The sequence below is a fragment of the Platalea leucorodia genome (genome assembly GCF_965183815.1).
Source record: "Platalea leucorodia genome assembly, chromosome: 6".
Taxonomy (NCBI): Eukaryota; Metazoa; Chordata; class Aves; order Pelecaniformes; family Threskiornithidae; genus Platalea; species Platalea leucorodia.
Genome location: NC_138828.1, coordinates 69,002,579 through 69,290,936, shown reverse-complemented (window position 1 = coordinate 69,290,936; position 288,358 = coordinate 69,002,579). Strand labels below are relative to the sequence as shown.

The 288,358-nt window shown below is 39.1% G+C and overlaps 7 protein-coding genes across 20 annotated transcripts; 4 read left to right on the top strand and 3 right to left on the bottom strand.

Moving 5' to 3' along the window:
- Positions 1 to 57,285: 57,285 nt before the first annotated feature.
- Positions 57,286 to 70,520, bottom strand: QDPR (quinoid dihydropteridine reductase). 2 transcript variants are annotated; one of them, XR_014228514.1, is made up of 8 exons: positions 70,422 to 70,520; positions 70,170 to 70,262; positions 68,657 to 68,753; positions 66,650 to 66,790; positions 63,836 to 63,944; positions 62,333 to 62,416; positions 60,125 to 60,358; positions 57,286 to 57,401 (listed from the first exon to the last, which is right to left on the bottom strand). XR_014228514.1 is itself a non-coding variant. In XM_082315244.1 (7 exons), the coding sequence occupies exons 1-7, from the start codon at positions 70,506 to 70,508 to the stop codon at positions 60,253 to 60,255; spliced, it is 717 nt and encodes a 238-aa protein (XP_082171370.1). In that variant the 5' UTR covers positions 70,509 to 70,520; the 3' UTR covers positions 59,622 to 60,252. The 2 variants fall into 2 exon arrangements, 1 of the variants encoding a protein (XP_082171370.1); XM_082315244.1 differs by lacking the exon at positions 57,286 to 57,401 and having other exon boundaries at positions 59,622 to 60,358.
- Positions 70,521 to 71,789: 1,269 nt separating this feature from the next.
- CLRN2 (clarin 2) lies at positions 71,790 to 76,366 on the top strand (the record flags this gene model as incomplete). Its single annotated transcript, XM_082315333.1, has 3 exons — positions 71,790 to 72,042; positions 75,481 to 75,660; positions 76,101 to 76,366. 3 exons carry the CDS (start codon positions 71,790 to 71,792, stop codon positions 76,364 to 76,366), a joined length of 699 nt encoding a protein of 232 aa, XP_082171459.1.
- A 4,767-nt stretch (positions 76,367 to 81,133) lies between these two features.
- LAP3 (leucine aminopeptidase 3) lies at positions 81,134 to 96,915 on the top strand (the record flags this gene model as incomplete). The annotated part of the gene is made up of 13 exons (XM_082315004.1): positions 81,134 to 81,268; positions 81,950 to 82,065; positions 82,405 to 82,459; positions 84,526 to 84,631; positions 85,782 to 85,941; positions 88,543 to 88,704; positions 89,734 to 89,892; positions 90,653 to 90,777; positions 92,152 to 92,240; positions 93,650 to 93,752; positions 95,498 to 95,577; positions 96,244 to 96,356; positions 96,466 to 96,915. 13 exons carry the CDS (start codon positions 81,134 to 81,136, stop codon positions 96,659 to 96,661), a joined length of 1,599 nt encoding a protein of 532 aa, XP_082171130.1. The 3' UTR covers positions 96,662 to 96,915.
- An 888-nt stretch (positions 96,916 to 97,803) lies between these two features.
- MED28 (mediator complex subunit 28) lies at positions 97,804 to 100,164 on the top strand. 2 transcript variants are annotated; one of them, XM_082316397.1, is made up of 4 exons: positions 97,804 to 97,976; positions 98,082 to 98,148; positions 99,264 to 99,376; positions 99,813 to 100,164. In XM_082316397.1, exons 1-4 carry the CDS (start codon positions 97,812 to 97,814, stop codon positions 100,008 to 100,010), a joined length of 543 nt encoding a protein of 180 aa, XP_082172523.1. In that variant the 5' UTR covers positions 97,804 to 97,811; the 3' UTR covers positions 100,011 to 100,164. The 2 variants fall into 2 exon arrangements, with proteins under 2 accessions (XP_082172523.1, XP_082172524.1); XM_082316398.1 differs by lacking the exon at positions 99,813 to 100,164 and having other exon boundaries at positions 98,082 to 98,249; positions 99,264 to 99,377.
- Positions 100,165 to 102,350: 2,186 nt separating this feature from the next.
- Positions 102,351 to 150,283, bottom strand: FAM184B (family with sequence similarity 184 member B; the record flags this gene model as incomplete). The annotated part of the gene is made up of 11 exons (XM_082315257.1): positions 102,351 to 102,441; positions 103,940 to 104,142; positions 104,839 to 104,943; positions 105,128 to 105,245; positions 109,742 to 109,926; positions 110,354 to 110,466; positions 111,632 to 111,785; positions 113,030 to 113,242; positions 122,358 to 122,468; positions 129,651 to 130,418; positions 150,149 to 150,283. The coding sequence occupies 11 exons, from the start codon at positions 150,281 to 150,283 to the stop codon at positions 102,351 to 102,353; spliced, it is 2,196 nt and encodes a 731-aa protein (XP_082171383.1).
- An 8,520-nt stretch (positions 150,284 to 158,803) lies between these two features.
- On the top strand, positions 158,804 to 187,096 carry NCAPG (non-SMC condensin I complex subunit G; the record flags this gene model as incomplete). Its single annotated transcript, XM_082315314.1, has 21 exons — positions 158,804 to 158,914; positions 159,538 to 159,747; positions 160,586 to 160,814; positions 162,268 to 162,413; positions 163,372 to 163,456; positions 166,435 to 166,627; positions 169,006 to 169,155; positions 171,504 to 171,644; positions 172,624 to 172,747; positions 173,947 to 174,036; positions 174,199 to 174,378; positions 174,837 to 174,947; positions 177,038 to 177,157; positions 178,730 to 178,945; positions 179,167 to 179,348; positions 182,027 to 182,201; positions 182,627 to 182,788; positions 183,658 to 183,829; positions 185,505 to 185,597; positions 186,054 to 186,132; positions 186,970 to 187,096. 21 exons carry the CDS (start codon positions 158,804 to 158,806, stop codon positions 187,094 to 187,096), a joined length of 3,096 nt encoding a protein of 1,031 aa, XP_082171440.1.
- Positions 187,097 to 192,450: 5,354 nt separating this feature from the next.
- LCORL (ligand dependent nuclear receptor corepressor like) lies at positions 192,451 to 279,928 on the bottom strand. Of its 12 annotated transcripts, none has more exons than XM_082316135.1 (10): positions 279,699 to 279,928; positions 249,193 to 249,258; positions 248,848 to 248,907; positions 244,592 to 244,639; positions 242,402 to 242,481; positions 242,021 to 242,150; positions 232,614 to 232,868; positions 222,457 to 222,547; positions 208,485 to 213,370; positions 192,696 to 192,828 (listed from the first exon to the last, which is right to left on the bottom strand). In XM_082316135.1, exons 1-10 carry the CDS (start codon positions 279,844 to 279,846, stop codon positions 192,815 to 192,817), a joined length of 5,778 nt encoding a protein of 1,925 aa, XP_082172261.1. In that variant the 5' UTR covers positions 279,847 to 279,928; the 3' UTR covers positions 192,696 to 192,814. The 12 variants fall into 12 exon arrangements, with proteins under 12 accessions (XP_082172263.1, XP_082172261.1, XP_082172271.1 ...); XM_082316145.1 differs by having other exon boundaries at positions 279,703 to 279,769; XM_082316139.1 differs by lacking the exon at positions 244,592 to 244,639.
- Positions 279,929 to 288,358: the final 8,430 nt, after the last annotated feature.

The following is a 288,358-nucleotide window of genomic DNA, read 5'->3' as shown; positions in this document are numbered from 1 at the left end:
TGCGGAGTCTCCATTCTTGGAAATATTCAAAAGTCACCTGGACATAGTCCTGGGTAGCCTGCTCTAGTTGACCCTGCTTTAGCAGAGAGGTTGGACAAGATGATGTCCAGAGGTCCCTTCCAACCTCAAACATTTTTTGATTCTGCACATCTGCAAGTCATGCTCGCCCACCTTTAAAACTGTCCGTCCTTTGGTTTGCAGTGGCCTCTTGGAACAGCCTTTGGCACACGGGATGTTGCAGCAGTTTTGTACTGCTATAATGTTTCCTCCCAGCAGACTTCCTAGTGCCAGGCATTTGTGCCAGGATTTATGCCAAAGGAAGCTGGCAGGGCCCTAAGCAGAACCTCACCCAATGTTTTAAGGAGTCTCAGAGCCAGCTGAGGGAGTTTGTTCTTCACATGCCATCACTTGTTATGGCAGCACAGCATTTCCAACCTTAGCCAGGCCCAAAAGTTAACTTCTTGGAGGTAAGGTATATAATTCAAAGTTCCTCCCCATCTGGAAAGGGCTTATATTGGCACAGTTGATGAAAGTGAAATATACTCATTCTCTCCTTCATCCTGGTCTCTTCTTTGAATCACGGCCCTTGTTATACATCATTTCTAAACCTAACACCACACCTGCCCATCTCACTCCATGGATGCTCCTGCTCCCACTCTGGGAAATAGAGTTTTGGCATCTGGAGGATGTTGTTCCTTCTGAGGACTGAAAAAAGCAAAGCCCAAGTGACACTGAAAATCCTTGTGATTTTGCAACAATTATGATATTGAGGTGTTATCTGCTTATTTGTTTTTCTGTTCCAGTTCCTTAAGAGCTGTTATTTTGAGAAAATTTGAACTTTCATTAAAAATAAAAAGGGAGAGCACTGTCTTTTTGGCAGAGAAAAGCTTGAAACACCTACTGAGTATATTCTACAGGCTCAAAACCAAAAAGACCGAAATCTTACTACAAAGATCTCACCATTGTTAATTTAATCTAGCTTAATAGGTTTGAGGGGGAAAAGGCCAGTACTTTTCTAGCCAGGAAAGAGAGGAATACCACCTCTTCAGGCTTCTCACCACATGATCACTGTTCTCAGTTGAGCCCTAGACAATCTGTGGCTTCCTTCTCCAAGCAGAAATGCTGAGCTTGAAGATAGTCATACGGAAGTTTATTTCCTGCAGATCAAGCTCTACCTACAGAGATTTCATTCTACTCTAGGAAACAGAAGAGCATCCAGTAGGAATAAGGAAATCTTCAGTTATCTTACCTCCATGCCACTTTGATGTGGTAGATTTAAATTGTATTTATTACATGACAAAGAATTTTGATGTATCTCTGAGCATGAAATACGATCTCTTGGTGAACCACCACTGAAAAAGGAGTTTGGGCTCAAGCCTTCTTTGGTCAGATTTTACCTGAATCAAAGAATCTGGAGTTTCCTCAAGCTGAAGCCCATAATCAGAGGGTAAAACCTTCCTAACCTCTCAGGTAGAAAAGGACAGCAGGCTAGCAATGGTGCTTACTATGGAATGAATTGCTTTCCTATTCTGTGGAGACAGACTTGATAAGAAGTCTTTTAGAGGTTGAAAGATGAACAGCTGCCTAGAGAGATACAGTGGCCAGAGTTTTGGAGTAGTTTGGCAGAAGAAGCCAGTACAGAACAACACGAACTGGAGTCTTTGTTCCTGCAAAGCTGCAGTCAGAGCTAAGGGCCTGAAGAAACATTTAACAGTCCAAAGAGCAAAGGTGAATATTACCTGGTGCTGTCAATCTGGAAAAAAATGTAACAATCAGGCTTTGAAAAATCTGGAATTTTTTATATACGCGTGTGGGCATATATATATATATATATATATATATATGTTTTATTAGAAATCTAGGACACCTACGTCACTGAATCCAGGTCTTCACAGTGACAGGCAATTACATAACAGATACTTAGTTCAGAAGAATCCATGAACACATCCATCTTTTCACTAACTGAGCTCAGCATGCCCCCCCATCTTCCTGTCTGAAACTTAACAAAAATAACAAAAGCCACATACAGCAATGTTAAAAAGGAAAAGAGTAGGAGATTCAATCTAACAGGCCCTTACAATAGCAGGGAATTTCCTCAGTGAAAATGTGTAGTATCCTAGTATCCTCTCCTCTCCATAGAGAAGGAAGGCAAAGTACCCAGCACAGTCCCAGCTAGTCTGACATGGGGGTAAATTACTTGCTAACCCCAAACACGAGACTGATTTAGCAGTCTACTACAAAACCTCTTACTAATTGACCCAAGTGAATCGAGTACTGAAGACACGAGAGGTGCTCTCACTCATGAAGAGTTTACAATCTACAGTACACTGGACAGTCAGATTGACATTGCCAGAACTTTCAATTTAACAGGAACAAATATTAAGCCCTACTAAACTAGGCAGAATTGAAAAGAAACAGATTTCTATCTACTGTCTAAATAGCCCAGGAACTCATTGCAAGAGGATGCTGTGGATGCCAGAATTATGGATGCATTCAAATAGTGATCAGACAAATTAACAAAAGAAAAATGTATTAAGGATATTAAACAATTGGATATAACCTAAGGTTCAAGTTCCTAAGCTGCAGTACAATAGGAATGGAGAAGGTATTGAGAAATATTATAGTATACTGCCCTGGTTTTGTGTTCTTTTCTTAGTCATCTATTACTGTCTATTATGAGGGATGTCAGATGAGCAAATGGATCTGTGGTCTCACTCAGTAATTTTTTTTCCTATATTCTTATATTGGTTATTAAACTGGGGGACAGAGATGTGAAAGGCTCTGCAGCTCATTAGTAGTGTCTTGTGATATAAGCACTAACTTTAAGCTGAAAAAGACCTTACTTTCTGGAAAGATAAGGCATTTAAATATTAAGTATTAAGTATTTTTGACCTTTACAGAACTCGAAGAGGCAAGAGTGTCCATTCTGTGCTTGCACTGACAAAACTTTATCTTCTCTACTGCTCTGCTTGTTGAACCTACTAAGCCTGCAGCACCCAGACTGTGTACTTTTGAAATTATAAACATTAAACACAATACAAATAGTTTTGAAAAACACATTGCAAAACAAATATTACTGCAAGGGCTAAATTATTTTTTGAGTACAACATCCAACAACAGAAAGCCATTCCAAAAACTATTCCAGTGATCCTTTCAATGACTCTTCTGTAGCATGCTGGTGGTGTTTTTCATACTTTATCCCCTGTGGCCGTAACAAAAGCAAGGAATTTAGCTCAAAAACTTCATAATCACAACTACAACCTCTTTCATTCTAGAAAAAAGAGGTAGCATAAAGAGAAAGGAGTTATCACATCTCTGTAGACTAGCCCATATAGAGGAGATCTGTCCCTACATGTACAAGTCCTCTCTGCTGGTGGATTACACAGCAGTGCAGCAGTATTAGCAGATTGCAGCTACTCAATTTCTCTTCCTGGTTTTAGGAACAAATTGAGGTATGGTGTTTACAGATCTTAAAAGGAAATAAAAAAGCGTTTGTGCTTGGATCACAAAAGACAGAACACCAGGCAGAAAAAGACCCCAAACAGAAAAAGCATTACCATTCCCCACTTGGTTAAAGCAGGATGTGTAAGCCCGTACACGTACGACCAAGAACGGCCAAGCTCTCGCCACCTTCCCAGCAGCAGAATCAGAAACCTCACTGCAGGTTTAGATGCTGTCAAGTGACAGGAGCACAAAATGGCAAAGCAGACAACCATAAATCAGCTTCTTGGAAAGCTGGGCTCTTCCTTTGGCTTGGCCAACCTTTCTAAGATTCCTGGTTGAAACCACTAAGCAGTGCCACAGGCATCCAGGTATGAAGCCTAGAAGCATACAGGGATGATAAAGTTCAGACATTTTAACACAACTTCATGGGAGATCTAGGACTAGGCACCCTAGTCCCTAATTTAACATATGTTCCACTTTATAAGGCACCAGAAGGTAAAGATGCAGGGTAGAGTCGATTCCTCTCATGTCACATGAAGGCTGGTGGTTTTCACATCATGCAAGACTGCCAGCAAAAGGGAAATAACAAAGTTTGTGAGAGAACGTTCTTCAAGATACGACCTAGTGGATACATCAGCTTTGTAGCACAAGAGTATCTGAGGGCACCTAAGAGGAAACTGAGGTGCAGTCACACACATCCACAGTTTGTCTTGACTGTATTACACTTCTCTCCATACAAATAGCAACTACTTAGCCTACAGGAATAAATGGAAATGGTCTTGGTGCCTAACTGAATAGTAGGAGTGCAGTGTGGAGTGAAACATCTAAGCAAAGGAAACAACATACAGCCATTTAAACAACAGTCCCTTCAAAGGAGTCTTGCATTGCTTTCACAGCACTGCCTTTCCCCTCTCAAAAAACATGTTTAATTATTTCCCCAATAGTTGGATTTTTTTAGGAAAATATTTGAAATAATTAATTTTAAAATGCTGCAGTGAGCATTTCAATTACTATTATCCACTTCCTCCTCTTTCACGCTCAGGGACTGATGACAATCAGAGAGCCCAGATGCCAGTCTGTATATTATAGTCTCAGCCAGGGTATTTGGCTCCTTGGCGAGATCCACAGGCAGTTATTCTGGCAGCTCTCAAGTTGTCCCTGCCTAGCAAACGATTAAGGCTGTTGACTGACTGCTCAGACTACCCTGTTCTGGACATCTGGGCTTTTTCCCCTCCCCTTACTTGTAGCAGAACAGCTGTTCTGTGCATGTACTCCATTTGTGCAAGCGTGCATCCATTCATTTATTAACAAGGAATCAAAAAAAGAATGTTTATATAGGTCCCTTTTAAGTCACAAAACACATGGCTATCCTCTATACTAGTATGATTTTGCATAAATTAGAAAGAAAGTTTCCAAACAAGTAGACACAGAAATATGCATGAAAGGTCGTATCTCGGAAAAGGTCTCTACACACATGTAGGTCTGCGGCAGGCGATGCATACTGCCTATTGCTTTCTCCTGGAATCCGAAGAACACTTGTTTTAACATGTGCCTAAGAAAGTTGCCAGAGACTCTGTAAACCCCGACTCTGACCTTAGCCACCTCTTTGACTTTCTGCACAGAATTTCCTCTGCATCAAATGGGCCAGAAACTCTCCATATGTGGCTAATCTCTCAACAGTATTGGCCTTAAATTACTTATTATTTCTTGAGTGCCATCAAGGTATCTGAGGCTGTGTGATACAGAGGGAGAGACGTGGTCCCTGTTTCATGAGACTTAATCTAAATGAGACAGAGTGCTTAGTGCAGATATTCAAAGTAATACCACACAGCATGAACAGATGAAGGGCCAGGCTCAAAATTTCATCACTCAACTCTGTTATTATCTAACATTATTGCAGAACATGTGTGCTTTCAGTAAGTCCAGGTGTGCATGTAAAGATTTTCTTAGATTATCCACATCAAGACGGAAAGTGATAAAAATCAGACCTGCTTGACATTATCATGCTGTCCAAAACCTTACCATAGATGAAACAAAGTCACAAGCAAAAAAGTCTCTTTGTGATTTAACTAATTTTGTTTGATGAACAGGTATAGGCCATTGTAGCCAAGGAACTGTTTTATTGGTATAACCTGTCTCTATTAGAAGGTTTTGCTGCCACAGCAACACTGTAGAATGCTCGTAATGTACAAAGGCCTAAAACTGCCCTGAACGCCAGGTCCAGTACTGGAGGTGGTGGCTAAATGTTTTGAAGAAAGCTTGGACTGGATATACATGGAAGCTACTGTAAGGCTACGTATAATTAGATATCTACCACTCAGTAACTACTTATATGCCTAGTTATACTCACTAATGCACACACTTAAAAGGGTAAGAATTTGGAGGAAAATTACTTATATTTACAGCCAGGAAGAGAATGCAGATGGGTAGCTATGGGGGTGCAGCTGACAGTGTAGGTTTCCAACCTAACCTACCTCGTGGCAATTTGTGTATATACCCACATGCTTTCAGACGTAACTTTACCCCAGCAAATGGGCAAGAAGATGATGTGGAAAGCAGTGAGCAGAATTCCAGGCACAGCTGGAATCACTCACAGTTATGACTGCAAGGAAGCTGGAACTGAGCGCAATAGATATGGCAAAGTCGTTAAAAGGATTCAAAAGCAAAAATAACATGGTCTAAAGAGTCACAGGGAAAATGGATTGGATTGGTAGGACAGAATGAATTGAGAAATCTGAACATTGAGATGGGTGAAGTATTCGAGCCAAAAACTCTTTCTGTCCGATGTCCTCTCCTAGACTAGCTTACTGAGAGGATGTCCGCTTTGCAACAGGGCAAATGCTCAAGATACCTAGTTCAGATGTAAACCTGAGGATAGCCTACCCGGGCATTTTGCTTTTTATGCTTCATGGTATTTCAAATCCTGGTCTAAATTCCCATAAATGAAGAACAAACATGACTACTGACTGCCTACACATGCCCATCTGTTCAGATGGCACAGCTCCCACTAACAATTTAGTTGGGCAGTTTCACTAAAGTCTAGGTGCCAAACCAGCATACGTTTCACAAAGATAGTCTGTATGACACTACAAGCACCATTTTCTTTGCAAGATTCCCTTGTCTGGGACAGGTTTGAAGATTAGCCACCTAATGCTTCCCTGTTAGCCCGGTTTCATAGGAAACAAGATTGTGCAATCACAGTGTGACTCCATATCTGTCAGCCTGCCCTCTTCTTTTTTACAGAAGTTTGGCAAACCTCAACCAGATTTGACAGAAGGGCAATGGCTTCAAAAAGTTATTATTTTCCTATGTATTTCATTAAAATGAATGGCTGGTTAGAGGAGACCTTATCAGTGAATTTACTGGGGGAAGTTCAACTGTGTGAACTAAACCCTTACTAGACAATAGAAAATCTACACAGGTGAATGCTGTCTTACTGATGGGAAAAGCTACTGTCAGAACTTCACTGACACTAGACAGAAGGGAATCCAATCATTAGACACAAATCCATAGTAAAGAGGACAGCTGTTCACAGAACAACTTGGTTTTGATCACACTTCTCATCAAAGTATGTGACCAAACCAAATACCTGAAGGCAAATGCTGAAGAATCCTGAAGAGTTTACAAACATTTCTGGCCACAGCTCAAACACTCCGTGTGCATAGCAGAATAAATTGGTGGCACACTCTCAGCTTGCACAGGACAAGCACAGTGCCATCCAGCTACATGTAGCCAGAGTGCATTGGAATATCTGTTGGGTTTTTCAGATTTTGCAAGTTCCTCACTAATTTCCTAATGAACGTTACAGAACTTGGAAAACTCACGTAAGCTCTCTCACACTTTCCTGAATGTTCAGTGTTGTCCATCAAACACTTGGCTGCAGGAGAAAACCAATTCAATGAGCAAGTCATCCATGGACCTGTACAGTACAAAAGAAAAGCCTATGTGACAGCTTCCTCTAGCTGTCCAGTCCAGTCCAAGTACCTCAAGCCATTTCACTGATAAGGCTACTTAAAAAGTTTCACCATTAAAAACTCTCAGTCAAAGATACATTGTACTCTAAAGACCAATCGCAGCAAACTGAGCTGTTTCTCTGCCTCAACAAAAAGCAGTGCAGAATGGGATGAGGCATTATGGGCTAGTTTCCAAACAGTGACAACAAAAAGTGACCAATGCATACTGGTCATGAGAGAGGGCAATTGTTCGTCTTTTTAGCTTCAAAAGAAAACAAAATCCACAAAACTATCAGCATACACACGTGAGCTCTACAAAAGCAGCTAGCTGTAGTGGGGGATGTGGAGAACTACCACATTTGTGCTTGTAGTGTTGATGCAACCACACAAAAATCAGTCCCGGCTGTCCTGGCTAAAAACACAGAGGCTAAGGACATGAAGAGAACTGGATGAAGAGTACTGAGGGAGATGGCCAGCACCCGCAGCATGTAATTAATGTCATCCTGGCAGGAAGAAAGAACATCATCCCGCTTCCTTTCAAATGCACTGTGGCCCCAGAGGATCCACCTCTACCAGGAAGTCTGTAGCGAAGAGCAGAATTTAATCCGGATGCGTAAACCGTATCAATATCAATAGTATCAGTGTTCCCACTATGAGATCTGCCCTAAACTGGAACCCTCCCAAACTAGAATGTTACTACCAGAAAAGGCAGACCATCCTCACAATTAACAGAAATAATTTTTACTGAAGCCCTTAATTGAAATTGATATTTTGTACAATAGCATTTTAGTTTCATTGTTTCTTTTTTTTTTTTTTTTTTTTTTTTTTTTTTTAAGTAATAACAAGTATTTTCTTTGTCAAACCTAACTTTACGATTAGCATTACTGTCATTCACATTCTATCCTGGGAAGAGCATTCCCATCAGAAACGGTGAATTTTGCAGGTATATTAATTGGCCCTCTTGACCTTGTTGGATCAAATAGAGCACAGTTTCTATTTACAGGTGGTTGATATCCTACAGAATAGCTTTGCTGGAGTTCTGCATGCGGAACAGTGTCACTGACAATGAGAAAGAGGCAAATATAAAACAGACCGACAAATTATCATTTTGATTTTTCTAACTGCAATTTAGGACTAAACAGAAAAAACATTCTTTGTGTTTTCTGAGAATCTTTAATGCTGTTAGATAAAATTGGTGAAGACTTTTGAAGTATCCAATTTTACTGGCAGTTACTCCTCAAACTAAATCAATAACTCTAACAATTTTTAATAGCAAAGCTCTTTCCATCTGAGTGGCTGCAGTGCACATGCATAAGCTGCAGTGATGTTTATTGTATATCAAGACAGCAAAGCTAGACTTTAAATTGTGTAACTTTCCATAACACAGTTTTCCTGAGGGCTGTTCAACTCAACAAGCAGCCAAGGAAAAGGGAGGGTGAATGCAGCAGATCTATTCCTTTCCAGCTTGAGATGCAGATGAGGCCCCACCCAGCAAACCAAACCTTTGGCATTCATCCATATGATCCTCCAGGCTAAGGAAAGAGGAGCCATGGAATAACATAGCAACACAAGCCCTCCTCACCCTTCTCATTCTGGTGCTTTCTGTCTCAAAGAAATAAACTGCCCTAAATGGTAAACAAGGCTGTCACGTTCATGGTCCTCCATAATTGTAAAGCAGCCATATAAATCTTGCTTTTAATATGCTAGTGTTTGCCCAGTTTCAATATGGTAGAAGCTACAGGTTTTTCTTCGCCATTTCTCACTGTGTCCATTGTACTGGACACAAACAGGGCGGACTCTTCAGCATGGGCAGAAACATGTTCTCTTTCCAAACCTAATTATCAGTGAAGCAACAGGAAGACTCACTCATCTCAAATTTAAGAAGTAATCAGAATTCCCTCAAACTACAAGATTTTTACTGCAAGATCGACGTGCAAATAATTTGGTAGAACATCACCATCTGGTGGATACACCCACTGACAATTTGGTTTTCATTTTTTCTTTATTTCCCAGACAGTTCTTCAGCTCACTGAAGAATATTAGATCATAAGGTCACACAAAAAATACACTCAGTCCATTCAATAACAATCTATAGCTTCTCCTTGGGACAAGATACAAACGTGCAAAAAAGGAGGGGGTGGGGAATTCCTATTTTCATATACCATCATAGGTGGCAGATTTGTTAAACAAATAGTCCAGCCTCACCTGGCTGGACTCTAATCAACAACTCTTCCAGGTTGCCGTGGAAAGATCCCATCCTTTGTGGAAAACAACAGACACCTGCCCCAAACAGAGTCAGAGAGCAAATAGTACTCTGCTACTGGTTGGTTAAACAGCGCATTCCACACCAAAGCTGACATTTCTTCTTCCTTTTAGTCTCAGGAGTAAGAAATTAGTCTCACTGTTGATGGAAATCATCTGCATCGTCCCTACTCCCCAGCATGTCAGCGAAGTGCAAGATGCCACACTCTTCACAAGCTCTAACTGGATAGTGGAGGAAAAGGGGAGGAAGGGAAACAGAAAACATCCATACTGTCCTATGAAGGCAGTCTGATGTCAGTTGAAAATCAGGTTGTCTAAAAACACTGTCTGCCCTTAGACTTTGCATCTCACATCCTTGAAACAAGATGTTGAATATGGTATTTTCTGTCTGCTTTCTTTAGTTTTTTTAAAACAAAAGCCCTGTGAAAGAAACCATATATGTGGCAGGCTTAATAATTTTCTCCTAGCCTTATAAAAAAAACAGCTTTTTTCAGTCTGTTTCCTATTTGTAGGAACCCTCATCCTACAGTTTCGTGTAAGTCCCCCAACAACAGGCCTTACCTGATCATTCTCTGTGTTTATGTCTTTGTCTGAATGTTCACCTGCTTCTTTCAAACAAAATCTGAGAAAAGGTAGTGGTCTCTAGATCCACTATGTTGCTGCAAGTTCCATGTAACTAGGCTGATACGTAAAGAACAGGATGGAACTTACACCACTGGGGAGGCTTCTGCAGCACAGGGACCACGTAGTGTGTGGAGCTCAGATGCCCAGAGACAAAAGTGCCCCAGTCACTGAAGAAAAACTTAGACAAGATACTGTGAGACAATTCAGGCTTCAGTGCTCCCAAACTACATACTAAAACCCATAGCCTACCATTACAGTCTACCCCACCTCCTTTATATTGTTTGTAACTTACTCCCTTATTCCACAAATCCCTTAGCCTGGCACACTCAAACACTACATCATGCTGATAGTGGTAGATGCTTGGCAAAGAAGCAGCACAAAAATCAAACTGATTTCAATAGAAATGTGTGCTGTGAGATTTATACCATAATGTTACACCAATACTGAAGCACAGGTAAAAGTTGAGAAAGGAAAAGAAAGTCTTTTTGGTGATATTTTACATAATAAAATAAAAACACACACAATGGAGCTGCTTCCTACTGTGCTTGTCAGGAGTTTGTACCATGAAGTTCCCATGAAAGCCTGTGACAAGCAGTGACACGGTGAAGTAAGGCTCTACAGCCACTCAAATTTATCCTATCCAATACAACTTGAAACAATGACAAATAATGCGTTTAAAAATAATAATTTTTAGATGCTACCAGAAATACATATTTAACACAGATTTTAAAAAACGTAAAACAGTACTAAGAAACAGATACAAACTATCACTAGCATGGAAATTCAAGAGTTAACAGCAAAACACTCTCTCTTATTTGCGGGTGTGGGAGAGGTCCCAGGGCAGTATAAGACCTGAGAGAGAACCCTGTGTTTCAAAAGATTGTGAAGTCTTGAGGAGAATCAAAACACCTGAGCAGGGGTTGAACTACCTAAAGCTTTTGTAATATATTTAAAACAAAAGATCTTTTAAAGACAGCCAAAATACATACTGAGAAGATGACAGGAAAACAGGATCAATAGCAGATCAGAGATAAACACATCCTTAAGACACTGTCAATAAAAAGTACAATTTGCATTCATTGTTGTGGCAAAAGCCACTTTGAAAAAAAAAAAAAATGTTTAAAAGCAGTTAAGCAATTTTACAGAAATAGTCTGGGATTTTGTGCAAAGGGAGAGAGACTCCAGGCTTGCCTCATCTCCTAGAAGCATCCCATATTCTTAGATGTGACGTTGCCATGACAACCACAACTTGGTGACCTCGTTATTTCAACCTAATCCTGCTTTGAAATTATAGTTGCTCCACCCTTTTGCCTGGCTAGCCTGATAACATAATCATTGTAAATGAGGATGGAAAAACACAGCAGGATACCATTCCCCTAGTGACATGGGACTAGTCTCACCTTATCAGGGAAATAGACCAACAATTAAACTGCACAAATCTAAAAGCCCGAAAGTAGATTTTTTTTTGTTTGTTTGCTATTCTGTTTTGCAAAAAATCTAATAGCTTGTCAGTGCAAAGATTCGGCTTAGAATGGGGGCTTTTGGGGAAATTCCTTTTAATTTAATTTAATTTAATGTCCTTATCGGGAAATTAAACAGTAATAAGGGGTAGTTCTCCTTAATTATGCATTTGTTTTGACTAACAGCTGGAGGAAGATTTAGGATATACACAAAGAGTCAGGACAGAACTTGTTTAGCAAATCAGATTGGGGTTTTTAGGTTCAGGCTTGCCTTGCTTTATTTAAACTGGTTAAAGCAGCGAGCATTACAAAATCCCAGCTGTAGCCATTGTGGAAATACTTACTATATTTGCTCACATGTTACAGGAACATGACTGTAATTCTGCTCTTATTAAACACATGGACAACAGTACTGTTGCTGTCGCGGATTTAAAGGAAATATTTTTTTGGCTTCTGGAGGAGGGAATTCAGAGTTTTCTATGTACACAGGACATATGAAAGCTAGAGGAGGAAAAAGGGGAGCAAATACCTTTAAAAGAACATAAATTTGGAGCTATTGACGTGTGATCCAACTGAAGCTCCATAGACTGTAGTTCGCAAAATCATTTTGTGACTGCTCTCACATACTTCTGTCTCCCTCCCTTTTCTGGCAGAGCAGTCTGATTTCTCTCTTTCTCAGTATTTGCATGTTTTAGTACATGGGGGCAAATTTTACCCTGGAGGTTGTGGTATTGCCTGAGACTTCTTGTGGGAACAACATGCACACTGAGGAAACTAAATTTGTAAATAATGGTCATTATTAGGAGAAGAAGACAAAAAGGAAGGAAGGGGAGCTACGTACAGAGAATTATTAACTTGCTCAGTATGGACACAGGACTTCTGTTATTATGGTTATTTTCAGAAGACTAACACAGAGATTTCCTCAATTCTAAACTTATGTGCCTCAGCCAGCAAAGGGGCTGAGTCAGCCTCTAGGGACACGAACCCGTGATTCTAGAAAGGAACTCTTCATTTTAAGATTTGGAAAGGTGTAGCGCTAAATCGCTCTTTCAAGCTTCCATGTCACATAGGGAGGTTGGGTGATGCCCTCTAAAATAAAGCAGCAAGGACTCCATGCACAAGCAAAGGTACCTATCAGGCACCCACAGATTTATTCAGTGACAAGCCAGGAAAACCTTTACCCAGAAACTGTTTTATTCACAGCATACTTACAAGCCTGTTAGCAGTCATCAGCTCTGAGATAGCTGATGGGGCAAATAAAGTGATCCACTCAGAAGAGCAAGGCTTTACACAAAAAATTCTTTTGAATACTGCTTCAGCAGTGCTTGGGAATAATTTTCCTTAATAGCTAAAAAGAAAAAATCCCAAAGCGCTATAGCCATACATTGCAGGTACAACAAGATGAGCTGAAAACTGAGCTCTTTCCTCTGTGCCATGAAAATATCTTTGTATTCAAAAGCATCTGCAACAGGCAGGGCTAAACCACCACTTGCTCTGTTTAAAAACTTGCCACTCCCAGGTAGAGAAAATGAAACCGCTGACAGCTTACACAGCCACCTTCACCTATGATCAGCACAAGGTGTCTCAGGCACATAGAATTTAGCTTTTTCTCAACAAAAAAAGAAAACGGAGACTGACAAAACACATAGTTTCCTCCATGAAGGGATCACTTAACATCCCCCCCCCCCGGCCTTCCCCTTCAAGTGGGGTATTTTCCTGTCAATTGCCAATCATTAAATGATTAGAAGAGAAGAAATGTGAATGTAATCATTAGACATTTATTTCTTGAGGTGTTCAGCAGGGGTTAGAAATCAGTCTCCATTAAAATATTTTTCTTAAGCTCTGTTGAATCCCAGGAGCAGAGAATAGACATGAGTAGGAGATGTTTATACAGCACTGCAGCAAAGGAAGCAGGTTTTCCTTCACTAAAAGGCCAAAGTTCATTTTCTTAGAATAGCAGCATACATTCCAAAATGGTGCCTCACATTTACCAAGAGCTATCAGTGAACAAGTGAACAAGATTTATGTCCAGATTCAAATTTAGTTCTCCTACATACAATAGTAAAAGGCCAGACCATTCGATACCTAATCAGGTTTTGAGTCTGATTTTTCCAGCCTTCCTCGAGATCACCATATATCGTGTGTAGGCTGATTAATCCCTCTAACTACTGATCCTAACACACGAACAGGAATCCAGAAGCCCCAAATGAAATTCTAAGCAGTAAGTGTACTTTGACAACTGATTTTTGCATATATAGTCTGACTTCTTAATCTGTTACAACCTAGTTTTCTGTACTCCTTTCAAAAAAAGTAAAATACTGTACCTTTTACAGTTATAGTCCTGGATTTGAACAGCAGCTAAAATCGTTCTGTGTTGAAAACAGCTAACATACTGGGGAAAAAAAAATTACTAACTCTTCCTTGCGTAGTTAAAAGTGGATTGCATAGCAGAATTTTTGCTGAAGTTGGGGAACACGGTGACTCCTTACTGACCATGCTGTGGAGTCTGCAGGCAGGAGTTTTTATAGACAATACAAAAGTTCTTACATACAAATGATTTTCTGCTTTCTACAAATTTAAAACAAAAATGGAAACAAAGCTTTGCTTTTCTCCTAGATCAGTAGTGACACCTAGTGACCAAGTACTAAAGGAGCAGCACTTGAAGGGGACCGATTTTCACAAAACTGCTGGATTATGTTACAAAAAATAATGTTGGCTGTGGACAAAACCACCACCACAAAAACTCTAGGGTGTGGCAGGAGGACGTAAAGCAAATAAATACTGACATTAGCTACGGGGTGATTTAAATTTGCATAGAAATGCTACATCTGCTTTAAAGAACAATACGCTGCGATTCAAAAAGAAAGGGAAGCTTTTCACAAACAGGGAAGAAACGATTCAGACAAGTAGAATGCACTTACCCAGTGAAACCTGGAAAGGCTCTGGCGCAGAGCATTCCTACACATGAACGATGTTCATGGGACAGGGAACACTCCCTAGTTGTAAGAACCCCAGTTTTCCATCTCATCCAAAGAGGATAACTACCAGAGAATAACTGTTACGCTTATTCTGGTCCAAGTTCTTGCTGATATAGGTAAGACTCACTGACATATCATAAAATCATAGAATCATAGAATGGTTCGGGTTGGGAGGGACCTTAAAGATCATCTGGTTCCAACCCTTCTGCCATGGGCAGGGACGCCTTCCACTAGACCAGCTTGCTCAAAGCCCCATCCAACCTGGCCTTGAACACTTCCAGGGAGGGGGCATCCACAGCTTCTCTGGGCAACCTGCTCCAGTGCCTCACCACCCTCATAGTGAAGAATTTCTTCCTTACATCTAATCTCAATCCACCCTCTTTCAGTTTAAAGCCATTACCCCTTGTTCTATCACTACATGCCCTTGCAAAAAGTCCCTCTCCAGCTTTCTTGCAGGCCCCCTTCAGATACTGGAAGGCTGCTTTAAGGTCTCCCCGGAGCCTTCTCTTCTCCAGGCTGAACAACCCCAACTCTCTCAGCCTGTCCTCATAGGAGAGGCACTCCAGCCCTCTGATCATCTTTGTGGCCCTCCTCTGGACTTGCTCCAACAGGTCCACGTCCTTCTTATGCTGGGGGCCCCAGAGCTGAATGCAGGACTCCAGGTGTGGTCTCACGAGAGCGGAGTAGAGGGGGAGAATCACCTCCCTCGACCTGCTGGTCACGCTTCTTTTGATGCAGCCCAGGATATGGTTGGCTTTCTGGGCTGCAAGCACACATTGCCGGGTCATGTTGAGTTTCTCATCAACCAACACCCCCAAGTCCTTCTCCTCAGGGCTGCTCTCAATCCATTCTCCGCCCAGCCTGTATTTGTGCTTGGGATTGCCCCAGCCCATGTGCAGGACCTTGCACTTGGCCTTGTTGAACTTCATGAGGTTCGCACGGGCCCACCTCTCCAGACTGTCAGGGTCCCTCTGGGTGGCATCCCTTCCCTCCAGCAGGTCAACCGCGTGACACACAGCTATATTACAGTAAGTTATTCCACTTAACCTACACCAGAGCAGATCTCTCTCTATCTGGACATACTACTCTAGAATAAAAATTATTTGGTTACTGATGATTACCTGGATCAATGACTTATGGATGCAAGGGAATGCTGAAAAGACTACAGTCTTCTCATAGGTCTTGTCCAGTATTGGTCACACATTCTGTATTGTAAGACAAGGGAAGAGCTATGCAGGTGCATATTCCCTATTCCCCAAATAGGTGGCTAGCCCCAATTTGTAAGTCACCTTTACTTTGTAACATACTGTCCACATAGTAATCTCTTCCCAAGTGGCAGTAAAACAGAAGCTCGGCAAGCTGCAGTAATGCCGATCAATGTTATGGAAACAGTCTTTGCTTCATGGTGAAAGGATGCCACTTTCTTCCTGATTATCACTTCTCCTTTCCAGCTTTTCACTGGGCTTTAAGATTCATAAAATGCTCTGTGCTGCACTTGAAATATAAAAAGTTAAAAAGATGCCCAGGAGTAAATTTAAGAGAGTTCCCAGAGGAAGAGATTAGTCAAAATAGAAAAAAAAGTTTAAGGAAGAAAAATCTGGGCAAACTCCATAGTAGAAGAGATTAGCAGAAGATGTACACTCTAGATCAAAAGACAAATGTACAGTTCAAAAGCAGAGCCACCAATTCCTTCTGCAATATATCTCAGATTATATTTATGGTGGAAGAAAACTACTTTCACAGTATCATAGGAACAAGTGGACAGTGAAGTCTGCATCAGTCCCCCTTATTTTTACTTTGTATTCACTTCTCAGAGAAAGTGACTCCAAGTCTCAACACAGTAGAGAATCAGGCTTGTAATGTCCAAACTGGAGAAACCATGCTGATTTGTGCAAGGGTGCTTGCACAAAACAGTTAAAATTGCAGGTGGCTGAAGTAGCTGAAAGAAAACTTGAGTGAAAGGAGAGACATCCATGACCAGCAGCAAAAAGATCATTAACCACAGAGCCAGAAAATCTATACATGTTCCTGGGTGATTTCAAAACAGGTGCACTAGAAAAAGTGTTCAGAAATACAAAAGATTATTACTTGCTCTTTGAATTTCTGCGATAAGGAATACTGGGGACTGATGACAGAGAAGGTTTAAGAATTTTGTCTTACCAAAAGATGACAGCTGAAGCTTTGCTTGATGAAAAAATATCCAGCACAGTGACTGGCAGTGCCAGAAATGCGTGGCTCGTAACACCCAAAAATAAATCCAGCTGTGTTACTTCTCCTTGCTACAACCAATTTGCCCCATAACTATCCCATCAGACTTCACTTGTGCTTCTATTTGTCCACAACCTAGTATGATGTCCCCTCAAAGAAAGAGGAAAAAACTCCAACAGAGACCAATTGACTACCCCAATCAAATAGCCCTTGAAAAGTCCTCAGAACACACCACACTGCACCAAGATCAGAGAAAGGAAAAGGTCCAATGTTTCACCCGTTCAGTCTTTTCCTCACTGCCAGCAAGATAACTGAGGAGACTAGCCAGTTACCTTGACCTGGTTTGTATAGAACGTAAATAAATTTGGAGAGGAATGAAAGTTTTTGTTGATTCAATCTACCGGCAAGACAGTGGTTACTTTTAAATGGAGAAACAGCATAGATTCCTGAACTCACAAAAACCGCTGTCTGTGTGACTGGTCTTTGATAAGCAGTTTTCACCCTGGCCCTGAGTCCGTGTAGTATTGCTAAGGGATCCAGGGGAAGTGAAATACAGACATTATTTGACCTTTGTGAAATTTCTAAGAGTCAGAATCACTGCTGGAAAACCTTTAGAGGTCTACAAAAAGGAAAAACAATGAAAACCACTGCCTTAAATTGGCAGGTCTTCAGTTTTGTTCCCATCTCCAACGTGGGCTGGCTGTGACCTTGCAAAAAGTTCAGTAGGACATGGTTGATGTTAAAATAATCAGCTGTATATTGTAACATCTCTTATTTATGCCTTAAATTGAAGTGAACTTAATTTTAACTTGTATTAAGATTTGCAGCCTTCTTCATGTGGTATCTTTCTTTATAATTAGTGAAAGAAAGGTCAATATCTATTCACAGCATAATTTATGTGTTTGCTAATTACTGTAGATTACATCTGAAGTGAGGTGATCACATACTTGTTAGCTCTAATTACAACACAAAAATCATTAATCATAGCTTTATAATACAGCATAGGTATTGTAGGTATTAAATAGATATTTAGCTTATTGCTGTACAACTCCTATGGTATCAGTGCAAATACCCTAAATATCCAGAGGTTATAAAAAAATCTGGAATGCTGCTGCTGTTTTGAAGAATTGTGCTCTGAAATGCTGAACTGCCAAAGAAACCAGGTGCACGTGCACTAGGGTGGTGAGTAAGAGAGACTCTCTTGATGTTTCATAAAATGAAATGCACATAGTTTAATAAGAAAGCTCTCACCTCCATGTAAAAATTCAACTTTTTCCCAAAATGAAATGGAACGTTAAGATTCAAGAACATAACCTTGTAAATAGATCTATTATTTTTTGCATCAACCCTTGGACACTTTCCTAAGTGGTTTTGCCTAATTATCTCACCGCTAAGTTCAACAAAATTTAGTATAATGTACTGAAAATATACTCAACTGATATTGAACTTGTTGATGAGGAGTGTAGGCCTGTTAAAATTGGCAAAACTGCCAAGTCGCCTATTGCCTCTTATTTTATTGCTCTTTTGGTTCAACATGTGGCTTTGCAAGCATAAAGCCTTTATTGCTTGCTGGTTGAAAAGAAAGGTCATGCTCAGGAATACATTTCATTAGTCATGATTCAGGCTCTTTTATCAGTTTTCCTCTTTGGCTTTTCCTCAATTCCTCCAAATTCCAATTTGTTAATGGTATCTAGGTACAAAGGTAAAAATAAAAATATTTCATAGAGTTCTAGAGAATATCACTGGCTAGTTAAGGTCAGAACTCTGTTTTTATATCAGGGAGTTTTTCTTAAAAACATTTTCTTGGAGATACAGGAGCAGCAGAGACCTCAGCAAAAACACTCATGCTTCGGTTTTAGTGGTGTAATCATTGCCAGATCTAGTGCTAAAGGCAGGGATTGCTACCCAGATTTTTTTTTTTTTTGCTGATAAGCCACTAGAAGATCTGGTTCACAACATGACCCAAACCAGCTGCACTGGCAGCTTCAGTGACGTGGCAGAACGTTGGCATGCAGAACTGTGAACAAAAAGCCAAGAAAAAGTATGATACGTTGCCTACATCCAGAATTTCAAAACCACATTTCTAAGCAGCGAAATTCTAGTAAGCAAGTCTGCCCTAACTTTAATTCCCATGACCACCTCAACATTTTATGGGACTAGACTGAGAACCACATCAATTCAAAAAGGTATTTGGTGATCTGTTTCAACAAATAGGCCTGTAAATAGTCATATAAGCACAACTGAAGGAATTAAATTTGGGCAGAAATGAGTGAATAGATCAAGGGAAGGAAATGCTTAAATCAATTTAACAATTAATAAAACTGACAAAATTATTTTGCCTTCCCTGATGCTATCTGTGTTTCCAGGGCCATATCAAGTCATATTCAACACAGTCTGTGCTGAACCCAACTCTCAGAAACAATTCAAAAGCACTTCATACATTAAAAAAATGTTAAATATTAATAATCCAATAAAATGTTTGAATGCAATATACTGCACACAAAAATACAATAAAACTAATGCATAAATACCTATGCATTAATTTAGGCTCTAAGTGTAAAATATCCAAGGCTCTGCCATTTATTAGATATTACACCAGTCAAAAGAGTATTTTACCGATTGCAAAAGCCGGAACCTCAAAATTAGAAAAGCCCCTGTGTACATTCCGATCATAATAAAGACATTAAATCCCTGTTCATGTGCCCTTTTTTTACACTGATCCTCATCAGCCCATTTCCAGTCTAATCTAACCAGAATCAGCACTATATATCTATCAGCACTTTCTCTCCCAAACCTAATCCTTACACTTGCCCTAATAACAGTCAAAGATTGGTTCTTCACTCAAACTCATCAGCAATAGTGCACATGAAAAGCTTCAAGGGACAAGTCCTTCAGTAGCCCAAACCTTTCTTTAGCAGCCCCTTTCCAACCCCACTCCAACCAGACCTCTAGGCTTGATGGGTTGATTCTGCCCAGCTTCAAACAGGGACTTTCGAGATGGACACTCGTGCCTCTTATCTGGCAAAATCTAAATGTTCAACATTTCCTTATAGAAAAGCAGGGTACCAAGATCTCTCAGATAATTATGGCTTTGCTCAGAGACCTTCCCACCTTCTCTTAGCATTGACACAGTCTTTAATTTTGTATGGGGAAAAGAGGGATTGTCTGAAATTTTCAGACCTTCAGAATACCTTACCATCTGCCTCTGACACTACCACTTTTGGTTAAACTATGCCTGCAAATCTAGAAAGGTTTTAGAATTGCTACCAGCTCACCAGTAGATGTGCTTTCTACAGATTTAAAATAAAGCACCTGTGCCTAGTTATACAGTCACAACCAAACCTTGAACGAGGGCTAAGTTTCTGCTTCCCAGCTAATATCATTCGTAATATTTTTGCCTGCAGGAAACATTATGAAGAAACCACAAAGTTGCCTCCAATTTCAAATTCGGAGATACTTCTGCATTTAGTTTAAACAAGATTCACATGACTGAGGTGTAGTCAGACATATGGCTGTCTACAGATATCCGAAGATGAGTGACCTTTCTTCCTCCGATGCCTGCTTTGCAAGGTCAAGACCTCTCCTTTCAGCTGTAGTTCAGACTGCAGTAATCCATTCCTTCCTCACTGCTGAAACAGATTACAACACACTACTCTTGTCCACTTGAAACTGCAGCTTCTGCAGCTGCTCTCCTTACATTACTCTCACATGCAACAAAAGGTACTTGTGCTTCTCACATCTGCCACGGCCTTGGATTTGTTTGGATTAAGAAAAATTCTGATCCTGTGGTTAACGGCTAGTTATATCACTGGGATCCATTAGAGTAGCTGAGGAAAGAGGGAGTCCTCTGGCCTGCAACCCTCAGATCTAAATACTTTTAGACTGAGAATATATTTGGCTCCTGATCCTATTCTTTGTTCTGTTTTCTGAGAGGGAGAAAACCTGATGAACTTTAAAATGTAGGCTTTCGCATATCTGTTTCTAGTACTGTTTTGTTCCCAGGTGATTTCCAGATTATTTTACATAAATTCTAGCTCCTGTAATTTTTATAATTGATATCCACCCTAAATGCAATCAAGTACATTGAGAAAAGTATGTGATAAAAGAATGAATACAGAAGACTGAAATAGAAAGTATTATTAAAAAGCAAAGCCAGCTGAAAAACTGAAATTAACATCGTATTTTTCAAAATAACACAATATTTTCCACTTATATTATTGGTTTGGGTTCTTTTCTATTTTTCATTTCCCATTTCAAGTAGAAGTATGATGAATGACTTGTCCCAGAGAAGTACACCTACAAGAACATTACATTTCATTTTATCCCTCTTGCTTTGCTAGAACTTTTTGTATTCTTTACTCTTTTCTTATTTTTGACAGCTGGGGATGGGGGGAGACACTTACAACCTCAAATGAAACAGGAAGTCCTCCTTGTGCTATTTGTATAGTATGGCACATAAACGCCTCCTAACATTGCAGCTGTGCGGCTGACAAGCAATGCAATTGTTTAATGCAATTTAGTCAAGAACAGCTAAAGAAGGAAAAATCTGACTTAGGAAAAATTTGAGACACATTCCAGCTTTGCTCGTTAAGGTTTAAAGAAAAGTACTTTATGTGCCTGAATACTGCTTTAGCATGGTGTACTGCTTTCCAAGTCCTGAACTTCATGCCTCTTATTCTTTCTAAAGCTGACTTCAATTTTGTACAGCATCCATTTAGAATGACTTGTATGTTTTTAGTTTCTCCTTTTTATACAGAATTAAAACAAACAGGTTTGGCTGGGTGGCTTTAATCAGAAACAGAAAAAAAAAGTTTTGAAAATGAAAACTAGGTATGCCTAGTGCACCAAAATCAACTTTCATTCATTTACTCCTTTTTTTCTGTTATCTACAACAGGATAATTTTACACCCAGCTTTCTCAAAGACCTGAAGGAAAAAGAAATAATAAAAGCACCAAGGATACTGAAGTTATGTATCAATTTTGTCCAGAAATCTTAAATTAGAAGAGAGCGTCAAATGGAGTTTGTTGTCTGTTGCAAAAGAACTAGATAAAGCTGAAAGTGAGTCCCAGGTAAATGGGAGATAAGTAAAGTATCAAAGATTTCAAGAACAGAAGTTTGTCTGCACTGGTATTATGAACACATCTAAGGTTTTTTCATGCCCTAATTTGTTCTTTATTTTCACTACTGCAAAGCAACACTGATTTATTACAACAGTGTTAACATCACTTTAGAATTTCAATTTATTGCAATAGAACAAAGGTAAGTTGTTTAAAAAAACAGAACTCTATGTGCAGATAAAACCCTTGAGATCTTTAGATTTGATATTGGGGTCTCCTAGTTTCTAAAATCTTGGGATCTTGGTCTTACCATTGAAATAAAACTTCTCAACCAGACTCAACTGCCATTAAAAGTAGGACTAGGTCTGCAATGAAAATAACTTCTGAATTCAGTCCACCCTAGTAAAAAACTTCGTCTTGTAAAGAAATAAGCACATTATGCTTCTGTTTTAGTTCAACTCAGGATACGTGCATTAAGCAAGCATACAAAATGTTCCATTGTTAGGGTCCTCATTTAAATAGATCTGTGCCTAAAATTGGTTGTTAAGTGCGTTAGAAATTGAAGCTCCATTGAATTCCTAGCTGCATCAATGTCAACTGGCACTCTGCTGTTGACTTTTGCAGAATCAGGATTTCATCCAAGACACTACAATTTAAAACAAGTTCTAAGAAGTTTCATCTGCCCTATTTGTCACAACAGGGTTTTATCCTGAAAATATAAAAAGTGAGGTTATAAAAGCTACATTATTTTCACTGCTAATAATTTTGATTATTGTGTTTATCTATCTGACTATTGTGTTTATCTACAAACTGTTGAATTACAACCATTACAGAAGTAAAGACTCCAGGCTTGCAGATTGTCATTTCTGTTGGATAAGAGACTAGGAGTTCACATTTCCTTCTCTCTCTTTTTCTAGCGAAGGTAAAGAAAAGGAAAAAACCCCTCTGTTCCTGGTAGTGTGCTTAGAACAAGGAAATAACGTCCTCCCCATCATCCAAGTAGCAACCACTGAATAAGAGCAAATAGCCTCCAACAATTTTCCAGGAGTCAAAAGCATCAATTATTCCACACCCAGATGTCAAGTCCTTCTTCTCAACTTGTAACAACTTCTGCAATACAGTTATGTGTTAGTCAAACAAAACAGATATACAGCAATACAAAACCTCAGGCATAGCACAGAGAAAAGGAGAGGAGAATGGGGAAAAACTACTGAATACATTATAGTAGAGCCTCTGCATCCAAATACTTGCCTATATCTCACCCACACCCCTGCCATGGCATCAGTAGGTCTAATAGAAGATATTATCTCCCCTTCCAAACCTTGCCTATGTTATTCAGTATTGAACAGAAATTATCCCTTTTTAAAATGTAGTGACAGTAGGAGGGCTACAGAAAACTGACTAATTGAAATATCTGCATGCTACATGAACTGTTCCCTAAACCAGAGAGGACAGAATCAAAGTAAAGCTGGAGAGTCCAACTTCAGTAAAGAAGTCATAGCTCAAATATTGAATGCAACAGAAATTCTGGGGCATGACCACACAAGTATCAGCTAATGCAATTATTTGCATATCTCAGTTGTACTGTAACTTTTATGCATCAAAGAAAGTAGAGGCAAGGACAGCAGATGATCAGCAGGTAACAGACAGTGTCCTTGACTTCCTCTTTGCCTCAGCTTACAGGAATGCTTACAGTAAAATGATTATAAAAGAAATCCTGTGAGAACAGAGAAGCTTATGGCTGTTTTGTATAGAATGGGGCCAAGCACATTACTGATGCCAGTGATTTCTTCTTTTTTTTTTTTTTTGTTAGTTCTCAGCAAATTTCTACTTGATGATTTATGTGTTAAATCAAAATTTTCCTAATCTTCCCCCAGAACTAGCTTGTGGATAAGTACTGATGTCCAGGTCTCCCTTTACATTGGCAGAGGCTAACACATGAACACTTTACAGTTCACATACAGATGTTTATTTTGCTCAGCCATCTGTTCCATCTGAAACACAAAAGAGATCACAGAAAATGAACTCTCACTCTAACTCTCTTTCTGAATACACAGACAAACAACTGGGTTCCCAACAAAACAAGCCTGTTGGTTTTCAAAGTGTGTTGGAAAAGATCGCACATTACAGACAACTCAGAAAGTCAGGTCCTGATCTGAAGAGTGTGGAATCTTAGTAAGATAATGATGATGAAATGATGACTGATGATGGGATAAGGGAGCATACAGACCACTCTAGAAGGATTTTTATCCACCGTTTTGCAGGATGGTGTTCTCAGTCTTTAGGTTTTTTTTCCTTTATAGTTATAGGTGTTCTTTTGTTTTCAGACACACAAAACTAAGAACTGGATTGCACCAGAGCAGATGCAGTGATGGGTGGTAAACTGAGAGAAATGGATTTAATGAGAGACTTGAAGAGGTAGTGAGGTGGCCAGTGCCAAAATAAAAGTCTATTTTCAAGTGCAGGGAAGAGTCAGCCCATAAAAATCGAGTCACAAAAGAGCTGTCAGGTAAGAGGCACGTGCAGAGGGGGCATGAAATGGGAATGATAAAGGCTGGAAGAGATATACACATAGTATGCAAAACAAGAACAAGAAAGAAACCTAATTTGGGAAGGCCATTAATAAGTATTCAGCTTCGAGTAAATGACAGAAAAGGGAGAGAACTGTAAGACAGTAAAGTTTGTAGTGGAATCTGTTAACTGACAAGAAAGTTCAGCTACTTGGTGCAACTGGAAGACAGTAGAGAAAGGGAAAAGAAGGGTACAGCTGCTATAGTATTATCAGAGAACTGGTTCTCATGAGTATGAAAAGATTTTGGCTTCCTGGAAGTAGTGCTTACCCGTCCCTGTCTTCTGATCATATACCTGCATGAAAAACTGTCCCTTTATTTGTTTCCTGGTGCCTGCAGCTATCCAAGGCTGTTCCAAACTTTGGTCCTAATTACTTAGTGTTTTAGAACGCCTACAACCTAAAAACTGAGCAGGTATAAATAGTTTAGCCAAGGGTTGATCTGATCCCCAAATAAATGAACGTAAGTAGATTCACATCTCATTGGAGAAGGCAACAGTAACATCTTGAGCCCAGAGGGTTCACTATAACTACTCACATTAACTATTTCTATTGACATATAACCAGTCAAATTTCCACACACCAGGCCAATTCTCACTACAGGTTTCACTTGGCCATCATTACAGTTGATCATATACTCCTGCATTGCAACAGATATAGGTATACCATAATACTTGACTTCAGGATGAAAACATTCCATTTGATACTCTCCGAAATTAAACAACCAGACAAAGAATGAAGTTTCACGTGATTGAGCCAATCAAATTCATGTCCTGATTCCTGCAGTCAGGCTTTAAACCAGGATCATACTTGGGGACTAAAAGCCAGGCCTAGAAGAGACCAAGTAATACAACTTTGCTTCTTACTTTACATATTAAAAAAATCAACCAAAAACCAACAACAACAATTTTTAAACCCAGAGTTTCTGTGGAGGTATTCCTACCTTCAGGTTCCAAACACGGATTTCTACCGCGTACAACGGCCTACCTCATCTCCCTATATTAAGTGGCCAGTAGCCACTAAAAGAGGAAATTTTGTTGGTGTTTTTTTAAAGGGAAACTGTCTGATATTACAGCAATAATATTTTTTAAATGGGAAATTATGATTCTGAAAAAGAAATGCATGAAATATTTGCACTATAAAACCAAGAGTACAAACTAACATTTTGGCTGTAATTTTATGACATACTAAAGTATTTGTTCACCTACAGAAATAACCCTTCAATATTACATTTGAAAAATGTTTTGGCATATTTGATGCACACATGAGTTTGGAAAATAAGAGTAAAAGTTGACACGAGTAAGGTGATCATTTATAAACCTGTTAAAACTTCCCACATATACAACCATCTAGAATCACAAAAAATTGAACTACATTCAGAGATATCTAAACTGGCACTAGCCAAACTTGATCAGACACTGGAAGCAGTTCAGTGATGTTGTTATGGTATAAATCTGCTAAAGCTGATTTATCTTGTACTGAGCACAGCAACTGTATCATAGGAAGAAAGCTAAGTTAGCCCAAGAGGTGCTTTACCACCTACACTGCAGTAACAGTTACATTTGCAACAGCTCGTTTAGATCTAGCTCATGAGTCCATGCACTGTTCCACGCTGTGCAGTACAGAAAAACAGAAATAGCCACGACAAAGGAATGAGCTCCAATACCTTGAGATTTATATTCAGTCCGATTGCTTGTGGGTGAGTTTTCTAACTGACCTCCTGCACTATAAAAAATGTTCACCTGGTACGTGTGAAACTTTCAGCTTTTCTGTTAGATTGGCTATGTTTTATCACAGTGAACAGGGTTTTATGGAGCATGCCTAGTGAGGTAGGACACCCAAGCCAAAGCACGTCAGATTCATTCAAGTTCATATTAAAGGGAAATGGCAACACCTCTCCTATATAGTCCTTTCATTAGGCCACGTTACTGACAATGTGTTTTTTTTTTCTAATGATGTCTTACGCATGAAATAATAATGCTGTGCCACATATCCAAAGTAAAAAGCATAGACACCCCTTAATAGGAGAAAAGATACATCCACAGCTGTTCTTACTGGGCACTGGTCTTGATATAGTCTGTAACAGCTGATCTCATGGCATAAAAAGATTCTTCAAATGCCCATCCTTGCTGATTCTCTCACTCCTAGATCTACACCTCAACATACATACACATATACATGAATCAGTGGGAGTTTACACATAGACTAGTCAAAAACACCCTTCTTTTAGAAACACTGGTTCAGCCACTGCCATTTTGCTTTCAGTTAACCTCATTCAAAATAATGTCTCTCTCCCTGCTAGCTTTGATTTGATATATAATCCTTTCAGACTCATTTCTGTTGTTCTTGATGCATTCTGTTCCATTCCCTACCTGGATATAACCACATGGATTAATGCTGATGCTGTACTCAGTACAGTGACAGCATTATTAGAGCACTATTTTGTTGTCCAAAATAAGCTCCCTCTTGTGCCTCTGGTGTTCTGTAATTAGGCCTCTTCAGACACACAGTTTGGTTATTATGGTTCATCAACTTATAATGCATTATTCTAAATGGCTGCATTTTCATTCTTTTCTTCCTTTTCTTTTTTTTTTTGCTGTTAAATAAAAAAATCGGATAATGGAGGTAAAAAGAATTACTCACCCTTCATCTCGATCCAACATAGTGTCTATGGGCAGCAGGGATAGCAGGAAGACGTTCTTGCGAAGAGAGGAACTTGAGCAGCTTTACAGGACAACAACCTAGGAAGAAATGACAAGCCAATACCCACGTTTACTGTTTGTAAATCTGAGCATTGATTCTGCTTTCACAAGTGGCTTTCATCAAATGCAAATCAGAAGCCTGGCATCTGCCTGAGTAACCAGGCAGCCCTGTCCCCCTTTCAGGGGAACAAAAGCCATACAATCAAAGGGTTTTAAAAGGATGGCAAACTTATTGTAAGCTAGAAAAGGTTAAAAGTCTGCCAGGGCTTAAATATACCTCTCAGAACTCCCAAGTATGAAAGCACTTGTGACCTTTATGAATTTTTTTTTCTGTGAAATGTCTCTGTGTATTTGAAACACGATAAAAAGTGACCAAATAGGAGAGAAACAAACTCATTATGTGTCTTACTTCCCAAGTGATTTTGAAAGCTCCAGAAAGCAAACCTAGATTGTTTTATTTATTCTCAGATTTCAAAAATCTTGCTACAACCAACAGCACCCTGGCTATCATAACAGGGCCTACCTGCTTTCCCCTGCATCAGTCACAAATCTTCTTCTGCAAAGATGGGTAACAACTGGAATTCACCCCAAACATTCTATTTCCTCCTCTCAGAAATCTTCACTGAGACTGGCACACCCTGGAAAATGCCTGAATCACACCTGGGTAGAGAAAAACATTTTTTTAAATATGCTGAAAATGCGCTACTTCTACTTAAAGTTAAAGCACACATTCCCAGAACCAAGGAAAACCAGATTACTATTTCTACTGAAAATCTTATGAAAAAATATCTAATACTACTTCCACATGTATATTTATTGTGAAAATAAAGCCTTTTGCTGTCTGGTAACAGCACAAAATAGTAATTTAAAAATATGTTAAAAACACTTTACAAGTTCATCAGAGCGTGTCTTTCCAATAGCCTTATTTCTTGTTCATTTGGGAATAATCACAAAGCTTATCCCAATGACCATGAAGCTAGAAACCAACGTTCAAAGACCTGAAATGTGTCCGAAGTGTCAGCTTGATCAAATTTTCAGCTTTTTGTTTAATGATTGACTCCAGATTCCAAAATGCAGAAAGGAATACCATTCACACACAAGTTTTAGCTTCATAAGAATATGATTTGTCAATGCTATAAATAACTAGCTGGAAAATAATTCAGCCAGAGTAATGTCTGAAGGGCCCTGTTGCTGTAAGGAAACCACTCTTTATCATTATAAATGATTTAATTTAAAACAGGTCTTGGTTCTAAAGGTTTTGAATACAGTCATTGTCTGATAGAACCACCTATGATTTCTTCTGAAGGAATCATAACTCTCCCTGGTGTTTAGAGACAACTATAAAGCAAAAGCTGGCAATTCTTTAAGGCAAAATCAGAACAAAAGATTCAAAGCAACAGGAAGGATTTTTTTTTTTTTTTTTTTTATGTAGTATGAACTACATAAATCAAATTATGAAACTCAGTGTCACAAAAATATAAATAGATCTTAAATAAAATTACATGAAATAAGGGAGAAATCTATTGAAAGCTATTAAACCTGATGGTACAAGTGCAACCTTCAGGTCAGAAGGACAGACTGAAAAATATCAGGCTTACCCTATACTTTCTGTCTTTTTAATTCTATGTTTTCAGCATCTCATGTTGGCAGATATCTTTGTTGGATTACCCCAGGAATAAGCTAGCTTGAAACAAACAGCCTTTTCTCTAAAGCACAGAATCTGGAGTTCAAATAATGCAGATGCAACTGACAAAAAACCAAAACAAAACAAACCAGGAATGATGATTTAAAAATGAAGGATCCAAGAAAAAGATACCAAGTAGGAAACAGATTCTGTTATCATTGTAAAAGAGAAGGTAAAAGCCTACTTCAAGGAGGAAACATCACATAGATGCAAAATATGAACATTGATTGCAGGACTAAGCATCCTGCATTCTGACCATCACATCTCAAAGCCCACCCACTCTGCTTACTGCCAGTGATGATTTTGCCCAAACTCAAACTCCTTACAGGGAGCAAGAGGGCTACAGAAACCAAAATGGAGAAATCAAACGATCCCAAACTAGAACAAATGAAATAAAGGAAGATGTCAAAGCATCAGAAGTGGAAAATCCAGGGAACTGGAGAGGGATGTTAAAAAACAGATGAGCAAGACCCTTCTCTTTCTAAAAACAATGTCTGGATTTAGTGTATCTATTCAAATATCCGTTTCAGACCCAGGAAAAAATAAGAAATTCTGTGCTAAGTCATGCCCAGAATTATTCTTACCTTCTCCACGATCCTTTTCAGCTGCAGATATTAGACAGTTTCCTGAGAAAGAAGACAAATAAACTACTTTCTTACTAGTCCTGCAAATAAGTCAGTTTTACAATATCAGCCTTGCATAACTTGTTTTCATCTAATATAGTTATCTGCATAATAATTGGTCTTCCCAGACCCTTCCACAGAACCACAAAATGTAAGAACAAGTGTTAGCTACTGGAGCAGCAGCCTTACTTGCCACCCACAGTTTAGGTTGTGTGAAAACTACTAGCAAATACTTAGTTACTTCAGTTATTTAGCTAGTAAAATTCTACATTACACTTTTCTATATGGCAATTAGAAACAAGGTTTAGCTGAAGATACTCAGAAAAAATTTCTGTACTTCAGGGTATGAACTACGTATCTGATTAAACTCCCAGCTTGATGTACCTTATCTTGGCAGCACTGAAGACTGGTATTGTTAGAGATTAGAGTGGCATGCTATGTTTGCTTAAGATAACTATTCTAGAGTATCTGCAATGATGCACATTGCACAATAAGGATGATAAATTTTACTAGTGCTACCCAAAATGCTGACAGCCTAATGTTAAGTACAGTATCCTTGTTTATTATGTTTACACAAGATAGCCCCATGTAATATGAGCATGACACATTGTGATAAAATTTAATATTAATACAGACATTAAACTAGTATATTATTGTTTTCCATATAATCCTCTGGTTTTAGCTAGATCTCATGTGAAGCTCTGAAATATTATCAGATAATACATGCTGATTATCCCTTGAAGTATGAGCCAGACTATATTTAAGTGTTAGTTCCTAAGTCCCATTAAAACAATGGGATATTTGTGTCTAAACAATGTTAGCTCCCTCTCCTAGTCAGTACCTAGGATAACAGATTAAAGGTTAAAATCCTCCTACTCTCTTTAGTACTTTTAATCTTATTTGAAATTTACTTTACTATCAGAGCAGCGGCCGTCCCAACCATAAGAAAGACTTTTCCAAACAAAAACATCAAATATTTAAATGGTATTAACTTCTCACCTTCTCTTCCATCCACGCTTTCACTTCTTTCTCCTCCCATACACACAAACATATGCAAACACATTCATACACACAAAAAAAGCACTGAAGATTACAAAGAGTCAACATTTTTTAATGTGAAAGTATAGAAATATACTCTCATAAATGTGAAGCCACCATGGTTTAAAGTCTAAACATTCAACACATAATTTGTAACTTTAATCAACACATCTCATTTTGCTAATGCATACTGACTGGATGCCTGAGTGCTAATGAGCGTCCCTGAATGCTAATGGCTCTGTGAAACTAGATGGCCTCTGAGCATCACATGGATTATCTAAAACTTATTTGCATCTCAGATTCCCAGCACCATTCAGCTTCACCTCTCTTTGACCCTGACATTTTATAAACCATGGAGAACAGTTGTGTTATGAAAGAAAAGCCAAAACTAAACCAAAAAACGCAGGCAAGGACATATCCATCTAGAATATATTTGAAACAATTTACTGAGTTGAATATTCCCACACTAGAATGTGATCACTATAAGATATCATACATTTTACCTCCTCATTCTTTGAACTCTAATGCTTACAGGACATACGCTTAGGAATAGAGTTGCTGTAACCAAGAAATTTTAAGGATCTAAGTAAAAGACAAGGATTGTGAGAAGAGATAATACCCTTTAGAACTGACTGATTTGCAAGCAATTAAATGTGTTAAATATATTATACATTACTGCATATATTACTATGAGGTAATATAATAATACGTATATCATAAATTCAGTGCAGTTGGAAAATGAGACAAGGTTTCAGGCACACAAGACCTTAAAATCCTCTCCCATGTATCAAAAGACTATAACCCCTTTTCCCCATCATATAACATTTATTTGGTAATTGTCAGATGTGATCTGTAACTCTGCAAAAGCCCCACCATCCTGCCTGAAACTGTTCCAGTGAGTAGACATTGCATCAATGCCCCGCTTTAAGGGGAAACCTATACTTCAGGTATGATTTCAGTGCCCTGCACGTCACAGCTCCCTGTGGAAAGTCAGAAATACTTTCTCGGAAAGCCTTTTTTCTTTTGAAATTGTATTCCATGTTCTATTTTTTCTATGAAGAAATGCATATATATAAATATATATACCTACATGCACATATATATTTACATATTTTCAGGAAAAAAAACCTTCTTGACTGACAAGAAACATTAGAAAAATTATAATTGAAGAACATGATGCAAAAGTTATTTTAAAATAAACTGTCTTTCCACCCTTTATTACCCTCAGAATAAACAGATGCATAATGTTCACATAATGTTCAGATCTGTTGCCCAGCTTGAAATACAGTGGAAACGCCTGAGGTATTGCTAAAGTCAAAACCCAGAAGAGGCCATTAGATCATCTGGTTTGATCTCTGCAATGTACAGTGCATTTTACCTACCAACTTTAATATGGAACCCCTAACTTGTGGTTGACTCAAGCATACCTCCCAAGAAGGTGTATAATTTTGATCTGAGGTCTTCAAGTCATGGAATATCCATATCTTCTCTTCATATTTGTTTTGCAATATCTTAATCACTTCTCCTATTAAAAATTATTTCTAATATTAATTTTCCAATTTCTACTTCCAGATGATACAATCTTTTGATACACCGAGAAAAATAAAATTAAAGAAAGACTTGTACGCTTCTGTATCTGCTTTTCCATCCACCTAAACACACTACCATTGGCTGCCTCATCCAATTTGTCCTTTTTCTTTTTAATATTTACATTTTGTCTCTTCTGCTCTTCTGAATTTTATCTAGTACTTTAAGATTTATTAAAAATTACCAGCATGCCAGACATCTTTCTAGTTCTTTAAAGACTGTTTGGTACAAATTATCTGCAACTCTAAAAGTGTTTATCCTTTAGTGACTATCTATGCCTTGAAAAGTACTTTCTTATCCTCATGGAATGCAAAGACATGGCTTTCCAAGTACAAAACAGAAATTCTTACTGAATGTTTCTATATCTTCTATATCATTATTAACAATTTAATTCTTTGCAGTTAGTAATGGATCTAGGATTTCTCTGACTGCTCATTATCATTAGCTTCGGGCTTCTCCCCTATTGTTCTTGGCTTCCTTATGAGTTTTCTAGATTTCCTGTCTTCCAAACGACATACACTGCTATTTAATTACCTGTGCTGGTTTTGGCAGGGATAGAGTTAATTTTCTTCATAGTAGCTAGTATGGGGCTATGGTTTGGATTTGTGCTGGAAACACTGTTGATGATAACACAGGGATGTTCTCATTACTGCTGAGCAGTGCTTACACAGAGTCAAGGCCTTTTCTGCTTCTCACCCCACCCCACCAGCGAGGAGGCTGGGGCGGCACAAGAAGCTGGGGGGGGACACAGCTGGGACAGCTGACCCCAACTGACCAAAGGGCTGTTCCATACCATATGGCGTCATGCTCAGCATATAGAGCTGGGGAGGAAGAAGGAAGCGGGGGACATTGGGAGTGATGGCGTTTGTCTTCCCAAGTCACTGTTACGCGTGATGGAGCCCTGCTTTCCTGGAGGTGGCTGAACACCTGCCTGCCCATGGGAAGCTGTGAATGAATTCCTTGTTTTGCTTTGCTTGAGTGCGCAGCTTTTTCTTTACTTATTAAACTGTCTTTATCCCAACCCACGAGTTTTCTCACTTTTACCCTTCCGATTCTCTCCCCCATCCCACCAGGGGGGAGTGAGCGAGCGGCTGTGTGGGGCTTAGTTGCTGGCTGGGGTTAAACCATGACATTACCAAAAATACTTTTCCGTAAATACGTAAAATTACATGTCCTACAGGAAGAGAGCTGACTTCATGGAACTGTCTCCAGACACACTTACATAAAACTCAGGTTTGGATAAGACTGAAGACAAGTTTTGCAAAGGTGGAGCTCAGGGGATCATGGATTTTTCTGGGAGAACTCAAACTGATGTCTGAAACAAATTACGCCACTGTACAATCAGGAAGCCTAAGACCCCTGCATTAAAAAGGTTATGATTTAACATTTATAAAACACAAGTTAGTAATAAAAATTTGGTGAAACAATTAGATTTGACATTGTAAGGAACACCTTTAGCACATCCTAAACAAAGACCACAGAGTGTAATGTTTGTTACAGATGGACTTTACTATACATGGTAGGTGCTAGCAGCTGCTACAATCGTGGCAAGAATACATGAAGAAAAAAACATAATGTAACAAAAAAATCTAACATTTTAGCATAGTTAAAGCTATGTGGGTAACTCTAATAGAGAAGCTAATTGTTCCAGGTGCATTCCTAACACTTTGCATAACTGATTTTCAAATACAGAACAGTACACCACATGGCTGGACAACAAATTAATAAAAAGAAGAGCATAGTAATCTACAAATCCTTCATATCAGTAATAATCAAAACAAACACAACAGCATCTTGGACTGATACACATGAGATCTATGCAGAAGATTCCCATTAATACTACTGAAATCTACTACAGTAAAGCTTTTAAGCAGTAATGGTAGAATAATATTCTATAATAAACTACATCAGGCAATGTAATTTAATTTTGGAGTCTAAAATAGTTGCATTTCTATTCATTGCCTTCTTATGTTAACAAAAAAAGTTTAAGGAACTGAAAAAATTTAGTCTAAAAATGTAAACTTTGATGAATTTCACAACTTTGAAATAATTTTTTACTGTCTTAATATGGCATACAGAAATAGTATTATCATACATTTAAAGAACTTTGTGAAGTTTTAATTAGCTTGACAATTTGCAGCAGCTTCTCAGCTAATACCACAGTATATACCTCACTATTTCCCACTTCCCTGTAAGTTGCCTAGGTTTCACTCACATCAGACAAGAGCCCAAACTGTAGGCTGGCTTTTGCAACCAACTATGAATTGCCGTGGCGGGTTCTGTAATCTGAACAAAGGACTTTGTCAGCTACTTACTTCTCCACTGTTTCTGATAACACACGCAAGGCAGGCAAAAGTCAATTCCTCAGTGCCGCGTTACCTGTGCTGTTACTCCAGTGCACATCTGAAGGAATCCCAGTAGGCTGGTGAAGCTATTCCAGGCAGAGCTCACAGGGACATGGGGCAACTCACACTCCTCAGACCTACTATTCCAGGCTTTCTCCTGACATATCTATTTTACTTCAGCTCAGTTTACGTTGAAGTTTGGAAGTTTCTTCTCCACAGTTACAGCAGCTAACAATTTTAAATGTTAAGAGGAAAGGAAGAATTAGGAAAGTCAGTGGTATATGATAAGATTATTCAGCTGCTGTGGACATGTGGGAGAAGAGTGGAGGTGACTGCTTGTTTGTAAACAAAGACCAGTTTGTTCTGCACCTTGATCAACCTTTACATTTGCCACTAACATTTCTGTCATCTCCTGGTTCAAGCAGCCAACTGCAAACACCACCTATTGGAGGTATTTGAAGCAATGTAGCACAAGGCTATTCCAGTCTGAATCTGAACCGCAAAGAAATTTTCAATTTCAGTGAGAGAGCCTGTATTGATTATCATGTTCCTTGTTTCCCGAGAAGCAGCTGAATCATACCTCCACCATTGCTACAAAAGAAGCATATAGAGCTGGAGCCAGCACATAAAATTACTCCGTGGAGCTGAATAAGCATTCACTGAGTAGCCCTCCTCTAGTATATCATGGAAAGCAGTTCCTGTTATAACTGTTGTGTTATTCACAAAACAGAGCAGAAAAAATTATTTCAAATACTCTCATCGTGCACTCTGGCATATGGACTGTCTCAACTTGACCAGCAACACCTTCTGTGGGCCACGTTTGGAACTAGATCAGGAAACCGATGCAGCCCAAAGGAAAGGGAAGAAACAAACAAATGAGATGTTAAAGCTAGATCAGGCCCACAAGTTCTCCTTCTGCCATGCCGTATCTATAGCAAAGGTACACATTGCATAGAACCAAGCCATAAGGAAGGGAAGTATCTTCTGTTGGAACCGGTGCCAACATGAAATCATGGCCTCTATGATGTGTACATATGCTGAACATGAAATCATGGCCTCTACAATGTGTATAAACCAGATAATTTCAGACCTTGTTAAAGTATCACAATGCAGAATACAGCCTAAACATAAGCTTGCACTTGTTCAAATTTGATAGGGCTTAATTCAGTAGTTTAAGCATCTGCTTGAATGTATATTTTATTTGAAAGCCTGCCAAAGCAGCTGTAAATAACTACAGTATGTGAAAATGCCCGTAAGAAAAGTTTCGCAATACCAGAGCTAACTTTCAAAACTCTTCAAAAAAGCATCCTTTTCTCAGTTTTCCCATGTTTCTTTAAATATATATATGTATTTTATAGGTAAGAAAGGTATTTTGAAAGTTTGTTATTCTTTAAATATTTTTCCTTTTTTTCTAAAAACATTCTTCCAATACAGACAACCCACAAAAATAAGTAAATTCACACAGCTTCTGAGCTAACTTCTGCCCACGTTAGATTCCACTTGAGCTTTGCTGCTGTATACTCACTGCTCATTACAGTAGCCACCTAAATGTTGTTTTATAGTCCGTTGAAACATTTGTCTAGTTCTTGTGAAAACACATAAGACTAAGCTTCATCTTGTGTGGCTGACAAAATGAAGCTTATCCTTTTATTATTAATCTTATTATCTCTAATAATGGCTTTAGAAACTACTGCGCAAATATCTTAAAATAAAACTCCATATAGCACATTTTAATCCTGGTTTAATACATCCTTTTACCAAGGAAAAGAAATCCTATTAATGATCCTGATAACTTTGTGATATACAGAAATAGGTGTTGTCTTCAGTCAAATCCTTCTCCTTTTCCATTTAAGACTTAAACCAGAATTAAGAACCTGGGCAAATCTCTGATGCAATAATCCACTGACACACCAAGAAGTTCTGTGAAACACATTACCCCACAACATTAATTTCACATTTGCTGTGTTAAGCTATCACAGCCTTTTTGAGCATTGACGCCATGTTTGCACCCCAAGTGCCAGTGCATTACAGGTATACCAGAGTTGTTAAAACAATTTCTTTGGCTATTTAGTCTGTAAAGTATAAAAGCTTTATGGCTACCAACTGCATAATCCCGTGCACATTTATTCTACAGAATGATAACCTTAAAGTTTAAATAAATCTTCGGGATATTTTGCCTGATTTTGACGTAACTTTTCAATTTGCAGTCAGGTCTTATTAAAACAACAGGAAAAATATTGGCAAATCTCTATATTTTAGTACTTTATTTTAATTAAGTTCTATCACTTATAGAAATTACTATAGTTTCCCATAAATTCACAAATATAAAAAATATTAATGACACGTTGTATCTTCTTCACAGAATTTGAAGGGAAGTTTTAAGATTACATTTCTATTTCTCAAAATGTTTTCATTGCACTCCTAGTTTGTAACATAAATTACCCAGAAATTAAAACATAGTTACTTCTTACCAGGAATAAAAGAGGTCAAGCCAATCTCTATTACATGCAAACAAACAAAAAAATCCAAATAAAAATAAAACTCTCTCAGCTACGGTTCTTATAGACAAGAAGTAATTTTGTTATTGTTTTTCACAAGGTACCTTTCCTCTGCTTCCCTCCCATGAAACAGGGAGATCATTACTTCTACAGCCAGCAGCTGAAACCAGTTAGTCTCAGCTCAGATGTTACTGATCACATCCCTGCCTGCTCAGTAAACCCCAAACTACAAAAGATTTATCGCTTTTCCTTTCTTACTAGAAATTAACAAAGCAGTCAGGCCAGAACATTATTCCTAATACAAACATGCATTATTACTTACAAATACACCCCTGTGAGTATTTTGATCCAAAGTTCACGGCCCTATAAGGAAGAGAAGACAGAACAGAGAAGCAGTAATGAAAGCTACGTACTACTTTAACCTATATGACTTTGTACATTCAAATTACAGTACCATAGATTTAATCAACCATTTCTCACAGCATCACAGAATTACAAAACAAGACCAATCCTCATGGTAATTTAATTTAAAAGAAGCATGAAAAAGACATTTAGGAAATGTCTGTTCTCCTGATCAAGATGAAGACTTCAAATCACAAAAAGCAGTCCTGCTTCTCTGAAATGGTTAAACACTAAACAATTCCTAATCTATAGACTTTACAGCACACTAATTCCACCAGCTCTCAGAGTGAGATGTAAGTCTGATGTAAGCACAGTCATTCAAACTGTAGAATCTGGGATCACTCTGGGCTGACTGTCTAAAGAGAGGACAATAAGCAAGAAAGAGAAGAAAGCAAGAACGTCTCTAATAATCTCCTGAAGGGATTGACTATGCAGTGCATTGCCATCATGAATCAAACCCATCTATCATATGGTCACTCTGCAGCTTTCTATGAAGCTGAGGGATTGCATCTTTTGACTTCCCGTTTATTTAAGGCAGCGTGCTTCTGTGGATCCAAGCTTGACACTGATTTCTCAGCAGCCTATGAGATATGGAAAGCCATTTCAGCTACAATATTGTAAAATTATTTTTTATCATATGGTATTTTACAAAATTCTCACGGAAGAATGTGTGAGAGCTTTTTAAAATGCAAGATTCACCAAGGAGGAAACAGCAGTTAGCTCTGCAAAGGAAAAAATGTCACATGGCTGAACACATTCTCTCATTCCCAGAAGCTAAAGAAGTAGCAAGAAGCAGAAAACTGACAATAATTATATTGCCTAGAAACTGACAGCATACATAAATCTACTGTATTAAGCCTTTATTCATTGATTTACTTTCCAAAGCTCATTTCAGCATTAGCCCAGAAGTAACACTGTGTAAGGCACTGCGCTTCAGTTTAAGGGAAATTTGGGTAAATTTTTCTTCCTGTCGCAGTTTAACCCCAGCTGGCAACTAAGCCCCACACAGCCGCTCGCTCACTCCCCCCTGGTGGGATGGGGGAAGAATTGGAAGGGTAAAAGTGAGAAAACTCGTGGGTTGGGATAAAGACAGTTTAATAAGTAAAGAAAAAGCTGCGCACTCAAGCAAAGCAAAACAAGGAATTCATTCACAGCTTCCCATGGGCAGGCAGGTGTTCAGCCACCTCCAGGAAAGCAGGGCTCCATCACGCATAACGGTTACTTGGGAAGACAAACGCCATCACGCCCAACGTCCCCCGCTTCCTTCTTCCTCCCCAGCTCTATATGCTGAGCATGACGCCATATGGTGGGGAACAGCTCTTTGGTCAGTTGGGGTCAGCTGTCCCAGCTGTGTCCCCCCCCAGCTTCTTGTGCCCCCCCAGCCTCCTCGCTGGTGGGGTGGGGTGAGAAGCAGAAAAGGCCTTGACTCTGTGTAAGCGCTGCTCAGCAGTAATGAGAACATCCCTGTGTTATCATCAACAGTGTTTCCAGCACAAATCCAAACCATAGCCCCATACTAGCTACTATGAAGAAAATTAACTCTATCCGTGCCAAAACCAGCACACTTTTCTACATACTGTTATAATTAAAGTTTTGTATGATTGCTCTCTCTATCCTGTGGAAACCTGAATTGCCACGATTTTTGACTGCAATTTTCTTCTTTAGTAGATTGTCAGTAATACATGAAACAGAAAGCAGGCGTGCTTAAAGGAAGAGTAATTCAGCCTTTGTTGAAATTGTTATATGTACAGCATAAGACTGCAGAGACGGCAGCTATTCAGTCCTGAACATCTGTTTATGTCAAATCACAAGAGCATAGTGCAAGCAATCTAGACTCAGCAGGAATCTTTTACTGAACTAATTTTGGCATAACACTGAAAAATCATGAATCAAAGGTATATCTAAGAGGGAAAAATAAAGATTGGTGATGCTATAGAAAAAGTGCTAGCACAGTACTGGCAGACTGGCACATATGTGTTCCTGTAATTATCTCAAAGGCCAGCAAATTTTAAAATTAACTTCCCTCTACTTAGGTACCAGATCCTGCTTGCACTATCAATCACTGCTCCTTCAGAGACTTACTGTAGCACATTGCCATTGGGTCCCCAGACTGAGGTGAGGAGCAGACTAGCCCAAGCGGCAGCCAAAGGAAAAAACAAGTTCAAAACTTCCCGCGTTTATTAAATCAGCGTTGCTATTCTGCTGCCATTTATTGCTTAGAAGTGCCTGGTAGTCTTAGTCGCTTGAGTAAACATTATAACCTTGGTATAAACAGATGACAAATGCAATTAAAAATCTGTAAAAATGTTCTATCAAATTAACTTATTACCTATGATGATCCTTTATTTCTCAGATTTTTGTGCATGTTGGCATGCATTTACTTTATTTTGGATATCTAATTATTAATATGGTACTGTATCATTTAATGACATTTCAAAGCCAGAAAGAATATTAAGAATTGTAACACTTCTATAGCTACAGCTACTGGATATTGTATATTAACAAGTAAAATGTGTCATTTTTGGAGTGACAAGATGAATGTCTATTAATCATTTTTTCTCCTATAAACTTCATGTATATAGTCTCCTTGAATTCATGTTAACAGGCTTGCATATTGCCCATTGCACAGGATTTTAGTGTTATTTGGCCTCATAGTCAAGCTGAAGAAAAAAAAAAGAATAGTTTTAGTACCAGATATTTTCATAATTTCTACAATGTAACACAGAATAACATATACTGGAGGTTTTTTATGGAGAATGTAAAAATCAGACCTTGGGAATCACAGAAAAGAATTGTGTCCAGAATCTTTCAGAATCTGTATTCTCCATGGTTCTTGAACTTCAGGTCCCAGACCTCACGTATCTACTCATCCTGCTCAGGGAGACAACTGGCTTTCCTTTGCTTTCAGGGAAGTTACCTAAGTATGTACATGGTAAACGTACCAGCCCTATAAAGCAGGCTTTTTGCTTCTTTAAGCGACAGAACAGATATAAATCACACATTCATTCAGCAAATCTACAGCCCCGAAGCAGAGGTGAAAGGAAAGAGATGTGAGGGACTCATAAAGACAGCAGCCAAGCAGGGGGATATTACTGATGCCATCTCCAGGTCAATCCATCCCTCCTGCAGCCTGCTCCCAAGCTGTCCCCTAGTAAGAGGGCCAGAAGGCACAGCACGTGCTAGGTATACACCGTCCTAATGGCTTGTACGGGAGAGAAAGCAGTTTGAAAGCAATGCCTCTTATAACCTAGTGCCTAGCCAGCCCAAGTACTGCAGCACAGGCACTGTTACCCCTTCCTGGCTTTGGTGGAATAAAACATGCAGAGTTCTTCTGCCAGGATAGCTACACCTACGCAAAGAGCTTTGGTCTCTCTGTATTAAGGGTGTAATTGTTCTGCTGCTCAAACCTTTCTGGATGACTTTGGGTAACTCCAGTTAAAGGGACAAAGGATTATTTGTGCAGGAGACAAAAGAGTCTATAGCAAGGACATGGTCATCAAGTCCCTTACAAGTTCCTCTTTCAAGTACTGCATATCCCTGATTTAAGAAATTTACCAAAATTTGAGACTTTGAATAAATAAAGAGCAAGCAAAACTTTGCATTCAGAATGGTCTTCACCTAAAATTAGCATCTGCGTTGCCCACACAGCAGCGTAGCTACAGAAGAGAGATGTGTAACAGTTCCTTGAGAAATATACCGTATCTGCAACTTATATTTTTATATTTTTAGGGAAAGCTCTGAGAAAGAGAATTTCAGCATCAAAGACCTCTGACTCCATGACAGGACTACTGCACTCATTTTTCTCCTCCCTATACCTACAGCCTACACTATGCAAGAACAAATAAGATATTTTTAGAGAGACATGTTTTTTTCCTTTTTCCAGGAAAGAAGGAAGGAAAAGAACCAAACAGACAACAAACAAACAAATAAACAACCTGAGAAATAATAAAGCAAACCAGCTTTGGTATTCCCTACTCTCTCTATTTGAATTTTTTACTATTATTATTTTAAATTCTCAGAGGAACTAGTATGACCAACATACCTAAATATCCAAATATGGTAAATCTCAAATTATGATTGAAGAACCTACTGGGAAGGAAAAGGGATGACATATTTTAATAACAAGGAAGAGGGAGTCACAATAGCATAACCTCTCTATTAAACTCCAATCTACCCTATTAAACAGTTAAAAAAATCCTTGCTCTGGCACCGATTAAACTAACTTTTATAGAGCATTCATTGTTAAGCTCTACTGTTTCAATGTTTTCTAATATGCTAGCAATTAAATATTTGGTTGCATATTACTTGCACAATGCCCGCAGGTTGTGAGGAATAAGAAAATACCTTAAATATTTTGTTTTGCTTTTATTAAAATATGTTATCCTGATTAAATGCTTTCAGGAAATTATTGTCTCCTTATCATACATGGAAGACTTTTTAAATTAAGCTTTTAGGGGACAAGATTATTTTGGGTTGTGTATGTCCAGCCTACCAGCAAAGCCGGTTAAAACTCCTGCTTTCTAATCCCATAAAATATAGCATCTCCACACAGCCCTCAGCAACTCACACCTCTTGCTATGTAAGTACAGAAACATTGTTTATGTTTAAATGAAAAGTAATGAAGAATCACAACTAGGTGAAGAAGCAGGACCCCCTGGTGCCCCTCACTTATTCTGCGACCATGTGATAAACAGGCACAGCCTTGTTCAGATTCTAAACAGCCTCAGTCTGTTGTTGGCTGAATGGTGCCTATTAAGCCTGCCTTCCTATTCCGATGTTTTTCGAAATTTAGTATAAAACAATGCTGTGCATACATAAGCTTCCATGTATCTACCACAAGAAAGGCAAAAAACATTCTTTTCTTAAGCAAATTGAAGGAACATTCATAAGCCTAGGGGGAAAAAATTCTTGTGGTGTAATGTGGATAAATCCTTTTTGTCTGGGGAGATTCTACAAGAGGTTTTACTCCATTAATCCCTCTTACTAGAAAAAGCAGCCCCCCAACATCCACTCTTATCCATTCTTTCCTCCCTTCTCCTTTCGCAGAGTTCCTTAGTCCTAACTCTTTGCAAAGTCAAAAAGAAAACACGAGTCAATAAGAAGACAAGTGATTTTGGAATCGGTGAAATAAAAGTCCAATCTCATGAAGCTCTACAGCAATGATCTCCAGTCTTTGCCAGATTATGGCTAACAACACTGAACAGCAAAGAGAAGCATGTAAATTCAGTGAATATAAGGAACCTGCTACTAACCTTACTGATCTTGCTCCTACTTGAACAACGTCAGTAATGTTGGTAATAGTGGAAAATGTTCATATAAACACTGTCAGGAGTATAAAGTAATAAAAAGGAATGCATAGAGTTGGAACACAAGATGATAGATCTTCCAAGACGGAGAGAGAGATTGTACAGCATTTTGCTGCCGGGTGAATATAAGAAAACTAATAATTTTATCTACTGTGACTAAATGACTTTCTTAAGTTGTCTGTAATTTGGCACAATATTTTTCTTATGAAAACAAAAATGTTTATTCAGCATTTTTGTTCTCATGTTTTATACTTAGCAGATTGTAAATGCACATTATCTTAATATTTCATGCAATCTTTGGATTGTCAACATTCAGATAAAGCGTATTTTTTAAAGAAACTGTAGACTGAAAAAGCATTTGGATCCTATGTCAAAATATTAATCACTATCACTGTCTTCCTCCTATGCCATGAAGGGGGGAAACCACATCCTAAAGATGATTAATCGTTTGAAATAAAGAAGAAAAGCATTGTATATTTTTTTTCTCAACTGTTTCAGAATCAGTAATTAGCTCAAAAGACAAGTTTCAGCACTTCTTGGTAAAACAGATGGGAATTTTTCCATCTATGTTTCTTATAGAAAAACAAATTCTTTTTTTTTTTTTTTTAGTCACAATTAAATTCCTCGTTAACTATTTGAGGTTTTTACTACATTTTCCCTATTTCCTCTTTTTTTTAAAAAGGAAGAAAAATGCATGCAGCAACTTTCCTCAGACTTACTTTTTTTCTTTTTTTTATATACACTTGCACATCAAAAGCATCAGGTAGAAGTAAAGGAAGAGGACAGGTTTTTCCCTATCTGAAATAACAGCTTTTGAAAGCTGTTTGATACAGTTTAATGTAATATACATTAAAATAATTCCTATTTTCTCTAATTTCACAAAATGCACTTGTAATCTATTTACTTCTGTAAGTTAGCTTGAATCACCCCATCACAAACTTAGCTACAAGTAAAACAAATGGAAATTTCATTACATTAGTGCAAAAATAATCTAGACTGGCTATTAATTTTGCCTTAAATCAAGCCTTTCAGACATTACAAAGTTTTAAATTACTTTTTTTTTTTTTATGAGCTTTTAAAAACCATCTGATTCTACTCATGGCTTTTCTTTCTCTCGTTCTAAAACAGGCAGTGCTGTAATTCCTCCAAAAAGACATGTTTTGGTAGATCAAGTTAACTACTGAACATAATTGAATGAAGGAGATGTCCAAACCAGAACATCCACTGATGCTCCATCGTGCATTTGGGATAAACAGTCAAATCTCCAAAATAAAACTTGAAACTTTTTGTGTCAATTTGCGTGCATGGATTCATCCCCCTTTTGAAATCTTTCAGTACTCTTGGGACTCTGCCATTATGTGTAAATTATTTAGAGAATGGCTGTTTATATTAATATTGGTGATTTTATTTTTGTAACGATAGCAGAACCACCGTGGCTAAGGATCTGATAAAGTCCTTGTCAAAGACTTCCGTCTCAGGCTTGGACTTCTAAGACACCTTTGAAGAAAGTATCTTGCTTGGGTTCTGTCTAACTTCTAGATAATCAGTGAACCTTCAGTCATGAATTACTGCTTTGAAATACAGTATATTCCTCCTAGGTTATATAAATCAAGTTCCCACTTAACACTTAACTCAGCATCTCTGATCCTGCTTTGTTTGCCTCCCCACATACTTTTACTGCCACATGATATATAAATTCATGTCTTGGGGTTTTTTAACTGATAAATACATGCCTACAGGGTGATGTTTAGGTGGATCTGATCATTAGCAGATTCGATCTGTAGTTTCCTTATGCTGCATGGTAGCATACTAGAACACACACAGAATGAAAGCTCATTTGAGTCATTGGTAACTGAACAAGTAACAAGGCAATGAAAAATCAAAGTTTCCCACAAAGTGATAGTATCCACGTAGGATTTAACTTCTCTGACTCATTTCAAGAAGGTCTAGAATCAAAACTGTGCCCATGCAAATATTACTAAGTACACCTAGAAGAAAAAATATGTGGTGGATGGAATAGTGGAGCCCTGTAGGTCTCTAAGAAACAAAGTCCAAGATGAACATCTATCCATCACCAGTCCCATCCTTTCTCATCAAGCAGTTTTAGAAACGATTAGTCTGGAGCAAGGTAGGGAGTTACTGTTGTACACTATGAAAAGAAATCGGGGCTAGCTGATCATTAAACTGAAGAGCTATTGGTGGTGCCTCCTGCACTCCTCTAATTCATTGCATCCTCAGATTCACTCATCCTGTCTTCACACTAGCACTCATTCTATTCACCTGCAGAGACGATGAGCAAGATTTTCAGATCATTAAGTAAATATAAAGGCCATTTGGAACTGTGGTTCTGTCACTTCAGCAATTTCATTTCCATTCATATGCTCTAGGGATCTCAGTTTGAGGGGGAATAAAGGCTTAGAGGGCTGTGCTAGAGGGCAATTTTAGCCTCATAGAACAGGCTATAATTTACATTTATCTGTGTCTGACAAGGCTGTGTATGACAGGGGCAAGGAAATGTTGCTGCCTGTCTCCCAGGCTATTGATAATAGGAGTGATGGTTAAAGAATTACTAACGAAGTAACAGAGCAGCTCCCAGCCTTAAGGACTAGATGAAGAGAACTTAGACACACTTCACCTGTGATCTAATAATCTGAAGTGAAATGGTTCTCTTCATGACTGTAAGCCATCATTTGTAACACCAGCAACAGCAGATCCATTTCATGGAGAAATGCAAGAAGATCCCCTAAATAATGGATTTGCTAACTACTGCAGCTTTTCTTTTCTTCTTTTTTCTGAATCCTATCCCCTGCCCTCAGAAAAACATCCAGTTCAACCAGTAATACAGAGGACAAGACACTCTACCCAAATACAATACAGCTGTTTACTCCATGGGCACGGCAGACTTGCTACAATCAGATACTGCATGACCAGCAATAACAGACTGCAGCAACAGAAATAACATAGAAAAGTCTCACCCAGTCAAAGCGATCAGTTTGACTGATTAGTCTACAAGTCTCAATGGTCTACAAGCTCTCCCCCAGAGATCTTCAACATAATAGCTGTCTGTGCTCCCAACTCCGAGGTGCCTGCCCACATACCAATGACGTAAGGCTAGTCCCCACCATTCTTGGACATACAGCAGGTTTTCTTTGAAAAAACAGTACTGATTTCACATCAGATGTGATGTTGCATCACATCGGTGTTTCAGTTTCCCTCTCCTCAGCAGACACAGCCAGAAACACATTTTCGTGCTGCTGATTCCCCCTCCCTGCACAGCTCTGCCTGGCACTCCACAAGGCGAGAGCAGAACCATGAGAAGAAAGCAACTGAAGGGGACAGCACTGAAGAGGCACACCTGAAAGCCGCCGTTCAGAGGGTTCATGCCGATGTGTCCAAAGAGAGTCAGCAAGAAGGACCTCAAATAGTTTAAAGACTGAAATGACTCAGATTTTTAAGAACTCCTGTTTTTCAAGGGTCAGAGTTGGTTCATAGGTTGTGACTCCCGCCTTAGCTCAGAGTCAGTCTCTGCCTGTTTGAGCTGACAGTCTACAGGCAATGGAGATACCGTGCTCCCCGTTATGTGGCATGTATTTTGAACCTGTGTTAGAAAAAAAGAGAGACATTCCTAACAAACAGTTCACGATTAGAGAAATGCATGGTGGAGTGGGAATTCCCCATTTCCAAGTTACAATCCGAACAAAAACTTCAGTGGTGCCAATTTATTTTGCTTTTTTTCTCTGTATACGTGTGTCTAACTGTTGTTGTTTAGCCCCAGTCGGCAACCAAGCACCACACAGACACTTGCTCACCTGCCTCCCTGGTGGGATGGACGGCAGAATCTGAAGAGCAAAAACAAGAAAACTGGTGGGTTGAGATAAAAACAGTTTAATGATTGAAATCAAATATAATAATAATAACAACAACAACAACAAAAAATTGTAAGGAAAAGGAAAACAAGACGACAGAGAGAAACAAAACCCAGGAAAAACAAGCGATGCAACCACTCACCACCCACTGACCAATGCCCAGCCCGTCCCCAAGCAGCGATTGCTGCCCCCCAGCCAACTCCCTGCAGTTTATATACTGAGCATGACGCCATATGGTATGGAACAGCCCTTTGGCCAGTCTGGGTCAGCTGTCCTGGCTGTGCTCCCTCCCAGCTTCTTGTGCACCGAGCAGAGCATGGGAAGCTGAAAAGTCCTTGACCAGTGTAAGCACTACTTAGCAAGAACTAAAACATCAGCATGTTATCAACATTATTCTCATCCTAAATCCAAAACACAGCACTATGCCAGCTACTAGGAAGAAAATTCACTCTACCCCAGCTGAAACCAGGACACTAATGTCCTACATATTAATGGAAATACTGGCTTTTTAGTCCTTACTCCAGCCAGCTACAAATCATGTGGCTGACAGTTAAATGGCCAGTCTGAAGATCCTGTCTGACGTTGCTGTGGCTTTGGTATGCCCCGGGATGTAGGTCACTGTTAGTGCACAGCCCTTCTCATATCCTTTGCTCCCATGATGCATTTAGATGATGGTGCATTAATGTGACACTCTTTCAAAATAGAAGTCAAGAGATGTAAAATCTGTTTCCCACATAAATGATTTTTAATCTGTAATTTCCATGACTCTTGACATCTGCCATCAAATGAATACATCTTCTTGTTTCTTCCTCGAGAGAAAGGCAGATCGTCGCTATCTCCACTGCCAGCACCCATCTCATCATCTTTAAACAGCCTTATTCCTGGTTTCCAGAGGTGCAAAAGAGACTCCTGAAGAGCAGACCATTGTGGGGGTTTTGCATAAGAAACACTGGAATGAAGAAAGCTCCTCGGATTAGCAAGCCTTGCCTGTCGTGTCACACATGGTCACATCATGCAATACTTATAAATTTAACGAACTCCATCTTGAAGATAGGGCAGTATTTTGCCCTTCTCTAAACCCACTGAGAAGGCTGTTCCAAAACCTCGTAGATGTAATGACCAGAGCCTTATTCTAATTTCTAGGTTGAACCTATGTCAGTTTAGTAGCAAGATGTAAAAACACAAAAAATGTAAGAACTAGTGTATTACACCAAAACCAAAGTCTGTCTTGGCATCCTGTTTCCAACAGCAGGCAGTAGCAGACATTTTGGGAAAAAAATTTAAGAATCAAGTACTAGAAGAGCAAGGAAGAGCTATACCAACTGTGTCAGGAACAGGCACACTAACTGGAAACACTCATTGGCAACTGTAATTGAAATGAAAATCAACTGAATAAGCATATTTTCTTTGGTCCTATTCCTTTCTGACCAGTCTAAGCCTATGAGAGGCATTTTAGGGAAGAAGATTACACGTGCATTTTTATTACTTTTTTAAAATGTTTCTAAGTAGACTGAATAGCTCAGGCTGAACCTTGGCCTATGATGCCTGTACTCTTGCCATATCTGGGTTCATCTAAAACTAGTCTGTACTCCAGTCTGAAATACCTGGCTGGACTGGGTGACAGTGGAGGTCACTAAACCATATTCAGGGTTAGGGCCTATAGGGACTTCAGGACTTTGTATAGGTAGAAGTATACCTTTTTTAAGATGTTTCAGTTTGGCAAGCCTAAAGTTAGTGCCACTGGCTAAAAAGAATCACAGATGTGACACTAACACTGCTAGTATCTGCTTTGAAACTTGTAAGATCAACTTTCTCTATCTTACGCTAGTTCATTTGACGAGAAACATCTGATTAGCCAAAAATTTGTAAGTTAAATGTTTGGTTTTCCAACACTAATTTTTCAATGAATGGAAGACAACTTGGCTTTCGAATACATTTCCAAACAGCTACACAGACAGGGCTCTCAATATGATAAGATCAGTTGTGGTCAGTAGCAACAAATTGGACATTTTGTAGTTTCATTTTCACTGCACTTGCCATGAAACATTTCACAACTTCAGGTTATTAAGCTAGTAGCAGTAGAGAACATTTTTGTCAGGGCACAAACAACTCAGAATGCCAGTTTCATCACCAATGCAAGCACTGAAGCATTGACAGCTACAGAGTCTTTCCCCACGTGATATTTCATACCGGTTATGACAAGTTATCTGAGTGTCTTCTGAAAAGTGGGAAGAACTGAAAAGAGACTGAACTTCATCTCTTACACTCCTTAAAATAAAAGAGGGATGCAGAGAAGCAGAGGTAACTGGGCAACAGTGAGAGACATAATGGGGAGGCTGCTATTGTTAAAATAAGCCTGGATATAACCGAGAACATAGAGGGTGGTAGAAGGCTGTGGTGGAAAATTGTAGACGTGGATTTGTCTTCCAGATCCAGAATTATCCTAGACTTTTTCTTCCATTTTCCACATCCCTCCCCACCAGCCAGTTAACTTTATAGGTCACGGCATCCCAATCTCGGTCATTATCTTCTCTTTCTCACCCACTCCTTCCACTAAGTCGTCCTTATACCTCTAGTTTCCCCACAGAAATTGTAACTGCTTGGGATAGCAGAAGATGCCAACAGTGAAAAGAGCCACATTTTTAATTTCTGCAGTGATGTTGCAGGTGTTCCACCTCCTGGTACGAGCAGAAGGATGCAGAATTCAAACCCATTTGTTTCCCTTGAGTTCAATGAGACCACATTATATATTTTAATCCAAATCGCAACTTATGCCGCCAGTAAGCACCTGATAGTCTTTTAACGTTCATTTTGTATGGCTGGAGAAACTTCCCCATCAAAATGGTGGACTGTTCTGCTCACATATGAAACACAGATAGTGTAATTCATTACACACATTTGGGAGGTCTGCATTACTACAAAGAGGTTTGGTTTCTGAAGTTAGCAACACAAGATGGCCTTGTTTGTTCAGGAAATACAAATGAGGGGTTAAAGTGTTATCTTTTCTGATTGGAACAGGTACATTGTTTCTATCACCTGGCTGATAATTTCCACTGTATTGGAGATGATTGACCCAGTTAGTTGATTTTTTTCATGACTGCATAAAGAACACGTGGACTCTTGGTTCCCTTAACCCGGAAAGAATCAAGCAAGAAAGGAAAACACCTTATTAATATTCATGCCTGCTTTGGCTAATTCTTAACTCAAAATTCACCTCTCTCAAGCTTTTCTTCCCCTCTTGGTCATAAATCCACTATTTGCATCTTTACCTAGAACATTGATTCTTCTGTATAATGATGATACCCTCACATCCAAACCTAGCAATTAGTGCTAGTACAACCCTAGGTTTGCTCTGTTACTCAAGAAGAAAATGGGAGTGTAGCACAGCTCCGCTTCTTGCCATATACTGGCGTTCTGGGCTCATATTTTTACCTTCAATTTGAAGAGTAACCTCCCTCTTCCTCATGTCCATGTTTGCTCTTCTCATTTCACTCATTTGTTTTATCCCAGTCTTCAGTATCACCATCATCCTCCAGTACTGCTCCCACTTGTTCTTCATTAGAATAAACTGTGCTCTGGAAGCTCTAGCATGAGTTCACCCGCACCAGAGACCCTCTCTTGTTAACAGTTCCACTTTGCTCAGCAATCCAAAGCAACCTATAATCACAGTGGCTGGAATCATGCCTCACATAAAGTGTTTTTCATTGAGATCTCAAAAAAAGTAATAGGACAAAGAATAATAAGTTTAACAATGAGTAAGTGGAACAAAACTACTTAAGATCAATCCCCCTTTTTTCCTGCTGAACTTCAAAAATTACCCTGTAAATGCCACCCTCAGTGAAAAATCATTACAGGAAAAAAAACCCCTAAACATTAAGAATTTTCCTAATCATGACATGTTTAGCTGCATTCAGTCTCTGCATGAAATCCACAGAATGCAGCCGTGCACAAAGCAATTGCTCTGTTTTCATCTGTTCCCTGTTGACTACAGTTCAGGTGAAATTAATGCATTAAATGATGGAATCTAACTCAAATTTGCTACAGCTTTTAGAAAGCCTTAACCCTGAAGGTGCTTACCCAAGTAATTTTGTTGTAGCAGATGCACCTAACAGCAGACGCACCTAGTATCTCTGTCAGAATAGAAAGTATGGACTTAAACCAGTTAACAACTGTGAAACCATAAGTTAGAAAAACAGGAGGTGTAGCCCCTTATCTGAAGTCCGGTGTTTTTGGCAAATTACTAACTAAAAGCACAAGGGTTAAGGAGAAGATGTTAATTTGAAAATTCAGCCCCCACTGGAAATGAATAGTGGGCACTTCAAGAGTGACAATTCCTGTTTTGTTCTAATTTTAAGCAGTATTTCAAAAGGTATCAGACCCTCATGAAAGAATTAACTATTACTTTGTCTGAAAATTCAACTTCTACTTTCTTAAAGATACTTTTATCCGCCTCTGTGGCGTTGAATGTACACGTTTATTTGACGCGGGTGGCCCACTGCTGCAGCAGCCGCGTGCCTGGGCGCGCCGCCGTGCCGCCCGGGAGCCTGCGCGCACCGTACTGCGCCGCACCGCGCCGCCCGCGGCCCTGTGCCGCCGGCACGCCGCACCCGGCCGGCGGCCGGAGACAGTAAGCTGTCCCCGTCCCTTCAAACAGCGTTTTATACCACCTGATGACTGCAAGGGCAAACACTGCTTTGCCCTTCCTAATAGACACCAAGGAAAAAATGTTATAAGTGAATACGCGACTGCATGTCAGCTAAACATCATTAATAACACGTCCTTCCCCCGCCCCCCATATATCTTCCACATGATCTTCATGCTTTTTTCTACAGCACTCAAGATGTTCGTCTGCTGAGCATGACTTATGCTCTTTTTCTCTACCAGCCCAATGAAGACAAAACCCCTCCACAGCAGGAACATGGTGCGTGCCTGCAGTCACGTCAGACAAGTCTTTCGACCCGCCCCACAGAAAAGTGGCAAAAGCTCAACGCAAACTTACATTTTTTATTCCTGTTTCCTCCCAAGCTGGTTCTTTTCTGACCCTTGCCCACGATATTTTCCCCTGCTCGCCCTCCTAACGGGCGGCAGGGAGCCGCGAGGCGCAGGGCCTGCCCGCCGCCCTGTGAGGGAGGGAGCCAGGAACTGCCCCGGGCCGGTCAGAACCGGTTCTGCCCAGCTCAGACACCTGTGGGGCTGAACCTGTTGTGCACCAAAACCACGGCAGGCCAGGGAACCACGGGGCGCCCTGGCTGAAACTTATTTAAGAAAGGCGCCGGTAGCAGCTTGGGGACACCCTCGGGAAGTTTGTTGCGTGCCAAAAGGGGGTACGTGCATTTATGGAGGGGGCTGCTGCCTGAGGGGTGCCCCTGAGGGACTGCGGCCGCAGGGGCACCCCTGAGGGGACCGCGGACGCCCCTCGCCGCGGCAGCAGCCGCAGCCCCTCAAGGACGTCCCACGCCGGGGCAGGGGCACCAAGGAACCGAGCAATAGGAAGACCAGTAGGCAAAGTGGAGCTGAAAACCATTAGGCACACAGCACCTCAGCCTCCCACGCTGCCTGACACCTCTCTGAGGAAATTTGGGCTGAGAGACTGTAATCCACAGGGAAAATAAGGGAAGCTGAGACTGGGGAGGGGGGAGGATACAGGTTTTTACGCGTCTGTGTAGCCTCATATTGCTAATAGTGTGCCTTCTCTACATGCTAGCTATACAGATGGTGTAAAGGTTTGCAGGGTAACACTTTGGTTGAAGAAAGGCCTAAATTTGCAAACAGGAAGTTGGGGGGGGTGTAAGGAGGAGGAGAACTTGTTATTCACAAAAATTAGTCGAGTTAAAGCTATTTTTCAGGTAATGTGGATAAAGTAGGTAATTAACACCTGCTGGATTTTGGACTGCTTCGTTTGATTAGTTCAATACTGTATGCATAACGCACTTATTTTAGAAATGCATAGCTCTGTCCTGCTGTCCCGGATAGCATGCATTGATTTTGATAACTAGCAGCTGGCATTTTAAGAGTCTGGTCATTCTTCACATGGAGGATGGAGAAAATTCTGTGAGTCTGAGCATATGAGAAAGATCTTAATAATTTGGAAAAAATACCTTCTTGGGGGTCAAAGAGACTCTTTTCTTCCAGGTGATGTTTGTGTATGGGCTTAAGTAAGAAAGCTAACCATCACGCTAACTCATGTGGATCCAGAATCTAATATGGGGCCCATTTGTGTTATTTCCTCAGCCCTGTCTCACTAAGATGTAAGGATACATTGGTAGAAAGAGTAATTGCTTTATTCAAGATTAAAAACAACATTGCATTTTTAAATTCCAGCTGTGATAATCACAAAAAATTAATGCCTGTTGTGCAGGAAAACTACCACTACCTACTACCAGATACACAGGTAAGTGACATCCAAATCACCCGGCTGAGGTAATCTTTGACATAGTACTTCTTTTGCAAATCACCGAATATGACTGGTAGCAAAGTGGTCTGACTTTGGTTTATGGTCACAATTTTACATTAATTTCAATGAAATCGATGACAAAAGAGGTATTTTTGAGCTTCTATTATTGCACTCACAGAAAGACAATTATATTTCACTCGTATGTTCTCATTTTCATCAGTAGATCTCAAAGCACTTTAAAATGGTCTCATATATTTGGGATATGAGGCATGGATGCAGAGATGTATTCAAAGTCTTCCAGCAGACCAGTAGACGAAGTAGGAACAGAAACCAGGTGCTCCAATCTTAAGGTTTTCCTCTACTTTTCATTTGTAAGAATGCCCTAATACATACTTAATAACAGTATTTAAGGGGAAGTTCATACAAGAAAAATACTGTGATTAGTAGTGCAGTTCATATCTACAGGAGGCACTGGATAATGAATATTAAAATATAGAAATGACAGTCATGTGGCTTGCTACTTCTTGTTCCCTCCTAAATAACACTTTTTTTTAATATTATCTATTCCTTCATTTCACAGGCAAAGGAGTTAAAACATTCACGTTCAAAACCCCATAGTAGTTAATTTTTACATCTCCAAATTCCATCTCTTTGTTAATACCAGTCCGGTCTGAAGAGATGCTGGTTATTTTGGTTGGGTTAGGACATCATTGTTATAATCCTTATGTGCAGTATAGAAGTTAAATAATCCGTTTCCCTTCGTATTGTGTCCAAGCCCTTGAAGCTGTGTGACAGAATATTGCTTGACAATCCACTTGCTGATAACATGTCAACAGTAATGCTACACCCTGCTGTGGGATTCCCTTCACAGCCTTGGCTTCTTTTTTTGTTCTTCTGTGTGTGTGTGTGTGTGTGTGTGTAGTTGTTGTTTGTTGGGTTTTGTTGTTGCTTTTTGTTTTGTTTTGTTTGAAACAGATGGAACGGTTTCTGGAAGTGGTATATGTAATAGGCTGCATGTGCTTTGTGTAGGAAAGGCCAGAAAGCTTGGATTGTGGGCAGTAAAGCAAGAAAGGAGAATCAGCCTCTTGGTAGAGGCCGTGGCACAAATAAAATCCTCGCTGCCAAAAAGAACATAGTTACCTACTCCTAGCAGTAGAGAAATCTCCCCAATGTATTGGAAGCCTCTGCCCTCTACTGGCATTCCTGAAGATCAGCCTCAACTCAGCCGTGGGAGTCCGTGATCATATCCCCAAAGAGACCTCGCCGACAGTGTTGAGACTGGCCGTGCTTATAAAGCAAAGCCTTTAGAACATGGTGTTTCAGGAAGTGCAAGAATGACAGTGTCTGACAGGGATCTAAATCTCAAGTGACATTTGCTGTTGACTTCTGCAATGCTTTTCAGATGTCTGCCTACTTCTCACCTTGTTCAACACTACAAGGGTTGGTCTGAAGCATCTCCGCATGCTATTACAGTCCCCATCTGTTTTCGTCCAGTGAGCCAATACACGGAAGAAGAAATGAGATAATAAATGTTACTTTTTGTTGTGGTGGTAGTTTTCATTCAACTAGAAAAAAAAAATCATGCTCGTTTAGCATAATGAATTATTTCAACAAAAGGTTTCAAAGTGCAATTTTGGGTTAATGTAGAACTGCAACTGCTGAATGACTCAGCTACCATTGTATTTGGAAATCATTCTATTGTATTTACAGTGCATCTGTTTTCCTTGGGTGCAGAGCATCATTTTAAACCTTTATTTTGTGGCAATTGTTATTAGCTAATTGGTAGAAAACCAATTTTCCCATAAAAATATAACTTTGAAAAACTAATTGCTAAAATATGTGAATTTCACTTCACAGTGAAATCTGAAAACATTTCAGACTCAGTCCTGCAATGACCCAGAGGTTCTGCAAAGCAACAGGACCATGCACGGACCAGGCTTTGCAGGATGGTGGCCTCAGGCTGAACAGCAGCTCAGATTCTCACCCGCTTACGCCTGTGTATTGGGTTTGCGTGGCAAGGATTTGGTAGCGGGGGGGCTGCAGGGGTGGCTTCTGTGAGAAGCTGCCAGAAGCTTCCCCTGTGTCCGACAGAGCCAATGCCAGCCGGCTCCAAGATGGACCCACCACTGGCCATGGCCAAGCCCATCAGCGACGGTGGTAGTGCCTCTGGGATAACGTATTTAAGATGGGTGGGGGGGAAACCCTGCACAACAGCAATTGCAGCCGGAGAGAGGAGTGTGTGAGAGGCACAACCCTGCAGACAGCAAGGTCAGTGAAGAAGAAGGCAGAGGAGGTGCTCCAGGCGCCGGAGCAGAGATTCCCCTGCAGCCCCTGGTGAAGCCCATGGTGAGGCAGGCTGTCCCCCTGCAGCCCATGGAGGTTAACGCTGGAGCAGAGATCCACCTGCAGCCCATGGAGGACCCCAGGCCAGAGCAGGTGGATGCCCAAAGGAGGCTGTGACCCTGCGGGAAGCCCGCGCTGGAGCAGGCTCCCAGCAGGACCTGTGGCCCCGTGCAGAGAGGAGCCCAGGCTGGAGCAGGTTTGCTGGCAGGACTGGTGACCCCGTGGGGGACCCGCGCTGGAGCAGTCTGTTCCTGAAGGACTGCACCCTATAGAAGGGACCCACGCTGGAGCAGTTCAGCAAGAACTGCAGCCCATGGGAAGGACTCACGTTGGAGAAGTTCATGGAGAACTGTCTCCTGTGGGAGAGACCCCACGCTGGAGCAGGGGCAGAGTGTGAGGAGTCCTCCCCCTGAGGAGGAAGGAGCACCAGAGACAGCGTGTGAGGAACTGACCGCAACCCCCATTCCCCGTCCCCCTGCACTGCTGGGGGGAAGAAGGTAGAGAAATCAGGAGTGAAGTTAAGCCCAGGAAGAAGGGAGGGGTGGGGGGAAGGTGTTTTCTCATTACCTTACTCAGATTTGATTGGTAATAAATTAAACTGATTTCCCCAAGTCGAGTCTGTTTTGCCTGTGGCAGTAATTGGTGAATGATCTCTCCCTGTCCTTATCTCCACCCACGAGCCTTTCGTTACATTTTCTCTCCCCTGTCCAGCTGAGGAGGGGAGTGATAGAGTGGCTTTGGTGGGCACCTGGTGTCCAGCCAGGGTCAACCCACCACAGCCTGAAATGTCAGAAACAGCTTCTTGCCCAGTATTCGGAGGTCTTTGGATTTGTAATGATACTACTGATATTGTTCTGTACAAGTCTCTTATAGTTGCTTGTGCTTTATTAAAATTTACTTTTTCTAAATCCGTAGGAGAAAAAAATATTCATACAAAATGGCCCCGTCCCTGCCGCCATGGCATTCTGGCAAAGACAGGTTTTGGCTCTGCACATTTGTAGCTGATGCTATGTGTAACAGCCGCCCCGGTTTGGGGCAATCGCACCTATGCCTGTATGGACATACCATGTAATTGCATCATCTTCTCAAAGACACATTGGCTCAGGTCTGGAAACATCCCTTTTCCAAGGACAAGGGGTAGGCTGCTGCTCCTGTAAAAAACAGAATGCTAAGCACAAATGGGTTAGAGCGAAAGAGCAGGACTCATCTACGTGGCACGATTTGAGTTTTATTTCTCCCCAGACCTCACCGATCTCTTTCTGTAGTAAACAGTAGTAAGCATCTTCAAAAGGCTGTATAGAAAAATGCCTTACTAAATTGGATCTATGCATGTGGATTTTTTAACGACACCAGTTGTACAGTCCTAAATAAAAAAAATGGTAAATTCAGCTGCTTAATGAATAAGAAATGAAAAAATATTGCATTTCTAAAATTAAAGGAGGATAAACTTCTTACTTCTGCAGTATTACATTGTTTTTGATGGTGCCATATAAACAGTAAAATATGCTGAACGGTTCAGGGGCCCTCAACAGCACTGGAGTGGAAGCTCATCAGGCGCTGTTGCGTTTCTGTAAGAAGCACCGAGTTGTCCCTGCCCGTGGCAGGGGGGTGGGACTGGATGATCCTCAAAGGTCCCTTCCAACCCAAACCATTCTGTGATTCCGTGCAAAGCCTCGCAACAGCCCTCCAGCCTCCCGTTGTGCGCGCGGCTGTGTCTGTGTGGGTGTGTTTACACGGATTAACTCCCCGCGGGTCCCACAGACCGCATCCCTCCTTCGCATTCAGCACCAGCAGACGTCTCAGCCTGCTGAAGGAGCCAGGCAGCCCAGATGTTTGCAGCGTCAGGGTGGCCTTTTTTTCCTAGACAATTACTTACCTGGAATAAAGTTTGTAGAGGCACAGGATGAAGCTGGTCACACAAAGTCTCTTTTCCATCGAACTCCCAGGTTGAATCTCTCACCTCCAGCAGCAAGCTTGACATACGCTTGCCAACACCTTCGTTCTCACTCTCCAGCTTCAATAATGCCATTTGCATCTCTTTCCACTCATACCTGCAACTGGTAAAAGTTAATAATCCAGTCAGCGGCCCTCCATTCAAAATTATGTTTTAACGCTATTCACTGTTTCACAGTCCGCGTGTTTCACCACTCTTACATTGCTACAGTCAACATATTATTTTTTCCAATAGCTATATTACCGCTTCTTATCCAGGAGGCACCAGTACAAGTTGAATAAGGACGCTGGGGTAGACACCTTTTATGGAACAGAGAAATTGCTCCTGTTTTCTACCATTCTTCCCCCTTCAAGCACAAGCAGAGGTAGGAAAGCTCAGTTCCTGTTACTACGTTCTCACTCCATTCAATGTGGATTTCTTCCATCTCATGTGTTCATACAGCTACTCTGTCTCACAACCCCCGTGGCCTTCTGTTTGATTAGCCGGGGGAGCGCAGCAGTCGGGACGTGCGCAGCAGGCCCCCGTGAGGCGTTGCACGGGCGCTGGAGCTAGAGCTGCACACGCGCAGCAGCAGAGCGCGACTGGTCGCACCGCTTCATGTCCAGCACTGTCCTCACCCAGCTCTTCTGCTTCTAGACCTGCGCTGGCGCGCTCATGCGGTGTGACGTGGAGGGGACAACTAGCCAGGTTAGGTCTCCGCAAGCTCAGCCACCCTCTCCTTCGCACAGCGAAGGCACCTCCTGTTTCCGAGGCCCAGCCTCCAGTTGATGCTGGCAGAGCGTACCTGAGGCATCTCGGTCAGAACCATGGATTTGCCTCAGGTTTTCCTACCAGGGCCATCAGGTCTTTCTAGTGAAGCAGAAGGAATGAATCTAGCTTCTGAAATGCGTGGATCGCGCCTCACTGTCTTTACCTCACCTTTTGTTCTCTACCAAAACTTAAACCTGGTTTCCCTCTTTCCTCCTGTATCATCTCAGGGTTGGTTAGTCACAACCTTCAACTTAATTCCATGTGACCAAGGACCCGCGCTTTGCCTTTTTCACCAGGTTATTAATAACAACATTAAGATCCATGTATGTGCACATAGTCCATAAAAGATGCCTGAAAAGCCCCTGTAGCCCTTAGCAAATAGAAGATTCTCTGCTCATCTTAGTCCCGTTTGCTGTGTTATCATCTTCTGCCAGAGCAAGTTCTGTAGAAGTATCCATGAGCCGTACAGCCTGCTAGGTCCTTGGCCCTGGGCTCTTACACAGCTGTAGAAGTGCACATCCGGAATCCCAGCTGTGCTCCCTTCACCATTCAAGAGTTTGATCTGCGCTTCAGGGAGCCCCCAATAGATGTTTGGAAAAAGACACAACACAACTTGGAAATTCAGCTAGCTTGGCAAAGGGAAGCCTGCAAATCATGTAAGCTTGGAGTACCATAGCTCTTCCCTTTTCCAGAATAATCGAGTGACACCTTAGTGTTTCATTCCCTGTCAGCGCCTTGCAGTTTTTGCCTGTACTCTTAGCCTGTAGAAACTGCTGCTCCAACAGTATGGCTGAGAGTCTTCCCTTTAAAATCAAAAGCAGCTTCATGAATTGACAGTTCTTGACTGGTTTGACAGGACGTAAAAACTCCCCTCTGCACCTTTGCCTGCAGCAGAACAGACGGAGTAGAGGGACAGCCATGCCAAAAAAGGCGATCATGCAGCCATATGACCATGCGAAAAGTGACACGCGCACAGGTGAGCTTTTCCTAGTGGGAAGAGGGGAAAGGTTTCCTGACTCATGGCAGTAAATCCTTCCCCAACACAACTCTGAATTAAAAAAAAAGCGCATAGAGAGAAGGTACACACAACTTTGCATGTGCGGTTGTTTTCCAGATGTTCCAAAAAACCTGACAGTACTGATTCCATGGAAGCCCATGCTCAGAACAGGCAACACTTTCACTCTGCAACCAAACTGTATTTCCACATAATGTAGCTGGATTAAAGAAAACATTTGCTCCAGCTGAGGGCCTGCCTCTAGGCACAGCAAGTAGCTCTTCTGCACCTCTACCACAGAGGTGTATTTTACACAGCACGATCAAAAGGAAATAAGTAAAAAAAAAAAAATGAAGTCCTTTGCCATAACTGAACTGCAAGTTCAGTTAAAGTGATGAAAATGGTATCCAAATATTTCAATTACAGTGATAGAGACAGCCCAGTACATAAACCAATATACATTTATTTAGCACAAAGAGTTCCATATTCAAATCAAAGTCTGTGTGTGCTTTTTCTAGTACCTCTTTACAGTACTTTGCTTTTTCAAAAAGTAAAGAACCATCACGACTAACCTGAAGACATACTAATCATTTGGCAGAACGACTGTTTTATCCTACAACTGTAGGCCTGATAGCAGCTTATCAACGGTAAGGCAAATTAGGAACTCCTCCTCCAGTGAGTAATCCCTACACAGTTCCCTTAACTCGAGCGGAACACTCACAGGAAGAAGGCTGCAAGACTGGGGCATCGTGTATGGCTGTAGCGTTTCCTAGAATTACAGCCAGCATAATATGGAGGGCAGGGTTACATTCTCAGACAGACAAAAACAGACAGACTACTGAAAGATTAATAAGTTGCCAGAAACACTGACTGAGAAAAATCTCCAACCATTATATATGCGATTACATGACATAATGAAGCACAATTCCCATTTCAGAGAAGACAGGTAAGTTGACATACAATGCTCAGAATTAGGACATCTACAGGCTTTAAAGCCTGCAACTTTCATTTAGAGACAAATACTTGATACTTGTTGGTAAACAAATGCTGATAGCTCACAACTGACAGCACAGAAACATTACTTGAAATCTGGTTCCATTAATGACATCACTACAATCACTGGATACAAAAGACCATCCAGACGGTACTGGCAGACAGATGGGCCATAGCTTCTCCTTTGCTGAAGTTCCACCGTCTTAAGCGACTGACATCAAAGATGTGCTGCAACCAGTTCAGTCTTCCCTCCTGTAGTTACCACCTGGATTAGACTCCCTGAGTTTGGTCGATTCTTTCCTGTTATCCAGTCAAAAAAGGTTCTGTTTTAAAATAAATGAATAAAACAGGGTGAGGAGAAGGAAAAAATACTACTATCAGGTATATTGACAGGAAGCATAAAATAAAGCCTATTACTTTCCCTTCTTTTCCTATTGCCCTCTCTAGTGATTTCTATGTATGTTGTAAACCAGCAAGGCAATGACCGGATTCAGACCTTCAGAGCTGGACACAGGCCCAGAGAAATCCATAGGGCTTTACAGCGCGCACACAGGATTTTCAGAACATCTCGAAGGAAGAGGCCAGGAGCTTAAAATGTCAAACTGGCAAGCCCAGGTGGCAAGTTTTTTCCCCAAGTTAAAAAAAAAAAAAAAGTGAAAATGGGAAGGAAAGGCTACTTACATTGCCTTTGTAGTATATATCAGAAACACGGATTTATGGCTAAAATAGAGTTGCTAAACCCATTGCTCTGCCAACAGGGCATTATAACACGTATTTAACTGTGAAAGCAGTCTCGGCAGAAGCACAGAAAGCCTTAAGACATCCAAAATAATGCCAAGTAAGACGCACTTATTCTAGGTAGCACACCAGAACGCTCCTTATCAAAATGTAATACAAACTCCTTCCTCAAAATATAATACAGAAAGCGCAGTCTATTTTTCAGGTCCATCATCCCTTCCAATATTGCAGACATAGCAACTGCTACGTTGGAACATCCTGCAATCTGACACAACAGCTTCCAGGACACAAAATTCAAGTGCCATGTAGGAAAAGATTTCCTACATCCTTCCCAAGATGCAGATGTTACCAACACTTAACACTACTGGATGTTTTTCTTCCATGGCCAGTGAGATTTTCAGTTTTCAAAGCTGGATTTAAAGTTTAGGGAATTAAAAGCCAAGAAACAAAACAAATCAATCAACCCAATGCTCCCATAAGGAAAAAATATTTAAAAGTTAAAATAAAAAAATTAATTTGTAAAACCACAGCATCTGGCCAAGCAGTCTCTGGAGCACAATACATTAAACATCTTTTTTTGAACATTTTTAGGACAACTAAATTCAATGGATGGGGCCCCTTCAAACAGCCACATCAAACAGCTGCATAGGCTTCTCGCAACAAAAAACATTTCCCACTCCGACGTCAAACTTTAAAAAAAAAAACTAATCACAACAAAAAAGGAAATCTAATGTCAGAACTAAACTACTCTCTGAACAATTAGCAATAAGTAAATGCAATTTCAGTGTCAGTTCTAGAAGACTTTAAAAACATGTAAGCCCTTTACAATGTATGAATGTAGATTCATCTTTGTTCTTCCTCAAAGAGGCAAGAGTTATTTTATTTTATTGCGTCCTTATTTTCTTCCTTTTGAGAGCTCAACCCCGCAGAATCTTTGCTACTCCCCATCACATCGCAGAAGCATCCAACCGAGAGGCATGAGAAGCCGCAAGCCTGATTGTCGCAGCCTGCTGTGCCATAAGCTAGAATTGAAGTTTTGGCATTTTGCAACATCATTCAGGACAAGCCTTTGAGGGTGATGGGAAACAAAAAAAACCTTGATGAAATTTTCCTAAAGAAGAGCTGGAATTTTGCCAGCTGAGAGAAGTGAACTAACACACCGCAGACTGGGCAGTAAAGTGTGTGTAAAAGAAAAAAAAAATCCCACCGAAGTTTACATGCCCATCTGCACTTTACCTTTAAGCCAGACTACTGTCTCCTCACATCTGCTGTCTGCAATTTAATTTGTCTACAGGCTTTATGAGATTCTCCGGCTTCCAACTGCTTAAGGCTATCTCCCTTGTCAGAATAACTGGTGTAGAGGTGCTGAAGTTGACGGAGTTGGGCTAATTTTCCCCAGTTAAGAAGCCTGCGCAATAAACCCAACGTGATTTAGAAACGTACACAATGAGGGGATGATGCAGGAAATAAACCACCCAACTATTTAGAAAGAACATGCAATAAGAGGCAGCAGCAGGAGGGACAGTGAGGAATTGCTTAGTTGTCACACGGATACTCACTCAGCAATGAATTCTAAGGGTGTCCAGGAGCTGAAATCTGCATCAGGCATTGATTTCCTGTTTGCTGGTGTATCTAACGTAACCCTGTGATTAAAAAGATAAGCATTTTATTTATACATCATGCTTCTGATGAACACCACCTGCTTCTATTAATTGCTGCAACATATGCTTCACTTTTATACCCCGTGGTATGGATTTCCCTTGCATCCTCTGCATGTGCTAACAGCATATAGCCATCAGGTTCAATGTATATCAAAGGCGCCAACCTTCCTGGCTCGCTGATGACACCCAGCCCGTTAGGGCAGTCCCTTAGCCCACAGGTCGCTCCCAGTCTCTCTCACGCAACGGGGAATGGCAGTAGCATGCTTGTTCGCGTGTACTGCACAGCATAGCACATCGGCACTACCTCCGTGCTTTCAAAGAGCCTCACGCCAGCTGCACGTGCAGAGATGACGTGCACAAGCATAGGCAGTTTTGACTTTGATGATACATATTTACACCACATACGACAACATTAAGGGGTGAACTTTTCACACCTCCCTCACTGAGGTGCTGTTGACAATCCAAGGTATAATCACTCTCAAAAATTCACTCAAAACCAGAGTTTCGCATGAGAACTACGCGAGTGCAGGATGCCCACAAGTCTAGTGACCTTGGTGTCTGCCTGTCTGTAAAGCTCTGTAGAAGGTGGTGTCAATTAGCCAAACGCTTTTAATGCTGTTGCTCTCTGACCTGAAGAGATGCACGTAAGAGTACGTACATGAGGAAAACAAAGCAGGGAGAATTCAGGCAATGAAATCCCTATACAAAACTCTTTAGTCTTCTGTTTTGGGTCCTGAACTAGATACAGACCTGGCAAGAAAAGTACTTTTAGTTTTTGCAGCAGAATTGATAAATTTAGACATAGTGAAGACCTACTAGGCCATCCACTTTTTACTAGATTTCTTTATCAAAAAGAAAGCCGTGACAGGCAAATACAAGCTACGCTTTTTCTTTTCACAGATCCTCAAAGTGACCTAATTTTACTGATCCAACACAGAATTGCAGGACTTTATGAAACAGCATCTTTAACCAAGTCAAAACTTGTCAAGTAATCCTTTGCTTTATTATTATCACACGGCTAAGTCTAAAACTGTGCTGAACAGCTGATCTCATCTTCAAAGTGCTGTCTATACTGAAAAAACAACAAACAAACAAAAAAATCACTTGTTAATGCATGGCTACAGTTAAACTGGTTAAAAGTGAATGAAATTTTAATCCTAACATCCACTACCATTTTGCAAAGCAACGGAAAAGATAAGAATTGAATCATTTTTGGGGTGACTGGCATATCGTTTTGTTCATACATTCAAGATGCCTCCTTTCTCTGTGAAACTAAGTCTGAGGTCTGAGAAGCTGTTTTTGTGCTGTGAACAGGGCATCGCAAGCGTATCCATGTGACTCTAGGTTACAGCAGTAATTAAATAAAACAACACAGGCAGAGGCAACTATGCAACCACTTACGGTAAAATGGCAACAGCAGCAGAACCAGATGGCAAGCCACTACTGGCACCAGCTAAACTCTGACAAAGCTGATGCACTGCTCCTTTGGCCATGCCATAGCCAATCATTCCTAACAATTAAAAACAGGCAAGTTAGAGCACAATCAAAACAGCTCTCAATATCATCAGTAGTATGACAGAAACTCAGATTGCTTGATGAATATTAAGACCACTTACCACAGCCAGAACAGAATCAGACTTTTAAGACGTATCAAAACACGCATATTAAAAGAAAAAAGGAAAAAAGAAAAACCAGAAAGCTCTTACTAGACAGCCAGGAACTATCACAGAACGCAGCTTACTCAGCACTACAGAAACAAGCAGCTTACAGAGTTAAGTATGTTTAGTTAATGTACCCAAACGTACCCTGAAGGATGGGCTAACCTTACAAATCTAACAGGGTAAGTGTGAAGATGCTCACAGACATTAATAAGGCAATCATCCATTAATTTTAATCATATGACTAAGGTATTTGCAGGTTTGGACCTAAAAAGACACAGCTCACTTCTCTCCAGAACTGCAGTTCACTTGATCAGCATCCCAAGTCTGACAGGCCCTTTGGAGAAAACTACAAAAAAAACCTCTCATGGTAGAAAATTACTAGATAACCTGCAAGTATAGTAAACCTCTTTCTAAACACTACCGCTTTCTAGGCAGGCAGTATTTAGCAGTATAAGAGCAACAGGAACGAGCACACAAGGCACACTGGTCAGGTACCAGATCTGGACAATCAGCGTGCTATAGGTCTGAGATGTCTCCTGGTATGTATCTGCCAAGCAATCGAGACACAGATTAAGCACATAAGAAAAAATAAATGTATTTTGTCTACTACAACTGGATGCCTTTCTACACATCTATATAAATACACAACCCTTCTCCAATATTCCTGAGGAAGTATTTTGTATCAAAGTTTAAGGTAATTTTGCATTTTGTAGCAAGGTGGGGGTCGGTCCCTTCTCCCTAGTAACAAGTGATAGGACGATAGGGAACGGCCTCAAGCTGCGCCAGGGGAAGTTTAGGTTGTATATTAGAAAAAACTTCTTCACCGAAAGGGTGGTCAAGCATTGGAACAGGCTGCCCAGGGAAGTGGTTGAGTCTCCATCCCTGGAGGCATTTAAAGAACAGATAGATGTGGTGCTTGAGGACATGGTATAGATGGACTTGGCAGTGTTAGGTTAACGGTTGGACTCGATGATCTTAAGGGTCTCTTCCAACCTTAACGATTCTATGATTCTATGATTGTAGAAGTGTTTCCATTACATTCAATTAGACATAATGTATAACATCCATTTTTATTAGAAGGAATCATGGGCAGCAGTAGCAAACCTATTTTATTGTTACAATAAAAATATTTGCATCTCTAGCCTATTACCCTCTTGTCTCACCTAAACCAAACGTTCCAAGTCTTCTTAAACCTTTTCACGCTTCTACATTTCTTAGCCATCGCTGCCAGACTGCTTCTGTAACTGTTTATATAATTCTCAGTATTTTTCAGTTTGCATTATGTGAATCAACATTTTCGCACAGGAAAAGAAAAATCCCGCTAACAGCGAACAAGAGAGAGATGGTTCCTTCCATAACGGCTGGTAGTAACAAGCCTAACAAGTCATATTTGCAAAAGTTGAGTAACAACTCTTTCCCAATTCTTCTTGATGTTAATAAGTTGCATGTGTTTGCCCAAAGCATTGCTGTGTTTTTCAGAAAAACCCAGACTCGTTGAAACCAGCTAGTTCAAAACACAAAAGCAAATCACTTTGATTCCTGTGTTGCAGTCCCTACCTCCCAAAACCACTCAAACAAAAAACAACATGAAAGTTTGCCAGAGTGCATGTTTTTTCATTTGTGTATGGTCAGTCAGCTGTACACAGTAAATTATTCATCTGCTTATTCTCATAAAATAAGCCTTTTTTCTTCAGACTATGCCAGATGCAGCTGTAAACATAGAAAATAAATCAATAACTAGAAAATACAGCATATTTTTCCTGAACTGTTTTAGACACAGCTTTCAGGAATATTCATAAATTTTATATGCTTTAAAATTTTAGTATCTATGTCTCATCAAAATACTGTTGAAGTCACACTAATAAAAGATTGGGAAATAAAAGTATTTGTCTCAAAAACTTTCCTCTCCCTGCCTGCGGGCTTGTGTGGTGGTGCCTTTTTTTTTTGTTTAATTTTAAATTGCTCCCAGATTTCTTCCTCCATGCAGACCAACATGGCGAGGAGCGAGATGAAAAAAAATCAATGAAGTTCATATTAAATAGCTAGTGGAGGGCAAAGCCAGAGGTCAACAAACTTATCTACGTCCAAAGCAAAGGTAGACTGGAATCAGAACAGGGACAGGACAAGCACATTTAACAGAATCAGCTGAGTCATCACCATAGAAAAATTGGGCAATTAAGGACTCTGCCTTTGAGAAGACAAATAGGAGATTTAACTTTATTTAAGCACTGTACTTACAACTTGCTGTGTGCTTCTATTCTTCATTATTTTCTGAACTTTTTTTTTACTGTATCATGTATTAGTCAAGTACATTTCACCAATGCATGTCAAATATTATTTAAATACTGATTCTATCTGTTTGCACTCCAGCTTCAAGAGATTCAGTATTGCTACCTGTAAAATTACATTTTCCTTAAGTATTTTAGCAACAATTTTCCATTTGTACTAGATGTCAAGAAACTGGGGAGTGAAACTGTTGTTTCACAAACAGGAACAGACTAACAGACAGCTATAACTGCTGGTGACCCCGCAGTCACCATGCATTGCATTTTACCTGGAGTTCCAGATAAAGCCGCTTGAGCTCCTGTCAAAGTCAAGAGGCCGCCTTCTTTCAGATGTTTTGTGGCTAGGTGGCTGGAAATAGTGGATGTCCAAACACTCTGCTTCCACATCAGATCACAGTTTTTGTATAAAGCTGATTAGGAAGAGAATTAGTGACATTAACTAAAACATAGAAGACTTCTAATTTCCTTACTGTCACACAAGAGTGCTACAGCGCTATGCAACAGGACTATGAAAACATGCTTTCTGCCATTTTCTACTTTCACATTGGGTAAAATACCAATTTGTCTTTTGTATCTCCCTTCTCTTTGCGATCTGAGTCCCAGGTCTACAGCATATATTCTAGGCAATTATCTGCCTTCTCATGACCAGAAATAAAAAAAAATAAAAAAAACCAAAACACAACAACAACAACAAAAAAAACACCAACCAAACAAAAACAAACCAACCCCCCACAAGATAGTTCCATTAGCTCTCCATTAATGGTTCAAAGATTTCCAAGCTCTTGAAACTCCTGTAGGGGTTGCTTCAATCTACGTCAAGGATCTCAAAACTCTCGCATCAGCCTCATCTCACCTTGTAGTAGCACCACCTGTCTCTTCCCATAACCTCCTCACTGGCTGCAAAAGAGCTATGCTCCATTAGTGTGCAGACTCCAAGAGATAAAGGAGCTGAACAAAAAATATTTCTTATTACCAGATTACTTCATAAACCAAGAAACGATCTGACTGTCTGACAGCAGTACGCTGGTACGGAATACCGAAGATGCACGCATCTACGCTGTACTCAGTGTGCACTCCAGTGCCCCTACATACTGGGGTGCAAACCTCTGGTAAGGCAGCCTACCAGGGGAGATACACCAATAAATTAAAGTGAAAGCAAAATCTGAACTCTCATCATTGTTTTTTATTATCAATATCTGCACAGGAAAAGAAGAAAAACAATAACTAGCCATGTCAAAGACTTTACTATTCAGAAAGAACCATCTACATAACACAATATGGAATAATCATAAGTAACTCTGTGACGTAAGCTGATGACCTATCCCAAGATAGCCTGCTACCCTACCAGTAACATCACTATAAATTATGGTTACAATAAATTACCTTATTTACAATACAGTGCACACTAAAAACAATCTAATATAATGCAACTGTGGTGTGTCCATGCCTTTCCATATCGTCTCTCTGTAAAAAGAAATCTTTGCCTGTGATGTCCGAACTGGAAGGGGGGGGGGGAAGAAAAGGACACATTTTAACAGATTTACTCCAGACAGAAAACAAGGCTTTTTTTTTCCTTGTATCTCTACACTAGTGGGTAAAGTCTAAAATTTCATTCTGAATATTACATGTTTAAAAGCTTTTTTTTTTTTTTAAAAAACGGAAGGCTTTTTTCTGTAGCATGATCTCAGGTCATTAGACAGCTCCTTCCAGTACTGTACTGCACAGTACTGGCTCAGAGAACTGCAGGAGGCAACTGAGGTTTTATGCATAAAGCAATGAATTAGGAAACAGCATCGATGTTTCTACCCAGCCACCGTCTTACGTAACTTGCCTGACACAGGTAACCTCAGCAAACGTTAGTTCATAATTATAATACTGAACTCCTTCATAAAACACGTCAAGATTTTTCTGACAGAAGTTGGTGCATCAAAAAGCATTACTGAGAATACTAAGTGCCGTGCAAATTTAACAGACGGCAAAAATTCAGAGAAGAACTAAGAAGCATTGTGACTCAGCTATTTTGTGCAGGATGAAAGATGAAGTGGTTGAGTCTCCATCCCTGGAGGTATTTAAAAGACGGGCAGACGTGGTGCTCGAGGACATGGTTTAGTGGTGGACTTGGCAGTGCCAGGTTAACGGTTGGACTCGATGATCTTAAGGGTCTTTTCCAACTTTAACGATTCTATGATCTCAAATATCTTTATTACCACGATTTTTAAGGATTCCTCTCAGATTTCATTCATGTGTTCACCAGCATGCATGTACCAAAGGCTTACATTTAGCTTTGGCGCTGCCTCCAGCCCATCCTCCTGCTACACACAAGATTGCATCCACCTTTTCTTCACCAAGAAGTTTTCCAACCTCTGTTGTCACCTTCAATACATAGAACAAAAACATATTGAAAACACTGGACTGATAAGGTAAAGCAGTAAATATCAAGACTGCCTTAAACTTACTTTTTTCCAGTTACGTAGCTGAGTAACACAACACACAGCAATTTAAACAGCTGCAGAAAATTAACATGTATGAACTAAAAAAAATAATTGTGTTGAAAGATAGCTGCAGATGAAAGTCAGACCATACAGTGCGTGATGTCACTGGAAATAACTAATTGGAGCAGGACTGAAAGATCTGACCTTTACCTGTATCATTAACAAAAATGTTTGTTTGTGACTTACTTTTTGACAGGTTCTTCTCTGGGTATGGTGCTGTTTAATATGGGAAATGAAATGCCAGGTCTGACCAGGACTACTGGTGTCACTTTTGATGACAGTGCAAGAAATGAACAACTAAAGATTAGCCGCCTTATTGCTTCTACCTACGCCGCAACCATCAGTTCAAGTCTGGCCCCTAAATTTCAGTTTGTATACTTTTAGATACCCAGTATCTTTTTCAAATATAAGACTTCACAGTTGGCAATGACCTTGTTGGCTATGAATTTTCTCTGCTAAAGTGAAAAGCAAACAATGTACCTCTCAACAAAAGAAAAAAAATCATGGGTTTTCACAAAGGCTCAGCATTGAAAAATACGTTGCAAACATTCTATACTACTCTTTAAAAGCCTTAAGAGTTGTTTGGATATAAAGAAAACATATGGACTGGTGATTCAGTTTATCAATAAGAGAAATAGGTTCAAAAGTTAAAATTAAAAAAAAAAAATCCTCTCTCTTGAGAATAAAGCAAACCAGTTTCTAGGCTAGCATGGATTCTCCCATATTTACCTTTGTGGAAACCAGTGCATTCTTTAAGGATCCCATAGGGGCTTAGGGTTTGCGTGCTTTGAGTATACCATCTACCTACACACAACACATTTAAGAGTTAGGACATTAGAAAGAAGTGTTTTAAGATTTTAACGATGCCCTAATCCATCTTCATTATACCCATCTGTTTCAGTCCACGACTTTTCAAGTCGCCAAGAGAAAACTAATGCAAAGCTGCCGTATGGGCTAAACCTGCAAAAAAGCCCTTTCTGCATATTCACGCATGCACGCAGTTAAAAGGAAACTACAGGAAAGTAAAGCGAAGCGACGAGCAGCAGCTAGGGTCTTGGGGTTCGCAGCAGGCCCGCCGCCGGCCGGGCTCCTTCCCCACAGCGGCGGCCGCTTGCCTGAAACCGGAGCCATCCCCACAGCCGCCTTCCCCACTGCTGCCGCCGCTGCAGCGGGCAACGGGCGAGGGGAGGCGGACACGAAGGGCGAGAGGCCGGAGGCACCGCTTCCGCAGCCTCGCCCGGCCAGGGCCGCCTCAAGCCCGCCGGGCGGCGGCCCCCGCTCCCCGCCGCTCACCCACCTGCTCGGCCTGCTCGGGGAAGGAGTCGGTCGCCCCCACCACCACGCTGGCACTCGCCTCCTCGTTCTCCGCCAGGTCGATGCTGGCCACCCACTGCCGCGGCGAGAGGAACGGCGTTAGCGGCCCGCTCTCCGAAACGCCTCACGCCGCCCCGCGCCTCGGGCGCTCTCCCGGCGGCCGGCTCCCCCGGGCGGCTCCCCTCGGCGGGGGAGCGGGGCTCCCCGCCTCGCCACCCCCCGGCCCGCCGCTTACCCAGTTCCTGGACTTGAAGTACCGCACGCACTGGGAGCCCAGCGCCCCCCTGCCCCCGTACACCAGCACCCTGCCCGCCGCGGCCATGCTCACTGTCCGCCGGCCCCGCTCCCGCTCCAGCGCCGGCCCCGCCTGCGCATGCGGCCCCCCCGCGAGGGGCGGGCGAGGGGCGGGCGAGGGGCGGCAGCAGGACCCGGCCCGCCGCCCCGCCGCGGCCGGGAGGAGGAGGAGGAGGAGGAGGAATCCAGGTGCCTGGGCCCAGCCCCAGCCCGACCGCCCGCCCCCGAGGGCTCGGGTGCTGCCGCCGCGGGACTTTTACCTCAGGAAACGCCCCCGGGCCCTCAGCGCCTCGGCCTGGCCCGGGGCGAAAGCCGCCGGCGGCGGCGTGCCGGTGTTGGGCGGGCACCCACCCTGCCCGCCTGCCTGCTTCCCTCCCCCGGCTAACGGCGGCCCGAGCTACCTACCCGTGCTTGCCCTTCCCCACCCGGCCTGAGCTCCAGCGGCGGGCTGTGCTGCCTGCCCCCAGGGACACTGCCAGGACTGATCAATTGGTGGTTATAAGGGTCCCCGCACGTCTCCAGTAGCAGTAACCGCAGGCGATTCCGGCCGGTTCCCTCCAGCACTGCTGGGGGGCACCTGTAGCTTCAATTACGCCGCTGGCGTCAGCCCCCGAGCAGCCCGGCTCCCCGCAGGCGCGGCCGCCGCGGCCGGGCCGCCCCGGGCGGCGGGGGGCTGCGTGCGCCCCGCCTGCAGCCCCAGGACGGGTGCGCGGAGCCCCGGCGCGCCGAAGCACCCTGCGCGTCCCCGGCCGGGGGGCGGGCGGCGGCGGGGCTCCGCTGCGGGGCGGGCGGCCCGGCCCGGCGGCGGCGGCGCCCGGAGGCGGCAGCGCGGCGCGGCCGAGGCGCCCGCAGAACCCTGGCGCCGAGCGGCGGGGTTTAATGCCTTGTCCCTTGCATGCAGCCATCTACCCGCGTCCGTAATAACCTAAAAAACCGGATTCTGCTCCTGATTTTCTTCCCGTGCTGCTGCAGTGAGGAACTTGATGTCATTTGAGCAAGACAATTAAACCTCTGATGAAACACTAGTCAGGCAACAGATATAGGATTACTTTCTGCAGAAACTAGCATCACCGCGCTGCGGTGTAATGAAGCTGTTACTTGCAACCATTTCAGGATGCTGTCGCAGCAAAATATATTTTTGGACTTGGTTTTTAACCATACCATTTAATTTCTGGAGCTTCAAAATACAATGAGATGTATTTTGAAATGCCTGCTATTCAATTTGTGGATTTCGGAGCATGAGAAAAAATGGCAAACGTGCCTGACTGCTGCAGTGAGGCCTTGGAGATGATTCCTTGAAACCACGAGGATGCCTGGCTGTTTAAAAAAGACTTTATTTGCCTTGGCTTCTCTAACAAGTTTTGTGTCTTTTATCTTGGTGGTTGTTGCGATGGGCACCCCGAAGTGGGTGACTGGAAAGATCCTTTGCAAAACGGGAGCTGATTTGGTCAACGCCACAGACCCAGAACTGGTCAAGTTCATGGGAGAAATTTACTACGGACTCTTCCGGGGCGGCAAAATACGGCAGTGTGGGCTGGGCGGGCGGCCTTCCAAATTCACAAGTAAGTACAATTTTGGTTGAATCTTTGGCCTAATGTCTAGTTCAACTTTAAAAGCGCTCTATTCTTTTTGTTTACAGAACCTATAGAATGCAAATCATTATTATTAAATTTATATTTGTGGCTGACTTGTGGTCTGTATGGTTTGGGGTCTCAGTGTGAATGTAAAATCTCTATCATTTCAGGCTAGCTTTTTTCTTCCAGTTACGTTCTGTAATTCTGGAATCAAGATGGGAAAAACAAATCCCTAGGGCTAGATTGAGGGTTTCCTTGTAGTCTTGTGAAGGGAGTGACAGTAATTTGGAGATGACCCTGTAAATCACACTTTCCCCTTGGCTGACTCTTCCCTACGCCAAGTGTTGCTCTGCAGTCTCTCTGTGCCTCTGTCCTTGCCCTCTGTTGAACCCCTCACTTTTTTTTCCTTTAAGAAGTAGAGACTTACTTAGCTGGCCACATTTCTGTTTTTCGCTAGCTGTCCTAATGCAGATGTCTGCCATAGCAGATACGCCTAACTTTAATAACACGTTGAAGAAATTTTTACCTTCTTTTCTGGTAACTTTGGAGAGAAAAAATTGCTGAATTCTTAAAAGATGTAGAAACTCTTATAAATGTATATTCCTTTTAACTTACAGGATTTTCTTGAGGTCTCAAAAGCACTCAGATGTTGATCTGTACTTTGATGTGATGATGATTTCCAGTTTTCACACATCCTGTGCTGTAGTGAAAATGGTATTTTGCACTGAAGTTTTTTTGCTCAGTGTGCAGATCCACTGCAACTTAAACCAATAGGAGCTGAAGGTGCTGCAGTCTCAGCCTCTCCGTGGCCCACAGCAATGCTGTCCTGCCCCATCCTCTGCAATGGCTCTGCTAGTTGTGGTGAGGTAGTCCAAGAAGTGAAGCTGGCCAAAAAAATTAACCTACAAAAAAAGAAAAAAAATGGTTTCCCAGAGGATCGTGGCTGACTACACAACTGCACAAGCACCACTATAAAAACTTAAAGGAAGGCAGGACTGTGGGATTTCAGAGGGAACGGAGAAGAGAACCAGAGCAACCTCAACTTAAATTAGTGGACTAGTCGCTTTTACAATAACCGAGTCTTGCTCAAGCTCTCATTGCACCTGCAACTTGATGACACGGACACAGTCACGCTCAAATGCTTTGTCTAGTGAGTTTGCATGGCTGGCAGACAGGCCATCAGGCCAAAGCTCTTCCATCCATGCTCTGCTGCTCTTCAGGGCATTCAGAAATACAGTCCCAGTTCTTTTACCCTATCCTGTCAAAGAGAATGAGGAAAAAAGTAGCCAATCCCCTTAAAACCTCTGTAAAACTTTCTGGACTCTTTAATAAACTTTCTGATTAATTACTGTGCAACCTGAGAGGAAGGCCTGATGTTCCACCATGACTCCGGACTGCATCGATACGTATTTGGAAGACACAATCCTATACTCGTTAGACAAAGCAAGCTGTCACTGAAGCTAGTAAGAATTCTCCCCGTTAGAACTGTAAAATTGGGTCATTAAGTGCAGTGGGCACAACCGTGCATTTAGGTAAACAAGCGTCCCAGGGATTTTCCCTTTTAAATATTTTAATAGCTCTACCGGGTTTGATATTTTCAGAATACTGGTTTCAAAATGGTATCACGATAGTATACAAAGCTGTTAAATACTTCTGCACAACGGTCAGCAGGATTTCTGGGGGTTCTGGGTCTGACTTGGCTTTTTTTGCTTGAAATGTCCCCCTTGATCTCCAAGCACTCTGAACTTACTGGGGAGCAAGACATGGGAGGCTTTTCTTGGGGAGTGTGTTAGCGTAAAGGGACTGCACAGGCGGCACGGAGCAAGACAGAAAGCTAGCACCTCAGGCGCCGCAGTACTGCCGTAGCTCTGACACTTTGGAATTTCAAATTGCAATAATATACGGTTAGAAAAGAGGCAAGAGAATCCTTACAACCACCCTAAAAACTCCGCTGGTTTGTAAGAAGGCTAAATTCCATGTGCCTTGTTGTTACGCTGCCAGTCATTTCGCAGTAAGAAAGCAAGCTAGTTTTTGACTTCCCATTTCTCACATATACTTCTGATTCTCATTTACTTCCCTCCTCTCTTCTTCTTGTTGGAGTCTCTTCTGTAGCTGCCATGTACACCAGGCCCAACTACAACCCCACAGATTTTTGTATGGAATTTGTACAGTATGAAGTTTTCTGCATAATCTACTAGAATTCTGTCATGTCATGATGACCAAATTGTATGCCTGATATTCACTGTGACCTCTACCAATTATTGCTGCCTACTTTTTATATGGCTTGTTTGGGGTTTTTTTCAGTTACGCAGCATAGGAAGCAATATATTTATTTGTTTATAATATAATGTACCTTCTTTTTAGTAACATTTTAGTAATTAGGCAGTTAGTTCTTCAGAACATGTACGAGCGTGCAGTGCTACACTACCTGAAGGGCTTCTTGATCAGCTTGTATTTTAGGGTTCTTCTCGGTCAGCTTCTCTCGTTCCCGTCAGTTAGCATGTCACCTACAGTTCCCTACTCGCATTTCTTCTGATTCTGTTACTGAAGGGCTGCAGGATGAACTGAATACTCAGGTGCCCCACACTTCCCTGCTGCTGGCCAGTCTCCCCCTCCGACGGAGTGACTCCGTCTGTGAAGACAAGCCCAAGGAGGTTACCATTCCCTAGAGACAGGCGAGCGGCAGGCTGATGAGGAAGAGCCCAGGCCTGTAGCAAAAGTTGTGAGCACTTCACCTAAAGCCCACCCAACGGCAATACTTCACAAGCTTCCTACGGATGTAACTAAAACACTGCCAGATACCCAAAAAAACATCAAGGAGGCATAAACACCAGATGAGGAACCAAGAAGGGAATCTGAAATTGGAAACCTGGGGGATTAGGAGGTATGAAATGTGAGTAGAACTCACTGGAGCCAGGGGCAGAGAGAGAAAGAAGAATAATGTGAGAAAATAAACACAGAAAGGAGTGATGCTACTTTAGGCAGCAAGGGTCTAGACAGGGAAACTGGGGCTGTCAGACTTCAAAGGGATGAGATTAAGAGCATGGGACAGGAATGGGAAGATCAAAAAAAGGAGTTTGGGATCAAGAGCGGGGTGAAAAAGAGACAGAAAAGACTGCAGCAGACGATACAGCAGCAGAGATAAAGACAATAACACAACTAGATAAATAAACCAAGACTTAAGTCAGAATCCTTATTCAGACCCTGTGTAAAGGATTATTCCTGCAGTAGAATATCTCTGCTTTGTCTGATGTAGTGACAAATAAAGCATCGTGAACTAAGATGTGTGTAACCACCTGAATTGATGGCCTCTGTAAAAAATAGCCTTGTTTAAGTATAATTTAAGTTTGTAGCACCAGCACAGTGTGATGTTTACTGTTGTCAAGAAAAAATACACGCTGAGTAGATGATTTTTTTTCTTGGCAGTTTTCCCACACATGGTGAAAAAGCTGAATACAGGCCTGCACGTGATGATTATAATGTTCCTCTGTGTGGCCATTTTCTTTTCTCTGGTCAGTTTTGGATTCTGCATTCTAAACGCAATAAAAGTTCCTTACCGGGCTATTAAAGGTCCAGCAGGAGCATGCCTTTGGAACTGCCTTGCAGGTAAAATCATTTACCAATATTTTTCGCCAGTCACATTCATACAAAATGTTAAATGTAAAAGTTCCTTCTCTTGCCTTACTAAATATCTCCTCAACTTAAATACTTGTGAATAAAATGAAGTTAGCACTGAATTCTCATCTGTCAAAACAGAACTGTCAGGTGGCATCTCGGCTTATTGTGTCTAGTCAGCTTCTTACAGGAGCCACGAATGCCAGTCTTTAGGCTCTATATCAATGATAAAAGGACTTTATTACAAACACTGGTATGATGTTTGGCCATACAGTAAAGACGAAGCATTTTGCAGGTGTTAAAGCCATGCCTAAGCCTATGCCTACTCCGTATAATGCTCACTGGTGTATTCAATAAGCCTTCTGAAGCACAACCAAAATGTCTGTCTTGTTTTGACAGCAACGGTGAATACTGCTTTCATTTTCTTGCAGGTGGATTTATAGTACTTGCAGTCACCAGCTTTATGGCTGCTGTGAAACTTCATCACCTCACAGAAAGAATTGCCAATTTTCGGGAAAACGTCTTTCAATTTGTTATCTTAGAAGAACGGTTTGAAGACTGTTTTTGGCTTTGTGTGGCAAGTGCCACAGCACATGCAGTAAATTTGCTGCTAATCGCCATCAGTGGGATTCATTTCCCTAAAATTAAGACTAAAACAGAAGAAGCAAATGTTACAGCAGAAGATATCATGTACTAATAAATCTACACGAAACCACTTTGGTCAAGTGAACTGTCATGATAGAAACAGCTTCTTGGCTCTTCAACTTTTGATTTGGGTGGATGATTTTGGTATAAACGAGTAAAGATGTCAGTCTATAATACTAGCAATTAACATGTGTGGGAAAGTGGGAAAACCAAATGCTACAACTATCGTTCTTCTCAAAACTGACCAATATCTGCAGTGAATACATGCTGTTTGCAGTTTTTAGAAAATGTGCATTTTGAGATATTTTAGAAAACTAAGGTGAAATATGATTTCATCGAAACCAAGTGTCTTCTTTGTTTAGAAAGAAAATAATGTGTATCACAAATCTCTGACGCTATGAGGTTATTTCAAAACAGAAAGAATGGACTGTTGCCAATTAGCTTCACAGAATTATCTGGAAAATGTTGAGAGGGCCATATAAGATATGTTTGATGATGTTATACTGCATTGAAAAAGAAAACATCATCTGTGAGGCTAAAGTTAAGGGGAAGCACAGGCTAAGTATGTGTGAAATGTTTTTAAAACAGAAATTATCAAGCTCTACAAAGTAAAGAAGTGAGAAAAGTAAAGTTTAGGGGATGCTAGTAGGCTATGAAAAAAAATTATTAGCCACAAGGTGAAGGTTTCATTGCAGCTTCTGGAAGTAAAGTAAACAGAATCTAAGTAATAGTGCTTTTAGACAACCTGGAAAATAATAATCTGACAGATTAATTGTCTTCAGAACCCTGTCAATTCTTACGTCTATCTGAAATCAAGTAAAAGTGATGTATGATGAAACAGTATTAAAATGAATAAAAATGGTTAAATGGATGGAAAAGTTACTTTTTTAGGAAGTACCATAATTTTGATAGGCATTCAACCTGTTCCTGGGTCACGAGTTATGAATATTTCAGAGAAAAGAATATGCTGTTAAGCATGTCATTTTTAGAATTTGACTACTACAGTGAACACATACTAATATTTTAGCGATAGAACCTACACACAACTGAAGAATGACTTTGAATGAATGAAAAAAGTTATAATCTAAATTAAAGACAATCTTTTGCAGTCAGTTACTCTTCATCAGACCACTAGATTATGTAACTCCATTCTTGTGAAAAGCTCTTTGAAAAAAAATAGTAACTTTTCTAGAAAAGGAATTAAAAGTGTTTTAAGAACATGTCAGGACATACAAAAATTCCTTACTTTCTATCTGAAAAGACCGCTTCACAAAAATAGTATTGTAAGGGTCATGTATTTTCAGAATGCCTAAACCCATATTTTAAGTACCCAAATTACTCGTTTTATCACTGAAGTGTGCAGAACACTCTGTAAAGAAAGTTGCTAGAGTAAGCTGATATTCAGCATGTTTGCTGATTAGGCCACTTATTTAGACATTTAAATAAGGAATTAGGAGTTTAACATCTTTGGCCCAAATACTTATTTTCCATGCTCTTTTTACTTTGTTTTCATCTAAAGACCAATGAAAACAGATGTTTTGTGGAATAAATTCTAGTTTCGTTTGGTATTCTTACAAAATCAGTTTTGCTTCTGTAAAACTCGACTCAAACTACTCTTAATTTACACAGCAGACTCAAATCATTGTTTACAAAATGCTTCAGCAGTGTATGTGCAACCTCTGTGTGAGGCAAGAAATGAGAATTATTTATGTCCTTCTCAGCACATACGCAGCAAGGCCAGCAGACATTTGGCAGTCAGTGGCCTGGTTTCAGAGGAAATATTACTAGCCAAACTCAACCTCCAGAGGTAAGGAGCGGTGTTTGTTACTGTAGCCTGTACCAGCTCTGGTTTTGGCCCTACAAGTTTAGCGGGATTATGAGCGAAGCAGAGATTTGTGAGGGTGCTTCTGCAATAGGCCCTAATAATCTGATTCTTCAAGTCAGTGTTAGCCACTTTTTTTTTAGGAGCACTAAGTTTTTTTTTTAGAAGTCCCATAAAAATTTAAGAGATGATAGCTGGGAAGTTTTGATGAATCTAGAGCACTGTTAGAATTCTAGCATAAAGGAGACACAATAAGGCAGGAAAAGTGATTCCTAATTTATACCACCCACTTACTTCACTGTTCTTCTAATTTTACTGGTCTTTTCACCCAGTCTCTACCCTGGGCCACGACTCCGGGAAGATGGTGCGAGACCCAGTACATGGACAGGCAGCAAACCACCCCAGTCTGTGGAGGTGCCTTAGATGGTAACAGCACGGTACTGTCCAGGAAACTGTCCACAGAGGCCTCTGTGGTACCACCACCGCCACCCCCCAGAAGACGCCGAGTGGCTCTGAAACAGAAGACCTTAAACTGCAGTATAATTCCACAAGTAGAAAATGAAATATTTGTCATTTTTAATTGTTCTATGAACATATAATTTAGAAGTAGTTGTACAAAAGGAATTATATTGTAACACGTAACTTAGCCTTTACTAAATATAATTATCTTTAGGAAGTGAAAAGGAAGCAGATTTTAAAATCCTCCATATAGAGCGATTGCTTTGGAAATGCTTTTCAGTAATACTGATACGCATGTATTACAACGCATTTTTCATACTGCTAATGAACAGCTTAATGCTCCCCAAACTTCCCCCCAAAATAGTTATTGAGTAAGAGCCATGGGACTACTTAGGTAAGGACAAGATTAAAGATTTGTTGGGCTGGATTCCTAGGCAGGTCACGGTAGCTCTGAAAGAACCATTGGAGTGCAGTGTGTCAATAAAGTTAAAGAGGGGTAGCTGGGCTGATCAGCTTTTTTATTCCTTGTTTTGAATCTATTCAACAATGAAGCATACTCTGCTGTAACGGTCCAAAAGATTTCTCACGGCAGATGTATGAAGTATTAGTGTGGGATACGGTAGCTGCATGAGGTGAATGACCAAATAACATTATTACCCAAAGACTGTTTTGTGACTTGTGAGAAAATGGTATTTTCAGTTCACTTTGGAGAACAGAAGTATTACCACGCATGAAGTAAACTGAACGAAACAAATACAAGGCTGACCTAACCTTCCGGCTGCACGGGTTGTCTCAGTTTAAGCACTGCTAAGACACACAGACGGGACAATGCATAGAACATTTGCCCTGGGAAATTTTGTCCGGGGAAAAAAGGTTAAATGCAATCACACGTTGTGAAGATGTACAATTACAAAGCACGCCTCAAGGTTAACAACAGGTAAGTCTATCACTTAGACCTTTTCAGCTTTCTCTTGTGCATCATAAAATACTTTCAAAAATGTGGAACTTGGTGTGTGATCTGCTTTATTTACACATTTTCATTTTAGTTATACTTCACATAGTGTATCTAACCATATGCATACTCAACATGTGGAAATGAAGACTTCTTTGGGGCTACTTTTTACTTTGGAAGATTTGAAATCCCAAATGAGAACATTTATGAGCAATATCTGCCCAGAACGTTGAAGAGATTATGGGTCAAATCCTATCTTTCCATAAAATTAAAGAAAACTTCATATACCCTCAAAATACCCACTTAATTTGTACATGCAGAACACACAGAAGCTCCATGCAGGACGTAGAGAAGCTATGGAGCCATTCTTCAAAGAACTAAGAAACTACTCATTGTATCTAAGAGCCCCTCCAAAATAAATGAAGCTAAAAACTAATTACCACTTTGATTCTTTAAGTAATGTTACAATTTAATGTTAAAAAATGTAATTTTACAAGATAAATCAAAATGGATGCAATTCTCTGAGTGCCACTGTCTTTAATAAGACATGCTGTTTTCCTCTGTACCACTTAAGGGAAAAAGCGGTTAGGTGGGACCTGCAATATAGCGTTAGAGAAGGATAGGCCCAGCTACCCTTCTTCATCATGTTCTGCTGATGTAACAGTGTAGGGTCAGTTACAGATGTATGGAAAAGCAAACTAATCGTTATACATAGTGCTGAAAGGTGTCAGGTTCTCACATATAAATGCAAATTACTTATAATCTATGTTTCATGTTTCTAAAAAAAAAAAAAAAAGGCACCAAAAACATCTGGATCACTGGACATTAAAATCCAGTGCATGTTGAGTGCCACTGGAAGTCTGGCTCTTCATACTGACGATACAGCAAACTCCAAACAGTTCTTTTCCATGCAGTGCTTTTGCGAGAGAAGTGGAAATCTAACTTGATTTGAAATCTACATGACGTTACACTCCTGACCCAGTATTCCCGTGTGAATTTTCCTGATAAAATATAACCATAGTCATTCGCATTGGTCTTTTATTTTCACTTACCACCTTTTTTTTTTTTTTTTAATTTCACTCTGCGATTGTTACTGCTTTCTCTTGGAACCTAATCAAGTCTTCCTAGACAGATGTGGTGATATAATGCAAGTAAACCACCATCCTACAGGGAAAATAACGTGGATTTGTTGTCCTTGCATTTGCAATACAGCTGTGATTATTTTTTCATAAACCCTTTACATTTTAATCTTCCATGTGCAAATCAAATACACGGCGTGCGTACCAGCACTGGTTTTTCAAAGCCCGTGAGGGGCTCCACCCGCAGCAGCGTGTGCCAGGGCTTCTCCAGAGCACACCGCGGGAGGGCAAACACCCGCTGCGAAACCCACTCGCCCCCCGTCCCTCGCGATACAGAGCCTGCTACCCGAGCACGCCGCGACACGCCGCGACACGCCGCCTCCCGCTCCCCACCACGCGGCCGTCGAAACCCCCCCTCCCCCCGCCCCGCCCCGCCCCGCGCCGCCCGGCGCCGGCCGATGAGGCGGTGGGGGCGGCGCGGCCCGGCCCCGCCGCGCTGCCGCGGCCATGCTGCTGCACTGCGTGCGGCGGGCGGCTGCGCGCCGCCTCGGGCCGCGCCTGCCCCTGCCCCTGCCCCTGGCCTGCGGCTGCTCGGCGCAGCGGCCCTCGCCGCGGGGCTACGGCCGCGGGGCGGGCGGGAAGGTGAGGGGGCGGCGGGGGGCGCTCCCGCCCGGCGGCGCCTCTTGCTCGGGGCGAGCCGAGGCGGGAGGCGGCGGCCTGGGGCGTCCCTTCCCCCGCCTCGGCCCCGCAGCTCGTGGCCGAGCGGGCCCGGCGCCCAGCGGCGGGGCGGCCGGGTGCTCCCCGGGCCCGGCCCGGGGCTTGGACTCGCAAACCTGCGGCGTCGGGGCGGGCGCCGTGGCTGTGGGGGAGCCGCGGGGGGGCCGTGGGGGCGTTCCCCGCCGGGGCTCCTTCGCCCGCTGTCGGGGCAGAGCCGCCCGCCCCGCCGGCGAGCTGGGGTCGGGAGCGGCGCGGCGCCCCGCGCTCCTCCGGGCTGTGCGCGGCTGCGGAGATGCGCTTGGGGGGAGGGGGAAAAGCCCTCTTTTGTACTTAAAATGACAGAGTGAAGGAGTTTTTGTCTCTACACGTTAGGCAAAATGATTATAACTGTACTTATACTGTATCTAATTCCTTTTCTACGCTTAAAAGTAGTTGTAGTAGTTTAACCTGCTTTACCAAAGTGTCGCTCTGTGCATCATGTTAGGTAAATACCTAAACCGAGTTGAATATATACAGCAGTAGCTATGGTTTGAACAGTGTGCTCGATGCCCTTCAGATGGGTCTCTAAATTTCATGTTGTTTACATTAATGCGCATCCTTTTTTAGGGTCTTGTTCTGGGAATCTACTCGAGTGAAAAGGATGAAGGTGCTGCCCAGTTCACTGGTGCAGGAGATGCTTTCGATAGACTTGTGTCTGGGAAGCTGAGAGAACTTCTGTCTGTGTAAGTGTGTGATAAGCTTCTGAAATGGATTAACGTACCTACAAACACCAATAAGAATGATCTTTTTTATCATTATTAGTGTCTGTATCCATACCACTTCTCAGGCTGGTATTTGCTTCTGCCAGGCCAAGCAGTTTGGAGGGGAACTGTGGAAGAACCAGGCACTGAGGAAACAGATGCAAAATGTTCACGGGAACTGTCCATTTCTGTGAATCGGCGCTGAGCCGAGTGTCCCCGTACGGTGTTGAGGAGCACTGCGTGGTTGTGGCGTGAACATAGTACCGTAAGATTTATCACCAATAAGGACTTCTTTACTGAAAGAATCTTTTTGTGTCCTAGATCTGGGCCACCTTTGAAGAAAGGCAAAACACGTGTGTTCCATGGTTTGCATCAGGTATGAACTTAGGATTTTTGTGTGCATATTGATCACTGGGTGAGGTTTGCCCTTACGTCTTACTTTAAGCTGAGTTCACTACTGTGCTTCTATAAATGCTCTGCTCTTCTTTCCCGCCTCACCCCTCTCAACAAAAGATGTGGTTCTTATTGAAACCTCCTGTTCTGCACTCCCCACCTTTGCAGGCCCTTACTCACAATCCTGTGCTCCCTCCCCTGTGCTGCAAATTGAGAAGATGTAAACGAGTCTGCTCGAAAGGTGGTGTGCTCTAACTGCTTACTGAGTGAGCTGAAGCACAACGGTTTTGGATCAGACTCCTACTGTGCCTCCTGTGCTCAGGAGTGAGTGCACGAGTGTGTACCGGTATATGCAAGGACCTTCCAGGCGTGACAGTTCTAACACAAGGTAGTCCCATCGTAGGCTTTAACTGGAGGTTTTAAAGTCATGTGCTTGAAACCTCTGAAAACAGGATGTGGGACTGTTCTTCAGGTGGGACTGTTGTCTGCACAGACATGATATATGCGCCAGGGGAAGTTTAGGTTGGATATTAGGAAAAACTTCTTCACCGAAATGGTAGTCAGGCACTGGAACAGGCTGCCCAGGGAAGTGGTTGAGTCTCCATCCCTGGAGGTATTTAAAAGACGGGCAGACGTGGTGCTTGAGGACATGGTTTAGTGGTGGACTTGGCAGTGCTAGGTTAACGGTTGGACTTGATGATCTTAAGGGTCTTTTCCAACCTTAACGATTCTATGATTCTGTGATTCTAAGTGTATGAGATGGGGATTCATCGGCTTAAAGTTAGGCTTTTGGTGCCATTTGAGAAGCCCTAATATGTCTAATGCACCTACCTGGAGCTGGCAAATACGGTACGATTTGGGCCTTTTTGGAGTAGTAGCTAAAGGCTAGGCAGACATGTAATATGACGCTAGGTGTCCCTGTATAAGTAACTGAATCTTTCATTAGGGCTATTTAAATGATTTTAAATAAATCAAATCTGTAACGAGTATTGCATACCATTCCAATTCCTGTGTGGAGACCCCAGACAGGTGACACCGGACTCAGTAGAAAGGCTCTCGGAAATTTCATGGAAGGTGAGTCCACTGAAGGTCCCATTATCCCGGTTCTGCATACAGGATGAAGTGAGTAGCAAATCTCTGCAAGAGAAGGCAGTAGAATTTGGCCTTACACCTTTTCTGAGTATGTAAAATAATGATAACTAAAAAAATGTTAACTTGAATCACTGATCTTCTGGAAAGCTAACACTAGTTTCAGCATCTTGTAGACTAAAAGACTACCATGGTGTAGCAGTTCAGAGCTGTTAGATGCTGACAGAGCAGGTATTTGTGATGCAAGGGAAAGCCCAAGATTAACTTCATTTTTCTTCAGAGCAATGGGAAATCTGTTCACATATATAACCTTGAGTTTTATACAAGTTTTACTTCGTTCTTAAAAGGCTTCTTTAATCTTTGTTATTTCTTCCTTTTTGCCTTCCACTTGCAGCTTATAAGGCAAGCATTTAGTCTGCTGTGCTACATGGCTTTCCTGAGTTCTGGAGCTGTGTACCTCTGGGCAGCTTTGGTTTGTTACCTGGCAAATCGTGCCAGCTCAGCTCCTGAGCTGAGCTAATAGGCTCAGCCTTTGAAGTGATTTTATTTCCTTGCACATAGTACTGTGCCGAAAAAGGTTACGCTTCTCCAGCTCAGTTCTGGCCTTTGTTGCAGCTGGAAAGCTGGATCTGTTTTCAAAGGACTCTTAGACTTGCCCTTAGAATTATCAGGGTTGCCACATGTTCAACATAAAGCCTGATGTGCTGCAGTACGTATAATTAACTGTTAACTGGACAACAGAACAACTGGTTGCATGCCTGTGGCAAACGATTGGGAGCACAAGACAGCGGCACTGTATTGGCGCCCTTAAGGTAGAAATGTGTGCGTAACGTAGAGGAGGTACTGAACGTATTTTAATGCTGTGCTTGGTTTGATGTGGAAAGTAAGGTCTTTTTAACAACTCTGCTGTGGCTGTCACAATGAGGAAAGCGAATCCATTTGTGTGTCGGCTTCATCTAGGACTTCCCGAGTGTGGTTGTAGTTGGCTTGGGTAAGAAGAATGCTGGAGTAAATGATCAAGAAAACTGGAATGAAGGCAAAGAAAATATTCGTGCAGCTGTTGCAGGTTAACTATTTTTAAATTTTCTTAAGCATTTTGCCTATAAAACTATTGCGATGGTGCAGAATGTTCCAATTTGAAGAGTGAGCCTAGATACGATTTTGTTTTGAAATGCAAAACCTACTGCAAGGTTTGGTGAAAGCATTTACTTGTCACTGATATTCATGAAGTTTTTCCCTAGCAAGGAAGGAGTTACAGGGCATGTAAATCAATCTGCAGACAGGTAACTCTAGTTAGTTATACCGAGTAACTTTCCTAAACAGTGCGATATTGAAAAGGCACTTGCTGAATTACTACTATTTTGAAGCCTGAATTGAATTGAATTTGAATTACTACTATTTTGAAGCCTGAGAGCATCGCTGATTCACTTTATGCTCACACTGTACTTAAGTATGCACATACATTTACTTTTGTCACTTAGTTCATAACAGAGATATTTGTGTTGTAAACCGGTATCTTTCATAACTTCAGCAGTATGATTCAGTGTGTTATCTGTCACAGGCAGAGGAGGCCTCTCTGTCTTAATGAAAGATGACTGCTGCATCCAAGTGTGTATAATACAAGAATAAAAAGAGTTCTCACCACAGTTTGTAATCTAAGACTGGAGGTCAGTCATACGTGTATGACAGCTGTAAGTCCAAAGTGCTAGCCCATGGTGTCTCACCAACTGCTAAAACATTGTTAAATTATTTGGGTACAAAATAGAATTTATGGAATATTTTTTGTTTGTTTTGTATATAAAAGTGTGTATAAACTAATTTGGAAGAAAAGAGGAGTCATATTCTTAGCAAAAAACTAAATTACAGCAAACTTCTGATACCTGTAGATAGTCATAATCCATAGCACTTCAGAATGATACAGCTTCTCTTTGATATAAATGAATCAGAACAACTGTGGACTTTCCTTTTTATTCTTGTGAAATGTCTTAATCATTACAATTCATCAAGTGACATTATTAGTCAAAATTCATCAGTATATGGTCATTAGCAGTTTTAATTATTCTACTGCATGACCTTTTAAATTGATTTACTTATAAACTCAGATATCTTGAGTTAAATTTTTTTTTCCCCTTGAAATGTCATATTCATCACCTCAGACACCTGTTTTGCTGTTCTGTATTATACTCGGCCTACTACTTCTGTCCTGTATTTTTCAGTTGGATGTAGACAGATCCAAGACCTGGAGATCCCTTGTGTTGAAGTAGACCCCTGTGGAGATGCTCAAGCGGCTGCAGAAGGCGCTGTCCTTGGATTGCATGAATATAACGAGTTGAAGCAAAAAAAGAAACCTGTAGTTACTCCTCAGCTTCATGGAAGGTGATGGCAAAAGGAAAGCTTGCCTATTTATTTATCTGTTTGTTTATTTATAAAACTGTGTGCATGCTTGTGCATGAGAAAAACACAAAAATGAAAGAACAGGGCTAGCAGCAATATCCCTCTGAAGTTCTCCTACTCCTTTGAATTTCCTGAAGTATTTTACATCTCAAGTGTATTTATAGTGTTTGCTCCATGTATTTTGTTAGTATGCCATGTTCTGAAGTTAAGGGTAAACAAATGCTGCTTCATAGAAAAGAAGGCCCAGGATAAAAATAAAAGTAAAAAATGACTTGAAGCGTAGTTGTGACGTAAGAGGACTTCTGTTGATATTGCGTGCCAAAATTGTGGAGCAGAGGTATTTCAGACTCCATAAATGAATAAATCCCTTTGAGAATCACGAAATTCTAATTGATACCAGACCATGCCATGATGGATAGGTTTTACATAGTTCAGTTGTTATATTTTCTTTCACAGAATATAATGCAAGAAGAGAAGCTTGGGTGCTTCTGGCCTCTCAATAGACATAACTGTTACTTGAGAGCAGAAAGTAATATAAGAACTTTTGGTTCCAGAACAAAGTTTTATTAATCCCCTTTTACTGTATCAGATTGGACTTTGGACCTTCCATATAGGATATTCTGTCACGCAGAGGAGAGGTATTTCCCATATGTTCTTTATACAGGAACAAGTCCTTCCTTATGAGGAAGTTAGTGAAATAAAAGAAAAACCTCTCAATTTAAGCATGTCTTGATGAGCTACATGCAACGCTCTTCCCATTTGGTAACACAGCAGATAGTTTGGGAGCCGATTATATTAAATAAACATTTCCTGAAAACATAGATGGTCCTATGACCACTTACGACAGTGGAAGTAATTTATGTATATAATAATTTAGGTTGGAAAGGACATCTGGAGGTCAGCTAGTCCAGCTCCAACTTGGATTGGGGATAACCTGGAAGTTACATACAATTTTAGAGCTCGATCAGGTTGATCAGGCCTTTGTCTAGTCCAGTTTTGAATATCCCCTCAGATGGAAATTCCACAACCTCACTGGGCCATCTGTTCTAGCGCTTAACTACACTCATGGTGAATTTTTATTTCTTTATGTCCTATTGCAGTTTCCCACATTGAATCTTGAGCCCATTGTCTCTTATCTTCTTACTGTGCAGCTCTGAGATGTGTCTGTCTTCGTCTTCCCTATACGCCCTATTTAAGGGTAGAGGAAAGACTGCAATTAGACCTTTCCTAAATTTTTCTTCTCTAGGTGAAACAAACCCAATTCTCTTAGCTTGTCCTCATATGCCACGTGCTCCAGGTCCCTAACCCCCTTAAGGGCCCTCCTTTGGATTTTCTCCAGTTTATCAGTATTTGTCCTGATAAATTTCCTTGCCATTCTTAAAGATGAGGACTTGTCCTTTTCCAATAATCGGAGACCACGTCCAGTTACCATGACCTTTCAAACTGAAAGGGACCAGGCTTGCAATGATGCCAGCCAGCTCCCTTGGCACCCCCAGATATACCCTGCCTGCTACCAAGGACTTGTGTGTGTCTGGCTTCCTTAAACAGTCCCAAGTCTTATCTTCCTCTGCCATGGGTAGTACCTTTCTTCCCCAAACTCTGTTACTAAGCTCAAAGAACTGGGGAATCTGGAAGCAGACTTTAATAATTAAGAGTGATGCAAAGCAGGCATTGAGAACTTCAGTCTTCTCAGTGTTCAGTAGATTGCCTGCCCCATTTTGCAATGGGACAGCATTATCCCTGACCTTCCATTTGCTGATGATGGACCTGTGGAAGTCCTCTTGTTGCCTTTCCCACTTCTTGCCAGTTTCAGTGTTGGCTGGGATTTGGCTTCTTAATTCCATCCCTCCATATTCCGGCAACGTTTCTATACTCCTCCTGCATTCCTTCTTCACTGTGTTGCTCTTCTGAGAGGCAGAATCCCGCTTAATGCCCTGCTTTGTGATTCTTTTAAAGCAAATAAGCCTTTCAGTTCTGTCCCAGTAAAATGAAAGGTTTTGTACTGGTAGTGTTGCAAAGTAACCAGAGAGACATCCCCATTTCCTATGCAGGCAGCTCTTCAAACGTTTGCTCTGTCGTTCGTTAGTGAAATGTCTTGAGTGCACTGTGAAATGCGATCCAAATTCCACTCTTATCACATAATCATATTTCAGTAAAGTGAAAAACAGAATTGGAGGCTTTATATGGTAAATAAAAACTTTCAGGGCTGTTATAATTAATGCGATTACAAATTTTGGAAGGGATATTAAAACCTTGTGCTTAAGGATTTAAGCCAGTCTCTGACTAGTGGTAAGGATTAGCACAAGACCTAATGTATTAGACAGATAATTTTACATCTGTCTGCTCTAGGATTTTTCTAGCTTTCTGTGAAGCATTTGGCACTGACTAGAACCAGAGATGAGCGACTAGACTAGATGCACCTTGGATACCATCCTCAACTCCTTGTAGTAAGATTACTATGACATTCTTAATTGCCCCAAATTAATGATACCGCATTTTCAAACAGGAGAGAACAGATGGATGCTGACAACATCTTACTTTTGCAAATGTTTATGATTCTGATTATTGTATTGTGTTGTTTAGTGCTGAAAGTGAAGCCTGGCAAAAAGGTGTTATCTATGCTGAGGGTCAGAACCTTGCTCGGTACCTTATGGAGGCTCCAGCTAATTATATAACTCCAATCAAATTTGCCGAACATATTGAACAGAAGCTCAGAAGCTTCAGCAATGTGAAGGTCCATATAAGGTAAATTCCATTTAAAAGATTCCTCTATAGGGTGAGATACTTTCCAGGCTGTTCAAATCTGCAGCAGGCTCTCACTGTCACTCTGCCGCTGCAGCTGACAAAAGCAGGGGAGGTGTTTGGCAAAAAGGTATGAGGGCTGCCCAGACTGCAAGCTACTCTCAGTATTAGAAGGGGAGCTTCTAGTTTGCAGAGTAAGCAGGATACTATGACACAGTAAAATGATTAACTGTCAATTAGCCAGGCAGTCAATTACTGCCTAATTGACACATGTGCTGTGAAAGAGGAAGCCTGATGAAGACTCAGTGAATAGAGGACAAATACTAGGTACCTTTTTTCTAATACCTTTTGTTTTTTTCCGCAAGTGGCTTATATATATATCTTTGCTTTTTTGTTTGGGTATGATAATTAAACATCCTCTATTTATTGCTGTTATTGTTGGTTTGTTTGGGGTTTTTTTAACTTCTAAAAATGTTGAGATGGAGTCCTAAAAGCCCTTGCAATTGAATTTGCACAGCTAATGCTTCTGGCCTTGGCATTTCTAGTTACTGCACTTCAATGGAAATGGGCTAACTGGTTACGCAGGTGTTGGAGGCTGTTTTGTTGAAAAGCAAAAGACTGAGGGATATCGACTTTGCCTATAGTTAACCATGTTGGTAGCAGAAAGCTAAACTGTAACCTGCTGCAATATTGTTGCTCCATATGCCTTCAGAGACTACAGCCTGATGGGCAAGTGAAAGTTTAGTGTTTCTGATGCAGAAAGTGTAGACTGGTGGTTGTTTGTTTTGTTGTTGTTGTGTTTTTTTTTAAACAAGGCAAAACAAAAACCAAGCAGCAACTTTGAGGCAGTATATTTCTGTTTCACAAAAATGGCTGGATTTAAATGACAGTTTCCAAAATAACTAACTAAAATGGGATTAATAGTTTGTGTACAAACCTTCAAGAGTTGTGATCTCCTAAAAACAAACAAACAAAATCACCTTAGTCAAAGTGTTCAATTAAAAAAAAAAAAAAAACATATTTCTATTACAGACCGGAGTCTTGGATAGCAACACAACAGATGGGAGCATTCCTGAGTGTAGCTAAGGGTTCGGCTGAACCTCCCATCTTTCTGGAGATTCACTATTTAGGTGGTACTAATACAAATGACTCCCCGTTGGTATTTGTAGGAAAAGGAGTTACATTTGACAGGTATGTATGCTAATATTTTAATGACTAAAGGGGGGAAAATGCCTTCCTGCTATTCATGTTCAATGGGGAGATGCTTTTTCTTTGCTCTGCACATCTTTCAATGCCATTCCAGTGAACTTGCCCTACGTAACAGACTGTGCTGCCTTTTCTGGGGAGAAGAGAAGCTTGAGTGATTGGACAAAGTAGGAATTTTTATACCCCTGTCTTGTAAGGGCAAAATGGAAATTCAAGGGAAAACAAAGAACTTGCTATCTTTTGGGGTTTTTTGGCCTGAGCAAACCTTTGGATGAAGAATTTACATGTTTACAATTGCAGTCTGTCACTGGACATCTAGATCATGCTTAAGGAAGGAGAAAATACTTCATTCTTTGCAGCAGTTCCTTATAATGGCTTTTCATGTCACATAACTACTGAAGAATTTATCGGTCCGTTCCCCTTCCGTATGTTGATTTTACTAAGTGCACTATTTTGTTCTTGTTTTGTGCTCTTTTGCTGTTATAAAGATCATTGAGTTAGTCCACTGCAGATTACTTGGATTTTTATGGCATCTTAATTATGAGGAAAGAATTCAGGGGCATATTTTATCTGAAATGAAAACCCAGATACCTTGCTTTCAGTGTGTTTGTTAGGGTGTTGCAGGAATATCTGAAAACACTTTTACCGGTATTTGGTGCGAAAACATACCGACAGACAGAATATTATCAATGTATGCAACTTTGAACACCTACATGTTGGATGAGATCTGTTCTGTTTATTGCAGTGGTGGCATTTCATTGAAGCCATCATCGGGTATGGATGCGATGAGAGCAGATATGGGAGGGGCAGCAACTGTCTGTTCAGCCATTGTGACAGCAGCAACTTTAAATCTGCCTCTTAACATAATTGGTAAGTATGTTTGTGTAAGAATCCAAAAAATCTTACTTTTACAAGATTTCTTTTTGACAAAGTCATTTTCTAGTATCAGCAGTGGTAATAGTCTTACAGAAATGCCATGGACTCTTGCAGACTTATTTGTCTTATTCCCTTGCTCAGCTTCTCTTCCATTTTTACTTGCTTATCAGAAATTACTAGCTTTGCTTGAATAAATATTTCAACACTCAATTAAAATTCTGAAGGCATAATTTTTAGCTCTTAGGTGAGAAACGATTGTCAATAAACTTATTTTCAACAATTTTTTCAGAAGTTCTGATCCTTCATTACAAGAAGGAATGTGGATATCTGTAAAAGAAATTAAAAATGAAAAGCAGTTAGCTGAGTGTTTGCCACAGCTCAACTGGAAGAGGGATCAGCTCTTGTTTCCTTAGGTGACATGCTCAGCAGAAATCTAAAACAGAAAAGCCCAGTCTGCTGATACTGTTTTTAAGTACAAGCAATGCTTATTTTTCCTGCAGAAATGTTGCACAGCTAAAATTAAATGAGCTGGTTCAGGAACCGTGGCAAAACCAGTTGGTGATGACACGCAGTCCATTTTAGGGTAAATTTTATGTTTGAGAACCTTGACTTTCCGGAAACTAGTATTTTAGTCACTTCTATGCTTCAACCAGTAGAGGGCAGCGAAACACACATCCTCATGACACTCCTCACTTAAAAGGAGGCAATGGAAAGGGCTAAATCAGTGGAGCAAAAGTCTGTGTACAGAATCCCACTGAAAAGTGGTGGTCCACAGTTAGCTGATTCCTTGTGCCAGGAGGAGGTTTTTCCTAGGAATGGTGGAGTGCGTTTCATCCCGTTATCCCATTCATAGTTGGGGTTTTGATGCTGACCCTCTTTTTTGCTCATCGCTATTTGTTCTTCTCATGGTTGGAGTTCTGTGGCGAGCCCTTGGTCCCCTCTTGACATTACATGATGTTTATTTACCATGAGCAGAGCTTGAATGGCTCAGAGTGTTAATTTGAGAAGCTTTTAATTTCAGAAAGAAAGAAATCCCTTTACATTTGACTAATTATTCATATATGGAAGACATAAGATGATATTTGTTGCTCCTCTGATCTCACTTGTCTGGGCATAAAGTAGAAGTAAATCCTAGTGGTAAGATGGTGTAAGTGAGAGAATATGGTGGTGCCGCATGCAGAGGAATTTCCCTGATTGAAAACTGGACCATGTGTCTTTCAGTAACCAGGAAAATTTGTATTTTGAGCATAAAATCAAGATGAGAATAGTACTGTTTTCTTAAGGATGTGTTTGTTTTTTTCCTAAGTGTTTTCTCTGCATCCTTGCTGAGAAAGAAACTAGTAATGCACTTTTCTTCTTCTCTCTGAGGTTTGACACCCCTCTGTGAAAATATGCCTAGTGGTAAGGCAAACAAGCCTGGGGATGTAGTTAGAGCGAAGAATGGAAAAACAATACAGGTATGCATGTGAAGCTTGGAGTTTGAATACTTTCAGTGAACTGGTTTAATCAATCAAGTTATATGACTGCAGTCAGCGTACATGTTTCAAAAGACCCTTTAAAAAGATAAGCAGTGAAAATGTACTGGTTTTAAAAATGTAAGAAGCATGTTATTAATTAGAAATTGCTATCATAGGATTCTTTCAAATATAAATATAGACTGAAGAAATTAGACATGTTTTATAAATTGCTAGGAAAAGCTGAAAAGCGTGGTCATTTACTGAACATAGTAGAAAATCTTGTTTTAGCACAAGAGCTTGTTACAGTGCTCATAAACACAGGTTCTCAGTCAGAATGAATAACATATTAATCGCTTCCAGCAGACCTTTCAGGACACTTCTCTGATACCTGCAGTAAGACATAAGAGTATTAGTTTCCTGCTGACGTAACCAAGGTGTTTACCCTGCCAAGCCGCTCTGTACAATCGGAACTCTGAGTCATAGGGGCTGTTTGTTCAAAGGAGCTTGCCAAATCAGTACCCAAAATACATATTTCATATTTAATCCAAACTGTTCCGTACTCATCTCATAGATTAAATGGTACTGAAAGTCATTGATTGTGGTGTAGACCACTGATTTCCTGCAGAAGTAGATGGCTTAATCAATATTTCTCTCTGGATTTCTGTGATTCTGCCACCTTTGACTTGCTGAACCTTCCAGTTCCTTGAGGTTATTTTCCCAAAACTGAGTGCAGTTGTCCTCTGCTTTAGGGAAAAGACTGGGCACATATTCCCCCACCAAGGAGAAATTTGCAAGAAAGTGCTGGTAGCTCAGAGCACATAATGCAATTAGTCTTGCAGAATTCATAATGAATTTTCCCTGAAAGGGGAAAGGTGCAGAGAGGCTATTTTATTTTTTTTTTTTTAAGAGGGAAGAAGTTTCAAGATCCAAAGAGAAAGCAGTATAACAATGAATTGTTTCCAGGCATGCATCTGTGCTTCTTTGTGGTACCCTCTCCTCCTTTCTGGTTTCCATTGGCCAGATGTCTGTGCTTGCTTAGCAGCAACCCCTGGGATTCCTGGGGCTTTGCTGGGAGCGGTACCCAGCCCCCTGCACTCCACTGGGGCACCTCTCCAGCCTCCAGGCTCTTCTGAGGAGCCAGCAGCACAGAGGCCCAGCGTGCAGAGGAGGCTGCAGTGCTGAAAGATGACCTCAGCTACAGATACGCTTTTATTTTATAAACATAACTGTATATCAATGCTATCTTTTTTCCTTTTTTTAGTTTGAGTAATTTTGATTACCTGAAGTGCCTAGGGCCTGTGACAATGCTTGTACAGTCTGACACCTATTTAAGATAGTATGTAAGAAATAAGTCAGTGAAAGGGATGTTTTCAGTAGTTAATGTGTTTTTACTAATTTTGCACCTGAAGGTGGATAACACAGATGCAGAAGGAAGACTGCTGTTAGCTGACGCTCTCTGTTATGCCCACAATTTTAATGCAAGGGCTATTGTAAATGCTGCAACATTAACAGGTAAGCAGTCTCCCTTGCCAGCTCATTTTGCAAGTCAGTTCTTTGTTACTCTCGTTAATTGGGCTGTGGATTAGTTGCACTATATATATAAAGCCAACCTGAATTCGAAAGCAAGTGAGATGATTTTACATGTTGCAGGAGAACAGCTCGCACAGTTTATGCTCTAACAACTTCTACAGCTGCACCGTGTCTCTAGGACTGGGGAGGGTACTGGCATGCAGGGTACACGCACAGCGGTGTAGATGAAGTTGGGCCAGCCCAGCCGAGCTGGAGCTAAGAAGCAGCGGGAAAACCTACGCAGACTTTGATGTTACTGCACAATGTTTCCCAGTGCTTCCATTTCTGAGCGAAGCCTTTCCAGCTCCTGGGGCTGTGTGATGCAGAGATACTGGCGTGGCTGTGGAAGAATCCGGCCAGGTCCATATGGCACTGGCCATGCTGGGGCCAAAAGAGCTTCTTTGTGAACAGCTTCCTGAGTGCCTGAGCTCTGACCTACCCAGCACCAGTCCTCCCATTGTGGGAGCTAGCTCAGGGCTCCATGATTCTGAATAACAGCACAGGAGAGTTGTTGTCATCTTCCCAGGAATTTGCTGGACTGAAGTTTCTCTTATTTTACGTGCAGTTTGCATACTTTCTGGCATAATAAAATATGCTTTAATTGTTTCATCTCTGCAGTTGTATATGAATGAGGTTATAATGTTAAATTTAAAAACAGCATTGTGTATGCGTTTCATGAACTGCAGTAACAAGCTGTCATGGGTGAAGTGACTGCAGCTGAAATGACAGCATACGTGGAAGAGGAGTTCAGACAGGAGTCCACTGTGTTGCTTAATGAATATGCTAAGCAAAGTAATTATCTTTCTATATATTCTCTACTAGTGCTTTAAATTATGTTCCATCAGTTTTACTAGTTCAAATGCTGTGGAAAATGTCAATAGACAGAAGGGAAGCCGATTTTGAGATCGTTGGCTTGTATAAGATGATTCCTATATAAAGGGCACAACAGAAGGGCACAATAGAAGGAGTTTACTCCCACTATAGGTTATTCCGTGCTTGGGATCCTTAGGCAGCAAGCAGGAAGGAGGAGAGCCCCTGTAGAAATTTCTTTGACGTACCATTTTGTTAAACTACTTTTTTTTCTTCCTTTTTTTTTTTTAATCTCACTGAGGATTGAGTGTTGGCATTAGAGAAGCAGTTCTGTGGCATCAAATAAATATGTATGTAGTCCCTCTGGTTTAGGCATGGTTTAGTATTTTGATAAGGATTATTTTCATTTAAAGTAAATTCACATATGCTGTGCAAAAAATCTATGCAAGTGAAATTCACAAAAGGGAAAGTATCAGCTCAAAATTGTAGAGGTCTATAAATTGGAAAAAATCCACTTGTATTTTTCTATATGGAAACAATACAATTTAGGGTTTTTTTTGAGAAGACACTGTTATTGCTGAATACATTATATTAGAAATATTGCTAAGAAACATCAAGCTGAAAACAGAAAATCTAGTTTCATGAGATACAGGATATCATTTTTATGAATTGTTGTCCTGTTAGATTATATAAATGTTTTAACAATGCTTAAACTTTTAAAAATGCAAGTGTACTAAAATCTTTATTTTTTGCAGACTTTAGAAATTACTGATAATGGAAATTAAAGATGTAAAGTTCTGTGAGCAGTCAGGATGCAGAGGAGTAGCTCAGGTCCACCTTTGCCTTTGTTGTATAAGCTTGAAGGTGTGTTTCTCTAGGTGCCATGGATGTTGCATTGGGGTCTGCTGCGACTGGAGTGTTCACAAACTCATCTTGGCTTTGGACTCACCTTTATGAGGTAGGCCATCTGCATTATTATTAAATCATCATAATAATAATTCAGTAGTAGCTGTTGTTATTGAAAAGTTAGTGCATTACTGAAAGTCTTTATGCAAATCTAAAAGGTACGTTATTACAATTTGAAATCTTGTAGGAATGGTGTTAGTACTGTATTTAATTGAAAGTAATTAATTTTGACTATTAATTACTAGCTCTTTAGTGAGGTTTAATATCATACAGCAAACAGCATGCACATCATCTCAAGGATCTGCATCTTCTGATAACTTACTGCACATGCATAAGCTCGGGACTACTGACAATAATTAGTTCATGTTAAAAAGATAATTGATCTTGTTTAACAACACTGAGACAGAAATTCAGAGAAGCCTCATGAGTGGCTGAAGCGTGATGGCTAAAGGAAGTCTCTGAAGGGAAGGATTTGTGTTGTCAGGGAAAAAAAAATTAAAAAAGCAGTCTTTAGATTTTGCCTTTTGACTAACACTAAAGTACCTAAAAAGTAGGATTCACTGTTTTGTTTTGCAGTATATTTCCAAATACCTAATACTATATTGGGCTGAAGATTTTTAGACTGATCAAAGCTAGACAAAAATAAGCATGCATGATACCAGGGCTTATAAATGCAGTTTAAGAAAAATTTTCCAAACTATCACTGTTTCTTTTTCAGGCCAGCATTTTGACAGGAGACAGAGTTTGGAGAATGCCGCTTTTTGAACATTACACAAAACAAGTAACAGACTGTCCTCTTGCAGATCTCAGTAACATCGGAAAGTACAGCAGGTAAGATGTACCAATGTCCCTCGTGTGCCCCTTTCTTTCAGTGGATTTGTTTAATGTTTGTGCTGTTCGTGTTGCTTGAGAAACAATATAATTTTTCTGCTTCCCACAGAGCTGGAGGAGCGTGCACAGCTGCTGCATTCCTGAAGGAGTTTGTGACTGCCTCTCACTGGGCTCATTTAGATATAGCTGGTGTGATGTCGAATAAAGATGAGGTGCCCTATCTTCGAAAAGGCATGGCAGGGCGGCCTACAAGAACGCTAGTAGAGTTTGCGGCTCGATTAAGTCAAGACAGTCACAATACCTAATAAAATACTTATTCTAAAATCATCCACTTTGCCTTAAGAAAAAAAATCTTAAAAAGTATGATTCATAAATGAATGCCCCAAGCATATTTTCTCTATGGCAATGAACTACAAATGCATTTTATAAATCATTACCTGGGTAAGAATATCTCACCTTTGAGATATGTCATCGCATATTATGCAGTTTAAAATAAAAAATATTCTGTTTGAACTATTTGAGATATTTAATACCAAAACGTGATGATGGAAAACGTCTGAACTCCTATTTTATATGTAAAGTAAGCATAATTACTGCAAACAATAAATCTTTTATTTGGGTATGTGTATTTTGATTGAGAGAGAATTAACAATAGATGGAGATCATAGCGGTGCCTCAGTTTTGGGCAAATCGTAGGTGGTGTGAAAGGAAAATCTGCGAAGTTGCTATAAAAACTCCATTCTAACATTTTTCCTTAGAAAACCTAAAACTGCTCTTCGTGTGTACCGAGGTGGAAATGGTGCACCATCAGACTTTTTAGGCTGTTGCAGTTAGTGTGATTATGTAGTGAGTCTTAAACAGGTGCCAGCAAGAGTGTACCTTGTACCTGTTCTACAGAAACTAATGAAAGCAAGGAAGGGTTTGGTGGGTTTTTCGGGGGAACCTGTCACCATCTCACATCATTTCTGTCATCCTGCTGCTTCCCGCCTTCACGGGCGCGAGGCTGTCGGGCTCCAAGCAGGGACAGTATTCCCAGGAGCAGTTCAAACGTCAGACTTAACGCTTACAACGTGGGGCAACGTTTTCTTGAGAATGTGGCGGATCCAGGCCCAGAGGGTGGGGTTCTTTCTTTGTTTTGTTTTAGGGTGGGTTTTTTTGCTAAACGCTAGCGTGCAACAAGTGGTGCTGAACTGGTGCTTACCCCAGGCGGGAGGCGCGGGAGGGCACAGGCTGGAGAAGGAGGGTCCCGCTGGGAAGGGTGGCTTTGCTCCCTCTGCTGCTCCTCCTTACCGTTCAACGCGGGGGGCGACACGCGGCCGCCGGGGCTGCCCCCGCGTGCGGTGGCGGTGCCGGCTCGGGGCCGCCGGGGGCTGAGGCGCCGGCCCGCGGGGCAGCGCCTGGGCCCGCCTTCGGCTCCCGCCCCTCGGCGCATGCGCGGCCGCCGCCCGGCCCGCCATGGCGGGGGCGCTGAGCGGCATGTTCGCCAACCAGCCGCCGGGGCCGCCGCCGCCGCCGCCGGGGCCTCCCGGCGGGCCCGGCCCGGCCGGCCTCATCCCGCCTCCGACGGGGCTGCGCAATGCCAACAACACGCTCGTGGACGAGCTGGAAGCGTCCTTCGAGGTGCGTGGGCCGGGCCGGGCCGGGGCGGGGGGGGGGAGGCCGCGGGTGGGCGCTGCCCTCGCGGCGCCGGGCCCCCGCTGACGGCCGCGCTGCCCTCTCTCGCAGGCCTGCTTCGCCTCGCTGGTGAGCCAGGACTACGTGAACGGCACGGACCAGGAGGAGATCCGCACCGGTGAGGCCCGCGGGCGGGGCAGGCCTGAAGTACCCGGGGGCGCGGCTGGGGTTGCGAATCTACGGCCAGCTTCCCCCAAGGCTTCTGGCCAAGTTCTGCAGGTGCATTCGGGCTTCGCCGGGGGGGGGCGGGTACGTGCCTGCTCGTTTGAGGCCAGAAGAGGTTTAAAAACTGTTTCAGGGTCTTTGAAGGGTGACCCGGGTACAACTCGGGGTTGCTCGCCCCTTCCCAGGCGTAACGCTGCTCCCAGCAGCAGGGGGAGGCGCCCTGGGAAGGAGCCCCCCGGGAACGGTCGGGGTCTTGTGGAAGAGCCCGGGTGCCAGCTGCCTGCTGGGGTTGGGGGGGTTGCGTTAACGTGCCCGGGAACACATGGTTCAAACGGGAGGAAGCTAATGTGACGCATTATGAAGCTATATGAAGCAATAACGAAAGGTGGGAAAGGAAAGCCTAGATTGCTTAGTAGCAATGCTTTAAGGTTTGTGTGACGGGCACCTCTGTGGGAGGCGTAATTAATACTGAACTGGCATAATCAGGCAGTTAAAAAGCGGCCCTGCCTGCTCTTCAGAGGTGTACTTTTCCCTGAAAAATTTTTGAAGACTGACTCTCAGCGCTGTTTTGAAAACAGCATAAACGCTTTTGAAAACTCCTTTCTGCATATTGGGTCATATTGATATGCTGGAGTGGGGCAGCTTTTGTTATTACAACAGTAGCGCAGCATACACGAAGGCAGAGTATTCTCCTAAACATGCCCGTATTTTAGAACTTTACATTGAGCTTGTTGCTTGGGCATGCAGTGAAATGTTTTCTTCGTTCCACCAACTTCCACAAATTATTTTATCGCTCTTTGTCATTGTCAAAAATGTAATAAAACTTGGGAAGAAGAGTTTTGCCTTGCACCTTTAAAAGAAGTTCTGAAAGTTTGCAAAGCAGTGGTTTTTACAGAGACTTAACACACATCCTGGTTTTATAAATATGTCATTTTAGTAAACCTGAAGATTTTCTTTCTAGAAAGTCCGGTGAAAAGTGTTTTTAATAGCATGCAGACAACTACCGGTATCAGCCTGGTAACTTTTTTTTTGCAATCTGTTCTTTCTATTTTGTTGTTTTATGTTTAGGTGTTGATCAGTGCATCCAGAAGTTTCTGGATGTTGCAAGACAAACTGAATGCTTTTTTCTACAAAAAAGACTGCAGCTATCGGTCCAGAAACCAGAGCAAGTAATTAAAGAGGTATGTTTAAATTAATTTACCTGTGTTGTGCTAGATGAGATAAGCTGTGTACCAGTACAGTTAATCACCTCGTTCACATGAATTTTGGGCTTCTCAACGTGATGCTGTATCTTAAGTTGGTAGAACTTGACTGTTAACATAGCTCTCACCAGGAACCTGGAGAAGCTGGATGCCTGCTGCTCTGTGGAGTATTGGAAGAAAGAAACTAGTTAATCAGATTTTGCTGGAAGTAATGATCTCTGAACACGTGACCTAGGGGAACAGAACTAGTGCGTTCACAGTGCTTTCCCTCTGTTTCATTAGACACTTTTCCATTATTAGACTCCCTATAAGATCAGCTTGAAAACTCAAGCTAAAAGAATGACGTGCTCTTTATGCGAGGTGGTTATTCTTACAAATACTATCTATTTACTAATACACATTTTTTCATCCATAGGATGTTTCAGAATTAAGAAATGAATTGCAGAGAAAAGAAGCATTAATTCAGAAACATTTGGGTAAACTGCGACACTGGCAACAGGTCCTGGAAGATATCAGTGTACAGCACAAAAAGCCTGCAGAAATGCCTCAAGGTCCATTAGCTTACCTGGAACAAGCATCTGCTAATATTCCTGCTCCCATGAAGCAAACGTGATCTTTGATTTTACATATCTGAATATTTTCAACAATGCCAAGCAGTGGTGTTAGTTTTACTTTGTATGCTTTTTGTATAGTGTAATTTGTACTGCAAATACAAATAGTTAAGACAATTAAGCAAAATAAATTATCTTCTTTTTTTTGCAAAAATACGGATTGGTTTTATATTTCAATGGGAAGTATGCGGAGTTGCCATTCAGGATGCTTTCTGGTAGAAGTGTGTTTTCCAGAATGCATCCTGTTCCTTCTAGAAAGGGTGGTCCTAGCTTTCCCCTAACTGTATCTTTGCTGGTACGATGAAAATACTTGCAAATATTACTGTTCGGTTTTACTGGAAGATTTAAATGTTTTGTGATCCAGTAACTGTCCTTAAGTAACACTGTAGGAGCACCCTTAGAATTGTCTGTATCTAGGTCAGATCAAGAGTACTTTTTTGGAAGTGAATTGTCTGTCTCCACTGGACTTTTGCTCCCCTCGTGAAGAGGTCTTGGGACATACAAATTTGATTCTTACAGGATGAAGTGAAACTGCAAAATGCACCCTGGCAGGGTATGTTATGCAGGCCCAGTGTTGCTGGTGTTCTACCTGTCAGGCTAGTGTAGAGATGGTCCAAAATACCTACCCCCAAAATGAAGACCACTCATTGTGGTTGTTGGGTCATCAGCACTGTCCAGTCTACAGAATTAGCTTCTACTGGGGTGCACTGTTTAGTAATCTAAATGTAGCCAAGAAAAGATTTTGGAAGTAGAAATAGCAAAAGAGTCCTCTCTCTGTATTCCTAGGCAACAAGCTTAATTCGTCCATATAGCCAGGAAAGCCACTTTCTGGGGACACCTTTTTGGGGACAGAGTTAACTAATTAGAATATTGTAACCCTGGAAATTAGAATTAGTGATTGTGTATTGAACTTTCTGGTGTGCTTTAAAAGTTTTTGGGGCAGAGTGGAGGATGAAAACTAATGAAAAACTTAGCCCTATACATTTCTGATCCTCTCACAGATACCAAGGCACTCCTCAGTGTTACTTACTGTATGCCATTTTATCCCCTTCTTGATTACACGTGTAAAACATGTCTTTTTGCCAAATCTGATGCCAAAGTCTCCTTCTAAACCAAGCAGTTCATCTTGGAAAAAATACTAGGCAGCTGGGATAAAAGTATTGGCCTGTAGAAGCATTCTGCCCCTTCTGCCACCTTTTTACCATGAGTGAGGTGCAGGGGCTGTTCTGTAGTGTTTGCATCTGTTGGTACAGTTCTTGCTGGCGGTTTGATAAAGAAGAGGTTAGGCTAGAGGTATGCCTCTTTGGACACATAAAATTTGTTAGGTAGCTGGGCCCTGCTGGTTGAAATTAAATAGGGGTTCAAATCATAGAGCAGTTGAAGATGACCGATCTTAAACAATAGGCTGCTGGTTGCACAATTCCTGCCTTTCACATTTGTTGAAGAATATCTGAGAGTTCATTTCTTCATGGGTATCTTTCCTCCCAGTAACGAGTTAGCTAGCATGACCTGATAAATGTAGTCATTTGCCCACTTGGCATTTAGGTGGGAATAGGAACAATATCGAGAGAAAACGTACAAGTACGCAGTTCCCATAAATCTGGAACTCTGAGTGTATCAGTCTGAGTCACACTTCAGCGTAACATAGCACTATTTTGCAAAACATAGAAATGGATGATTTGCAAGCAAGCTTTAATGTTCATACTTACATATCCTAATTCATCAGGCTGATTGCTACATCTATTGAAGTGCAACAGGAATATTATATTGTGATGCTGACTATACAAAACAGTTTATTAAGCAAACCAGAAAGTATTTCTGAACCAGCCTGCTATAAACACTATTTTTGGAGGTATACCACATGCTATACAGCTTAAAATAAGTTTAACAAAAACCTATTAAAACTTAAAAAATTACATTATTATATGCAGAAATTATTTTAAACAGCTGATGAAGCAAATGTATAAACCTATAGAAATTACTGACAGAAGTAAGATCTTTTTTCAGCTTGTGCCAGATTGACAGAACGTATCAGAGACCAAACTGCATATTTAATGTAATTGTGGAGTGGTACAGTCTCTTGATTAAAAAGTCTCTGCACATAAAAGTATCCAGAATTTTGCTTTTTCTTCATTTTTTACAGAGGTTGTTAAAAAAATGCATTTTTCTGAAATCCATGCGTATAACTCCATAGTAATTAGATGTAAGAGAGTGCAGTTGTTCCTAATTATCTACTTGGAAATTACATTTTTTTTTCTAAATCATATATTGGATTATCATTCCCTAAAAGAAAACAGGAAGAGCTTTTCTAGTAATTCTGAGAAGTATGGAAATGGTTTTCTTTAAAATGAAAAATATTTAGTAAACCATTCTTGATGCCGAGGGTCTTGTTTTTGTTCATCTTTGGTTTGTGGTGGTTCATTGCCATGTGTCCTGTGCAAACAAATAAGCATTAGCATCACTTACATACTTAGAATCTTATCAATATTTAATACTTTTTTCCTGGAAAAACTCATGATCCTGTGGATGGATCTGTGTGCACATGAACTGGATGAGGCCAAAAGGTGCCAGCTACAATTTCTACTGGGGTCTGTGCTAGCCAGGTAACTGGGCTAACAACACTGGTAGTAACACAAAGGAAAGCACGAAGGAGAGCTGAACAGCTATGGAGAAATGTTTGAACATAATTCTTGACTTGACATCTCAAAAAATAAATAAAAGGATGCTTCAAGAATATGAAGTCTTGAAAATCAGAAAATGGCAGCTGCCATTCACTCTTAAAGATATGAAATACAATTTATGTATTAAAAATGTTGGGTAAAAGTTTTATTTGGAACGGAAAGATGTATCTGAGTATTAGCTGACTTTTATAATCAATCCTATTGCATAGTCCCTGATTTTTCAGCATTCACGATGCTTTTTTAACATTTATATGAATTTGAGTTAGCTTATAGTAGCAAATATGACTTCACTTATGATTGATTGATTTAAAAGAATAAGTAGCAGCCAAGCTACCCTCCATCTCCCTGTATGTTTCACTTTAAAATACAAATCTGATTTGCCTTGGCAGTCATCTGGCATGACACAGAATGCCTTTATCTTTAAGATGTAGGAATTGCCAAACTGGATCCAAGCCCGTGTCCTGGGTTATTGTCTTTGGCAGCACTCAGCACCATCTGCATCATCAAGGAAAGAACTCTGTAGCACACAATTTACAGGATAACTGATCTCCACTAGCAGATAGGTGAGAAGGCTGGCTTTTGTCCTGAAGTATAGTGGTAGGGTTTGTTTTTTCTTAATATTCACCATTATAACTGTATAATGTTAACTACATAAATTTTTAACTATTCTTTGAAGAGATAGTTAAGTCATGTTTATAAAACACTAAGCATTGTTTAAATAATAACTCACAAATTTGAAGAAAAATTCAAGCTTTTCAGAGAGAAAACATCAAACTAAAGAGTTTTTATTTAAGTATCTGCTAATCAATTTTTAAGTAAGTCTCTAAATCCTTTGCCAAATGATTAGCCTAGATTTATTCAAATATCTCCTAAAATAAAAATATGCCATCTACATCTACCAAGTGCAAAGTGAGGAAACAAAAGTAAGATGGAAAACACATCCTTAACAGAACCACTGATACGTGCCTGAAGTTTTGAACAGCTGTGTTCACTATTAACTACATTCTTAGTTAAATACTTGCAACTCCTCTCTTTTTTTCGTACCAGGAGGGATTGCAATCATAAGCTCTGCTGGGCAGTGAATATAGCCTACTTCTGCAGTAAAGTTCTGGGTCTATGTGCAGAGAATTGAACACATGGAGTTCATTGCACAACAGGAACCTTACGGCATTGTTTATTTCCAAATGTCTAGTGTGTTTGAATACCAATTCATTTATCATCTTACAAGTCACTGCAAAATGGACAAATACCTTGTGGCAGCAGTGCTGTCTGAGGACTGTGCTGAGGGAGAGCCCACCCTGAGGCAGCCAGGACTCCGGTCTAAGCTTGTAGATTTTGTTATTTGAGGAGCGCTTCTTTTTGATCTCAAGTCACAGCTCAAAAAGCTCTTTGCGTAGGAAGCTAAGTTCGGAACACTGACAACACGACTGGGCACCTCAACCGTTTTCTTCTGCTGTTTTTTATTGTAACAGAAAATTTCATTACACACGCATTTTTTTTTACACTTTATACTATAAAACCTCAACTATACCTCATTCCTAGATATCTTGTGAGGAGTACCCAAAAATTAAGATTCCCATCTTTTTCTATAGACATTTAAAATAAATTCTCAGGGTATGCTGTAAGGATCCATGGATTAGGCAGTCCAATTAAAATAACTTGTGTATTTGACCTTGAGGTTTTAGTTGCATCAAAGCCGATAGCTTTGCAGAGCTCAGTTTGGTGCTTTCCACCAACTTGACCTCCCTGCTTTCCATGACTATAGACAGTATCATACAGAGGGGCTGGAATGACAAAGGGCAAATCCTGAGCAACCCAAACACAATTCATCATTTTCCTTGATGCATGCAATATCCCAAATAGCAACTCCCAAATCTGCAAGCAATGGCTGTGCTTATCCCAGTGGAAGACTGACATCTATGGAGTTCTAGTGTTTTATATTCGCTTCAACACCTGCATCTATGTGCATATATACTTCTACTGAATTTATGTTATACTCAGCACCTGACTGTTGGCTTACTGGAAAGAATTCTACTGAATAACATTACCATAAAAAATTAATAGGACCTTTATTGTCCTGATCATCTGTATGATTCAAATAGCAATAAAACATCACGATTTGAGATTTTAATTGCATTGCCCATCTTACCTTCATGGAAGGAGTCAAGCATCCTGTATTAGGGTTGAAAGAAAATGATCGATTTCTGTAAGATTCAGTGTTGGCTAAAAGTGAATGCTGACATTTTCTTCCTTCCTGGGGGGAAAGTTATGTGTATGGAAACATCAATTTGTTGAAAGTTGGTATGGAAACATCTATTTGTCAAAGTATTCCAGAATAGAAAGAAAAGTATCAGTTTGAAACAATGATGTGCGAAACACTGAATAGAGTCTTCCAACAGATGCCAAAATATATATGTATATATAAAAGGAAATCTTACCCCTAGCTGCTTGATAATCTCTTCTCTCTCACTTAATTTGTCTTGCAGACAGCTTATAAGGTGTGTATCTTCTGATCTGGACTCCCACTTTCTTGACTTTTCTTCTAATTCTTTAAGTCTGTACCAAAGAAAAGGTGGACCGGAAAAAACTTCCTCAGACCAGGTTCAAGAGATACCTGGGCTGTACCCTGCCCTAAATTCCAAGCCTAAAACACAGGGACACAGTCAGGCCTTTCTGATAAAACAGCATCTTTTAGAAATGGGCATCTGTACATTAATTACTTATAAGTATAGGATGTTGTGGAGTTCCAAAATAAACTGCCACCAGGGTTAACCCACAACACCTGTCCAGTTTAAAATCCAGCCCCTGGTGTAAAATACTAGCAAGCTTCCACATCACATCATTGCTAGTCTAGTTTCCTAAACGAAAAAATCAGTGTCACAGTATCTATGCATGTCTGTATTCATCTATTTGTTCTTTTTTCTGATCCAATAACTTTAAAATCCACAGGCTAATTCCAACCATATTTGATAGAGGCCTCAGAAATACTCAATTCCTATAACTTTCATGAAAAGAGAGGCTTGGATATGCATGCTGCCTTAGTGAACCCTCTAAGTCAAAACCTGTAGTGTGAGTTCGGCTCTTTAAATGCCGAATCAGGGGAAAAGATTCAAACGAGAGCTTACACCTTCTTAGAGATGGTGTGGAAACATACATTTGACTGACCCATGAGAAAACAAGTCATTATTTCATCAGCCACATATTCATGAATTTTGCTGCTTCAGAAACTGCGTGCTATGAAGTTCACCTGCCATACTGAGAAATGTATTATAGAATACAAACCACCATTTTGTGGGGGTTTGTTTGGTGAGGGTAAACATTTTTGAGAGTGCCCCCTCCTCCCCCCAATCTTAGACTCTTAATCTACTGTATCTCAGAGTTTAGATAAAATTACATGCAAGTAGGTCTCTCTTCTGGACCTATGCTGCACAGTTGGGGTAAAAGAAAAAGACAAGGGATATATATAATCACAGGGATTACTTCTGAGGGACCTCTCCTGTACAGTCTGATGCACCACAGAACTACTTAACTCCACAGGGGGCTGCAAAGTGCATTTATTTACATGAGTTAGTGGGGGCTGTCCTGGGAAATTTGCAAGGGAGTGAGAATGAACTAGAGCTTAACCTCAAAGATGCTGCTCTGCTGAACAAAAATAAGTACAAGATCATGGATCAAGGCCTCTGGTAGCATCTGTGACAAAGATGATTTTACACCTCATAAAACTGCAAGATGCTAAGTGCAGGTTTTAATTTAGCATTGTAAAACTGTATGTATAGTGCTTTACATTAAACGATATTCAGAGTTTATTACAATATATGTGGGTCTTTTTGTGTTTGCAAAGGAAATATCTATACACTTCTATTTCAGTGCTTATAATATTCTACCTATGAGTAATGAAAAAATTATACATACTAAGAATAATAATTTCAAACAGAACTCATTGCCAGTATGAGCCAGAGTTTATTTAGGTGACTTAGTTTCTAAGGAGAAAATCTTTGCTTGGAGATGTGCCCAAGTGCTGCTGTAATCAGATAATATGTTTTTGATTTCCTGCCGGTGATCTTCTTTCAGTATGTCCATTTCTTTTTTATGCTTGATATAGAGGTCTTCTACCAGTAGCCTGTCATTGGTATTAAAATATGTCTGAATTCTCACGTTTCAATACTAGTTTATTATCACTGATTAAAGCATGCAGTTTTGAGGTCTTTTATTGATTACAAAGATAGTTAACTGGGTGCAGCTCTGGGCTTCTGCTTACTGATTTGACTTTGACACTTCAGTTGCAATCTGAAGCAGAACCGCACTAACGCTGAGGAAGAGGAAAATTATTTGGAGACCTTCAGCCTTCAGGAAATGGAGGGTCTATTCTATATAATAATGCTATTGATATTCTGTCTATGGTTAGTTTGTACATCAATCTTAATGGTCAAACATGACAATAAAGTACCATAGGAACTGACCTGTATTAAGCAAAATTATTTTGAAATCTCTGGGATTTTAACATGAGGCTCTGATGCTCTATTCCATCACATTATGGCACCAGAAACATTTAATACTGTCTACCACAATCGTAAAAATATTTTTTTTAAAAAGTGAAGGTAAGAAATGTTATGACAATGCCTTTAGCTACAACAATTGTCTTTAACAGACAACAAATTTTGAAAGATACTGCTATTTGAGTAACACCATCAACTGAAAACTAAAAAACGCCTAACATTCTTTCAAGCCTAGCCATAACATTGCTTTCTGATACCAACCCCCAAACCAACAGACATCTATTGAAGGACTGTTGTTAGCTTATTGCCTTTTGTTTGCTAACATTGTTAAACCCTGGAGAAACTTTTTCATTAGCTCAATGCAGAGCCCATGTTCTGTTGTTTACTGATTAAAATAGAGATGTCAAACTCAGGAGATTAACAATTGTGATTTTCACAAAAGATACTCAGTTTACCTTTTTTTTTTTTTTCTCTTTAATGTATTTCTAAGCCCCTTTCACTTGTTTCTGAAATGCTTCAGGAAAGGCCAAAAGGCCCACAAAAGGTTTCTGCCCTTGAAATTAGAGCACAGCCATGGGAGTGATTGATTTGGCACTTGGCACAAAATAAGAAGCAGAAGAATAAGAGTAAAAATGGGAGCAGAATCCCTGAAATGGATCTTCAGGGGTAGAATAAAAGCTCTCCTTCAGAATAGCCATTCTGGGACTCTTCCCATTAAAAAACCCCTTTGTCTGCTCTCATCCTAGTCCTTGCAAAAGGTTTCTGTACTGGAGGTGGAATTCACACAATTCAAGAGAATGGAAATGGGAATGATTGCTGCAAGCAGATTACTGGTTTCACTTACTTGGCAACAGTAGGAATAGTAATTTTAAATAATTGGTTATAAAAATGTGGCACATTCAAATAACAAGCCACTATCAGCTTTCAAATTAGAAGCAACTATATAGCATAAGACAAGGTCACTGTTGTTAAAGTAACTGTAAAAAAGCTGTTATTTATATGCACTCACCAATTTAACTATGCCCCTACCCAAATTATTGGTCCTGCAAAAGCAAAACAACAGCTGCAAGTTAATGTTCCAGAGCTTCCATGGGTTAAGTTCACAGCAGCCTGTATCAGGTGCCTAGGACCATTTGAGTGCTTTGGTTCTACCTCCTGTTATTTGAAGGATTTCTCCTTACATAACTTCCATTAATGCTTCCTTCTCAAATGCTTACTGTAGTAGAGCTACACCATCTATCCCCTGTAAAGATTATCCTCCAGCCCAGCAGCTTTAGCATTTGAGGCCTTTTAGACCTCATCACTGACATGTGAATAATTCTCTTCATGAACAGAGGCTCTAAATTCCTTCAAGGCAGCTGGAGGGCACTGATGAAACTCTCTGGTTTGCAATTCCTTCTGTTGATCTTGCTTCAAAAGCTTGAAATGAAAGTCACTTTCAAGTAACTCTCCAAACAGTGCAAAGGGGAAAAAAAAAAAAAGTTTCTTTCTCATTCTTTAAATATCTACTGACTGGTTGACAGCAACAGAATTACTCTGGCCACTCTGACAGTCTGCCAAGAGACACTGTATCCCTTGAGTGCTTTTCTATATAGGACATAATTTTAAAGATTCCTTTAAGGGTATACTCCTCAGAAATCCTTTTATATGTACAGCTTGAGTAGTTAGGGGCATATATTCTACACCATTGCAGTAACTAATTGAAAGGTACCCATGCACCAGATCCCTCATTTTCTCCACAGAGAGAATGTGTTAAGTATGATCATCCAGAAATTTCGAAGGATTCAACGGCCATACAAATGCACTGGATAGTGAACCCCAGTCTTGTCTCCCATGCAAAACGTGAAAGTCCTGCACTTTGTCTGTACACAAATGGGAAGACTGCTATTACTGCAACGCAACATGTGCTCCAAGCCTGTGGCTACACTAGGAGGATGTGGTCCACTTTCTACAAAGACAGCCAAGACTGCAAGTCAGCTTGCCCTTCCTGTACCCTGACAGCATATTACAGCTCCAGGCTTCCATCAGCCCAGAGGCACTGTCAGTATCTGCTATTGCTGCCCTTACGCCCCCAGTGCAAAGCTGGCTGTTACAACCAAAGCAGTCTCACAGAGTACACAGGGCATTCTCAAGAGTCCTCTTCAGAGTTAACAACCCATTGGTTTCACCTACAGAGAGTACGTATAAGAACCTGATATTAATTCTCAGAGACTTAGACTTTTTTTTACATGGGTCTCTCTTGGGTGAGTTTGGGATTTGTTTATGTCATCCAGTGCCTTTCAAAGGCTGACATTATGCAGATTTTCTCAGGTCACTCCTGTGGGGCTACGCTGGGCATATTTCTCTGTGACATATAATGAACAGTTAGTTCAAATGCTTTTATTATGGCTGGAGAGAAATGTGAAATGAACTATTGCTTTTGCAAAACTCCTAACCTCTAAAATTAGTACTTTAGAAAGGAGAGATTCTGACACTCATCACATTTGGAACACCTCTGATGCTGGCATTATTATTGACTCTCTAGATAGCACTGTAAAGTGTGAATTTAAGGCAAACCTTCTGTGCTGTTTCTCCCTATCCTGAAGCTGTGCAGCTTCTTGCTTCTGCGACTCCAACTCAGCACTGAGTAGCTCCATTGCGTCCTTCAAAAGTAAATTCTCTTTCTTGAGTTCGGAAATTTCACTCTGACATTTTTCCAGTTCATCATGAAGAGATCTGATCTGGCTCTGGCTACTTCCTTCCTAAGAAAAAGACCAAATTTAGTTACTCTCAGCCTCTAATTATTTAACGCAAAGAGCTCACTGGAATTGTGTGCATTGAATTTTTGTGAACTGATTTTTCAATTATATGTGCAATGCTATGTGCAAGACAATCTGTGATCAAAACTTCCTGAACATATTTTATAGTCCCCATAAAATTTATTTTATTGTCACATTCATTCATTTACTTGTGTTGTAGATTCTGATCTTTAAATGGAAAAAAAGCCTGCCCATAGGGAAAAGATGATAAACAATGCTAACATTTTAAAGTGTGACATCATAAGAGAAGGAAACCCATTCTACTTCTGTAAGAGATTCTGTACACTTCTATTATCTTCGGAGAGAGAAATTTGATACTATTGCTTTTGCAAAACATGACATGGAAACGAAGTAGGAACAGGATTCTTGCCTGTTGCTTCTTCAGTGTCCTCACACTCCTCAGCTCCATTTGGAGTTCCTCTATTTGTTTCTTAAGATTAGCGCATGATGTCTGTTGCTCAGAGAGTTCCATCCTTAGAGATCCTAGTAACAATCAGACAGACAATTATTAAGGCAGTCAGAGGCCAGCTGGATGGGGAAGGTAGATATAGACAATGTAGATGAAAACATTAATACATTACATTTTGCTTTGTTCCTCAACTCCTTTGCCATTATGTATAATGGCTTCCTATTACTAGAGAAGTAACTCAGTTGAGCAATAGTAAGAAGATATGGAGCTACAATATAGCTATGATTCGACATCAGAATCAGAGAGAGAATTCTGTGGCAGTTGTTTTGCAGACTAAATCACTGTAATTGCTTCTTCTAACCTCGAACTTTACTGGAGCACCCCGAGCTTCCCTGTTAAGTCCACTGGTGTTTTACAGAGGGCCATAAGGCAGACTGAGGAGAGCTCTGGTTGTGTTAGAGAAGTACAACACTTACGTAAGCAGATCTGTCATATACTGCAACTTTTGTGTATATTGGGTACAAATTTTGGGATGGACCAAGTACAAGGAGAAAGAAGTTTTTCTCTCTCTCTCTAGTTTCTCTACAATTTTTCTTGAAGAAGAACAGAATTTATCTATTGAGCATGTAAACTTTAGAGAGCAACAAATCTTTCTAGCAACTTTGAATTACTGAAAAAAAACCCAAGAAGATAATCCAGTTTGTACTTAAAGTACTTTCAAATTATTATTTCTTTAATTAAAAAAAATTTTGTAGATGAGCTTTAATAGCCTGAGTTCAAACCCAGAGATATATACAGGTCCTCCTAATGCAGTGTTCTGTTTAGTTCTGAACAGTTTACGGAACTTTCTAAACTGACTAAAGAATATGTATGGAGCAACCAATCTCCACTGCTGAACTCAACAGAACAGACTTGAACCATATATAATAATTCTTCACATCACAGAAAAAAAAGAGGAAAGTCATATACACTAACTACAATATTCCAGTTTAATATACCTGATAATGCATACTTGAATGTTGTACACCAGACTACTCTCCCAGCAACACTCTGCTGCTGAGAGTTGAGAGCTAGGTTAAAAAAATATTAAGCCTGTATTGCTGAAATTGCAGGGTATGGAAAAGGAGATTCACAAAGGCCTGAGTTCCCAGAAGATGGGAAAGAAAATGAATGGGAGGAAAGTCCGTGCTTCTCAGCATATAATCATGCAGGAGCTGTGCATGACGTGAGACATTATACCTAGCAACAGGGTTTGCTGCTTCTGTATCTGCTCGAGTTCATCGTGTAATTCTTTCTTTGCTTTCTCTTCCAAGGTTTGTATTTCCAGCCTATGAGACTGATGTTGGATCTTGAAAGTCTCATTAAATTCCTTTTTCAAACGTTCTTCTGCCTCCTGTAAGCAAAAGCCCCCCCCCCAAAACAAAGTAGTTGGAGCCTATTTATCACTTTGTTGTTTTACTTGTACTGCCAGGATGAATCTGGTCTTTCATTGTAGAACTTTTATTTTCATCATCACTTTACATGACACTTCATCAACACAAGAATAAAAATGAGCTGAAGTTAAAAAATTAAACTTAATAGGGACAAGAGAAATTATCAAGATATCATCTATTAGATTTGTTGTACGCCATGAAATAATAATGACTTCTTTGCACTATTTGGCATTAGAAAGTTGTGTTATTATTCAACATAAAAAGCCCCCCAGATTTGACCTCTTTGTCATTACTTATCACAGTGTGTCAGACAAAGGCTTCTATCTTTCCTTGTGTCGTTCTTGGCTAAAACATCCACTGTCATTAGAAGTGCTGCTGATACACTGTAAATGACGGAGCTTTGTAGTGGGTCTGAAAGCAAACTCCTATCCTCAGTTTCATTTTTATCAGCTTACTGCCTTCAGCTTGGTTTTGTTAAAGCTGGGATTTTATTCTGAATATATGAACAAGATATTAAATTCTACTTAGGGTGGGTTTACTACATATGTTTTATAAGCAGGTTTTCCCTAAGGTGTGTGATATCAACAGGCACATCTGAACTCCATGTCACAATCCCATGTAGATTTTTTAAGTTGTTTTTTTTTCCTCAAACAGCAACATTCTTTAGAACCTCAATATATTGCATTAACATTTTGTCATTGAAATAAATCCACTTGAACCTTTAAAAGCTTTGGTTATCCACTTAGAGAATTGATTTCTTGAAGATATCTAAGGCAATACACATCATTATACATGTCTATTATACTTCTTTTAAAGTATTTATGTATAAATTAATAATGGATGAAAAAGAATAAAACTGAGTCCTGTTAATAACACACTTGGGAATTCCCTTGTATTTCTGAAGCAAGGGCACAGCTGGAGGAGCTTCTATTCATTGCAGCCTAACTGTAGAGGGTAGGCTATATTATTTTATGAAACTATTTCATTCACACTGTGGTCTAAGTTCAAATGTTAAAATTAAAAAAAAAAAAAAAAAACAACCTGAAGATGATGAGGTTTCAAAATCTCAGAATAATTCATTATGTGCAACAATGGCAATCCATCATTAAGATACCTGGAGATAACTGAGTTTTGATAATCAGCTCTAGCTAATATGGTTTATCCCACAAACAAGTTTTTTTACACTAGCATGTCGTAAACTGACCTTGAGTTCCTGATTTTTGCTTCTCTCCAACATTTTTAAGACTTTTTGATGTGATGCCTCCAGCTGCAGTTTAACATTCTGGTTTTCTTTAATGGTGTTTTGAAGATCCTGCAAAAGCTTCTCTTTTTCTTTCTTGGACTGTAGATTATGTTTCTTCAGTGACTCCTTGAAATTATCTGCTTGTTGATCTAATATTTGCTTCAGCTGAGCCACCTTCCAGAAAAGTAAGTCAGCAGGATAGGATTAATGGCTGCATTCACAATGGAGAGGAATTATGTAAATTTGAGTACATTTTATGAACTTGTGTTGCTCTATGAAAAATAGCAAGATGCTTGTTTTGTGCAAGGAGCTCTTTTTTCAGTGAAGAATGACATTCCTTTTGCATATACTGTCTGTTACCCATCAAGTACTTTCCTTAAATTATTTCTTTTCAAATCGTCTCCATCTCATATGTACAATCTATAGTTCAACTTGCACAATAATTATGGCACAAACAAGGAGGCAGGCCTAAGGCTGTGCTTATTGTCATCCTGGAGATGTAACACTGCAGAGTTCATTTATATAAAGCAGTAGATTAGAACCAATGGAAACAAGAATTCTGCACAACATGGTTCAGATTTGTTTTATTTTCTCCCCCCTCTTAACTTAATTACTAAATACAGTACACACGTCCATAATGGCTGATACAAAAGTAACAAAAAAATACCCGTTTATAAGAATAACTTGGGGATTTTGGTGGGGGAGGGAAGGAAGGACGAGTCTGTTCTCTCTCCTATTTGGTAGGTTTTCTAAATTTTCAGCAAAAATTTCTATTTGCCCTTCTTCTTAAATTTGCCATTCCTAACATAATAGCTGTGAAATTCTGAAAAAAACTGCCTTCTGCATAGAAGGAGCATGCATAATTAGTAAGGCCAATTAGCATTTTTGCTTCTGCATCTGATGTGTTCTCTCCTTTTCCTCTCCTGAGGCCCTTCTCCATTCCCAGACGGATCACAGAATCATAGAATGCTTTGCGATGGAAGGGACCTTTAAAGGCCATCTAGTCCTACCCTTCTGCAATTGGCAGGGACATCTACAACGAGATCAGGTTGCTCAGAGCCCCATCCAGCCTGGCCTTGAATGTTTCCAAAGATGGGGCATCTACCACCTCTCTGGGCAGCCCGTTCCACTCTTTCACTACCCTCATTGTAAAAAATTTCTTCCTTATATCTAGTCTGAATCTACCCTCCTTTAGTTTAAAACCATTACCCCTTGTCCTATCGCTACTGGCCCTGCTAAAAAGTTTGTCCCCATCTTTCTTATAAGCCCCCTGTAAGTACCGAAAGGCTGCAATAAGGTCACCCCGCAGCCTTCTCTTCTCCAGGATGAACAACCCCAGCTCTTTCAGCCTTTCCTCATAAGAAGAGAGGTGCTCCATCCCTCTGATCATTTTTGTGGCCCTCCTCTGGACCCTCTCCAACAGGTCCATGTCCTTCTTGTCCTTCTTGGACCCCAGAGCTGGACGCAGGACTCCAGGTGGGGTCTCACCAGAGTGGAGTAGAGGGGGCAGAATCACTTCCCTCAACCTGCTGGCCACGCTTCTTTTGATGCAGCCCAGGATACGGTTGGCTTTCTGGGCTGCAAGAGCACATTGCTGGCTCATGTCCAGCTTTTCATCTGTCAGTACCCCCAAGTCTTTCTCAGCAGGGCTGCACTCAATCCCTTCATCCCCCAGCCTATGCTGATACCGGGGATTGCCCCGACCCAGGTGCAGGACCCTGCACTCATCCTTGTTGAACCTCCTGAGGTTCACACAGGCCCACCTCTCCAGCCTGTCCAGGTCCCTCTGGATGGCATCCCGTCCCTCAGGCGTGTCGACTGCACCACTCAGCTTGGTGTCATCTGCAGACTTGCTGAGGGTGCACTCAGTCCCGCTGTTGATGTCATTGATGAAGATATTGAACAGCCCTGGCCCCAGAACGGGCCCCTGAGGGACACCACTCATCACTGTTCTCCATCTGGGCATCGAGCCATTGACCACTACCCTCTGGATGTGACCATCCAGCCAATTCCTTATCCACTGAACAGTCCACCCATCAAATCCATATCCTTCCAATTTAGAGAGGAGGATGTTGTGGGGGACCATGTCAAAGGCCTTACAGAAGTCCAGATACATGACATCCATAGCTCTTCCCTCGTTCACTGATGTAGGATCACAACCCTTATTCAAGTACTCTCTAAGCCTCTAGTATTTTCATAGGTTCCCAGCACAGAACTGTGCTATGAAGGCTCAAAATGCTGCAAACCACAGAGCTTGTATCAGTTCCCGGGGTCTCAAGTCCTTTCAGAGAAAGGACATTCTGTACTCCCACTTTACAACCACAAGCTTCAACTACATTGTACCTTGACTTGCCTTCACTTCTAGTCCGGATTTCTGCTTTTACCATTTCCTGGCATCTGCTCCCTTGTCTCTGAAATTTATATAATTTTGAGTAAAAAGTTTGCATTCACAGAGTATCAGATGTAGATGACTTATTTCTATGTAAGCACGATTCATGTGAACATGAATGTTCGTGGACTTCATGTGCTGAGGAGATAACTCAAAACCTGTTACTTGAACACACACGTCTCATGAGAACTACATAACTTCCTGGTTTCTGTACCTCTGTACGCAGCTACAAGAAAGAATTAGTGATCCATTTTTGCATAGGTTTACAGCTGCAGAACTGCTGTTGCTACACACAAGTCAGTATACTGTGTTCCTTCCATTTAAACAGTCGGTCCTTCACTTCAAATCCACAAGTCACATTCCTTTTCTCCAATTAATTGGTGGTGGTCATTACTGATCATCACTGATCTTGTACTTCAGTTTCCTTCTGAACCCCTTCCAACAGCTTGCTCATAAGGGGCCATACTACTGTTGTAATTAATGTGGATTTCCATTACCAGATGGGGTAGATGTTTAGTTTATTACATCAGTTTATTACTGATGTTTCACATGTTCTGAGATCTACAGCAGTTTCTGTAATTTAGACATGACAGAAGTCTTCCAGCAGAGATGAACCTTGTTAAAAACTCTTTAGCGAAGCTACCAGTTTGGGCAATTGACTTTCTCCTGTTTGGTGGCCAAACCAAGCAATCAATAAAACTTCCAGTCAAATCAATCCAAAGGAAACATTTTTGAATGTACACATCAAAATGAAAACTGAAAATATTTCCTCCAGACTGAACTCAATGTTTTTAAAACTTGAATTATTTCATCATATGCAAGGAGACAAATTACTTTATTCACAGAACACAGGGGAAGAAGAGATGGCAGCAGTGGTTCTGCTTTGTGTGTGTGAGAGAGAGAAAGGAAGCACGGAGGCACAGAAAATCCAAGAGAGCAAAAGAGTACGTGTGTGTGCATGCGAAGCTAACTGGTACACTTAGCCGAGTGATGAAGGCCTAGGTTGTCCAATGACAACTTAATATACAAGTGAAGAAGTGGCAACAGGTGACGTGCTGTAGCTCACCCTGTTTTATCATATAACCCACTGACAAAGGAACTCTTTAAATGGTGAGAAAGCTGACAGGAGGAAAAAAAAAAAAAAAAAAAGAAAACCCAAGCCTAGGTCTCCCACACATCATGGGAATGCTAGGTTGGTAGATAAGAAGAAAACAAACATTCCTTCACCCAGTGTTTTGTGAATCAAGTTTTTTATTTTGTTCTCTTTGAAGTGCCAGAAAATGAAAGATGAGTTTTACCACTTCTTAAACAATTTCAAACCAACATGGTACATTTGAATTTCACTGAACCTATCCAACCAAATTGATTTGAGTGAGAAAATTTGAAAGAGCACCTAGCTTCAGCTGCCCCAAACTGTGAGTTTAAGTTAACTAATCATCCAGTTGTTTCTTGGCTTTTTCCTTTGTGCCATCCAATTAAACACAAAGAAAACTACCTGTCTGAACAAACTAGTGAAGAATAATTGCTAAGTGTTATTCTTAATGAAAGACATTAATTGTCTTTAAGGTGTCTGTGTGATGGGATCTATCTGTGGCCTGGATACACTCCAAGAACAGGCAGATGCCAGAGCCACTTGCCAACCATACCTTTGTTTCCAGAGCTGCTGCAATTTTTGTTTATTTTTTTTCTGAAAAATAAGTGGTAAATCATAAGATTTAACTAAATGGGCACTTTGGCTTCTGGTTATAGGTAAAACATTGTCTTAATGCCTATTGAACTCAAGACAATATTTTCCTATATAAAGAAAGGAAACACTGTAGTTTTTAGGTACTGCAGTCCCTTATAAAACTAACCTTCGATGTGAAACACTTAATGCTGTACAGTCCCCTGTATCAGCTGATGTAATATGCATTAGCATTACTACACTCTAGCATGCATTTTTTTTCTGGGCTTCCTGTAAGTAAGCCAGTGAGTAAAAAAGATGTGCCAGAGTAGGCTGTATATTTTCTAATAGAAAAACTGGAAACAGGAAAAATGTCGCTTGGAATATTTCTTTTGCAAATTAAATAGTCATCTAGGTGGGAAAGATGAAAAGAAGCGTATATAAACTTCAGCTGTGGTCACAACATTATTAACCTTCCAGACTCTCTTCATAGACAATTGTTGGTTCAAAGCACTACTAGCATGAAACATAAGATCATACCAACTAGAAATAGGCTAAGCAGTAAATTGCTAGCAACAAAGAATATAATGTAGTAAGAAATCAGATGGAAAAGTATTTCTAAAAACATTATTTTTCAGTGATTTAGGGAAAAAGACCTACACAAATACATCAAGGATACAAACACACTCTTCCTCATGAATCCTGCTACTTCTAACATATTAGAGGTTAAGAAACAAACATTTCCATCCCATCAGGTTTCCTCCTCCTGTCTTTTAGTTAAAAGGGCTTTCAAATTCACCAGTGCAAATCCTTCTCTGGAATATTTTGCACTGCCCAGGCATTTTATTGTGTTTCATTACTTCAAAACAGATAGCCAGACCCTCCATTTGTAAAACTGGCAAAGCAACATTTAAGCCAATGAACCTATGCCAACTCACATCAGTCCAGAATCTATTTGGCTCCTTTTACTATTAACAGACCAGCAACATTGTTTTACAACGTCTTGCTGCTGTAAAACCAAAACCTCTTGAAAAAATTGTACCTTTGATACCATTATTAATTCACTTTTATCTACCAGAATCGCATAAAGTGGTCTTAAAGATGCAACTAATACCTATCCAGAGTATAAACTCTAGGCAACAGTATTTTTCTAGGTTCTGCTGAATTCTTTTCAAATTTCAGGGTTATGTTTGCACTTGCCCTTTCTTATGACAGCTGATTGTGCCTCCCACTGTCTTCCAAGTAAAGAAAAAATGAACAACTATTACTAAAAGATGACAGATAAGTTTTGAAATATCTCAAAAGTCTCTCAAGTTTCATTCTTTTCTAACAATAATTACTGTCCTTCTCCTTCAAAAGTATCAAGCCATCCTTCCCAGAAGTACCCCTCAGACTTTGATAGCCCATGGGCAAAAATACTGGGCAAGTATAAGGCTGTGCATGCCATCACAGTTGGCTCCCCCGTTTGACTTCCGCTTTGATTATTTTAATTCACTGTGCTTGCAAGCACTATGAATACTTGAAGTCTAATGTCTGCTCTCCCCTTCTTTTATTTATTGTACATAAGAAGTGTGAAATCTCAAAGGCAAGATCTAAAGTTGGAACCAGAGAGAATATTTTGACTTCCTGTATCTTTTAAGTAGAAAGATCCGAGTTTTTCAATTCATTGCTAGGGGATGAATTTATATAAAAGACTTAAAACTGCCTTTTGATGTATTATAGAAGAGCCACCACAATAGAGAATTTGTTCAGAGAGTTAAAATAAGGCACCCAAACGCTACAGGGTTTTACTCATGCTATGATGCTATTACATCAAAACAGTAACACGATATAAGAAGTAACAACAAAATAATGAAATTATATTTTACTGTTGTCTTTAGCCTTATTTCACAGTTACTCCACTTGATGTTCACAGTTAACTGTCATCTTAAACTGATGTCAATTCCTGACCAGAGGGACAGGTGTGAACACACTAGGCACGTCTCTACTGCTGCTATTTGGTGGTACCTACAAGATCTCCATCAAGGCTTTGGGCATTGCTGTGCTAGCATTGTTCAAAGATATATCATGAAAAGGTGATGCCTGTGCTTCCATTTTATGTACCTTCTAATTCCAGAATAGCCCCTTTAACACGTTGAAGAGATCCCGTACTGCAAAAGCAAGGAACTGGATGACTCCTAATGAATTAGCATTCGACTCACACAGAATCTCACATCCTTCCTTCCAGAGGACCAAACACATGTGAATCTGATTTCTTTATACAGAAAAATCTTAGTAATACAGAAATACTTTGAAACATATCCCCACAGAGATGAAATTATCATGATTCTGTCTACTCTGCATAGTGTTCTAGCTGTGTTAGCCCAACCAAAAATGTGCCTTATGCAGCCAAGGAAGCTATTTTTAGATCTGAAATTGTATCCAGGTTAGAACTGGATTAGTTAACAGCACATTGCCTAACCTTTGAGGCGGAAGCTCTGGGCTGAGCCATTGCAAAGGTTCCCAGATGGGAATCGTGCCCTCAGTGAAACATAATGTTGTATAGTAAATGGTGGCTTCTTGGCTGTGAATATTCACATATTCATAGAAGGAAAGTATTGTAAGTTGAAACTACTTCACTTCCCTGGCAATACTGCCAAGTAATTGGTTCAGAAAGTAACTTACAGAGTACCAGGAAAAATGCAAAATTTCTCTTCAGAGGGAGCATTTCCTCCCTTTTGGGAGCATTGTTAGATTCGAAGATATTTTTCTGTCCTGAATGTGTGACTTCAAGAAAAGTAATTTGATCACTCACTGCCTCAATTTTTCCATCTGCAAAACCTGAACAATAATTGCTTCATGTCATAAGCCTTTTGATTTCTTTGAGACCTTTCAGTGGAATACACCACCTGCATGCACACACACAATACTATGAGATCAGACAACGTGCCACTACTCCTCCTTTCCATCTCTTCCCCTCACACCTCAAACAAGCATAACTTTCAGGCATTACCCAGGGATGCCAGAATATCATGGTAAATTTTCAGCTTTGAATGGACTAAGATATTTTTGTAGAAATATGTACATTTAGGGGAATTTAGAAAAGAATAAAGACGACTGATTTCTGAGAACCCATGTTTTGTATTAGGTGCAAAGAAATCACTCTGGATAGGTCAACACAGGTTGGATTGACCCGAAACTCTCTCAGAGAAGAACCTGTAGAAAACGGTGGCATGCAGAAATGTGTAATGAAACCTAAAACCAGGATTTAGCCAGAACTTTAAGAACTACACTTAAATTCTGTATTTCTAAGACTGGGAAATGGATAGAATGTCAGAATCCAACTGTGATACCAGAATGTACAAATCTGTTTTACAAGAGAAATGAAAGGGAAAAGACCATGCTGCACTCAGAACTAGTACAGCTAGTACAGCATGAACGGGAGAAAAAGCAGGTATTACATAGTAAATGACCACAACACATGCCCTTACCAAGCAGGAGTAATGGCATGTGGGAAAGTGGAAGTAGATAGGAGACGGGGGCCAACATCTTGCTTAGCCTCCTGATGAGCCTATTTGTCCTTTTTTTCTGTCTTCAAACACTCAAAAAGAGCTTATTATGGCCACTCAGAGTCTACAAATGCCAGCTGAAAAACATCTAGGTCTTCAGCTTTTGCGGAGCTGCTCCCACACAAGCTCCCACTGAACTTGCTGGAAGTGAAACTGGTTAGAATCAGTGAAGATACAAAGCAATGGAAATTATAGACAGCCACTTAGAACAACAGTGGCTATCTGTAATTCAGTAGCTCCAGAGTGTGAGCTACCTAATTCCTGCTGTTCATTACTTTTTCTTGAACTAGGCTGAAGAAATTTTGTATATTTGGGAATATCCTCATTTTGCTTAATAAAATCTTGGAGCCTCAAAACCTGGATTGGCAGGAAAAAAACAAAGAAGTGAATGATAAATTCTCACGGTGAAAACATGTCCGTTCACCCATAATCTCCCAGAATGGACAATCACAAATCATTTCATTGTTCTTCTGAAAAACGTACTAAATTCAATGATATACTTGGAGTAGAAAAAATAAATGCAGCACTGAGTATCATCAGAACTTTTCACTAGGGCAGTGATTTCAGTTGTTAAAGCAGCTGTTTTATAGCTTATCCATGGGATAAAAGGATCAAAATGTTCACAGGCAAAAACTTCACATGATCACACTGAAGACAAGGAAATATCCTGTACATAAGATTTTAAAGCAGATAGCATTTGCTGAAAAGAACTGAACAACACAAAAGGGGAACACCTGTGAGGGAGAAAACATATATTTATAGTTGTCAGAAATTTTAAAGGTGAACTGTTTACCTGGGTAAATAACTGCCTTGTAGGCACTCTGCTTTTGTTTTGGCAGAAAATTATTTATCCAACCTGTTATGGCTTTTCAAATAACAACACTTTCCTGTATAAATATTTTGGTAGATGTACTAATCTGGAAAATTTGCATCACTTGGCCTGCAACTGACTGTACATTACAGCTGTTACAGGTGGATAATTTAATACTAACACATCTCAGGTATTTATTTCCAGATTAATCCATGTCCGCAGATTTCCATTATGACTTACGTGTAACCAGAGTGGGGAACAGTACATAAGCTATGACATCCTCAATGGTACTTTGGGGTCACAATGCTTTCTCTATTTCATTCCTGACCTTGAGAACATAGAGGGAGGCATACCTAACTACTAATATATACTAAATTATTGCACACTCCAATCTGCTTCAGTTACCACCCTTACCGTCAAGTAAGCAGAACAGAAACAACGATCTACTTGACTTTTTTTCCATTCAAGTCTCTTGCTCAAGGGAGCAAGCAAGCAGGCCCTTTTACATGTCTACACACACAAAAAAAAAAATCAGAAAGTCAACAAGAGCTGTAAGGAAGATTCTAATCTCACTCAGCCCTGTATACAGATGAATAGTGAAGAGTCACCATCCAACCCTGATATAGCCAAACTCCTCACCAAAAACCTTAGTATATCTCCAAAGATTGATATTTGAAATTTATCAAAATAAATAGGCTTGTCAAAATTTTCATAGACGTGAAGGAGCAGTAATTTCTGTTATTTCTATCTAGAGTTCTTGCATATTTTCTTGAATGATAGTCACAGCAAATACAATTAAAATCTAACCAAGAATCTCTCAGGTGAGAGGAAAAATGAAGAGCCCTTTTATTACTGGGTTACATTTATGCCCAGTTTACCTCAAGTGAAGAGTTTTCGAGTTTCCCAGTTAGGACGTCTTTCTCTTTCTCTAGTTGTTTTAGTTCACACTCAGATTTTCTTTTAAATTCCTCTAGCTGTGTCTGGAGCTCCTAAAGTTAAAGAAAAAAAAGAAAAGAGCATGCAATATTTGGGACAAAACATGCAGCATGAAAAAGAAAGAAAGAACATTTCTACATTAACCCAGATAATAGAGCAATTTACACAGTAATACATGCTACTGTTTACACAATAATACATGCTACTGTCTTTTAATATCACTCATGCATTATTCAATCAAAGAAGTATTAACAGTTTGGTTTGGTTCTTTCTAATACTAGTGTTAGACAATACCGCTCACATAATGCTAATCTTCTAATGAAAGCTTCCCTGAGGTGGAAAACTGTACAGCATGAAGAGTCAGACTGTTTTGCCTTGAGTGGTGTTAGTGTTCAAAAATAATATAGTACGCAAGAGTCACCCACAAGATCCGAAAAAAATGTAAATGTACATTAACCATATAAATAACCAGATGACTGACTAACGGGCAATTAGTGGAAAAGGGAATCAAAGGAAGCACTATCTTATAGCATCCATAAAGAAAATCCCAGTGAGGAAGTAAAAATAAAATAAAGTAAAAAATTGAAAACTATATTATCACCTTATTGCTGGAAATAGTTTTTGAAAAATCAATGATAATACCACTTGCAAGACAGTGACCACGAGGTTGTAGCAATCGTTTGTAGCAAATGTGAGCAATCGTTCATCGTAGAAAGACTGAATGTGCAACTTCTAGAAATGTCCTGAAGTGATATATATTACGAGCTTATTAGTGTGCTTGCTCTTCCTATTCGTGCCAATTTGCTGACTCAAAAAAAAAAATTCTATCATATTTTCAGACACCACAAATGGAAGAAACAGAAAAAAATAGTAATTTAATACCTCTCCCATCCTGTACAGCCCCTTCTCACAGCCCACCCCCATTTTTACAGCACAATGACTTAAGAATTCAAGATAACAGAAAAAAGTACCTAAAAACGAAGAAAGAAAGTGATAATCATTGGGAGGATGGCATGATATCAGGAAACAGAAGCACAGGCAACAGTGACATATTCCTTGCAACTCATAATTAAATAAAGGAGAATACATCAGCATTTCACAGTTTAAAAACAGGACAACTGTTAGGTAGCAATTAAAGGATGGAATCAAATACAGACACATGACTATTGCAAGGGAGAAACTAGCTTTAGTTTTGCTTGTAAGAAAAGGAGAGGATATAATGGTCTTTTTGATTAAAACCTGAAGATCAGGTGTTTGCAGCATTCCCACTGCAACTCTGCCAAGTGACTTCCTTCTCTATATCTTAATTTTTCTGTCTGGAAATAGATATAATACTTCTCAAACAGCTGTTACAGACCTCAATTGCATCAGAGGATATAAATAGCATTAATAATGAAAAATATTGTAATTTTATTTGAGTTCTACTAACTCAAGATTTTTCTGGTTTAATTAATATGAATCTCTAAGAACAGATTGTTATAAACAATAATACTTATTGCCTATAAGCAACAAATGCCTACTATTACACTTTTTTTACTAAAGTATAAAGTGTTTGATATTTAAGTTTGATCTGACTCACATGAAGAGCTTCAGCCTGGCATCATTTTAAGTATACCTGCACAAACTTCTTCACATAAAAGAATACACTACATAAAAGGCAAAATCCTTTCATAAGGCTTATACTTGATAATGTAAGTGTACCTTGAAGAACTGCATCTTCACATACTGATCAAATGTGAGCACTTTCACAATCAGATGAAATAATTGACTCACACAGGTTCCTTTTTGAGAAATGAGATTGCATAAATGTATAAACTTCAGCAGTTTCATAGCCAGAAATGAATTCTTCTGACGAGCACTTAACACAATTCCTAGACTCCAAAATTTAGAAGGTACTATGAAGCCCAACATTTAGTGATAGGAGCTGCATGCTTTTTGTGACTTCACAACTTGCCAGCAAGTGATTTGATTATTCTCAAGTAAATGTTGAGATCGGAAAGGTATAGCAGCATTAAAACTAGGAAAAATGGGTAGAAGTACATTTTAGCACCAAGAAGGGTCTAAAGAACACCTGAACAGTAGTCTGATTGTCCAATTCTACAAACTGCTCTAATCAATTTTTTTTCCCCGTCTAGAAGATATCTGACAAACACATAAGTATATTAAGAGACAGAAACTAAATTCCTCCTTAATTTATGCTGAAATTTGGTAAACCACTTGGGCACGCACTGAGTTGTAAGCTTCACTAAGCATTAAAGCCTGTGCTTAAAACTAAACATGTGTTTCAAGGTTTTCCTCCATTTGAATAGATTTCAGCTCCCATTTAGGTTCCTACTGCACAGAAACATTACAGATGATTGCAAATTTCCTGAAGCCAAAGGATTCAGCCACAGACAGCAGTTCTCATGAAAGTGAAATTCTTTGAAGAATCTCTTAAGCCAATCATTGCCAATGCATACCGACAACAAAAATTACAGCTCAGCCACTGAAAACACATTGAGAAAAGGTATTGCTCAGGTAACCTGTCTGGATCCACGAGAAGATGAGCATTCTTTCTGACTAAAGTTAAATAAGGACATATATATGCATGTATTTGTTTGTAACAAGTTGTCATCTCATTGGTAACACCTGCACTCTGAATCCATTTACCAGCAATTTGCAGAATTAGATCCTCTGCCTAAATAATGCAAAAATTTTGATTAAATCAATGTATTGGAGTATTTCACAGCAGCAATCCATAGAAATTTAAGTCAGAAATTGGAATGCACCTACAATACATTTTTCTTCAGGAGGAACCTTATATTAATCACTCCAGCTGTCACATGCAAAGCATGCAAGGGTAAGTGTTGCTAAGAAGGCAGTTTATCACATCAAGGATAAATTCACCTTTCTCCTTGTGGAGCTTTTCACAGAAAATCAGCTTGACTGTTTTTTTTTCTCCTTTTTTTTTTTTTTTTTTAGTAAGACCGTAGCAAGAAAATCCTTGCATTTTATGTTAATTCAAAGTGCCTCCAGTGAGGATAATTCAAATGATGTCACTGTGACCAATAATATTAAAACCAGATGAATTAGGGCATCTATAAATAGAAGAACATTCCTACCTTCTGCATTTTTTCTTTCAGCTTCCATGAAGTTTTAGACTGGCTTGATTTCCTTTATATGCTTCATTACAAGATCTTCCAGCCCTTTTAACAGCTATTCTTTCAGACAAATCTTTTCCTTATGGGACTGATGCTTGCCTTTACAAAGCAAGTTCTTGTGTCTGTTATTCATACCCTCTTTTTAAATAGCTACAGTTTCCATAGTCTATAAAACACACTAGCTATATAATACAACAAAACCAGTGTACAATTCTGGGGTTGCAGTAGTCTATTTTGTAGGGAATATGCTATTTAGGTGGATATACTCCATTGAAAAATACTGGCTTTATGTTAGTTAACAATGTAGAACTGTAGTGATTCAGGGCTGTACGCCTCTTCTGCGGTCTAGAGATGGGGGTTTTTTGCTGTTCTGGTTTGAGTTTGGGTGTGTGACTCACTTCCAACCATGCAGGCTTCCTCAAGGACAACCTTAGTTCTGTGAAAAATGCACAAAAGATAATTTGTTTTTTGTTATGTCTCTGATGCCAGGTCTAATTTTCCAGAATGCTAACATAACAATATTCTAGGAGAACTAAAAAATATAGAAAAGATTCCAGGCTGGACAATTTTTTAAGGGGAGACATTGTACAGAGGGAACTCTCAGGATACATACGTTCCTCATTGTACTGACTTTATTCCTGGTATTATTTCTGCATAGCTTTTCAGAAGAACTCTTTTCTATATTTAAAAAAAACAAATCAGTATTCCAACTTGACCTCAACAGAGAAAGTCTGCCTTGGACCTTGTTCTCTTTAAGGTTATGGTTACAGAAGAAACTGAACACTCTGCCCTGGTCTAGCTCAAGGATGCCAGTAGTTTCTTTGCTGTCATTGCAGCAACTCACGTACTTCAGGTTATGAACACGAGTCAATGTTCCGCTGGATGAGGTCAGAGACCTGGGAATTTTACAGGATTGACTGCTGCAGAATAACCCAAAAGCCATGAATCTTAAAGAAAAATGACATTGATTTCAGTACTTTTGGCATGCCATGCCTTTGAATATTTGAGAGCAAACCACCTGTTTAAGCTCTTGCACATCTTCAGAGCTGCTCTTGTTCTGCCTCTGTTTGGTAGAAGTCATTTGCTGCAGCTGCATTATTTGATTCTTCAGTTCACCTACTTTATTAATAGCTTTGCTTTGGGAATTCAATATAGTTTCTGTATCTTCTGTGGTATCAAAATTTACATTTCAAATAGCATAACTACCTTGTGGAATTTCCAATATGAGTGACTACTAACAAGGAAAATACTGCTGAATGACATTAATGAGCATCTTACCTGCTTTTTGCAGGAATTCCTTCTCTTGAAGTGTCCTTCTCTCTTTGACTACACTTAGATCTTCCTCCACTTTTTCACTATACCTTTTGATCCCAGAATTTCTTTTGTTCCCTTAAACTACACTTCCAAATCCTAAAATACGCATGACATTACTTCTACGTTTATTACATATGTTCTTCTTTTGTCATCTGAAATAAATGGTCATTTTCTCTCTTGGCGCAGTTCCATGATATAAATCTGTCACCTACAGAGCTGCTTTAAAGGTATTTTTTGCTGTTCCATACCCTTAAGCTGCCTCTGCTGCCAGAATATTTGTAATGTGGAACCATTCCCTCGGATGCAGGCATCATTGTAAAGTGAACACTCATCAAGAGTTACCATCTAACAGATGTCTGAGATTATCCTAAACTTGGAACGGATATACTTGCATTAATTACATGACAACTTGTGCTAAAAGTTAATGAATATTAGTTTGGTTTTTTTCCCCAATTGCTGAAGTACAATAGTTTGTAACACAATCCATAATACAGATGCCTCAAAACAGAAAAATCGGCTCCTACAGACTTTGCTGGGAATTGTCAGTCCATAACTGAAGGCAAAAATTTGAACCATATTTAATGTCCTATTTCTGGAGGTTCTAGTCTCTGTTTCCAGATGTCTAACATAATACTCCAATATTTTCTCTTCCACAGTAGTAATAATAAACGTGCATGAAAGTGATGCCTTTCATCTAAAGGTCTCAAACCTCTTGGCATACACTAAGGAGAAAACAGAAAATACATCTTGCTTAAACATCAGTCCTTTTATCTTTCAAGCCTTCTAATAGCTTTTCTTGCTAGCATTTACTAGTGATCAGAGGTATTACTGATTAAAGAAATGTTTGTTTCCTAGTCTGCCATTGTCCACAAGATTCTGAAAAAAAAAGTAGTATTTAATGGTGGCATCAGAAATAGCCCATTTAGAAAGGAGAAACTTCTACTTTTTTATTTAAACCGGAAAGAAACAGAAAATAACATTGTGTCTAAATGTTTTCCTTCTTCCAGATTTATCCTAGTCTGAGGCTATATCTTTACAGATTCAAGGCAATATGCTCTGGTGGTACGTAAATCAGCCTCATTCCATAGACTTAGAGGATCTGAAAGGTACAAGTTGAGCATATGTCCCTCAGAAAATATTTCAGTTTTATCCAGCTGATACTGAATTTAGAAATTAAATTGCTAATGACACCCCCTTCTTATTTCCAGTTCCTATCATGTTTTACATTATTTAATCCTAAAAGACTGCATTTCTTATACAATAAATCAGAACAGTAAATCACGTGCATAAATTTTCATGTCTCCATTCTTCACTTCTCCTGAGTGTTACTTCAAGTACCCACAACAAATCAGGATCTTACTGTCCCTCTTCCCCTCTATTGCTTCAAACTTCTACAGAGCCAGGACACTTTTCCTTATTGAAACAGGTATTACGGATTTCCCTGACTCAATTTTAAAAAATTACTTATCTGTATCTCTGCCATTCATTATATCCTCTCCACTTCTCTGCAGAAGATAGAGGTTGTTCTGCTACAGATCTACACACTGAGAGAATGGACTCTGAATAATGGTGGGGAAGGTGTATTCAATTCACCCTCTGATCTTGTGAAACACAAAGGCAGCAACTGTATTGAAGGCCAAACTCCCTCAAAGAACATCTTCGAAGAAGAGGCCCACAACTCTGCACCATCAGCAAAATGATACTGACAGGCAAGATGTGAGGGCAGATGGTGAAAAGGGCCAGAGCTGTCTTAGCGGAACACAGCTGACTGGGGTGACCCTGCTCTCTACAGGATTGTGGGGTTCTCTGACTCTAAAGGAGATAAATCTTCTTTCTCATCAGGAAACAATTATTGTCATTCTGAAATACTCCAAGTCTAGACCTTCAAAGTGTTTTCTCATCTAATATGCAAGATCGCTGTCACAGGGCTGGGGACAAGTCTGGTTTATGTGATGGGAAGGACCAACAGCATTAGAAGGAAGTGGAACTGTTGGGCACAGAGCATGGCTGGGTGCTTCGGCATCAGCGCAGTTCATCAGTGTCTCTTCCACACCCTGACCTTATGTACCAAATGCAGCTGGTTGGCAGATTGCCCATGATGTGCCAGCCTCTGAAACTGCGGCTGACACATGATGCAATTAAGCAGAAAGGGACTGCAGAGCTGTGCTGCAAATGTATGAGATACACACCAGCAAGAGTAGACAGGCAAAGTGTGAGGTGAGAACTAATGGTGAAAGTCTCATGGCTCAGCACATAAAACTTCACAGGTGTAAAGGACACTTCATTAAATGTCACTTGGTACAAGCCACTGTTGCAAGAGTCATACAACACAAAGCACTTGATTCCTAACCTACCAGCTCAGGTCTCTTACCTAACCCTGTTCATATCCATGCACTGAGCTGTTGGCAACTACAAGGGAAAAGGAGAATGTACTCTGTAAATATACATTGCTAACATTAGTGCCTGCTTGCTGTTCTGGGCAGGAAAGGTAAAGCTCTGTTCAGTCAACAGACAAATTTTACCTCGCTCCTCTGGCAGTGAATACAAAGTCTAGCGTTCAAAGAGTTCTCCTAATGAGTTACTAATCATCTTAACTCTTTCTTTAAAACTCTCAGCACTATATCCTTCCTATTTCTCTTCTAAGCTTCTAAAACTGCTTTAGTGCTTGCAAAGCATTTGACTCAATATGGTGTTTAAAAGACCCCTCCTCCCCTGAATTTTGAAGAATTGATAATTTGCACTTTTACAGGCAGAGACAGGGATCACGGTCTCATACTCTACCTGTATTCTCTCCTTCAGCTTCTGGGAATGCTTCTTCCTCTCATTTATCTTCTGGCTTTTTTCTTCTACATCTGCCTCCAGCTTCTTTACCTGCTGAAGCAAAAACCCTTCCTCAGCCTCTGAGCTCTTCCTTTGCTCCATTTCCCCTTGCTGACAATTCTTCTTTGTTTCTATCACATATTGCTGCATAGCATTTTTCAAATCCTCTTTTTGTCTCTTGTAAGAGGAGGCTTGCACTTTGCTTGTTTTCTGAGTAGATTCTTCAGTTGCTCTCTGGTTCTCACTCTTCAGGTTTTCCACCTCATTTGTTAGAGGCTGCCCTTCCACACTGTATTTTTCATCTAAAATTACTTTTTTATCTAAAGTTGCTCTCCTAGATGCTTTGCATTGATTTAGCAGTCCATCAGACTCCTGATTTAAATGTAGAAGCTTGTTTTCAACGTTGGCATAGGTGTTTACCATGTCTGTAGAAAGGACCGTGTGTGCTTGTCTTGCTTGTGTTCTCGGCTCCCTCTCTTCCACCTGCTTCTTGCACAGTGTTAACTCTGCCAAGGCTTCTTCCTTTAGTCTCTTGTGTTGTTCTACTGCAATTTCAAGGGCCTGAATATGTTTTCTCAGCAATTTTTCTTCTTCAACTTTGCTTTTACACTGGAGAATCATTTCCCTTGTCTCAGCAAGAATGCGCTGAATTTCTTCTTCATGAGCCTCTCTCAGAGCCTGTATACTAGCCTCATGTTCATCATTCTTAGTGTTCAGGGCATATATCACCTATAGAACAAGAAAAACAATAGGAAATTAAAGTATCTGGTGAATGGTAGTCATGAATTCAGTTACTATATTTATCAAGGTATTAAATGCTAGAAGAGAATTACTGCTACCGTTTAATCTTTTGCTGTTGTTTCTTTGTGGTGGTTTTTTTTTGTTGTTGTGTTTTTTTTTTTTATTATTTTCACTAGGAACAGAAGGGACAATTATAAACTGCAAAACCTTATAGGGAAGGAAGACAATACTGTGACAAACTATTTTTTTCACTTTTTGTCAGAAATTTCCTTACTTATTCTTGGCAAGTTGTCACTTCATGTCCCTAGCTTGATCTCTGATACAAGGAATGAAATAGGGCCCCTTCTCTAGCTAACTGACTCTGTATTTGTAGTCCAGTTCACCTAGCCTTCAGTGCAGGAGGACTACCCGCCATGCTGCCTTTGCCAGCAAGTGCTGGGGAACAGTAGTAGCAGATCTGTAGAGTGAAACCTGAAGTCCTAACGTTCTGTTCATGTGGACCAAACTCACTCTGTGATGTAAATGAAAGGAAAGTTTGTAAGGAGGATTAAATTTTGCACTCCTGACTCAAACTAAACCACCACTGAAGATGCACTCCTGGAAGCCGTATGCCTGGCAAGTTAGCTCGGTCAGCATTTCAAGATAGGTATTACTCGACTGCAAGCACCTTTTGGCTTGATTCTGAGAAGTGTTCAGGCGATGGGGTTTTTTACTTCAGTAACAGCTATAAATCTCAGAAATCAGGTTTTAGCAGATTCAAGCAAGCCTCTGATGACAGTAAGAAGTTTTTTCAAACAATTGATTTAAACCTTTTGAAGTTCTATTTTCTTCTACAAACTGCAGAATAATAATTCTCATGAATGTAAGACAAATTATTACCCCAAGCAGGCTTCATCTGTTACCCATGACATACAGCAAAGACCTCTCACACAGAAGGTGTTGTACAAGCACACTACTATGCTATTAGAAGCCCACAGTAGACTGAAATGAAGAGTTCAAAGTCAAAACTAGTAAATGTACATGTTAAGCTTACAAGACAGTTATATATATATAATATATATATTAAAATATATAAATAATATATAATATATAATTGCAAAACATAGTAATTGCCTAGAAAAGACACATGCTTGTCTTTTCAGGCCCCCATTAGGACACATGGGGCCTCATCCAGTTTGTACAGGGCATAGTTATCAAACTCAAGGGGAACAACACGTTACATATTAACATGTGTGGAGGTTTTCCACTTGTTTGGTTGGTTGGTGTTTTTTTTAGAGAGAATTTATTGCTCTACAAAACTACGTTTGGAATTTGTATACAAGTTATGACAGATACTTTCAGTCTAGCCTGAGCCCATACAGGTTAATCAAAAGATTCCTAGGCAATGTTTGAGAAAATAATAGTCTTAAGTACATAAATAAATACAGAAGCGAGGTCACAATTAATTCTTTAATTATACTAGAATTTTGGCCCTGTAATCTTCAATATTTCCTCAGGGAAAGCCTCAATTAAGAGACCAATAGGCATCTTGACCACAATAAGTGTAACAAGTCTGTAGTCTGTGTTATATAAGCCCTGAGGATGTCTCCAGAATTATTGTACTTGCTTAGCTATGTCTAACCATTTTTTGTGCTATCTGTATATGAACAACATATTGAATTTCAGTCATCCATAAATGAAAGCAAACACACGACTACATCTTGTGTGTAGTCAGCTTCCTCCCTGGCAGTAATGAATTAAGTACAGAAATCTTAAGAAGTCACAAATGCAAAACATGGTCTGGGTACATTTCTGGATAAGTACGTGACAAAACAGAGTAGTAACAGCATCATATTCCAGAAGCAGACATGAAGTCATTGTCTATATTTAGAGATATATATATATATATATATATATTTGGGGGCCTTAGATTACATGCTGTTAATTCTTCTCTGTTATTTTTAACCATTTTTCTTTTGAAACAGAAATAGTTGCAGGATACTGAGTAGATTCCTTCTCTCCACTAACTAAATTTGTTCCATGAACCTTTCTTAACTGTTCAGGAGACAGGCATAAAAACTACAAGGAGAAGATTAATTTTGCCCATGGGTTTAGAATGACCAGTAATTAGTTTGGGCAACTCTTCAATTAACTAGGTCAGATGTTGATGATCACATTTCTGTATTTCATTCCACCAGCAAAACAGAGATGAACATCTGGCCTTTGTCACTTAAAGACTTCCACTCTTAATGATTAATTTAGCTAGTAAATCAGCACTGCCTGTCTCATGTTATGTTGTGTTCAGGCTGATGGTGGAATTTGGGTTCCTCTAAAGTCTGACTTCATCATAGAGATTTCCCAAATACCACTGCCATTAGACCATCACCAACATCTTAAGTGAGTTATGTAAAAGAATGGAAGAAACTGGCCTCCCTGCTCTATCTGTTATTCCTACGCTTCTCTTCAATAGTGGCTAGAACCACAATGAAGAATTTTGACTTGAAAGTGCATGCCCTTAAATTTAATCTTCAAGCTTGAGTGCTGAAACTGATTCCTCAGTATCTTAATCTTCTTAAGAGATCTAATTTTTAGAGGGCTGCTTCTCTGCACTTTATGAAATTTAAGCCCCTCACACATGCCTTTCACTCCCTACCGAATATAGCTAGTATATTCCTGTTCCAGATACCTCATTTAAGAGACTAAAGTTATGTGACATGAATCTGGGATTTTATGTGTGGAAGGAAAAATACCGAAAAATTATTTCAGCATCTGTACTTTGTGAGTGTATGTACTGCTGGCTAAGGTGGTATAAACCTCTTAACAGTTGTGTTGATAAACAGCTTTTGAAAAGCAGCTCTGAAATTGATCAGTTTGACCATACAGACAGAATTGCTCTCAAATGAAAAAAGCACTACATCACTCTTCAACTTACTAGCGTAATACCAATAGCTACTGCCCCCTTACAGTTCTCCAAAATTGAATGTATTGGGAAACATTGTACTGATTTTACAGGAACTGAGAGTTATATGACAGGCTGGTAAAAACACTATTACACACATACACTTAAACATTAACAGTGCAGTGAATATGAATACATATTATAAGTCCTATTTTATCTTCCAAATACTGTAAATCTAAATGGCATTTCCCTTCTTTTCTTTATGGTGATGTAAAATAACAAAAAAGAAACACTCAACTGCACCTCCTCAGTGAAGACAAAGCTAAAGCATTCAAACCAAAAAAGACTGCTCTATCTTCCTACAGTAGAGTTCAACACTACTTTTGTAGTAACCTGACTATCATAATGAAAAAAAATGGTTCTAGCAGGTTGCTTTGTTAGCTGAATAAGAAGTGAGACAGTTTGGTATGGAAGGTGAGGAGTGAGGATGATAAGAAGACTCAAAGAAAGGCAAAAGATCATAAATGTTCTTCCTTCAGGCCCAAAGTAGTGGGCACAAATCCTTTCTGATGGAGAAAGGGCTAAAAGAAAAAAAAAAAAAAAAAAAGAAACACAAGAATGAGAAAAGGCCCTGGAGGGTGGTGCCAAACAGGGTACTCCTGGCAGCACCCTAAACAAAGCAAGGAAGGAGACAAGTTTTGATTGCTAATTAGTTTGCTAGAAGCTCACTGAGGCCAGGTGACTGCATCATCTCCTTTTCACTAGTAGCAGCAGTATCTTATCTTCCCTAGATGGTGAATTTGTTTCTATGAATTCTGTCTTGTCTACTTCCCAAGCAGATCAGAGCAGAGTGAGGTATCTAAACATGTCAGCCTTAAAAGGGTCTCTTTTAAAGCAAAGGACAGAGAAATTATTAAAAGTAAGTTCAGTTATTGAAAGAAATGGCTCTGTATACCTTAGCCTGCTCTGTCACTGTAACTATACAGATTAGAAAATAAAACCAACTCCCAGAATTTATTAATTAATACTCTAATAAGTATCTTTTGTTCTTTCTAATACTGAATAAGGAAGAATGTCTTTTAATTAAGGTATAGGCCTAGGCTATAATTAACTACAGTGCTGATCCAATTTTACACCTATGCTGATTTCAACTGAACGATACCGCTGTAATATATGCTCAGGGACCTCATGAGCCAAGTCTCATATCTCTCCTTGTGTCCTCTGCGGCTTCCTGAAAGCCTAATAATAATTTCACGCATGCAAATAGTTGCAGCAACTATTGACAACATTACCCATTTATGTGTTTATATGAGAAAAGCCTTTAAAAAGTGGCAATCCAAACATCCAGAAGTGTTTTAGAACCTAAAATTACAAAAATATCTTTAAAGTCACAAGGTATTTTGTTTATATTTTTAAGGTTTTTTTTTTTCTTATGATTTTTTAGTCTTCCAGGTGTGCCTTCAGCACCTTGCAAAAACACAAGATAAAAAGTAATTTATTTTCCTCTGAAATGAAAGCCCAGCTCCAGCTGAAATAACTTTGTTTTCAAAAACTGAAGTTGTGGGGAGAAATACCAAAAGTTTCTTTTGTGAGCTTTCAGATTACATAGCCTGCTACCATCCTGTTCATTAGAAAAATGCTATAAAGTACATTTCTTTTTATAAGAAATATATACAGTTCATGGTTCATTTATCCACTCACTGTGACAGTACATTTAAAATTACTTTGAATCAACACAGACCACCACAATGTTGACTATCACTTATAAAACATTAAAAATACCTTATTTCAAACCTTTTACTGTCAGCAAGTTATTAAAAATATTTGTCCAAAATTTCCCAACCCTCAAACTTATATCTATCCATGCATAGTGGGCATGAATAATAAATTAACGAAGTCAGAGATGCAAAGAGTTCAGGGCCAACTTAACTTACCTTCAATGGCGTTCATGAGCTCAAAGTCAGAGCTGAGAACCCAGCTACAGCTCACAGTGCCAGCCTCTCACTGAAAACTGTATGGCTGCTTTTAGCTCTGGAAACTATAACCAGAAACTAATGAGCTTTGAGGATGCAAGTTCTACAAAAAGCCAGATCAGGTGTCCCAGCATCATGCTGCAAACACATGCAGCTGGCTTGACATAGCCGTAGCTCAAGTTCAGGAAGCTCCATCAGCTCTCAGCTGTGTTGGGCACAACAGCCCAAGCTGGTTTCCACAGCTCCTCAGGCTTCAGAAGAGCTGCATCACTTGTGTCCTGCAGCAAAACTAATCACTGTACTAAAAAAGGATTTTCCTTCAGGAGATTCTCTTTTAGTGCAGGGTCAATCTAAATCCTTTCATCTGTTGCTCCAATCATGTTAATAAAGCCTTTCAGATCCTGGAGGGGTGGGAGGTAGCCAATGGCTCTGTATGGAATCCACTTGTGTTTAGATGATCTGATGTCTCTTGGGCAGAAGCTCACTGTGCAATGTCTCACCCTCCTGAATGTCCCACAGTATCCATAGTATTTGTGGTTTTCCTTATCTAGAGATTCACACTAGAAGAGGGAAAGTTGATCTTACATTCTTAAAATTTGAACATATTGCCCTTTTTCCTACATATACCATGTATTACAGTCAGTCCAAAAATACATTGAGATACTAAAATGTGTCAAGAACCTATAAGCATAAAATGTCTACAGGTTTCTAACCTCTTTTGGCGTGTTTTTTGCCTCTTTCTGCCTCTCCCTTTGTCTTTTTTCCCCTTTTAGTTTAAATTTTATACAAGGAAATCCCACAGGCACATTTATTCATTCGCATTTTTCACTTTTTTATTTTTCTGCCTAGCATGGTGCAATACTGAACATAGAAAACCTTAGTTTAGTGGCCTATGTATTGCACTTGATCTCTCAAGTGAGATCAGATACAAAATTAGCCCTGGCCTAAATTTTACTGGAGACATCCAGCTGTCGCTCATTTGTATTTTAGAGTTTTTAATAAGATAATAAGAAAAATTGCCAGGCAACTTAAGAATTAGGAAAGTAAAACTATATTGCAAGAATGTTTCCACAAGCAGAGGAGGTGCTAAGAATAGCACTAATACCTCATCCCAACAATTTCAGCAAAGCAAAAAAAGATACTGTGGAATCACAAACGTTAATTCTAGACAGAGACTCCTCTGCTGGGAAACTCACATGCAGTTTATTACTGAATTTTCTTCTGGAACTGTTCTATAAAATCTACTCAACTTTAATCCCTTCTCTTTACACTGGTCACAAATCCACCTGCTCTGACTCTGGTGGTAAGCAGTGCCTCCTCAGCATCTCAAGAAATAGGTCTTCCTAGACAGTCATGGAAATATTAATGATTCCTCCAGTTCTGACACGGAAATTTTGGGAGAAACTGGTTGTTCTGAAACACAGCTACCACAGAAGGAGGTCAGAGGAGGCCAGTAGTAATTACTGAAGGAAATGACAAGAAAAGCCCTATGCATTTCATTCTCAGAAGGATGTTTCCTGCATACAAGAGACAGGATTCATCTCACCTAATATCATCCATTTCATCCTTACACATCTAATCTAGGTTAGCACTATTATTTTTTGTAGATTTTGTATGCAATTAAAAACTAGAATAAATAAAATCAGTCAGCATGACATTTACATGAAATATATTTCTATTTCTTTGTTCTCCCTGAGGTGAATCAAATTCATCCTGAACGTATCTATCAGGTTAAGCTGTATTCAAATTCGGTCAGAGAGGATCACATTATTTTTCCGTAAAAGTTAAATTAGGTAAAATTTCTGCCTATTAAAACCCACAGAACTAGGTGAAAACACTAGATTTAAAAAAAAAAAAAAAAATCATTTTTAAAAAGATTATGCTTATTCATTGAGAAAGTAAATTGATACACACATATACGTAGACAAGCAGAAAGGCCAAATTGTTTGATTTCAGAGTCCTTTCTGTTCACCTTTTGTAATATCTGTCTTGGTGAAATTCTTGCATAACTCCTTAATACCTCAAATATCCCCATAAATCTTTGGCTTTTACAGTCTTGGATGAATTCAAATCCATCTTATGAAGCTGTTTCAGGCAAATAACATGCAAGAAACAGAAGATTTGTTTGACACAAGCCACACTTATATCTATGCCCTCTGTCTGCCCATTTTAAGATCACTGTAGTCCAGGTGAATTTTTAGTGCAGAAGTGAAGTCAACAATTCTGTGTCAATAGAAGGAATAAAAAGGCCTTACTTCCATGTAATTCGTTGATAATTTAGCTGTCTGGTTTTTGTTACATATCGAAAACTTACAGGAGAGCTTGATAGGTTTATATGCCACAGGTTTGATCTCTATTATGCTTCAAAAATATGAGCTAACGCATCTCATTAACCAGATCTAAATACAGTGGTGACAGAATTCATTTGCCCAATTAACACTCAATTTTGTGAAAACGTTTCATTATATCCCAAATTTTTAAAGATCTTTAAGGAGTCTAAAATTGCAGGCATATGTTCAGTACTTTCAAAGGTTTGGGGTTTTTTTTATGATTCTAGATATTTATCTGAAACTTTATGCTTCCAAAATATCTTTTAAAATCTTGTTACAGATTATGATAAAGCAACATTGTCCAATTTTACAATAAATGCAATAAACAAATTCATCAAGTAAGTTCTCTCTTGATTCCTGTTTTTCAAAGTGTTTCCTTACTTTGAATACAGTAGAATTTGGAAATCTTGCAAATATAAACTGTAGACTCATTGATTTAATTACAGGCCAGGGTAAAACAGATTTTCCCAACCAAATACATCTTTTGTGGAGACAAATATTATAATTTGTTTAAAACACAATGTTTATTGCAGGTTTTGCCTTGGATGTAGATCTGTGATAAGCACAGATAAAATGAGGCCTGTTTCTTCCTAATCCAGACTAAAGCATTATACAGATTGGATCAAATTGTTACTCTCCTGTAGTTTGCAGGTGAAATTCTGATAGAGAAATTTTTAAAATTTAAAAAGATTTATTTATATGATGTTCTACATACTTTGCTAATTAAGAAAAGAAACCATCAAAACCCTCAGGTATCCATGAATTAATAATACCAGTTTCTACTACTGCAGGGACCAAAATTTAAGTTCTTTGCTGCTGTAAGCAAATTCAACAGTGGGAATACGTGTGAAAGTTTCACAGACCCTCTGCCGCTACTATGTTAACAAAACAGTTGTTGCTTTTTCTCCCTAGTTTATTATGCATACACTTTTAAAAAAGAAAAGCACAGTATTCTAGGGGCTGTGGAGATTTCAGTTGCCTTGCAGTTCTCATCCTAATAATATGCAGTTCATACTCTTATTTTGTTATGACTAAATATATTCTCTACTTAGAGAGAATAGTCAGTTTTCAGAATAGAGATCAGGAATAGAGTCTCTAGAGCGCTGTACTAGCAGCTATCCTACTGAATACATCCATTAAAATTTTGAAAAATAAATTAATATCGAAAGTGATAGTTGATTACAGGAGTTGCAGAAGAGCCTCAGAAACACAGTGGTAAAAAGACAGATAAAGTTCAGTGTAGGTAAATGTGATATAAGGTACTTTAAAGGAGCAAATGTAAATTTTCCACACACATTGACAGAATCTGAAATTGCTCAGGAAAGAAATCTTGGATCTATAAAATATACAATGAAGACAGCAGTCAGACAGTGAGATAATAAGACTTCTAAGCAACAAATGCAGAACAAATTAAAAAAACTCTCTATATCACAACCTAAATCTATGATTCACCCACATCTTGTACAGAGCATGCAGTTATGGTTCCCTCCCCCCGCTTAAGTAGAGTCTAATTGAACTGCAAAAAGGCGTACTAAAAAGCAACAAGAATAATCATGATAAAAGCTTCCAGGCAAGAAGTAACACAATCAAGCATGACTCTCCAACTCTGAAAGAGACAGAGCTAAGAAGGGAACATGAGAGAACTTTGTTAGAGATTAAAATACTGGGATTTAGGTGTTCACTGGTGTGCCCTTTGTGTAAACTCCCATTACAGTCTAGATGACCTTTAAAGGTCCCTTCCAACCCAAACCATTCTTTGATTCTATGATAAGGGCCTCATCCAAATATTAATGCTTACGCTAATTTTTAATTATGCTTTAATTTTTAAGCATTAAAATTTAAAGCTTTAAGCCCCACAAGTCTCTGACAGCATCATATCGTGAACAATGACTGCACTGGATGACCAAGAGGCACTTGTCACTACTCTGACTTGCCTATACTCCCTGGCCACACTCTGACCGCGTTCCCACATCTGGGTGCACAAGGGGGCTGGGAGCGGAACTGTTCTCCCATACACATGCATCAACTCGAAAATCAGGGGACAAGGACTGTAAGGTGCATCGCCAAGAGCGTAGTGGCAATGCACTGTAGTTGCACTGCAATGTCCTGTAGTTTTGAGACAATTCATTATTTTTATGAAATACTAAGGTATATCAGCATCTTAGTAAAAACATTTAAACATCGTAAAAACATTTAAAAGTACCAGCTATAGCTCTTAACAGCCCTGTTATCAAATTCTAGTAGTTCTCTCCTGCTGAATGAAAAAAGCAAAATATTCAACTGTAATCTCATATTTACATCTAAAGGTAGCTCTTATATAACCCTCTAAATGTCAGTGCATAGTCGCAACCAAATGCTGTAGTTTCCAAAGACAATTAAAACAGAAGACTTCTCTGGCAGTAACCTGTTTTAAGTTACAACTGTGTTTAAGTGCCTGAACGCCAAGCCATACAAAGTTCTGAATGACAACTATGTTAAAAAGGTACAATCTTACTTCAGATGAATTTCACTGAGTTCATTAACTTGAGCAAAAAAAATCTCTACTTAAAAACAGTCAGTTTGCAGTTTCCTTATGAAATAAAGGCAGTACTTCCTCAGTAATAGGGTTATGTGTGTTCTGCTGCCTCTGAGCACTTTGGAAGACAAGTGAATATACATTAGGTAAAATGCCAAGTCTGAATCAGCACAGCTGAGCCTGAACTACCGTGCCTCACTGGGAGGCAGGATAAATTAACTCAGTCTTGGTACTATACAAACTACATTCACACACTTCCTGATGGCTTTAAGCACAAGCAAGAAACACTTGCATGCCTATCTGCTCCTTCTAAAGCACGGGTTAAGTGGTCTTCAGCACCGCAGAGAGACACTCTGGCTGTGTACAGGCAGGAAAAACAAGTGAATTGTTCCAGTGCAACAGCTAATGTGTTTAGGGGCACAAGAGCTCTCGATCGCCAGGTGCAAGAAATCAGGCATGGAAGGGAAGAGGCCGGCATGGCTGAGCCATGACCTGTGGGTCAAACTGAAGGGCAAGAAGAGATTGCACAGGCAGTGGAAGAAGGGACTGGTATCTTGGGAAGAGTACAGGGACACTGCCTGGTTGTCTAAGGATGGGATCAGGAAGGCCAAGGCTCGTCTGGAGCTGAACCTGGTGAGGGATGCGAAGAATAATAAGAAGGGCTTCTACAGGTACATTAATCAGAAAAGGAAGGTTAAGGAAAGCATACCCCCTCTGATGAGCAGTAGTGGTGAGCTGATAACAACAGACGAGGAGAAGGCTGAGATACTCAACAACTTTTTTGCCTCAGTCTTCACTGGCAACCTCTCTCCTCACACCTCCTGAGTCAATGGGCCATTTGATGGGGATCGGGAGGACAGAGGTCCTCCCACTGTAAGAGAAGGTCAGGTTCATGACCAGCTGAGGAACCTGAACGTACATAAGTCTATGGGGCCCAATGAGATGCATCCCAGAGTCCTGAGGGAATTGTCTGATGTAGTTGCTAAGCCACTCTCCATGATATTTGAAAAGTCATGGCAGCCAGGTGAAGTCCCTGGGGAGTGCAAAAAGGGAAACATTGCAGCCATTTTTAAAAAGGGTAAAAAGAAGGACCCTGGGAACTACCAACCTGTCAGCCTCACCACTGTGCCTGGGAAGATCATGGAGCAGATCCTCCTGGAATCTATGCTAAGGCACATGGAGGACAGGGAGGTGATTTGGGACAGTCAACACGGCTTCACCAAGGGCAAGTCCTGCCTGACCAACCTAGTGGCCTTCTATGATGGAGTAACTACATCAGTGGATGAGGGAAAAGCTATGGATGTCATGTATCTGGACTTCTGTAAGGTCTTTGCCAGAGTCCCCCACAACATCCTCCTCTCTAAATTGGAAGGATATGGATTTGATGGGTGGACTGTTCAGTGGATAAGGAATTGGCTGGATGGTCACATCCAGAGGGTAGTGGTCAATGGCTCGATGTCCAGATGGAGAACAGTGATGAGTGGTGTCCCTCAGGGGCCCGTTCTGGGGCCAGGGCTGTTCAATATCTTCATCAATGACATCAACAGCGGGACTGAGTGCACCCTCAGCAAGTCTGCAGATGACACCAAGCTGAGTGGTGCAGTCGACACGCCTGAGGGACGGGATGCCATCCAGAGGGACCTGGACAGGCTGGAGAGGTGGGCCTGTGTGAACCTCAGGAGGTTCAACAAGGATGAGTGCAGGGTCCTGCACCTGGGTCGGGACAATCCCCGGTATCAGCACAGGCTGGGGGATGAAGGGATTGAGTGCAGCCCTGCTGAGAAGGACTTGGGGGTACTGACAGATGAAAAGCTGGACATGAGCCGGCAATGTGCTCTTGCAGCCCAGAAAGCCAACCGTATCCTGGGCTGCATCAAAAGAAGCGTGGCCAGCAGGTCGAGGGAAGTGATTCTGCCCCCTCTACTCCACTCTGGTGAGACCCCACCTGGAGTCCTGCGTCCAGCTCTGGGGTCCAAGAAGGACAAGAAGGACATGGACCTGTTGGAGAGGGTCCAGAGGAGGGCCACAAAAATGATCAGAGGGATGGAGCACCTCTCTTCTTATGAGGAAAGGCTGAAAGAGCTGGGGTTGTTCATCCTGGAGAAGAGAAGGCTGCGGGGTGACCTTATTGCAGCCTTTCGGTACTTACGGGGGCTTATAAGAAAGATGGGGACAAACTTTTTAGCAGGGCCAGTAGCGACAGGACAAGGGGTAATGGTTTTAAACTAAAGGAGGGTAGATTCAGACTAGATATAAGGAAGAAATTTTTTACAATGAGGGTAGTGAAAGAGTGGAACAGGTTGCCCAGAGAGGTGGTAGATGCCTCATCCTTGGAAACATTCAAGGCCAGGCTGGACGGGGCTCTGAGCAACCTGATCTCGTTGTAGATGTCCCTGCCAATTGCAGAAGGGTAGGACTAGATGGCCTTTAAAGGTCCCTTCCATCGCAAAGCATTCTATGATTCTGTGATTCTGTGATAAGATCTGACTGTAGAGGTGGCAACAGAGGTAGTTCTACCTCAGTGCAACAGCTGTTTTAATAAAACATAAACACGCTTTTACCTAATGAAGACGTGACTTCAGGGAAAAAATAACAGGATGCTTTATGGAAAAAAATATTTCATATACCACACACAATGCCGAAGTGCTCAAAAGCCTAAATACGTAGCTTTAGAATAGTTAAATGAGAATGTCTTCAGCTGAGTTGGCATTGACTTCTAACTTGAGTATAATTTTCTCAATTGTAAAATATTGGCATCTACATACTGGTTGAAGAAAATGTTAGGAGAGAGGTACAGTTATAGTGTCACTGAAAACGGTACTTTTATACATTATCCATGAATAAAAGATAGAACATGAAAAAACTATAACCTTTTGATTTTCTTTTGTGCAATTAATGGATCACTAGATATTTTATTATCTATTGCCTGTAATGCACATAGTAATGAAACACATAACATTTTGTATATAAATGTCAACTAGGGTTCCTTGAAAAAGTGACTTGAATTTAGTATATAGTTTCCATTATAAAGTAGCTTTGAGTTGTCGATTACTAAGGCTGTCAGATTTTCTGCAAACTTGGTATAGTCAGTGACAAATTTGTATAGTAAGAAGATAAAACCAGTACATATATGTCATTCTTATACCTTGAATTAATTTCAAGGACAATTTCTAGCCATCCAAATAATAAGATTCTGGGTTACTTCGTAATAGAAATAGTGGCTTTAATACTACTTTTGACTAACTGATCAACACAATCATATGACATCGCACATGGATTTTATGATCCAGAAGTTCCCTTTTAGTTCTGTAAGGGAAATGTAGTGATGACAAGTTAAGAAATCTTAGTCTGCACATTTTTGTCAGCTGGTAGGCAAAAATACTGCTAGCTTCTAAAAACTGATAGACAATTGCACATAAAAATAATGAAAACAAACACTTCATCAAGTAAAGTACATGGGGATATTGATAGCTGACTTTGTAAGTCTTGTTAGTACATAAAGTAAGCAGCTTTATAAAAAGATTCTTTCTCTTTGCCTACATGGAAACCAGTTTTTATATTCCTTGCCCAAAGGAAAAATAATGTTGCTCCAAAAGCATGATCCTAGTTTTTATGCTGTTCCATTTTGCTTCATTTCTATAGAATACTGAATACCTCTCTAGAGAACTAAGATCAAAAAGCCTCAAGCACACAGGAGAGCTCTGGTAGCATAACAACTAACTGCACATCAGCTGAGCCACTGTAAGCATTGGTTACTGAGTACTGTTAACACATCACAGTAAATAAAGTCAATAATCTTAGCTTAAACTATGTGAAAAAGGCAACATATTTCAACTAGAAACGTTGAGTCGACAACAAGAGTGCTCCATTACAGTTGCACAGTGGATAGGTGCTTCCAGAGTAAGCCATTAGAATTTGATCATATTTCATTCTAAACCTATCAGCCATTTTTTAAAATGTCAAATAAAGCAGGAAAGGTTAAAAGTTCTAATATACAGCCATACTGCAAAACACTGGAGTGGTGTAAACAGTCTATGCCCTCACACACATACCAGGCCACTTGCTAACTCTTATGTAAATTTCCACCCATAGAGTGAAGCTAATAGAACTAAATCATAGAATCACAGAATCATAGAATCCTCAAGGTTGGAAAAGACCCTTAAGATCGAGTCCAGCTGTTAACCTAGCACTGCCAAGTCCATCTATACCATGTCCTCGAGCACCACATCTATCTGTTCTTTAAATACCTCCAGGGATGGAGACTCAACCACTTCCCTGGGCAGCCTGTTCCAATGCTTGACCACCCTTTCAGTGAAGAAGTTTTTCCTAATGTCTAACCTAAACCTCCCCTGGCGCAGCTTGAGGCCGTTTCCTCTTGTCCTGTCACTCGTTACTAGGGAGAAGAGACTGACCCCCACCTCACTACAGCCTTCTTTCAGGTAGTTGTAGAGAGCGATAAGGTCTCCCCTCAGCCTCCTCTTCTCCAGACTAAACAACCCCAGCTCCCTCAGCCTCTCCTCATAAGACTTGTGCTGCAGACCCTTCACCAACTTCGTTGCCCTTCTCTGGACACACTCCAGCACCTCGATGTCCTTCTTGTAGTGAGGGGCCCAAAACTGAACACAGTACTCGAGGTGCAGCCTCACCAGTGCCGAGTACAGGGGCACTATCACCTCCCTGGTCCTGCTGGCCACACTATTCCTGATACAAGCCAGGATGCCATTGGCCCTCTTGGCCACCTGAGCACACTGCTGGCTCATGTTCAGGCGGCTGTTAACCAACACCCCCAGGTCCTTTTCTGCCAGGCAGCTCTCCAGCCACTCCTCTCCCAGCCTGTAGCATTGCATGGGGTTGTTGTGACCCAAGTGCAGGACTCGGCACTGAGCCTTGTTGAATCTCATGCAGCTGGTCCCAGCCCAACAATCCAGCCTGTCCAGGTCCCTCTGCAGGGCCTTCCTACCCTCCAGCAGACCGACACTTCCACCCAACTTGGTGTCATCTGCAAACTTACTGGGGGTGCACTCGATCCCCTCATCCAGATCATCAATGAAGATGTTGAACAGGACCGGCCCCAGTACTGAGCCCTGAGGAACACCACTTGTGACCAGCCGCCAACTGGATTTGACTCCATTCACCACCACTCTCTGGGCTCAGCTGCCCAGCCAGTTTTTAACCCAGCGCAGAGTGCACTTATCCAAGCCGTATGCAGCCAGCTTCTCCAGGAGAATGCTGTGGGAGACTATGTCAAAGGCCTTACTAAAGTCCAAGTAGACAATAAGCAAATCTAAGCATATATCTCGTACACTGCTGTGCAAAAGTCAGACATCCTTCCTTAAATAACTAATGAAAGTGGGTTTTGCTTATCTGGCTGATTTTCCACTGAAGCTTATTAAATAATGTTCATATTTTCTACCCTGCTGACTGAGCTGAGGGGCAATAAACCTCCTGGTGACTGGTGATGATAAGCAGCCAAAGTATGTAACATTTTGAGCTGCTCCACATAGAGTCATTAAAGAACATCTGCCTATGCTGCTGCTTCTAGAAGAGGAACACACTTGCTCCCCTTTGACATTTCTTTCCCCTGAAGGAAAAAATGGTTCTTAGTTGTGTTTTACCAGCAATTAACTTTTCCCTGCATCGGCACTCTGTTCCTCTGTTAAAACTCACAGTATCCAACATACATACACAAAATTCTTGCTAGACTGCTTGATTTTTTGACTAACAATCTATTTGACCAGAAATACTGCAATTTGAAATGTGCTTCTTACAAGGCTCCCAAATTCCCAATATAGAGTCAGATGAACCCCTAGGGAAAATGAGTTTGAGGGTAACTATCTACTCTCATTAAAAACATTCCTCCATTGGTATCCAGGAATTTGTCTCTAAGAAGGAAACAACTGTTTTGTGGCTTAGGTAGCTGTCTGATCACCAGGTAATGCCACCATCCTAGTTATTCGTATTAGGCTTGGTTCCAGAACTGCAGTCCAGAACAGCAGGTTTGGCTTGAGCCCCACTGGCAGAGGTCTGAAGAGAAGCCTGAATAACATGGATATCTGCAGTGTATCTAGTTCTTGCCAGCCCTGCCAGAACTGCCTTTTCAATGAAATTTGATCCACTCTCCTCAGCACTCCTCCTCAAGAGTTCATTTACATTTCTCATCCTATCTCAAGTAAAAAGGACTGTCCTGAGAATACATTAGCACATGAAAATCCTGTAATAGGCGATGGATGTTAGAAATCTGTAGCTTGAGGCAGCAGTGACACCCAAAGTGTCTTATAAAAGTCACCACGCATTTTAAACTTGGTGTTATTGCTAAACAGGTCAGAAATACAAAGAACTGGCAAGTACAAAACAGCATGCCAAGGGTCCACTGTCTGATGGAGAAGTCTAAACTTAATTACTGGTACAAAGCCATTCATTCTGCTACAATGATAAGAATACACTAAACACCAAGTCCCTATTAATTTGAATCCACTAATGCTGCAGAAATGTACATACCAACTAAATGTGTGATTCGTATATGTGAATGACAACTACAGACGGACATTCCCATTTGCAAACAGCATGTTTCTGTTTTAATTTCTGTAAGGCCATAAATCAAAGCATAGCTCATCTGGAAATAGCTGCAATGTTATCTGATTTTAAGGTCAAAAATTCAGAAAGCCTAGACAGCTCTCATCCAAACTCACTAATCTTATCAGAGCTTTTAAACTTTTTACTTGCATCCATGGGAGCAAAAAAATTTCAGTTTGCACTTTTTAATATACCCTTTTTTATACATATTTTTCAAACAAAACCTGGTTGTCCCACATATTCATTTAGCACTGTGAGCTGAGGCTTTAAAAGCAAAACCTAAACCGTACAATTAATAATAAAACCCTGCCTTATTTTCATTAGTGTACTCCAAATGTGGGCAGACAGATGTCTAATGGTAAACAAGGATCTGTGGCCACTTCTGCCTTGAAATGCAAAGGCCACCTTACTTTTGTGGAAAGAGGGGGCTAGAGCAGAATAGGAAGCCTGACTGAGCTTACAAATATGCTCATTGGTTTTGCTCATTGTGGTAGCTCGATGTGGAAAAACAATGTATGTCAACAGTGGAAAAAGTCAATCTTTGTGAGAAGGGCCAGGCATCTAAAAACACTGATAAATGGGCTACAAAAAGCAGTAGCTACAAAAAGCTGGCCAAAGCAAACGAAACATTTCTAAAGGTTTGTATTTTTGCTGCTACAGCCAAAAACGTACAGAACAGAAAAATGCATGACTGAAGGTGTGAAAACTTACTATATTCTACCTCTCCAAAAGCAGAAACAGCAGGGCAGTAGAATGGGAGCAGCTTTCAGGATCTATGTGTCCTGATTACCTATGGGGGTTCCCTGTACCAACCCATGTCTTACAATGTAATCAGCACTTCATGCAATGATGGAAACTCGATCACGTCACCCAGTTTGGTTCTGCCGTTGATGCCTTTGCACACCTCTCCTTTGCCTTTCAAAGTAGGAAGAAGCCAATACTGACTATGTAACAAGGAAAACAGCATGTCAGTCAAACTCCGTATCCTACACCTAATTTAAACATTTTGTGCTCACTTCTCCTGGCACAATGCAGAATGGATGAGTAATTAGATCATTATCTCCCCATCAATGAAAATCCAACATCACTGGGACAGGAAGTTACAGCTGTATAACAACAGACAGCAGTATTGCATACTAGGTTAGAAACGGGAAAGGCAGGCACTACAGGCAATTTAAAGTTAGGAGGGATTTTATTGTAATTATCCCAACTGTAATATAGCCAAGAAAACAGTGATTCAAAAGGGAGCTCTCAAAATTCCTAGGCCAAAAATGATTATAACGAATTTTCCATATAGCCATTTTTCAGCTAATCTGGTCTCAGATTTTGCTTCTCAGATGTTTGCTGTTAGTACAGCATTAGTCTACCCAGAATTTAGAAGGGAAAGCTTATGATTAAAATTCCAATTCTGCCATGAGTTCTCTATAAGCGTAGTGTTATTGCAGAGAAAATGGGTTCTTAAAGGCCACATCCCAAAACAGAATGATTTGCTTTTCAGAAGTACTTTTTTGAGCTTCAGGTATAAATCATCTTTATTCCAGATGACTAAAAATTATCCAGAGAGGAAATTCTATTAATAGTAAAGAAATCACCCTGCCCACATTTTAAGAGTAGAAATTTAGCAAAGGCATCGGAAAAAAACACTGCAATACAATTTTGCCATAATCCTTTGCACTGGGGTGACTTTTTCCCCCCCTTTTGCTGCTAAAATAGCAGAACTTCCTTCCCCAACCCAAAGACGAGCTTTATAAACTGATATAAGAGTCTTCAGAAAGGAATGAGATATTTTTTCCTCAAAATTTAGTTGAGATTAGAGAGACTTTAAAAAGAATCACTTTATATAAAAAAAGAATGCACAGAAATCTCTGCAGAAAATTAGTTTAACTTGAGAGCTGAAAATTTTGAACAAGTGTTTCTTTACACAGATCTCATCAATATACTCTAAGTCTGCTGTTGAGAAACAGATCACCCAGAAAGAGGGAGCTGGTGATTCCTCTTGTTACTGTGAAGTATAAGCTATCAAATAATAGAGATCCAGCTATTGCTTTTCTATTAGAAAAGGTAATACCATGATTTTTTTTTGAGTGATACTTATGGACAAATTTTACTTAGTGTGCAAAATTGATCAAAGATAGCAAGCGACTACCAGACAGAAAACAAGGGAACAACTCAGGACATCTTAATCTAATTTACAGTCATCTTTTATGTACATTTCACTCTGGCTGAGGAATCAGGAATGTTATCAATAAACAGAAAGTGCTTCTCTCTGAGAATTTTTACAGACTTCATTGCTCAAACATATCTGTGCTCAAAGTAATAAAAAAAAAAATGATGTTTATTTGGATAGTTTTCTTTCAATTACTACAGAATGAAAATGTACCTTGAAGACTGATGTGTGCATTCATGGGCAAAAAGTAAGGATCAGGTTGTATACAAACATACAATGAAAGCACCAGTAAAGTAAGTATTGGCATAGTACAGTAAGTATAATATAGCAAGTATATATGTAAATATAGGTAGCACTTGTGTATGTGTATTCATACAGGATATACATTATCACAGTCAACATTAGATGAGAATAATGGCACTGTAACTAGTAAGCCATTCTAACTTGAACATCTTAATGATTTCCTATTGTTTGACCTATATTTTTAGTCAATGTTTTTTCATTGCTAAAATGTCTTTACCAATTGCAGTGAGGTTACAGAACATGTAAAAGCTGGATTAGTAAACAAGGGTAGGAAATAGGTTTTTCTCACTGACAAAGGTGTGGCATAAAAATAGCTTAAAGGATAACCACCACCTCCTACAGATTTTCTCTTATTTCTTAAGATGGTGTGGAAAATGTTCAAAATACATTGTAGTGGAGCTTGGTATTGACTAGAAGTTTTACTACACTATACTACGGAATTTAGTCCTGCCTCTTTTCCAACTCCTGTCTTTCACGAATGTTATTTAAAGTATCTCTACTCATGCACATCAAGAACAATTAAGTACAAGGGAACAAGTAATATTGTACTTTAGTACCACAGTTCGGCTGCAGCTTTGCAACATTACTCGAGAACCTGTAAAACGCAAATGAATTGCCGTCTTCGTAATTCAGGGAAAAAAGCGGATATCGTCACTCCCTCCGAGCAGCACACAGACAAACCCTATGTCTTCGCAGAGCTTGAGCTCTTCTCGCTATTGTTGCACGCTAATTAGAGCAGTTAAGTGGCGTCAGCCACAAAGGCAACCGGCTAAGGTTGGGCTGTAGCACCCGCGGGGGAACTGTTCGCAAGGAAGTTTGTGCACACCGATGTTTTCAGCAACCGCCTTATGGGAGAGGACCGGTTTCCCTTCCCTCCTCTCAGAAGGGGGCCATCAGAGGAGGCAGCGCCGAGCCAGCCCCGCCGCCCCCGGCCAGGTCAGCCTCACCTCCCTGAGAAGGCTGCAACAGCGAGACTTACCTTAGTGAGCTGGGCAATTTTCTTGCACATTTTCATGTGCATTTCCTGATTGCATCCCTCTGCCGAGCTGCTGCGAGCGGCTTTAGATCCACTACAAGTCCCGGGCTGATGAATCTTGTTTATGCCAGAGGCCATTAGGCTTGAAATATTTTAATCAAGTCTGTCTGTGTAGGCTCCGGGTAGTGCGATCCTGTCCCTGCGGCTGGCCTCCCCCGGCGCGCTGCAGGCACTCAAACCCCCATAGCGCTGGAGGAACTTCAGCCCCACGCAGGGCAAGCTGCAGCCGCCGCCGCTCTCCCTTCTGTGCAGATGTCCCAGTCCTTCAGCAGAACACCCAGGCGAGGAGGCAGAGAACAGCATGTGCAAACATCCTGATCGGGATTTTTTTTTCCCTCCCCTTCTCTTTAAATGGTTGAGCTTCTGCCAGGAGAAGATGCCAGCGGCTGGATGCTACAAATTCCCCACAGGAGCCGCTGAACCAGCCATACAAGCAGCAGCACAGACGTTGCTGGGGATCTGTTATAGAGATCATCTGCAGATTAAATCATGTTACCTTCTTGGGCTGTCAAAAGATTGCAGAGGTCATCAGAGAGGACCGTGTTGGCACCTTTCATAAGCTCTGTTATTTTGGCAATCCTCTTTAAGTATGTATGGACCAATAAAGAGATGAAGAAAACCTTGTTCCATTTTTGCTGCTCAGCTCAACGCAGAATGGAACAGTTCTTCCAGCTAAGAGGCACATTTGAGCACAGCTGAGCCCGGGAGCAGTGTCCAGGATCTGGTCCGCCTGCCTCATCCAGAGGCTGGTCAGTTCCCCTCAGTTACACTAAAGGCATTGGAAAGATGCCAGTAGAAAACTGACAATACTATGGGTCATTTTTTTTCATCTGCAAGCCTTTCCCTCTCTTCAAAGAAACCAGGCTTCTACATGTAAAAATAAATAAAAGGACAGAAACGGCAGAAAAAAGGGCACAAAAAAGGCAAGCTATTAAGATAATGGGATTTTTAAAGAAGAATGGTTCAGTAAAGTGTTATGCAAGAAGAAAATGGTTAGTGGACACGTTTAAACAAGTCTAGAAGAGAAAGGGGAAGGAGGAGAAGGCAAAGTAGGGTGAAGTCAGAGAGGTGGAGAAGAGGAAAAGGGAGAAAGAACAGGTAAGAGAAGCTGAGAGCTGCTCAACACCCCTTTGATGTGTCACTGCAGCCAGTACAAGAGACTCCACGGAGCAGGCAGAGGGCCCCGTCTCAGCTCACACTGGCTTGCAGCCCGCCAGAGGGGACATGAGGCTGCCTCTGCACCCCTGCCCCATGCAGGTAAGGCAGCTTTCCCATCTCACCTCCTGGCAGTACTTTCTGTCCTTCTCAGGCAAGAAGCTTCCACGTTGCTAGTGGTGGGTTTGAAAAAGAGCTTCCTCAGGACTATCAGAATTGGGAAGGAGGATTATCCAGTGTCAGCTAAGGGTAGGGAAAAAGGGAAAATCCTCGGTGAAAAAGGGAAATCCTTGGTGAGGGCAAAAAGAGATAAAGCACTGTTAAGAATAAACACTCCAAGTGGAAAAAGATCAGGGCAGAAGAATGCCTGCAGGCAGTGGGGAGGAGTGAGAAGATATAAGAACACCTTGGGACAGAGAAACCAAACCCTTACATTGCTGGAAGAAAAGGAGGGACTCTCAATCTCCAGGGGCAGAAAGAATCTTCACTCCAGGAGTGAGAGGAAATGAAGACTGACTGAGAGACTCAGCATAGGAGAAGGGGAAGGCCAGGAAGGAAAATGAAGATGGTCACAGTTGCTGGGAGATGCAAACCAGGGAAGAGAATTTTAGCCCAGCCAAAACATTAATAAGAAAAGGTAGGAAACAGAGCCTTGTATACAGGAATGACTAAGTATAGTTTCTTCATTCACTGACATTAAGTGTCCAAGATGCTGCTGCCTGTGACTGAAACTTACTCTATGACTAAAGCATAAGGACATGCCATTGTCAATTGTCTGGTATCTAATAAAACACGTACTCACACTTAACTCAGTTAATACAGTTATAATATCTTCTCTATATGGTCATCAATTTGAGAAAAAAGTGTAGGAACTTAATTATATGTAAAATTTTGATAAAAGTGACAAGCTTATTAGCACAATCAAGAGAACACAAAGAGCTAGAGAAATTTCCTGGTACCTTGTTTCCTCAGAAAAAGAACAAAACTGAGTGAGAATAGAGACCAAATTAAGAAAAATGCAAAAGGTTTTAAAAGTACTTACAATAAGTTACCTGTGTTATTGCCCTACCAGACAGATAGTAACATTCATGTTTTTTCTACTGAACAGCAGAGGACACACTGGACCTGAATGCATGGCTGGACAGAGACTTGAGACACTTACACAGGCATGGACAGAGCAGAGGAGCACAGATCTTCAGGTACACTGGGAAAGGAATAAACCACTGGGATATTTTCAAGCAGGCTGTTTATGTATTTTGGGGGGTTAGAGAGAAAAACTTGAGGCTTTGGTATAAGATGGTGTGTTAGCAGAACATAATTTGTCCCTCGTAAATTATTCTAAGTCAAGACAAGACTTGTCAGTCAATACTTCAAACCTTGGGAAAGTTTCAGTCAGATCTCATGCACCAGAAAATGCAACCACAGAACATAAATTCATAGGTGACTCAAGTTCATTAGCTCCACCACTCAAAAACCCCACTTGATTTCAATAACAGAATTTCAGCAGATAATGCCAGAGGTTTTCAATGAGAATTTGACCTTTTTTTCCTTCTAATTAATCTAGGGATCACCTATAGATAAGATGACAAAGCAAGGATGTCACAAAGCATAATTTGTGTACTACACAAATGTGGGTTTTGTGAGAACTGCATGGAACACATAAACAACTTACAGAATGTTCTTTAACTTAGGGCAGTATATGGCAAAGATGTTTAAAATACAAATTAAAAGTCTAAACAGAAAACACACACACTTCTGCTTGAATTATTACTGCTGCATTAGTTTTAAGTAAATTATGAGAGAAGGTGGTCATGGCACTACAGTCTTTCTAAGTCTATGAGTAATTGTACACAGGTTTATAGCTTTACTGCACAGATGCATTAACTAATTTACCTTTTTATTATAAAAAGCAAGTCATATATGAGTAAGAGACTAAGTCTTCCATTTTTGGTACCTCCTGCTTGTTGAGTATGCAGACTATATAGCTTCTGAAATCTTTATAATCCCTCTTTGCAGTCCTAACTCAGCCAACTGTGGTATGCATAATAGAGTTTAGAGACCTTTGTTCTACAAACTAGTCTTCTCAACCTTTGAATTTGGAAAATCATAGCACACAGACTATCATTATATGAAAGCATGTTCTTTCTCTTACTGTGCTGGTGGGTTGGGCCATTATTACACAACAAAAAGTAAATGTTCTGTTCATCACATCCTTCCAAAATTTGTGTTCAGGTCTGTTTTTTTAATAACACAACATTAAAGGAATATTTACTGTTCTTAATCGATGAGGAAATAAATAGGGTTTCTAATGAGTTTTGACTTGGAATCACATCCTTTCTTGTTTTAGAAGCATGTGGGGGGGAATCAAAAATCAAATTACTTTTCCCCTTCTAGAATGTTTTTATAATGCCTTTCTCCCTCTGTCAAAAAGAAAAGAAACAACTTGGAACAAAATCTGCATGCAAAGTAATTTTTGAGTGCCTGTCCTCCTTCTATGGTACCAAAGCAATTTGTCATTGCTTGGTTAACATAAAAGCACTTTGTCCTGTCACATATTTAGTCTATAACAGTGACTTGAATGTCAGAAACATTCTCTGACAGCTGATCAGTCAATGTCAGTAAATCTTTAAAAGCATCTCTAAGTCAACATCATCAGGATTGTCAAATGGGAAAAGGTGCAATTCTGGTTATGGTTGTTACAAAATCCTTGCCACCAAGAAAATTAGCTTTAAATGGCTGAAACAAATTTCAGGTAGGCTTTCATAATACATATATAAAATTCTTAAGACCTTGCATGATTTAAACATCAGTATAATTTAAGTAAGGTGTGACCCATATGGATCAAACTCACCCAGTTTACCTCACTATCTCAACTGAAACCCAAGTCCGTCAATCCAGCATTACTTATACCTACACAAAAAAATCTTTGTGTCATATATAAGGTAAGACTAGCTATTATTAAAAGATCCATACACCCCAAATTCCAAGACATAAAGAAGATATTACTGTTGCAAATGTTTAATACATAAGTTTGCGCCTGTTTAACATATTACAAACAGCTTTCCCAAAACACTATTAATAGAGAGCTCAATTCTTCAGCTATTTTTCTAAATACCAGTACTACTGAAGTCAGTGGCATTTTTTTTTTTTAATACATGAGGGCAAAGTTAAACTGATCCCCCAGATTACACTCTTCTGCTGTTTCACAGTCCAATAAAATTTGCATTTGAAAATGGTAGGACAATACAGTTAGTCATTAACTGTCACGTTATGTTTCAAATGACAAAGCTGTATCAATAAAATGGATTTAAAATTTTTCAAGTTAGTGTCTCAACAAAGGAAGATGCATCCCTAAGTGAGATTCTAATTTAATTCATAAATCACTATCCTCATTATTGATCTCCATTTAAGTTCATTTTGGTCCCAGAGTAGCTTTTTGACTCCTGAATACAGAATTCAGGGACTGGTTTTTTTCCTTCTTACAGGAAAACAAGAAATAGAAATAAGGATAAAAACTAGACAGAAGACTCGTAAGAGCAGCTGTCCTGCTCACCTAATTCACTATTCTACTTCCAATAAAGCTTGTTTTGGGATTGAATGCAAGAAAAAGGACAAGTATAAAGTGGTTCTGCCACTGGTACATCTTGGGTAATTACATATATTATGTGTATTTTTTACATATATATATAAATATTATATATAACTACTTTATAATCTTCATTTCTTCCCACCTCACAAAGAAAACAGGATTTGAGAGTCCAATTCAAAAAACACTAGAAGTGCTGTTGATTTCCTCATTGATTGAAAACAGTAACTATTCAAAAACATATATACAATTTTATAGCTGACTTACATACACACAAGTTTTGGAGGGATGTGGTGAACAGAACCTCTGATTACTACTGCATAATGATGGCCCAGTTATGGATGAAATATTACTGCCCTTATATTTTTAATATGGAAACTGGAATCAACCAGATGGATCAGTTATAAAAGCCCTGGAATACCTACTAAACAGGACAGCAACAACTTTCCTTTTTTAACCTGTTTTTTACCCAGTGACTGACATCTAAAATTACCACAAAGTAACTGGCATGCAGCAAGTTTGGCTTACCTTGGGACTGTGTATTTGCTCACACAACAAACCTGACAAAGGAAAGAGAAAGGATCTAGAACAGTGGGTCAGAAGTAGAGACAGCCAGCCAGAACTAGACCATAGCATAGCAGATGAGGTCACTGTTTTGAAGGACAAGGGAAAAATCTTGAATTATTAGAGCACACTTCCCTCCAGAGCCTGTAGCACCATCCAAGGTTCTGAGTTTCATCATTTCTTTCCTTTTCAGAAAGTGAAACCCACTGGCCACAACCCCTGGGCCTGTACTGCTGGTGCCCTCCCAGTCAGTGGTTATATCCATCTCTCAAGCAGCCAGCCCTCACTGAGCCCTGACAGTTAGCTCAGAAAAGGACTGAAGGCCCAGGGCTGAGCTGAAATGGGGTTCCTGGGCCCATGGGCAAGGGGTATGGCTGGAGGCCCCAGGTGAGTCTGGTCAGGGGCCATTAAGGCTTATTAGTGCAGTCAAGGCCCTGAAACATAACCTGTAAAAACTCTGACAGCAAACACCTCTATCAGTTGAACACAGTATCTGGTATCACAGGGACACTGTTATACTCTATGCGGAGCAAAGTCTAAATGGCCAACATTTGTGATCCGACTTCAGCATGTTATATACCTACACATGAAATACCAATTATGATACTGGGAATCTGGATTCCTGTGGCATATTTACCCTGAAAGGCAGGATGTCTAATTGGGTTAGACTTCAATTTGTCATAACAGAAGCCTGACTTCTATTTCTATGTAGAAATACAAAGCCTAGTAGAAATATTTAAAGCAGACTGGAAGAAATAAATCTTCCATCCTGGATGAAATCCATCATACTGCAAGGTATTCACCAGGGAAAATCCTCATCTGTAGATCTGAGATGCAGGTAGGTATAAATGGGCTGCCAAACATGTGAATAAAAAAAATAATTCAGTTCACATTATTAGTTTCACTTAAAATAAAAGTCCTGGGTTTTTAAAGCCACAAGAATCACAAAGTTTTACCTGTTCTTCCCTTCCTGTTTCCATCCTCTTCTCCACATCCTCTTCTCTTCCTGTTTCCATAGTCTTCTTTTCCTATAGCAGAAAAAAAGCTAGATTAAGTTAATTTCCCAGTAAAAATATCTTAAATAGAAAGATGGTTACACATTGTATTGCCCTAAAAAATATAACCTTCCAAAAAAACCCAACTCATTGAGGATTTGCTGTTGATTATAGTGTTTTTGTAGAGTGACTATTTTGCCAACATAAACCAAAAACTTTTAGGAAAAAGTTAATATATATGATTCTATGTTACTATTGTACTTGTGCATATAGAATCTATTTCTTGCTCTCTAGGAGCAGAAGGGGATTAGGCCAGATCCATACGTTTTAAAAGTTAATACAAAATACAAATGACTCATCTTTAAAAAGCAGGTATCTGTTTTAAACATACACAAATGTATGGTAATACAATACGTCAGGAAAAAACCCAACTGTCTGCCACATGTATAAATGATTTTAAAATTTATTTTTATCTATAAAATAGAATTTTTTTTTCCTGCTGCTGCCCTCCATTCTCCACGTACAGCTCATACACCCCATAATCCTTGACACAATTGTAAAGATAGAATAATTCCATTATTTTGTCGATAAAAATCTGCTACTTAAACACTGGGAAGACTCAGCCCTGGAACAAGACTGACCCCTAGTGCTTATCTATTTTATTTGTTAGGTGTTTTTTTTCTTTGAAAGCGAAGAATGACCCTTCTTCAGGATGGGTTCTATTTGACCTACTGTCATTTGATGGTATGTTATCTGTTTTTACTAGATAACTATCATCACTTGAGGTAATTAGACACTTTTTTTAAGCCCAAACACAGAGAGACATCAAATACCTTAAGTTCCTAGTGTCCACAGTTAACTACTTCTGTTCACATTTTTGAATGCTGTCTATAACTCTGTAATTAATATATGCTCAGAATGTTTCCCCTCAGCTAATCATCCCCTGCCTTGCTTCTCATTAAATATCAGTCCTTGTCTCACAGTATGTTCTGTAACCCACAACATGTCTCTGGAGTTTGAGCTTAGTTCTCTTTCCTGGTTTTAATGAGATACAGAATTTATTACTATTCTCAAGTTAAAGGATTTCTGGGAAAACATTAGGTTCACAACAAACACTTGAAAATTTGGGGAAAATTTCCACTAGTAAAAGATTCAGTCTGGAAGGAATGCAAATGTGCAACAAGTCAGTTTTCCATACTATCCATCTTTTCAACCCACCCTTACAGCCGATACAAAACAGAAGGATGTTTCAATAAGAAATGCACAGTGTGAAAATTGGATTCAGCTTAGCTAGTTCACCCAGGGAACTAAGTAACCAGTTACTTAACCGGTTACCTAGTGAACTTAATCCCCTTTGTTACCTAAATCTTTAAAATAGGCAAAACTGAACTTTAAAACAAGCAGACACATCTCCCTCTAGATACAGTAGCTGAGCATTTTTTGTCTTATTGGATGATCATTCTCCAAATGGGCTTTTATTACTTTTAGATACAGGCTGAGCTTGCTTGGTCTGCTACCCTAACCGCTTCGGTGTAAGGCTCCCGTTTACAAAATGCAACTATACTAATTGTTCCAGATGATCACGTCCGGAGAGGGCTTTAGGAGAGTAACCGAGGGCAGTACCAGAGTTTGTCAGGCTTATTCAACTATTTTGCACCAACATACATTCTGGAAATCCTCTTGCCCGACGTTTCTCCTCAGCCGCAGCAGGGCCGATGCCCAGCCTACTTTGAAACACCCGCTCCTGCCCCGATCGCGCCCCGGGAGGCGGAGACGCGGAGGCGCAGCCGGCCGGGGCCCTGCGCCGCCCCAGCCGCTCCCCTCCCGCCCAGCCCGCCCCAGCGGAAGATGGCGGCGCGGCGCTTCCCGCGCGCTCCCAGATAACGGCCGCTCCGCCCGCCGTCGCCCAACCCCCGCCCCGCCTCCAGCGCGCGGAGGCGAGCACGCGCATCGCCCCTCCCCGCCCACCGACTTTCTCGCGAGACCGGGAGCGGTACTCGCGCCGAGTTTGAAGCTGGGCGCGCGGGCGCTGCGGCCGTTGCTGGCGTGCGCGTGGCGGCTGGCGGGGGACGGTCGCCGGTAGCGGCCCCGCGGCTGGAGTGGGAGGCGAGGAGCGGCTAGGCTTGGCTTGGCTAGGCTTGGCTATTGGGCGGGAGCCTCCGTCCGCCGTTAGGAGTGGCCTTGCTGCTGCAGGGCCCTGTGCGGGAGCAGCAGCTCTCCGCCTTCCCGGGGCGGCTCTGCGCTACGGGAGCCCGGAGCAGGGGAGTGGTGAGGTGACCGTCCCCTTTCTCCGCAGCCATGGGAGCGAAAAAGAAGCTTCTGCAAATCAAGGAAGCCTTTCAGCTGGCCCAGAAGCCTCACCAGAACCAGGCGAAGCTCGTTGTGGCTTTGAAGCACACCTATAACCAGGTACGCCTGCCCTCGGGGCTTGCCGGCGGCCGGGAGGAGCGGTGACCCGCCAGGCTGAGGGGAAAATTAGGGCGCTCAGAGCTGCTCGTTTTTTCCTTCAGAGGGCAGGGAGCCTCTTTGGCCTTGGTTCCCCTAAAACAAGCGTTGAGGCCGGTATGACTGAGAAGAGCCCTGCGACTTAAAAAAAAACAACCCAAAACCAAGCCCTATGCTACACTATTATGCATAGTTGTCTCCTGCGAACATGATGGGCGTAAGAACAACCCACGGCAAGTGTTAATGATGTTGCTGGGAGGCGTTTAGATACCCGGGAAGTAGGTGTGACACAGGATAATAATGGATGAGGGTGTCGATTGCCGGTCTGAAACCTATTTGCAGGTAAAGATAAACGCCAGGAAGGAGTCCAGTGGTCAAGACATATGCCTGCTGCGGAGTTAAAGCAAAATATTCAGTGAAGAGTGCACAGCAGCGGGTGTGCCCTAACTGCTGGCTTTAGCGCTTTCAAAATTTAAATGGAAGCTGCCAATTATAAAACCGTTTGTTTTATTTTTCGGTCGTACTGCTTTTGAAAGATGAACTGGGTAGTTATCTTTTGTTGTGGTTTGATTTTTATTTTTTTTCAGTTGGAAGATAAGGAGGATTTTCATGAAAAATTCATTCATTTCCTTAAGTATGCTATGATAGTCTACAGACGGGAACCAGCAGTGGAACAAGTTATCAATTTTGTGGCTAAATTTGTTACTTCATTTTGTCAAATGGAGAAAGAGGATGGTTGTGAGGAGGGAGAAGAAGATAATTTACTTCTGAATTATGTGTTTAACTTTCTGCTTCAGGTACAGTAACACATTATTAAATCTTTAACTTAATGCAGTGGGGAAAACTTGCTGGCACTCGAGATGATAGCTACAAACTAGAACTTAAAAAGTGAAAGCAAGGCAAAGCTAGTGCTTTACGAGTAATGCCTCCCCCCCAACCCACCACACCCCCCCAATAACCCAACAACTGGATTTAAAAATTTAGGCCTGTGAGAAAATATGAACTGTTTCCTTATTTGGCTGTCAGATGTGTCATAGGCTTTACTATAGGTGCATTTATAAGTGTGAAACTGTGGAAGTGTCGTGGAAACAAATTTATACTGTTTCTGTGATAAGTAAAATTATGAAAAGATCTTTCATACAAGTATGGTTGGCATAGTTATTATTCATTTCTGGTTATTGCAAGTGTTACATAGAAAGAAGATTAACAGTTCCAATAGCATGAAAACACAAGCAGAATTACATTTTCTTAAACTAGTGTTTTGACATGGAAAAATTATTGATCGGGCCAAGATCACTAGTGATCATTGCTAATATCTTTTTTTTTTTTCTTTCTAATGTTTTATGGAGGCAGAGCAGTGAGTTAGCTAATGTACTGTAGTGCACGTTGAGTGGTAAGCATGTTTTTTTCTTTGTACCACTGATACAGGTGATGGGCCATAATAGTTTTCCAGTTCTGTGACTGTTTAATCTTATGAACAATAAACTTAAATAGGAAAACCTTTTGAAATACAGAAGTGCATATTTCATGTATTGTATAGAATATTAACTACTTATATGTGCATATTAATAGTCTTATGTTGGAAATGAGAGAAGTGTGATTATAAGAATACTTTTTTTTTTTCCTTTCCCTAAGTCTCACACTGCAAACAGCCATGCAGTTAGGTTTCGAACATGTCAGCTTGTTAATAAGATTTTGGGAAATATGCCAGAGAATGCCCAGATTGATGATGACTTATTTGATAAAATTAATGAAGCTATGCTGATTAGACTTCAAGATAAATTTTCAAATGTGAGAATTCAAGCTGTCTTGGCCCTGTCGAGACTTCAGGATCCTAAGGATGAAAACTGTCCTGTTGTTAATAGTAAGTAGTGTTGGGTTTTTTCTTTTGTTTAAGAACGTTTGTTGATTTACATTTCTTTAAAACAGTTCTGAGAGTTTTTTTAAGCATTGAGTAAACAAATCTTAGAGGGTATTCTTGTAATAGTTCATAAACTGTGGAGGTCTTTGCCAGAGGAGGTTGTAGATGCAAGAGTTGTGTATGTTCAAGGGGAAAAGACAGAACTGCTTGAAGGAGAGATCCACTGGGGATTAAATGACAGACAAATCATATTGGGCTCAGGCTAATCTATGGACTGAATGCAGCTGAAGGATGGTGAGAATAATAGTGTTTTGCAAATTGGGATGGAGGTATGATACATGCTTGCTCAGTTCTTACCCTCTAAGGACCCTTTTGTACTATGAATTCTGTTCAATTTGTACAAAAAACCCTAGAGGAGTACAGATGATAACAGAAAAACTAATTTTGTCTCAAATTATGGCTGTCTGCCACATGAGAGGCAAACTGGTTACTGACATTGTTGACCTATGTTTTTTTTGCCCGCCCCCCCCAATCTCATCTTATTCACGAATCACTTCCTTTAAGAGATCAGCACCGATGGAACCCTGTCTTTGTGCCCTTTGTGGGTTTCTTTGTGTATAGTATGATTCTTGACTAAGCCTCTACTTCCATTGCCTCAAGGTAGAGGGACTGTAGGTTTTTACCTGCACAGCTGTTGTTATGTAAATTGTGCCCTGATTAAACTTTACATACTGTCTTTTGTGAAGAGTGTAATTTAGTTAGTTGGGTTTTTTTTTTGTTGCTGTTAAGGTACCTTCTTTGAAATTATATTTTTTCAGTGTTTGTTTATACATTGCTTATTTAGGAGCATATAAATCTCATAGTCAATCATCATCTCGGAGCAGGAAGAATAATTCAAATATTCTCTGATTAAATTCTTTTTGTTCTTGCTTTTAATTTTGAAGAAGGGTCAAGAATATAACAAAAAGTATTATGTAAGAGATTTACTATTTGAGTTTTGGTAGGCTTAATGGAGATTGCAGTTTTCCATTTATAGGAAAATCTGAGGATCTACCTCAAAGGTAATGAGGATGTTGAGCCAGTGAATAGAGATCTTAAGGAGCCAACATTTGGAAGCTTTTTTTTTTTTTTTTTTTTGTCCAGTAAATGGCAAAGTGGTTATTTATCAGTGGGATCTAGCAATTTTCAGAGTTATTAACTGAAGATCCTACTTGTGATTGCAAATATTATTTTCATAGTTGAATTTCTTTTGAGATATAGCTCAGCGTGTAATTGCCTTAAAATCTTGGGGTTGTGACCCTAAACTGTTCCCTAAATTTGTATGATCTATGCAGGGGCAGAAGAAGGGTTTTAATAATAGCTGCTGATTTTTTTTTTTTTCTTTTTTAGTATTCTTTGTTTTTCTGTAATGTTTCAAACTCTTATGGAAACATTATTATGACTATTTTACTTTCAGTTTACAACACATTGCTTGAAAATGATTCAAATTCAGAAGTAAGGCGTGCAGTGCTGTCGTGTATTGCTCCATCAGCAAGGACTTTGCCAAAAATTGTAGGTCGCACTATGGATGTAAAGGAAGCTGTCAGAAAGCAGGCATATGAGGTAAATTGGATCACTTAATATTAATTTCAAAGACTGACATAGAAAAAAGGCTTTAAAACTTTTATTATATTTCACTGGTTAAACACTAAGAACGGTTTAATAATTTATTTTCACTTGCCAGAATTTTGAGGGGCAGTGATTTAATACAAGTTTTCAAGTTAAAACCCCTGAACTTGACTGCAGAACTTGCTTCATAAAAATTACTTTTGTGATAGAACTCGGCTCTTCAGGGCCAGACAGTAGAAGTATAGGTTATGTATACAGCCTTTTGTTTTCTATCTATTCGTTTTGTGTTGTTTGTGAAGCAATTTTTCTTCTCTGTTATTACATAATAGATAATTCAGTAATGGTAGTGTCACAGCAATACTGGTGTAAAAAAAATTGCATATTTTTAGTATTCCAATTTTGAGACGTATCAACCATTACTTATGTTTATGTGTAGGGCTAAGGGCAAGAAGGTATGCTACCATATAAATTTCTTGTGCAGGCATCTTAAGCAAGATCTTCAAACAAAATGTTCAATTTTTTCCACACAGAACTATCTTCTGTTCTTTCTTCGTTCTAGATTCAATGCTATTTTTTATCGGAATCTCTGTGTTAGTAGGCTTTAAGAAAAGTACATACTTCAGTCATTTCATTGCAGGTATTCATTGCTCTGGGAGCTTTGAAGAGAGAATAGTTTTCGTATCCAGGTGTTGCATTCAAGTGGAGCTGCCAAGCTTCTAAGCTGTTTGTTAATTTTATTCTTACTTTATTTTATTTTACATTTTCTTCCATGCATAAGAATCTGCTTGTTAATGTATTGGTACAATGCTGATGGTACAGGTATTACAGGCTTTTATTGACTTACACTTTCTGTGGATGGGTAAAACTGAGAGTTTAAATCCACAGGTAGTTAATGAATACAGTTATTATAATTTGTAGAAATGTATTTTAATGTCCTAATATTTTCTTTAAGGTTTTAGCAGAAAAAATTCACATGAGAGCTCTGTCGATAGCGCAGAGAGTTAAATTGTTGCAACAAGGACTTAATGACAGATCTGGTAAGAGATCATCTTCCTTAACATCTTAATACAAATGTTTAAGAGAGAATACTTTCTAATGTTTTGGGGATGATTTATGTGGAAGCTGTGATGGCAATAATAAGGAGCTCAAAGGGAGTCATGAGGTACTAGGAAATGTTTAAGCGCAAGAAATTCTGCTTGCTGCTTTGGTTTTCCAGTCCCCTTATAGTGGACAAACCCTAAAAGGATTGCACTTTCAAAAGAGTGACTTGGAAACCACTGTTCTCAGTCTAAAACTGAAACCTATTTTTGGTCTAAAATAGGACCAAATGCTATTAAAATTAAAAAACAACAATGTAATTAAACACAGAAGTAGAAATGTAATTCTTTAATTCAGTGTATTTTGAAACATGTTTCATTACAGATATTTTGTAACTAATAAATATATTAAAGAACTGAAATGTAAACATTATGTGTGTTCGGAGAGAAATCTTCTCAGCTGGTTAGTTTTTCATTTAACTAGCTTGAATTTTTTTAACGAATTTTTGATTGACCCTCATTCATTTTGTCATGAAACAGCTTTATTCTTTTTGATGTCTTCTGTACTGTATCATTTTTATATAAAGAGCCATTCAGAATGTACCCATAATTGTGTGTGATGGTGTTGCCAAATGATCAAAAGGTCACATGCATCTGAGTGAGACAATCTTGGCCTGCCTACATAGAACATGGCTTTTTTTTTTTTTTTTTTGCAATAATAGCAATTATATATGTGAATTGCACAATAAAAGCTGCCAGTTTTAAGTGCTACTGTGTTGTCCACATACTTTGTGTGGAAAATCTGTACTAAGCCCTGTTGAATTTCACTCTGAGAATTTTCCTTGCTTAGTGATGTGCTGCTTGTGAACTGTGAGAAATACGACTTATGTGGATATTCACTTAGAGAACAAGACAAGAGTACTGTGTTCATTGGTAACCGGAGCACTTAAAGGCATGTCATGTATGCATGTGGGTTTTTTTGATTTACCTTTCATTTTGGCTAGTTGGGGATCATGTTAGTATGTTCTTGACAGAAAAGGAAGAGAGGATCAGCTGAGTCCTTGCTTAAGCTGTATAGAACTACACTTAAAAAGAAATCCTCCCTCTGTATAATAAGTTTCAGTTAGCATTTTTCCCTACCTACCCTGAATTGTTCTATAGTAGTCTAATGAAGTTTGCCAGGTTTTGTTTTTGAAGCCTAGCACTGAAAAACCCATGTTCTGAATTACTGTTTCTTATCAGTATACTAGTTTGCTGTTTGACCTAACTAGCTGCTGCTTGTCTCCTGGCTGCCACTCCCCCTGCCTGCCCCCCCCCCCCCCCCCCAGTAATACTTGGTCTTGACAGGTAATTCTTTTGTCTTAGGGTGAATGTGTTTCTGTTTTAGTAATCTTTCAAAACTTGGGGGGGAAGCTACCTTCACTATTTTTTCCTGTGATCCTTCATTTGTCACGAACAAAGATTTGTTGCATTCCCTTACTGGGAAGGTACAGCCTTTCTACATGGCCTGTATTTCAGTGACACTGAGGTGTTTGACATAAAAGAACTGCCGCCTTTTATGATCCAGAGCAAATACTTTCTCTGTTGGTGTCTCTCTCTTTCTGAGGATGATTCTTCGTCCCAGCTATTGAAGACTTGCTCTTTTTCTTGACACCTAGAATCACAAGGGAAAATATCTGCCAGGGTGTGTAGCCTCACTGATATTGTTGATATTGTATGCTCTTTGCTGGGCAAAGGAGGTTTATGTTCCAAATTGGCTGCATTTATATATGTATCCACTAGTATTCATTCATTTTGATCTGTTTTGCAAATTCTATAACCTTGAATATGCATATCTTGAATTTGCTTACTGAGTAACTCCCAAGCTAACAAGAGAGGAACCTGCTTATTCAAGGTTGCTAGGTTGAAATTTTGGATGTTTTTCCATATTGGCTTCAGAACAAGGGTTTATAATTAAACAAGACCTAGAAGACATAATCCAGATTCTGCTTAGTTCTACTTTTCAGTGTGCATTCAGCTGTCAATTCTTCACTCTCATTCTCTTTCATTCTACTACATTCTACTTGTTTATGCTTTTCACCTTCTTGGAAAGGTTTCTCATTCTTAGGACCTTAATTTAGCTCTTTCAAGGCCTTTTTTACAGCTCTTTTTGAACTCTTGACTATATTTAAGTGCCGTCTTTATTATCGTAAGTTACATAGAAGAGGAAAGATGACTGTTGTCAGTGTGTGTGGACTTTGTTTCCATTATATTGGATATTGTTTTCTAAAAGGTCCTAAGAGCATGCTTGTATCACTCCCTAGTTATGTTTTTACTTCCACCAGACTATTAACCTTTCTACTTCCCTGCTTAAATTTGTGTGTATGTATTAATGGTGTACATATTCTAGATATTCCCATAAATACATTTCCCTTGATTAAATAGTACTCTACTGATCCAGAAACTATTTGTTGGTTGGGCAATGGGGAGGAGGGACTTAAAGTATCTTTATGTAAATTTCATAATCCAGTTGAATAATTGAATTAACACAAGAATTCTCTGTGGCATTTCAGAGTAAAGGTCTGTACAGTAGTATCCCGCCTCCAAAAGGGGCCAATTCCTAAATCCCTGAAACAGCAAGTATGTAACAATGCTTCCCCAGAATACTTCCTTGCTCTACAAGACTTCATGGTTTGTAGATTTTCTGGGTTGAGGTGCTGTCTTTAGATGTCACAATTTTTGGATAGAGGTTTTTTTTTTTTTTTAATTCCCGGGGGGGGAATATATCGCCTCGAAAATGTAGTAGTGCTCCATAGGTAGTTCTTGTTTAACTGCCTTTTTTTTTTTTTTTTTTTTTCTTAAGGTAGTGTTACGTTCAACTATATAATAACTTATTTCCAAAAAGCCTTCTATAGAAAAATGATTTGTGGAAGTATGTTGAAAACTTGGTATTTTTTGACCTTTAACATTTTAAACCGTTTAAATTCCTGTATTATTAGATGCTGTTAAGGAGGTAATGAAGAAGAAGCTGCTTCAAGCCTGGTTACGATTGACTGAAGGAGATGTTTTAGAATTGCTTCATCGACTGGATGTGGAAAACTGCCCAGAAGTGGCCATCCCAGTACTAAATGCTATATTTTCATTATCTCCACTTCATGACTTTGTTCAGAACTGTAAAAACCTTGACAACAGGTATGCAGATCAGTTTTCATTTCCAAAAGATGAATATTTTGTATAAGAACATTAAATTAAAGGTTATATCTAAATTGGGAGGAGAGTAAGTATTACCTGTGATAAAAGACTGATATTGTGGTGTAAGCCATGACGTCTCCTTGGTGTTTGTGTACTTAAGTGTTTTGGGTATGCTTTTTTCTTCTTTAAAAGATCTGTGTTCACCGGCTGAAAATGATTGTGCCAGATAAGCAAGAGGAAAAAATGAAAAATGTCTTTCACTTCTTGTTTCCTGAACACCCCAAAAATAACACTCAGTAAATTAATCACACACAGTAAATTAATCAACTAAACAAGCTTTTCTATGAGTAACAACTTAGTCTAATTTGTTTTATTTCCTGTACTGTCTGTACAGCTTATAGTAAAGGCAATGCTCTAGTTTACCCCCACAACTGTAATTTCCTCTCTTCTTTTAACCTGTGGTACTGAAAAGCTCCTTTTTTCCCATTCCTCTTACCTCTAAGTAATGCTTCTGGTCTTTCTCATACATTTCCTAGTCCTCTTTGGCTTCCCTCTGTCCTTTTTGCTGAGCTAGAGGCAGCACAATTTGAGGCTGGTTCAGTTATCCATAAACTGTTTGGAGAATAAATCGGAATGGAATTATTGGTCTTGTGTTTCAGCCTTCTTTTGGAGCTATTTTATTCGTATTAACAGAGCTTGACAGAAGTTGGTATCTTAGAGGCTTCTTTTCCTCTGTTAATGTTTGGTAGAACTTGACTGAGTTCCTAAGCTATGAAGAAGATGGCACGATGAATATTAAGATCCATAAAGCAAAAATGAAGGAGGGAAGAAAACAAGAAATCAGAAGTTGTAGGAAATTGCTAAGGGAGGCAAAAAGGTGTGAGAAGAAACAGCTCGAGTTAATTGAGGCAACCAGAGTGGAATGATTATTAACAGTGGTAGGAGTCTAATCTCAGATGATAAACTTAAATGACAAATTGTCACTGATTAAAAAATGATAACAAAATCTTATTCTGTGTTTTGGGGGAAAATGTGTAATGTCATCATATGAAGTGTCTTGCATTCTAGTAGTAGCTTATGACAGATGTTTTGAAATCAGCAGATGTCACATGCATTGTACTCCAGAGCTATAGATGTGGGCCTGTCTGGCCTTAAAAAGCATTGATAATGGTGAAATAACTTTCTTACACCCTCTGGAAATGTGCCAATGTCTTAAGAGGTTCAAACGAAAAATTTATATAGTTATGGACTTGTCTGAATTTGATCCCGCACAAAACAAGGCTTCCATTCTGGAAGACTGGACTAACTGAGAATCTTTTTTAAGAAGTAGATCTGTTAGACTAATGACATTTTGAGAAGTGAGTGAAATTATTCCGCTTGTAATGAGGTTATTTGATTTATAGAAAACATTAGGCTTGCCCTTGTATGATGTTTCTGACTACAGCTTGAATGATGCAGTATCCGTATGATAAATGCTTAGATTTTTGAAGTCTATGATTTCTGCTTGTTAAATTTACTTTTAAATAAAGACTTGTCAGATTAATGAGAAGCTATCAAATGATCAGTTTTCATGTACATGTTGCTGGTGGTTTTTTTGTGTTTGTTTTTTTTTTTTTTTGTGTGTGCGTGACCTAAAAGAAAACCAAAATTGTTATTGATAGTTTGCAAGTAAAATGGGATTCAAGGGAGTGCAAAGTACCAGTGACAGTGATACTCTCTTTTCTGTTTTGAGGTAGAATTAATGCACAACTTAACGTTCTGCTGCTGAAAACAAAGATTATATGCCATGCTTAGCATGGAAAAGACTATGATTTTAAAAAGGAGTGGGGCTCTATGACTGGTAAACAGAGGATGAGCTTACAGAGATGCTGAGATTACTTTTTGCATTTGACATACTATGATTGCTACTTGAATATTGTGTGAAGGTCTTGTATTAAGAACGGAAGAAACAATTCGTAAATAGAAGCTGAAAAATAATTTAATGCAGTTGTTGCATTTCTGCAGGTTAATGGAGTTCAGTTTTCCAGACTTGTACGGTGATAACAATGTTTCATAGAGTTTAAATACATCGGTGGTTGCTCTAGGAGGTCTGAACGGCTGAGCAGAATCTTTCTGCAAACTGATATGAACAGCCTTGATTTAAAATACTGACAAGGACAATGTAGTGAGAGGCTCAGGGAGCTCTGTGTCCTCACTTAAGAAAGAAGTAGTTATCTTTGTCAGTCTTCAAGTATTTCTGTAGGGAATACCTTTGACAGGATTTTATTTTCATTTTAGGAAATAATCTATTTCTGTGCATTTGTTGTCTTTGATCTTTTATTTATTTTATTTATCTTTCCTATTTTATTTATCTTTCTGTATTATTTATTTTTGTTCAGAAAACTGATTCCATTGGAAGACTTAACAGCTGAGAATGTGTTATATTGGAGATGTCTTTGTGAATATCTAAAATCAAAAGGTGAAGAAGGTGAAGATTTACTAGAACAGGTGTTGCCAGAACCAGCTATATATGCAGATTATTTATTAAGGTACATTGCATCTAAAAATAAATCTCTTACAACTAAAATAATTTATTTTGTTGGTTTTTTTTAAGTAGAGAATATTTCTTTTATTAAACTATTCAGGTTTCCTCTAAAGCTACAGTTGTGCTTGAACAGTGATTTAAAAATTTTTTTAATTTTTTTTTAAGATTTTTGAGAGGATTTACTTCCTTTAAACAAAAACTGTAAAAAGCAAATTTATAACTTGAAAATAATTTTTGGAATGTCCTTTCTCATGAATTACCAGCAAGATGGACTGCTAGATCAATAGCATATAATTCTTTGCCATTTAAGGTAATAGAATAATTGTTCTGTAATATGCAGCTATCCTTTGTCCATCTGTTGTTATGTGGGTTGCTGTGTCTTTGCATAGAGCTTGCAGAAAGAGGTTTTTAGATCTTGAAGAAACCGATACTTTTTTCATTGTTGTAATTTTTGAAAATAAAGTAAAATTTGGCTGCTGTCCCCAAGAGAAGTGTTTTTGAAACTGAAAGTTCATGCCTTTCTCTTTCCCCTGCTTAGGCAGGTATGCTTCCCAAAAACTTACGTTTGGAGGCAGTGACAAAGCTGCTAAATGAGTCAAGTACAGAACATCTAATCAGGGGAAAAAAAATGAATATTTTGTTAAGTCAATCTTTTTACCAAAATGAAGAAAGGTAAATTTTTTTTTGTCTCAGTGGGATACTCTAGTCTTAACATAAAATTTAAACAGAATTTATGTTTGTGAACATGGAGAGAATGCCAAGAAATCTTAACTGAGGTATTGCACTTGCAAAGTGTAGAGTGAAGCTTCCTGAAATGACTATAAATCAGATCTGCTGAAAAATGCATTGTTTTGATAGATGTTTCCAATTAAAAATAAGTGTATGTCTTTCTCACTTCAGTGGGTGTAGTATACTAGCAGTACTTATAGAAATCATTGCTACTTTTCAATGTGGAATGTGCTAACATGTTTCATAAACTTTTAATAAATGAAGCATCTGTGCTTCCTTAATTTTGAAATGTGGATCCAGTCTGGTGGGTGTAAATTTATTCATTCATAATTAATGTAAGAGTCCACAAAACATTTGGTCTCCAAAAAAAAGGTTTTCTTTTTTCCATCCGATCTTACTCAAAATGCCTTCAGTTATCTTCTCCTTCAGGAAGAGGCTGAGTAAGATTAATTAGGTTTGCTGGTACTTGTTTGTAGTATCAGCTGTTAAACTATTCATTGGTGAGCTGGGCCACCAGTTGTTTCAGGTAAGATTTGCAATTGTACAATCCAGGTCTTTATTTGCACTGTGAGAGTATCTGTTAGAAGCAAGAAACTGCAAGTCATTGATACTTAGGAAAAAGTGCAGGATTGTAAGCTTCGTTTAGATATTTCAGTATTATCTGGTGCAGGTAACGTTATTGTTAGGTGATCAGAAGCAGCTGCCTACATTGTTGTAACTTCAGATGTTCTTAAATAGTAGCTACGTGCAAAGTTTTTGTCCTAACTGAAGAAATTTTTAAAATTTGCTAAATTTAATGAACTGTTGTTGAAAAGTATCTGCAAAGCTGTGGTAAAAATAAGCATCTTCTTCACAGCTCATACCAGTATTTGAATTTTATGTATTATGTTATATTTAGTATTGAATTTTGTACATGATATGTTTCACTCCAGATTTTCTGAACATGCATGCTGTCATTGATCAACAAAATTTCAATAAAAGAAAAACGACTCCAGAAAAATAAAGAAACATACAAACAGATTACGGTTTCTATGCTATGTGGCTGAGTGTATCTGACAACACATTGTTGTTCTTCCATGATGGCATACTTGATCAAATAAAGAATTTAAACTTCACTGCACTCTTCAATGATTTTCTTGTATTTTGGTTTGTAGGCAGTATAACAGTTCTGAATGTGTAGAAGAATACATAGTACCTAAATATGCAGAAAAATACTAGTTGTATATATGAAAAATGGTACATGTATACATTTATTCGTAAGATGCTGCCTTTATGCAGGGGTACAGAACTGAAATCACATGTACAAGCATAACTTGTCATTTTCTGTTTCTTACTGTTTTGTATTCTCAAACAAGGGATTTTTTTTAATGAAGAGCATTATTTTTAAACTGTACATTATTTGGTATAAATAAGTTTCTGGAACTATTAATCTATGAAAAGGAGAACACAAACATTAATTTTTAAGGTTTGTAGCTAAGGTAATTAGTTGTTTATACAGGACAGAAAAGTGGTGGTGTTTTGGGTTTGGTTTCTTTTTTTGGGGGGGTGTTTTTTTTTTTTTTTTATTTTTTACTCTCCAATAATGATTTTGCATGTAATTATATCTGTTCTATTTGGATTCAGTTACCTTCAAAATATGCCAGTTCTTAGTGAGGAACAAAGAGAAGACTTCACTTGTTTTGAAAACCTGATGACAAAAGAATTTATAGGCCAGCAACTGATTCTTATCATAGGGTGCATGGATACCACGGAAGAGGGAGGAAGGTAAACTTAAATATAAAATCTCTGTTACTAAGCTTATGGCACTCATGCCTGTGGACAGGCATAGAGTCTTTGTTGGGAAAATAACCTGATCAAACAAACAAAATACACTTCTAATGCTAGCTGGAAGAAAGACACGGTCTCTCTAATGTGATTGTTCCCAAAAGTGTGCGAAATACTGTCTACTTACTTTTATGGAAAAATGAGTTTTAACGCAGATACAACATTGTTTGGGGGGAACGTATTCAGTAGTTTTCATAACGTATTCTTGAGATTATGAAGTTACAAGACTGTTCATTTGTAACATGGTATATAAAAAAATAAAAGGAGATAAATGGGTTACTTCTCAGCAAGTAGCCTGTGTGTTATGTTTTTAAGCCCAGTCTGCTAAGGCGTAAGAGGTTACAGATGTTTTAGATGCCAAGCTGAATTGGACTGTGTTAACTGGGTCATTCCTATAATTTGAACAGCCTTTTGATGTGAAGTAATGAGAGTGAATAAATTTGGAAGTTCATACCATCACAGGCATTTTATGAAAAATTGCAGTTATGATAATACAAACACAGCAATAATTTCAAACTCTCAGTGGAATGCATTATATGTATGCTGGACTGGCAGGATAGTTTAACTTGTAATTTTTCTTTTTTAGTTTCCAGCCAGATAATTTCTATGAAAGCATTCTACAGTATTGATACTCTGACTGTTTTCTGCTGGTATGACCTTTCATTGGATAGTAGTGACACCTGATTAAAAAATTCAGCATTTTCTAATCAAGAGAAATCAGGTAAAATCAGGAAAAGACAAATATTGCTAAGTAAGAAAATATATTCAGCAGTTAATATAGCTATAGAGAAGTTTCTTTTATAATGTGTTATAAAGTCTTCACACTAACTCAAAGTGGGTAAAATATTAACTCTTATGTCTTCCATTTTCCTGAATAAGCAAACAGATTGTTTGGTTTTTCTTTTCCTCTTTAATGCAGAAAGCATCTATTAGGTACTTTACAAAATATTCTCATTCTACCTGCAACTTCAGCAGCCCTTATATCTCTGCTTGCGGAAAGATTACTCAGTATCGTTAAGGATGATGATAGAAGGATTCAAATTGTAAGTAATTCTAAAGGCTCATTGTTTCCTAGGCTCTGCTTTCCCAGTATATCAATCAGCCTTTTTGAAGCGTTGTAACAGAAATATCAGGAGTTAAAATATTTTTAGTTTGGAAAAGCAGTTATGTTCTGCCCCCCCTGCTTTTTTTTTTTTTTTTTTTTTTTTTTTTTTTTTTTTTTAGCATAGCTGCATTTTGTGGTTGTCTAAAGATCTTTGTCTTTAGAGATTTGGCTGGTGTTGTAAATTTAATCCTCAAATTAGGAAAGTATTACACTTTGACAGCCTATTTCAGAATCCTTTGTCATATTAGATCCAAACAGTTTTGACTAGAACATGCAAAATGAGGATAATGTACATTTCCAGGTTTCAGATTTTTCTTCCCTCCTTTTAGCTGAGATAGGTGCTAAAAACCCTTTTAAGAAAAGTAGTTGATATAGTAGAGTCTTTATATACAGCATAATTATTTAAACTTGACTACTGAAAAATAGACCCTTGGATTTGTTGAAATATTTTAAATGAACCCTGGACTTAAGGACAGGGATCGCTTTTGGAAAACCTCAGTCCAGTGGGTAAAGCTAGGATATGGGTTTGTTACATGATTATGATGGAAGAACTATGGTAATCTTAGCGTTATAGTACAATAGTAATAGATAATGTGTGCATTTCTATTATTCTAGTGAAATACACTGATTCAATACATTCTGTTGATTTGGTACAGCTTGAGAGGCAATTTAACTTCAACTGAGGTGATCTGATACAAAATAAATCAAATTAAGACTATCCTGTCTCATTCAGTCTTTAGTTTTCCTCATGTTTCATCTAATTTTTTATTAACATAAAGGGTCTGACTTTAAAACCTTACTCTCGGTACCAGTAATTCTTTTTAAAGCGTGTGTTCAGATCTAGAGGAGATGGTGCCTGTGAACTGTTGGCATAGAAACTGCTTAACTTGTTCATGGATATAGTCTTCTGTTTTCTTGCTTACCTAGCTAAATGGTAGAAAACACTAGACCTTCATGGTTAGACTATATATTGTCAAATTGAGGATTTATTTGCAGTGAATTAGCTGTTAAGGGAAACTGCACAGATGTTCAATACTTTTTCAGAAGGATGGTATTTTAAATTTGGAAAAGTTAAATGCTTAGTATCTGACATCTGAGCTGAAATTAATGGCACTAATATACTGTTTGTAACAATAGATTGCAGAAATTATATCAGAAGTTCGTGAGCCAATTGTTACAGTTGACCAGCCTGTTGATGTTGCTGAAATAAGAAAGCGTGAGCTTAAGGTAAGCAGATTTTAGTTAACAAGAAAAATATTTTTTAAGCATATCCATCTAGTAAGAGACTTGTATAGTAGTGTATTATTGGCTAGTGTCAATAGCATATTGTTGGCTAATACCACAAAGGTTATGGTATTACATTAATTTTCTTTTTACTTTGTATTGCAGTTGGCTGAAATAAAAGTGAAACTTTTTGAAGCAAAAGAAGCTTTGGAAGAATGCATTACTCTGCAGGATTTTAATAGAGCATCAGTATTAAAAGAGAAAATAACTGAGTTGGAACACAGAAAAAATGATCTGATAAAAGAAGCAGAGCAACCTGAAATTAAAGAAACACGTGTGGAGAAGGTCTCTTCCCTTCCTGTATTCCCAAGTGCTGGTTATGTTTGGATGCTTATTCATAGTTTTAAAAGAAAGTGTAGTTTGGCCTTGTATCATCTAAATTTTTAAAAATGAAAATGACCATTTATGGTATTAGTATTCTCCTTCTGCATATGTAGAAGCTGATGGTATGCTCTAGCGAAAAAATGAATTGCAGTTAAACTGCTCTTTTGTCCTTGAGTAACAAAAGAATTCTAAAAGGGTCTTGTTTTTACTGCTTTTAGTCTTAACTAACTGAAAACATGAACCTGAATCTCTTTTCATCATAGTTTATAGACAAATTTTGATTAATATTCTTGCACAAAAAATGTGTAGTGGACAGGAAATATTTATTTGGGTAGGGAAAAGTTATTAATGTTGCCATTCTCCTTATCACAGCCACCATTTGTATTAACGTTTTTGTCTTTTCCCTGACCCACTTGAAGAATGATCCTGAAACACTGCTGAAGTGTCTGATGATGTGTTATGAGCTTCTGAAGATCATGTCCCTTTCTAAAGGAATTGGTCCAACCATTAGTGAAATCATTGAATCTCTGGTATGTAGGAATAAATCCTGTTTACATTATAATAAAAACGGATGCGTCATAGATGGCCCTTAGGTGCTGGCAGGGTGGTTTGTGATTATTTCACAATCACTTTGCTGTATCTGTAGTGCTGTGTCTGGTGCTTTTAAGCTTTCCCAGAACCTAATGTCTTGGAGGTGCAGTCCAGATATGCTGTTCTGAGGTCCTATGCCAGAAATGGTTGTGGCACAGAGATACTGAAATAAAACAAGAATATGGTAAATATCTGGCTAATGTATGTCAGTGTTGGGCAGTGCTGAGTTACACTGTGCCAAGTGTGATGCTTAGGCACCTGCTTACTGCCCTTGCTGGTACTTTAATTACTTGGATTTTCTATCAGCTGAAGTTGTGAGAACTCTAATAGAGAACTTTAAGGGTGGGGGTTTTTTGTTGTTTGTTTGTTTTGTTTTTGGTTTTTTTTTTGTCTAGTCAAAAGCTTTTCATCTAGGAAAGACTGGAACTCACATAGACCTTTCTTTCATCCATTCCGTGTACAAGGAAAGATGTTTGAGGGGATTTAGTCTGCAAGATATACTTCCTAGTTTTCATTGTGAAGACTATGGATTTTAAGATGAATGTTTCTAAATATTACAGACTTTTAACTGTTACTGAGTGTACCAACAAAATGGAAAAAAGTAATATGCCATTGTATGAATGGTGCACCTGCATCTGAGTACTCTCTGCAATTCTTATCCCATCTACCTGGAAAGTTTGTATTTGAATTGGAAGTGGTCAAGAGAAGAGCAGCAAGGAAAAGTATGGAATGGCTTTTGTATGAAGAATGGCTAAATAGGTTACCTCTTTGTAACCTGGAGAAGAGAGGACTTAGGGGTAGGGTCTGAAAGAGGGCAGAAATCATAAGACATGAGTGTTAGGGAGAAAGTGAGTGAGGATTGGTTGATCACCCCCTAAAGCTAGCAACTAGCAAGCTCAAAACAAATTAGTTGATTCTTCACATAGTATGTTATCTGTGGAATTCCTTGTTGCAGGATGTGTGCGTGGTGGACACTTGCATAAATTTCAAGGAAGACTGAGCAAGTTCAAGAAAAATAAATATTATGGAATGATTAAGTAGATAGGAACAGCCTCGCAGCTCTGGGTGTCTCAGCTGCAAATTGTTGGGACCTTGACAAGAATTCTTGGGAAGTATCTACTTAGTCTGTTTATGTAATACTTTATAGGAATTTGGTTTTGATCTTTTTTGACAATGGGCTAGATGACCTGACTCAGCATGGGCATTCTTAAATTCAAACTGCAAAGAAAATTGCAAGACCACTTTAATTAGTTTAAACATAGTGGAATCACACCTGATTTCTTTCAGATCTATAGAAGTATTCCTAGAAATCCTGATTAGTGTTGATGTGTCTCCCAAAACCTTTTTCATTAGGTCTGTTTTTAATTTTCATATTTGTTGCTTATCCCACTTTCTTTCTCCAAGATCCTGCTTTTGTATTGTTGTTTCTGCTGGCTTTTCATATGTTACATGATTTGGGGTATCTTCTTTGTTGTTGTTTAAACTTGAACTCTTCAGTAAATGCAAAAATATAAACCAATACCATTGTAGTGTTCAGCCTGTATCTAGTCTGGCTATTCTTTTGTGTGGATTTTTACCGTTGTCTTCTCAAAACTATTCCAAGTACATGGAATTGGCAAATGTATTTTGCAACTTGGAACCAGGTATTGTTTCTCTGGAAGAATGCTAATTCCTTTTATGAAGAAATGCGTAGGTTTGGTGGTGGTGGGTGTGGTTTTTTTTTTTTTTTTTAATTTCACAATGAGTGGTCAACTCGATGGTGTTTGAAAACAAATATTTTTTTTAAAAACAAAAACAAAGCAAAACACTCATGTGATTTTTGCCATTATTTTCTCGCTGATTTCAAACAGCATACTCAATCTACTTCTGTTTATAGCTAGATAAACAGAGCATATAGTAGCTACCACTTTCCAATCCTGTATCAAAACTAAATAATTTTTAGTTTCAGGGTAAGCACATTTTAGTAGTCAGGTTTTTTTATTTTCATTTTATCTATTTCAACTATAAAGTCTAATGTTATTGTTTCCAGATACTTCCTGGCATAACTAATGTCCATCCAGCTGTGAGAAATATGGCAGTTCTGTGTTTGGGTTGCTGTGCCCTTCAGAACAAAGAATTTGCCCGACAACATTTTGCATTGCTGTTACAGGTAAAATGTCTCGTGGGAAATGGAACAATGGTCTGTGTGACAAAGTAAATAAAATTAGTCTTTTATTGCTCGTAAATAAGCTAATAAATAGCTTGTAAACAAGCTATTCTACATAGTTACATTATTTGAGCACCAGTGATTCCTGATTTCTTAAAGATGTGGAAAGTGTGGTTTCATGTAGATTTTTCTGATGTCTAATAATAGTCAAACTTATATTGTATCTTGGTTGTAGCATGCCTTTCCTTTGTAAGGTCACCTGTTCCGTAGGAATTCTTTATCTGTAAGGTCTCACTTTCTCTTCCGAATCTGGATGAAATCGGCCATGTATTCATGTTATTAATATAGAAAAGAGAAGCTGTAGGATTCTGCAATCCTTCCTTCCTTGGAAAACCAAACTAAAAATGTGACTGTGATTGTTTTTCATTTCTGTTACATAGTTACCTGTGATCTTGGATGTCCGATTTAATTTCTGAATTATTAATTTTGTATGGATTAAGTAAGAGTTGTTAATTAGAGGATAAAGCAACGTTCAAACCAACAAATGATAACGTGGCCAAACATCTATGAATATCGAAAACTTTGGGTGTCATAATACCCACATCTCCCACCTTTGCGGTGAATGTTCTGATGCTGAGCTAATTATATAAAAGATGATACTATTGTTAACTTTTCAGACCCTGGCTTTGAGAGAAGTGTGGGTAGCCACTGTGCTTTATTAAGAGTGTGTTCATGTATGCGCTGAAGAGAACTGACAGCAGGCGTTGAGATGATATGCTCGGCTCAGACAAGATGATAGAGCTGTCAGTCACCATAGCAGGAGAACTTTGGGTTCCTAAAAAGTTAGCAAATCCTATTGTTTTTAATCTGCCTTTGAGTATGTCTCGTTAAAAATCAGTTTGTTTAGGGAGGATTTAAGTTTTAGCAGGTTAGTGTTTAGACTTAAGTAATTAAATTCTGTAGGTACTAAAACCCATATTCTTTGTGTAGGCTGCCATCAATAGTAGGGTGTTGGGCTAAACACGTCTAGGATCCCTAGGCTAACCCCCTATATATGGTTTTATCTGAATGTTAATTTGAACTATAATACATACAGTAACCTACGCAACTTTAACTTTATTACTATCCTGCTCCCTGCTGTCTTTTTGCATACTGTTTATTTTAATTAAGCTATACAGTATTTCAAAGCAGGGATTCTCTTATGTATTTTTTCTGTAGTGCCTAGCACTTTGGAGCTGCTATAGGCAAATAGACTTTCTGTTTGTCCAATGTCTGTTTTGAAGTTGAACAATAAAATTACATCTCACACATGCATGCTCACTCCGTGAGTGAAATTCAATAGATTTTATGTAAAGGAAATTGCACAGATGACTTGATAAATTATTTCCCAGACACTATTATAAATTCAGATTTAAACTCATATCACACCTTCCTAAAGTCTGAAATCTGTCCCAAGTATTATAAAAAATTTCCCAAATTAAACAATGTTATTAAAGCAAAAAATCTTATTGTGCTTAATGTTAACATCGGTGGTCTACTGTAAGATGATGTATGTATTTTCCTTATTAAACCTAGGTTTTACAAATAGATAATATAAAGGTAAAGCTCAGTGCTTTAAAGGCAATCTTTGATCAACTAATGCTGTTTGGGATTGAGCCATTTAAAGCCAGAAGAGGCAATGCACACAGTAGAACTGAAAATTGCGAGGAACAAAGTGAAACAATAGAGAAGGAAGATTCTGCAATGATTCACAGCCTTCTGCAGCTTCTTTCAGGTTTCTTAGACAGTGAGGTAAGAAATACTACAAAATTTGTCTTAGTTTTCTTTTAAAATGACTTTTGCAGAAGGTTTACCATCCCGTTAGGTTGCATGTAAACGTTACGTGATGCGTAATTGAAATTAAAGGTTTAATGTTAAAATAGTTGTCCTAGAAAATGACCACAACTTTGTTGCTGTGTTAGTGAATAACGCTGTGGTGGGTGTGTTGTGTATATGATCAGTTCTCTCTCCAGTTTTCAGAACTTAGGACAGAAGCTGCAGAAGGCATAGCCAAACTGATGTTCTCTGGGAGGCTGCTTAGTGCCAAGCTTCTTTCTCGTCTTGTTTTGTTGTGGTATAATCCTGTGACTGAAGAGGATATTCGGCTTAGACACTGTCTGGGAGTTTTCTTCCCTTTATTTGCTTATGCAAATAGGTATGGCCTTTATAAATTATTATGTGAAAATATACATTGGTCTAGCAGCTTTAGGAACCTTTTTTGATCTTGCACAAGTAGAAATTGCACAAGTGCAAATTAGACCTAAAGATCTAGTTCAGCCTCCTATGCATATTACTTTTGAACGTGCATAATCTCAACCTGTGACTACTCTGAGACTTTCGATTAATTCCCTCTTACCCCTGTGGCCTTCCACTTTTTTTCTTTCTTAAGCTTATAATTGAAACTGTTCTTCAAGATACTGAATTAAAGGTTAATTTAAAAAGATGTGTTTTATTTATTTATGCTGTTGAGCACTACAGGTAGACTTTGAAGTGTCACTAAAAAGTAGCTAGCAGGAATGCTTCAAAAGAAAATAATTGGTGCCCAGCAAATATCAAAGCAACAGGCTGGTTGGTTGTGGTTTGCGTTTTGTTTTTTAACCAAGTAATACTCCAATCTAAATTCACAGCAGGTTTGAAATCTCCTGTTTATTTTGGTAGTGGACAAAGGAGGTAGAGAGCTTATGTAAGGGGATAGGAGCTTAAATAGTATTTCTCATCTCCTTTCACTTGCTCAAAGAAAAAAATATTTAACTTTTCAGTTCCTGCTAGTGGTTTTAGCCAGTCTGAACTAGCTGAGTTTTTATCTGCTTTTTTATGGTTAAGATTTAATTTAGGCATAGTGTATATATATTACCTTATCTCTTTTTCCAAAACAAATTGAATTAATTTTTTTGTGGCCTATAAATTGCCACATTAAGAGGAGTAGTTCAAAGGGGAGTTGGTTTGGAGAGGAAAAAAGCCCAAACAAATTTATTTTTGCTGTTGTCAGGAAAAAAAAGAGAAAAATACTCTGTTTCCTCCGGAATGGGGTTTTCCCTACTTAAATTTTTTTGAAAATAAGTAACAGAAAAACTAATTTCATATGCTTCCAGTATCTCTGATATTGAGTAATGAATTTAAGCTTTTGACATTGATAATCTTTCTTTTACCTGTGAATGTCATCTTCTGACCCTGTGAATCTTTTTTTTTTTTTTTTTTTTTTGAGTCCTAATGATAGCCCACCTGAGTAATTTTGTGTATTTCAAAGTCATTTGCAAATGAGGCAGCTCTTCTGGCACCTCATAGATGATCTTTTTCTTGAAAAGAAAAACATGGTGTATGCTTTAAGCAAAAATCAGAAAAATCAGTGGAGAAAAAAAAATCCTAAATCTTAGTCTGGCTCATTGATTTGGAATCTGTTTAGTTAGGAAACCTCACTAATTTTCTCTCACAAACAGTTCGTTTTAAGATGAATCATAGAGTGTCTTTGGTTACCCATACTGTATTTTCAGAAAAGAATTAAGTATTACCATTTGTAATTCAGAACTGTCTGCAAAGTTGCCATTCAGAAAAGCAAAACTCAGGTAATGAATGAGATTTGGCTGAGGTTCATACCTAATTTTGGTACTGATCTCTCACTGAATTTTAAAATTCCATTTGTTTTCTGGGTGTTGCTCTGTTAACCTCCCCATCTGGTCACAGATATAATCAAGAGGCTTACTTTTTGAAATTAAATATTTGAACTCTGAGGAAAAAAATGTTGATGCTGACTTCTGTAAATATTCTGTCATGTCAATAGAATGGCATGGCACGCTCATAACAGGGACAGGATCCTGTAACCAGTGAAAAATTCTTATTCATGGAATGCTTTCTGAAGAGTAATAAACCCCCTGGCAGCCTAGGAGGAGAAATTTCTGCCTTGTGCCTATATGCTACTAGGCTTTTTGTTTATTTAATTTACAGGAAATAATCTGAATGATGCTTGAGCCAATCTATAGTCTTAAAGATGCTGAAAGGGAGAGTTCTTGCTTCCATTCTTTCTTGCCCCAGTTTTAGTGCTCGAAATGTCTATTGGTCAGCTGATTTGGCTCAATAATCCAACAGCAAACAATCCGCTTTTTTTGAAATTATTTACTTTTTTTGTTTTCTCCTGTAGTTGTTTGGGTTCAAACAGGAGGTTAACGAGTATCAGAAACAAAAAAGGCTTCACATCACCAACTAGTACTTTGTACTTTTTGACACCTTACCTTTTAAATTGTTTTGACTTGTCTTGTGGAACTACACTTTTGGACAACTTGCTGCAGAACCAAGTGCAATGTGATTTTTAGGCTTGCTTGGCAGGAGTTATTAACTCTTCTGAGAAAAGAAAGCAAAAGTATTTCTTCCAAAAACCTTGTTAAGCACTGCATGTTTTTTGCTAGGCTTCCTTGCTTTCTTGTACAATGAGAAGTATCCCCAAAGAAAAATGCTAGCAGGAAGGAGGAATGAGCAGAAGAGAGACTGATTTAAATAAAAGGTTGAGAAATGTATTTCTGTCCCTTAAGAGAGAATATGTCTGTGTATATCAGTTAGGTTTTCAGTAGTAAGGGTGAACTTTCAAACTGTTCAGAGGCAGGAAGTGTTACTTAAAACTTGCTTGAAATACCATGTGCTAAAATTTAAAAGACATTGGTTCTGTGAAGCAGTTTTTATGTCTTGATCCTGCTGGCTGTCTCTACCAAGGTGGCTGCTCCCACTTTGATTGATGTATTGTAATGGGCCTGTGAAATTTCATCATGGAAGAGAAAATTTAGGGGTGAATTAAGGTTTAATTTTGTCTCATTATGCTACTAATGTTTGACTCAATTGAAACAGGTCTAACCAGGAATGCTTTGAAGAAGCTTATCTTCCAACTCTGCAAACACTGTTAAATGCTCCTGCAACTTCACCTTTGGCTGAAATAGATATCAGTAATGTTTCTGAACTGTTAGTGGACCTGACCAGACCAAGTGGACTGAAACCTCAGTCTAAGAAGTCTCAGGACTATCAGGTACAGTGTGTTAAACTGGAGGAAAGCAGTATTTTTGTCTAGAGATTAAGAACCGACCCCCTTCACTTACTGCTAGCTGTCTGGGCCTCTCTGAGATTCCTAGTGTGTCAGAAGCTGGATTAAAAGAGTGACTGTTCAGGTAATGAAATCTTTTAGTTTGACACTCCTCACCCCACCCCCCTCAATTTCCTCTCCGTCTTACAATTAAGAAATGCTAGTAGGAACTTGCACCATGCCTAATTGTCTATATTGGGAGAAGTATTTATAAAAATCAGTTGGTGTATGTACTCAAAATACTGCATTTTAAGAAAATGTTTACTATGTAAAATTAGTCATTACCTGCTTAAATCAGAATGATCTCATTGCTGTCTCCTTGTGAATAGTTCCCAGTGAAATTTCTGATATCTGATTTCTTTCCTTTGCAGGACTTGACAGTGCATGATAGTTTAGCAATGAAAATTTGCAATGGAATCTTGATGGACCCAACTGCACCAGATGTTCGTGTTTATGCAAAAGCTTTAAATTCACTAGAACTCAGTAGTTCTTCCACAGAGAATCTTCTGGTTCTGCTCAATGAGATTCTAGAGGTACTACATAAATAGTATGGTTCTTACTTTTTTTAATCACTAGCAATCTAATATTCTGATACACTTAAAAATGAAGTGCCTTTTGCTTCCTATAACAATGTGACTGGAATTGCTCTTTTAACCAGTCTTTGAAAATTAATTTTTGATGAGTCATTTACAAAAATCTGAGCTGGTATCACTGTATTTCAGATACCATAGATAGTAAAACCAGTGTGAAACAGTGTGCCCAACTTGATACATTGCAGTACAGTAAGTTCTTTTGATAACTGTGGTGTAGTTAATTTTTTTGACGTTAAAATAGAATTCAATATTAAGTCTTTTACAGTTTGGATGGCTTATCTTTAGTTAATTATTAACAGCTGAAACTTTATGCCTAAACTTACAACTTAATTGTAAGATCATTAGGCAACATGAAGAGGGTGCTTGATTTAAGATGAAGTGGGAAGGGATTACAAGACCGATGTGAAAGTTTTTACATTGATGCTTTAATTAATATGGAAAAAAATAAAGTAAAATTTGGGAGTGTGAGAGAGGAAGACAATGGTATATTGAAATGTTGAAAAGCATGCTGATCCACTATGGGTACATCATCTAGAGGTAGCAGTGCTCCAGGACTCAGCTGGAAAGGTCCAGTTGCTTTAATGTTTTTTTAGGTTTCCTAAAAAGTATTTTTCCTAAAAAATTATTTTGGGGTTTCAGTGCCTGGTGTTGATGGAGAAGCGTTTCTCCTTTCAACTTGACTAATCATCTTCATGTCACATATTGTATCCTTCATACAGTAAATTTAACTAATCCCATTAGTGGGTAAACTTAACGGTTAAATAGTAGTAAAATTAAGTAGCATTTAACATTAAATGTCTCTTCTCTAGAAAGTGAAAGATAAACTGTGTCAGAAAGCTATTAAGAAGATCAAGATGAACCTGACCAAAGGTCCTAATGTGGATAAAGACCACTCTGAAAGGGCTGAGGAAACGGGCCTCTCTGAAGGGACACAGGAAACCGACATCACATTATCTGAAAATACTATTCAAAATGAAGAAGGTAATTCAGGAGAGGTGTAGTTTAGTAGTAGGTATACAATTGAGTGGCTTGTTTAGATGTGTATGAAAATAAGTTTTAGTTTTCCTCCATTAAATTAATCTACTTCTTGAAAGAATGGGAAAAGGTAACATCTAGTAAATATGCATACAGTTTTAAAATATTTGTACTGAAGTATTTTCCATTTTTTATTGCTTTTTGGTCCAATTCTGTGTTTTCTTATTCTCCGTATTACTTTAGTATAACCAGTGCTGTATTTTGAGTAAACTATGAGTCTTAAGCTCTGCCCTGCAGCTCCTTCTTTTTAACAAAGACAGTATTAAAATGGGCTTTTTTTTTTTTTTTAGCTGCTTAGCACACTCATGTGCCTGCTAAATACTACTGCTGACTAACTCATCTTTAGAATGTGACTTGCTGACTTGGAGGAAGAAACAAGTACCTTGTGGGGTTTTTACACTTCGGAGTTACCATGCCTGTGCTTCTTGCAGACTGTATTACAGCAGTATACAGCTGATATCTTGAGTGTTGACACTGGTCTTTCCCTGTTATGAGCTTGTATGTTGGAGCCAGATTTGTTTTTATTGCTATTGCACCTCTCTAAAGCCTGTTCCAGTGTTTGACCACCCTCTTGGTAAAGAAATGCTTCCTACGGTCCAGTCTAAACCTCCTCTGGTGCAGCTTTGAACTATTCCTGTGTGTCCTACCACTAAATACTAGGGAGAAGAGCTCAGCACCTCCCTGTCCGTGTCCCTTCCTCAGGAAGCTGTAGAGAGCAATGAGGTCGCCCCTCAGCCTCCTTTTCTCCAAACTAGACAAGCCCAGAGTCCTTAGCCGCTCCTCATGGGACATTCCTTCCAGCCTTCATTTCCCTAGTCCTGCTGGCCACACTGTTTCTTGATACAACCCAGGGTACTATTGGCCACCTTGGCCAACTGGGCACGCTGCTGGCTCATATTCAGCTTATGGACATTCAGCCGATACAACTGGTCCCTTACAATTTCAGTGTCCTCACTGTTGCCACACTCGTGGTCCTCCAACTCAGAGGACTGGGCAACCCAAGTCCATCAGTATTATTGAAGACTGAGGAAAAAAAAAAAAAAAAAAAAGCATTGAATGCCTCTGCTTTTTCTTCATCCTATTGGTCAGGTGACCATCTTCAATAAGAATCGGTCCAATGTTTTCTTTAGACCTCCTTGTGCTATGAACGTACTTAAAAAAGCTCTTGTTATCTGACACCACAGTGGCCAGTTTCGACTCTAATTGAACTTTGGCCTTTCATGTCTTCTCTCTGCATATACGAACCACAGCTCTGTACTCTTCCTGCGAAGGCTCACCCTGCTTCCAGAGGGGTTCCTTTTTCCTCTTGAGCTCCACGAGGAGTTCCCTGTTCAGCCAAGCTGGTCTTCTGCCCCCCTCGCTTGACTTCTGACACAATAGAAGGGGCTAAAGAATTGTCAGGAATAGTTTACATGTGATTGACCTATGCTGGGGCAGGGTTCTAGCTGAGTGACGTTTTGAGCTTCTTTCTAGCCTTATTGTCTAATTTCTAGTTTATGGAAAAAGTTGAGTTAAAATTGTGTGGCTTTTTTTTATAACAGCCAAAACTTAACATACTGGTACTTAAGATAAATTAAAAGTTGATTATCTATGACTTCTGCATGTGCTATTCTGTTTACAGAAAATAATAAAGATGCTCTTCATACTCCAGCTAATGAAGTTAAAAGTAAAGCAAATGCAAAATTGAAGTCCACCAGAAACAAAGCTGGCAAAGGTATGCACTACCTTTTCCTGGCAGCAATACTAGTTGTTTTTAATAAAATAATTTCATACTAACCTTTTGTGAACGTATAGGTATAAAAACGATTCAGTCTTCATACTCCATTATAGTTTTAAAAATTTTGTTAAAAGATTAAAATAGTCTGTTTATTGGAAATTTTTGTGTAATTAGCCTCTCCCAACAACACAGATTTAAAAAAGAAAAAAAAGTCTGACTACAGGATTTCAAGATAATTTGGCCACAGTCATTTACAGTGATGTACAGGTGCTTATGGGAGAAGTAGTACATTGTGGGATTTTTGTTGTTGGCTTCATTTTATCACCACATTCTATCTGTGGTGACTGTATATTTATGTTTCAATGCAATATCAAACACTGAAGAAAGATACAAAACTAGTTTAAGAAAAGAAATGGTATCATGATATGAAAAGAGACTTTTGCTTATACTTAGGGCAATGGAAAGCAGCAGCAGAAGTGAGGTCTGTGAGCAGAAGAAAAACTGGCACAACTGTAAAATGCGGTAGTGAAAGGTAAATCCTTTTCTCTCCACCGTCAAAACAGTGATGTCTTTTCTAGCAAGGAAACTTAATTCACCTGTTTTTCTTTCCCCATGCCTGCATCTTTAATATCCTCTATTCCTAATACACAGATAAATATTTAAGAAAAAAAATTTCTTTGAACCGATACTTTTGAAACAATAGCAGGTTTGACAGCTTCACGTTTTATTATCATTGCGTAAGAGCCTGTAATTCTTTTTTTTTTTTTTTTTAACATACCTTTTGTGCATAGAGATAACATACATTCTAGCTGACAAAAGTTATATTTTTGGCTTATATTATTACTCTTCCAATCACATTTCTGCTTTTTTAATAACTGTTCTATGGAGGAATCAAATTTTTGTTGCTTGTTTTTCAACATGTAGTTGATAAGCTTCTAGAAATCACTGATAAGTAAATATACACAATGCATTCCTTCCCTTACGATCTTGTAGGATATAAGCATTAAAAGAACATTATCTTTGTAATTTTCAGCTGTGCTCACTCCTTGTCAAGCAAGTAATCTACAGACTTTAGGGTGACCAGGGTCAATCATTCCTGTTTGAAAACACTCTATTTGGTGTGTTTTCTTTGATACCACCTAATCTTTTGGGCGTTTTGCTTATCCTCCAACTGCTAACGCTTGGTTATCTTTACTGATACTGCTATATCACTTGGAAAACATTGATATATTCTTCTCAAAAAATAAGAAGTTTATAATTAGGAAGAAGAAACATGGTCTTTAAGACAAAGAGTACAAGTTTGTTAAGATAAAAACTCTTCAGTTTGCTTAGTCTTTTTGGCCTTACTTTAAAATATTTTACATTTCAGTGGTGATGAAATTCCAGAATCGGTCCCAATGTCAAGTTCAAGGCCTTCAAGACGAGCAAAAACAGTGGCACTTGAAAAAACAAGAATGAATCTTTCAAGACTTTTAAATAGGGAAGCAGATCAATGAAGACAAAAGGAGAACCGCGTCCTTTGCTCGTGCTGGTAGTTAACATCAGACTTGAAAAATAAGATTTGTTTTGTTGTTAGTCATTTTTAACTCTTTTTATATTATGATCATTTATAATTCTAGATTTTTGTAGGAACTTTTAATTTTTTTTTAAATAGATGCTTTTAATGATTTTCCTGATATGAAGTCCATCATTCATGTAATAAAAACATATTAAAATATTACCTAAACAAAACTTGGATTTTTTTTGTTTGTTTGTTTGTTTTTACTTTATAGACAAGAATGCTTTTTATCTGCAAATATAAGTTTCATGTGGTGGTAAGTATTTAATAGTTAAAGCTGTTTTGATATTTAACATTATTCAGAGAGAATGCGTGACCTGGAGTTGTTGCTTGTGATGGCAGCAATTTTGAATGTACCTACCTTTAATGCACCTACTTTCTTCATTTATTAACCTGTGCGTCTGCTGACCAGGTTGTATTGTTCATGTTCATGTAAAATAGAATTAATCTTAATTGTGAATTCTGCTTCCTGCAGTTATGTGTCCGCTTTATTTTAAATAATGTCAAAATGGTAAAACTGAGTTACTGATTTTACAAACCTAAGCCTGGAAGTCTACTACGGATCTTGACCTTATATAAAATCGGTAATGTGTTTTTAGAAAAGCATAAAAATATTTGTGGTACAAAATAAGATCCAATAAGAAAAGGAATACTTAAGTACAGAAAGGGCAAAAAATGAAATACTTTACAAGGTCTGTGTACTGTCGTCTTAAAGTGGCATACAATTGTGACCTCTTTGTAGCTTTGAAGTTCACAAACCTTTTTCTAATGACCTGTCTAGGAATAGTCATGAGTTTTACAGAGACGATAGAAGATTAAACTGCACGTAGTAGTCACTGGTGGCTGACCAGATTCACTCTGGAAATCCTATTTTTTTGTTTTTTTGTTTGGAAATGCTCTTATCAATCATGTCTGTTTTTCGTTACGGTTGTGCTGGCTTTCGCTGGAGTAGAGTTAACTTTCTTCGTAGTAGCTAGTATGGGGCTATGGTTTAGATTTGTGCTGAAAACAGTGTTGCTAACACAGGGATGTTCTCATTACTGCTGAGCAGTGCTTACACAGAGTCAAGGCCTTTTCTGCTTCTCACCCCACCCCACCAGCGAGGAGGCTGGGGGGGCACAAGAAGCTGGGGGGGCACAGCTGGGACGGCTGACCCCAACTGACCAAAGGGCTGTTCCCCACCATATGGCGTCATGCTCAGCATATAGAGCTGGGGAGGAAGAAGGAAGCGGGGGACGTTGGGCGTGATGGCGTTTGTCTTCCCAAGTAACCGTTACGCATGATGGAGCCCTGCTTTCCTGGAGGTGGCTGAACACCTGCCTGCCCATGGGAAGCTGTGAATGAATTCCTTGTTTTCTTTGCTTGCATGCGCAGCTTTTGCTTTACCCATTAAACTGTCTTTATCTCAACCCACGAGTTTTCTCACTTTTACCCTTCTGATTCTCTCCCCCATCCCACCAGGGGGGAGTGAGCGAGCGGCTGTGTGGGGCTTAGTTGCTGGCTGGCGTTAAACCATGACAACAATATAGATCATTTCCAAGGCAGTTGGAGAAAACTTGTGTCAATGGCTTGACGTGTGCATCTCAACTACTGATGCCGAATGTAGCTTTCTAAGGAACTTGCATTTAAAATAGGTAAAGGTACTGTAAATGATCTTTGGTAACTCTCAGAAATGGCTTAGGGCCACAAGTGAAAAGCAGTGTTCCCAAAGTGCAAAGCCCAAATGATTATGCTGTTTTCAAGCTTGCATATAGAAAACAGACAGGATTGCGTGGCTTTTCCTCCCTTTCAGTTTTTGTTGGAAATTTGTCAAACCACAAAATGCCATGACACACTTTTCTGCTGATATTTGCTATTCAGAAGCTTATATAACTGTGATGAATTATTTTTATTCATAATTTTAAACAGAATTTTGAAGTCTTGAGCTCCCTGAGAATTCTTTTCTTCAAATCCCCAACTTGTGTTCTAGGGAGTTTGCATACATGCAATCACTTGAGATCAGAGACAGTGTCTGTCCCCTCAAATTCTGCCTGAACATAGTTCAAAAGTGTGAAGTATATTTCAGTTTTCCTTAGTGATTGCCAATCAGAGCTTCCCTTGTGCTTTACAGTTTAGGGTTTTTTTTTTAATTATTCCAGTTACAAGTTCTCTCTCACCCTCACTCTCATGAGTGGTTTGCTTTTCTGCCACTAATACACTTTCAACAGCTGCTGCTAGTCGACTTATTTTTTGGTTAAAACGAGTTTCTAGGAAAAGCAGGAGCAATAAAAATTTATAAAGGCTTCTCTGGGAATGCCTTCCTGAATAAATTGAAGAAAATTCATTTTTGCCTCCTTGCTGTTCTGTTGTGCCTTGCCACAGATGCAGGTTCTGCCTCTGGCATCTATTCAGGAATGCTCTGCTGAAAAGATCGGGTTTCCCTGAAGTCACCTCTCAGCGGGTGGATCTCTCTGCTGTGGATTTGGCTTCGCTGGTGTGCGCTGACAGACGATGGACACGGACAAAGGGGAGTGAGCTCAGTGGAGGCCCCCAGGCTGGTCAGGAGCGCTTGCCCTGTGGGGAGAGGCTGAGGGAGCCGGGCTTGTTCAGCCTGCGGCTGTCGGGAGGACCCCCAACACCTACAAGGAGTCTGCTGAGGAGATGGAACCCGGCTCTGTCTTGTTGCACGTGATGGGAGGACAAAAACCAATGGGCCTAAGTTGAAACTCAGACCAGAATATACGGCGAAAGAGGCAGTTGGAACAGGGTGCCCGGAGAGGCTGCGCAGGCTCTGCCCTAGGAGGTTTTCAAGACCTGCCTAGGTGGAGTCCTGAACGGCCTGCTCCGACCTCCCAGCTGGCCTGCCTCTGAGCAGGATGCAGGACTACGGACCGCCCGAGGTCCTTCTCTGCCTGAATGGCCCCGCCATCCTCCAGGAACTTGACCAGCCACTGGCATGTACTTCTGCTCCCTGTCAAGGGAAGGGTTTTCTGTGCAATAGATTTGGTATGCTCTTACAAAATTACTTCATCTTTTGAGGAGAGATGGCTGTTGAATTGCAGGGTAGGATGATCAGATGTGTCTTGAATTTTCCAAAGATGATTATTAGCAATAATCAAGGTTTAAATGTATGCAGCTGCCTTTCTGAGAAAGTCACATATGGTGGCAATACAGTACATCCAAGGGTGATAAGGAGCCAAGGCTGGAAGTATCTTACTACCTGCAGTGAAAAACCTTGACTTAGTATGCATTACTCTTTCTAGCTAATATAATGTTGCTGATTTTTATTTACTTTAACTCTATGGGTTGAAAATACCTAACTTCCTGGCTGCTTAATTAAGAAATAAAATTTTAATCCCCAAAATATTCTAATTGACTTAAAAAGTCTCTTTGTTGCTCCAAACCAATTACTGTGCATCCTCTCTCTATTCGCTGGCTAAAAGCAACAGGGTGCCCGGAGCACATGAGCCAATCTAGCCCTAGACTAGAAGACTTGATTCCATATTAAAAACTGATAAAATAGCAGTGGTCATTTGTTGTCAAACTTAAAATGCTCCAATGTTTATTCCTACACTAGTTTTTCTTAAAACCAGTTTTGTGACTGTGTTTGCTTGCCTGATCAGTCTCTTCAGACTACAACCTAAAAGATTTTCTCTTGGCAAGAGCCTCCTTTGGCTGGTTGCTGTCTCGCGCTGAAGGGCGAGTGCTGCACTGAGAACATTTCCTTTTCTAGCTTTGTTGTTTATTGTGTGACTCGGGGACGTGGTTAGTGAGCTTGGGTTATGCCTGTATCTGACTCCCGCCTGAAAACTTTTGAACTCATCAGCCAATTGAAACTCAATAGGACACAAAGGAAGGGATCATAATTGTTAAAAGTTAATGAAAACAGACAGCTGCCTGGAGGTGCGACGTGCCTGTAACAGAAGAGTTCTGGCATTTACTCCATCTTTGAAATGAGAAAATCCAGGTGGCATCTCCTCCTTCAGGCACATGACCAAGATACCGGCTGTATCAGTTCCACTGCTTGTGAGACTGTTTTTATGTCCCTTTTTGGATAGCCCCGACTCCTTCCTGTTCCTTGTGCCTTGGTGGGGCTCCACTGAAGTCAACTTCAGTGCCTCTTCCCCAGGTACTTTAATTCTCTTTGTGGCTTTCTTGCCCCACAGACTCCAAACGCATTAAATAGTTGAGATGCATAAAGACCCTCTACCCAGTGTGCTGTGATGATTGATGTTCATTCTTTAACCATGGTCTGCGCTGCCTGACGCTTCGGTGACTCAAAATCCTTGTGGCATCTTGTGAGACTTACCGGAATTCACAACAGGCTTTTTATTTCAGTTACTGGATTGCACTTGCAAACCAACAAACTTCTGTAAAGTAGAATTGCATCTTCGTTTCATTAAGTAAGATGATGATTTTAAGTTTAAAACCTTTGTTTTATAAAATAGTGTCTTCTAAGGAAATGTCCTTCTGGAAAATTAGTTCTTGGCAAGTATGGGACAGACACCTTCTAAGGAAGTTGAGTTAGGAAACCTCTACTCTAGCTATTGAATGTATGACTCCAGAAAAGAGAAATATATCATATGGTTTTATTCTAACACTTTTGTTATAGCTCTGTTAATAATAAAGTTTTTATGAATGCAGTACATGAACCTTGCTAAAGCTGATCTAAGCATGGAATGTCTACAATGTAGTCAGCTACAACCATTTACTACTTCTTTGAGTAGAGCTTAAAATTTTGATGTTTACATTGAATTTCCAAAGTACACAGAAAAAAAATGAAATAGGAAGAGCATTTACATCCATTTTAATTGGTGGCAGGCATAAATTCATAAAAACAAAAGGGGAAGAAAGACCAGTTAGCAGAAACCTCAAAAAGTGCAGATACAGATTCGTTGAATGACAATCTTTCAAGAGCTTCTCCTGCAGGCTTGGCCTTTCATTTCGACATTACGGTCATTAAACACTGTCACACAAAAGTTCTCAAGATAAATGAAGATGAAAGCATACGGCAGGAACAAACTGGCTGTTCGATACGTTTCAATCCGTTTGTGAAGGAGATCTCCTTAGATAATTTACCTTTTCTTTTTACTGCTTTGCTTCGAGGTAGTCGGTTTCCACCTGTTACAGATTTGTTTGAATTGTTATTACCATAAATCTTTACATGGTGACCTATGCCACAAATTACATAATATATTAACTTTCGTGCACAAAAATAAAATTGGCAAATAATAATTAAACTTAAAGAACATAGAAAAATCACAATACTATTAAAGGGGAACATCTGATTCTGATATAAATTTGTACTGCAAGAATTTCATGATGGTCAGATGTGAAACTTTATATTTAAAAAAAGAAAAAGTACATCGAAATGAATAATGCTAGTAGTAATATAAAGCCAAATCACACAAGATCATTTCAAGATCAATGTAATAAATGCTTATTATTCAGCAGAAAAAAAAAATCAGGAACAATGTACAAAATAATAGTGCAAGAACAGCTGCAACCTATTTGTTCTCATCAGTTTTGAGATTTTGGTTAAAAACTTTACAGCTGGCGAGAGATGCTGCTGAAAAACTCAGATTCCACTCAGTGGGCTGATTAAGGCACATCTTTATGGACTTCAAATGTTCATTTTCTGTGTTCATGTCTATTGAATTCTGCGGCTCCGAGACTTTCACTTGTAGTGTGCTGTGAGAAAAGAAGTGGGGGTGGGAGAGGGGAAAAAAATGAGAAACAGTTTAGTATGCTTTCCTCTTCCCCCGCAAACAAGCAAACTGGTAAGAGGCAAGATGAGGTGGTGGCAGATTGCGTATACTGTTGGGTTTTTTTGTTGTTTTACTGCACTATGTTCCAGAAACACCGAGATCAAACCTGACCGTGCTGTGCTCTCCGTGTCGTAAAAGCAGATCGGGCTTGTTTGGTTGTGTTGAAATAGCTGAGGTCCCGTTAATTCACAGAGACTGGCCTAGGTCAGCCTGCGCCCTGCGCGGGCAGAGGTGCGGTCGGCAGGCTGGCCTTTCCTAAGTCGTGTCCAGCTGACTACTGTAAAAACATAGAGCAGGAACTGGGCAAGAACTTGGGGGTTGGTTTTTTGCTGACATTGTTAATTTAGTACAGCCATGAAAGGACTGATAGAGAGACGGTTTTTGTTTTGTTTAAAATCTAGGAAAATAAGTAATACAAGAAGGGAAAGAAACCAGTGTGCGGATCGCTAAGCAGACTAGGACATAAGTGTGGATTGAATCACGCTCTCATTGTCGCCATATAGAGTCATACAATAGAATCGTAGAATGCTTTGGGATGGAAGGGACCTTTAAAGGCCATCTGGTCCAGCCCCCTGCCATGAGCAGGGACATCTTCAACGAGATCAGGTTGCTCAGAGCCCCATCCAGCCTGGCCTTGAATGTTTCCAGGGATGGGGCATCTACCACCTCTCTGGGCAACCTGGTCCAGTGCCTCACCACCCTCATCATAAAAAAATTTCTTCCTTAATATATAAAGCGCTGTAATTGTGCACACTCAGAAGACAAGAAGGTAGAGTTTGGAAATCCTAATTTCAAACCTCTCCATCCCTACTATTTCTTTTTTTTTTTTACTGCCTACCTCCTGCAGTGATCTGTGTCCTATGTGCAATTCATTGCTTCTCACCATCCTTTTCAAAGATTTCAAGAACTGCAAGAATGATACAAAGTTGGAAATATTTCTAATTACTGAGATAAAAAAATAAAGTTCTATGTATGTAATCAAGGCTAGGAGGTGTAACGATCATGCTATAAACTGTCTGCACACAGTGTCTTCTGTCAAAGGGATGCTTAAGTAGCAAGAATATATCTTAATGGCTCTTACTTGCTGCATTTCAGGAAACCAGGTCCACCGCAGGACTGAATCTGCTGGAGTATAGCGTTCACACAGGTGAACAGCCCAGCTGAGGGCATTTGGGAATTGGAAGACTATAACCTAAAGCACATCAGCTTCTGTTACTGAACTACTGCTGACTGACTTTGATTAAACTTTTTCCTACACCACGGCAAGAGGGAAAGACAGCTTGTGTTAACAGCTAAAGTGACAATTCATTGTTATTCTTCACAGATCATCTGAAACGCAATTTTCATTCTTTTACATTTTTATGCAAGCTCTCTAGAAGGCTGCGTGCCTTTCTGCCATGGAAATGAAACCGGCATTTCCAATTCACTAACCCTAGTTCCTAACCCTCCGTAACTGGGGTACTGGTCCCATGACCCGCATTTCCTTGTGTCCTTATTCTTCTGTCTCTAACTTTTGTCTTGTTTTTGCCTTGTACCCTTTTCCTTCATTCTGTTCTGGTTTGCACACACTCTTGTTGCTCTGATCTTTTCCTTCCCATGGGAAACATGGAGTGTGGGTGTAGGTGACAGAGAAGACTTTAGTCAGCAAGGTTACTTGCTTGAATTTACAACCTCTTCAGACTTGAACCTTTGCCCTCTCTTGCTGTGAGGAAAGTCAAAGCCTTTTCTTATCACCACGGGATTAAGTGTACCTACGCGAGGGTGCTAGGGCTGACTGCTGAAGTCTTGCAGCTTTCCTCACCCCTACTGCTTATGTGCTTTCCAGGCCTGGCCAGGTAGCAAAACTGAAACTTTTAGCAATGAACAGAAATAATCACCAGCCAAATGAGGAGAGAGGGCTGGGAAGGTGTTTGTTTTAGGGTTTGATGTTTGGGTCTTTTTGTTGTTGTTACCTGAAAGAAACATAAATGCCTTGAGAATCAAGAAATTGCAAACTATGCACAGTGCTTTAAAGAACAGTATTTCTACTGTCTTTAGAGCCGTAGATACATGAGCCTTATTTAATGCTGGGCCAGTGCCAGGCAGAAAAAGCTAAAGGTTCAGTCTTCTCAAATGATTTGGCATGTTACTTCTGTGTATGAACTAGGAATTGTACTAAAGGGTTATGGCCTGTTCTCCAAACAACACTGCTGGCAATATTTGGTTTTATTCATTTGGGATTGATGCAGTCAATCAGCTTCTGTGCATGTGATTTGTGGAAGTCAGCTACAGGTGCTTCGGTAGCATGGAACATAAATTCCAGCCACGGCATTCAATAGTGCTGCTTTCACTAGTGAATTCAAAGATAGGCCGACAGTGCTAAAAGCCCAGTGAAAAAGAAGAAAAGAGTCTTTATTTTTTTAAAATTCTTTGTATGATAAACTAGTGATATTTCTCTAAAATTCAGATGCTTTTCTTCATCTTTAATTACACTACCCTCTACCAGCCCTTGCCCTCAACTACTCTTGAAGTGCAGGTAACTTATTTACTGCTTAATTTAAAAGATTTCATATTTCAGAGTGTACAATAACTGATCCTGATCACTCTTGTCTCTTCTTAGAAAATAAAAATTAAAAAAAAGTCTATGGAAATGAGACTATACCTTTTTGATCTGAAAGAATTTTAAAAAAAATAGCTTCCTGAGATGTAAGTTGTGTGTTTCTGCAGTCCTTCAGCACGTGCTGTATCACTGCTCTGTGTAAGGAGCATGTTCAGTCTTGCACAGATTTTTGACTCTTCTCTGTAAGTGAGCATATGTGAACTAGTGGAGAGGCAGAAGGCACCAGGTACTGCGCTGAGGATGTGGACACACGAGGGTCGTGTGCGGTGCCAGGACGCACTGGTTTGGCCGTCCAAGCTGAGGCTGCCTTCACCCGCTCTTGGCTTTCTGTGGGTGCTGCTGCGCACAGAACCAATGGGTCTAGAAAACGGTCAGCGGTGACTCCGGGATTTTTTTTTTTTTTTTCATGTGTTGCAACTCTCAGTTCCCAAACCACCATTACTGAATCATCTCTGAATTTACTATCTTTCAACAGCCTTGGAAAAAGAGCAATTGCCTATGTTATTCTGACAAATCGCAGCAGCCACATCGGAATAATGCTGATGGACTCTGAAGTCCAGTCTAGTCTCCCCTGGCTAAGCAGACAGCCCTGTGTGTTGTGAAGTCTCCAAGCCTGCTATGACCTAAAAGGATCATCTCTCTCCACAAAGATTTCCTCCTATCATTAAAGCAAAAGGAATTAAATAGAAAGGTCTTTTTGAATTCAACCTTCTACTAAAGCAAGCAGCAAGGGGCCTCCCCATGCTCCTAAGAGCTATAGAAAACCCTGCTCTTTTCCACACTTCCAGTTAAAACTGCCTGAATACAAGTATTTCTTTATGAAATTTTGTGTTTTTTTCTTTAGTTTTACCCAAATCATTGTTATGATAACAGAAGTACTGATTTTCAATGGGAGCATGTGAGAGCACTACTGTATAAGTTGATAGGCTGCCAAGCACAAAAAGAAAATAATATTCTTTGAGCTTCTTATTTTCTGTGCAGTTTGGACCTGCGTTCTTCAGAAAAAACAGGAATTTGATGCCTGTTGTATGAAAATGACAAAGTTAACAAAAATCTAGCTAGGCTAGCTCAAGTCTGTACATTTGCTGAGTTAATCTGTGTCTACAGCATGTCAAGGCCATGAGAAGAAGTAGGAATTGGGATAAATGTTTCTTATCTGTTAGGTGACTCCTCAGCATTTCCTATCAAAGAGATTACCATCAAATGCTGTGTGGTTGTATGCTGTAAAATGACTATGAAAGCATCACTGTGGGGCTATGTTTCTCCAAATCTTTTGCAACACTTATTTCATAGATAAAAACATCTCCTTCCCAAGCAGCTGAGGGCAAACGGGTTTCTACCCTATTGTCTGACAAAAATTCTGCAAACTGCGCATGTTAGACACCACCATCAATGACGTGCAAACTGATAGCTTGGAAAGCGTAAGAACATTTGTGATATATAGCACTGATTGGAGGCTTTTACAGAAAGGTTTCAAAAATACTGAGTAGAAATAGTAAAACTTTAGCAGTGTAAAAAAATTTTCTCTGTACAAACTACTCAAACGCTTCCCAGAAAAGGAAATAGTGGAATATATTAGGTTAAAATCTACAATAATAGCCTCAGCATGCTTTCCAACAGAAGTTCATATTTTAATGCAACATACATTGAAATTAAAGTAAACCAAGCACGCACGGTCAGATTTATTGTCTCTAAAATTTAAACTCATCTTTCCACAATGCCAAAATGCAACAACAAAGAAATCTACAAAGAAATTTTTTAATGTCTCATTTCCATTTATCAAATGGATTCTCGTTGTAATAAGAAATAATATTTTTCAGCTGAGTGGATGAAATCCCATTTGGGAATCAGAGAGAGAGAAAGAAATGCCCTGGAAATAGATGGCATACTCAACTAGATCAAAGCAAGCTGGGGAGAGAGATAGGCAATATCCAGGGAGTCTTTTAAAAATTAAACATAAGAGCTGGGTTTAACACAGCTGGAGTACTAAGACAAATAAAACAGTACACAAGACAGAACCACGTCTGGAGGTGAACTGAATGGAGACAAAAAGAGAGGGTAAGAAGTCAGAAGCAGCCATAGGGCCAGACTGAAATTATGGTGGAAAATTTTCTTTTGCTCTTCACACTAACTCAGAAATGTTTTCTTGGTTTGAGGAAAAAAAAAAGGGCGGGAAGAAGAAAGGAAATAGGAATGAAATATATGCGAAATATATGAGAAACATAACTAAAAGAGGCCAGTAGGAATTTGCTGAGCACTCGTGGCACATCAGTGAAAGAGGATTACTTACTGGTAGCTATTTCCTGAAGCTATACCTTGAAACATCCACACACCGTTCAGGCTTTAAATTTAACTTGCAGAGAGATAAAATTATATAGCAGTGGATGTTTCTTGCACCTTTTACATCACTAATTCATCTTCCAAGAATACAGCACAATAGTAAACCCAAACAGCATATTGTATGCGTTTTCAGGTAAAAATTTGGCAAGTGGAATAGATGACAACAGTTTCCGAATGCAGTGACAGAAATAACATGACTTTCTCCCCAAAACCAGTCAGCTATAGAAAATGGTCTCGCTCCCTTAAACATAACAGATCATAGGCAACATAAAAGGTTTAAATTGCAACTTCATTGCAGAAATTGGGAACTGAAACAAGTATTAAAAAAGAAATTAATTAATCAATCAGACTTGTGCAGCCATGGAAGTACAGAGCTCATTCCCAATGGCTCCCTGAAATACGAGACAGATCTGAATGCATGTTGACAAGTTTAAATACAGACAACATTCCTGCCCCCTGTTTAAGCTATAATTATTTAAAGCAGCCTGATGTAGAAAGTTATTTAGAACTGTGATCTTTTTGTCAAGACTCACTGTGTTTTGTGGTAATACAGATTATTTAGCAGTCCACAGAAGGCACTGCGTTCTTAAAAAATGGGGAAGCAAAATATTAATGTAAGCCGTCACTGAAATGGGCATGAAGAAGTGATAATGTTTTAGGGCATAATTTACTAGTGATGATAGTATTAAACCTGTTACAGAAAAAATTAGTCCTTTGATCTCAAATCGTTCATAGCATACTGTCTTCAAAGATCTTGGAAACAAAAAACAGCTAAGAATCTAACAGTTGCAAGAAAGCATCATTAATTTTATGATGAACGTAGTTAATTCTTAGCATCTAGGCACTGCCATGAAACAAGTCTGCCTCTGATCATCAGTCCCGTGAAAGCAAGCTGCCTAATTTCTAGGCATTATTAGAAGTTAGTAGCGTGCAAATAAATTAAACAATGCCTAAACACCTGTTGTGCAGATGAGTACTGTTGCATTTGCCTTAGAAACATACTATAGCAGAAAAAAGTTTTTGCTATTTTTATTCTACTTAATCATAACTGAAAATGGTTTTGAATGAGGTACAATAAAGCTAAGGCTTGGAGGTTCAGAACTACGTATGCTGGTTTGGGCTGTTCTCAGAGGGAACAGAATGCCGCCGTCTCAATGCTGTGATGAACGCAGCTATGTAAATCTTGTCATTTGAGCTGGATTAGTCGCAAATCTTTAATTCATAAGAGTTTTTTGGCATTACAAATGCAATTATGTTATGGAGGGAGATCATCTCAGAAATATGATGAGACGGTCCCTGGGTGGTTTATAACCCAGCAGACTTCTGAATTAAGGAAGGTCAAACAATAATTTGCAAATAAGTCATTTCCTTTTCTGCAATTTCTACTACTTAAATTTAATTTAAAAACAGCTGTGAGTAGTAAACTGATAAATATGAAATGTCTCAGCAACAAATACGATATACAAAAGAACTTCTTCAAACACACATCTCTAGAACTTTAAACTGGAAAGACAGGTAACAACAACCACTACAATTTTAAGAACAGATACCTTCAGTACAGCTCTTAAATCTTTACTTGCATTGTAAATAAATTTCTTAAACTTTAAACATAAATTATTGTTACTGTTTTGAAATTTATGATAAGTGCCCCAATAAAAACACTGAAACCTAACTTTAAGTACTTTTGTTTTTTCCAAAATTTAGCCTCCATTCCAAATGGAAAATATGATCCATAGATAAAAGAGCACCATCTAAATGAGAATAAGAATATTTTTTTCGATTAAGAAAAACATCACATGGCATTCTTACAGCTTCTAGACAAGAATTTTTAGCTAGGCTTCCATTTTATGTACAGGAAAAGAATCCATTATTTGAAGAAAATAATCAAGATTTCAATAGTTTGAAATAGACAACTTTGAGGGCAAGCCTGTGTCCGTAAAATATCAAGTATAATCTCTGCATAGTTGTGAAATCCACACCTTAGATAATAGGAGCCTGTGACAAGATCCATCTGAAAAGACTGATTTCCCTAAGCATCTTAATTTTTATGTGTGCGTGTATTTTAATGTTAAATGTGAAAGCCCTCTTATTCTAATTCCTAGCAGGACCACAATTTAGAAATATTCTACCCTGACCTGCAAAGTGAAAACAAAGAATAAGAATACCTACATAAGACCTGCTTGGAAAAACACGAATGTAGTCACATCACTCGCTAATGGCCTGACAACTGATATAAAACATTCAAAACCAAGTAGAAATGCATAGGCTTATGTTTTTGAAAGGACTTTAAGTCCTAAGCTAATGTTAAATTAAGGGCATTTCTACTGGTAGGCATGCAGTGAGAAAAGCAGGTCTAAAGTCGATCATCACTGGAGAAAGAGCTACAGCCAAGTTAAGATACCTGCCCCACTTACGGATAAACCATGACAGAAGAGAGAAGCACAGGTTCCTTTTATGTATGCCTAGAAGTGGAGACAGTCAGGAGCACGTGGCAGTAAGTAGAGGACGGAGAGTAGGTGAGCTAGCACAGCCATTGAAATAAAAGTTTGTGAAACTCCTGTTTAAATTTAATTTGTGGTAAGGAACCGATAAAGCTGAATGCAGACATAAGTCAGGTGAGTTTCTGCTGTTGAAAGACCAAATCAGACAGTAAAATCTGTCAGATATTGACAAAACCAAACAAAAGAATACAGAAAAAAAGCCTAGGTCTCCATAAAGCATGACATTTCTCACTAAAGATTTATATCCTCTAAATAGAGCAAGAGATACCATTATTTGTACTCCAAAGAACATCGAAGAACAACCTAAGCAGCCTTTACTGATGTCTAGAATATGAGAGAAATCAGCATCAGAAAAAGGTCCCCTTCCTTCAGTTATGAAAAAGTGGAAAGAGAAATATAAATTGCTCGACCTGTTCCACATGAACAGAATGTGCAATTTGCCATGAGAATGGGAGCAGAAACAGTAACTTTTCTAGAATTATAGAGTGTCCAGAGCTGTTGGCCCAAAAGCATGGAGCTAGAAAGACAAAGTCTGTTTGTACATCCTGATTTTGGAAAAGACATTTACACTGCAGGGAAAAAAATAAAAGTTGCCTGGTCTTCAATAAGAAAAAGTGGATTAAAAAGTAGGCATAGCTATTCAGAAAAGATTTTCCACACCTGGGTTTGAAGAAATGTATGACAAAGGCTGACTGACATCTTCCTCATGTGATATTCTAAATCTCTTATCGGGTGTAAGAGATAGTATGGACCAGCAGAAGTACACAATGCCAAATATGCGTTAAAAATAAAACAGGGAGTGCAACTGGGCTACGCTTATTCGGCAGTGCTCCTGAGAGTACGCTGTGGCACTCACAAACATCCAGCTTGGCAAAAGAGAAGCCGACGCATGATCTGAGAATCAGTTAAAGTTTGGTACTAGGCAGAGCAAAGTACGAAGAGAGGATGCAGGTGAATGTGGAACAACCAGAGTGGAATGGTCCGAATGGCCTGAACAGGGGTCCAGACGTGGGTCTGAATAAAAGAAACGAATAAAAGCAATGGTGTGATATAAACAACGGTTCAGCAGGGCCCATGGCACATGCGGGTTAGGCAGTTCTTTAACAAAGGTGTAGGCAGGATCACATATGAAGCACAAGTTGATGTTATATTACTGTAAAAATACAAGTAAGTATCATGACAAAGAAAAAGCAGTGGGATAGCTGACATTGGAAGAGAGCGCTAGTGACCATGGTGTAATTTTCACGATGGGAGCTGAGCCGTTATGAGGAGCGGTCAGACATTCTGTTGGGGCTCATCAGCCTCCCGGGGAAAGTGTGCACACTTTCTATGCCTCTGTGAGAGAGGGGAAGAAAGGTAGAAAGCTGCAAGGAAAACATAGGTAGTCTGACTTATTAAAGTGAGTAATATAATGTTGACAAAAATCACACATTGGGGGAAAAAAATGAAGTGAGCATTTAGATGAGAAAACAAGTCAGTCAGCTGAAAGCTGGCAATCCAATAAGGAAGAAAAAGAAATAACAGATGGAGGAGATATGAGAACTGAAGTAATTCAAGATGGTACCTTATGCATTGCAAGGAGATGGTGGAGAGAGATGTGTCTCAAGAACAGTGTTATTTTATCAAGGTACACTGCAACCAATCAAAACATTATTTTGAGTTGTAACCTGGTTAGGAACCTGATAAAAATGTGTGGAGTACATTTTAATTATTGCTCGGTTACAATAACTTCAATATTTTATTTGACTATCGGTGAAATAATTTCTATTTTCTTTTCTAGCTTTTTAATAAAGCACGATTAAAAAAATCCTTGCAAACAACAAAGTAATTAAAAATGCCAATTAACTTCTAAATTGGGACCTCAATCTAGGTTCTGTTTGCAATATTTCAAAGAAGTGATTTTCTCTTAAAATGGTACATTAGAAATGTTCTCAGTTCATAGGTAGCACATATCCCTATACAAATGTATATAGGTACAGGTCTATAAATCATACATTTCTATACACTTGTATTTGTTAAAAAACATAACTTGAGTTTCCAAACATTTCGTTCTGATTTATTTTAAAATATCTAATAATATCTTTTAAATAACTAGGAAGTAAACCTTGTTAATGAGGACTCCATAAACTCTCTTTGCTAGATTACAGACCGAAGAACACCGTCATGTTTCATACTACATTGAGACCACAAAGCATGACACCCAGTTACCACTAAGGCCAAAACTGTCAAGCTATGATGTTGTAGTGGTGTGCGCATGTGAATGCAAAACGCTGCTCTTAAAATCTTGGGCTTCCCATATAAAACAATTTCCATTCAGGTACATCCATCTAATTAGTTGTTGGTCATTGTAAAAATATCTGGCTTAATTAAAACCTGAAGGCTGTCAACAGCTTTCAGAAACACTCAGTATGCTAGGGAACACTCAAGATTCAAGGCCATTTTAAAGGGCAGGGTCTTTCTTTTTCATGTTGACCATAGGAAACACCAGAGAAAAAAAGCCTTATGATAAGCAAATGCTGTCCTTAAAATATGGTAAAAATCTTATTTGTATTAAATTAATATCCAGTTACCAAATGAATACAAGGAAGAAGGAACATAAAAAATGAAATATAATTTCTAACAGCTACCAAATGTTTACCTACATTCAAAACAAAATTTCGGATAAGTTCATAAGATTTAGCACCACTCTGTAAAGCCCTGCAAACAAATGTTTAGGCTTTCTCCTGAAATATATTAAAATAATGAAAACATTTCTATTAGTCTCAAATCTTGTTTAAACAATGTCTTTAAGGCACAACTGTGTAATTATAGCAAAACAAAAGGACACCGCTAGCAAAAGGATAAAGAGTGAATAAATGCGGCACTACGTTTGGCTTGAAAAGCTGAAGGAGGTGTTGAATTGTCAAAGGACAGACTACAACTATCTTTTGATTGAGTGAAAGAGGAATTAGGGAAGGAAAAGCTACCCAAGAATACATGCAAATAACAGCCCAGTCATCTCACATCGTTTTAAATCTTCCCCTCGATTCTGGAACCAGAATCTGCACTTTCTGAATGTAACTAAGTGAAGATTCCAGTAAAAGACACTTTACAAAAATTTGGTGAAAAACCCCACCACCACTAGCTTTAGCATAGAAACAATAGAGGAATGCAATCTAAGGCACAGTACACATGCATGAATTAAAGCATCTTTCTTGAGCAGGAGTATTTTCATAGAGCTCAACACCAAAATGTGGAATTGTCTCAGTATAATTAACCCGCTTTGTGATGGGTCAGACTACATAAATACTTTATTTACAAGTTACATCATCACAGGCTGTGTTGATTGACCTTTATCCTTTTCTATCTAACATCAGCCGAAGCTCTGCTTTAAGGTAGTAAACTCTTAAGAGAAGGGAGGATTTTAAAAAGGATATGTACTTATATTTTCAAAAGCATTAGGCAGGCCTGGGAAAACCACTATTTTCTCTTCTAGAGAAAGGCTTAAGCAGAAAGACAGAAGCCTGCCTGTATTTATATAGCGTTATCAGTTCACTACAGAAAGCTGAAAAATTTAACCGTTTCCTCAGGGCTGAGAACAATAGGAAAGCATGAGTATGAGTTTCTCGGGTTTTGAGGAAATAAAATTTCAAAGAGATAACAAAACAATACTGAATAAAATGATTAAACTCACCACCACCACCACTTATGTATAAAACTGGGTATATAAATCCTACATAAAGGCTTAATGATCATGACACTAAACTACAGAAATTTCCTTGCAGGTAAAGGAAATGAAAGACTTCAGAGTTGAGTTCTTTGAAAGAAGTCTACTATTCAAATAAGCAAAAGTAAAAATCCTTAGCTCAGAACCCTCAAAAGAACGTGAGGAACAGCATACCCCAAGGCAAGGAACAGCACCCAAAATTTATATACGTCACACTAGGTCACATGATGGCAGAGAAAGACATGGGAAGGACAGACTATATAATTGCATTTGGCAAGTGGAATTCCAGAGCGTAAAACAAGATGGAGTATTGCCCTGTGGTATTAGAGCTGCTGTTGTTGCATTTAGGGGAATGAGGCAGAGACCATTAAGTTCATTAAATGAGTCAGGATTTATTACACATGTATAATCAACTATATATCAAGTCCACCTTTCTGCTTTTATACTTCTGCATTAAAAATGGCCCACTTACTGAGAACAGTCATTCATTTCAATATTGTTTCTACATTTTCTATTAACTTTCTTACTTTGTTTTATGGCTGTCTGTGAAAAAGTAACTTCTTGTCTGGCAATTACAGTTATGAAAATTTCTATCATCTACTTAGTCTGCATCACAGGTGAAACTTATTCTGAAGCCAAGTAACCTGCTGATGAAAAGCCTTTGCGGAAAGAGCTAAGACGTGGCTGTTGAAAAGGATTTCTCAAAATCAACAGATATAATGACTGTTACACTATGTCTCTTTTGCGTTTTACATAACCCAGTATTTCAAATTTTTTCCACATTAGGAGTGTAAAACGTGCTCCTTCATGAAAGCAAAAGCTGAAGAGACTTGCTAAAAACAATCTTTTTTGTCACTACATCATTGGTGTGAGACTAATGTCTTCCACAGTAGTAGGAAAGTGAGTCACATTGCGTAACCTTATCGCTACTGGATTGCACTACCGTAAGACAATTAAGCAACAATACTGGAATATTAATCCCATACTAACATAGATGTGTAAAAAGAGTTCATAAAATTTTCCCTCCCAAATTTAAAAAAATGTATGGTAACGGAAGTCAAGTTTAAGAAGAGTTTTGTCTGTTGTCATATTAATATAGGTGTTATTTTACATGCACAATCAAGAGACCAATTAGACTCGTAAAAATACCAAGTTTTCATAGTTAGATTCCTCACTCTTGTAGTCAACTTTCAAATGCTTACAAAGATTAGCAAATTCTCATTTTAAATACTGCACTAACTTGATCTCATTAAGATAGAATTTAAAAACAGGATTCAAATATAATGAAAATTAGAACTGGAAATTTATATTTTCTGCCAAAAAATACAATAGATTTTCTTCTAAAACTCCAGACTACTTGAAGAAAACCCAAATTATAAGGGAGAAAATGAAAAAAGTTCACTTTAGATGAAGAAAATATCCTAGCTTCAAGTGATCGGAATTGATTTTTAAAAGCTTTTCTATGTGACCTCCCACCCTGGTACGAAGGGTAAGTAGACAGGTATGTCATGTCATCACAGTACTGCCTGCTGCTGTAGAAGGTCCACAGCCTCCTTTGCATCTGTGATAAATCCACACCCTCTGAAGTAGATTTTTAAAATATTCAGTACATTGCAAGTTCCTAAAATGGGGTCTTTTATTGTGTCCCATTTTATTGTTGGATGATAGTTTCTCTTATTTTAGCCTGGCTCTCTTGAGGCCTTTTTGGATCTAGTTTGGCCAAGTCCAAAGCACGTGAATGTGGTCTTCAGTGTTATAAGGAAACACACTGAACCACCTCATGGAAAGAAACATAAATACTTTCCTAAAAACATGCTTATGTAATTTTCTTTGCCACCACAGACAGTAATAATGTTTCAGTGCTGCTAAGGAAATTAAAATGGTCAGAACATAGATTTACAGTAAAAGGGAACTGCTCCTCAACACATCAAATGCGTTGTTGAAGCAACAGTTCAGAAATCAAGTAGTAACAAATAGCATATGGACCAATGTATCTACCATCCACCTTATCTTGAATAAAACAGGCAATATGAAACAGTGATCAACTCTCTTCTGTTGCTACAATGAGCACACAGCTAGTTCTAGTTGCTTGATACTACCTTCAGCTGTAAGAACTCAATTGCTTTATTCTCACTTGCAGATTCTAACAAAAATTGAGTATACATAAAAATTGAACAACAACATTCTGCCTACCTGCGACAATGCTTCACAACAAAACAGCATCACAACACCTCTCTCTTTCAAGAATATTCGGTAAGACACCAAGATCAGTAAAACTTGAAGGAAAACTTTAAATATTGACCATAAATGCGTGTATAAGAACATTTCAAGCATGACAACAGAACAATGATATAATTTATGATACCACATCAACAAAAATACAGTCTAAAGAACATATGAATGAATAATGATGCTTTCATGTGCATTAAACTTCCAGATGCAGGAATTATGTTTGAAAACACATGCATGCACAGCTAGAAATCATGTTCCTTCTTTTTAGCCAGCAGCTATACTCTAGACTAAAAATGTTTCTATGATTTCCTTGGCTAGTACAGACAGTACACAATGTTGAATCAACATGCCAAAACAAGACATCCTTTTCTATATCAGACAATCCTCTGATACTGCAACAGTACCCCTAAAAAAGAATTGGGGTTACAAGTGTGGAGAAAATTCCAGAATCATAATTCTTTGTCTTTTACCATTCCCTTTACCAATGAACTTTCTGTCGTATCCTTTCTAAAGACAACGATTGATATGAGAAACTATGAGTAAAAGGGAAAATAACAAAAATTGTAAATGAAATAATGTAAAATATCAAAACAGTTATCAGATTTCCTAAAGATCCAAAACTAAAGGAGGAAAGTTATCAGGTAAATAAAATTGAGTCCCAATTAAAACTAACATGAGACCATATCACAGTAATAGGTCTTACATTATCATAGCAAGAAAAAGCTTAAAGATAAATATAATTCGAATGCAAAATTTTCTCAACTACAGTCAAAACTATGAAATAAAAGTGTGAGAGAGCTCTTTCTTCATTTGCAAAAAAGAAACAGATAGATGTTACCCTTTCCTTTTCTAGTTCGGGCTTTTTTACAACAACCTTGTGTCAAGGTTTGAACTTCTTAAAACCAAGTTTTTTATGTTGAGTTTGGCCCCAAATCAGTGAATTAAAATACAAAATAATAGCCTAAAGATAAAAAATGCTGTACTTTGGAAAAGCAAGGTTACACTGAATGAGCTTAATATGAAGAATTTTATATATCACATAAAGCACAAAAGAAATAAAGTATACAAGAGCCATAATGCTGTTTATGTTACAACTTAAATTAACTTTTCAGTTTATTATCAGGGATAGTTTTCTACAATATAGAATACAAAGGGGGACATTAGATCTTGCTCTGATATTTTGAATAGTTTTTTTTATTCTTTGGGCAATATAATCAGATTAGCTAATACAATATTGTTTCTACAAATGAATACTTCTGCAGTAATTCAATTCCTATTGCAGAACTCTTTTTTTTACTTGGCTAGTATTTCACACCTTAGTCATTTTATTGAAACGAGTTGAAACTTCTGTCTAAGGAGATCTCTTCACCCAACAGAAGAAATAATTTCACAAGTGTACCCTTTTTGTAAGTGATATAATGGCTTTTCTGAGATTACAGTTGTATTACAATGTATTATAAATATCTAGCTTTAAAAATGGATTTTGATTTTACACTAGCCTAAAAAGATTCCAATCCAATGCATTTAGCAGAGTAACTGTATAGTGTACTTGTCTAGAATAATTCTGCATTTTAAATTGTTCTGTAAGGATTCAATGCGCAAACCCTTTAGAGTCAGCAGATTTCATTTGGCATTGAATGGATACTAAAACGGATCTCTGAATGAATACTTCTCAGAAGTACATAGTACTGGTTTTTACTGTATAATTATAAAACCGTTACAGATTTATATTAGAAATCATTCAATGACCCTTTTTTTAAACAACTATATGTTAATACACTGAATTTCTGCTTCATTTTATAATTTACCCTTCCTCACAATATGAGAAACTACACAGTGGAATGAAATTCTGTTTCTTTTGAAATCAATAACCAGTTGAGACTGACTTCAGACATGTCAGAACTTGATTTGCTTCTGTTTGAACACATTAGTTTGCTCTTTTTCTTTTACCTTGGTGTGTTATAGCCGTAATAGAATGTAACACACCTATTAGAGCTGAAAGATTTGTGTAAAACATTACATACATTTTAAAATTGCGCTTTCTGCATTATTCTGATGCTGTATAATGTTTAATTTCATGACTTCTCTGAAATTAAAATGAATATCATGCAATAAAAAAAAAATCCAAAGTGCTTAGTTGTTTGATTTCTCCAATTCTTTAAGATTGCAATTTTAAGATGAAGCGGGGAACAGGAACTTACCTACTTGGTACTTTGGGTAATAAGTTGCCATTTGTCCACTACTGCATGATTGTCTCTTATGCCTTTTTCTTATATTTGTATCAGTGGTCTCCCATTGTGGACTTTTTCTTTTGTTTATTCTGATAAGAACTTCAGAACTACCAGCAGGATTATCATCATGGTTTACACCACTACTTAATTTTCTGCTGTGAAACTGGTCATCCAGCCTTTCAGTCACTTTAGAAGAATTAGATCCTTTAGATGTTTCCATTTCATTTTCTTGTTTCTTTAACGCATTTTGCTTAGTAGAATGGGACCTTAAAAGAGGATGTCTTTTTTCTTCCATATAGGCCTGATTGTTTTTACTTTCAACAGCTTCAGGAGAATAAATGACATTATTTAATTTAAATGAATTGTGCTGCTCAATATGGTTGATTTTTCTCAGAAATATCCTACAATCTTTAAAGGTTTTGGCTTTCCAAGTATTTTGAAACAGTTTATCTTGGCCTTGTTCTTTTCTACCACTTTGTTGGCAACAAATTGTTCCATTTGTCTCTGCATGTGACTTAAGTATATTTGCTAAACCAGGATGTGGGTTAAAGTCAGAAGATCCCATCATCTGTTGAACAAATGCATCTCTGGCTTCATTTTCAGTTGGCAAGAGGCTACTCTGAGATTCTACCAAAGTCTGAGTGGGCTGGATTTCTACTGTATTTTTTTCCTGGAGCTTGGGTATTTCATCATTGGTTTCCCCACTTGTACTTTTAAACAACTGGCTTTGGCAAAAGAACTGCAAATTTTTCTTTTTTGATTTCCAGCCTCCGGGAGCCTGATTATAGAGCTTTTTCGTTTGTCCCCACCTATCACGCTGTAACTTCTTAAATTCATTTCTTTTTAATCTGGCTAATGTGAAATTACTTTTCATGCTTAAGACTGGAGACCTCACCATGTTATGTAATATTTGTAATTTCCCTGCTGGTTTTGAAGGAGAGGATAGTGCAAACTTTTTAAAGTGCTTTCTGAAAGGGCAAGTACTAAGATCAGATTGTTTAGTTTCCATCTTTATCTCTCTAGTACTAACTACTTCTAAAGGATTGCGAGCATTTGCCTTTCTCACTAGAGAGAGAGACTGTGTTTCTGTAGTTTGCATAAACCAGGTGCAGAGTTCATTCATATTACACTTTTTCTGAAAAAGCATTTTTATAGGTGATGTTTCAAGTTCTACAAGGCAGGAGTCTAAAGGGTTTGACATTTCAGTATTACAGTCTTGTTCAATGGGATCCCTTTTTTCACATACACATTTATCAAACTCATTTCCCCCCACTCGCAACCAGGTATTAGTTATCTGTTCAAATCTATTATTTAGTTCTTCCAACAAAGTGTCACTTGACGTGGAAGTAGCCCACCACCTGAGAGAGGGATTCGATGAAAAAATGGGATCCGATGATACTTCATTAATGGGCCCAAATTCACCATCCTTAAGATCCTTTTTTGTATTTCCTGAATTTCTCAGTTCTGAGGTATCTTTGGATGCTGTGCTCTGATTTGATTGCCTACGTTTTTCCTTTCGATCTTTAGCTTTTTTCAAATGGAGTTTGTAAGATTTATGTAGTAAGGCACTTCTACAAGTAAATGCACTGGAAGATGCTAATGAATGTAAAAAATGCAGCGAGGGCTTTCTGTCTCTAGCAGAATGTCTCAATGGAATTTCACGTTTTCTTGACACTGTTGTAATAACGTTGTTTGATCCTTCCTCTCTAGAATCTTTCTGTGTGCTCTTTACTTGACCCATATTATTGCACAGTTGATTTTTTCTCTCCTGTGGTATGTTTTTTTCTAACACATTCTGCTGTTGTAAAGGAGGCAAGCAGTTGCTAATACTCACTTTTCTTTCCTGAGGTGAAACTCTATTAACAGTCACTGATATGCCGGAGATTTTTACTTTTGCTGGCCTACCAGGTTTTCGAATGGTGGTTAACGGTTTCTTAACTGGCCGTATAATATTGCTGCAAGGATGTGGTGATGCTAGGTTACTCTTGATAGGTCTGACATAGTCATAACCAGAGACCTCGTTTTCAGTAGAAGAATTCTGTAAGGCTTTTACTATTTCAGTCAAAGCACTTTCAGTTTCTGCACTGTGCCTCGCTTTGCTGTGGTCCTTGGCAAAATTAGAGTCGATGTGTTGTGTGGGCAGAATGCTGATTACGTTTAGGTTACCTTCAGAAACATGTCTCTTAGTTCTTCTTGACCTCCCAAAAACAACTGTCACAGTAATATTTTTGTTGCTGTTAACTTCTTCCATTACTGCTGCATCAGATTTGGCACTTTTACCATCACTGCTGAGTTCAGGTCTAGGTTCTGTGCTTTCAGTCACGTCTATTTTTGGTTTTGGAGGCCGTCCAATAGGTCTCTTAACCTGCTTAACAACTTGAGGACCTATTTTCTTTGGTCTACCAGGTTTTCTTTTTAAAACCGATTCACTGCTACTGCTTGATTTCTCCACAACTTCGTCATTTTGTTTCGAGTCATTTAAGTTAGTTTGAGCAGCTGGACAAGAGCTTGTAATTGCTTCCGCATAAACACAACTTGACTCCTCCTTGGTATCATTTTCACTGTAATCACAATCCTTGACACAGATTGCATGAGAAAGGTCTCGGGTGGCCTGCTTGTCTAACAAAGTGTTTGTGTGCCCCTGAAACAAACAAATATCCGTGCTTCCTTTAGAAGATGCAGCTGCAGATGTCAAAGTATATTTGACTCCTTCGCTACTATTAACCTCTGAGACAAACATAAGCTTAATAGGACTAGAGTAGTTTAAGGGAGATGAGATCTCCCCAGCTTCAGAAGTTGTATTCAAGTCCCCGTTACTGGAAGTTGAACCGGACGAATCAAAGGTCAGAGATTTCAAAAGGCTGTCATTAATTTCTTGATCTATAAGCATTTCTTGTTTGTTTGTTGTCACACACACCGTTTGGATTTTACTGCTGCTTGGCACATGTGAATGTGGAAGGAAGCTTTGTCCTGTGCATCCCATTTCACTCAGAGTGAAAGGTAAGCCTCTTCTAGCAGCTGGGTTCATAACCTGTTCATAAGTATTATCTTTTAATTTTTGGCTTATTTTGTAACTATCCAGCAATGAGTTGTTAGTCTTTCTGGCTAAGTTTATCGTATCTTCTAAACGTTCTACAACAACTTGCAGATTTGTGTCTCTCACAATTTTGCACATATTTATGTCACTGCATCTTTCAGCATGAACATCTTTATTTATTTTCATTTTTTCCAAACTTTCTAAAGACTTTTTTGCATTGGATGACTTTCTAAACACAATATTGTTTGTTACATACACGGAGTACCATCCAGGAGGCACAACGTTACGTTTAGTTCTGCCCAAGATTCCATTACTGTCATCCTTCAGAGGAATCTGATTAGTCTCCTTTAAGGCTGCACAATCTCCCTGTGGTTTTGCGAGTTTTGCCTGGCTGGCTGCAATAGCACTGTTTTCTGAAAGAACTAGAAAGCCGGAGCTGGTTTGAAAATTAGTAAGAGGTAGTTTGAAAGCCTCTGTTTGGTGTACTGGAAAGCACATTGGTTTGGTTTGACAATTCATGCACGGATTACTTTCAAGATGTTGCAAAGCCTCGTCTTCTCTCACAGTAAAACTGTGTCTTTTATTTGGATACATTCTATCAAATTTTTTTGTAGACTTCTTTGCATTTCTCTCAGAAATTGACTTTTTTCTTACAAGAGTTTCATCAAGGCTTGCAAGCTCCCTCTTGATTTGCAAAGACTGTCGTCGAATGAATGGTGAATCAGGAGAATTATACATTGCAAATAAAGTTTCCTGACGCTTGCGAAATCTTGTTTGGATAATTTTATTTTCCACTTGTTTATCATGTTGGCGAAGTAATTCCATAAAGCTGTAATCACTTGCCTTAGCATTATGTAAAAGAGAGGTTATGAAGTCTCCTAATTTGACATCATTTTCTGGTGCCCTGTCACTGCTAGAAAGCTTTACAAGATTTGTTGCTATATCTGTAGTGTCTATTGATTTTAACTTTTCATTAATACGGTCCATTAAATCTTGAAAAATAGCAGAATGTTCACCTTTCTCAGCCTTCTCGGAATTTATATAATAATTGTTGCTTTCCTGGTCTGTTGATAGCAACGTTCCATCTGAATATTCAGTCTCTTTTCCTCTGCATGTTTTACCTTCATATTCAAATTCTCCTTTGCTTCCTTCAGCTGGCAAGAGAGACGGAGGCTGGTTGATGGATATTTCAAGCTTGTTATCATCTAAAGTTGGAAAATCTATAACCAATCCTTCCGATGATTCAAATTCTTTACACTGTACAGGTGACAGTGGAGGCGGTGATGGGCTGCGAGATCTACTAGAATTTTTAATGCTGTTCAAGAGATCACAGTCCTTAGTTGAATATGTACATGCTGCTGCTTTCACAGAATGCCTGTTATAATTTTGCAATTGTTCAGCACAATACTTATGAGAACTACATGCTTTGTTCACCATTGTCTTAATGCATCCAATTGCTACAGCTTGGCACGACAAAGGATGGAAATCTTTAATACAGACAGACAGAGGTGGTAAACAAGTGTTTGGTCTTTGATTTTGTAAACAGCACCTTTTTGTCAGCATATGTCCATTGCAATTGCAAAATGAAATGTGAACATCCTCTTCAGTAAGGGAACTGGGAGTTTCAGAGTGGACCAAATGTGTTTGCTTGCAACTGCAAACTATAGGAACATTTTCATCTTGTATTAAAAATTTTAACATAGCCAAAGTCTGTTGCCAGTGATATGAACAAAAAGACTCCAAAACTTTGTTTAATGTTGATTTTCCTTTTTCCAAATTAGCTGTTTCCTCTGAATTTGCATCAGCTGTTGAGCTTGAACTGAAAATGAAAACAAATCAAAACAAAATATAAATTACTGTAAAACACCATATCTAATGTTTGTTATAATGGTTAAACTCAAGCCTAAAAACCTGATGTTTGCAAAACAGTTCTGTTCTATTTGCACTATTCAATCATACTTGCAACTGTCACTAGCAATAATGTGCATCTTATCTATAGCAGTGATAGCCCTACCATAAGAAAAATAATCAGGAAGAAATTAAGGGACAAAAATAATTTGAAACATAGTTTCTCGTATCTAAATGTAATTACAATAATATTAACTTTCTGATATTTCAAACTACCTTAGTCATTAATGAAGGAAAACCTCACCAAAAACCTGGGGAGCTTCGTATTACTCCCAGTTCACAAACTGAGACACAAAGAAGGTAAATGACTTGCCTAAGGTCACAATTCAAGGTTGTGACAGAGGCAAAAATGGATCCGCCTCTCCTGAATCCCAGCCTAAGGTATTCAGATACCAAAGTGTATCGAATGCTCTTCAGGATACTCTTGAAGATCCTTCTAAAGATATTTTTATATTTATTTTTAAAGAACACTTAACAGAAAATGGAAAAAATAGCCACTTGCTATTGTTACTGTTGTTTGCAGATAAAAGTTTCCCTTCTAGTTTTTAAATAAATTGCAGTGGTGTATCACAGGCTCTTCATTGCAATATATTAGACACAGATATACACACATGTGCGTGTGCGCACACACACGTGCGCATGCACACACACGCAGATTCCTTCATTAAACAGAAACAGGGATAATCACCACTGGAATAAATAACTTCTCTGATAAAGGTTAATATCCTTTAAATCTCAAATACAGGGTAGGCCTATATCTAAATAAGACTTCTGAGCAGTTGTTCTCAAGTATATTAGTTCAAAAAAAGATCACTTATAAAATACTACCTTAACTATTTAATTAATTTCTTATAAATTATTAAAACTAATGTCACTACTTACCTAATCAATCATTTATATTGAAAAGCTGAAAATTTTCCATGGTAGAAATTAATACAGATATTTCTTCAATTAAATACAAAATCCTTATGCTGGATAGCAACTATCAGCAGATAGTTAACACCTAATTCAAATGTTTTACTGAAACCAATTGCATGAGCAGAAAATGTTAGAAGAATTCTGTTTTAGAAAAGTATGTATTCTTTAAACATATCACCAAACTCTGAACATGACACTAACTTTTTGACCTACTATTACCTCCTGTAATTTTTTGCATTTAAGCCTGTACATTGGAAAAATTTCATTTTGATTGGGTTTACAACTGTATTGGTCAAGGAACAAGCATATTTAAAATTTAGTGTGCTATATTTATATAAAGTTACCTATTCATTAATTAGCTCATACCCAATGTTATTAGCATCAATAATAACTTTCAGCTTCAGGTTTCTTACTGGAAGTTATACATACAAATGTGTATTTTTATTGTTCCACACGGATTTTAAAGTTTAGAGCTTAAAAATAGCCAACTATGCTTAATAATTCCTCACGTTGTTTCCTTCTCCTGTAATATTTAGTATGAATAACTGAAGTCTTAAAAAGAAAAAATACCTCTTTGCACTTGCAATCTAAAGTAAAAACAGCATTATTCAAGGGCATGTCATTGTCAGGATTTAACTGGTTTTGAAACGCCACTTTGATGAGAAGAGTCTGAGTGTTACTCAGTCCTACAAACTCAGGAGTCACAAGGTGTTGAAATGTATCACTACACTTGTGAAAACAAAGCTTATTCTAGTAATACAATTATGGATAAAAACTAATTGCCTTCCCTACCATCATTACTTTAATTAAATAATGTCTTGAAAGGCCAGATAGAAAAAAGAATGAACATGGCACTAGGTCTTCAATATTTTGTTTGCAAATCACAGTAAATGTGTTAAGTACTACTTTGCTAAAAAGACGGCTGTAGTACAGTCTTTTTAGACTGAATCTCTAGACATATATTTCTGTCTGTCTAGGCTTGCACTGTATGTCTAATGGAGTTTCACTGGAGAGGTTTAACTGTAGACGACCTGTATCCATAACTGCTATTTAAAATATGCTCAGAGCCCTAAAGCCTTCTCAAAGTCAGTAACCAAAATTTCCAAAGGCCTCAAAACTGCTTTGAAATTGCTATGTGGAGATCAACCTGTTGTATCAAGTAATATCCTGGTTATCACAGACACACTGGGCATTCTTCGAATACAATTTCTTTCCTGGTTATCTACCCTTGTGTAATGCCTATAACCTGCTTTCCCTTAGCGTGTGTTAGTTTCTAAAGTTAAGACAACTTAACTTCATCTATTCTATTGTAATAGTACCACACTCCAAATGACCTTCCAAATTTGTGAAAACACATCGACCCCTTACTCGGTCGCCATTTGGGAACAGAGCTTACTACGCAAACAAATTAAAGCATTAAAGCAACACATTTTCTTTAAAGTGTCTCTCTGTAGAGATGTCCATATATTTAAACAAACTCATTTTTAGTAGCTTTTCAATACAATTATGGAATTATAGTTTAGTTTCCTGTAATTCCTTCCTATAGTCCTTTAAATTTGGCTTGTCACACAGTAGTTCAGACTATCCTCAAGATAAAAGGCTTAAACAATAATTTCATAGAAGGAAGAGCTATCACTTTCACAATTGCATACTCCTTCACAGAACAGCCTTACACTTCCTACAAATCACACACAAAAAGATGGCAAGAGAGAGTGGGTAGGAAATGTAGGGGTTGAGAGGATCAATACACACTGCTCCCCCAGTACCTCTCTGCACAGTATCTCTGAAGGCAAAAGTTAAGCATGGAATCCCATTATTTCCCTGCTGAAGGGCAGGGGCAGTTAATACCATGGAGTGAGGATTGACTGGAGTCCAAAACTGGCACAAAGGCAGAGATGTGACAGGGCTAAGTACTAGCCTTTCAGCATATTATTTTATGTATAAAAAAGTAAACCTTTGCCTCCTCTACAAATCAAAAAAACTATCAGGAAAGACTATCAGAGGACTCCCAGAAATGTCCCTCCCTAGTGTTCTATCCTCTGTTGTCTCAGCCACAGACAAGATACCAATCTACCAACTTCTTTGCAGACTGGGAACAGGAATAAAACTGGAAACAGAACGTACTTTCAAGTACTCATATAAACAGCATAGAACTCTTATAGAAATATATATTTGTCTTACAGGAATGTTTGTTTTCCGACTTTACTAAGTAAATAAATCCCTCAAAAAAGGTATATATTATCTGTAATATATAATTTTTAGCTGCAAACTGAAGGATGTAACTGTTATAAAATTAGTTTTCTGAATTTCATCTCATTTATGAGTAACGCATCAGTTCTGAGAAATCATCCTTCCTTAAGGCTACTATTTCTGATACATAAAATTCTCATAGTAAATTAGTCATTATGTGCTTAATTTGTGAAGTTCTTGATCTTATGCCACTGCTAATAAACTTGTGCCTCAGGAGTAAGTCAAATGAGTCAGTGTACAGGTTTTTGTTTCTTTCTTTTTTTTTTTACTGAATGAGCAAATCAATCACACATCAGTGTTGTAAATTTATGTGCAAAAGCATTGAAGTGCTTTACTACAAATTACAACGTAGAAACACGTTAACTAAACAATTAAATTCATACAATCAGATTTAGGAATATAACAACACAAAGAAGAAACAGAATTACAGTACATTTACAACACAAGACAAATACATGGAATTCATTAGAAAATATTGTAATAAATAATTAATGAATTATAGTGCAATTGATTTATGCATAAATATAACTAATTGCCTAAAAATCAGTTGTTAACAAAAATCTGTCAAAAATCAAGGCAGCCACAGAGTTTTACTAAATTACTGCGACAATGGAAATACTGCAATTAAAAAACAAATACAAGTATTTGTACTGTAAACAACTAAAAAATCAGTCTCACTAAAGTTAATATACAATTTAATATAAAATTGTCATTAGCTACCAGAAATGGTTTAAACAGCTTTACTGAGCAGTAGTTCTAAAAACAGAGGCACTGTTTTTTAATATAAAATACTTGAGAAACATTCAAATAAGTAGAAAGCATGTAGGGCTTGCTTTCGCCTTCATTTAAAATTCTGCTGAAACAGGAATTTTCAGAAATTGTCAATTACTAAGTAGTGACTGGTAACTGAATTTATAAAACAGTTCAAAGTGTGTAATTTAAATGACATTTAATGGAATACATAGGGGTCGGGGAAGGAGAATCTACACATTTCCCTGCCTTTCCTTATTTGTGTAATCAAAGGTTAGCCTAATAATTAGAAACAAATAATTCTGTTCCTTTAAACACTTACAGGTTGAGTATCATCTATAAACTATCAAAAAATATTTTAATATACTATTTCTGACCAAAAAATAAATACAAGTACTAAAATGTTGAAAATTAATTATAATATTACATACAAAACTACTGAGTACTGTTAAGTCAATAGTAAAATGATCCCTGATTTTATGAATCCTGTTAATTTTTTGGTCAGGTCATCTTTTAAATGATACAAAAAGAGTACTGTAACTTGCCTTCAATATAAACTTCTGACTCAAATTTATAACATTGTCTGAGGAGTAGAAAACATCAGTATGGTACAAATACTAGGCAATGTATTGAAGCCCAAAATTTTTGCAAGTAAAACTGTATAAAGACAGATCTTGAAACATTTAAGGTTTTTCAACTTCATTTTTCAGTGGGGAAATATTCACAAATTAATCCTTCTGGCCCTCACAAAATATGGCTTAATTCTTTTAAAATGAAAGATGACCCTGACATCTGCTTTTTTGTAACCTCCTTGTTATCAGGTACAGTTCTGCTTAAAAAAAGGATTCATTCTGTAATATGCAAGTAAACCTTAATCACTGAAGAAGATTCAGTATAGATCTGAGAGACCAAAGAACTGAGACACTGGTTGTGCAGTTTCAAAATGGAAGTTGTTATTTTTTAGTAGCATTAGTATGGGCCAGACTTTGCCATCAATATTGCAGTATGCTCTCCACTGAATTTAATGGCAAGTTTATCTATAAATCAAATTACCTGATGTGGCCCATATGTATTTAATGTCCCGTTTCATTTGTATAATTAAACCTATACACATGCAGATTTAAGTGGGGGAAAAAATGTATGCATGTGCACCAAATGTATAAGTGTTGGAGAAAAGTCTTTTTCTATGCCAAATTAGATGCATACAGAAAAAAAATACATTTTGAGAGGAAAAGGGCATTGATGTTCAGTATTAAATGTATGAAGCAAGCCCCCATTCTTCATATGTAGACATATACTTTGCGATATTACACAAAAAAATCAAGTATGATATAAAGTCCAATGTGAATACTTTCAAATTCATGTAAAAACTGCAATATGAATGTAATTGGTCTCCCCTAAATTCTATTAAAAGTTACGTATTTAAAGTGAACTGCCTAACTTCTAACTACCAAATTTATAAAGAATTTATATTATTGAAAGTTCAAAACAGCTTCACTGTTTAATATTTGTATTTCTATCAAGACCCTGAACTGCAAATTTGGTTATTAGCAAAATGATAATGTAACTTGGTATTCATTTTGATAAACTGAAAATGTTTTGAAATGTCACAGCAGCAAATACATTACAGTTACAGTGAGGTTTTTCAATAGGAGTGTGACACAATCCTTAAATAAATTTTAAGTAGTCATAACATCAACTAACCAGCACGTTTAAACAAAAAAACCAAACAAACCCAAACCATTCTCAAGCTCATTCTGTGCACATTATGAACATGCTCTAAGTTGCATTCCCACTTTCTTTTTAAACCTTACAAGTTACCTTATTTGTCAAACTAAAAAGGAAAATTATGTTAAAGTTTAAATTATTTTATGCTCTTAGTATTCCATCTTATTTCATATTTAATAATTCTATAACTACAGTAATTTCTCAGCTTTCATAAGTGTACACTTTGTAAACACCAATTTCTTTCTAAACCAACAACAAAATTTTCTTAAAATGATAAAAAAATGCAGTTTATGCCTGCTAAACACACATTTTTAGTAACGAAATATTTTTCTTACTTGTATTGGATATTTAAGTAACGATGAACTTTTTTCTTTCACAGAATGTACTATATCCTACTAATACTTCACAAATCCACTTCCTTGTAAGGAACTAGCTTTTTTAAAAAATCCCTTGATTTGTATAATCTGAGTTACTTACAATTTATTGCAAGTATTCTGTGAAGTATAAAAGTCTGCTAACCCTTGGTTGTGTATTTCCGTAATAAGATGGATTATTGAATGGGTAGAGTGGTTCTTCACCAATTAAAAATTATGCTTCACATGACAAATACTTGTTTTCCCAAAACATCTTTATGCTATTGACTACTAAATAAAACCTGAATCTTTTCACCTATTTATACAAGGATTATATTAAATACACACTATCAGAATTAAGTGAGCAACTCTATAATTCTGTCCACAGTGAAAACCCTGAATAAAACTATTTTTCAAAAGGCATGTATGTGGTGTTTGAACTGTATAATTTCACGTCTTCTGTCAGAGTGAGCATATGTATTTCTCACACAGTGTGTGTATACAGACATACATACACACACACAAAACAATTCGCTAACAATTATTCTACACAGGCTTGCTACTATTTTTGCAGCTGCCAGTCCCTGAATCTGTCATATTAAATAAGCCAGTATCTGGTAATCGGAGTTTCTTCTTCGGCGGAGTCTTCAATGTTCCAGATCTTTCTTTTACTTTATATTCTAAAGTGCTGTGAGGTACCCCATAAATTCCTTGTGCTTTGGAAACACTCATTTTCCCACTCATTACCATTGCAATTGCTTCTTCCATTATTTCATGATCGTACTGCCGATAGCGGCCACGTTTTTTTCTTGGTTGCTTATTATCTTTACGATCCAAACTATCTTCTGTATTTTCTGAGGTTCCATCTACTGTCCCATTCTTAGCATTAAGACACAAAGGAGAGAGGTCCCCATGCAGAAAGTAGGAGTCAACACTTGAGTGAGTTACAGGTCCAGAACATTCAATTTTGTTCTGTTTAGGGAGTATATTTTTCAATTTTTGAAGAGCTGATCCTTCTAAGACTGAGGAGGTTTTAGAAACGTGGTACATAACATCCAGAAGACCAGCAGTATCAGACTGTGGTTTGGACACAGAACTTATTCTTAGCTGAGGAATTTTTAATTGTACAGTAGGACTTGAAGTTTCATATTGTAGATTTTCACTTTTTTCTTTAAATTGAGTGACCATTCTCTGTAGAGTTAACTGGTGGAGGTAACTGGAAGCTGTTGGGAATTTTAATTCTGAGGTTTCAAGTAGACTGAGCTTACTTTTTTCTGTGCGCTCTGCTTGAGCTCTTGCCCACAAGGCTACTTTTTGTAGGACTGCACAAGTTTCTTTACTGTCTTTAAATGAATAACTATCATTGAAATCTCGAGTTTTGTTTTTAAAAGGTGCAGGCTTTCCTGCTGGTAAGGCTTCTAAGTGGAGAAGTAAAGTTTTTTGAGGTATGCCATAAAGTATGCCTGCTTTATTTATGTCCAGTGCTCCAGACTGAATGTCTTTCAAAGCTTTTGAGAGCAAACCATCTGCAAACTCAGCACTTCTTTCCACATAGTCCTCTCTGTGTCTGTGTAGTCTCCTGGATGGATGGAATGAAACGATGGTAAACTGATGTATGAGAGACTCTCACACAGCTATGGAAGGGAAGGGTCCACTCCTTTATTATACTCCTTGCTTCGGTAACATCACTGCTTCTGATACTTTTAAGCCTTTGAGATGTGGTAGTTAAATGATTATCCTAGCAAAATGTTACAGTTCTGGTAGGACAGTGAGTCAAAAATCATACGGTGGCTTCTACAGCAGCCCTTCCAAGAACTTTATATCCTAGCTCAGTATTTGATAATATTCTCATGTGCTTGCTATATTCCCTTGTTGGCATGCTTGCAGAGCAACACGGTTATAATTTTAATTATACAATTAACGTTCCGTTAAATACCCAAATCCTGAAGGAGTTTTTGTTAGTAGAAACGTGACGTTACCGCTAAACAAGTAATAAAAGAGTCAACCCCCTCATAGAAAATTTGCAGCAATAAGTACATAACTACACACAAACATCCCAGACTTACACAAAACTAGGCTTTCTACAACAATAAGATAAAGTGCTGTAGTTAACAATCAAGTCCATTTTGGTAAAATAAAACACACTTTTAAAAACTTCTAGCCACTATTTACAGCTCTCTAATTACAAAGTCATATTCATTTTAAAACTTCTTCATATCAGCAAATTAATAAAATGCAATTTTACATCATTCAACAAATACTGCTATTGTAGTCCTATTTGTAATAAGTTATTTGGTAAGACGTACAGGTGACAAAAAGGGTCCTGCTATGGCTAGTGGATGGGAGGATGCCAAGATCATAACAAAATCCAACAAAACAATGTGTTTCACTAGTTTTGTGGTAGCTTTCAGCAGATGCAATAACGTTTTTCTTGCTGAATAAAGAAATTTAACCATTTGCCACCACACACCATAGTCAGAACCATGATGTAAGTAGAAGTATGATGATTAAGAGCTCTCTCTCGCGCGCTTGCTCTCTCTCTCTTATTGAGGAATATTATAGATAATAGTCATTTAACTTGTTCATGTTAGTTGAAGAATATTTTAAATCTAAATATTAACATGGTCATTTTTGTCCAAAATTGAAGTTTCCTAAATAAACTCTGAAAGAATATATTTACATTTTCTTCTACTATCCTGTTACTTTTAATGTGTTATGGAATCAATTTTCAGTTCATTTTTAGTAACATGAACTAAAGTTTGGTGATTGTTCTGATAACTTTTCTTTAAACAGAAAAAAAGGAAAAAGACAAATGAAACATATGATATATACATAGACACACACTTATGAGTGACAAGAATTCTTTTGAAAGCAAAATAGGAACCACATGTGTGTGTCAGTATATACAAATATGTTATGAACATAAAACCTGACTTCAGAGAAGAGAAACCTGGATTGCCTTTTATATAAGCCAAAGAGAATCCTAAACGTTGCTTACCCAGACACTGAGTTTTCAGAACACAATGGATCATATTTTGGTTCTTCCAACCTTGCGCTTTTCTTTGTAGAGAGATCTAGCACTCCATCCCCTGCAAAGAACAAGTAGTGATGATAGCAGTTGTTTAAGGATGATCTCGGAAATTTTGTTAGCAAATATTTGTACCTATGGCACAATTTTTAAGCAGTTACTTTATTGTGTAAAATTTCTGACATCTTATTCCTTTAACAATTTCAGCCATCAGCAAATGGTTTTATATATTTAATTGGTAACAAAACTTTTTAAAATTAAAAAGAAATAAAAAATAAACCCATTCAGAAATAATAAAATTTAAAAGAAGAATCTGTCTTAAAAAGAAACATGTGACTGCTTTCCTAAAAATCACGTATGCATATATATTGCACTGTTGACTTTCAAGGCAACCAAAGCAATACACTTGATATTATGATTATTATTATTATTCATATATTCATATTTACATACTGTAAACAAACAAGCCTGATACTGAAGTTAAAATTGATATAACTAAATCATAGCTTTACAGGATAATTCAGGCTCCTAGGGATCTCAGGAGGTCTCTAGACCAACCTGCTGCTCAGAGCAGGGTCAACTGTGAGACCAGACCAGGTTACTGGATGAGAAAGTAGTACCCCAGTAACTGGGAAGAGAGCTCGAGCCCAATATAGAGTTTTAAGCATATAAGACCTATGTCATTAAAGGTTCTAACAGTTTGTTTATACATATTCCCCCTGCTGTTCCCACATATATGTAATAATGACACTAAAGAAACGGAAAGACCTAAACTGGGGTGGGAGTCTGCTCTGTTAAGTCAGTGGCAAATGTTAAATTCAAGATTTATAGTTGGCTATTGAAGTCTATGAAGTATTGAAATAGAAAACCACATTTTTTTAAAATCAATATTTAAGAACATTGAAAATTAACAAAATTAATTAGCACCTGAAATACTCCTTCTAGTTTAAGTTTTTTGTTTTTAAAAAATCACATTTAAATTATAGATAAATCCTCTAAATATATTTAATTTCGTACCTTTCTTCCTTGGTTCTCTGTTTCAAACTTGGGCTGTTTTGTGTGCCTGAGCTCTGCAAATTCTATTTTGAGTTTCAACGTGTAGCTCAACATTCAACTCTAAAACAACCTTACGCTAGCCCTTTTTATATTAGTGTCATTTTCATGTTACTGCATATTATTTCTAACACATCAATCAACTGTATATATTTTCCCATGGCTTCATGCAGACACGAAGCATTGGCTGAATAGTCCAAATGCCAACACTCAAATAAGAAGTCAAAAAAATTGTTAGGGTAACTGTCCTTTATGGCAATACTGCAAAGAAATAGTGTTTCACGTAATAATCAAATCCAGGTATTTGTTCTGGACTGTTTTTAACAATTTTTGACTGTTTTTCCCCAACTATTTTGTATTATTTGAAGAAGGGTAAAGAGAGAAAAAGTAGCATTGTAAGTCAGCATAAGGAGAAAAAATATTTATAAATGTGCCACTTGTCAAAGATGCTCCTCTTCTCCTGAATATATTCCTTTCAAAGTCTTCCTTAACCCTAAGAAAGTTAAATGAAGGACTAGTTAATATTAATTAACCTTTCTGATGCAGTGATATTCCAGAAGGAAAAGCCAATTAAAAACACCACAGAAATATTCTACAGGGACTATTTGGCCTACCCAGCTGTAAAGTATCCCGAATACCTAAGCTCGCAATGTCCCTGAGCCCTGTGCAACCGGCAGATTTCATCTGTTGTGTTCTGTCAGTCGTACAAAGTACGTCTCCCTTTCTTAAGTGTTTGTGTGTTCCCTTTCACAACAGTTTCTCCATCTTCAGTTGATATTCATAGGCACTATGATAAAAAAAGTTTAGAAGAGATCACTGGACACAGTCACTGGAGAAAAAACTACTTCAAAAGTTCACAGCTAACCAAATTATAAAGAGCTAATAATCTCTCTCTATTCAATCTACAAAAAAATTGAAGCTAACTAGATTTTTGGGGGAAAAAAAATAAACAAAACCCAAAGACTCTTACAAGAGTCCATAATGAAATCTAACCAAAAGAATTTTCATTTCCAATCTTTCAGAATTGGCTTTGATAACACAAGGCCACCAATAAGTTGAAAAATTACTAAAAAGAACACAGTACTGAAAATGCAGACTCCTGAAACAAAAAATTAGATACATTTTGGGCCTCTAATGGGTAAGCAGAACTGAAGATTCATTTCAGGTTCAAGACAGTTGGTTCCTCCAACACAGCAAATGTCTTCATTAAGTATATGACACCTCCCTGAAGACAATGCTTTATAGGAAGATGATTCTCAGTAAAAAGAGCATAAGAGAACCATGCAAGAAATTTGATATACATACAAAATACTAGATAAAGTCACCACACACCAGGCTTTTATTCAATGACTTAACTCCAATTAAAAAAAAAAAAAACCAAACCAAAACCAACAAAACAACAAACCAAACAACACAAACCCTCCCAAATTGATGCAGAAAGGGCTGATAAGTCAAAAAGATTCATTAAAAATACATGGTAGCTCCTGGTTTTGGTAGATCTTTCTGCTTTGTAGTAGTATCAATTATTATTGTTATAACAAAGGAGCACCTACAATTAGTATGAAAGTGAGAGCATTTGATATAAAGCTTTAAGACATATGAAATGCTACCTAATGAAATGAATGCATGCATATATCCACAGTAGAAATGTTCACTTTGGTTCATTAGGTACAAGACCAAAAGTTTGCAGAGGCATCCTACAGGTAGACAATGAACCTTGAAAACCCGTTACTTGCAAGGTAGGAAGAGGGTTTTTTTAAACTGAGCCAGAGCTTTCTATTATTTCTATCAAATCACTCAAAACATGTATTTAAGCAAGAATTCTGGACGGGAAAAGAATGACATCAGGAAGAGAAAAACCACTCTGTAAGGTGGTTTTAATAAAAGACATGGAATTACTTCCACTCTTGAGCTGAAGCCATGACTACCAAGACAACAGTCTTCATAAACAATACTACAGAACACTGAATAATATAGAAAAAAATTATTATAAGTTTTTTGGGTCTGCTCTTCATGGTCTTCTGATTAAGTTACTTCTGTGCAAATTAAATGATGTTGATCTTCAAAGAAATGGCTCAACCTCTGGCCTTTGCTTCTCAGCACCAGATCATCAGGGCTGCAGGGAAATCTTATTGCAGCCTTTCAATACTTAAAGGGGGCCTAAAAGAAAGATGAGGACAGACTTTTTAGCAGGGCCTGTTGCAATAGGACAAGGGATAATGATTTTAAACTAAAAGAGGGTAGATTCAGAGTAGATATAAGGAAAAAACTTTTTACGATGACAGTGGTGAAACACTGGAACAGGTTGCCCAGAGAGGTGGTAGATGCCCCATCCTTGGAAACATTCAAGGCCAGGCTGGATGGGGCTCTGAGCAACCTGATCTCATTGAAGATGTCCCTGCCAATTGCAGGGGGGCTGGACTAGATGACCTTTAAAGGTCCCTTCCATCCCAAAGCATTCTATGATTCTATGATCAGGTGCAGCAATACCAAGATATAACTAAGTGTGATCAAATGCCATCTTCAAAATAATCAGGACCGCAATCACTTGAAACTCCTCCAGACTAGTGATGTTAGAGAAATGGGGGAGGGGTAAGAGCAAGTAACAGAAACTGTGTGGGTCACCCTTGAGTTCCTACAACTGGTATTGCTGTATTGATTCTAGCAAACTTCTCTTGTTTTTTTCTGGGTTTCAGAAAACCTTTCACTAGCTATTATGAACTGCCTTACTAGGTCAAACAACCTACTCTACCCAGTCTTCAGTCTCCAGGCGTGGGAAAAACTCTACTCCTAGTGTAGAAGAGCTTATGAGCCTGGCCACTACCTGCAGCTCATTCCTCTCCTGCTCTCCCAGTAGCTGCTACCATTGGACTAGGAATCCAAGAGATAGATCCCTGCCTACTCTACCTTTAGTTTCTGGCCTTGGTTCTGTTAGCTGGGAAGCTAAGGCCTCTTTTGAACCCAGTGACACTGTCCTTCTCCATAACCGCCTGTCACAGCAGTTCCTGATGTTCACAAACTGCTGTGCAGAAGCTGCCCCTTATCTGTTTTTCCCTTCTAAGAAGTTTCAGCAAGCCCTGCTTAGTTCTCATATTGTGAGATTTAGTAATTAACAACTCTCCCTTTACCTTATCCATCAAACTGTGGTAAACCTCGATAAGGTTTTTCATACCAACAACATGACACTGTCTTGTCTTCAGTACCTTTCCTGATGATGCATTGCCTTTTGTTGGCTATTTTCTGTGCTGCTGCACATGGAAACAATGTTTTCAGAGAACTGTCAGTAAGTAATTCTTAACTACTGCTTTGACTAGCCCCTTTTTGCTGACCTGATGTGCCACTCTGTAAAATGGAAAACTGCCAGATGAAAAGTATATGGCTATATATTGGGCGTCCATGGAAAGGTCTTGCCAGCATCTGTGGGGAGAGGCCAGGGGCTGCCCTGTGTTAGACACAGATGGTTCTAGCCAGTTCCAACAGACCCACTGCAGGACACAGCTGAGCCCAGCAGCCGTTTGGGCAAACCTCTGGGAAACCACATTTAAGAAAGGGCAAAAAGTGCTGGATGGAGAGAGAAAAAGGGAACAAAAAGAATGACGAAACAGCAGAGGGAAGCCCAGTGGCAGAGAGAAACCATTAGGCACAGACTGTGGACACCCCATGCCCATGACCCTTGCACCACAGAGGTGGTGGTGGTCACAAGGGAATCTGGAGTGAAGCTGAGCTTGGAAAAGGGGGAAGGAAAGGTGGTGTTCCAATGTGTCTTTTTGTTTCCACTACCTGAATTAATAATTATTTATTTTAATAGGCAATAATTTAAGTTGATTTTCCCCAAGCAGAGTTTGTTTTGCCTACGATGGCACGTGGTAAACGATGACCATGTCCTTATCTCAACTCTCGAGCTGTCTTTCCTGTTCTTCCCATTTTCTCCCTGTGCCATTGAGAGGGAAGCAAGCAAGCGAGTGTATGACAAGGAGCTTAGCTGTTAGCCACTATGGCAGCCAAGGAGGAAATAAACACCTACTCCCCTTTAGGGTGACCTTTTTATTAAGTAAATTGTTTCTTTAATATATTTACAGTTCATACAATTTATCTTTGGGAACATAGCATGTGTACCTTCAAAAAGCATAGTATTTTCCCCAATACATATCGTAAGAACAGTATATTAAGAAAATAAAAGGTTATTTTCAGTAATGTTTGGAATTCTTTCAATAGCCCTGAACACACCAATCAAGAGGCCACATGTGCTGTGATCCCAGTTGCCATACTAACTTCAGTGTGGATTTTCAAGAGATATGAAACCACTTTTCAAAAATTAAGAATAGTTTCCAAATTCTAGTCCATTATTCAGAAATCTTTATTTTGCTACAAATTTTGGTGAAATCACATGCACATTGATAGACTGGATAATAAAATGCTATTTAAAATAATTTAAATAGAATTTTTTACTTGGATTATCCTTATTTTTCCTACTTCTTCAATAATAGCCAACAACAATGACAAAGCTACAGGATAGCTGTAAAAAGTTCATGCAGCAAAATGTCACACATTGCCAGCTACCTTCTGATGTCTTCCAGTCTATGATGGATCAATGAAACAAGGAAATCTATGCAAATTCTCTTGCATTTTTCTGCTATGTTTCCACACTATCATTGTTCCTAGAAGATACAGCAACAAGAATAAGCTTGTGGAGCTAAACTAACAGATTATTTATTTGTACAGCTTATACTTCTGCCTCTTGTAAGTCACTTTGCTTAGCAGCTTGAGAGTGATCAACTCTCCCATACCTATCAATGGAAAGAAGCCTTTGCATCAAACTAGAGCTGCTGCTGAGATCACTCCCCAAAGAGCTCAACATCAGGGCTGCACAAGAAAACAGTGAGTTGCTGCAGGATATTCTAAGACTGTTCCTCACTCAATGTTTTACTCTGCAAGGATGCTGCTTTTTCATTGGCTTAGTTTGGAGGACAAATAATATTGCAAAAATACACAATACCACCTTATTTTTGTTAGATGCAGTGCATGCAAAACAAATTTTCTTTCACTATACGGAGTATTTTTTTTCAAGACCTGGACAGTCTTAGAGTTACATGGATTAGGAAAAAAAGAGCAAGATACAGGTATTTCTGGAGACAGTTGCTTCTAATTGACTGACAGTGAAGTAATTGCCTGATTAGTTACCAGCAAGGAGCACAGGAATTAAAGCACTCTTAAGTTACTACACTGCCACAAGTAGAAGAAAGCTATCTGCTTTCAGATAGAACTCTGCTATCAGTCAGGCACCAGCTGGACATACCTGGATGCCAGTGCTTAAATACTCAGTACTGAATGATTCAGTACCAGGGGTGCAATGGGTTGGCCTTGGCCAGTAGATAGATCCACACCTAGCCCCTCTCTCCCCCTCCTCAATGGGGCAGCAGGGAGAAATAAGATGAAAAGTGTCATCAAGATAAATACAGGGAGATCACTTACCACCACAGGCAAAACAGACTTGGGGAAAATTAATCTATTGCAAATTAAAATAGATTTAGAAAATGAGAAAAAGACAAATTAAAGCACCTCCCCACCCCACCTTTTCCCAGACTCAACTTCACTCCCAACTCCTCCACCTCTCTCCCCCATCCCCAGGTGGCACAGGCAGGATTGGGAATAGGGGTTACAGTCAGTACAATTCCCCTCTACAGCTCCTTCCTCCTCACACCTTTCCCCTGCTCCATTGTGCGTTCTCCACAGGCCACAGTTCCTTCAGGAAATATCCAGCTGCTCCAATGTGGGGTGTTTCATGGCCTGCAGTGGAATATCTGTTCCAGAGTGGTCTCTTCCATGAGTTGCAGGGGAACACCTGCTCCACCGTGGTCCTCTCCATGAGTTGCAGGGGAACACCTCCTCTGGTGCCTGGAGCGCCTCCTCCCCCTCCTTCTCCGACCTTGTTGTTCATCCTGCTGTTTCTCACTCCTCTGCCTGCCAAGCATTTTTGCTCTTCCTTAAATACGTTTTCACAGAGGCACCACAAACCTCACTGATGCGCTCCACTTTGGCCTGTTGTGGGTCTGTTGCAGAGTTGGCTGTGCCTACCACAGGGCAGTCCCTGACCTCTTCTCATAGATGCCACCCTTGCAGCCCTCCCCAACTATCAAAACCTTGCCATGTAAACCCGATACACGAGGGTACCAGGTCTGGAAGTGTCAGACCTGAATATTTTCGAAGTACTTCAGAGATGGCCTGCAGATACCGGAGGAAAGTAAGAAGCTTTCTTAAATGAAGATAAGATCATCCAGACATCTTCAGTGGCAGAATCTTTTTTCTGTATTGAGCTAGCACTTAGCTTGGATCTGCTCAGTGCAAAAACAATGCTTCTAGTGATCCGGAAAATAAACCCTCCTCTTTCCTCTCAACTTAAGAGCAAGAATCATTGCCATAGTAAAGGAACAAAACTGTCTGTTTTGTTATTTAGATCATTCATTTTAAAGAGTATTGTAAATACAAAGCACCTGCCTAAACAGAAAATGAACCTGAAGTATTTATATTTAGGTCATTATCTGCTTCACAGGACTTGAATTAAAAGGATTTCAACTTTGAAGATCCATCAGAGCCATGTACAAATTTTAACTTCCTATTCTGTTACTGCCACTTCATGTGGCAGTATTCCTGTACAGGAATTACAAATAACAAATAATAAAAAGAGTTGCACGACAAGTAAAAGACACTACTAAGAAGAAAACCATGGTATAGCTTTTACGAGTCTCCAGACTGAAGTAGTATACTATGTTAGATACAGAATAATAAATTTTTAAAAACAATCCAATTAAAAAATTTCACAATTCCCTCCTGTAAGCATGTAACACTTCAATATATCCAAGGTTTCTTCAGGAAAAGGACAGAAGTGAGGGGTAAGTAGAATAATACAAAGTCCCTGACAATAGCTAATTGAAAGAACTTTTCATGAATCATTGCACCTAGAACACAATGCAAATAAAAAGAGCAAGCTGCCTTTTCCCATCTTGATCTTATTTGCTTGCCTTGCTACCTCTCCAATGGAAAGCTAAGATAGCTCAAAATTTATATGTTCACGGGAAACGGGAAGTGCAATACAGTTTCCCTGGTAGATAAGATAAGATGGCTTGAAACCTTTCTCCAGCTACAGTCTTGTTTCGGTACTTCCTTTCATTTCAGTAGCTCTGCACTTCACAGCAAGACTAGTATCGTTAACATCTGCAAAGCACTCCAGCAAACATGACAGTGTAAGTTCTGAGAATCTACAATATCTTACACAGTATGCAAGTTTTACATAGTAAACTATGTATGAGCAACTATTTTAGCCTCAGATGTTTTGCTGAAGATGCACAATTCTAAACTTGCTGTTTAACCTCATTATAAGAAAAATTCAAGTGATATAAAAAGAGATTTAAATACCTCAATCTCTCTATGTATTTTTTGGACAAAAGATCAATGGATTTGCAAATAGTTGAGGGTCGCAGCAGAACTTTCTTCACATCCCTGCCCTGTTCACCCTCTGCCTTGCCTTTCATTCCTCAAAGATTTATTTGAGCGCAGTGAGGACCAGAACCTGCCTTTGGAACTTTGCTCCCTCGTGGACATTTTAAACTAGTTATTCTTTATAACCAGCTGTTGAAGTAAGCAACAGGCTATAGTGTTGATATCAGGAAAGTACTTTTTATTGCCCTCACAAAAGAAACATGCTTCGACCTGGCCAATTATAAATCTCTAAAATCTGTAATTCATCCATAGCAGAGGTACATCAAAGCACACCAGATATTTTCTCAGGATTTAATCTGCACAAGGCATTTGCTAAACCCAGACATGAACTGGTTTCTGCTGACCATGCAGAATAAAAGCAGGAATTCCACAATTTCTTAATGCTTCTGCTGTCAAAGAGAAAGAATGCTCAAAATTTAATCTGGAATAGTTATGTTTAGCAAGGTATATCCATGTTCTCCCTCCTAAAGGATGAGTCATCTAATTAAGACTGCATCATTAAGCACACACATATGAAATCTGCTTTCATTCTGACAAATCTATATTTTTTTTTAAAAAACTTAATTCTGCAGTTCTACCTTCTTTTTAACTTTTTTAGTATGGTAAGTGACATACAGGTAAACTTCTCCCTTTGGTCTGCAGTATTATTGGATTAACATGGACCCTGTATCTGTAAAAGACAAAAGTTGCTTTTGCCACTGCTTTCAGTTGCACATGACAGTCACAACCCTTCCTGAAAACTGCTGCTAATCCAAATCAAGTTCAAAGTCCAAAACGCTCTTGTGATTATATTGTTATCAGTTTTGGATAGCAATATTCCTTGAGGCAAAGAAATTGTTTCCTTTTTGTAAATGATAGTGAGACAGACTTTAGTTTTCTTTTTCTAGCTTTACACTCAATTAAGAAAGTTGCACTGACCTATAATGATTAAGGCATGAAGTATGGAAATTTCATCCCAAATTAATCTTCTCTTTCTGTCATTCTAACCAGTCTGTATTTAAAGAATCAAAGTGTCCAAGGGCTGACACAGACAGAATGACCTTTACTCTCTGAAATTCCAGTATCTTTCTCTCTTTTCTCACAAGGCTTCTTAGCAGCCATTTCTTCAACAAAATCTTGAGCCACTGTTACCTGTGACAGCCACAGGTGAGCTGACTTAGATTCCGTATTCTAAAGCTGAGAAATTCCAATACCACTTATTTAACACAGGCACTCAGAAATAAGAAAATTTATCTGCTAACACACAATATAGAAAGTGTTTCTAGAAAGAAGGTGTGGGTTTTTTGGTGGATTTTGTTTGTTTGTTTGTTTTTCACAGTTCTCTCGTAACATTTTTTGCTGGTGCTTAAAGGAGAATGTGTGAGTTTTCTTTAAGTGTTAAGTTGATGCAATGCCAATTTTCCTTCAACCTTATTTTAATCACATAGGAAAATTTTCTTTTTCCTATATACTGATTACTACTTTGGAAAGACAAAACAGATTGTTGACACAGACACATATTTATTTTTTTAAGGGAATAAGATAAAATAAGGTAATAAATGACAGCGAAACACAGATAAGTGGATATAGAAATTTACCTTGCTGAGTATTCTGTTCTTGAGTTCGATTCACAGTGAGGTCTAGAGGGCTATCCTGTTCTTCCTGAAGGGAGTTTTCCGTTTGGTTCATTTGGATACTTTTACATATCAGACTTGGTTCAAATGATGAACCATTTCTGTTCTCTTGAATTTTGCTACTTTTTGAAATGTACTCAATCGCAAACTGACGGATCATTTTTTTCATTAATTCCTGAGCAACTAGGGGAATGTTAGGATCACAGTTCTGAGGAAGATCTAGGAATAAGAAAACAACAACACAGGCAACAGATGTATTAAAAACCCAAACAATTGCTTTTCTTTAAATAAATATTTCCTATAAGCACAATAAACGTGTGTAATACATACATGTCTAATGAACACATTAATTCAGATATCTAATAAGTTTTTCTTAAGAGCATTCCTAACCAGAGGTCACTTGGAAGAACACATTTAGCACACATCAGTAATTTTTACCTTATTCCTCTGTCATAGCATGCAAGTAAAACCACGTGGGTAGATAAATAATGCAACTATGGGAGTCAGAATCTGTATTTATTGTTGGTAAATAAGTTGAATTTTCATTTGCAGACTGTTCATTTTCAGTTTTGAAAATAAAGAATTTTGAATAAAAACAGTGAAAGTTAAATAAAGCTATAAATTAATACATAAAGAAGCTACTTTCAGAAGAACAACTATAACAAAAATAATTAATTTTAAAGTGCAGTTCTATAGATTAGGCCTTTTCATAACATAGAACAGTTGGACTTTCGAGGAGCTGATCTCAAAAAAAATTGTCTCACCTACATATCAGATTATGATCCCCATTGTAGATTCAGGATTGCAATGTTAAAACTGATATGCTACTTGAAATATCCCATACAAATTGTAGTAACACAAGCAATTGAATTTTACAAAGTGGTAAATTTTTATTGTAAAATCTTACAGGATTTTCAGGACATTTCCAGGGCATTTTCAAAGTGCTACCAATGAAAACATTTGGCAGAAAAGCTTTATTTCCTATTTGAAAATTGTATATACCCTATTTTTTGTTTGTGTATGTAACAGTCCCATGGAAAAAAATATTTTAAAAACACACACAAAAAAATAAAGGGATCAAACATGAGATACCTATGACTTTATTTTAAAGTTATCTGTCAGCTGGAAAAAAGTCAGAAGTTCTTATTAACAAGCATAGCTGAAACTACATTTGTGAATCACTGAAAAAAGAATCCTAATATAAATAGAAGTACCAGAAAGATCAACAAAATAAACATATGTAACTTAGCATAAATAACAAGGTAATTAAGAAACTCACTTAAAGTAAGCTGTGTTACTCATCAATGCAATACTGCATCGATGACTGCAATACTTCATTTCACAAGACAAGCACAATTGCCTGTACTTAAAGATCTATGCTCTTCCTTAAAGTGGCAGCAGTAGTACTCATTTCGCTATCCCACTCTTCCTTCTTTCCTTCAACTCTACACATACACAAAACAAAAATAGCCTTTTCAATGTTTTAACCACTGCCCATCCTTGAGTTCATAGGTAATGAGTGAAACAGATTTCATCAAGAAGGGACAAGAATTTAAAGTAAGTGTGAATGTGATACAGAAGAATTAGCTTTTAGGTCAGCCTTGATTGCCTGAAAGAAATGCCAAAGCACGTGGTGGCAGTTACTGGGATACTTAAATTAGTCTGAAACAGATAAGAGAGATGATAAACTGAGTTTTGCTTTCATGGAAGTGGAGAAACTGAAAGGCCTGGATCAGGTAGATGTTTGCATGCAAAGTGTAAATTTCCTAATAGGTAGCTGGAGGATCACACAGCTATTTGCTCAAGCATTTTATGCCAATGGAGCTTTATCCATCTCCTAACGAGAGTGACCACTGAGACAGATCAAAGAATGGTGCTCAAGTTTAGGATGAATGCATAGGAGATTTTGTTTGTTTGTTTGTTTCAGGTTTATTGAAAACATATTCCATTTTGAGAATTCATTTTCACCAACAGAGTATTGCAAGGAATTACAAACATGCACATATGCAAACTGCTGTCTAAAGCATACGAGAGGGCAGCTGGCTGCTCAGATGCTTCTTGTCAATACCTTTGGCTGGTCTTTCAGTAATGCTTTATGAGATAAGGTGAAGCTCCAACATTTTCAAAGACTGAGTATATGCTAGAGATCTTGGCTTCAAGAGACCTTATCCAAGGCACGACAGAACAAGTCTGCCTATGGTTGAAGCTCTATCTTCTGACAATCTTTCAACCAGATCTCTACCAAAGGAGTTTCTAGAGGAGAGGTATGAGGCGAAACTCTAAATGATGGAGGGTACCTACAGGGAAAAAGATCTCTCCTCATCATGTAACACCCAGGCACAGGTATTCTTTGTTTATTGGTACTTCCCAATTCCGAAATAAAGAATCCAATAAATGTTCAACTGGAATTTTATCATCCTAGAGACACGCTTACAAGGAAAGAAAAAAATTCAACAAAAGATATTGAAGCAGTAAAGCAACAGGTGAAAAAATGCTAATGTATGTGCAAAAATAACAAAAGAACAGGAAAAGTTAAGAGATGGAACTGAAAACCTGAATTATCTGAGAACAAAAGTAGGTGTCTGTATGACAGGGGGAATCATAGCTCTAGACAATGAAAACTACTGATTAATAGCTTAGCTTAAAAAAACAAAATAAAGCAAACCAAAACACAAGCAAACAAAAAACTGACAGCCAGTAATCAAGAAACTCATGCAAAATTAAATATTCAAATCATCAACACTCAATAGTCTACAAGAATAGTCTACCAGATATCGGGTCTGGAATAACCCTGCTTATATAGAGTAATTAGTTTGTTACATGCACCCAAAAAAAACTTCTTTGAAGATTTTTGGATAACAGATGATCATCAGTGCAAACAGGAAAGATAGTTATTTTACATCCTAGTATGATCTGTGCCTTTAAAAGGAAAAGATCATAGAGCACAGAGATGCCTACCATTAGCTGGAAAACACAACAGGCTGGAATAAATTTCTGCTTATTAATCACCATCCCCAGCATCAATTATTATAACACCACAAGACAAAACTCCTTCAGAACTGCTGAGTTTCTATTGCCTTTCTATTCCATTTCAGTCTCTTTGCACTGGTAATGTCCAAGCATGAATTACTTTTAGACACTTTCAGGAGAAGCCTGCTTTTCCATTAAGAGTAAAGTCATCTTTTGACCTAGTTGGAGTAACAAAGGATGTATTTTTTTTGCTCTTATAATATTTTCTTTAGTATTAGTTTTAATTTTTTTGTAATAATTTCCAAATACTCCCTATGGAAGAGTAAATGCAGCAAAATTTCTCATATATTCAACTGCTACAGCTACTGGCAGTTTACAGATTTTAAGTTAACTTATTCTAAAAAGGTAATATTGGGGGGGGTGAGGGAGGAAACAGTATCTCAGAGCAATCTGGGAGATGTGCTCCAGGGGTGCATCTGAAGTGTTCTTGTTGCTAATGCGTATTCAGTCTACAGGGCTAGACCACAGTTAGTCTAAGCTTAACTGCCATAAATGCAAATAGCGTTGCTGTCACATCTTCAGTATTGACTGTTCTATTGTGTAAGTCATTAAATCGTCATTCATGTTGGAAGGACCTTGGGAGGTCTCTCACAAAACCGCCTGCTGAAAGCAGGGTTGGCTACGAGATCAATTCAGGTTGCTCTGGGTTTTATCCAGTTTGGTCTTGAATACTTCCATGGATGGAGACTGTACAACCTTTCTGGGTAGCCTGTTCCACTGCTTGCCTGTCGTCATTTTTCCTTACGTAAAAAAAGAACCTCTCATTGCAATTTGTCTGTAATCTTCCATTGTCCTGCTATGCACGATTGTAAAGACTTTGACCCTGTCTTCTCAGTAACCTCCTCAGTGGTACTGGAAAGCTGCTCTTGATCCATTCCTATTAATGCTGCTTTGCTTCCTAATGGAGAATGAAGCTGTGGATGCATAACTTGTATTATGAGGAAGAAGTAATTTAGAGTATCTTGAAGGTAGAAGTAATTTCCCACAGCTTTCCAAATGATATAGAACAGAAATGAGAGAGATGTTAGATATTCAAAGGAAAGAAGAAAAAATTATATGGTTTCATATACTACTTTCGTTTGATACACTGGAGATTTTTGAAAGAAACTAGACTTTTAAAGAGTAAATGCAACTTTTATATAATGTTTTATCAATATAAGACTCCTGAGTGATCAGAATAGGGTACACACACTTGAATTGTATTATATAAAGTCTAATTACTTACATTCAATGGCTGTAAGCCTGTATCATTATACAAGTATGCAATGAAAACATATAGACACCTGTAATTTTACGTTCACAGTGGCAAAGTTTCACTACACATGGGAAATTTGTAATTAGTCATATAAAATTTTTAAATGCAATTTAATGTATTTTGGGGTAAGAAAAGTATTAGGTCTCTGAGCTTAGTATCACTAGCAAATATTTCTTAATTATTATCAGCAGATGGCACCAGATATACTTTGTGTGACCTAAAAGTTTTTATTCTAAGATGTTTTATTAGGAGTCATGATTATAGCTACTTATGAAACGAAGTTTTAAATCTACATGCCTACATCTGTTTAAACTTCTATTTTTCACATAGCTGATTTAAAACACAAGGCAGCTGTATTTACTCCATGGATCATGTACGTACATACATACTACTAATCCAGCAGAACAGTCTCTAAGGATTTGGAGTAAAAGGTAACTCTGATGTTCCTCTAGTTTCTCTCAGATCACTGTAGACCTCCTGATATTATTAGAATAAGAGAAGGCTAAATGACACATCAGTTAATATACAAATATTTTCTGCTTGTGGTTGTCAAGATTACAATCAGAATGCAAGAGAAGGCAGTAATAAAGACAACGTGTAATTATGACTAATTGCAATGATTTATTTTCAGCCAAAGCTCACATTTAGGATTAAAACTTCCTCAGTTTATGTACTGCACCACCTTGTAACTATTCAAATCCATATCTTAACTGTTCTTAACATTAACACTATGTGTGATCATTAGACTGCAATGCACAAAGTAATGACCAATTTAACTGATAGTTTAGACTTACACATGTATTTGGCAGGACAATGGACAAGGAGTTAAAAGCTCCCAAAACAGTGCACCACAATAGTATTCTATTTTTTGAAAGAACAGTATTTTTTCCTTAAAAAGACAAAATAACAACTTAATTTCTCTTCTGATAAAATACCAAAAGGCAGTGGAAATCAGCAGGGAATCACAGCCCCCCTTGTACCTTACAATCCTGTTGTGTGAGTAGCAGAACTAAGAACACCTGGTTGCTTATCAGCATGTTTCCTGTATTCACTCCAGCTCTCCCCTTTTCACAAAGGCCTCCACCTCAACAGCCACCAAACTGTCCCAGCAATATTCTTAGCTCTACCCATAAACTTGTCCAGCTGTCAGATTACCAGCAAATTAAAAACAGAATACAGCAATTTATTCTGAGCCGTGTATCATGATTAGTTTAGTTAACTTGTCTGATCAATAAACAGAAGGAATATGGGACAAGTTCACTCTAGTTTTCTGTTCCTGTAAACATTCAACATTTTTCCTTCCTCTGCTCAGATGGTAATTTTCATTACTTTGTATACAGTCATATTTCTAAGGATTTTCTTAAATGTAGTTGAAAATGACCAAGAAATCCAGAAGTCAGTGAAGACAGTAACACTGGCAGGCAGACAGTCAACACAAAAAGTATGTTTTACTTCCTTAAGAAAGCAGCTGAAATCCTGCTAAACATTCTTTCCTGATGAACTTGAACAGGGATAACAAGGATGTCATACAAGTTTACTGCACAAGCTGTGACAGTTCTCAGTTCTTACAGAAAACCTTTCAGATTTTGAAAGGACGGATTAGATTTCTTAAAATTATTAATATAAAAATTATTAATAAACTGCAGGTATTGGATCAAGTAGTGTGTACATCTCAAAACTATACCTCAGAAAGTAACCCTTTTTTTGTAGTCTGAGATTATGTGTGCAAGATTACATTTTCATAGATTTGCCAAATTATATATACGCTGTCCAAGAAGCATAACCAGCTTATGACATCTATCTGTCTCTGAGATTTAACCAAGCAAAAGAACAGGAGAACTCGAGTTAAATGCAGGTATATGGTATGGTGTAAGAAAGCCATAGTTATGAATGGAAGTATTTTAAAATATGAGACAGATACCTAGAAACAAGGAAGAACTTCAGAAAGCTTACAGGGAAATTTGGCATGGAAAATATGCCACGGAAGATACTTGACAGAGCTGCCCAGAGAATCTGGAAAGATTCAAGTCATCCTGATCATTTTCTCACCCTAATTTTGTGCCTCAATTCCTTAATTTCTACAAAAGCTTTTCAGGTTTCTATCTTCTTTTTGTGGATCATGTCCTGAAGATAGAACCTGATTCACAACTATGAATGTATTTAAATGACCTTATCTTTTTTCTTGGTTTTGTTTAAAGAGGTCACATTAATATTGCATAGGAAAAAAGCTTCCTAGCACATACAACATCAGTCACTAGAAACCCAGAAAATTAATAATCCATGGTAAAAATGTCTGATCAAGCTCTTAAACAACTATGGTTCTGCCATGTAATGATGATCACATATGCCACATTCTATAATTTTAATAGTAAAAAAAAGAGACTAATATGTATTTTTTAAAGCACATCATGTTTTTTCCTCATAACTGCTTCTTTGGCAAAAAAAAATGGACGTATTTTAAGTGTAAGATGTGAGTGGAAACGTAATCACAGTCTACTCTGCTTACAACATCAAGTGGGTAAAGAGACATGTCATACTCCGGAAAAAAGCATCTGGGTTTCAGACATATTGTTTAATGGAAACAATCAATGTTTGATGACAAAAATTACTTTGGCTTTACTGAGGCATCTGCCAAGGATAGGACTTTGCTACAGACAACCTACCTAACTGGTCTTTCACTAACACATAGTGAAGATAGGTTCTGAATAGGATGACTTTGTTACTTATAGCCTCTCAGGAGTTTACCCATCTTGGCAGTAATTCTATCATCCTCTTAAAAGGAAAGAGGAATCATCTTCGTCTGAGATTCTACAGACAAATCCTCATTTATGCCTGAAGGTTGTATGCTGTAGACAATGATATAATATGGCTGCATGTTTTGAGATCTTCTGAACTAGTTTCCTGATGTCAAAAAAGAAAACCAAACCCCAAAATGAGTCTGCAAATTTAAAAACTCAGCCATATACTAACTTGTAAAATAAACAGATAAGACCAATAAACACAACTCTCAAATTTGCTCACTAGTCTTAAAAGTTGTTCACAGAGGCCCTAAATGAAACTGTGCTAGTTGCCATAGTAAGAGACAGTATATGATCTTCAGGAGTTTGCAATCAAAACAAGAGAAACAAGTATTACTTCCATTTTAAAGACAGCCAACCAAGAATTCCACATATTTTTTTGACAATGAAAAGGCATCTGTTTTAGTACCAGGTATAAGAACTGTTCCTTAGCTAAACAATGACTTGAAATTTTTTTATTCCTTTTTTCTTAAGTTGACAACTGAGCTCAAAAACCTACAAGAATTCAGAAAGCAGACTTAGGATTTTCCTAGTAAAACTCTTCATCTTCCTCCTACAAAGCTAAAACAATTACTTAAATACCTCATAAATTGGTTTCACATGCCCTTTGCAGATAGAAATTTTTTTTTCTTTTCACTTCCCATAATTTGAACAACTTAAGAGACTTTGCTGGAACATGAACTGAAGCAATATTCTTAGAAGACTCTTCAGCAAAGTACCTCTTACCCAAGAATACGCAAGTCCTTCAGAGAATCGCAAAAACAAATTGGAAAAGACTTTGGTTTTGTTTTTCAACAGACAAAACCTTTTAAACCTAGCATTACTGATCTGGCAGATCAAAAAACCTAAGGAAGATGCTAAAAGCCAAATGGTCTTTGTGAAGAACTTCACAGAAGTCACTCACTTCGGTAAGGTAAGGTCATGCCAAGTTTCACTTCTCCTATGATAAAAGTTCCTCTCAAGGAGTATCAAAAGACAGCATCTCCAGCAGAAGCATAAAGCAAGCAAATGTTGAAAAACACAGTACATCAAGTCCAAGCAAAGATCTGAGAAAGCAGAAATTTGAAGGAATTAAAATACCTGCCTAGGGAGATGCCATGCAACTGGGCCCCATAATGAAAATATAGTAAAAATTTCAGAAGGAATGAGGTGGCAGCTTCACCAGACATTTTATTTCAAGTGGAATATAGTTGGTTTTAAAGAAAGCCAAGGAATGAAGATGGACTCAAAATGCTGTTGCATTCCATTTAGAGTTCTTTAAAGCCCTAAGCAAAACGTAGGCTGAACAGACAGGTGCCCCATACAGAAAAAGATTCCACCCACCCCAGGTTCAAGGACATAGAAAATTAACTTTGTTTTTTTCTCCCACCTATGTGAAGGAAGAGAATGTGTCTGACTCCCTCTAATTCTTTGTTTGAGAAAGACAGGGCTGTCACCCTAGTCGTACTCAGCTATTTTGGCATCCAAGTACACCTACTAAACCCAAGAAAGACCTGTAAAAGTTGTAGATACTAAGCAGAGCTGCATTCACATTACTTATACAGAAATTTAAGGAAGAAAATGAGGGTTTTTTTTTTTTTGCTGCTGTTGACAGTGACTAGCTAAGTAACTTACATGAACGAAGCTGACTTGTCAGTCACTCACGTACTGCTATAACTTGCTGGGTGCCAAAGAACAAGGATAGTCAAAGAATTAATGAGTTACTAAATACTATATTTTGACAAGAAGTTTCAACCTCTGACTTGGGTGTATTTGAAGTAGCAGCTTTTGTGCAAGAAAATACCAAATGCCATTTTGTAATCTGTAATACACATTCTCTAACATAAAATGGTCTTCCTGCTGAAAACTAGAAGTGAAAGTTTAGGAACAGAAAATGTTTAAATGCTTAAAATTCCAGAGAATGGCACCTGAAGTTGGCATGAAAACAAAGTAACAGCTCATGGTTAAAAAAAAAAAAAAAAAAAAAAAAAAAAGCAAAAAAACAAACAAAAAAACCAACCAAACAAAAACCAACCAACCCAAAAAACCAATAAAATATAATGAGCAGGGATTCAAGAGGATAACACACAACGCAACAGGACTAACAGCAATCGCAAAGAGGAAGAGGAGTGCTTCATTTGGTTATTCAAGTAAGCAAAGAAAAAGATTAAGGAAAACCAAAGGAATAAAGAGAAACAGCATTCAGTAGATAAATGAAAACTACGTAAGAATCAAAAATCAACCCTAAATAATTTGATTCTTTTAGATTTGTGTCATATCTCTTAATATAAAAGACATGCTTTTATTACCTTTCTTTCGAAAGAGTGCATTTAGATAGTTTTCTGCTTGGCATTCAATCTTATCAGTGTTGGACTGTCCCTGAGATGACAGTTCCTCTGTAGGCGTTGACTGTGAAGAACCGATAACTGATGCACGATCCTAGAAGACATATCAAGATTATAACATCTTTCAGAAATTAGTCCACTGGTAGTAAAATATACTATTAAACTATTGAGCTATTGACTGAAAAAGAACCACTAAAAAGATATTTACTATAAAGCCAAACCACCTCACTCCCTCACATAGCCAAACTATCTTGAGCCAAAATGCAGTATCAATTCTCCAATTCTTACTTTCATACAAAAAATTGGGTGTTGGGGAGTCATGCTTGATATAATGTTAATACTTACACTGACTGTTTCTTTGTGTAAATTACAAAAGGAACACTTCTCATCCATAGACCAGTCAGTTAGCTCTTCTGGCTCACAGTCTTAAAAGAAGAAAAAAGCTAGATGTTTTAAACAAGTAAAAATGGATTTTGAGAACAAAATACACATCCTACAATTCTCTTAAATTCCATTATAATGTAATATACATTTATTGGTACAGTGTAGTCAGTAGCATTCAATTCTTCAGATATTTCCAGTCTTGTCTGGCTCACATGGCTCAACTTTCAAATAGCAGAGGGCACCTTTCTTAGAAGGAAAGGTAAACTCATACATTTCAGTTGATTACCTATCACAGTTACTGGAGGTATCTGAACACTGTAAATAAAGCTCTGAATTCCAGTCATCATTGCCTTTAACAAAAGTGTGTGAACTTGTAGTAAACTAAGCTAGGAATTAGGATATGGACTTCTCACCATTTGAGCTACATCTGTTGTACTTACAATATTTTAGTTGATTTGACACCATCACTATAGGTAAACTAAAACCCTATATTCACTTGTAGCACGTGATTTATTTAGAAAACTTTAAAGTAACTTTATACATTTTATCAGAAGACATACTTTCGTTTTGAGGGAACACAGAACTTAAACAGATCACCTATATCGAGTCCAGTCTTCTCTGAATGTAGACATGCCATCTATTTTCTTTAAACAAGTTATTAAGCTCCATTTCAAAAGTTAAGAGTTTTCCACCACATACTCTTCTCTTCCCAAACCACCAATTGTTTTAAAGCTCTTCCCAGACCAACTGTGCTAACAGTTAAAATTAATCTTCTAATTTCTTGTTTAAATTTACTCATGGCAAGTTATTCCAGTTTACTTTTGTGGCAACAGTGCTCTTATACCCACGAACAATAACTGTTTAGGTAGTTAGCACCTTGATGTATTTACAGAGAATATCATTATCACTGCTTTACACTTCATTTTGCTAGGCTAATCTAGTCCACCCGGTTTTCTCTCATGAGGTTCAACCCCATCTTTTCTGCACCATTCTCACTTGAACACCACCTGCTTCCTGAACACAGGTGACCAAGATCTCAAGACGATGACTTTCTTTTACATTTACACCAGACTTCCTTAAACTTTAGACAGCACTTTTCCAATGGTATCCTAGTTGTGCATGAGTCTTTATCACAGCTGCAGCACTTTGGCAGGTGAACATGAATCTGATTAACTACAACACCAGGGTCCTCTCCATCCCATTCATTTCCAGTTCATGCACTTACAACCTAAACAACTCCCCCCCCCCCCCGTATTAATTATCAAATATTTTTCCTCCTTTCCTCCATACCACTAAATTACAATCACAGTTCTGTTAGGGAGGTTCCTGACATTATCTCATTTCAGTAACACCCTGTGGTAGGTTGAACTTGGCTGGCTGCCATCCCCCACCCAGTCGCTCTCTCACTCCCCTTCCTCAACAGGGCAGGGGGAGAAAATAAGATGGAAAATCTTGTGGGTCAAGATAAAGACAGGGAGATCACTTACCAGTTGCTGTCACAGGCAAGCCAGACTCAACTTGGGGAAAATTAATTTCACTTATTGCCAATAAAAATAGATTTGCATAATGAGAAATGCAAAACTAAAACCACTTTACCACCCCTTCTTCCCAGGCTTCAACTTCACTCCTGCATTCCTGACTCTTCTACCTCCTCCCCTACCCCGAACACCACAAGGAGGATGGGGAACATGGCCTGTCCTCAGTTCGTAACAGTTCCTCTCTGCCGCTCCTTCCTCCTCACATTTTTCCCCTGTTCCAGTGTGGGGTCCTTCATGGGCTGCAGTGCAGGTATCTGTTCCAACATAGAACCTGCAGCCTATGGAGCATGGTCTTCTCCATGGGCTGCAAGGGAATCTCCGCTCCGATGCCTGGAGCACCTCCTCTCCCCTCTTCCTTCACTGACCTTGCTGTCTGCAGGGTTGTTTCCCACTTCACCCCCCCCCCCCCCCCCGCCACCGCAAACTGCTGAGTTTTACTCTTTCTTAAATATATTGTCACAGAGACACCATCAGAAATAAAATGGATCTGAAAAAATGAGGTTCTTGAGTGTGAACATAACCCAAGAGACCCTGTATTATTATTATTTAAATCTAGTTTACTCAGCTCTAAAATGTTAATTTAGAACAGAATTCTGTATTAACAATGTGTTACATGCTTCCAGGGATGCAAACCAGCAGTTTTGATCATCAGCTGTCCAACCTGTCAAAAACAGACACAGGATTTTTCTTGACTGGACAGTAACAAAAGATAATGAGTTATTTTTGCTGAATTAATCTAGCTGTCCCAGCCTGTTAGAGCTATTCCTTTAAGATGTCCACAGAGGAAAAAAACCCACACTATTCTTTCATAACAAGTTCATGTTTTCATAGTTTTCCTTACAACTACAATAAATCTACTTATGAATGTTGGGATTCTGCACATAGCTCCAAGACAGCTTTTATATTTTCAGAGAAATTCTTCTGCCTTGGAATCCTGAAAGTCCACTGTTAAACGTCTAACTAGAGAGCAACCCCTGTGTGTCACCAAAAAAGCAAATCTTGAGAAACATCAGCTCTACCTAACACTAAATTTATTCAAAGTAGTATAAACCATGTACAACATAACACATTAGGTATGCCAGTGAGATAAGCAAAACTGCCATCAGGTAGCAGATATACACCAGACACATCAAATGCCAGGCATGCAACAATCTCAGGTCACCCACCACAGGAAACATACCGAAACCAGCATTAGTTTTTAACTAGATAGACAACCATACTCTCGGAAAGATCAGAAGCACAGGTGGCACTTTAAGCAGAACAAACTTTCTCTTAGCTGCATTCAATTTAGGACCATGATCCTCCTCCTCCTCCCCCATTTTATCTTGCTTGGGGTCAGCTGATAAAAGATTTGCTGACAACATACAACACTAGCCAGCCCATGAGAAAAAGTTGTTAAGATTGTGCAAAGAGCATTTTAATACTAAGCATGGTACAGATTATTACTTGAAACCAAAGTCATTTAGTACAAAGCTGTTAAACTTATTTCCATTTTTTAAGAATAAAATGGTGAACTTTGACAAAAACTACTACCTTTTTTCATTTCTTAAGCCATTCAAATCTTTGTTTCCCCAAACCATTTTTCCCAAGGAGTCATGCCGAATTAAACAGACATCTGTAGTACTGAACAGATGCCATGTTTACCTCTTGAAATATGAAATAATTGTCTAGTAAATCTAAATATGATAGCTTAAAAAAATCAACCCTTACTTTCCAAGTATTTTCTGCATTATTATAATGTTCCCATAAATTTTTCAGCTATTTGTCACAATTCTGAACAAATCATCCCCTTCCTTTTTATATGGCGCTACTGTTTCCTAATAAGTACATTAGAATATTTGAGATGTTTATCATGTTCCTTCATCTTTTTAATTTCATAAAAATTTGAATATTAGAGATTCGTGTTTCTAATATAATTTTTCACTCCATTACTTTATATATGAATAAATATTCCAGAGCTATCTAAGGAAAAATAAAACATACCCTCAAATAAACCTTTCATCCTGCATAAAGAGTTTTTTTTCCTGGCAGAGAAAGAATGATAAGAGAGCTGTTTTTCTCCCACAAGACACTGTTTTTCCTCTGTCCATAAGAGACTAGAACCCCAGCACATAATCCCAAAAAAGAAAATACACACATACCGGATGATTAGAGGAAAAGCTTTCTAACAGTCTAGCTAAATATCTGTAAGTTGAATGTAAAGAATAACAATTTACATGTGAATCTACTTAGCTGAAAATGGATATAAGCAAAGGATTAGAAAGCCCTAAGGGTTCAGTGATACCAGAAGCCTTGAGCTCGATCAGAGCATGACCAAGGTCAGATGCCAAGATATAGAACTTGGCACCTTTGCAAGCAGAAGCTGCACTATCCATCAAAGCAGTCAGGAAAAAAAATGGTGCTGAATAACAGAGGTGAAAAGAACCATTTAAGCAAGCCCAAGGTAAGTCCTACATATACATCATAAGAATTTCAAGATAATGAAAAAAAAAAAAAATTTGCCATCTTCAGGTAGCTATCTGTTGTTATGGGTGGCTATTTCAGTTTAATTAGTTTGGCTTCTCAGCAAGATTATTTCTGAGGTTTACAAGATATTTTCTTTGAAAAGTAAAAAAAAATGTAGTAAAACTGAAGTGTACCTTTTATCATTTAAATTTGTCATTACAATTTATTATTCTCTCAAGCAACTTTGAGAGAATACAATAATCTATAGATCAAATACTATTTCAAGACAGAAATAAGGAGCAAATCTATCAATTAACACACTCATGTTACATTTTATGCACATTATTAATTTTTTCCATGTTACAAACAATACATAAAACCAACAACGTAAGAGAACAAATGCTGTTGTAGCTAAGAGAAAAAATGCTGTTGTAGCTAAGCAGCATGTATTTCAGGCGATTATCACACATTTCTGTAAAAGAAAGCCATATAATTTCTTGAGGTTTGTTCAAGGAAACATACACTCGCCAACAAGGCATAATGCTGCAATGTTGACAGTACTGGTTCAGTGGTTATGATGAGAAAAATGGACACTTTACAAGATGCAGTGATTTAGGCATGTTGCTAAGAGTCTAAAAACTTGGGTTCTGATTCTACCAACCGTACGTTTTGTTAACTAAGGCAAATTATTTAATTTGTATCTTAGTTTCATTATCTGTAAGTGAAATGTGGCACTTTAATTATGACAATGGAAAGTTTCATAGCAAATTTTACTCAATAGTTCTGTATTAATGCTCATAATGCAATTCAGATCTCAAATTAGAAATAGCCTTATATCCTATACTATAAGGTCTACCTCTACTATGTTTGTACAAAACATGGCAATTTCAAACGGGATTATTGAAGTTACAGATACTATAAAAAATGAACCAAAAATAGTAAAGTAAGATGGGGATCCCAACCTAACACTCCTTCATCTCTTCTGCAGTGGCTCCAGAAGTAAAATCAACTTTACAGATATGTCAAACGTAGGAACAGGCTTTAACTGTTGAAAAATTCAGGCACATTACTGACAGACATTCTTGCAAATTGGAAAAAAATTAGTTTGGAAACTTTACATTTTAGATAAACATTAATTTGCAGGACAAAGTCATTGGGGCATCAAATATCAAAGACCCTCTGCAAGCAATGGAAATAGCAGATCTTAAATAGGTTACAAGAAATCTTCAACAGCACAAGGCAAATAAGCTAAAACTTTTCCCATAAGACAGCTCAAATATATTCATGCAGGAACGCTAAAGGAGCAATGTAACACCTTATTGTGTCCTATCAGACTCCTTTAACTGTAACACTTATATTCTGGTCATTAGCTCAGTACTTTCTGCCTTCTTACACAAAAGCAAAAAAAAAAAAAAAAAAGTCCTGAATTTTCTTTCAAAATGCAAGCCCTTTGATGCAAAAGAATAATAAAGCTTTATTCACTAATCAGTGTAAATCCCAATACATAGCAACCCATTGGAATTACAACCAGAAAAAAAAAAAAAAAAAGATAACATACACTATTATAACAATGCCCTGTTCCCTATTCAAAGCAGTAATGTGCTTGTTCATCACAGCAGATGGGAGTACTACTCATGAAAATAAGCTTTAACCCAAATTTACACATTTCTTAAGTGTTTCTAAGTCTGACTAGTGGCACGCTTAGCTCTATAAGCGGCAAAAAATATTCTTAACACACCAGTAAAGTAGTACTTCAAGTTCTCCCCCTTCCCCTTGAAAATATTGTGTTATGCCTATGATACAGGCCAAGGAACTTGCACAATATGAAGAGGACAAAACCATAACCAAGTTAAAGCAATCATTCCAAACCTATTCTAAGCAAACATAAACAGCATATGCCACTCTGCCTCATGTACTAGCAGTATATTAGTTACATGCTTTACAAATTACACTATTAGATAATAAATTGTAAAGAAATGAAATGGAACATTTTGAAGGGTCAATAAAAAGAAAGAACATTTTTTTTTTTTAAAGCCATGAAAATAAACTTGACAGAACACTTCTTTCAACACTTCAAAGCAATTTTGTGCTGGATTTTCCTCCTCTGCTTTTGTTAAAGACAGATAAATTATTTCATACTTAACTAACTGAAGACTCGGGCATTATAGACAGCTACTCCAGCACAACCAAACACATTTGGAATAAAGCTAGGTCTTATAAGGGTAATGGAAAAAAAAAAAAAAAAGAAGTTTTTACATATATATACACACACACACTTAAATATAGATACACTTTTTATATATACATACAGAAATATATAAAAATAAAAAGCTTAATTTTTGTATATATAAAGATGTAAAAAAATATATAAAAGCCTTAAAACTTTCTTGACCACTACAAGAAAACCAAACTAGCATTCATTACCTTCCTTTTCCCAATTAATGTTGATAGGAAGTTGAGCAGCTTGTCTTCCTTTTCTAAAAGCTGTCCAAAAAACGAAGTAGGAGTTGCAGTATTCCAGAAAAGTAAATCTTTCTCATGAGAGCTTCTCAGGAAAGCTTAGCTAATCCAAAATTTCCCTGCATAGGAACAAAACCTAGGTACCATTTTACCTAGGGTTTTGCCTCTGCACAGTATTGACAAGAACATGATGAAATCAACATTAGAAAGATAAACAATTTAAGATTTCCTTTTTAGAATTCAATATATACTTTAAACTACAAGAAAAACTAAAATTAAGGTAATTCCATTAAAAGCTGGCTCATTTACCTTCAAATAAACTGAGGTCTCTTCGTAGCCTTGGTCCATAAAGCCCTTCTAAAATACTTTCAAAACCTGGAGACAAAAGAAACATTTAAAATAGTAAATCAGAAGTTTCTTAAAAGGAAGCAAATTCGAAAACACTGGCAACAAGCATTCTCAAATTCTGAGAGCAATTCCAAAAATTGTTCCATTTATCACACAAATATTTACTCCTTCCACTATAGTACTATTCAACAGAATTAGAAGATAAAAATAAGACAAGGCAACTGCCATCTGCACACAATCAGCCTATTAAGCCATGCCCCAACAACCTCATTAGACTTAAAATAACTACCACAGAATCTTAAAGGTGGGAGGATTAGCCTCATAGCTCTACACAAGTGAAGTAGTCTCTCTCTTACACTGAGAATTAGAATCATGTACGGGGGGGGGAAGGAAACCCTCAAAATCAGAAACTTATTTATGATCACCTGAAATTACATAATCTGAGTAGGCTAACATTTCTACAAATATAACAAAGAAAGCTTATTTTGCTTCTGATACCGTAACAGTTCTCTCTAGTCCTCTGTATCTGTACAAAAATGTTTTAAAATTGAGGATTAGATAAATCCAATTATTTTCCAGATTTACCAGCTAGTCTGTTTAGGTATCTGGTAAAACCACATACTGTAACAAGGGAGAAGAGACAGAGCAAATCAAGTGATTAAAAAAAACAAACAAACAAAAAAAAACCAAAAAACAAACAAACAACAAACAAACAAAAAACCCCAAACAAAAAAACAGGAGAGGAAATGCATGACAACTGATAAAATATGGTGAGAATTTACATCATCATCAACATAACAGAAGTTTTGTTTAATATAGAAAGTTTCCAAGTGCCCCCTCTTTTCTCCTTCCAAATAATAAGCTTATTTTCAACTAAGAGGATAATTCAAAGCAGCATTTGAAGGTTCTCATTCTTTATACTCAAGACCTGTCTATATTAAAGTTGTAGCTATTTTACAGACTATTTTATCATCACACCACATAAGAGATACCAATCACTTCAGGAAACAACTACCTACCATCAACAAAAACATTTAGAAACAAAAAATTTGCTCATGAGCTGTGATGCCCTCTAAGACAATGCAACATACTGTTCTCTCATCAAAAATGACATTTACTTTTTGGTTTAGATTGTATGTACACTAGTATAAGGAAGAATAAATATGTACCATATCTTAAGTAGCACATTAAATAATATATTAAAATCCTAATGTAGACAAGAGAAGCTATCTTAACATGAACATAGGAGCTGTTCAGCTTGACAGGTCACATTTTGTCAAAATTTACCTTTATATTTTGTATGATTCTATAACTTTAATTTATGGATTATATTATTAAAGTCAACTGATAATTATACTTGCTATAAATCTATGCTTTGACCTATAAATGTATTTCTTTATATTTTAATTTTCCACTTTTCTCTGTAATATAGTCCTATGCAAGAACACAAATTAAGTGACAAAACCACTGTCCTCTCACAAATATATATACACACACTTTTTAAACACAGTCTGCAAAAACTAGAAAGCAAAAATCCAAGGCCCAAGCATACACTAAAAATTACCTTAAAGCATTATCCACCGACTCTTAGATTCAATGTAATATAAATTTACATCATATTAGCATTGCACAAATTCCCAGTTCTTCTGGCTTCAAAGGGTTATGGACAAAAATGCAAGAGAGATGAAGAAGTCTGAAGTTAAGATAGCAATTCCCCAAACACAACAGTCTGGAAATATAAAACACACTATGTGTATTATTATGATCATTAACATTATAAACTGCAAGCCACTTTACCTCAGCAGCTAGCCAATACTTAGGTTCTTGCGAGTTGCTGCCACTGGCTAAAGACATGAATGAAGTATCTCTCGGAGACAGTTGTACTTATTCCAAAATAATAAACACTAACTCCTATTTCTTAGCACTTTGTAAATCAAACAACAGGAAGCTTGTTTACCATTCCACTCAGCAGCCAAAACCTCCTTGGTTTTTGGACACCTACCTTCTCCTCCTGCCCCCCTCATCCCCCTCGCCATGGAGGGTGTTACTTGTTTCTGCCTTTACTTTTGTACTTATACATATCTGCTTGCCCTACTGCCTGCTCCTGCCTATGCAAAAACATGAGTGCAGAAAAAACAGCCCTGTTTGTTAAGGAAGGATGCGATTTCCAAACAGACTTCCATACAGCTTGTGTTAAAGATGGCAATTAGCACACTGTGGGGTTTTCTTCCTGAGCAAAGGACACACCAACCCACTTCTCTGCTAGTTCACCAAACTTAGTTCCATCCCACCCATCCAAAGTGATGCTTCTCTAGAAGTCCTCCCAGAGCTTCCCCATGGAGCCACAATTTAGACTTACTCAATGTGATCATTTGCTTCCTCACCTTTGGATACCACATCCTTTCTTTTAAAAGAAAGTTTACTTGTGCAACCTAACAACATAGAGAGAACCTTTTTGCAGCCCTTATTCTAAAGTTTTCCCAGAAAAGATGTGTACTACTTACACCTTGGGCAGTTTTCTACAAAGTTCTTCTACTGCTTTTCAGCAGGATTGGTACAATTTTAACTTAGCCGAAACAGGAAGATACATCTTAGTTTCCAGTACAGCTACCGATTAATATGTGCTGGCAGTGTTTCATAAAATGCAACCACCTGAACACAGATATTTCAATAAACCTTTGTTTTACTTCATGAGACAGTATGCATAAGCAAATGGTAGTAGTAGTTTTGGAACCCTTCAGAACCTGAAGAGCCTACAGATACCAGCCAGAAATATCATAGAAACACAGAATGGTTTGGGTTGGAAGGGACCTTTAAAGGTCATCTAGTCCAACCCCCCTGCAATGAGCAGGGACAAATATACTTTGCTTATACCTCTTGTGATTCACCAATAAAAAAAATTCTGCTCTAAATTAATTTTACAGAATTTTTTGTGTCTCTTGGCAGCTGCCTGCCTCCTTGATTCCAAACTACCTTTCAAAACTACTGTTACTTGAGCCCTGACACTTTCTAGCTCCAACCTGAAAAGAAACACCCCTGGCTCTATTAACTTGCAATGCCCCAATCTGCCAAACTCCTTTTACCTCTAATAAATTTGTTTTGTTACTTAGTTGTCTTACTTCTTGTATCTTCATGTAAAAAGAATATCAGCTTTCTTCACTACCTGATACCTTTTATGATTCAAGTCAGGTTCCTTCAACAGTCTTCATAAGCAGAAATTTATGATACAGCTAGTCTCTTAACCCAGTTAAAAGTTTCCACAGTTTGCTTTCCTGAACAAGGTTGCAAACAGTTCTTTTCCCTACATTAACTCTCCCCCAGCCCCACGACCACCGTCTACCAACTCTATTGCTCTCCTCACTCAGGGCTAGGATGAGGACTCCCAGGACAAGGGAGGCTGGAAGTGGTGACCTCCAGCAGCAGGAAGGGGGCTCTCTTTTTCCATCAGTAGCTATTGGGGTGCTGAAAAGGCACGAAGCCCAGGAAAAAGGTGAGGAGGAACAAGTTCTGTCAGGTTTGGCATCTTAGCCTGATCTATGGGTCACAGTAATGTCACTAAAAGGAAGCAATAGGTGACAGTAATTGCAGACTCCCAGGGGGATGAAGGCTTCTACAGAGCAGCCAGACTGGCTGTCTTAAAACCTCTGCTGCTTGCCCGTGGTCCAAATCTGGAATGTTGCAGAGAAACTCTTACAGCTCGTCTGCCATTGCAATATTATTATTTGTTGCCCATGCACATGGCCACCATGATATGTCAAAGGAGCTCTTCAGCAGATCAAAGCTAACTAGAGTCCAGAGACAATGGTGAATGACACCCGAGCCCAGGTGTTGATCCAGGGGAAGGACTTTGACAGGAGCAAACACATCCTGTGGATCAACATCTGACTACACGGCTACAGGCAGGACTTCAGCTCTTGAGACATTAAGATCCTCTGAGAAACAAAGAGTGCTTGACAGAGACAGGATCCAGTTGGTAATGCAAATCATCATTGCCAACAGGCTTGCCTCATAAGGAAGGCTTCAAACTAGGTTTGCCATGGAAGTAGAGACTGAAGCCTAAAAAGTGGGAGAATAGCAGAGAGGGTAAGTGCACAGGACAACACAACAGTGAGGATCTTACAGTCCCCCTGAAGAAGTGGCACAAGCAGGGACACATCTTAAGTAGCTGTATATGAATGCATTCAGCACAGGAAGCAAGCACAAGGGATTAGAAATCATAATATAATTATGATTTTATAATATTATAATATAATAATATATAACATAACAATCTCACGGGGAGTACGCAGTACGGTGAGATAGTTCACACAACTGGAGAACTGCAGTGGATGGACGCTGGCTTTTAAGAAAGAAGTGAGAAAATCAAGGAGGGCAGCGCTTACACTTTATGCAAAGAACTTGAACAAATGGAGCTTCAGTGTGGAAGAGGCTGCAGGACAGCTGAAAATCCACAGGTCAGGATTCAGCCAATGGAACATCATGGTGAACATGTGACAGACTGTCCTATCAACGGTAAGTAGATGAAGCCTTCAAATAAAACCACGAAAAAAGTCTGCACAATCACAGGCCTTGGTTCTCATGAAAAATATCAGTTACCCTGACATATGATGGAAATGCAACACGGTAGCACGCAAGCAAGCCAGGAAATTTCTATGGTGCTTGGAGGACAAAGCTGACTGAGATGGTGGACGAGCTCAATAGGGGAAGCACTCAGCTAGACCTGCTACTCATTCTTAAGGAAGAGCTGATCAGTGATATGACAGTTAACAGTGGTCTTGGCCACAGCAGCCATGAGATAGAATTTAAGATCCCAAGGGAAGTAAGGAACTTGAGTAGCTGAATAATGGCCCTGAGCTTAGCAGTCACTGATTTACATCCCTCCCCCAGGAGGAGGGGGGGGACTTCAAAGAAGCTAGAAGTAGGACTGCTGTACTGTCTTGTCTAAACCAGAGAAGTCTTAAACAGGCCAAGGGCCTATGGCAAAGTTTTTAGTGAGCTATCCTACTACCTCTTTATAAAGTCAAAGAAATTAGAAAGGTAAGAGTAATTAGCACTACTGAGCAATTCAGAAACCATTACTTTGTGAATTATTTCCAGTATGTTATTTAAGTGTCTCTACAAGTTTACTCAGATTTAAAAGAGTATTCAAACAGGATTACTAAGTCCAAAATAAGTCTTTAGACTGCCTTCACAACTTTTAAGTAAAGTCTTCTTAAAGAGAAACTACCCTTCAAGTGCTCATAAAACTTAAATCAAAGTTTTCCGTAATGTTTTATCACTGTAAACTACTTAGTGTCTGTCACATCTTAAAAGCCTATCTACATTAGAAAGTGTATGTTGCCAAATATGAACAGTACCGGATGTAAAACTCTTTGTTATTAATAAAACAGAATAATGATTAAATGGATACATTCCATGGAAGCTTCCCAGGTTGTGGACCTTATACAGACTTAGAGGTATTCAAGGAACACATAAGGACTCTTCCTCACTGCATGACCAAATACAGTTATTTTTCATCTACTCTTTAGCAGTAGTGTGGCTATGTATTATGAAGGCCTCTTCCATCCAGAAACTAGTAAATAGCTAAGCTATACCTGTCGCTGTGGAAGCTATCTACAGAGTAGATTCTATGTTGCACCGAGTCTAGAGGATATCACAAGGTGCAGACTTTGAATTTTTAATACAAGGTTGGCCTAGGTTAACTTTGGGCAGATGTAATTCATAGAATCATAGAATACCAGGTTGGAAGGGACCTCAAGGATCATCTGTTCCAACCTTTCTAGCACAGTCTAGACAAGATGGCCCAGCACCATCTCCAGCTGAGTCTTAAACGCGTTCAGCGTAGCGGAGTCAACCACTTCCCTGGGGAGATTATTCCAATGATTGACTGTTCTCATTGTGAAAAATTTACCTCTCATGTCTAATCGGAATCTCCCTGGGAGTAACTTGTACCCATTACCCCTTGTCCTCACCATGCGACTCCTTGTAAAAGGGAGTCTCCATCTTCTTTGTAGCTCCCCTTTAAGTACTGGTACATGGTGATGAGATCACCTCTAAGCCTCCTCTTCTCAAAGCTGAACAAACCCAGCTCTCTCAACCAATCCTCATACGGCAGGCTTCCCAGAGCCTTGATCATCTTGGTGGCCCTTCTCTGGACCTCCTCCAGCCTGTCCACATCTTTTTTGTATAGCGGGGACCAGAACTGTACACAGCATTCCAGGTGTGGCCTGACAAGCGCTGAGTAGAGTGGGATAATGACTTCTTTATCTCTGCTGGTGATGCCCTTTTTGATGCAACCCAGCATCCTACTGGCCGCTTTGGCCGCAGCAGCACCCTGTTTACTCATGTTGAGCCTCCTGTCCACCAGGACCCCCAGGTCCCTTTCCATGGAGCTGCTCTCCAGCCAGGTGGATCCCAGTCTGAGCTGCCCTCCTGGATTATGTTTTCCCAGGTGCAAGACCTTACACTTGTCCTTGTTAAACTTCATAAGGTTCTTGTTAGCCCACTCTTCCAGCCTATCCAGACCTTCCTGCAGGGTGGCTCTCCCTTCCAGAGTGTCTACTTCCCCACTCAATTTGGTGTCATCTGTGAATTGACCAATTGAACAATACAAACTGAGGTCAAACAGGTTTAGTTATACATTGGCTATTGTTTTTCCAAAAGCTGTATCTCCATAATGTTTCTGAGAGGAAACAGTTATTTTAGCCTCACAGTTGATCCCAATTCAATACCTTCTCAAACTGTCCCTCTCCTCCTTCCCTCTTTACATCCTCTAGGTGATCACAACTGAGACTGCAAGTATGTTCTCAACAAACTTGTTTGAATGACTTAGACTTTGCCTTAGGAGAACAGCCAAAAAAGAATAGATATCATGTAATAAATGGAAGCTGACATTTGAGTACTGCTTTCAAATGCGCCACTTGGTGGGTCTGAAGAGAGGAAAGGTAATTACTATACAGTTGGGAAAGAGAACAGCAGTATATGCACAGGTTATATTAAAATGTTTTTGATAGGTTTGGTACACTCTACATCATACTAATTTCTTGATTCCCCTAGTCTTGTTTATGGCCATATTAACTCCAATATTTGTATCTTCTTTTCAAAAGAAAGTCCATTTCATAAAAGCAGATATATTTCCATTCACCCTTGACTTTTCATTCCTTCACAACTAGTCTTTTTTTTTTTTTTTTTTTTCCATTTACATGTTTCTGTTTCAGAAGTAATCCAATTCTAGGGCTTTAGCTACAAGGCTTTTTTTTTTTTTTATTGTTGTTATCAAAGTCACTGTATTTGAGGCATCTTACTAAAATCCTTTTTAGTAAAAACAAAACAAAAAAACCTCAACCAAAACCAAAAAAATCCAAACTACAAAACAACCCAAAACCTTTTTCTTTGCTCTTCTACTCAGTGTCTGAACACAGTAATACTAAATCTCAAGGAGGGGTCTCACAAGACTTAGGCAAACTATAATAATTACAATTGATGCAGGGGCGTATTGAGGGACTTGCTTAGTCACTTGTAACAGGATAACTGGAAATCCATGTAACTAGCTACCATGCTGTAGCCACTGAGTTTAAAAAAAAAAAAAAAAAAAAAAAAAGAGAATTGGTGAAGGAAAATCCTGTAATTCAAATTCTCATCACACCAATGACCTCACAATAAGCCACCTAGAAAACCTTTCACTTATACTTACTCCCCTCTCCCTTGATCCGCTGCAGTTTTTCCAGTTTAGGAAGGTATGAACAGATAAAAAGCTTTCAGTTAAAATATTTCTAAATAAATTCACTTTTTGGTTTGATATTTTTCCAAGCCATTAAGACTGTTTTATTCATATCTCTGGATGCATACTAGAAGCGGTAGATTAATGTTACTTGCATAGACAGACAAAATTTAAATGGAAGAGGGAGATGTTTAACAATACTGCGCATCTGATTCGTATTTACTGCTCTATTTTTCAACTTAATGCTGAAAGGTTATCCACTAGAAGAGATCATATTGTTCTCTCTAACTACATGTTAAGGAATTTGGAAAACACCAGGTACATGCAAATCAAGTTCTGCTTTTTTCCCTTCTTCTCCAGCATATCCTCAGTTAGGCACAGGGTAAGACTGCTGCACACTGCTTTGAAGGACAGGGCATGCATGCATTTTTTTACTACAATGAAACGAGACTTTTAGCTTGAAACACTACAGCCTCTGCAGGCACCGCAGGAAAAAAGGGATCTTGAGGCTCTATAAAACACACCTTTGTTAACCCACCTAACAAAGTTAGCAGAATCATATGTCAGAACCTTCACAACTTCCGTGTGCCTAAAAACTAACTTAATCACAGGAACTTCCATCACCCTCCACTTTGTGGCTTACTATACCAAGAATCACTTCTGAATTATGGTAGTTCAAGTTGTTTTACTGAAGTCCAAATTACTTGTTATTTAGCTTAAGTAAAATCAGGCCTCACCCCTCCTCCTATATAAGGAAAAGTTGCTGTTAAGTAACACTCATCAGCAAGGAAGATTCATGTCTCCTCCTTGGTTTTTGAGTTTATTCAATATTTTAAGCAGAATAAGTGGAATGAAAAGTAGAAAAAAACCTGCACATTCTAAGCAGTGTGGAGTTTGGCCCATTAATGCTGCTTTTTAAATCAAAACTAACATGAAAGTAGGTTCGGAATTGCTGATTTCAGTTCTTAGAGGATTGTAAAATTCAACAAATGGTCTTTAAAATGTAATTAGGAAAATCCAAAGAACAGGATTACATTTAATGAGATTGGGCACAGTACCACCAGACACAGCATTAAAATGAAAATTCTTTCTTTTATTTTTTGGTGTTCTGTATGTCCTGGTTTCAGCTGGGATAGAGTTAATTTTCTTCTTAGGAGCTGGTATAGTGTTGTGTTTTGGATTTAGCATGAGAACTATGTTGACAGCACACTGATGTTTTGGTTGTTGCTCAGTAGTGCTTACACTAGTTGAAGACTTTTCAGCTTCCCATGGTCTGACAGGTGCACAAGAAGCTGGAACAGCCAGGACAGCTGACCCAGACTGGCCAGAGGGCTATTCCATACCATATGATGTCATGCTCAGTATATAAGCTGGGGGAGGAAGAAGGAAGGGGGGGACATTCGGAGTGATGGCATTTGTCTTCCCATGTAACCGTTACATGTGACGGAGCCCTGCCTTCCTGGAGATGGCTGAACACCTGCCTGCTGATGGGAAGTAGTGAATGAATGCCTTGTTTTGCTTGCGTGCGCAGCTTTTGCTTTACTTATTAAACTGTCTTTATCTCAACCCATGAGTTTTCTCACTTTTACACTTCCAATTCTCTCCCCATCCAACCGGGGGCACGGGGGTGAGCAAATGGCTGGGTGGTGCTTAGTTGCTGGCTGGGGTTAAACCACAACACTGTAATAACAGTTAGTGTTACTTTACCTAGCTGTTAAAGACACTTGATTACAACTAAGAGTTCAGTTCCTGCTTCTGCATTTTCCTTTGGCCACAGGAACACTTATCTAGTTTTTATATAAATTCTGTTCCCATTCTGAAGTCATACAACCCATATTTTGAGATGGTATTTCTTAAACTGTGAGGACTATTACATAAATTGTATGAGGAGTCTCAGAAACTAAAATCACATTGGAAAGAAATTATGGACAAGTAAGGACCAAAAGAGAGATCCTGCACACCCCAGTTTATTGCCCTAACCAATAGGCTAACCTCCTTAACTGCTAGCCTCTTTTGCCCCATTCACTTCTACTTAAGCAGCAGTAACTTCATGGCAAGGTACAACACACAAACACGCAGTTCTGAGCTACAACTCACTGACGTAACTGACTTTCCCACGAGAAGTAAAAATTTCCCTTCCTATGTGAAAATACATAAGCAGTTAAAAACATTAAGCTTGGTTCTTCCACACCAGAGCAATGACTTAAAAGAATCCACACACCCACCCACCCGCCGGCACTTTGCCCTCTTTCACTCAACTAAAAAGTGATCCCTTCTGAAAACTACATATAATTCAAAAAAGTATTTTATATAAATGACAAACTTTAGTTCTACTTCTCCCCATTCTATACAGTTTCACGACTGCATTATTTAGTTTGGCTCATTACACGAGTATATCTGAAGGAAGTTTTGTGGTTTGCATTACTAAGTCAGCTATCTTGGATTTAAACATACCACAGAATTCAGCTTCATTCGTTTCGTCAAGCATTAAACTGCTTTTTTTTTTTTTTTTTTAAACAAGTAACCCAGGCAGAGAGAGTGCCAAGTCTCTCAGTTTCTCTGAAAGAAAAACTTCTACTTCTCTTCAAATTCTCTCTCAATAGTGCTTCAATATCTATTTTAAAATACAGGTGCAAGAGTAGGAAGCAGTATTTTGTTTTAACTTACTTAAAAAGTCAAAGAAGTAATCTGCATTTCTTACAAGTTATCCCGTTCATAAGAAAGGGACTTGGAGCTCATGTTCAGTCATCTTTTAGTTTCTAATCATATAAACTTACAGCCTTCTGAACTATACGCTCCCATTTCACAGGTGCTGCTTGCACTGTGTTCTACCATATTTGACACTGCAGAAGGTCACTGGTTCCCCTGAAAAATCGTTATCTGCTTGTAAGTTTTGCATTTTTTTGTCTCCAAATAAAGAAATAGTCTCCTGCTTCCAAGAGACAGGAAAAAAAATTAAGTGCATCAGAAACTCAAACCCCTTAAGAACATCTGTTTATTACTCAGTCATCACCAAGTCCCTTTGATATGTCAGACCGCTCTCAATTAATTTAGAAAACATTTTACAAGTTTTCTGTAGCATTAATTAAATTTTTTGAAAAGCATTAAGTAGTCATCTCAATCTTTTTCTTTATTACACCTAGTTACCTTTACCCTATCATTAGGATAAAAGCAGCAACTCCCTCACAACTTGTTAAAGGAGAATGTAGAGAAGACAGTTATTTTCATATTTTATAAGAGTAGAGCAGAGTGTTTAACAGAGTAACTTAAATTAGTTGTTAACATCTCTGGCTGTTTCTTCTGCCTCTCCCTTCCTTTCACAGGTCAGCAGCTGTCCTCTCTGCTCCCCACCTCCCCCCAGATGGATTCATAATCTTAGTCTTGTTTATATGTTGACATAATTCTCAAAGGCACAGGGTGTTTGTTGTTGTTGTTTTTTTAAATCTACTATAACAATTTGGAAAGGATCGACCAGGTTATGAAACCACTGAAGCACTGAGTTTAAAAAACAAAACAAAACAAACAAAAACAAAACAAAAAACCCAACAAGCAAACAATCAATCACCTTTTTGCCATTTATACATATGGTAAGAAAAAATAAACAAGCTCGCTGGTCAGAATACTCAAGATATAGAGCATGACAACAAAAGGGAAAATTAATAAATTCAAATGTTATCTTTTTCCCATTTTTAATGTCACTACAGAATATCTATTCAGTAAAATTCACTATTTGATAAAATGCTGGCCAGATTCTCAGGTAAAAAACAGCCCATTTTTCTTGCAGGAAAACTCTTGGGACATAATTCAGGACAGATTTTGCATAGAGGTTCAGTACAGAGGGGGCTTCTGTTGAATACCTTGTCTAGCTTGAATCCACTTTTTGCTTATAGCACTTAAAAAAAAGTATTGTTATAATAGAAAGTTCTAAACATTTAACTTAATACACTCATTTTCTTTACCATATTGATTCAGATCCCTGAGCAAACAGGAACCAACATACCAGAGATTCCAAAGTGAAAGGGAGGAAATCCTCTATTTAGGCTCCAATACAAATTCCGAACCATAGCTAAAAAAGATACTTGTCCTTCTCTAATGTAAGTCTTGACTCCAAGCATCAATGTAGTTGAGGACACTGCTGCTGCCACTGAGAAGAGACAGGGTGACCAAACATTGAAATGAGACTATGGAACAGCTTCAGTTCTAACTGGCTACTTTTCACTTAGGATAAAAAACCTTGCTTTCAACTTTCTATGCTGTACTTTATTGAGGGGATGCAGACAGTGATGAAATATAGTTTCCCAAAAGGATATATACATCAAAAGAACTGGCTATAACATTAAGCAGTTATAAGCATTAAGCAGAATACAAAGAGGGAGTAATATTCCAGTGCTAGGGAGACGACATTGGCCATGCCTCAGAGGCAAAACAAAAAGAGGAAATGTCCTGCCTCCCCCGCAATTGTTCAACGATTTTACAGAAAAGGATGTCAGCCAATAGAAGAAAAAAAAAAATTTGTAGGTTAAGTAAAGACTGAGATTAGCATCGATTCTGAGTTCAGGTCTATTTTTCAGGTTTTTATAAATCACAGCAACAAAAATAAGGTTCAATAAAAAAGGAAGCATCTCCACACTCCAAAGTAACCTTTTATGCCACTAAGAATGTGTCCTTGTAGACATGTAAATAGGAGAGCCCACATGACACCCTTTACAATAGCTTCCAGACACCATCAAAATTAAAAACAGATTTATTTTCTAATGTAGTAGCAAGATATTTTGAGAGATTTGTGTTTTTTATAATTTAAAAGGCATAAGAAAAACATTTCAGAAGTGGCTGTGCTGCTCAGTGGATGGGGGGAGAGAAAAATGCTTCTAAGTGACAGTTACTGGAACTTAATTTCTGTTCTCTCTAAAAACCTCTTCTTTCTTTGAACAGTGATGTAATCCCAGCTGTCACACTGGGACGCTTAGATATGGAATTGGTGTGAATATCATTGTTCAGACACTGAAGCTTATCCTACTGCCTTTCTTTTTTCAAGACGCTACATCAAAAAGTTATCTAGATACCAACTGTTACTCAGAACAGTGCTGGCGATAATTTGGGCTGGTTAAAAGTTTATAGTTTGTAGCCTTAACGAAGAAAATTCAGAGGGAATAAGTCACTGTAAAAGAACATCCAGCTTGGAAAAATCCTCACAACTTCCTCATTAGGTATCAATTTAACTACTTTACAACATGAGGAGAATAATGCCCAAAGCTAAAACATAGGAACAACTGTCACTTTCAGAAGACTGCATGCCTGAAGCATGTTCTTGTTTCTTAACCATAATTTTAAGATGTACAAGAGGACGAAAAAATTTGGTTATTTTACCTAAAAAGTTTATGATTGCCAGACAAAGACTTCTTTTCTACATGAAGGCTTAGTCAGATGTTCACTAAATCATCATGGAAAAGAAGTCCACAGCAAATCTGTAACAATGAATAGGTCACAACATTGTTTTACTACTATGCAGTATCACACATCTACCCAGCATCTGGGAGAATGTCTAGCAGTCAACTAATGAATAAAGAGGTCTGGCACACTTCCTGAATTATCAGGATCAAAGAACATGAAGCTTTCTGCTAAGAAGGGAGAGTTAGCTGAAAGCTGTTAGAGAAAAATACAGTTATCAGAAAATGCCAGTTCACTGAGCCAAAAAAATATTTAATTCAAAACATTCCTAGCTTGATGGGCTGTTGAGAAACTGAAGCTTAGGATTCGGTACTACACTGCTAGTCTACTGCAAGCTAATGAAGTTGCAAACCTTCAGGAGCGTTCCACGAAACTGATGCCTAAGTTTAACAAGTAAGTGGAATTTCCTAAGGGATTCAGAGTTTCATGGGAATTTTCAGGAGGTTTCTTTTCAATTATAATTTCTGTGTCATTCAAACAACCTGTCTATTCCCTGCAAACCATTTTGAAATGATGAACAAGAGAAAAGTCATTCTTATCTCCCAGTAAAACCAACCCCCTTATATTCAGAAACTATTTGTTGGTTTCAAGTTTGAAATTGATTGAAATCCTGCAACTAGACCACACCAATATGGTGGTTCCCTGAAATCAATTGACACTTATCTCTTGCCTGCTGAAGCTACAGAATGAGAGGCATCTTGTATCTAGATGCCAAATTATAACACAGTAAGTGAACTATCAACCCTATAAATCTCAGTGCTACATCCTTCAAAAGTATTTATTTCCAAACATGTTATTAACACAAGTGCTGAAAAGTTTATTAAAAATATATTTTTAATAATCCTAGACATACCACAATTTTACCAAGAAATGAGTGTAACATACCTTTAAACTAGCAGTTAATTTCTTAAGTGTGTCATAAGTTTACTTTTCTGCCTTTTATAATACCTGTCGTGTACTTTCACCTTTAACTTACAGCTTATTTTTATGAATAGCTGGTTTTAAAAAAATAACCCAAAAACCCAAAAAACCTCCACCCCCCCCCCAGACAGTCATAATTTTTGTCTCCAGCCAAAATCTGGCTTGGCAAATTAGACAAAATTTAGCACTGGCAACATGTCAACTAGGTCAACAAGAATTGGTCACTCTTATCTATATAAAAACTTCACTTAAAATAAAAAGTATTAACCACGCCTCCTTTCTCTAAAAGATTTTCTGGATTTTCAAGGTTAAAATTGCAAGTGCCTCAGATGCTCCAGTTAGAGTAGAAGAACTCCAAATTCAGCTAAACTGTGATTTCAAATCAGTTCTTAAACATGCTCAGTGAATAAAAGAAAAGATGACATTGTTCAAAGTAGGTAGGTAGTGTATCTCAACATACATATCATAGACAACCAACCTGTAATCTACATCTTCTAAGTGTACTTCTGTTGAACTTGCATAATATACTGAAAAGAATACACACAAGTTGATCATCATTTAACATTTTATTAAGCGAACTGAATTCCCTCATTTCCCACTGGAGATTGAAAAAGCAGAGACACAGAAATGGAGACTTTAAATACAAATTTTAGCTTCACATAGGCACTCTCATCAGATAAAAGATGTCAGATAGAAGAAGAGAACAGGAAAAAGTCAATTAGTCTCTTGTTTTTGTTTTCAGTATTTGACACAATTCAAAGATTAAGCAGGTGTGTTTGGATGGGGTTTTTTTGTTTGGTTGTGGGTTTTTTTTTTTAAAGCAATTAGCACACATCTGTACAAACTTTTGATAAACTTCCTCCCAATCATTAAATGGCACAAAACAAAGCATGAAATGGTAAGACTCAAAGTGTGGGACTCTGACTCTCATCTTCTGTGGAACAGAATTCATATAGTACTGAAATGAAGCCATATAGCGGCTCTGAGAATTTATTGGGAGATAATAAATTTCATAACAATTTGTCATTAATTTCTGATTACATTCTACAAAACTCACATTACTAACAACTATCCAACCTGACTTGGGGAGCAAGGGGTGGAACACCACAAAGGAAAAACAGATATGTATTTCAAGTACCTAGTGGCAAGATTCTGAATACTTTAATCATGGGGAGAACAGACAAGGGCTCTTACACAAGGCGGATGGATTTAAACAGTAGGCTATCCTGTCTTAGAAACACTGTGTTCCTTCTGTATTCCAGCACTGGCTCTTCCTTAGGAGAAGTAAACATTCATTACTTCCAGACATCGATTTTCAGTTCTAAATTTGTTAGTCTGCTTTAAAACTAATGAGAAGAGGTACCTCTTCATTTTATACCGTGCAAAAAAGAAAAAAAAGTTATGTCCCTATTTTGCTCCTTAAAACAAACAAAAACTCAGCAAATTCTCTCCTAAGTTTAAGCAGATAAAAAAATGCATTTGAACCAGACACTTTAAGTAAAATGGCTACTAGTTGTTTGGTTTTTTGGTTCCCCCCCCCCCCCCCCCCCGAAGGACCATGAATTTTAAGATAAATAGAGAAGGTAGAATCTTCACCAGAGTTCACTACTCCATTCACAATCTAGTGTGTTTCTTTGACCCAAGACAGCCATATCCTATTGCTTCCCACAAGTCTCAAGCAAGGCAAAACAGGAAACTTCAGTACTTTGAGCTGATCTGTTAGTAGGGTACTTTTCCCTCTTAATGAAACTATTTAGAAAGACAACAGCAACCACTTAGGGAACCCAACGGAACTGCAAGGTCAAGAATACAGGAATAGGATTTCTTTAAAGAAAGGTGTGATTACAGTCTGCATTTCCAGCAAGAGGGAAACTCCTGCAGGAACCAGATAAATCTCAGTTCCAGCATTCTGGAAAACTTCATATGAGGTTACTTAATCTGGTACCAAAATTCTTAATCAGTCTCACAGGTCAAGGTCACTTATATCCCACACAAAGAGCAAAAGAGCCTTTATTACTAATCTGCAAGGTTGAGAATGAAGGAGGAGAAAATGCCAGAGCACCGCTAGAGATGTACAACTGACAAAGCTGTTGAGTATCCAGTTCGTAACTGTTCTGTGTGCCACATAATCAGGTCAGTTAGTTGTTAAAGGGCAAGTGGAGCAGTATAGCACCACACAGAATGAAGGACAGTTAACAACTCTTAAAATACACCATCCAAATCACTACTGAGTAGCTACTCTTGCAGACAACAGTAGAAGAAGCTGCCCTGGCTCTTTTGAGTTTGTGATGGTTTGTGATGCTCATGGTTGAATGAGGCAGATAAGATGAGCAGAAGGTGTGCAATGCATTGTTCTTACCTAGAAAATTAATAAAAAGGCCTCGAGAAAACAAGCAGTCACTCTACTGCCTTTAAGATGCTCTATTAATATCAGTTTCCTCAAAGTGATTTTCTTCCTCAGAAAAGAGATTCTGAAAAGATGCCAAGATCTCCTTAGACTATATGAAAGAGCTAGAAATGACTTCAAATCACATCAAGCACCAGCCCTCAAAATGCTACTGTATGTGACAACTTGAAGTAAAGGCTATACAATGGCCCAGGCTGTTGGGCTTGGGCCAACAAAACCCCCTCCTGAACCATTGGACAAGTATTCTTAAAGTCACCAATTAAGAGGCATATTGAGCAAGTAAGACCACAGATTTCAATAACCAACATCACACTTAATAAGCAAGTTTCTTCAGGACACACTACAGTGGATTTCTCTCACAGCTTTTTCTCCTGCAGTGTCACTGCAGAAAGCATTGACTAGTTAAATAAGAAATCCATGGTCCATTGAATTTTCAGTTCACTCCCTAAAGGTTTGTGGGACAAAGAGTGCTTGCCAGAGATGACGACAATAATTCAGACATGACTGATTTACAGACAAATACTTCCTTAAAAACTCTGATATTTGTAGGATTTACTAAACAGTTTATATCTAATGTGAATTCTCCAGTGAAACCCTCATGTTTTGTCAAGAAGCCCTAGTTTTAAGAAAACACCCTGCTCTGCGCAAGTGAAGTACTAAACACAGAAGTATGCAGGACTCAAGTAACCTACTATTGTTTCTGAGGACTGTGCACAAAAGTTGATCTAGGGTCAGTGCTGAAGTGCAGTTCTTCACATCAGCACTAAGCTCAGAGCACTCCAGACACTTCCAACATTTCAAGATAAGAACTCCTGACACCACAAGTTACAGACAGGGCATTTCTTATTAAATCCCATTTCCTTGGGGCAGAGCACATTTGTTCAGGAGTCAGTAGACTCAGACAAGGGTGCAGAGAGGAAATAAAACTGCTTTCCAATATATCCTAACCAGTCTGATGGTCTTGCTGAAGAAATTATCTCCAAGAAGATATAACATTTGGCATTCCAACAGAGAAGGCCAGCATCAGTTTGAGAGTTTTTTGTTGTTTCTATTTAAAAAGCAGTAAGGGATTAAAATAAACTATGGTAAGGCACCTAGTGAAACAGGGCAAGGCCAAAATCAAGAGCCACCTCACATTTCTCAGCTCCACATTAGACAGCTGAGAGGACCTGATGACATGGAAGAGGAGTGCATGTTTTCAGAAACCGCTATAGCAGACTGGTGTCAAGTGCCTAAGGCATATACATCAGTTAGAGTTAGGACAGATACATGAATTGGCATCTCAAGACAAAACTTTGTCAAGCCTGAGGGGAATTTGCACAACGCATGTAAAACAGGCACGGAACTGACAAAAAAGGAGGAAGACAACAAGAAGCAGTGCTGAAGGAGATGGTCCAGCCTGGAGAAGGGTTACTAGACGATTTCCTTAGGAGTAAGTTTTACCTTGCCAAATACGTTTTACCAACAATCAAAAGAAGCGTACAAGTATACCTGAAGTTCTGACTGATTGCATCAGCACAGAATACGATTTGGGCCTCAAAGATGAGCACATGACATTTCATTTCACATCTGATTATATGAAGTGCAGGAACATACACCTGGAAACAAGTGAAGAACCCACTAAGAGTTGCAGAGTTGAAATTACTTTGACAAAAGGATCTCGTTTCCTGATAGATCACAGGACAACTATAAGCCATTAACTGAACAACTCCTCAGATGTAGGCATCAACAGGAAAAGGTGTGGCAAGACTTCAATCAGGAGAGCTTTGAAACAAAGCCTCCTGAGCCCCTTCCTTATGGCAAAACTCACCAGAAGATCTCTGACCTCAAAAGCCAGGTACCACAACAAAGTAGAACACACAACAGGCAGCAGAATTCCAAAGTAAATAGGTAAGATGGTAAAAGTGAGTTTATAAACCTTATTTCCCCAACAGTCATTGTACTATATCACTTCCAAGCTTGTTTTTAGTCAGCTAAATACTACCTGTGAGTTCTGTACAGCCTCATCTACATAAGTTTTCATTTTCAACTCCTCAGGTCGAGCCTTCTTTCTCTCCATCCCTTTTTTCCCCTCCCCATCTTCCAGCTTAAGCTGCAAGCTCCCAGCTTGTTGCTGTGATGGTCCGCTATATAGTCTCTAGTCTATAGGACCTTCCCTCTGCCAGGCAAGTTCAGTTGATGCCAGGGAAGGAGCGGCCTCTCCTGCTCCTCAGAGGGCCTACCTGACCCAGCCATACTACGATCAGTTTGTCTAAGGAGTAAATAAAACATGATTCTTGTAATAACAGCCTCTCATTGACAGGAACAAAATAAGAAAGTAACAACAATAAGAAAAATTGAGAGGAATTTGAGGCTAATACACCTGAACTAATACTTACTATGAGGAAAGCAGCGAGCTAATTACCTCAACACCAGAGAACAGGAAAGGGGTAAAACTTAACACCAATCAACAAAAAACAATCAGCAACCGTGTATGCCTACCTTGTACTGGCCTGTATACTCCTACCAGACAGACCTCTGCTTAGAATACATGCCAGCAAAGGCATACATAGAATCATTTAGGTTGGAAAAGACTCTTAAAGATCATCAAGTCCAACTGTTAACCTAGCACTGCCAAATCCACCACCAAACCATGTCCCTAAGCACCACATATACATGCCTTTTAAATACCTCCAGGGATGGGGACTCAACCACTTCCCTGGGCAGCCTGTTCCAGTGCTTGATAGCCCTTTCGGTGAAGAAATTTTTCCTAAGATCCAATCTAAACCTCCCCTGGCACAACCTGAGACCATTTCATAAACCAGCAAGTCAAATGTTCATAACTGGGCAAATAAAATCCAAAGGACAGAACTACCAGATGCATAAAGAATTATAATGCATTACTGAAGACCCAATACAACTTATGTGAAAGGGAAGTCATACTTCAAACACGACTGAGTTATTTGAAGATGTCAGTAGGCATGTAGACGCGGGACACAGAGTGAATCAAGATTTCAAAAAGACATCTATTGACATCCATGTCCAAAACTTTAAAAACCTCCCAAGCAACAGTGGTGAAGCCCTTGCATAGATAAGTAACTCGTTAAAAGACAGAAGTAAATGGACAGTTTGCACAGCAAAAGGTCACAAACAAGAGTGTCCCAGGGTTGCCTTTGCTCTTCCATGCAAAGAGATTATCTAATGAAGTGACAATCCACTGCCCGGTACAGTCTAGTATAAGCAGCAAAGAAAATCAAGAGGACAGCAGGGGAACTTCAAAATATTGAGGTGGTAAAACTGAAGATAATTACCAAAAATCAATAATTTTTTCCCTAGCAGTCCACCACTGGCTACAGAAAATAGATCCTAGACTAGACTGACTTGCTCTGATCTAGTAGAGCTGTTCTTATCTGATGATGCAGAGACAGATTATTATAACCCCCATTCAACATGGTCTGGACTTTGTTTGAAATACTGTTTAGCATGACTCTGTAGAATCCATTCAAACTGAAACAGGAGGAAAGGAAAATACTCAAACAGAACACAGGAACAGAGATCTTATTATAGCCTCTACACTGCAACTGGGATTGTACCACAGTGCAGACAGTAAACTTTGGACAATATCCGCTATTAACAGTTTGCAGTAGCTCGTACATTTGTAGCTACATTTTTTTCACTTGTCTGTGAACTACTTGTTTAAAATACAAGTCCACTACCACGGCTTTTGAGTCATTAGTGCTCATTATCCATTAACACTCAGTTTTTACTATGCAAAATAAGCAATGATATCTGAATAGGAATAAATATGGAAGGGGAAAGGGAAAAAATAGAGGGGGAATCTGTAACGAAAACCCCTAAATGACAGTGTTGCCACAATGCATAAAAACTGGGGATAAATTAAGGCTAAAAGTTAGGACCTTCTAGCCAGAATGAGTTTGGGATTCATTTTCAAAAAAGGACAATTAAGTCCTTCCAAATGGCTACTGATTAGCATGTGAAAGTCTGATAACAAGGTAGCGGACTTCTTGACCTGGCAAGATTGCCACAGACTGACATTTCCTGAATAAGGTGGTAGGGAGCATACACCCCTTTTCCTCAAGCACCAGGAGATGGGATACCCAGTAGCAGTACATATAGAAAGAAACAGTTGGGATTAAACACTTAAAGGAAGACATCACATAAGCTTCCTGGACTGAAAGATGGAAAGTATAATTTGCCTTGGTGAGCATGTTTGTAGTGTAACGCAAATCGATTGTGAAGACACTCCATATAGAAACATACAAAAATCAAAAGCTGAGAGAAAATTATCTGTGGAGACAGATAAAGTTGTCAAAATTGCTTTAATGTCACTGACAATAAATAAAAGGAAAGGTTTGGAAGCAAAGACAAATGAGTGGTTTTAAGGAGAAGTCAAACATAGGAAATGACTGGCTTATGAAAGTTGAAGGATGGAGAGGTAGGGTGGTCCAGGAAGAATAAAAAAAAAATTGAAGGAGTATGAACCTGAAGCACAGCTAAGTCCACAGTCACCGCATTAATCAGCTGGTAGCACAGCAAACTTTTGAGAGAGTTTGGCACAGTTAGCACTACAGGCCTTATGCGGAGTAGTCTAAGGCAGCCGTAGATCCTAAGCAGATCCTGTTTTTATTCCCCCTCATCAGACGGCTAACACCAGAATGACCTGCATCTGAACTACAGGTCATAAAGCAGTAGCCATTTGATAATCCTCCCCCCATACTCAGATTAGGAGGCTTAATAGCTACACTTCGGTGAACTCAAATCTTCACATTTAACTGGACCTTGCTGTGGCACACTTTCTGTTCTGTGAGCCAAATTGACAGCTGCAATCACAAGCTGGAGTCCTTTAAAGAAGTCTTCTATAATCTACATCATATATGGCAGCACTATTAGTTCACTGTTAATTAGAAGATGTCCAGCAGTTTTGCACCAGTAGTATTTTAACCTGGCACTATAACATTTTGTAGTGCTTTTAGAATGGAAAATAAAAAACTTCTAAATAAGATGTGCAAAGCTTTTTCACACTAGGTATGAAGAGCAGCAGCATATTCAACCCTAGATTAGTTGCACTGCCCTCTGACCTATTAGTGGCTCAGCAGACTAGAAATGCACTAAAGCTAGTTTATAAAGCACTGGAATTATGACAGTGAGAACTATTATTCATATATAAGATTCTACCTAGCCTTTAATTAAGATGATTTGAAGAAGCTGGGAACTGTAGAATGAGGAAAATAAATATTTCTAATCTGAAAATTAAGCATTTTTAAAAGCAGTTGGTTTAAAAGCATTTTAGAATAAAACACATTGCAAAACAACAATTTTTTCCACTGAACAGCTCTTTAAGCATGAATAATCAATCCTCAAGTGCCACAGAAGCTAGGATGTCTCATAGTTGGAAAGCAGGACCCTACCAAGCTATTCAGAAACTGAAAGCTGAGGAACATAGTTAAAGAGGTCACAAATTCAGTGAGTTTTCATTTACCAACAAATCTTGAAAAATTCACATCTAGTGACATTTACCGAACTCATGCCAATACAACACATGCAGCATGCTATGGAGATGCAAGCCTGGATGGATGTTGAGAACAAACACAATTAGAAGCAGGAGCTGAGACTCCAGAATAATTTTACAAAAAATAAAACCTTAATCTAAGAAGAGGTTAATCCAGCTTCTCAAGATATTACACAGGAACCTGGTCTGTGCCAGAAGTGGAAACAAAAAGAAAGATGACAACCTGACACATGGTCTTTGATCTGCAGAGTCACATGCTGCTGACCACATCCCATAAAAAGGGATTCAACCTCTACCGCTCAATGCATTTCTGCAGGTTCAGAGTCCCCTACCCTTTGTAATACATCTTCTACCCCCTTACAGGCTCAAACAGATGAGCCACTACCATCCACCTTCCCTTTCCTACTCTCTTCTCCCTTCTTCCTGGCTTCTCTATGCCTGTAGTGGATGGAAGGATAAAGTGGTAGATTAGCAGTGAAGAAAAAAAAAAAAAAAAAGATATATCACATAATAACTTTACACCCTCAAACAGGGTTGTTTGTGTTTGTTTTTCTTGTTTGTCTGTTTTTTTTAACGTATGGTAGCTAAATTTATAATGCCATCCTATTTTCCAGAAGTTTGATACTAGACATGTGAGTTGCAGAAATTCAGTTCTGTTCCAACTTATCTTATCAAAGTTCCCTCCAAGCACTTGGAAGAGAGCAAGGTTCAGGAATAACATAAGACACAGTGGTCCTAACTGGGATGAAGAATTTTAAGTGAAATCTATAAAGCTCTGGCTGACCTCTACACTTTACATAAACACACTGAACTCTAAAGGTTAGAATAACAACCTTATTTGAAGCCCTGATACTTGAGTCATATTCAAGAAGAAGGGATCCATTGTAACTATCTATTCAAAACACCCATATAAATACAGCTGAAAAATAAAAAGGCAAGGGCGGATAAGGGGAAGAGGTACTATTTTTTCCCCATTTTAGCTGTAGGCAGTACAAGCCCTGGCTACTTACCAGTAGCTGGAATACAGCTCCTCAACAGCATACACTGATCTGATAATAATAGGAATGCGTCATGTTGATCAATTTATTTCCCTTACACAACTACTAGTACTCAGGAAAGTTCAGGAGACTCAACTAACAGAAAACCAACCCAAAGCAACAACAACAAAAAAATCACAGTAGGCCCCCAGACTAACTTAAAACAGAAGGGCAGTTGACTGTTACATCAGACAAGTTCCACTACAAAGGGACAACAAGTGGAAAGATGTTATTACTAGTGGTACTGTATTCTTGCTCTTGTCAATAATCTTGTTGATTAGGACGCTGTTCACCCAACTTAGCTCCCAGCTCACTTCAAACCCCCAAAAAACTGTTGCTAAAATAGACAGATATTAAAAATCAGAAGCCTTGTTCTCTCCAGTAAAGCTACTTATAGTTGACTCAGGAGAAAAAGCAGGTAGGTAGTAAACCTGATCAGGAAACTGATCCAAGTTAAACTAGATCTGACCTTTTCTTTCCTATTCTTCCTCCTGCCACGTTTCCCCTCCTGTTTTCTAGGTTAGTTTTAAGCTAGATTATTTTTACAGTCTATTTTGTTGAACTGTTTAATAAATGAATGCTCATACCAGTCAACATAAATAATGAAGGGAGGTACAGTGAGTCCAGAAAGAAAAACAATAGAATTGTGTTATGCATCAACAAAAAAACCCCAAAGTTACCAACCTCAACCATTAGTACACAGCTACTGAATGCCAATTCAAGGGAAGAACCGAGACTGAGTTGCAGCGACAGTATCTGTACTCCACGTTCTTGGTTTACACAGGTTCCAGCTTAAGAAACTCTTAGTGCCTACAATGTAGAAAGACTATCAGAGTTTAAATTTCTCAGCTCGCTATCAGCCACATAAAAAGTAAACAGCTACCATATAAGAACATACAATAAGAAAGTTCAAGCTATGCCTAAAAACATTGACAAAGATTACGGTAGTTCCTGGAACACTTAAAAATTGAACTGCTTCCCTATACCAGTATCTACATATAAAGAGCACCAAAAACATAATCACAGGTTTTGTCAACACTGCTGAGGATACGTATATCTACTTGCATGCTCTGCAACACATTTCTGTTCTGAGCTCAAAGAATTCAAACAAAGCATTGCTTGCATCCCACACACTCCATGGATTAGTCTGTGTAGCAGGTACAGTTTTGCCCTTCATAAAATTATGCTCCATACATCCTTACAATTGCAGGTTCACAAGAGATCTGCGAGTACTGCATCTACTGCTAAATACATAAAACTTCCTCCCCCTGCCTTTTAAACTGCACCTCTGGGTATCATTCCTCTAACTTTTTTTGTACTGTTTTCCCAAGTAAAAATTTATCTCAAGGGTCAAATATGAGATATCCCTTCAAAACCACATAATGACAGCAGTAGGCAATTGCTTCTTTCTAAGAGAAAAGCTGATGAGTTGAAACGGATTGTGAGAAGACATGGAAAAGAAGCTGATCTAACACTACATATTTCAAACAAAGATAGTCCAACACAAGCAAAACAAACCCCATGTGTTTTCTCTTACTTCAATCTAAAGACAGTTAATGTGATAACATACACCACAGCAACTTCCAATGACATATATACACACACTGACCATTTTTTTCTCTTTTGTTAGCCTGCTTAGTTCAAGGGAAATCAGGATAGTATGTTTAGGGCTGTGTTCCATTCCTGACAGCTGACAGTGCCATAGGCAGCTAAACCAATCCAATGGCTTATTTCTGCTATTACCCATCCTGCTTCTGTCACACAGTCGCACTCCCATCCTTGTGCTAGCACCAGCATTCATCAGATTTTTTTTTTTTTTTTTTGCAAGCCCCTAACTCCTCTCAACAGACAACTAACCAGTTACTGAGTTAAAGCAGATCAGACAGGGGTCTGATGAGTGCTGATGCAAGCATACGAGCAGCAGGAGCATACAGTCAGGATTGCAATTTCTCCATTTTTGTAATAGTTCCGTGAGACTTGATGATGCAAGATGGCACTTTACTGTATAAGAATATTGCAGTTTCATAATAAGTGTTCAACGCTCATGCCAATTTGCACACCTGCCTCTGTAATACTAGTTTGAGCTATTCCCTTACATGATACCATCTTCCCCCACTGCATCAAAAACTGCCTGTGAACCTGTGCTGTGATTCCGATCTAGATTTAATTCCTGTTTTTCTTCCAACATTTGCAGTAACACTGAGACTACTTCCCTGATCTGTTTTACACTGGAATCACACCAAGAGTTTCACATCACAGCTCAAAGCATGACAGATCTGCAGGAACATCTTACACCAGTATTACTGCCCATCATATTGGAAGATGGCACTACAGCCACAGCAAGTTTGCTTGCTGTTTAAAGAAGCTGGAGTGCCAAGGAAGCAAAAAAGTTCAAAGCAGGTATCATTTTGAAATCAGTCTTGCATACAGTCTGTTAATAGCCTGACAGGTAATAGAGCATCGAGCCATCAAAACAATCACTAGCAGATAGACAAGAACATTATAGATGTATAGTAAAATAACTAGGTCTGCCACTACTACTGTGGCAGCTATAGAAAATTGCCTACAGCCGCAGCAGTGTTACAAAAAAAGTGATACTAACCTGCTGCAAAGTACTTACAGCCACAGTGAAAGTGAGAACACTTCTGCCTACTGTGGAAATAAAGACACAAAGTAGCTAATGCAAGAGTGTTGCAAGCGCGGGGCTAATAACAAATGCAGTAGCTACCAGTCTTTTGTTTGGGGGGAGAATTCCTCTTCCTGGAAAGCGCACTTGAGAGACAGCTTGTTCAAAAAGAGTAAGCTAGAGCAGAAGTTCAAATGTTTTAAAGTCTAGATCCATCAAAACAGAATTAGATGCATCAACATATCCTAGTTTAGAGGGAAAAAAGTCTGAAAAAATACGACGAGTAAAGGAGTACTTGCATGCTAGATTTCACAAGCATACAAAAATGGATTTTCACTTTGATCAAATTTCAGTTTTCATAAGAAAGCAATACCAAGGCTATTTCCTGTCAAATGCGTGCCCTTGAGCTGCAGCAGAGGAGCAGTAAAACTTCTACCCTTCCCTCCCCCCAAATGGCAATGCACTTACTTTTTTAAAAGTAGTTGAGATAATATTTTAAACTTTCATTTTCACAATGAGAGATTATTCAGAGAGTCTTTTATATTTTCACAATACAATGCAAGACCCCAGCAAGAAGATTTCAACCTCCATGACTGGAGTTACCTGGCACTTCCCATTAAAAAGCCTCAAGTTGCTCCTCCAAAGTTTACCCACAGGATACCGTGACAACATGGCAAGAAGCCCCACCTCATGCTGAAGCTTTTTCTTGCACTCCAGCAATTACTATTTCTCTCCTCTGTGCCTATCCATGAACGTTATGGGGACTCAATGTACTTGCCCACATTCTACCTGTAAAGTTCAAATGAAATCAGTCAGTGAGATCAATGACTGCTTGGAAAAACTGCATAAATCCTGTTTCTTAAGGCTGACCACAGTATGAAGCTAGACTTTTATAGCTCCATACTACCAAAGCCTCTCAATCCAGTGGAATGCATTTAACCAATGCACGTTACAAAGTTTCAATCAAAGACCAAAGAGTAATGTTTAACCATTCTGATACGCACATCTATAAAATACCTTGCAATTCAAACCACCACGGAACTCGGTTACTGGCTGTTAGGTACTTCAACTCTGAGCTTTCTGGCACTTTCCCATAAACACAGAATTTAGAATTAGGGTATTTTGTTTGTTAGTTATGTCACAAAGACTGTACCTAGGACTAAACACACCAGTGAGTGCTGCTATAAACAGTACTTGTTAGCACACTTTATGCATGCTGTGAGAACACTGCCAGAGTCAAGATCTTCAGCTGCCTTCTAAGACTGTCTAGTTTTGAACTCCGATCAAGTCATGCAAGAGTTAGGTACGTCCATAAGCACAAGTCTAGGCATCTTAGGAATGTTAGTGCTCAACATAACGCACACAAAGATTACCATCTGAACGGCCATTTTGTACTGAACACCTATTTAGAATTTCTGTGAATACATTCCATTAATTTACCATGTGAAGTCTTCGGTACCTTCAAATATGTTTAGATACCAAATAAAGAGAATTCTCGGTAATGTCAGTGAAATTTTATCACTGTTTTTCTTCTCAAATTCTTTAAAAGATTGAACATTTTGATCTGAGACTTTAAATCATATTCCGCAGGTCACGACTTAACATAATAGGCTGGCAAAACCCAAGCTTTTAATTCTAAAGCCCATGCAAATATTCAAGTCTGCAACCAGGTTTTGACAAACAAACAATTCAGCAATCAAGCCCTCTGAGCAGAGGTCCCTAACCATCACTGACACTCATGCAAACAATATGCTGCAGGCAACTGAGTATTATTTCTGTCTCACTGTTGCGGATATGAACAATCTGTTGACTACGAGCCCCAAGCTGGGCAATCACTGTCTTGGAGGTATGATCTCTGGCTCAGTTTACCATTTCCATAAAGTAAGTGGATGAGGAATCCTTTACAGACAAACAATTTCAAAGTGTTCAAGTAATTATACTACCAAAATGCAAATATCAAATCTAGCATCAATACAATAAGTGATACAAGACATCAGAATAAAGTTGTTCATCCAAAGGGTTTAGCAGAAACAATAACATGTTCAAGGAGTCCGTACTTTTTTGCTTCGCTCTCTGAACATAATGCTTGACAAATGATAGCCCACAGAACCATATCACCTTTCAACATTTTTTTAAATTAAAAAAATGCTAAGGGTAGAACAAACTGAGTTTTTTGTTAGAGGGGGTTTTTTTGTTGTTTTAGGATTGACAGTAAGCTAGTTCAAGAATTGGGGGGCTACTACTTTACCACATCATTTTCCTCACTTTGCTACAAATGTATGATTCTTCAGAAGGGTGGAGAAAGAAAAAATAAGTTGTAAGTTATACCAAATCCATCATATTCACCACTCCTCCCCCCACCACGTTGCCATTTCAGCCACCAACTGGACAATTGTTCAAACCTTCCAGTTAGTACTAACTTTGTTAGACTCTTCAAATCCTTAAAAATACTTTGCCGAGTAAGAACAATTAACCATTTTTACTTTGGAAGTTAATTTGAGATATTGTAGGAGGTTATTTTACAGAAGTTAATGCTACAGAATTTCAAAGGAGTAAAGAAAAAAAAAACCCAACAACCTAAACCTGTTAAGAGTACTCTACCTCCATTATCCTGACTACTCACTTTCTTGCCACTTTGTTTACACTTTCTCTCAGATAAGGGCTGCTCAACAGGCATGCCAAGTAACAGTTCTTGACCGAGATAGCTCTTGACTAACTATTAGAGTATAACCAATGACCTTCCTCCTTCACAGCTGCTAATCATTTCAGGGTGCCTTTCTATTAACTGAATTTTGCATCATGAACATACAAAAGAAGTCATATCCTAAATAACTCTTTTTCCAAGGAAAAGAAAACTGAGCATGAAGCGACACCACAGTGCAATCAGTGTAAAATGTAAGCAATTACATTATGGTTTTACACTTTGCAATTCTCAGTGAAAGAGCAACTCAAAAAAAAAAAAAACCAACTTCAAACAAGTTCCCTAAACAGAACAGATCTGCCCAGCAGAGGACCCAACACAGGGTGAAATTTTGTCTTGCAAAGCATTCATTACATTTCTTTGCAGTCCTTGTCACTGTTGGTCGTGCTGTGCAATTCTGTTCCCCGAACACGTCTGGCAGCATACCATTACCACCTGAAAGTCCCTTCAGTCATCAGCCGTCAAGCAGACTCTTAGGATTTTAGTTCAAATTTAAAAATGAAATGCGATTAAATAACAGGTAACCAGAAGAACGGCCACTTATATATTGTGAGAGATATCAGTCCCTCAGATTTAACAGTTCATCACAGCATCTATGCCAATGAACTAGCTCTCCCTATATATTCTAATTAAACTGCATTCTTTCCACAAGAAGCATTGCATAATGTATTCATGTATAGACAGACATAAACATTGTTTTCCTGAACAATATTAGAACTCAAAGGATTAAAAAGACAGTGCAAGCATACACAGGTACCATAATACATACACGGGTGTTATAACAGGTGTTTAAAAGTGCTATTGGGGCAACACAGCAAGAACAAGCAGCATGTGTGCACCAAGCAGCTACCAGGTTACTGAAAATATGTAAAAAACCCTCCACAAACCCGGACAAAGCTAATCGCCTGTAATTACGAGTATACCCGCTTGTTAGATATTTACTTCTTACTTTGATCTCGTCTCAAGCACACGCAGAAACACTGAATGAATTGCTGCTTACCCTCCCAGTTACATCTAGATGTGTTTCCACCGCTCAGCCATCAGGGAGGATCAGTACTGACACTAGCACACTACTTGAAGATCAAGGATGTTATCTGTTTCCCTAAGAAGGGAAATGTCTGTCGAGACGATACAAATAAGCGGTTCCTGGCATCAAAGCGTTCACACACACACACACCCCCCCAACAAACAAAAACCCAACCAAAGCCCCCGAACGGAGGCGCCCCCCGCCTTGGGCTGGCAGCGCCGCGGCGGCACGGGTGACACAGGCCCGCGCTCGCCGCCGCCGGGGCAGGAGCAGGGGCAGGGGCAGGGCAGCGGCGCGGGCCCCAGCCCCGCAGGCCGCCGCGGCGCGAGCAGCCGCCCGTGCGGCGCGGCCGGGCCCCTCGCGGGGCTCTCTCCCGGGGCGGGAACGCCGCCGAGGCGGCCGCCGGGACCGCGCTCCCCCGCTCCGGCGGGTGGGGAAGTCACGTGACCGGGGGGGACGACCCTGGCGGCACGAGAGCCACCGGGGCAGCCCCGGGGGCGGGAGGGGGGGGAGCGCGAGGGGAGAACTGCCGTCGCCATGACAACTTCCAGGGGGGAGGGAAAACTTCAAATCCCAACCGTCAGTGCAGGAGCGGCGCCCTCTTAAAGGCGCACACACACACATAACACAGGCACAGGCGGGCTCCCTCCCCCCCTCCGCCCCCCAGGCACTGGCGATGGAGGAAGAGAGGAGGGGGGCAGCCACCGGCACTCACCGCGCCAACGACGAGAAGCCGAGACAAAAGGACCCGAGAGGAGAAAGGGTCTCGGTCGGCGGCAAAAGGAGGGACGGAGCGGCCCCAGCCGAAGCCCTAACGCCCACCCTCCGCTGCCTGGAGGCGGCTCAGGACCTTCGCTCTCCCCCGCAGACCCCGTCTCCGCTTCCGCCCTCCGAGAAAGCCGCCGGAGCCGCTCCTCCATCCCCGCTCTCCCCCTCCACCCACCCGAGAGCCCCGGGCTCAGGGCGCCTCGCCCGCTCCCCCCGCTCCCCTCACGGACCCCGCCGCCCCCTCCCCCGCCCTTCGGTCCCCCCGCTACGGCCGGGATACCCCGCCGCCCCCCCCGCTCTTACCCACACAGTGCATCAGCCGGTGCCGCCAGGAGTCGAGTTCTCGGCGGACTCCCCTGCGCTCCGCCGTGCAGCGGGGGCTCCGGCACTGGGAGGCGGCGGCAGGAGGAGCGGGAGCCGCGGCGGCCATTCTGTCTGTTCCCTTTTCCATCTGCCTCTGACCTCACGCCCGCTCATTTACATACGAGCGCGCGCGCCACCCAGAAGAGCCGCGCGCTCCCCCGGCTCCTCTCCCTCCCTCCCCCCCACCCCCCTTGCCTCGTCGAGCGCGTGCCCGCGGCCCCCCCCCCCGCTCAGCATCCGGGGCGGGGAGCGCGCGCGCCGCCTGGCGGGGTGATTGACACGTGTCCCCGCTCCCCGCGGCGCCCCCGCCCCGCCGCGGGCCCGCCCGGGCCCCAGCCTTCCCCCGCGGAGGGCGGCCGCCTCGGTAACCGGGCCGAAACCGGGCACCCCCCTCCCGCCCCACCGCCGCCCCGTTCCACACCGATGTCCCCCCGGCCTACAGCTCCCGCGGGGCAGCGCGCCACCTGCTCCAGCCCAGCCAGGGCAGGCAGCAGCAGTGCACGCCGGGAGTTGTAGTCCGTCGAGGGAGGGGGAACGGCACCCACCCCCGGAGCTTTTCCCGCCGGGAAGGCACCCCGGACGGTCCTTCCAAGGGCTCCACGCTGCCTGAGCCCCAGCACCGCAGGGCGACCCTCGCCCCGCACCTCCCAGCGCCGCAGCGCCGTCGGAGGCAGCTCTGGGACAAGAGGCTTTCAAAACCGGCGCAGGTCTCGCCCTCACCCCGCCGTCTGCCCCGGTGCTGCTTGGAGCAGGGCCCGCTCCTGGCCCACGGTCCCCCCGCAGCCTCTTCCACCCCCTCAGCCTCGCCCGCCCCCCGGGCTGCTGCCCGTCGTGGCGGTCCCTGCCCCGGCCCGCGTTCCGCCACCTGCGCGGACGCGGCGGCACGCGAGGGGAGGCACAACGCGGCGCCTTCCGAATTAGCTGGGCAAATTCACTCCGTAGGGAGGTTTTCAAAGTTCTCTAAGCTACCGCTCGGTTCACCAGGCTGTTTTAACGGCTTTGCCTTCAGCCTACTTTTTATAAGAGTGTTGATCACGTAGAGTCAGGCAGGGAGGTGAGCTGGGAGCCGGCATCACACAAAACACAGCATTATCTCCCACTCCCACTTTGGAAGAGGCTAGCATGGAAACGAGAAGCAAGTCAGTTTAGTTCAGTATCTGGGAGCACGCCTGAGGAAGCTTACTATCAACCTACAAATGACTTCAGAACTAAAGTCAGATTAAGATAACTGCAAGAAAGTTAACACACAAACGTCAGATTGGATTACTCGGAGCATTTGACAACCACTGGGACAGCCAGTTTCGCTGCTCTGCGCACAGTCAGCCTCATGCTGTACCTCCGGACTCCAGCACAAGACAGACATCCCTCAGCACCAGCCTAACGTGACAATTGCTAACCGTGCCTTGCAAGAGAGCAATTAGCAGTCTTGAATTCCCCAGACAAAAAAATCAAGATCTCGCTGTTTTCTCAGATCCTGGTGCATCTTTGAGTGCCGCCTCCTCCCCCACGCTCCCCTCCTCTGAACAGTCTTTGTACGCAGCGTTACTTCAGCAAGAAATGGCATTTTCTGTGCCTGTTTGCAGGTTGTGATAGAAAACAGCACTGAATAAGGCTATAGAAAAGACACCCTTGTTTCTCCCCTCCCTCCCCCATAAGGATTGAAGGAGCAACGCTGGAAAGAATTGTGTCACCCCTATCTAGACACAATTATTTTTTCTTGTGCTAGAGGATGAGCAGTTAACAACAGCGACACTGCATCAAAGCTGCAGAGGGGCTTCAACTTTGAACAAAGAACGGGAAGACGTTCCCCACTCATTCATCCCTCTCAGTACCTGTGTAGAGCATCAGTGCAACCAGAGGCAGGGTTATTTGGGAATGGAGCCCTTACCACCTTTCAGTGGAGCATTTCAGGAGAATGGGAAGACTGGAAGTGCAGGCAAAAAGGCAACCTATTGCTTCCTCCAGCTTTTCATCACAGCAGCCAGCACTACGTAGCAAGCAGCAGCTTCACGGTCTCCTGGCTTCCTCCTTCTTCACCTCAGATCCCTTGCGAGTACCTTGTCTCTCTTCTTTGTACTGGACTTCCAAACAGCAACAAAAATTACCAGCCTTGTCTCAGAGAAACAGCAAAAACCAAGGCAACTCCAGTAAGGTGTTGTCAAAGCCCGCACAAACCAAAATGGAACCTTATTTAGATAGAATGCATCAGTTTTGAACTGGTAATAGCCTCTATCAAAAATATTTTTTTTTCCACAGAATAGGCTTAAAAAAAAAAAAACAATCTGTCATGCATTTGCTTCTCCTGCAAACCTTCCATGGTAGATATTTCCTTCTGAACTTCTTGAAGATATTCTTTTTTGTGGGTGAAGGACATATTCAGGGATTGCCTGTAGAGCACAGCCCTGAAGATCAATTCTGCTTCCACTGGAATGAGCAAAACTTTGGTAACAGATGACAGGTCACGTCTTTTTTTGTAAATAATTTTCATAAAAATAAACTTTGTCTCTTCTGTAAAACAGCTAATTGGGCTTAATAAATTCAACACATGGGAATTTTAAACACTATTCATTTAACTGAATCCCTGAGGTTATCTGACATGAATCAGTTTCATAGGGATACAAATGCCCCACATCTGAAGAGTTTTATTTTGAGATGTCTATCATTAAATAAAGAGTAGAGAAGAAACTCTACTGCCCCCCCACCCCCCCTTTGTTCATTTAACACACTTTTTGGTGTAGTTTCAAGGTTCCTCCCATTTGAAAGACTTCTCCATGCACAAAAGAAAAGAGAAGTAAACCTGACTAACAAAGTTGGTGGGCAGATTTCAGGCAGCAGGAGGAAGAAAGGGGAAAGAAAGAATTTCAAACTGAATTTTTATAGCTGCCTAGATTTCGAACTCCAAAGCCTTCTGAAAATACTGCCTAGACATCAGGTACGCTGTAAGGACTAGGTTTTGAACCGCTCCTTCCCTTTGAGATTTTTTTATTCTTCCAGACTTAAAACTGATCCAGGCAACCCAAGGATCCTGCTTCATCAAACCATCAGGGATGTTATTTTTACATTAGCTGTACTGGTTTTTCTTCTCTATGAAAATGACTTCCCAGCCCAGAGGTCACTTCTTATGTGGATTTGTATTTGATTTTATAGAAGTGATTCCACTTTTCTGAACAAGGGTTGGATCAAAACTCCAAGGCTGATCGAGGGCAGAAGCTGGAGCAGTAAGGGATAACTTCGATTTAGTTAATTTTAGCTACCTATCCTAGCTAATTTTTATGGGATCAGAGAGTCAGTTACTTAAAAACGGCTCTGGAGGCAAAGTCCAGTACAATTTTGTTTGAAGCTACAGGAATTATTACTGCTGTTCCTTCTGTATGTTTCATCTCATATTAATTTTGGGGTAAAGATAAATTAAAATAGTCACAGATGCTTACAGTTTGATACCACAACCCCATCAAAATCTGACATTTTGAATTAATTTTTTTGAAAGCACATTGGGGAGATTTAACTATCTTATTGAAACATTGCAAAATTGTTCATCACCAAAACCTCTTTATAATTAATCCCCAAAGGTGAAATTCACTCCTGTACAGACAGCTTTGCACGGCTCTTTGTCACATAAGTACTGCTTTGCGGAAACTGGGGGTAAGGATGAAGTGTAATTAAAACAGTCTAACTCAAACAGTCAAAACCCTGTAGTAAGCCTTTCGCAGATAGTATCTTGAAGTGAATACATCCTGAAGTGGTGAGCTCCCATCTCACATGAATACAATTTGTAAACCTGGAAATTGTCAGTGTTCTTGGTAAAACAGAGTTAAATGATGAATTGTGTGATAGCTTTATGAATAAGTATTGCAGAGAATCATTCATACTAGAAAGATATACCACAGCAGAAAATAGAAGGGTAAAAAAAAAAATAACACTAGAGGAGATTTCTCCATAAACACTAGCATGATCATTTAGATGCAGGATCTAGCCAAACTGAATAAGGGTTATTTAGTAATCAGTGTGAATATTAGATCGCCAATACATGACTACTTAAACCTACTTGCAATACCCATTTTCTAACAATTTAGCACATTATGAAGAATTCAAAGATGCTCATAAAATATACCACTTTCTTTTTCAGTGTCAGATGTAGGGAAAATGTCATTTTAAGCGATCAATTATATAGGCCATTTTTCCTTTTTTTTTTTTTTTTTAAATTACCATTTTTTCTTCACTGATCATTGAGGACTTAATCTTAAAAAATGCTAGGGGACTTAGCACATAGCTTCCATAGAAAAAGCTCTGAGAGGCAAACCCTCCAGTTCTGTTCAGCGATCTGCATACGCTTTTATTCGTGCTTTGAAGGCAGAATCCCTGTAGTCACTCCTAAAGGCACATTCATACAAGGTATTTAAGTTGCTCCAGAGTTGCCTACAATAAGCGGAGTTCAAAGTCAGGAGCTGGGAAAGTACACCTATTCAAAAGCAACAGGATTTTTCAGGCACAATCTCATCCTTAGATTCAGGCTGTGAGGAGCGGACAGCCAGCACAGATAGAGGTTTTCTGAGTCTGGCAAGATGCAAAAGAGCACAATCTCATCAGCTACAATACAACTAATTTCTGAGATTTAAACTGATACACTGTACTGTAAAACGCTGTGGCTGAGTAGGTTGGAAATCTCCAAAAGAGAGGTAAGTACAGACAGCTAGGAAATGATAATTATTTTGCCACTGCAACTGGATTTGTATGGTTTGAGGCATTACTGCTCCACCTACTATTTCTTCCACTGCCAGTAGATACCTCCACTATTCCAAGTTTGATATACAGCCTGTTCTTTTTCCTCCAGTGGAGAAGGAAGATAACCTCCAGCAGAAGCAGCTGGACCAGCAGCTGTAGTGCAGTACAGCAAGAATGCTGTGAGAGAGGGGCCATCCCCCCATCTACCTCTTCCCTGCCTGTGGTGGCAAGCAATGCAGCCCAGCTGAAAAGATTATGCCTAATCAAATAGTTTAGACCTTGAACTTTCATAACAACCACCATCAGTGTGAAGTTACACAAAAATATCTTTAAAAACCAGAATGATTTTTAAAATGGCTAAAATCCTTCACAGTTAGTTGCAGACATCTGGGTTAGGGGCTCTGTGAGCCTTGAAACTTAAACCCAAAATATTTCCTTGCATTGTCATCGGTTCTAGTAGGGAAAATGAAAGCTCAAATAACAATTGGAGAAGCTTCCATTTCACACACAGGTGAAAGAATGATCTTTTTAATAGGGCAGGGAACTTCAGGTCTACTCATTGGCTTTTGGATCACCAGGAAGAAGTAAGATTTGCAAGCGTTCCAGGCTCCTGAGTTTTACGCTTTTTACCTCCCTGTGCTCCTATAAAATTCAAAAATAGTTTACAAATGGCAATGTGTGAAAAAGCTATAATTTAATACCAAACATCTTACAGATGAAGAAAGAAATGACACTTGTTTACATCTGAAATCTTGGGGTATAACATTTGGTGTTCAGTGACTGCATATTTCAGCACTATACACAATGAAAAGTACTGCTGTCTCTTAATTACAGGGTCTGCTTTTGTGAATCTCATCAGCATTAGCTGATATCACTATCTTCCAACATATGTGCACAACTGTACCTATGCACAGGCTAATAGAAAGCTAGCCAAGGTGAATTTCTAAGTGCACAATAACATTTTTTAGCCAAAACCTGCTCTTTGAATCTCTCCCTAGAGAAAAGTACTAGGAAATTCATAAAGTGAAGCTTTCCTCAAGCAGAAAGGCAGCACTAAGCCAATCAAGTCAGCGCTATATTTGCACCCCGGTTATTGACCTAATTCTAAGTACATGAAACGTGATTATTGCAGGCAGATGACCATTTTCCACAAACGTCTTTATCTGTTGTATAGGAAGGTAAGAAATGGGAAAATGGTTCTCGTCATATGTTCTAGCCGTAGTGCTCTTAAAGCTGCGAGGATCTAAATAGGTAAAACAAAGTTTGTATCTGAGCAGATGTTTTCTTATCAGACCATCTAATTAACTTAGCAAAAAGCAGCCAAGCTTTCAAGAACACCAGTATTCTTCATGTCCTGTCTACATTAACTATACTAGCTGATTTAATAGAGATGTCACTTCCATGTATCAAACTAGCCTTGTCTGTAGCAAGCAAGCATTATAATAAAACTCTACAGTAAATGTTTATAAAATAGATGCACTTGGTTTTACATGGGTAACTAAAACATGAATAGAGCTTTCAGTTTATACCATTTAAAAAAAAACAGTGACATTTTCATAGGTTATTTTCAGATCTGTGTTTATTGCTACTCTTTACAGGCTAAGGCTCTGGTGATACTGTGGCCAAAGGGCCATGGTCTCATCACACACATGCTCTGCTATGCAAGAGCACACGTGTATGAAGGCTGCATTACATTTAGACAAACCCCTAGAACTAGAAAAAAATCACACAACTTTTATGGTGAGCTGAGCACATTTGATCGGAGTGGAATCCAAATGTTGCTTTACAGAATCACTCCTCAAAGCAGAGATACATTTCAGTGCACAGTAAAGTAGAAAAAATAGGGCTTAAAACAGGCTTGTAAGGTGAAATCGAATGCTAATATGCAAACTACATGAAAGACACTATGGTTTTAGCTTATATAAAACAATTAGAACATTTTGCAACTAGAAATATAGCAACTTTAGTTCAGTACTAATTTAAAACATTTATTATTCTTAAAGTGTTCTTATGAAGATGATATATCCTATGTTTCAGTGCTAGCCTGGCAGAAAAAGGTGTGTAAGTGAAAGGAGCCAGCTTGAAATGCCAAAAATAACAAATTAGTCTTCTATAGATTAGACTGCTGTTTTAACATGTCATTATTGGACTATTAAAATTAAATTTAGAGGGAAGGTAAAATCCGATATGTACTCCTAAGTGATGTCTCCATAGCACTATCTATCAAATATTGCTGTTTTTTCCTTCCATTTAAACTGCTATCCTATGTTCCACACAGCTGAGTAATGTCACTCACTCACTCTAAAGTTTCCCAAGTGGCCAAGTAATTTAAGTATGCCATCACCAGAGCAACTCTGCAGCTGAAAATATACTGCTATTAAACCCAGAGAGAATAGATCACTAATTGCAGCTTAATATTAGAGATAGACATGAAATACCGAGCCAGCCGTCGGAGCATGCGCTGGTAATCCAAACTCACGCTATTATTGAGAAGACAAAGAACTGTTTACTGTCTTCATGAATGACTTTTACAATTGCACTAGCTAAGTACTTGCTGAAGCTAAGTAATACAAGGGCTGCTGGTTCTGCTGCAGACCACAGATTAATTATCATTTAAGCTAAGGAAGAAATTTTTTCCCCCAATACTACTCCTCCTTGTGTGGAATGTCACACTGGGTAGGTTTCCCCTGAGTGACAGCAATGCCAACAGAGCATGCGACAAGATACAGCACACGTGGAGCATCAAACAGAGGACGTGGTTCCTTCTCCCAGAAGGACGGTGATCTAAATGGAGGAGGAGAGTACCGCATAAGCAACACCCCATTCACCAGCTGGCTGCTCCAATAGGAGCCTTGCTCAGGAAGCAGAGCGCAGGGTACCAGCTCCTAGGTCTCTAGCATCTCCCCAGGAGTGGATGTGTGCGTGGTTCTGGGAGGAGGAAGGTGTATGCCTGTTACAGGTTTTTGTTTTTATTGCAGAAATTTGTATTTTGGAGTCCTTTGCAGCTGTTTCCAGCTGTGGTTTCCAGCATAGGCTGGAATTTTATAGCCGACCTAACCAGCACCCACCATGGGAGGTGGTAGGAAATGAGACTGAATGGCTCATTGGTCACTTGAGTAAAGCAGTTTATTTCCTGGAACATCACTTGCCGAGTTATTGCCTCTTGAAGTAGAGCTCTTCATGGCTTGATTTAGAACAACTACTTTTATTACATCTACAAGCTTCATCTTATCAATTTTATGTATAACCTTTCTTCTAGCTGAATTGTCTATGGTGTAGGTTATCTTCTGAATCCCCCTCTCAACTCCCTTCTCCCTGCTTTCTCACCAATTCCATCTCTTCCATTTTCAAGCAAAAACATCTCAAATTGAAAAAGTAGAGGAAAAAAAAAGAAGGAATATTGTGGATGAAATTCACCACCCATTTAGCAAAATATATGGAGAGCAACATGATTTCTCAGACCTAAAATAATTTGAAAATAAGGACTTTGTTATTCTTGAAATGCAACCTTTTCACTAGCTAGATCAGTGCTGTGGGGTTTAGTTTGCTATGGCCTTATATTTTTTCACATAACTGCATTCTTGAAATGTTTGAGGTTTTTTCCTGCCGGTTCTCAATAGGTATCTTTTCATGTGGTTTTAATCAATCTCAGTAGTGCTGCAAAAGGACTGAAAAATAACATTTCTATTTTGCAAAGGCAGTTAATTCAACATAACCAAGATATTTTCTTATTGTACCTTTTTTCATACTTAGATTTTAAAATCAAACACATGGGATGATTTTTTTTATTCACGTTATTTCTCAAGTAGCTTTTTTTAAACTTGATTTTATGATTTTCTTACATTATCTGACCATTTTCACGTTAATTTTTAAAGACC

Coding starts and splice junctions, on each gene's coding strand:
- QDPR (XM_082315244.1), bottom strand. CDS start 70,508: ATGGCCGCGGCGGGCAGGGTGCTGGTGTACGGGGGCAGGGGGGCGCTG. Junction 70,263..70,421: donor ACTTCAAGTCCAGGAACTGG/GTAAGCGGCGGG, acceptor TCGCCGCGGCAG/TGGGTGGCCAGCATCGACCT. Junction 62,417..63,835: donor GCTGCTGTTGCCATTTTACC/GTAAGTGGTTGC, acceptor TTTTAATCACAG/GGTTACGTTAGATACACCAG.
- MED28 (XM_082316397.1), top strand. CDS start 97,812: ATGGCGGGGGCGCTGAGCGGCATGTTCGCCAACCAGCCGCCGGGGCCG. Junction 98,149..99,263: donor CCAGGAGGAGATCCGCACCG/GTGAGGCCCGCG, acceptor TTTTATGTTTAG/GTGTTGATCAGTGCATCCAG. Junction 99,377..99,812: donor CAGAGCAAGTAATTAAAGAG/GTATGTTTAAAT, acceptor TTTCATCCATAG/GATGTTTCAGAATTAAGAAA.
- LCORL (XM_082316135.1), bottom strand. CDS start 279,846: ATGGAAAAGGGAACAGACAGAATGGCCGCCGCGGCTCCCGCTCCTCCT. Junction 249,259..279,698: donor CCGGCTGATGCACTGTGTGG/GTAAGAGCGGGG, acceptor TTTTGTCTCCAG/GTTTTGAAAGTATTTTAGAA. Junction 232,869..242,020: donor TGCACTCTTTCGAAAGAAAG/GTAATAAAAGCA, acceptor TCTTATTCCTAG/ATCTTCCTCAGAACTGTGAT.